General features: G+C 43.3%; 6 protein-coding genes across 24 annotated transcripts; 4 read left to right on the top strand and 2 right to left on the bottom strand.

Annotated features, from left to right (window-relative positions):
• Nucleotides 1-40,557: 40,557 nt before the first annotated feature.
• On the top strand, nt 40,558-88,347 carry aak1a (AP2 associated kinase 1a). 10 transcript variants are annotated; one of them, XM_084181193.1, is made up of 22 exons: nt 40,558-41,289; nt 52,055-52,173; nt 54,322-54,430; nt 54,558-54,700; nt 54,941-55,062; nt 55,264-55,345; nt 55,470-55,602; nt 57,274-57,377; nt 59,620-59,699; nt 59,797-59,936; nt 60,346-60,533; nt 61,003-61,239; nt 61,968-62,161; nt 62,657-62,844; nt 62,961-63,056; nt 63,504-63,599; nt 67,035-67,103; nt 68,087-68,260; nt 68,819-68,929; nt 76,008-76,771; nt 88,063-88,129; nt 88,261-88,347. In XM_084181193.1, the coding sequence occupies exons 1-21, from the start codon at nt 41,127-41,129 to the stop codon at nt 88,090-88,092; spliced, it is 3,342 nt and encodes a 1,113-aa protein (XP_084037319.1). In that variant the 5' UTR covers nt 40,558-41,126; the 3' UTR covers nt 88,093-88,129; nt 88,261-88,347. The 10 variants fall into 10 exon arrangements, with proteins under 10 accessions (XP_084037319.1, XP_084037318.1, XP_084037316.1 ...); XM_084181192.1 differs by lacking the exons at nt 88,063-88,129; nt 88,261-88,347 and having other exon boundaries at nt 67,038-67,103; nt 76,008-79,151; XM_084181190.1 differs by lacking the exons at nt 88,063-88,129; nt 88,261-88,347 and having other exon boundaries at nt 76,008-79,151.
• Nucleotides 77,873-85,685, bottom strand: LOC311144997 (uncharacterized protein; the record flags this gene model as incomplete). Its single annotated transcript, XM_084181206.1, has 3 exons — nt 83,506-85,685; nt 83,236-83,305; nt 77,873-78,158 (listed from the first exon to the last, which is right to left on the bottom strand). The coding sequence occupies exons 1-3, from the start codon at nt 84,416-84,418 to the stop codon at nt 77,873-77,875; spliced, it is 1,269 nt and encodes a 422-aa protein (XP_084037332.1). The 5' UTR covers nt 84,419-85,685.
• A 7,958-nt stretch (nt 88,348-96,305) lies between the features above and the next one.
• Nucleotides 96,306-119,053, top strand: LOC311144819 (glutamine--fructose-6-phosphate aminotransferase [isomerizing] 1). The gene is made up of 19 exons (XM_084180964.1): nt 96,306-96,388; nt 98,727-98,834; nt 99,174-99,281; nt 99,481-99,606; nt 99,747-99,805; nt 106,772-106,906; nt 107,006-107,067; nt 107,184-107,263; nt 107,361-107,475; nt 107,669-107,832; nt 108,986-109,081; nt 109,232-109,329; nt 109,544-109,664; nt 109,994-110,151; nt 113,697-113,811; nt 116,389-116,516; nt 117,055-117,222; nt 117,738-117,899; nt 118,020-119,053. The coding sequence occupies exons 1-19, from the start codon at nt 96,382-96,384 to the stop codon at nt 118,062-118,064; spliced, it is 2,055 nt and encodes a 684-aa protein (XP_084037090.1). The 5' UTR covers nt 96,306-96,381; the 3' UTR covers nt 118,065-119,053.
• Nucleotides 119,054-162,389: 43,336 nt separating this feature from the next.
• On the bottom strand, nt 162,390-210,483 carry LOC311144585 (anthrax toxin receptor 1-like; the record flags this gene model as incomplete). Its single annotated transcript, XM_084180617.1, has 18 exons — nt 162,390-164,175; nt 176,866-176,946; nt 178,039-178,206; nt 180,688-180,783; nt 182,563-182,604; nt 184,860-184,955; nt 185,191-185,269; nt 185,390-185,459; nt 190,235-190,333; nt 190,962-191,022; nt 191,916-191,996; nt 192,135-192,203; nt 193,056-193,135; nt 193,287-193,320; nt 193,497-193,578; nt 195,792-195,863; nt 196,260-196,331; nt 210,323-210,483. The coding sequence occupies 18 exons, from the start codon at nt 210,481-210,483 to the stop codon at nt 163,720-163,722; spliced, it is 1,899 nt and encodes a 632-aa protein (XP_084036743.1). The 3' UTR covers nt 162,390-163,719.
• A 10,426-nt stretch (nt 210,484-220,909) lies between these two features.
• Nucleotides 220,910-238,237, top strand: LOC311144780 (KAT8 regulatory NSL complex subunit 3-like). Of its 8 annotated transcripts, none has more exons than XM_084180894.1 (22): nt 220,910-221,111; nt 221,657-221,929; nt 222,109-222,279; nt 222,476-222,566; nt 222,678-222,863; nt 225,746-225,877; nt 226,749-226,865; nt 226,957-227,055; nt 229,081-229,152; nt 230,795-230,869; nt 231,018-231,175; nt 231,511-231,574; nt 231,750-231,938; nt 232,049-232,205; nt 232,517-232,594; nt 234,274-234,450; nt 234,692-234,779; nt 234,949-235,070; nt 235,504-235,610; nt 235,725-235,923; nt 237,341-237,453; nt 237,547-238,237. In XM_084180894.1, exons 2-22 carry the CDS (start codon nt 221,718-221,720, stop codon nt 237,547-237,549), a joined length of 2,610 nt encoding a protein of 869 aa, XP_084037020.1. In that variant the 5' UTR covers nt 220,910-221,111; nt 221,657-221,717; the 3' UTR covers nt 237,550-238,237. The 8 variants fall into 8 exon arrangements, 7 of the variants coding, with proteins under 7 accessions (XP_084037020.1, XP_084037019.1, XP_084037022.1 ...); XM_084180893.1 differs by having other exon boundaries at nt 237,338-237,453; XR_014614533.1 differs by lacking the exon at nt 234,949-235,070.
• A 3,752-nt stretch (nt 238,238-241,989) lies between these two features.
• LOC311145167 (bone morphogenetic protein 1-like) lies at nt 241,990-287,249 on the top strand. Of its 3 annotated transcripts, XM_084181376.1 has the most exons (22): nt 244,113-244,244; nt 246,275-246,400; nt 247,217-247,287; nt 253,729-253,842; nt 258,172-258,315; nt 258,623-258,740; nt 260,087-260,265; nt 260,489-260,594; nt 271,847-271,971; nt 277,137-277,252; nt 278,527-278,629; nt 278,785-278,901; nt 279,275-279,420; nt 280,314-280,509; nt 280,763-280,888; nt 281,838-281,998; nt 282,226-282,406; nt 283,604-283,729; nt 283,932-284,059; nt 284,527-284,740; nt 284,877-285,127; nt 285,982-287,249. In XM_084181376.1, the coding sequence occupies exons 4-22, from the start codon at nt 253,767-253,769 to the stop codon at nt 286,114-286,116; spliced, it is 2,748 nt and encodes a 915-aa protein (XP_084037502.1). In that variant the 5' UTR covers nt 244,113-244,244; nt 246,275-246,400; nt 247,217-247,287; nt 253,729-253,766; the 3' UTR covers nt 286,117-287,249. The 3 variants fall into 3 exon arrangements, with proteins under 3 accessions (XP_084037501.1, XP_084037500.1, XP_084037502.1); XM_084181375.1 differs by lacking the exons at nt 244,113-244,244; nt 246,275-246,400; nt 247,217-247,287 and adding an exon at nt 241,990-242,243; XM_084181374.1 differs by lacking the exons at nt 246,275-246,400; nt 247,217-247,287 and having other exon boundaries at nt 244,112-244,244.
• Nucleotides 287,250-288,358: the final 1,109 nt, after the last annotated feature.

Genomic DNA, 288,358 nt, shown 5'->3' with positions numbered 1-288,358 from the left:
GGAAAACTGAACACTAGCTGTTATTGGCAGAGAGGTTTGGAACTCTCTTTCTTATTGCTCTATTAACTAATTTGATGGTGATGTCACCAGGCAGGCCATAACTCCATCCCACCAAAACAGCTCTTACAATAATAATAATAATATGCCATTTAGCAGACGCTTTTATCCAAAGCGACTTACAGTCATGCGTGCATACATTTTTGTGTATGGGTGGTCCCGGGGATCGAACCCACTACCTTGGCGTTACAAGCGCCGTGCTCTACCAGCTGAGCTACAGAGGACCACAATAAAATGGCATTATCATCATTTGACACTATTATTCCAATCTTTTGTGTGGAAAATCATGTTTTTGACTGCACTGGGCCTTTAAAGCATCATGAAGGCTTTATGATTCAATAGGGACATTTAATAGTGACTGTTGCTGATCCTGTTGCTGACCTTTTGTCAGCAAGACAAGGGAGCTGATCGTGGACTACAGGAAACGGAGGGCCAAGCACGCCCCCATTAACATCGACAGGGCTGTAGTGGAGCGGGTCGAGAGCATCAAGTTCCTCGATGTCCACATCCCTAAGGACCTATCATGGTCCAAACACACCAACTCAGTCATGAAAAGGGCACGACAACGCCTCTTCCCCCTCAGAAGGCTGAAAAGATTTGGCATGGGCCCTCAGATCCTCAAAAGGTTATACAGCTGCACCATTGAAAGCATCTTGAATGGCTGCATCACTGCTTGGTGTGGCAACTGCTTGGCATCCGACGCTACAGAGGGTAGTGCGTACGGCCCAGTACATCACTGGGGCCGAGCTCCCTGCCATCCAGGACCTCTATACCAGGCGGTGTCAGAGGAAGGCCCTAAAAATTGTCAAAGACTCCAGCCATCCAAGTCATAGACTGTTCTCTCTGTTACTGCACGGTAAGAGGTACTGGAGTGCCAAGTCTGGGACTAAAAGGCTCCTAAACAGCTTCTACTTCCAAGCCATAAGACTGCTAATCAAATGGCTACCCAGACTATTTGCATTGACCCTCTATATTTATTATAATTTATTTACAAATATTTTTTTTGCAGTGACTCTCTTGCACTGCCTCTACACTCACTGGACTCTACCCACACACTCAAACATACTACACTGACACTCCAACACATACACACACACACGCACATGCATATAGACACCACACACACACACACACTCGCACATAGACACACTTTCTTCACATATGCTGCTGCTACTCTGTTTATTATCTATCCTGATTGCCTAGTCACTTTTACCCCTACCTACATGTACTTATTACCTCAATTACCTCAACTACCTTGTACTCCTGCACATTGACTCCATACCAGTACTTGGTACTGAGTCAAAGTCGCTCACACAGTACTAATAAAGGCCCAGTGCACTACTTTTGTGAAAGAAAATTCTGATCTATCAGGGAGTGCTACAGCACCCTCAGCACCCCTTTTCCCATGGCTATGAGTACCGGGTCAGACCCCCTTTGCCTCCAGAACAGCCAGCATTTTTCGGGGCATGGATTATACAAGTCGGAAACGTTCCACAGGGAAGTTGGTCCATGCTGACGCGATGGCATCACGCAGTTGCTGCAGATTGGACGTCGGTACACCACCGCCACAAGCCTGTACCGTTGACACCAGGCAGGATGGGTCCATGGACTCATGCTTCTAACGCCAAATCCTGACTCTGCCATCAGCATGACACAACAGGAACTGGGATTCGTCGGACCAGGTTTTTCCACTCCTCAATTGTCCAGTGTTGGTGATCGGGTGCCCACTGGAACTGCTTCTTCTTGTTTTTAGCTAATAGAATTGGAATCCGGTGTGGTTGTCTGCTGCAATAGCCTATCAGTGACAAGGATCGACGAGTTGTGCGTTCCGAGATTCCGTTCTGCACACCACTGTTGTACTGCGTCGTTATTTGTATGTTTGTGGCCCGCCTGTTAGCTTGAACGATTCTTGCCATTCTCCTTCGACCTCTCTCGTCAATGAGCTGTTTTCGCCCACAGAACTGCCGCTGACAGACACTTAGACACTGGCGTACGTGAAAAGCCCAATAAGGCGGCCATTTCTGAGATAGTGGATCTGGCGTGCCTGGCACCGACGATCATACCACGCTCAAAGTCGCTTAGGTAACTTGTTTTAACCATTCTAAGGTTCAATCAAACAGTAACTGAATGCCTCAATGCCTGTCTGCCTGCTTTATATATAAAACCACGGCCATTTGACTCACTGTCTGTAGGAGCGAACCATTTTCGTGAACGGGGTGGTGTACCTAATAAACTCGTTATTGTTATTTTTTAACTAAGTATTTCACAGTAAAGTGTACTCCTGTTGTATTTGGCGCATGTGACAAATACAATTTGATTTTATTTGATCAGATAATCTTTTAATGAACTCTGCCAAGTTTAAGGCGTAGAGGCTTATGTTTGACTACAGCTATCTATAACATTATAAATATATCAATGCTAATTATGACTCTCTGTCTCCCAACGAGATTATAGACTGGAGGATGATGTGAGGCAGAGAGAGATGTTCCACTGGATTCTCCTTGGTGTCTGGACCACTGCAGGGCTGTGTTACAGGGAGCCGGAGGCTATAGCCTTGGACCCACTGCCCAATCTCAAACCTCATTAATCCTTTCCCAGCCTGATGCTGCCTGGGCCCATCTGAGTGGGATTGTGATTAATATGACCCCAGAACCAAGGAAAAACACTGGGAAATTCCTTCCATGCGGTTAAATTTGGAGAACCTTGTTGACTTATTAAGGCGCAACTCACAACCTCATCCACCCACAATTTGTTCATAGTTTGATTCAGTGTTACATTGCATTAGGTGGACAGAGACACTAACAAAACCACACAATCACTTTCCCACCTGTAAAAATTTCAGAAAATCACCTCTATCAGATTATCAGAGGCAATGCTTGTATTCCAGATATCTTCTGAATAATCCCCATCTCCCCTGAAAAGGGAGAAGAGATCATTGGCAAACATCTTCACCAAAGCCTCAGGCTAGCTATAGCTGACAAAACCATATATCATCCCTATGAATTAGTGTCAGATAGGAGCTAGTAGGGTGGAGATAGATAATAGCTTCTCCAGTGCTAACCACAATGACATAAGTAATTGTCATTATGAGGACACAATCATTTGTTTTCTTTCTCTTTAGTAACCAATCCGTCTGTAGTCCCCTGAACCCTGCAGAAAAGTAACTTCCTCTCTGAAACGTCTGTGACACCTCTGATTAATGTATCTACGCCGACTCTGCCGAGTCAGACTTTGACACCATGACAAGGCCCAATGATCTCCCCAGGTGTGAGTCTACAGAAGCAGCTATGGACTATTCTCCTAAAAAGCATATAGCCTGAGATTAAATTGAATTTATTCTAGTCAGGGCACAGAGCTCTATCACAGACTTTTCAAGACATGCCTCCCACTTCCTTACAATTCGATCAGCTTTATGTGTGGAAGGAAACACACAAGACATTCTAAGTGAAATGATCCATCTCCAATGCAGCATGAAGATTACCCTTTCCTGGCTGGGGCGCGTGCAGACCAGGTTTAGCCTATGAATGAGGTCAACCAGTAGGCTTTCAGAGGCTGGCTCTGCTGAGTGGGACACGCTGCCAGTGAGTGAATTTAAGGCTAATCTCTGGGCAGCTCAGAGGAATCCTCTGGTCTAGAAGTCAGATCCAGGGTCAGTAGACCAGACTCCTGTCTGAAGGACACAACTGGTAGGTGACTGACTGTTCCTAAAATACTATGATTACAAGACATTAATTATAATGTAATACATTAGAAATCAGCTCCCCTGGTCCAGGTATGCCTAACAGGATTGGCACTGGGATTGATGGTCAACTTCTGGCGCTGCTCTTGAAGTACACTTCAAATACTGACACAGAGTGCACACATGCTAAAGAGAGAAGTATTCAGAATGTCAAAAACACTCACAGCCTGATGTTGGTATTTCATTCTTCCTCAGTTTAAGGAAAACAAAAGACAAATAATGAAAAAGACTAAACAAACTGCATCAAAGGTAATACTGGCCCTCAGCAACAAAATACATATTTCCTTGTCAAATTGTATTTCAGTCAGAAAAAGAAATAGATAAAAAGAAATATGTATGAGAGAGAAGAATTGGCAATCACACCACATCACTGTTCACACAGACTAGACATCAGTAAAAAAATAAAAATCTAATATTCAAATCTGAATGCATTTTGTGCACAATATTAAGTGTAAAGAATGGTGCTAAAAATGTTTTTAATTAGTAGGCTAGTAATGCACATAACGTGAACGTGAAGAAGCGTTTTTTATTATACCCTTGAATAAGTTTCATTGTTTATAACGTGCGTAGGACAGACATTTTGAGACAGATGGGAAGAACAGGAAAACATATTATTGTCAATTAAATTGCTTTTTAGCTTTATAGGAAAACAGGTAAGTAAATACAGGAAGATTTTAGCACGTCTTCCTTCTTGGGGTCACACTGGTTGAGATTGATAGATACTGTCATGAAAAAGAAAAGCCTCAAATGTGAAATGTATTGTGCACAATGTGCAGTGGAAAGTTCTAGTGATTCTATGTAATGGCTAATGATCTGGGGAAAGAAGGGCAAGTCTCTGAAGTGAAATTGGATGGAGAAAGCACATCCTCTTACAGCTTGTTATTTCAAGTGGGAGCTCTGTTTTGTCTGCCAGTATCTTTTGTGTTATTTTTGTGAGCACAATGAATGACATTCTAAGGTGCCAGGATTGTAGTAGCATCTGCGTCATGAGTTCACAATCCTCGGCTCATTTTACAGTAGCTGGACATTTGTCTCGTGTTTGTCTACGTATGGTCCTCAGACAGGCACACAGTGCGTTCCTGCATGCAGCGAGCCTCCCCTGTGATCCCCTTCCCTGTCTGCACGTACACCTCCAAAGTGTCTCGGTGCAGTTGAATGTCTCCCGTGACCATCTTGGTCTCGTCTCTTGTAATGAAAGAAGTTTAAGCTCTGTCTGTGACCTCTAGAGGTGGGGACTCTTGTGAAGGACCTGCTGCCTACACTGTTAACAGCCTGTTAGAGCATTAGGTTACTTTCTGTATTATAGCTGGGGATTACAGGTGTGTTTAATTATTTAATTCTCAGGAAGGATTTTTATGCTACCCACAAGGGGCTCGTTAACAGAATATGTTGCCCCTCCGAACATTGCTTAGACACCCATAGGATTAGGATAAAATCACAATATAACTGTTGATAAAACTACACAGATTAATATCAACAATGCTGGTTTCCACAGTGTTTTATTATGGTTGATTGCTTGGGACAGGCTGCTCTCCAGCCCTGAGGGAGCCACTACTCAGATCCATCCGGGGTCTTCCCCTCCCCACTCAATACTGTGGTATTAGGGTCCACTGAGGTCGGTGTATATTTGGTAAATGCAGTGTGACATGCCAAAGGATGGGATGAAAGTAGCAGGGATATCTGTATCAGTCACACATGGGAACAGGCAGCTTTATTCTGGTCTATGAGATTTCTAAGTAGAGTGGGAACTTTCCGCTTAAAATGAATTCCATTTGATCACTAAGATCCCATGGTTCTACTAGGCCTACCTCCTGACTAATGCTGTGCCTTGTGACCTTGACATGACCTTATAGTGTCATTTTCATTGTATTCAGATTTCCTGTTCTCAGACATCAATACAAGTTTCAAGGAGTATACTAAAACTGACACTGAATTATGAGTAATTATTAATTTGGGGAATCATAAAATGGAGAACATAAAATGGAGAACAAGACTCTTGTTAGTGATCTTGCATCACAGCATACCATCTGTTTTCACTTGATTTAACACAAATAGATGGCACTCTGTCCTTTACAACATAAACATACAACCACATTTCCAATGAGGAGCACGTTCTGGATACCACCCCCACACTTTTCCTGAAGCAAGTGGCACAGCCTTAAGTTAATCACATTACAGTTTAAGTATACTCCTCGAAACATCAGTTATATAGTTTAGTTCTGAGTATTTGATATCTTTAATACATGTTTTTACATTATTTCACTACTTTATCAATCAAAGCTTGTGTGGTTAGCATAATTATTATGGAGGAATTCAAAATCATGATAAACCCCACAGATCCATTGATCTCTCTTGACCCTTAGCAACTCAGAAACCTGCATTGCTCTACCTGTCTAATGCATGTCCTCTTTATCTGCACCATCAAGCCCTTTTAAGGAACTTGTAGTCAGGTGCTTGTGAAGTTAAATTCTATCAACAGTACCTTAAACCACCTCTCAAACCTTTGCCTTCAATTATGTAGCGTTTTCACCAAACATAGACATTTCTAAAGAGGCTACTCTCGAAGATCTGACCCTCATGATGCTGGCTCAGAATAGAAAGCCTTCATTATCTGTGATTGTGATTGCAACCTAACGAAGACTAAAAAGGGCTTTGTTATGTGAGCCAGGGCTGATATTGATCTGCAGCTAGGTAGGCAGCTGTGATTGTGGAGTGGAGCTGGACTGACCTGAGCAAAGCAAAGCAGAGAGTGCTCATTATAAGGCCAGGGGTAGCCTTAGTTATAATCACTAACAGGACCTGTGGCTGCAGATGGAAAACCAGGGCACCTGCTCTTTCTGTGCATGGTTGATGACAATCGAAGACAGTTGGTCTTGGCATTAGCTGATTTAAGAGCTCCTCACTCACTGTCTTAAAGAAGGCTGTATGCTGGTGTCTATATCCAAAATGTGGAGACATGAGGTTATGGTATGAGCTAAATAGTCCTGCGGAGAAGAGGGCATTATTTGACAAACAATTGCCTCTCCTTCTCTGGGCAGTCTGTTAGGAGTGCCCCACCCTGTGCAATAGGAAAGAGGCACATTCCACAGGAAGTTTACTCTTCCCCTCTTCCCTCTCTCTTCCTGTCCACCCTCTCTGATTTGTGCTGATTGTTGTGGACTGGGTGGGCTGATAAGAGAATGAGTTGGGGAGACCCCTGGCCTGGCCTGGCCTGCATACATACAGTAATGGTGTGGACCAACTGTATACTGTTCTGAAGAAAGCCACAATGACTCAATGCACCAAGATAATCGGTGTCTGTATTATAAAGCAAATTAGAGGTTATTGCATCAGCGGTGATACTGAAATTGAATACAGTTTTATCAATGATATCCAATCAATTCTATCAGAAAGAAGCAACTAAATAAAAATCGATGTGATAGTAGCACCTGCCAGGCCTCTATAAGTGCTTGCAATAGATAGAATTGTTGATCCTGTTACCTGTGCTGGCTTTGTCACGGAGCCCATCAACACCTTTACCTTCCTAGTTAATGCAGCTGCCACTGCTATCAGCAACAGCAGCCCACCAGCTGAGGCTGCATTGTGTGGGGCTAACAGCTTGCCTCCAGCTTTTACTGGACCTCTGTGACAGAGAGCACGTCGCTGAGCTGGATCAATAAACATGCACTGACATATTGCATTCACATACAGAATTCTTACACACATATACACTGAGTGTATAAAACATGCTCTTTCCATGACATAGACTGACCAGGTGGAGACAGGTGAAAGCTATGATCCCTTATTGATGTCACTTGATCCCTTATTGATATCACTTGTTAAATCCATTTCAATCAGTGTAGATAAAGGGGAGGAGACAGGTTAAAGAAAGATTTTTAAGCCTTGAGACAATTGAGACACCACCCAAAGGATATCCAGCCAACTTGACACAACTGTGTGAAGCATTGGAGTCAACATGGGCCAGCATCCCTGTGGAACGCTTTCGACACCTTGTAGAGTCCATGCCCCGACGAATTGAGGCTGTACACAACTCAAAGCTTATAAATGTTTGTGCAAGCGCAGAGCTGTTCCCTTATGCACCTAGCTGTTTCTTTGCATTAGGCCAGAAAACTGAAGACATAGGCTACTCTGCTGCAAAGGAAAACAGCTGGAATAATGTGTCAATTCCCAGTGGTGTAAAGTACTTAATAAAAAAATACTTTAAAGTACTACTTAAGTAGTTTGTTTGGGTATCTGTACTTTACTTTACTATTTATATTTTTGACTCTGTACTTTACTTTACTACTTATATTTTTGACAACTTTTACTTTTACTTCACTACATTCCTAAAGAAAAATATGTACATTATACTCCATACATTTTCCCTGACACCCAAAAGTACTTTAACCTCCCTACGTCTACCTTTGACTCATTTCTCTCTGCCTCCTTCTTTCCACTCCTCTCCTCTTTTGACCTCACCCTCTCACCGTCCCCCCCTACTCACAAGGCAGGCAATACACTTGACCTCATCTTTACTAGATGCTGTTCTTCTACTAATCTCACTGCAACTCCCCTCCAAATCTCCTACCACTACTTTGTATCCTTTTGTCTCTCGCTCTCCTCCAACACTACTCACTCTGCCCCTACCCTAGATGTTAATGCACCGTCGCAACCTTCGCTCTCTCTCTCCCGCTACTCTCTCCTCTTCCATCCTATCATCTCTTCCCTCTGCTCAATCCTTCTCCCTCCAATCTCCTGATTCTGCCTCCTCAACCCTCCTCTCCTCCCTTTCTGCATCCTTTGACTCTCTATGTCCCCTATCCTCCCGGCCGGCTCCGTCCTCCCCTCCTGCTCCGTGGCTTGACGACTCATTGCGAGCTCACAGAACAGGGCTCTGGGCAGCCGAGCGGAAATGGAGGAAAACTAGACTCCCTGCGGACCTGGCATCTTTTCACTCCCTCCTCTCTAAATTTTCTTCCTCTGTTTCTGCTGCTAAAGCCACTTTCTACCACTCTAAATTCCAAGCATCTGCCTCTAACCCTAGGAAGCTCTTTGCCACCTTCTCCTCCCTGCTGAATCCTCCTCCCCCTCCCCCCTCCTCCCTCTCTGTGGATGACTTCGTCAACCATTTTGAAAAGAAGGTTGACGACATCCGATCCTCGTTTGTTAAGTCAAATGACACTGCTGGTCCTGCTCACACTGCCCTACCCTATGCTTTGACTTCTTTCTCCCCTCTCTCTCCAGATGAAATCTTGCGACTTGTGGCGGCCGGCCGCCCAACAACCTGCCCACTTGACCCTATCCCCTCCTCTCTTCTCCAGACCATTTCCGGAGACCTTCTCCCTTACCTCACCTCGCTCATCAACTCATCCTTGACCGCTGGCTATGTCCCTTCCGTCTTCAAGAGAGCGAGATTTGCACCCCTTCTCAAAAAACCTACACTCGATCCCTCCGATGTCAACAACTACAGACCAGTATCCCTTCTTTCTTTTATCTCCAAAACTCTTGAGCGTGCCGTCTTTAGCCAACTCTCTTGCTATCTCTCTCAGAATGACCTTCTTGATCCAAACCAGTCAGGTTTCAAGACTGGTCATTCAACTGAGACTGCTCTTCTCTGTGTCACGGAGAAGCTAACTCTCTCTCCTCTGCTCTTGTCCTTCTAGACCTGTCTGCTGCCTTTGATACTGTGAACCACCAGACCCTCCTCTCCACCCTCTCCGAGTTGGGCATCTCCGTCGCGGCTCACTCTTGGATTTTGTCGTACCTGACAGGTCGCTCCTACCAAGTGGCACGGCGAGAATCTGTCTCCGCACCACATGCTCTCACCACTGGTGTCCCCCAGGGCAGTTCTAGGCCCTCTCCTATTCTCGCTATACACCAAGTCACTTGGCTCTGTCATATCCTCACATGGCCTCTCCTATCATTGCTACGCAGACGACACACAACTAATCTTCTCCTTTCCCCCTTCTGATAACCAGGTGGCGAATCGCATCTCTGCATGTCTGGCAGACATATCAGTGTGGATGACGGATCACCACCTCAAGCTGAACCTCGGCAAGACGGAGCTGCTCTTCCTCCCGGGGAAGGACTGCCCGTTCCATGATCTTGCCATCACGGTTGACAACTCTGTTGTGTCCTCCTCCCAGAGTGCAAAGAGCCTTGGCGTGACCCTGGACAACACCCTGTCGTTCTCCGCTAACATTAAGGCGGTGACCCGATCCTGTAAGTTCATGCTCTACAGCATTCGGAGAGTACGACCCTGCCTTACACAGGCAGCGGCACAGGTCCTAATCCAGGCACTTGTCATCCCGTCTGGATTACTGAAACTCGCTGTTGGCTGGGCTCCCTGCCTGTGCCATTAAACCTCTACAACTCATCCAGAATGCCGCAGCCCATCTGGTGTTCAACCTTCCCAAGTTCTCTCACGTCACCCCGCTCCTCCGCACACTCCACTGGCTTCCAGTTGAAGCTCGCATCTGCTACAAGACCATGGTGCTTGCCTACGGAGCTGTGATGGGAACGGCACCTCCGTACCTTCAGGCTCTGATCAGTCCCTACACCCAAACGAGGGCATTGCGTTCATCCACCTCTGGCCTGCTGGCCCCCCTACCTCTGCGGAAGCACAGTTCCCGCTCAGCCCAGTCAAAACTGTTCGCTACTTGTCACGGTTTCGGCCGAGGCTGCCTCTCTCCCTTGTTCGGGCAGGCTTCGGCGTTCGTCGTCTCCGGAATTCTAGCTGCCACCGATTGATGTTTCATGTTCGTTTGCTTTTGTCTGTTTGTTTCTACACCTGTTTCTGTTTTGTAGTAATTAGTGTCCTATAAGTTTCTCGTTGTGTTTGTCTTGTGTTGTGTGTGATTGTTACCGTCAGTCTGTGTATTGCTCGGTTGAGCGTTATTTTCTCCACTGTTTGCTGGAGCGTTCGTTGCACTTGTGTGTGCACTTATTTCATCCTGACGCACCTGTTTGTGCGCATTGTCTTTTCGCCTTCGTGCGTATTTTGCTGTCAGGCTTATTTTGTCCTGTTGCCTGTGTTTAGGCAGGAATACAGCTTTTTGGAATTCAGTCTGCTTCCTGCGTTTGATTCCTACACCACACCTACAACACGACCTGACAGAATCACACACCCTACAGTATGGAATCAGCAGGAGCCGAAGCAGCACATTCAAGACTGGAAACCCAGGTTCGGGAACAGCAAGAGCAGCTCCTGCAGATGGGGGCCGCCCTGCAGGAGGTGATGACCACCCTCCGAGGCTGGGGTCCGCCTCCACCGCCAGCCGCCCTGCCAGCACCATCGGCCAGCCCACCCAGTCCAGCGCCGGAACCTCGCGGAGTCCGACTATCTCTCCCGAGGTCCTACGACGGGACCGCAGCTGGGTGTCAGGGATTCCTGCTCCAGGTAGAGCTGTACCTGGCCACAGTACATCCGGCACCTTCAGGGCATGAGAGCGTGTCCGCCCTGATCTCCTGCCTGGCCGGTAAAGCGTTGGAGTGGGCCAACGCGGAGTGGAGGAAGATCGACGCCACGACTATTACATACACCGAGTTCTCCCGCCGCTTTAGGGCGGTGTTCGACCATCCCCCGGAGGGGAAAGCGGCGGGGGAGCGTCTGGTCTTCCTCAGGCAGGGGAGGAGGAGTGCCCAGGAATTCGCACTCGAATTCCGTACTCTAGCGGCAGATGCAGGGTGGAATGAGCGGGCCCTCATCGATCTATACCGATGTAGCCTCAGAGAGGACGTCCGTCGGGAGCTGGCCTGTCGGGACACCAGTCTCACTTTCGACCAGCTGGTCGACATGTCAATCAGGTTAGATAACCTATTGGCTACCCGTGGACGTCCTGAGGGGGGTCCGTCCATTCCATCCTCCAGCGCATCCGAGCCGTGTCCTATGGAGCTCGGGGGCGCTGGCGCTAGAGATAGGAGGAGTCGGCAGACTAGGGGGTCCATCCACTGCACCAACTGTGGTCGGGGAGGACACACCGCGGCTAGGTGCTGGGGATGGCCTCCTAGGGGAGATGACGACAGGTCCCGCACTGGGGATTCCTTCCAGGTGAGTAGGCGCCCCACTCACCCAGAGCTCTCTGTTGCCCATTTCTGTATGCCTGTATGTTTTCCACAGGTAGCACCTCATGCCCAGCATAAGGCGCTGGTAGATTCAGGCGCAGCTGGGAATTTTATTGATAAAAAGTTTTGTTTAGCGTTAGGGATTCCCCTCATTCCTGTTGATGTTCCTTTTCCCGTTCACGCCCTAGATAGTCGTCCGTTGGGTACGGGCTTGATCAGGGAGGTCACGGCGCCACTTAGGATGTGTGCGCAGGGGGATCATCAGGAGATGATTCAGCTGTTCCTGATTGACTCTCCTGCGTATCCGGTGGTGCTGGGCATGCCCTGGTTGAGTACCCATAACCCAGTGATTTCGTGGCAGGAGAGGGCTCTGATGGAGTGGTCTGCTCAGTGTGTGGGTAGATGTTTGGGCGTTTCCGTAGGGGCTACCTCGGTGGAGAGTCCAAACCAGGTGCCCGCATTGCACATTCCACCTGAGTATGGGGATTTGGCTATCGCGTTTAGTAAGGCGAGGGCGACGCGGTTGCCACCCCATAGGCAGGGGGATTGTGCGATAAACCTTCAGGCAGGAGCTGCGCTCCCACGGAGTCATGTGTATCCTCTGTCTCAGGAGGAGAAGAAAGCTATGGAGATTTACATAGACGAATCGCTGAGACAAGGATACATACGGCCGTCCACTTCCCCCGCGTCCTCGAGTTTCTTTTTCGTGAAGAAGAAGGATGGTGGTTTGCGTCCGTGCATCGATTACCGTGGTCTCAATCAGATTACGGTGAAGTATAGTTATCCACTCCCGCTGATTGCGACCATGACTGAGTCGTTGCATGGGGCGCGTTTCTTCACGAAATTAGATCTCAGGAGCGCGTACAACTTGGTGCGCATCAAGAAGGATGATGAATGGAAAACAGCCTTTAGTACCACCTCGGGCCATTACGAGTATCTAGTCATGCCATACGGGTTGATGAATGCTCCGTCGGTCTTCCAATCATTTGTGGATGAGATCTTCAGGGACATGCAGGGACAGGGAGTCGTTGTGTACATAGATGACATTCTCGTGTACTCACCTACCCGTGTCGAGCATGTGGCCCTGGTGCGCAGAGTGTTGCGGAGGCTGGTGGAGCACGACCTGTATGTGAAGGCAGAGAAGTGTCTGTTTTTCCAGGAGTCTATCTCCTTTTTGGGGTATCAGTTGTCAGCGTCAGGGGTGAAGATGGAGGTAGACCGAGCGTCGGCCGTGCGTAATTGGCAAACACCAACCACTGTGAAAGAGGTGCAGCAGTTTTTGGGGTTTGCGAATTACTACCGGAGGTTTATCCGGGGTTTTGGGCAAGTGGCAGCTCCCATCACGTCTCTCTTGAAGGGGGGTCCGGTGCGTCTGCAGTGGTCAGTCGAGGCGGACAGGGCGTTTGGGAGGCTGAAGGACCTGTTTACCTCGGCTCCGGTGCTGGCGCATCCGGATCCCTCTTTACCGTTTCAGGTAGAGGTGGACGCGTCTGAGGCCGGTATTGGCGCCGTGCTTTCACAACGGTCAGGCGCGCCACCTAAACTCCGCCCCTGTGCCTTCTATTCCAAGAAGCTCAGCCCGGCGGAGCGAAATTATGACATAGGGGACAGGGAGCTGTTAGCTGTGGTACAGGCCCTTAAGGTGTGGAGGCACTGGCTTGAGGGGGCTCAACACCCTTTCCTCATTTTGACGGACCACCGTAACCTGGAGTACATCCGGGCAGCGAGGAGGCTGAACCCTCGGCAGGCTAGATGGAGTATGTTTTTGACCCGTTTCTCTTTTAAGATCACCTACATCCCTGGGTCACAAAACGGGAAGGCAGATGCGCTGTCTCGGCTGTATGACGGGGAGGAGAGGTTCGTGGAGCCCACTCCCATACTGCCGGAGTCGTGTCTAGTGGCACCGGTGGTGTGGGAGCTCGATTCTGAGCTCGAGCGGGCATTACGCACCGACCCTAGTCCACCACAATGCCCGGAGGGTCGGAAGTATGTTCCGCTCGAGTGTCGGGATCGATTGATCTATTGGGCTCACACGTCACCCTCCTCTGGACACCCGGGTATCGGCCGGACAGTGCACTGTCTTAGTGCCAAATATTGGTGGCCCACGTTGGCCAGGGATGTGAGGGTTTATGTTTCCTCCTGCTCGGTGTGCGCCCAGTGTAAGGCGCCTAGACATCTGCCTAGGGGTAAGTTACTGCCCCTGCCCGTTCCACAACGACCATGGTCCCACCTCTCGGTGGATTTTATAACTGACCTTCCCCTCTCTCAAGGGAATACTACCATCCTGGTCGTTGTGGACCGGTTCTCTAAGGCCTGTCGTTTGCTCCCCATGCCGGGTCTTCCTACTGCCCTGCAGACCGCCGAAGCTATATTCACCCATGTGTTCCGGCACTACGGGGTGCCCGAGGACATTGTGGCTGACCGAGGTCCCCAATTCACCTCCAGAGTCTGGAGAGCTTTTATGGAGCGGTTGGGGGTCTCGGTGAGCCTCACCTCGGGTTACCACCCGGAGAGTAATGGGCAGGTGGAACGCGTTAACCAGGATGTGGGTAGGTTTCTCAGAACGTACTGCCGGGATCGGCCGGAGGAGTGGGCGAGATATGTGCCCTGGGCCGAGATGGCACAGAACTCTCTCCGCCACTCCTCCACCCAACTAACCCCTTTTCAGTGTGTTTTGGGGTACCAGCCGGTTCTGGCACCATGGCATGAGAGCCAGATCGAGGCCCCCGCTGTGGATGAGTGGGTGCGGCGCTCGGAGGAGACGTGGGACGCTGCACACGTCCATCTGCAGCGTGCCATACGTCGACAGAAGACGAGCGCCGACCTACACCGCAGTGAGGGGCCAGTGTACGCACCTGGAGATCGAGTCTGGCTCTCTGCCAGAAACCTGCCCCTCCGCCTGCCCTGTCGGAAGCTGGGTCGGCGGTTTGTAGGGCCATTTAAAGTCCTGAGAAGGTTGAACGAGGTATGTTATAGATTACAGTTACCAGTTGAGTATAAGTGTATTAACCCCTCGTTCCATGTGTCCCTTCTCAGGCCGGTGGTAGCAGGCCCACTCCAAGAACATGAGATCTTGGAGACCCCCCCCGCCCCCGTTGGACATCGAGGGGGTACCGGCGTACACCGTGAGATCCATCTTGGATTCTAGACGTCGGAGAGGGGGTCTTCAGTATCTAGTGGAGTGGGAGGGGTACGGTCCGGAGGAGCGGTGCTGGGTGCCGAGGAGAGACATCTTGGACCCGTCGCTCCTGACGGAATTCCATCGGGGGTATCCGACGCGCCCTGCGCCGCGGCCTCCGGGTCGTCCCCAAGGCCGGAGTCGGCGCGCGTCTGGAGCCGCGCGTCAAGGGGGGGGTACTGTCACGGTTTCGGCCGAGGCTGCCTCTCTCCCTTGTTCGGGCAGGCTTCGGCGTTCGTCGTCTCCGGAATTCTAGCTGCCACCGATTGATGTTTCATGTTCGTTTGCTTTTGTCTGTTTGTTTCTACACCTGTTTCTGTTTTGTAGTAATTAGTGTCCTATAAGTTTCTCGTTGTGTTTGTCTTGTGTTGTGTGTGATTGTTACCGTCAGTCTGTGTATTGCTCGGTTGAGCGTTATTTTCTCCACTGTTTGCTGGAGCGTTCGTTGCACTTGTGTGTGCACTTATTTCATCCTGACGCACCTGTTTGTGCGCATTGTCTTTTCGCCTTCGTGCGTATTTTGCTGTCAGGCTTATTTTGTCCTGTTGCCTGTGTTTAGGCAGGAATACAGCTTTTTGGAATTCAGTCTGCTTCCTGCGTTTGATTCCTACACCACACCTACAACACGACCTGACACTACTCTGGCACCCCAATGGTGGAACAAGCTCCCTCACGACGCCAGGACAGCGGAGTCACTCACCACCTTCCGGAGACACTTGAAACCCCACCTCTTTAAGGAATACCTGGAATAGGATAAAGTAATCCTTCTACCCCCCCTTACCCCACCCCCCAAAAAATAAAAATATTTTAAAGTGGTTATCCCACTGGCTATAAGGTGAATGTACCAATTTGTAAGTCGCTCTGGATAAGAGCGTCTGCTAAATGACGTAAATGTAAATGTAAATGTACTCGATACATTTTGAATGCTTAGTAGGACAGGAAAATTGTCAAATTCACACACTTATCAAGAGAACGTCCGTGGTCATCCCTGTTTTTATTTATTTATAGTCATTAGGGTTAAGTGCCTTGCTCAAGGGCACACCAACAGTTTTTTCACCTAGTTGGATTGGGGATCAAAACCAGCGACCTTTCGGTTACTCTTAACCACTAAGCTACCTGCCGCCCTACTCTGAACTGGTGGACTCACTAAACACAAATGCTTTGTTTATAAATTATGTCTGAGTGTGCCGGCTATCTGTACATTTAAAAAAACTAGTATCAAAATAAAAAGTACAAATAATTGGGAATCTAACACACAACCCTGGTGTTGCAAACGCCATGCCCTACCAACTGAGCTACATCCCTGCCGGCCTGTCGCAGCCAGCTACGACAGAGCCTGGATTCGAACCAGGATCTCTGCAATGCAGTGCCTTAGACCACTGCGCCACTCGGGAAGCTACCTGCTGCCCATACATATACATACATACACTTACTTACATACATACATACATACATACATACATACATACATACATACATACATACATACATACATACATACATACATACATAGATACACATACATATCCTTTTTTTTAAACCCCACCACCCTTTCCCTAATTGGAGTAAACTAGTGAACAACAATGCTTAAGCCTCTACTTCCAGCTTATACTTACTATATACATTTTATAGACACAGTCAATTTTACAATAATTACATTTTGTTTGTTTTTTCTCCTGAACTTCTTCTGCTCTTAACCTCTCCGATCATTTTCATGATGTCCATCCAGTTTGCTTCTAGATGCCATATCTTTCTAACTGTGCTCTTTCACAAAAGCTCCCAACCTACAACCTATATACTTATTATGGACACAGTATGCTTACATTATTAGTTATCTTGTTATTAGTTGTTGTTAGTTGTTATTAGTCCCATCCTTCAACTCCATTCAACACCACCCATCTACAGTGGGGAGAACAAGTATTTGATACAGGTTTTTGCAGGTTTTCCTACTTACAAAGCATGTAGAGGTCTGTAATTTTTATCATAGGTACACTTCAACTGTGAGAGAAGGAATCTAAAACAAAAATCCAGAAAATCACATTGTATGATTTTTAAGTAATTAATTTGCATTTTATTGCATGACATAAGTATTTGATAAATCAGAAAAGCAGAACTTAATATTTGGTACAGAAACCTTTGTTTGCAATTACAGAGATCATATGTTTCCTGTAGGTCTTGACCAGGTTTGCACACACTGCAGCAGGGATTTTGGCCCACTCCTCCATTCAGACCTTCTCCAGATCCTTCAGGTTTCGGGGCTGTCGCTGGGCAATACAGACTTTCAGCTCCCTCCAAAGATGTTCTATTGGGTTCAGGTCTGGAGACTAGCTAGGCCACTCCAGGACCTTGAGATGCTTCTTACGGAGCCACTCCTTAGTTGCCCTGGCTGTGTGTTTTGGGTCGTTGTCATGCTGGAAGACCCAGCCACGACCCATCTTCAATGCTCTTACTGAGGGAAGGAGGTTGTTGGCCAAGATCTCACGATACATGGCCCCATCCAACCTCCCCTCAATACGGTGCAGTCGTCCTGTCCCCTTTGCAGAAAAGCATCCCCAAAGAATGATGTTTCCACCTCCATGCTTCACAGTTGGGATGGTGTTCTTGGGGTTGTACTCATCCTTCTTCTTCCTCCAAACACGGCGAGTGGAGTTTAGACCAAAAAGCTCTCATCAGACCACATGACCTTCTCCCATTCCTCCTCTGGATCATCCAGATGGTCATTGGCAAACTTCAGACGGGCCTGGACATGCGCTGGCTTGAGCAGGGGGACCTTGCGTGCACTGCAGGATTTTAATCCATGACGGCGTAGTGTGTTACTAATGGTTTTCTTTGAGACTGTGGTCCCAGCTCTCTTCAGGTCATTGACCAGGTCCTGCCGTGTAGTTCTGGGCTGATCCCTCACCTTCCTCATGATCATTGATGCCCCATGAGGTGAGATCTTGCATGGAGCCCCAGACCGAGGATGATTGACCGTCATCTTGAACTTCTTCCATTTTCTAATAATTGCGCCAACAGTTGTTGCCTTCTCACCAAGCTGCTTGCCTATTGTCCTGTAGCCCATCCCAGCCTTGTGTAGGTCTACAATTTTATCCCTGATGTCCTTACACAGCTCTCTGGTCTTGGCCATTGTGGAGAGGTTGGAGTCTGTTTGATTGAGTGTGTGGACAGGTGTCTTTTATACAGGTATCGAGTTCAAACAGGTGCAGTTAATACAGGTAATGAGTGGAAAACAGGAGGGCTTCTTAAAGAAAAACTAACAGGTCTGTGAGAGCCGGAATTCTTACTGGTTGGTAGGTGATCAAATACTTATGTCATGCAATAAAATGCAAATGAATTACTTAAAAATCATACAATGTGATTTTCTGGATTTTTGTTTTAGATTCCGTCTCTCACAGTTGAAGTGTACCTATGATAAAAAATTACAGACCTCTACATGCTTTGTAAGTAGGAAAACCTGCAATATCGGCAGTGTATCAAATACTTGTTCTCCCCACTGTATCTCTTAACACCATCCATATAGGATTTCTATTTGCCATATATTATTCAACTGTACTGTGATGTTTTACAAAAGTTCTGAACCTTTCTATTCTCATTGTTTCTACAGATTGTAAATTGAAAATAAACATTTTTGCTAAAAGTATTATTATATTATTGATCGATTGACTATGACTTTTCAGATCACCCAGTAATGCTATCTGCAAGGTTAGCTCCAGGTGAATATTGCAATCCTTTAGCCATTCCTGGACCTGTGTCCAAAAACAAGCTACAAATGGACAGTACCAAAACAAATGATCTAATGATTCTATTTCTTCGCAGCAAAATCTGCAGAACTGGGAAGATTGTAGCCCCCATATAAATAACATTCTATTGGTACCAAGAATTTTATATAATAATTTAAATTGAAAGATTCTAAGTTTTGAATCCGGTGTCATTTTGCGTATCAGTTCATAAACACTATGCCATGGGATCGGTATGTCAAAAATCTCTTCCCAACTAATTTGCAATCTATATGGGACGGCTGTCAATCCTTTGGTCCTTAAATGAGACTGGTATACTTTTTTATTTATCACAGTTTTCTTTAACCAATTATTGTCTTTAATGCAATGCCGACAGACAAGTTCCTTACTTTTTCCCCCTTCCACTTTCCTCTTCCATTTTTGCAGTAAGGCTGCAATTATTTGGTTGTAATTTTGGGTAGAGCAGACATTTCCATATGTTTTTGTTAGCTGCGTGTGCGACATAACTCCACCAGTCCTACCGATGATATAATTTACGAAGATTATACTTTTTTTAAACATTTTGTCAAAAAAAAAAAAATGTTTTGTCAATTAGTATATTTTAGTTTAACCACAATATTTGTTGCATTATTTGTTCTGTCGTTTCTGGAGGATTAAATTGAAATTGCAACCAACTTTCTATGGCTTGTTTTAGAAATAGTTATATTTGGGAGATGATTTCCTTTTCAAATAACTGAAAGTGAGTGGGTGCTATCTGAATAAAGGGAAAAAGGCCATTCTTGAACATTGGGTGAGACAATATTACTAATTTGCTAGAGAACCAGTTTGGATTTAAGTATAACTTTTGTATGACTGAAGCTTTTAGTGATAGGTCTAATGCTTTAATATTTAATAATTTCTGTCCTCAGAATTCATATTCATTATATAAATAGGCCCGTTTAATTTTGTCTGGCTTGCCGTTCCAAATAAAATGGAATATATTTTTCTCATATAATTTAAAAAACTGTTCGCTAGGCGTAGGCAAGACCATAAGCAAATAGGTAAACTGGGATAATACTAAAGAGTTAATCAGGGTGATTTTTCCACATATTGACAGGTATTTACCTTTCCATGGTAGCAAGATCTTATCTATTTTTGCTAACTTTCTATTAAAATTGATTGGAGTGAGATCATTTATTTCCTTTGGGATATGTATTCCGAGTATAGCCACATCACCATCAGACCATTTTATTGGTAAACTACATGGTAATGTAAAGATTTGTTTTTTTTAGTGATCCAATACGTAAAATAGTACATTTGTCATAATTTGGTTGTAATCCAGAGGTTAGAAAATGTATCTAGATCCACTATGAGGCTGTGGAGGTATTCTAGTTGTGGATTTAAAAGAAAACATGAATCATCAGCGTACAATGACACCTTTGTTTTTAAGCCCTGGATTTCTAATCCCTTGATATTATTGTTGGATCTGATTTTAATAGCTAACATCTGGATGGCCATAATAAATAGATATGCCGATAGTGGACAACCTTGTTTCACTCCTTTTGACAGTTTAAAACTTTCTGAGAAATAGCCATTATTTACTATTTTACACCTAGGGTAACTATACATGATTTTGACCCATTTTATAAGAAATTCTCCAAAATTGAAATGCTCCAGGCATTTATATATAAACCCCAGTCATACTTTATCAAATGCCTTTTCGAAGTCTGCTATGAATAGCAGGCCTGGTTTCCCAGATTTTCCATAGTGTTCTATTGTTTCCAGTACTTGCCTTATATTATCTCCAAAGCATCTTTCATGTAAAAAAAACCTGTCTGATTAGAATGAATAATGTCCGACAATACCTTTTTAATTCTATACATTTTGCTAGAATTTTTGCATCACAACACTGACGTGTAAGAGGCCTCCAATTTTTTTAATGGACTGGATCTTTATATTTTCCACTTGTATCCTGTTTCAGTAATAATGAAATCAGACCTTCTTCTTGAGTGTCTGATAATCTACCATTTACATAGGAGTGGTTAAAATATACTAATAACGGTCCTCTTAGTATATCAAAAAAGGTTTGGTATACCTCGACTGGTATACCATCCAACCCTGGAGTTTTCCCGGACTTAAAGTATTTAATTGCATCCATAAGTTTCTCCTCTGTAATTTCACCTTCACATGAGTCTTTCTGTATGGCTGTTAATTTTACATTATCAATAGAAATAAAGGCGACTGAAACTAAAACATATGCTTAAAGTACTTTGTTTCCTCCTTCAAAATATCATTTGGTGAATCATGGGTCAATTGTAACCAATTTCATAAAATTATTTTTGGTAGCATTCCTATGTTGAAGATTAAAAAATAATTTGGTGCATTTTTCCCCATATCCATCCAGTTTGCTTTATTTTTATAATATATTACACTTGATCTTTCTTGAATAAGTTTCTCCATTTCTTTTTGTTTTTCCTCTAATTTATTCTGAGCCTCTACGTTACAGTTTTTATTGCCATCTATCTGTTCTGTTAGACCTTCTATTTCCTTTGTTAGTATAAACTCTTTTGACTTAAATTGCTTTTGTTTTCGAGATGAGTACTGAATTGCATGGCCTCTAAAGGCACATTTAAAGGTGTCCCATACAATAAGGGGATTTGCTGTACCTATGTTATGTCGGAAAAAATCAGTTATAAATTCCTTTGTCCTAGTTAAAAATAAATTGTCATCCAATAGGCTTTGATTAAATTTCCAATATCCTCGCCCACGTGGAGTAATACAGAGTAATGTATATGCCAATTAGATGATGGTCCGACCGCATTCTGTCCCCTATCAACACTTTTTAAACTTTTGGTGCCAACGAGCATGACTCTCCGCCATGTATATCTCACTAGATCAGGATATTTAATCCTCCATATATCTACTAGTTCTAATGTATCCATGACATTCACGATTTCCTTAAGAGCTTGAGGGTGATTGTTTGTGGTGTGATTTCCTTTACGGTCCATTGAGCTATTTAAAACAGTATTATAATCCCCCACCATAATAATGTTGTCTTGAATTGCTTGCAGTGTTGATCATTTATTATATATATTGTCTTTTTGACTTTTACTCAAGTAGTATTTTACCGGGTGACTTTCACTTTTACTTGAGTCATTTTCTATTAAGGTATCTTTACTTTTACTCAAGTATAAAAATTTGGGTTACTTTTTCCAACACTGTCAATTCCCTAGTGTTCTCACTTGTAATTTCTGTGGGATTAGCACTCGGATGGTTAGACAGAGGAATGAGCTTGTGTTGGCTAGTGAGGATTATTTATAGTAGGCAGAACAGAACACTTAAACATCATGGTTTTTCTTGGATAGTAGCCTATGCAGCAGGGAAATCTGCATTAGAGTTTCTTCTCTGCTGATTTCTCTGTTTCCTTTTTCTGAGGTGTGTGTTCACACCTTAGGAAGAGAAGAGACTGAAATGTGTTGAACGCTTAGCTGTAATTACATGAGGTTTTTCGAAGGGCACTTGTAAGAGGAATATTGTATGTTCATGATCTTATCAACTGAGGGCATGTAATCGCACCATTAGAGCATGTCAGATGTTCTTCTTTAACCTCAAACACAATGTAACCATTCACCATTTAAAAGGCACTTCCTTTATTGCAAAGTATCTGTCACAATGTCAGGAACCAGCTGCGATTAGCCATGCTGTTTACCCTCTTCCTTAGATTTCAGAATCCCTAGATTCTAGAGGAATGTCCGGTTTTGGGCTATGTCTGTGGAAGTCATTAGCTTCTGACAAATGGCTATAGTAATTAGAGCTTGGACCTCTTTTAGGAGAAGCCCAACAAGTCAAGTGCGGCTGCTCATGTATGTGCTGATTGGCCCTGTCTTAGAGGGGGATGAGATCTATTGGAGGGAAGGGCACGCCATCCTCTTGAGTTGGTACACCATGTCTTCTCCTTCTCCCAAAAGTCTAACCATCAGGTAAAATAGAGTGGCACCAACTGGTGATGGACTCTGAAAAGCAAGGTGCCGGTTTAGATAAGGTACGATCGCTCCGGTTAGAGGCACAAAGATGAATCGCACACAGACTCAAGTTTAACCCTTTATGGTGGATAAATTAATGGTATTTCGTCATCAATGCATTCATACACACCAGGGATGGTTCAGAGTTTATAATCCAGTTGTTGGAAAGAAGGAGTATATGTAAAGTCCAGCTCTTTGTTGGTAATCCCTTCTCTGGAAAGTGACAATGACTTCTGACCTCAGCCTGGGCCAGCTCACCTCTTATGTACTGGGCCCGGCATAACCTTATAATTGGCCAAGGTTTGACAGGGTCAGGGGTGATGATTGGCGGGTCAAAGGTCCCATGAGAGGTCAGAGGTGTGACCTGTAACTGGATACTTGGCACACTCAGAGGAGGAGGATGAAGCACTCCCCCACTTAGCTGCACTAAAATAATGCCTGGGGGAGCTAAAGCAAACCTCAAGATGAGAGCTGGAGGTCTGGGGCTGCTTAACGATGGTTGCTTTTCAAAAATTAAACCCCTGTTTATCAGGGATAGGCAGAGCTGCTGCAGCCTGTTAAATTTTTTTGAAAGCTTACCAATGTTGGCTGTGCACCACGTTTGTCTATAATTGACAAGCTACATGTAATATCCCATCTTGGAACTTGTTGTCGTGTGAAAGCTGCATGTGTGTAAGTCTTTGATTGTTCAAGTATTGCGTACCAAAACATTTTCTATAGGGACAAGTTGATATCAGGAGTAAGAGTGAAACTGTCCAGTGCTCTGTGAATGACAACAAACAGAAAGACCTGGATCTACACTGATTGTACAAAACATTAGGAACACCTACTCTGTCCATGACATAGACTGACCAGGTGAATCCAGGTGAAAGCTATAATCCCTTATTGATGTTACTTGCTAAATCCACTTCAATCAGTGTAGATGAAGAGGAGCTGACAGGTTAAAGAAGGATTTTTAAGCCTTGAGACAATTGAGACATGGATTGTGTATGTGTGCCATTCAGAGGTTGAATGGACAAGAGAAAATATTGAAATGCCTTTGAACGGGGTATGGTAGTAGGTGCCAGGCACACCGGTTTGAGTGTGACAAGAACTGCAACGCTGCTTGGTTTTTCATGCTCAACAGTTTCCTGTGTGTATCAAAAATGGTCCACCACTCAAAGGACATCCAGCCAACTTCACATAACTGTGGGAAGCACTGGAGTCAACATGGGCCAGCATCCCTGTGGAATGCTTTCGACACCTTGTAGTGTCCTTTCTCCGACAAATTGAGGCTGTTCTGAGGGCAAAAGGGGGGAAGGGGTGCATCTCAATATTAGGAAGGTGTTCCTAATGTTTTGTACACTCAGTGTATACATCAGCAGTATCCTCATCCTTTGTGGCATGGACAGAGCTGTGGAGCCCTGTGAAACCCTGGGAATTATACTTTAAATTACCTTGCATCCTGCCTTTCTCAACGTGTAAGCACTATTGCACTGAAGCGTTTCATTTCTTGAATACTTATATAACTACAGCTGTAGAAGAAAGCATTATGATTTCCTGACAGGGAATAGGTCCCTAAATTATACTGAACAAAAATATTAACGTAACATTTCAAGTGTTGGTCCCATGTTTCATGAGCTCAAATAAAAGATCCCAGAAATGTTCCATGTGCACAAAAAACGTATTTCTCTCAAATGTTGTGCACACATTTGTCTACATCACTGTTAGTGAGCATTTCTCCTTGCCAAGATAATCCGTCGACCTGACAGATGTGGCATATCAAGAAGCTGATTAAACAGCATTATCATTACACAGGTGCACCTTGTGCTGGGGACAATAAAAGGCCACTCTAAAATGTTCCATCTTGGTCACATAACACAATGCCACTCATGTCTCAGGTTTTGAGGGAGCGTGCAATTGGCATGCTGACTGCAGGAATGTCCACCAGAGCTGTTGCCAGATAATTTAATGTTAATTTCTCTACCATAAGCCGCCTCTAACGTCGTTTTAGAGAATTTGGCAGTACGTCCAACCGGCCTCACAACCGCAGACCACGAATAACCCCGCCAGCTCAGGACCTCCACATCCGGCTTCTTCATCTGCAGGAAAATGCTCACCTTCGATGGCTACTGGATGAATCCCGGTTTCACGGATGAATCCCGGTTTCAACTGTACCGGGCAGATGGCAGACAGTGTGTATGGCATTGTGTGGGCGAGTGGTTTGCTGATGTCAACGTTGTGAATAGAGTGTCCCATGGTGGTGGTGGGGTTATGGTATGGGCAGGCATAAGCTACGGATAATGAACACAATTGCATTTTATCGATGGCAATTTGAATGCACAGAGATACCATGACGAGATCCTGAGGCCTATTGTCGTGCCATTCATCCGCCACCATCACCTCATGTTTCAGCTTGATAATGCATGGCCCCATGTTGCAAGGATATGTACACAATTCCTGGAAGCTGAAAATGTATTCCATGGTCTGCATACTCACCAGACATATCACCCATTGAGCATGTTTGGGATGCTCTGGATCGACGTGTACGACTATGTGTTCCAGTTCCCGCCAATATCCAGCAACTTTGTACAGCCATTGAAGAGGAGTGGGACAACATTCCACAGGCCACAATCAACAGCCTGATCAACTCTATGTGAAGGGGATGTGTTGCGCTGCATGAGGCAAATGGTGGTCACACCAGATACTGAATGGTTTTCTGATCCAAATTTATTTTTATTTTTTTCAGGTATCTGTGACCAACAGATGCATATCTCCATTCCCAGTCATGTGAAATCCATAGATTATGGCCTAATAAATGTATTTTTATTTTTCTGATTTCCTTATAAGATCTGAAATTGTTGCGTTTATATTTTTGTTCAGTGTATATCCTTTCCCCATGTTATAGCCTACCCGATAAATAAGAATCTCTTTATCAAACATTCAGGGCACAATAATGCACACAGTAGTTCGATCCAGACTGAAAAATATATTCTTGATAAACAGTAACTTTCAGAGCAGGAACCAGCTTAAACAGCATCAGGCTACTAAATCCTTGGTGGTTAATGGATCTTGTTTTATAAGGAAGCCTTTGGCTCTCAGGAACTTGGCCATTGTCGGATATCTTTTAATTAATTTCATCATGAGGGTTTTTCGGGGCTTTAGGATACTGAGGTGAACTTGAGGTGAATCACTTAATAATAAAGCTTCAAATAATGAATTTGGTTATAGTTGAATTCTTTGGGAGTTACAAGACAAGCAAATCAAAACGAAAATCCATATTTTCATTGTCATTAACATGTTTAATTGACAGAATGACAGTGTATACACTGAAATGGCAATACCAGTTCACTATATTTTCTGGCACACAATATAAGCCTTTTCCATACCTTCCTGTTTCCCAGGCTAGTAGTGGAGTACCATGGGTATTACTGTACCACAAATCCATTGGGCCTCAATCCGTGACTGCTGTTTCATAAGGAGGAAATTAAATGTCTGTGCAGTGTCAAAGGAAGAGACCTGCCACAGTGTCTCACAGAGGGACTATAGCTCTACCGTGTGCTCATGTTGGGATTTACAGCTGTTAGAATTCAGGCTGTAAGAGCAGTGAGCAGAGGGTAAGTAAAGAAAATTACTTTGTTTTCTTTCCTATTACTTTGTTTGACTTCACATTGAATTATAATTTTGTTACTCCAACATGATAGGCTATATGAATAAAGTATGTGCACCATTTCCATTCAACATCATCATATACAGTGGGGGAAAAAAGTATTTAGTCAGCCACCAATTGTGCAAGTTCTCCCACTTAAAAAGATGAGAGAGGCCTGTAATTTTCATCATAGGTACACGTCAACTATGACAGACAAATTGAGGGAAAAAAAATCCAGAAAATCACATTGTAGGATTTTTTATGAATTTATTTGCAAATTATGGTGGAAAATTAGTATTTGGTCACCTACAAACAAGCAAGATTTCTGGCTCTCACAGACCTGTAACTTCTTCTTTAAGAGGCTCCTCTGTCCTCCACTCGTTACCTGTATTAATGGCACCTGTTTGAACTTGTTATCAGTATAAAAGACACCTGTCCACAACCTCAAACAGTCACACTCCAAACTCCACTATGGCCAAGACCAAAGAGCTGTCAAAGGACACCAGAAACAAAATTGTAGACCTGCACCAGGCTGGGAAGACTGAATCTGCAATAGGTAAGCAGCTTGGTTTGAAGAAATCAACTGTGGGAGCAATTATTAGGAAATGGAAGACATACAAGACCACTGATAATCTCCCTCGATCTGGGGCTCCACGCAAGATCTCACCCCGTGGGGTCAAAATGATCACAAGAACGGTGAGCAAAAATCCCAGAACCACACGGGGGGACATAGTGAATGACCTGCAGAGAGCTGGGACCAAAGTAACAAAGCCTATCATCAGTAACACACTACGCCGCCAGGGACTCAAATCCTGCAGTGCCAGACGTGTCCCCCTGCTTAAGCCAGTACATGTCCAGACCCGTCTGAAGTTTGCTAGAGTGCATTTGGATGATCCAGAAGAGGATTGGGAGAATGCCATACGGTCAGATGAAACCAAAATAGAACTTTTTGGTAAAAACTCAACTCGTCGTGTTTGGAGGACAAAGAATGCTGAGTTGCATCCAAATAACACCATACCTACTGTGAAGCATGGGGCTGGAAACATCATGCTTTGGGGCTGTTTTTCTGCAAAGGGACCAGGACGACTGATCCGTGTAAAGGAATGAATGAATGGGGCCATGTATCGTGAGATTTTGAGTGAAAACCTCCTTCCATCAGCAAGGGCATTGAAGATGAAACGTGGCTGGGTCTTTCAGCATGACAATGATCCCAAACACACCGCCCGGGCAACGAAGGAGTGGCTTCGTAAGAAGCATTTCAAGGTCCTGGAGTGGCCTAGCCAGTCTCCAGATCTCAACCCCATAGAAAATCTTTGGAGAGAGTTGAAAGTGTTGCCCTGCGACAGCCCCAAAACATCACTGCTCTAGAGGAGATCTGCATGGAGGAATGGGCCAAAATACCAGCAGCAGTGTGTGAAAACCTTGTGAAGACTTACAGAAAACGTTTGACCTGTGTAATTGCCAACAAAGGGTATATAAGAAAGTATTGAGAAAATTTTGTTATTGACCAAATACTTATTTTCCACCATAATTTGCAAATAAATTCATAAAAAATCCTACAATGTGATCTTCTGGATTTTTTCTCTCTCATTTTGTCTGTCATAGTTGATGTGTACCTTTGATGAAAATTACAGGCCTCTCTCATCTTTTTAAGTGGGAGAACTTGCACAATTGGTGGCTGACTAAATACTTTTTTCCCCCACTGTATCAAAGGGCTTAATGTTGAGACAACACACAATCACATACAGTACATCATACACAAACACGGAGAACAGAACTCTATGAACTATAACTTTTTCATATTTCACCAAAACACCACCAACCCACGTCATCTGCTTAAATCACCTGCTAAATGATATAATTATTTAAGCAGCATTAATTACATCATGGTTGATATTGTTTATCCACACATTCTTAAGCATTAGTTATGGCAGAGTAAATGTACTGTACTATATATACACAGATAATCTCACAGGCTAGATATACATCTCAGAGAGGAGGAAATAATGAGAACATTATCTTGACCAAAGAATGTCTGTTACCAGTCATGTTTTCTCAACTAATTCCTATGGTATAAGTAATTATTTAAACCATTTACTCTGAATCAAGATACATGTTCTGGTCATGTTTGCATTCCTAGAAGTGATCACATAATGTATGTTTCTAAATCCATAAATGTTGGAGTAACTGACTTACAGTATGTCCACATGACAGCAGAGGAGTGAAAATAAATTGGTGTTTTATTGGATCAACAGTGATTCGCCTACCAATAGTTGTTGGGTGGAATCTTGAGGGGCTGAGGGTTCCAAGCAGGTAGAAGCAGTCAGTCTTGGGGAAGCTACTCAAAATATAGCTTACCAAGCTACCAATTACTTCACATTGGAAGAAGTTAAGCTACACTAAAGCTACCCCTAAGAAAAATATAGTTGACTTAACTAAAGTTACTTTGAAACTACTTTGTGATAAATTAACATATCTACATCTGATTTGTCATAGACTATAAATTGCAAGAACAAATCACTCTGGAGTCAGATGTTAACAGAATGTGTAATTTAGCCTATTAAACACAAAAACTATTGTTCAGGTGAGAATTAGGCAGGTCTAATGCCGAAAAAGAAAGGACATTCTTGCGTACTCATCCATATTTAGTTTTATTTTAGTAGTGTGTAGTTCCAGTAGTTTAACTACTGAAAACACTAACAAGATTTGAATTTAGTTTAACTACCACCAGCTACTGCCAAATCTACTTAAATTACTAGTTGAACTACATGTAGTTCACCACTCCCCAACACTGGAAGCAGTTCAGATGAAGCCTCAGGAGTCCACCACGACAAAAGCAGAGCATGCCATGCACCACTGGGATCCCGTCTAAACCAGAACTTCCTAAAAAACAACAACATTATAGTTATTGAGCAAATCATGCAAATAGTAGTGTACTGTGTTTATGATATGGGACTCCTTAAAAACACGCCACTTCGATACAGCTACGACCGGAAGTGACTTTTCGTAGCAGGTAAGGAGAGCATTTTTGCTAACCCTAACCCTTTTCCTAACCTTAACCTGATTCTCCTAACCTGCTACGTTAATTATCCTAACCTGCTGCGTAAGTTCTCCTAAACTGCTACGAAAAAGTAACTTCCAGTTGTAGCTGTATCTAAGTAGCGTGTTTTTAGGGAATCCCTTTATGATATGCTAGCTAGAGAAAAATGGCATTCATCATTTATTTTCTAATGAAACAGTGACCCCATGTGGAAGATTGTAATCATTAGAGGACTGATAGGACGTTATTTTGGGGGTGATTTATTATCTCTATCTCATATACATTTCATAGCTTTTAAATTATTTGAGCACATTGGATGAATTACAGGCAATGAGCTACAGTGATTTTTTTCAGAGCCTCGCACGTTTATCTGGCCCGGGTTACCTCAGTGGGAGGAGTTTGAACCGGGGAAAAGCGATTGCATTAGTTTTTAAACCGGGCTGCCTCAAGGGCGTGAGCCAAGTGCCTGCTCTGGCTGACGGCGAAGTCGGCTCAAAACAAAAGTGACGTAATTAAGCACGTGGAGTGATGAGTAGGATTCGGTGTTTTCACATGCAAAAGTGATTGCTTTTGTTAAAAACGCTTTATCTGCCTTCCCAATGAAAACTAATTTGAAATTCAAACATTTATTTGATAGAAAAGAGATGTATGTTTCTGGACGACGCACCATGCTGCCTTGTTGACTACATGACCGAGTAGTGCAGATTACTGTTTGATTGACGTGACCGGCCATTGCCCGGTTCAACCCGGGCCAGCGTAATATAACTCCCTTAATGTATCCAACGCGCACTGCTGTCACCAAAGGTCGGGTTATACCTTATCAGGACTACAATTCCCAGGTCTCATTTAGGTCAACTTCAATCACTCAGACCAACCTAGACTCAGGGATAGACGTAACATAGTAAAAAGAAAATCAGGTAAGCACAATTAGTATATATCACGTTTTGTATGGTATGTATTCATTAATGGATGTCCATCATCTATTTCGTATGATATGTTACGATTACAATTCATATGATATGTTAAGAATTCAAATTCATTGCGGCTAACGCTAACATTAGCTAGGTGACTAACATTAGCTAGGCTAGGGGTTAAGGTTAGGGTTAAGGTTAAGGTTAGGGGTTAAGGTTAGCTAACATGCGAAGTAGTTGCAAAGTAGCTAAAAAGTAGTAAGTACTAATTAGCTAAAGTTGTCTGTGATGAGATTTGGACACGCAACCTTTAGGTTGCTGGACGTTTCCATTATTGCCCCCAACCCTACTTTCGTTTTTGCCTAGGTAACCTTCTGTCTTATGTAACCATACCAAACATACATCTCATACTATTTTCAGTGTCCTGCGTTGTACTTTGAATATGTTACGTCTAGTCTATGAGACCAGGCTGCCCAGATTACTGTAGCTAAGGTATGTATTATTATTTTCCAAATGTAGCATACATAGGACATGGTCCTACTGCAGCAGAGAACCAAGCTAGAGAGGTTTTCTTAGATAGGTGCAAATATTCGTTCCGGTCGCATTTTTCCATGGATGTTGCACGACTCATGAGCTACCTGTTATGGGGAAGCAGCGACATTAGCGTCCCTGCAGCAACAAGACTTCTGGTTTTCCGTTTTTGCCTTCAAAATAAAAGTCGGCGGTAAAACGCTATGCGTAATATACGAAATTAATCTTTTTTTGCAGCTTTGTATAGTCATAGTGCATATGTTACAAAATTATAACTACATCAGGGAAAAATCCAAACTCAAGGGAATTACTACTTAATATAAGATAAATAATATTATAAGGTGGAGCACATTGAGAAATGGCTATGTTTTTCATATGTCATTGTATGTTATGTATATGACTGGTGCTTAAAAGTGTTTATTGGTTCTTACAGATCCTATCAAGGTTTTAATTTAGTTCCAGTTTGCTTGAGATGTATTCCTGGATGATTAAATGGCCTAGTGGCTTATGTGTCTTATCCTAGTAGCACCCTCTAGTGGCTTAAAACATAATGTGTCTTATCCAAGTAGCACCCTCTAGTGACTTAAAACATAATGTGTCTTTTCCTAGTAGCACCCTCTAGTGGCTTAAAACATAATATGTCTTATCCTAGTAGCACTCTCTAGTGGCTTAAAACATAATGTGTATTTTCCTAGTTGCACCCTCTAGTGGCTTAAAACATAATGTGTCTTATCCTAGTATCACCCTCTAGTGGCTTAAAACATAATGTGTCTTATCCTAGTAGCACCCTCTAGTGGCTTAAAACATAATGTGTCTTATCCTAATAGCACCCTCTAGTGGCTCAAAACATCATGTGTCTTATCCTTTTTCTGTGAAACCATAACGCTATGTGCTGTGCCCAGCAGTTGTCTTACGATCTTTTGATAATAAATAAATAATTAGGTCATTCAGAGTTTGTGACTATTTACACATGCAACAGAACATAGCCGCCAATGCAGTTCACTGTATATGGAATACATATTGGACTGTAAAGGAAAAAGTGTATTACCTGTCTAAGCTAAAGTGTGGTGGAAAAGACTCTACTAACCACATATGTTTCGTTTTGGAGGGGGACTGTGTTGTACGGACTGTTGCTGGATTTTCACTCCGCCCCCTCCATAGCACCCAATGCAATACACTGGTTTGGACTGTCAGCTACCTGTCTCAGCTAAAGTGGGGTGGAAAAGACTCAGTAGGGTGAGTTTGAACAAAAAGCTAAGTCATAGGAAGTGTTGCTGGACTTTTACTGTGGTCGAACAGCTTACTGTGGGGTGCCTGGACATTAAACTGTTCAAATATAGCACTGTGTCATAGGACACATAAATGTCAAACCAAAATATCTTGTAATGTAAAAGACAAATAAGAAATTAGAAAAACATGAGATGGTAAGCTACAGTGCCTTCGGAAAGTATTCAAACCCCTTGACTTTTTCCACATTTTGTTACGTTACAGCCTTATTCTAAAATGGATTAAATAAATAAAAATCCTCAGCAATCTACACACAATACCCCATAATGACAAAGCAAAAATAGGTTTTTAGAAATGTTTGCAAATTTATTAAAAATAAAAACAGAAATACCTTATTTACAGTATTCAGACCCTTTGCTATGAGACTCGAAATTGAGCTCAGGTGCATCCTGTTTCCATTGATCATCCTTGAGATGTTTCTACAACTTGATTGGAGTCCACCTGTGGTAAATTCAATTGATTGGACATGATTTGGAAAGCCACACACCTGTCTATATAAGGTCCCACAGTACATGTCAGAGCAAAAACCAAGCCATGAGGTCGAAGGAATTGTCCGTAGAGCTCCGAGACAGGATTGTGTCGACGCACAGACCTGGGGAAGGGTACCAAAAAATGTCTGCAGCATTGATGGTCCCCAAGAACACAGTGGCCTCCATCATTATTAACTGTAAGAAGTTTGGAACCACCCAGACTCTTCCTAGAGCTGGCCGCCCAGCCAAACTGAGCAATCGGGGGAGAAGGGCCTTGGTCAGGGAGGTGACTAAGAACCCGATGGTCAGGCCTTTATGGTAGAGTGGCCAGACGGCAGCCACTCTTCAGTAAAAGGCACATGACAGCCCGCTTGGAGTTTGCCAAAAGGCACCTAAAGACTCTCAGACCATGAGAAACAAGATTCTCTGGTCTGATGAAACAAAGATTTAACTCTTTGGCCTGAATGCCACGCATCACATCTGGAGGAAACCTGGCACCATCCCTATGGTGAAGCATGGTGATGGCAGTATCATGCTGGGGGGATGTTTTTCAGCGGCAGGGACTGGGAGACTAGTCAGGATCGAGGGAAAGATGAACGGAGCAATGTACAGAGAGATCCTTGATGAAAACCTGCTCCAGAGCGATCAGGACCTCAGACTGGGGTGACGGTTCACCTTCCAACAGGACAACGACCCTAAGCACACAGCCAAGACAACGCAGGAGTGGCTTCGGGACAAGTCTCTGAATGTACTTGAGTGGCCCAGCCAGAGCCTGAACTTGAAACCGATCAAACATCTCTGGAGAGACCTGAAAATAGCTGTACAGCAACGTTCCCCATCCAACCTGACAGAGCTTGAAAGGATCTGCAGAGAAGAATGGGAGAAACTCCCCAAATACAGGTGTGCCAAGCTTGTAGCGTCATACCCAAGAAGACTTGAGGTTGTAATTGCTGCCAAAGGTGCTTCAACAAAGTACTGAGTAAAGGGTCTGAATACTTATGTAAATGTGATATTTCCGTTTTTATTTTAAATATAAATGGGCAAAAATGTCTATAAACCTGTTTTAATTTGTCATTTTGGGGTATTGTGTGTAGATTGATGAGGGGGAAAAAACAATTTAATCAATTTGAGAATAAGGCTGTAACATAACAAAATGTGGAAAAAGTAAAGGGTTCTGAATACTTTCCGAATGCACTGTATATACAGGGTCCGTGCCAGTACCAAATGTACAGGGATCCTGGAGTGGTTAAGGTAGATATGTACATGTAGGCAGGGTTAAGGAGAAAGTGTCTGGTAGCAGGATTACATTTTTACATTTTAGTCATTTAGCAGACGCTCTTATCCAGAGCGAGTGCATACATTTTTCATACTGGCCCCCCATGGGAATCGAACCCACAACCCTGCCGTTGCAAGCACCATGCTCTACCAACTGAGCTACAGGAGGGCTTAATAAATATGATGATTTTTATTATTATTATTAATCAATATAGCTAGCAGCAGCATACGTGGTGATGAGTGTGTGTGTGTGTGTGTGTGTGTGTGTGTGTGTGTGTGTGTGTGTGTGTGTGTGTGTGTGTATGTGTGTTGGTGTCAGTGCGTGTGTGAGTTTTTATGTGTGAGTGTGTGTGTGTGTGTGTGTGCAGGAGTGTCAGTTTTGGCATGTGAGTGTATGGGTAGAGACCCATGAGTGGCATATAGTCAGTGCAGACAGAGTGTGGGCGAGGGTGGGCAGCCATTGCCTAGCTGTTCAAAAGTCGCAGTGCCTGGAGTCTTTGGCTGTTCAAAAGTCGCAGTGCCTGGAGTCTTTGGCTGTTCAAAAGTCGTATTGCCTGGAGTCTTTGGCTGTTCAAAAGTCGCAGTGCCTGGAGTCTTTGGCTGTTCAAAAGTCGTATTGCCTGGAGTCTTTGGCTGTTCAAAAGTCGTATTGCCTGGAGTCTTTGGCTGTTCAAAAGTCTCAGTGCCTGGAGTCTTTGGCTGTTCAAAAGTCGTATTGCCTGGAGTCTTTGGCTGTTCAAAAGTCGCAGTGCTTGGGGATAGAAGCTATCTCGGAGCCTGTTGGTCCAGGACCCAATGCTCCGGTACCGCCTGCCGGACAGTAGCAGAGAGAGCAGTCCATGGCTGGGGTGGCTGGAGTCTTTGGACATTTTTCCAGCCTTCCTCAGACACTGCCTGGTATTGTATATATGTCCTGGATGTCCTTATGTGCAAGATCAGGGTTCAGGATATCAGCTCCTGAAATACACCAAACAATCTGAGAACCATAGTACCATGTGCAAGTTACACTACTTACTACTTAATCACATCATTGCAGATTGATCTTCTTTTGACAATGTATGTGGAAGCATTCTTTCATGGTGATCACCATTATAGGATTCTTTCTTGGCATTCACCATTATACTCAATCAATCTGATATAAACATTCTTGCAATAATCTTTTTTCTGATAATTCATACGAAATACAACATCTCATGTTGTGAATGAATGAATTGATGTTCTCTCCAAATAGGACCGCTTTAGTAAACAAACCCACTTAGGTGTCACGATCGTCTAGGAGTGAAGGAGACCAAAGCGCAGCGCGTTGAACGAACATGACTTTAATTGAAAAAGGCACCGAAATACAAAACAAAAGACGACTCGTGAAGTCCACAGTACAACGACTGAAACACGGAACAATAACCCACAAACCCCACAGGAAAACATACAGAAATAAATATGGCTCCCAATCAGAGATAACGAGCCGACAGCTGACACTCGTTACCTCCGATTGGGAGTCATTGACCAAACCTAGAAATACAACACTTTGACACCCAACATAGAACAAAACCACATAGACTGCACACACCCTGGCTCAACATAATGAGTCCCAGAACCAGGGTGTGACAGTACCCCCCCCTAAAGGCGCGGACTGCGACCGCGCCTCAAAACCCCCAAACAGGGGAGGGCTGGGCGGGCATACCTCCTCGGTGGCGGTTCTGGCTCCGGCCTAGACCACCACCCCACCATAGTCACTACCCGCTTACGTAGGTTCCTCCAAATGACCCCCACCGGTTTAAGGGGCAGCACCGGACTAAGAGGCAGCACCGGACTAAGGGGCAGCACCGGACTAAGGGGCAGCACCGGACTAAGGGGCAGCACCAGACTAAGGGGCAGCACCAGGATAAGGGGCAGCACCTGACTCAATGGCGGATCCTGGCTGGTTGGCTCTGGCGGATCCTGGCTGGACGGCTCTGGCGGATCCTGGCTGAACGGCTCATGGCTGGCTGAAGGATCTGGCTGCTCATGGCTGGCTGACGGATCTGGCTGCTCATGGCTGGCTGACGGATCTGGCTGCTCATGGCTGGCTGACGGATCTGGCTGCTCATGGCTGGCCGACGGATCTGGCTGATCCGGTCTGGCCGAAGGCTCTGGCTGATCCTGTCTGGCGGAAGGCTCTGGCTGATCCGGTCTGGCGGAAGGCTCTGGCTGATCCGGTCTGGCGGAAGGCTCTGGCTGATCCTGTCTGGCCGAAGGCTCAGTACAGACGGGCAGTTCAGACGGCGTTGGGCAGACGGACAGTTCAGACGGCGTTGGGCAGACGGGCAGTTCAGGCGCCGTTGGGCAGACGGGCAGTTCAGACGGTGTTGGGCAGACGGACAGTTCAGGCGCCGTTGGGCAGACGGGCCGTTCAGACGGCGTTGGGCAGACGGACAGTTCAGGCCCCGTTGGGCAGACGGCCGACTCTGGCCGTCTGAGGCGCATCGTAGGCCTGGTGCGTGGTGTATGCACTGGTGGTAAAGGGCTGGAGACACGCACCATCGAGCCAGTGCGTGGAGGAGACACAGGGCTCTGAAGACGCACAGGAAACCTGGTGCGTGGTGTAGGTACTGGTGGTACTGGGCTGGAGCGAGGAGGTGGCGCCGGAAATACCGGCCCGTGCAGGCGTACTGGCTCCCTTGAGCACTGAGCCTGCCCAACCTTACCTGGGTTGATGCTCCCCGTCGCCCGACCAGTACGGGGAGGTGGAATAACCCGCACCGGCCTATGTGGGCGAACCGGGAACACCATGCGTAAGGCTGGTGCCATGTACGCCGGCCCGAGGAGACGCACTGGTGACCTGCTGCGTGGGACCGGCCTCATGACATCCGGCTCAACACTCAATCTGGCCCGGCCGATACGTGGAGCTGGACTGTACCGAACCGGGCTATGCCTGCGTACAGGAGACACCATGCGCTCAACTGCGTAACACGGTGTCTGCCCGTACTCTCGCTCTCCACGGTCAGTCCAGGGAGTAGACGCAGGTCTCCTACCTGACTTCGCCACACTCCCTCTTAGCCCCCCCCCAAGAAATTCTTGGGTAGTACCCACAGGCTTCCAGTCTTGCCTCCGTGCTGCCTCCTCATATCGCCGCCTCTCGGCTTTAGCTGCCTCCAGCTCTTCCCGAGGACGGCGATATTCTCCCGGTTGTGCCCAAGGTCCCTTACCATCCAGAATCTCCTCCCATGTCCATGAATCCTTTATGGGTGGATATAAATCCTGTGTAGGTGGATCCTGTTGCTCCTGGACGCGCTGCTTGGTCTTTCTTTGGTGGGTTATTCTGTCACGATCGTCTAGGAGTGAAGGAGACCAAAGCGCAGCGCGTTGAACGAACATGACTTTAATTGAAAAAGGCACCGAAATACAAAACAAAAGACGACTCGTGAAGTCCACAGTACAACGACTGAAACACGGAACAATAACCCACAAACCCCACAGGAAAACATACAGAAATAAATATGGCTCCCAATCAGAGATAACGAGCCGACAGCTGACACTCGTTACCTCCGATTGGGAGTCATTGACCAAACCTAGAAATACAACACTTTGACACCCAACATAGAACAAAACCACATAGACTGCACACACCCTGGCTCAACATAATGAGTCCCAGAACCAGGGTGTGACATTAGGGACCACAACTACTTCCATCTACCTGAGCTTTGAAATTCCCACATTAATGAGAAAATTCATATTTCAGAACAATGTTCACAACCTTTCCATGTAATGCCAAATACTGTAGCGCTAGATATTTATTTAGTGAGGGAAGAATGCCTTCCAGTTCCTTCTAATACTGCTTTAAGGAGTTGTTGGTGAACACATAATTGGAGAGGAAGTACAAAACCAACGACGCTAGACAGAGAGGAATTTGCTTAAGCAAAAGGCAGTTTATTAAAACAGAGATAGCTGGTACTGCTCAAGCTACATGCATGGGCCCTATGCATGGACCCAATCAATTGCCTCTTATGGAGACAGTTGAGAAGGATGATTAAAAGAGTTTACAGCATTACTTTATACAATGTAACATAAAGGAAGGGGTCCTTCTTCTAGTCCCTTGATTGGTTCCCGAGGCGTAGGAGGCGGGTCTGCTCTGTCCAGAGCAGATGCCCCATTGGTGCACGGCAGAGTCCTCTGCCCTTGGCACCCGACCAGTAGAAGGGGAGTTGAGAATGTGTGTGCGTCCACAGTGAGATGTGTGTGTGTGTGTGTGTGTGTATGTGTGTCAAGTTGAGAATGAGTGTGCGTCCACAGTGAGATGTGTGTGTGTGTGTGTGTGTGTGTGTCTCAAGGGAAACTCGTGGGGAGCAGCAAGTGATTGTGGCCTGTGGCGTGGGTGTTGTCCTTGGCCACCTGGTGACAAGATATGGTCCTCTGTCCATTGTTCTTGCATAGGAACAGCATTTATTGAAAACAAGCTCCTGACACAATTTGTCTTGCACAACCTTTTGCACAACATTTTACTCATATCAATCTATAACATTTTATATTTACTACGACAGAGTCCATTATTTGAACACTCAATGTTATTATATTGCGAGTGTAACAGTTGTTATAGTACTTTGTGAATTTCACCAGGTTCATATATTAATATAGCATGTTTATTTGTTATTATGCATGCCTGCATCCTGGGAATAGGGGAGTGTGTACTTACGTTTTGCCCTGCATGCTCGTGCTCAAATAATTTTGATGCACTATGAGAGGTAGGCACGCTTTTTCTGTCGTCTTCAAAAAAGTTTGATTCCTTTAAGCACAAAGTCATACACACAGTGTTTTGTTCATGAATAATGTTGTATATTTAGAGTTTACTCATTAGTGGATGGTATTGTTAAGATGCAATTGTAATTGTACTTTTTAGGATGATATTAACATTCTGAATTCAACATGTGGTTACTAGCTAGCTAAGGTATTATATGTGTGAACGATGGCTAGCTCCTCAACTGATCCCAGTCCTTTGTATTGTGCGTCTATGTTGTAGAAAGAGGCGACAATGGGCAGAACATATTTGTGCTCTACAAATGTTTAGTATTTTCTTTTGGATGCAGACAGAATTCTGATTCATTAAAACAGCCTGATCTCCGAAGTCCACGTCTATAGTCCCAATCAATCACACACAATGCTGAGCTACAGCGGTGCAGTACACCACCGGTTACACAAGCACATACTTTCTGTTTCATGTTTATACTGTAGCTATGGCCATCCAATGTGCTTTTACATTCACAGGTATTATTACATTCTCAAAACGCCACCAATTGCATGCTATTCTCGGTACCTTAGGCAGAACATTTCTCCTCTCAGAACAGAGATTATGTAACGGTTGGCTAACAAAAGAAGTGGGGCACATCATCACAAAGTGATCCTCCAAATGAGATTTTACAAGATCAAGGTACACATCAATTATTATTATTTTTAACATTTTTTTGTCATTTAGCAGACGCTCTTATCCAGAGCGACTTACAGTTAGTGATTGCATACTATTATCTTATCACTGAACCAATTTCCATTGCTTATTACATCAAAATCCTCAGCTGTTAGTTAAGACAGTTTCCTCTGAGTTGGCTTAGGATGTCTTTATGTTGAGAGGAATCACATTCCTTGCATTTGACAGTGCATAAGTGAATGGCTTCTTTCAGACCAAAGAGGCAAACGTTTTGATTGATTGCTATTGTGTAGGCGACCAAGGTGGGTTTAAGAAAATCTTTGGAAGGCTATGCATAATTGGGGTGATATAAACCTATGGCAACATGATTTTAGGATACTAAAAAAATTGTATTTGTGTGGCCAAGCGATTGACCTGATGCATTTTTTGGCACATGGCTGGCCGTGGGCTGATTTAAATGTGTAAAGGTGCGCAGCCAGCTCATCACCATTAGGATAATCTAGGTTGCTTACAGCAGGTTTTCCCAAAGGTCCTGCAAAGAATAATGTGAAACACAACCAAAACAAACAGCAAATGCATCCAACAAGTTTGTAGAGTCACACGCTTGATGTAATCATTGCGTGCTAGGAATATGGGACCACATACTAAACTTTTGACTACTTTAATACACATATAAGTGAATTTGTCCCAATACTTTTGGTCCCCTAGAATGTGGGACTATGTACAAAAAGTTCTGTAATTTCTAAACGGTTCACCCAATATGATGAAAATACCCTCAAATTAAAGCTGCGGTCTGTACTTTAACTTGAATTATAGTCATTGTATCACTTCAAATCCGAAGTGCTGGAGTACAGAGCCAAAACAACAAAAATGTGTCACTGTCCCAATACTTTTGGAGCTCCCTGTACATTCTACAGACCCTAATGAGTATTCCCTACAATACTTTTACATGGCACCGAGGTATTTCATGTACAGTGATTTGCATTAGGGGCATTTATTTGACCTTGGAACATGTTTAAAACCCAAATGTAATGCAAATGTCATTATGTCACTTAAATATGAACAAATATGAATCATTGTTAATGTTTATACAATTATTTTTCATATATCATGAATAAATTCAGGCTATTGACACTTTTCTACTATTACGTGGAGGACTTTTATTTAGACAATTTCCCGAAATTCCGTGACCCGGAAGTACTTATTTTTAGTGTCGCTGACGAGACGCTGATTGCGCCAAGTATACTACGGGAGCAAATCGGGCAATGAATTACTAGCTAGTATCTAGGACACCAAAGTATCTAGATAGGCAGCTAATTATCGAATATAAACCAGGGAGGAGAATCAGGAGTCAACACCAAGAAAGATCTCTCGATAAACTGGTGAAATAAATGCCTTTACGCTGAAAAATGGGTGGAGATGTGTGTAAATAGAAGCTAGCGAGAGTAGCTAGCTAACGTTAGCAGGCTGCCAACGCAATTGTCAAAGCCAGCTAGGGCTTTTTTGTTACTGCTGTCATTAGCTAACTGGTTAGTCGCTGCTAATGTGAGAGCAATAACAACTAGCCAGTTATTCATTGCTTAACCGTGACATCTCGTCGTGTGTTGATAACTAGTTAACTATTTAACTAGCTTGCTATTATGACAGTCGAAACCTTGTTAGCTAGTAGCCCCTGGAAATCGAACGAGCAGGCTCTTCAAGAGGATAGCTTTAGTTAGCCTAAGTTGGCTACGGTCATTCAATTATCCAAAGCTGATAGTAAACAACATCTAGACGTTATTGTGAATAGGTATTGATTGCAAACCAGTCGACACTTGGCTAACATCACCGGAAAATGAAGAAGTTCTTCGATTCACGCCGGGAACTTGTGAGTTCCGGGCCTGGTTCTGGAGCGGGTGGAGGAGGCGCTGGGTCCGGCAGCAGCGGTGGTAGTTTCATTGGACGGGTTTTCACCATTGGACGGTATCAAGTGACCGTTGATGAAACTGTTGCTGAAGGTGAGGTAACATTAGAGTAATTGATCTGCTATTTCATTAATTACACTCAGGCAAGCTAATATATCCCTAAATTGCCCTACCTATCGCTAGTGACAAGAATGCCCTTGCTTTGGTGATCTAGCTAGCCTAGCTGTTTTTGTTTACAAATTGTGGAATAACTGATTGGCGTAGAAATATTATTGGGGATATTCTGTTATCAATAATTATGTTATCAGAATTTTACAGTATGCCTGGGGGCCTTGGGAGGGCATGGTCTACAACTGTATCAGCTGTGAGCTCCTCAGACAGCTGTAGTGTCACTGCTGGTGTCAGGATTCATTTGGAATGTGACCACCAGACTGATAAGAATTATGGAAATCTAAAAACTGGAAAGTCTGCTTCCTGAAGGAGACGGGATCTAGGGCGTGGGCGACGGCGTGAGGAACATGGAATTGGAATCTCGCCTCATCATGAATTGCAAACATAATAGGCTAACCTCTCTAACCCCCATTGCTCAAGGCAAGGAGGAACAAGGTATTCATTTTAAGGCTGATCAGACATATTACATTGACTGAGTCCCAGCTCTTGATGACAAATGGAGAGGGAACCAAACACGTGAGTTTCTGATGAGGGTATAAATGCAATTTGCTACATGGGGGTAAAGTCAACAGGGAGTGGGGAGGCCTATCACTTAGGTTAGCAGGTTAGCACCTGCTCCACACCATACATTATCTTTCAGATTCGATTTGGAGTGTTCTGGTGGTTAGCTGCTTGTCTCTGGTCACTGACTGATATGGGTGTGTGCATTTGCGTCAGTGTTGGTTGGAACATTGCCCCGGGTGAACCAGGTTAGTGTTGATTGCATTTGTTTGCATTTGTTTTGGAACCGGGCTGCCTCCCGGGAGTGAGCCAGGTGACCCGTTTTGGCTGACAGCGAAGTCAGCTCAAAACAAAAATGACGCAGGTTAAGCACGTGGAGTAATGAGTAGGATTTTGTGTCTTCACATGCAAATGTGATTGCTTTTGATAAAAATGCATCGTTTGCCTTCCCAATTAAAACTAGTTTGAAAATTCTAACATATACAGTACCCTCCCCTATATTTCAAGGTGTCATAAGTATTGGGACAAATTGACTTGTGAATTACATTTATTTAAAAGTTAAGCACCAAATTGGCTACGTCAAGCTTGTGACTACAAACTAGCCGGATTATGTTGTGCCTAATAGAAATTAATGGTAATAATGTATTGTCATTTTGGAGTTACTTTTATTGTAAATAAGAATATAATATGTTTCTGAACACTTCTACATTAATGTGGATGCTACCATGATTACGGATAATCATGAATGTATTGTGAATAATGATGAGTGAGAAAGTTACAGTGGAATAAATATCATACCCCCCATCTTTAACTTTCTCACTCAGAATTTTTCACTATTCATCATTCATGCATGCACGTTAATGCAGAAGTGTTCAGAAAAATATTATATTCTTATTTACAATAAAAGTGACTCAAATCACACAATACATTATTTACCATTTATATCTATTGGGCACAACATAAGCCGAAACAACCAATGGAATGCTCTCCCTGACCATCTGAGAGCCACTCCATCACTCAGAACTTTTAAAACTGGCCTTAAAACCCACTTCTACGTGCTCTATTTCATAGTCCTAGTATAAAATGCATTTAGCACCTAGCCCACTATTGCTATATTACCTGCCTTGATTCTAAATGTATGTAGTTTTTATTGTATCTAATTTATGTTTTTCCTCAGTAGAGCTTTGAGAACTCTGTAATGAAAAGCGCCATACAAATTAAATGTATTATTTTTATATTATTATTATTTATATTGGGCACAAAATAATCTGAAACACAACCAAAAAATCTGCAAATGCATCCAACAAGTTTGTAGAGTCACAAGATTGATGTAATCATTGAATGCTAGGAATATGGGACCAAATACTAAACTTTTGACTCAATTTGTCCAAATACTTATGACTCCTTCAAATTGGGGGACTAAATGCATAAAGTGCATTAATTTCTAAACGGTCAAACAGACATGTATGAATATACTTCAAATATAAGGTGACATTCTGTACTGTCGCCTCCATATAAAAAATGTGATCTTAAATCCAAAATGCCGGAGTATAGAGACAAATTCAAAGTTTTAGCTTCACTGTCCAAATAAATACATAGGGGAGTATATTTGATGGAAAAGAGATGTTGTATGTCTCTGAACGATGCATCATGCTGCCTTGTTGACACATGACCAAGCGGCGCAGATTACTGTTCGATTTGAGAAGGGCACTCCTCCCTCAACGTTTTTGTCCGTTCAAGTCACGGGCCATAGCCCGGTGCACCGCGGTTCAGCTTAACCGAACACCCTCACTGACACACCTTACCCTTTGAGCGTTGTATGTTCTCTTTTGTCACATGACGTTGATCATCTTGTCTTTGTCGTTCCTACAGTTGAACACAACACACAGATCCTGCCTCCTACTAGTGACTGTATAAGTATCTCTGACATCCCTGGACTCATTGTTTTTACTGGGTCTTTTTTAATACGTTTGGTAGCTTTGTGAAACCGATGAGTCTGGACTTACTGTAATATGCCAAATATAGGACAAGCCTAGGTCAGAATCCAGACTATTAATAGGCTCTGTTGCACTGTTAAGATGTATGCTAGCATTGGCTCTTTAGTAAAACTACTCAAAGTCTAGCCTAATCTGATGGATTGTCCCTATTGTTTGTCAAGGTTTCTTCCCCGTCATAAAAGTATGCTTTATTTACTTTGAAGAACTACAAAAAATAGTGATTTTTGTCTGACAGCATAGGCAGCAGCTCTATAGAGATGAGATGACTTGGAATTAAATAATAAAGTAATCAAATAAAACATATGTAATATACATAACTTAAATATTTTATTAAAGTCATGTTAATAAGTGATAAGCAGTCACAAGGCCTACCATCATGAAACTTTTATTAATTGTTTTATTCTGTGTTACAGCATAGTAATCGAACCGAAACTACCTCAGCACTACTATCAGTTCCTGATTTAGAGGGGAACAGTTAAGAAATGCACTGGAACTGACTTCGTGGTCCAGAGTTGAGTTTGAGGGCTCTACACAGTACTGTCGCGTCAATGGGCTATTCACACCCTCACTGTCTAGTCTGCTGAGCCCAACGTTGTTTGTCCCACACACTGGTGCTCTGCTTTAGGGACAATGCTATGCTGATCCACAAACCATGGTCAAAGTGAATGTGCCATTTTGTCAGCTGAGATGGCCTGTTGCTGAATAATGGATGGACAGTGTGATTTATTAATCACTGGTATAGATGGGCACCATCTGTCGGTCCGCACCACGCCTGGTTAAATGCCTGGATCATAGAATTAGGAATTAGAATACTTATAAAGTATGATATATAAAAACGTACTATTAAATTATCTCTATGGCCTGGATATCCTCACCTTCAGTCCTCAGCAGGCTTAGGACTACTCCTCTATGAAAGTGAGTGTGCCATTCAGAGGGGACAGTGACACATGGGGGTTGTTGGATGGTACAATCAATTCACAATGAAACAGCTCAGTATAACATGAAATGGATAACTTTCTGTATATTCTCAAACCATGCATGAACAGGCTGCTTTCTGTATACTGATGTGGTTTACTGATCTGGGACCAGTGGTGAACCAGCTGATCTGACTCCCTCAAACCACTCCTGCTCTCCATTAGAAATCGCACATTTTGACAAATTACAGTTGGAATGTTTTTCGAGGGATCATGTTTCCTGGCTGTAGATTTTCTCTCCAGTCAGGTTGTTTGTTCAGATGGTTTTGAGGTATTGCTGGGTCACATTTGCAGGAATTTTAAAAGCTGCTTTACCCCTGTTCACTCAGCAAACCGAAAACCAAAAAGCATTTAGCTGCAACTAGGGATGTTAGCGGTTAACCGTTAATTGGTTAGCCACCGAAAATATGTTTGACCTGTCATGCTTATCGGCAGGGTGCGACTTTCACCGGGGCCCCCACATTCTGAAATTGCATTTTTGTCTCCCCCCCAGTTTTATCATTGGAATGTGATCCAAAACGAGGCAATGGTGTGCTTTACAACCATGCGGACGCCTCCGAGCAGTCGGGTAGGCTGTTTAGAGTGTTTATCCAACTGGATAAAAATATATATGTTTTTGTCCCCACCACTTCCAAAACCAAAGTTGCGCCCTTGCTTAACGGTCTATAGGGTAATTTGCATAATATTGTGGAATCAAATTAGCGTGTGTGTATCTTCATTAGTTTTCATGCATTTTATTTATCACACATGCACATCATAGAGAGCGTACTTTGAGGAGTAGAATTGCCTACCACATGTCAGACAGCAGGAGAGTAGCTCCTCAAAAGCCTGTAGGCTACAGGAGTGAAACCTGCTTTTGTAAGCCCAGTCATTGCGCAACAAATACCCATTCTAAATGCAATCGTGTGTTAAAAACTTTGTTGGCCACGATTGAAAAGGATCTATTTTTATTTCTCAATCTCAAATCTTAATTAAAGTGCGCCTCCCATTCACCATTCGGGTGTATAGGCTATAGCCTGCCTACAGTTGACCGTCAGCACGTCACGCACCACTTTGCAATGTGAGCTTGAGGCAGTATAATGTTTTGAAACCTGAGCGTTTTACTTTACTTCAAATAATGAAGCATGTCTTACCTTGGTTCAAAGTGTGAAAATCCATCCATAGAAACGTGGAGGCAATTATCTTATAAAGACTTCCTTGTGCCATTAACCAGCATTTCTCTCCTGTTCTATTGGTTTTCATATCAACTTTATTTCTTTGTCCATAAGCCAAAGGCACAATCTTAGTCATATTAGCAACCCATCATAGTTGTTGCTATTAGATTCCCCCTCTTTCTAAGTTTCTAACAGAGTTTTTAATATCTGTCACAACTGCTCACATTAGGTGCGCTGGTTAGAACAGTGTTTTCTGCGAATTGCATTTTGGCAAATATAGCCTTTTGAACTATAAGACTATAGGCTTGCTATTTTTGCACGTTTCCATTAAGTTCTTAATGAAAATGTCCGGTCCTTGTATGCATGCATAGTATCAGAGAGGAAGAGACAAACGAGAGGTTTCGCTCTCGCCAAAATCTGTCCAAAATAAGCCCAATGTGTTTCTATGGGCTTATTTTGGGCCTAAGCTTGTTGCCTGCCTTCCAGCCTTGGGATGACTCCCATTGTTAGGGCAGAAGCATAATAAGCATCTCGTCATTGTATACAGATCTCAGATAGTATTTTCTGTTGGTCATGTCATTTTACTATTTGGAAAAAATGTAATCGTTTTGACCGGTTATTGAGGGTCAGTTAGTCGGCAGCAAAAATGACCGAAATTGTCATCCCTAGCCGCAACACTTTCTCTTTACAATAAACAAGGTTGGCCATTTGCTCCAGCTTACAGGCATAATATTACTGCTGGTATGGTAACACTAGCCCTCTCCAGTGCTCTATGTCTGTGTCTAGACTTGACAGTTCATGCAGCTTTCGTATTCTGATCATGTCGTTCTGATCATGGAATTCCAAACGCGTCATGCATCTACACCTACATTTAAATGTGTCTACCGTGTCCAGATTCCCTTTTCCCACACTATATTCAAATGCCAGTATGCGTTCTACAAACGGTGGAATAGTCAAAGTATGATATCACAACTGATGGCAGTAGCTAACTAGCCAGCAAACCTCTGTAGCAAGCTAGCAAGCAACACTAAAGGGATTGCAAACGGGTTAGCATAACTCTAGCCAAACAATAAATAGTTTTGCGAAGACGTTCTTCATACGCTAGGAACGTATTTCTTCCAACGTTATAATGAAAAGGTGCCTCTCGGTCCCAAAACACACGTTTTGTGGGAAGAGTGCTGATGACGTCGCACACTGTACGTGCTTTCGGTAGCCTGATTGCATCCAGACTGAGGATAAATCTGCACACAATGCATCCCTGACCACCTCCTGAAGTGGTCAGCCAGATCTGAACACAATCAGACCACAAATCGACTTTTGTGCGTCTAGACCCGTCTTTTCAATGCGGTCTTCGTATTCTGATAGCAGAAGTCGCATGTAAGTATCAAGTGTAGTCATCCATATATGACTGGCATTGTCATGGAGGAAGCTTTCCTGCTGCTGCTGCTGCCACCATCACACACACAATGCAGCCACTGGGGCATACTGGGGAAAATGCAAGGCTCGACTTTTAAACTGGCTGTCTTTTAATTTTTCTATTCACCAATTAGTATCAGCTGGTGCAAGCTGGTTTAATATTAATGCCTACTGGAGACAAGACATTGCCAGTAGAATTGTCTTCTCAATGCAGAATGCAGGGTAATGCATACTCCTCAGTGAGCATGTTTGTAAACAATATAGTAGTCGTGTTTATTTATAGTAGGCTACCTGCTGTTACACAAGCTCCATTGCAGTTTACTGAACTGTATCCAAAAAGTGTTTCTATTTGTATGTGTTTGGTTGAGTGGACAGCAGGGTATTATACTGACTGTCATCAGTGTTAAAGGGGTATTTTGTAGCTCTTGTTGTTGGCCTGCCCAGTCTGGTAAGAGTCAGTGTGCTGGTGCATGTAATTTAAGAAGGTTGCTAATCCCTCTAATTTCATGCAGGCGCCCGAGATTAGAAGGCGCGAACTAGCAGGTGCTTGGCAGGGCAAACCCAACATCAGCTGAGGCAGGACCACACACACACACACACACACAGACTCTGGAGTGTTTACATGTTTGTGTACTTGCCCTCACAGTGTATTCTGATGTTCAATTTGATTCAGGCACAAAACAAGCTTTGCTGGATACACTATTTTGCATACATTTGCATGAATGTGTTTGAACTTGTTCATATGAGACAGTACAAACTGCTGAGACAGCCTATTTAAAAAGTTCTCAAAGCGGTCAATCATAAATAAGCCGCATGGGGTTTCTTTCAACTCATCTTCCTCATTCTGTCTTTAATACTCAATACTTAGGTCTATGGTGATTAATTATAGTGCAGCTGTGATGAATAGAAAATACAGAAGGGAGTTGATTTTAGCCTGGCCCATGGGTCATACATTTACTAATACCATGTCCTTGGCTTAGTGATGTGAGGCGAGCTGGATGACTCAACCCAGGGCATTGCTCAGCGCAAGCAGCAACACACGGCATTCTGGCCTGGGAGAGCACGGGGCTGGCTACCCACAGGCCTCTCTGAGCAGCAGCAGCAGCCTCCTCTAATAGGACTGACTGTGTTTGTGTCTGTCCGAGTGAGTAATAAAGACCGAGGCATGTGTCCGTAGGCCCATACTTGTCTTAAATAGTAGGCCGTTTGAGTATGCGGAAATAGGAAGTGTTATATTATGTGCATTTTCGAAAATCTAGTGTCGTTTAAATGCCAGGATGTTATACTAATTTCGGCTTTTCCTCTAGTAAAATTCGCTGCACACTTTTCGGGAATTTAAAATGCATTGGAAGGGGGGGGCTGCGAGTTTTGATAGCTAGATCTCTTTGAGTAGACGACTTGCAAGATAGAGAATAGCGAAGCTTCTGCGGTGGTCTTCAGATGGAAGTCGTTTTTTTGTTCTCCTTAAAATGATCACGACTATTTAATTGTAACATTACTTCTTTGAAAACAGATCTGCTGCCTGCTGTGCCTTTAGTAAAGCTAGCTACTCGAAGTTGCGTTAACGAGCATTACCCATAGACTTCCAGTCATTGTGCGATCTGCTAGCATGCTAGTAGATACCCAAATAATTCCAGTCATTGCTCTAATGCTAGTTTAACGTCCTCCATACTGGACACAGAGACATACAAATGGTATCCACAAGTTCATCTGACTCTGGGGAAGTAGATAAAGGGCCTCATTGCCAAAATCTGGAAGTATCCCTTTAATTTACTCATTTTCCTTTTGTAAAACCCAAAGTGGATTTAAGTTTTCTCATCAAAAAGTGTTTATTGTTTGTAATAAAAATAATAATAATTGATACCGGTACATTTACTGTTGGTGTGTTTTACTTTCAACATTTCAACATTTAAAAAATGCACTCGCAAATCTGAGCTATCTTGTTGCTGGTGCATGGGTAAGCAATAAGGCCCGAGGGGGTGTGGTATATGGCCGATATACCACGGCTAAGGAGTGTTCTTAAGCGCAATGCAATGTGGAGTGCCTGTATACAGCCCTTAGCCGTGGTATATTGGCCATATACCACAAACCCCCGATGTGCCTTATTGCTATTATAAACTGGTTACCAACGTAATTGGAGCAGTAAAAATAACTTTTGTCATACCCGTGGTATACGGTCTGATATACCACGGATGTCAGCCAATCAGCATTCAGGGCTCAAACCACCCAGTGTATAATAACAATTAGATAAGTGTAAACAAAAAAGAAACCCGCACACTGCACTTGCTAGTATCACTTTTTTATTGAAGCTTACGTGTTGGCCTCTTGGCCTTTGTCAGAGCTTTTTGCTCTACTAAACTAAATAAACCATATTTGGTATAATAATTTATTACATTTCAATAGCACTTTTCAAAGTTCCAAAGCGCATCAAAAGCAAAAAACAAACAAGCATGAGTAGCATAACTATAGTTGGCTAGGTCAACCAATAGAGGCCAAGTCTGAGTGCATGCATCCTCCAAAGATGGAGAGGGACAGTGCATGGCTTGATCAGAGGAAGGTGGTCAGGGAGATGGTTGATGAAGATTGAGTCTGGTGACGATCTTGTAGAGGGCTACTCTGGGAACCAGCCTGAGTCTTGTAGCCACTAGACTTCTCCTTCACAATGTATGGCACCCACTTGTGTGACGCCTCATCAGTTCTGGGTGGTTACCACACACAGTTCAGAGTAGTAGCCAGTCATCCTCATTATGCATCTCCCATTCCTCTCAAGCTTCAGGTGACTCTTCAGTTGATACATGCGTAGGCCTACGGTACACTCAAGATTACTCCAAATGCTAGCTACTTGGCTAACATTAGCCCAAAACAACAACATGAAAGGTCACTGGGTGGGGCTACGGACGATCCTTTCTGCTTCATATGAAGCTGTAACTGATGGTAACTGCTAAATAGTATGTAGTACACAGTATGCCTTTTAACTAAGTAGCAGGCAAGCCAGATTCTGGACATGGCCAGAGACTCACTGCAGGGTTGAAATGCTTTAGCTGTGCCAGCAGTAGAAATAGACAAGGAAGCAGTTGTCCAATAAAATGCTCTCAATGATTTGGACCTCGCTTGTTTTATAGGCTGCAGGTGCTCTGTATTCACATACACAGCCACCTCCCAGTTTGTATTGATTCTGCCCAGAGCATGAAGGCCCCTTTTTTAAAGAATAATCTACAAGGTTCAGGAGGACAGACAAGCCTGTTGTCTGTGGTGCAGGGTGAGGAGCCACTGTGAAGTGTTTATGGTGCTTGTGTGTGGATGCAGAAGAGAGAACAACCAATAGGAAGTCAATTTCTTTTTCAGATTAGTGAAACTTGATCCTGGCCCATATCTGCCTCTGCTCTGATCCCTCCAGCTCAGCCAGTGGAGGCTGTGGGCCAGCCAGATGCAGGCCAGCCCGGGAGGTGCTGAGTTAGCCTAGTGCATGTCAATGCAGCAGCACAGCAGAGCTCTCAACCAACCCCTCAGAGCATTAGCTCACCTTTTACTAGCCTGTAATCAGACACAAATACTACCCACACCTTACAGTGCTGTGCTGCAATAACACTGTAGAGCCACCAATCCTTCAAAACACCATATCTGCATCACTGACATAATGCACTACTGTTTTACCTCTCTTTGAACAATGTGAGAAAATTCTAGCTAAGATGCATGCTCAGTATGTTTGGTTCCAGACTGGTGTTATTCTTTATGGAGGCAACGCTAGCCCCCTCACTGTGTGAATGGTGTGTAGATGAAAGAGCCCAGTGTTGTATCACCCGTGGATCACAGCAAGCCAGCACTGCCTCCTGGCTCACAAGAAACAAATAGTGTGCACAGCCAGCCACACAATCACTCATGGTTTTGTGTATCTGCATATGTCTGAATTAGCAGGCGAGAGGGAGAGAAATGGAGAGACCCAGACAAAAGGGCTGTTTTGGAGCCGTGCCGACTGCCCTGTGCGTCAGCCCAATGTGCCTCTAATAGTCGGATGATGGACTCTCACTCACACTTCACCTTCTCCAGTCACAGTGCGGCTGCTCTGCCACCTGCAGTCTTCCTCTGATTCTCATCTCTACTGCTGACTCACCAATGCTATTTTGAGCCTTCCTTTACCACAGCTTCATCCACCCCTCTGACTGAACACAGATTTCACAACATTTCTTCCCAGCTAGCTCTGCCACTGTTTATCCGGGGTCATACAGTGTGTATTTATTTCAGAAGTTTATATGAGAGAGAGGATGAACGTTTCCAGTGTTGTGTGGTGTGCTGCTGTCATGATGAGGTAATGGACCGACTGAAGGAGGCCTGCTCTGCTCTGCTGTACTCCCAGTCAGCCACTATGCAGTATCAGCAGCTTTGACTCATCCAGGCTGACTGGCCATGACTCTGTGCTAATTCAGTCACTGTTACTGACATTTGTCAAGGTCAAAGCGAAGCTCGTCATTTAGCCATTTGGCTCGAGGGGAAACCAGCGTCACAAAACAAACATTTTTGTCGCTCCATATTTAGCTGGTCTCTTGTGTTTATTGTATTCTGTTAGGTTAGCTGACAACGCAGGTGGCCTCAGTGGTGACCTGTGCCACTCAGTCAAAGGTCAATGCTGAAATCTTTCTCTCTCCAGGAGGCTTTGCCATTGTGTTCCTGGTGCGGACCCACCAGGGGGTGCGCTGTGCCCTGAAGAGGATGTACGTCAACAACGAGCACGACCTGCATATCTGCAAGCTAGAGATCCAGATCATGGTGAGAACCGGCTCTGGGCTGGAGTTCTGCTCAGTCTGTCACCCTGTCTACCTTTATAATGCACAGGCTCTCTCAGACAAATGGGCTTCACAAAGGGGGCAAATCACTGTGCCACTGCTGTAGTGAAGCTGATGTAGAACCACACAGATAAAACTACACAAATAAAATAATAGGATTGTGTTTCTATTCTGGAAGAGGTGATATGGGAGAGAGTTGCTGACTATGGAAGGGGGGGGGGGGGTTGACAAAACTAACTTAAACAAACATATACAGGGAGGGAGGGAGAGAGAGAGAGAGAGAGAGAGGGAGCAGAAAGGTGTGTAGTAACTGAGTCACACTCTTAGCTCAGTTAGAGCCTGCTGCTGAATATGTTGAGTTGGAATTCATGCAGATAAACTCCCCCACCCCCTTGGGCCTCAGTTCCCTAACTTGAGGCCATGCTGTAAGATAACCAGCCCCTGCAGCCACACCCTGGGGGGCATTATTGGTACAGGATGACTATCATTATTGGGTCGTTCCACGAAATGGGTGCCTTTTGCGTCCCTTTTATATTTTTAAGTAGAAATAATGCACCAATATTGAATTTTAAAAGCCTGTCATATTAAATGAAGTACACTATAATATAGACCACATGAAGAATTCAATAGATCTGATTTTTAATATGAATAATGGCTATAGTGCCAAAATTCAGCATTTTGACATGTCCCTCCATCAACCCTGTCACTTCTAGGAAGATTTCAACTCACTTAATCCCCAAATGTCTCCAAGTTTCACCACCATTGTAAAGGCCTAGTTATTTTGCTGCTTTGACAGTCATTTCTGAAGGTTATTATTTATATTCATGTGATTGGTGATGTATTTACGTCTGTCCCTCATTTTAAGGCCAACCCTGTTATGCAAACAATTTACTCCTTTAAAATAATGGACCATTCCACCAAGTTAAATGATTCACAGCAAGTGACATTGTTTGAGGCCTCTGAACAGCATGGTGGAAAAGGAAGTAGGTATTCTCTGTCTTTTTGGTCTATTTATAATTGTTTTATCAACTTTAACTGAGGTGGTCAAGTTCAACATATCAACTTTAATTTGATTTAACTTTCGTTATGTGTGGAACATGTATAATTCCTAATTTCATGAACACCATGTGGTCCCATGCTCTTCACAACATGAGGAGTAATGGCCGATCTTCACCTAAAACCTCAACGAGGCCCAAAGGTGACTTTATCACTTTGATATTATACGTGAGTTTATTTGTACAAGGGAGACTTGATCAATGAGAAAATGTTGGATTTATCTCAAACATGAATTTTAAATAATAGTTAAGCAGTTACATAAGTGTCCGTAACAGGGTTGACAGTGTGGAACAAGTGCAGATAAAATCTGTTATGGTAGCTTCTGATGTGTCTAGCTTAGTTCGACTACAGAGGGATGCCATGGTTACCGAGGTGATCTGGTGTCTGTGTTGTCTTCCTACTACTTCACTCTCCTACTGTAACCAAGTATTCCATCAAACTGTCTGTTCTCACTGGCTATACACCTGAATAAGAAAATATTTCTCAAAACACTTTTTGGGTTGTAGGCTCATTTTTATGTTTCTCGCTCTCTCTTTTGCGCGCACACACAGGTTGGCATGACAGTGTGAAAGTGTTATCACACAGTGGTATTATTGGGTGCATATGAGGTAGGGATGTAGCTCAGTTGGTAGAGCATGGCATTTGTGGTTGTGGGTTCGATTCCAGTATAAAAAATAAAAATGTATGCACTCACTAACTGTAAGTCGCTCTGGATAAGAGCGTCTGCTAAATGACTAAAATGTAAATGTAAAATGCTCTTAGTTTATAGGATTTTAATGCCTGAGATGAGAATATTTGTTGTTCCGTACTCAACATATCCTCCATGCAATTGAATGTTGAAAGAAGAGATTAATTTAATTTCTTCCGTTTGCATGTCCAAAAGGCACCCTATTACTTCCAGCCTTTTGGCAGATCCTCAGATTCAGCAAGCAGGAGCAGAATACACTCTGGCAATCCAAAAAACAAAGATCACCATTGTTATGGCAGCCTGTTTGGAATTTGAAAGCAAACCAGAGACCTATGAGGTTATTTAAATTCTTTGTAATATTAACCAATTGTGTGTGTGCATGTGCAGAGGGACCTTGTGGGCCACAGGAACATTGTGGGTTTCCTGGACTCCAGTATAACTGCAGTGGGAGCAGGAGATGTCTGGGAGGTCCTCATCCTCATGGACTTCTGTCGTGGTAATTCTGCCCCTCTTTCCTGATCAATCACTTTAGTGGTTTCATTAGTGTACAAACCTCATACCATGACAGGAGCGTATCTACTTTGTTTCCAAACCCATTGTAAGTCCTCCCTGGTTTGTTGCAGGTGGTCAGGTGGTGAACCTGATGAACCAGCGTCTGCAGACAGGCTTCACTGAGGCAGAGGTGCTGCAGATCTTCTGTGACACCTGCGAGGCCGTGGCCCGCCTCCACCAGTGCAAGACGCCAATCATCCATCGAGATCTCAAGGCACGAGCACTTCACACACACCCTCAGAGTCTGCACCCTACTCACACTTGCCTTTATCATGTCTTCTTTATCTGTTTGTCTTTAATAAATGTCCTAGCTGCATATATGTGTCCCAGCATGAGAAGTGAACCATGAAGTGTATAAATATGTTACACACCATTCAAAGATCAACTCAGGAGTCACCTGTCTCAGGAGTCACCTGTCTCAGCAGTCATCTTTGTGTCTCTATCTCCTCTGCAGGTGGAGAATATCCTACTCCATGACCGGGGACACTACGTGCTGTGTGACTTTGGCAGCGCCACCAACCGCTTCCAGGACCCTCAGACAGAGGGCGTGCCACTGGTGGAAGAGGAAATCAAGAAGTGAGTGATTCTGAAGAGCTTCACCTCAACTGGAATACTGAACTCATGGGAGTGGTTTGATAGTTTTAGTCTAGTGAACCAACAAGTACAACCGGTTGGGATGTTGTGGATTAACTGTGCCAAGTGAACCCTATTGAGGACATTTATCTGCAATTGAAGTCCTTCCTAAATTAGTGTGCTCCCTTGCTTCCCCACCTTAAGGTACACTACTCTGTCATACCGAGCCCCAGAGATGATCAACCTTTACAATGGCATGGTCATCACTACAAAGGCAGACATCTGGGTGAGTTGGCATACTGCTGAATCGCCATGAGAGATTATGACTGGTTTCTCTCCACTATAGAGTTATGTTGGCTTGATGCCAGGTAATAAAAGGTGTCCTGATGTGCACTGTGCTGTCTCTACAGGCTATGGGCTGCCTGCTGTATAAACTGTGCTACTTCACCCTGCCGTTTGGGGAGAGCCAGGTGGCCATCTGTGATGGCAGCTTCACTATTCCAGACAACTCCCGCTACTCCCAGGACATGCACTGCCTCATCAGTGAGTAGCCATCCTCCCTGTCAACTCCTACTGAATGGTCTGTGCGTTCGTATGTAAGAGAGTTGTCTTTCTGGCTCTGTCTTTCTCTCTGTGCCCCTTCTCTCTTTCACAGTGCAAGTCCTTTAGTCCAAAGAGATAAATATACAGTGCATTCGGAAAGTATTCAAACCCCTTGGATTTTTCCACATTTTATTACGTTACAGCCTTATTCTATAATGGATTAAATAGTTTTTCCCCCCTCATCAATCTACACACAATACCCCATAATGACAAAGCAAATCTATTCAAAATAGGAAACTGAAATATCACATTTACGTAAGTATTCAGACCCTTTACTCAGTACTTTGTTGAAGCACCTTTGGCAGCGATTACAGCCTTGAGTCTTCTTGGGTATGATGCTACAAGCTTGACACACCTGTATGTGGGGAGTTTCTCCCATTCTTCTCTGCAGATCCTCTCAAGCTCTGTCAGGTTGGATGGGGAGCGTCGCTGCACAGCTATTTCCAGGTCTCTCCAGAGATGTTTGATTGGGTTCAAGTCCGGGCTCTGGCTGGGCCACTCAAGGACATTCAGAGACTTGACCCGAAGCCACTCCTGCATTGTCTTGGCTGTGTGCTTAGGGTTGTTGTCCTGTTGGAAGGTGAACCTTCGCCCCAATCTGAGGTCCTGAGTGCTCTGGAGCAGGGTTTCATCAAGGATCTCTCTATACTTTGCTCCGTTCATCTTTCACTCGATCCTGACTAGTCTCCCAGTCCCTGCCGCTGAAAAACATCCCCACAGCATGATGCTGCCACCACCATGCTTCACCGTAGGGATGGTGCCAGGTTTCCTCCAGACGTGACGCTTGGCATTCAGGCCAAAGAGTTCAATCTTGGTATCATCAGACCAGAGAATCTTGTTTCTCATGGTCTGAGAGTCCTTTAGGTGCCTTTTGGCAAACTTTAAGCGGGCTGTAATGTGTCTTTTACTGAGGAGTGGCTTCCGTCTGGCCACTACCATAAAGGCATGATTGGTGGAGTGCTGCAGAGATGGTTGTCCTTCTGGAAGATTCTCCCATCTCCATATAGGAACTGTGGAGCTCTGTCAGTGACCATCGGGTTCTTGGTCACCTCCCTGACCAAGAACCTCCTTCTCCCCCGATTGCTCAGTTTGGCCAGCGGCCAGGTCTAGGAAGAGTCTTGGCGGTTCCAAACTTCTTCCATTAAAGAATGATGGAGGCCACTGTGTTCTTGGACCTTCAATGCTGCAGAAATGTTTTTGTACCCTTCCACAGATCTGTGCCTCTACGGACAGTTCCTTCAACCTCATGGCTTGGTTTTTGCTTTGACGTGCACTGTCAACTGTGGGACTTTTATATAGACTGGTGTGTGCCTTTCCAAATCATGTCCAATCAATTGAATTTACCAAATGTGGACTAAATGTAAACAGGATGCACATGAGCTCAATTTCGAGTCTCAAAGCAAAGGGTCTGAATACTTTATAAATGTGCAACATTTTCTAAACTGTTCGCTTTGTCATTATGGGGTACTGTGTTTAGATTGAGGGGGAAGAAATCCATTTTAGAATAAGGCTGTAACGTAACAAAATGTGGAAAAAGTCAAATGGTCTGAACTTTCAGAATGCACTGTATCAGTATGATAATTACCAACCATATTTTCTTCCATTCATCAGGATACATGCTGGAGCCTGACCCTGAAAAGAGACCAGATATCTATCAAGTGTCCTACTTCGCCTTCAAGCTGGCCCGTATCGAATGCCCCATCCAGAACATACATGTAAGTCACCTCATCATCAGTAATGACAACAGGACTAGAAAATCTCCCCGGAGACGAAGGTTACAACCAAATAATTCAAAGGGTCATAATGTAGAGGAACTTTTAACTTTATCTGAATTGTTACCTTGCTCTCCAAATGCCAGGTGTAAGTCAATCATTGAAAGTAAGAGATGATACAGTGAGGGAAAAAAGTATTTGATCCCCTGCTGATTTTGTACGTTTGCCCACTGACAAAGAAATGATCAGTCTATAATTTTAATGGTAGGTTTATTTGAACAGTGAGAGACAGAATAACAACAAAAAAATCCAGAAAAACGCATATCAAAAATGTTATAAATTGATTTGCATTTTAATGAGGGAAATAAGTATTTGACCCCCTCTCAATCAGAAAAGATTTCTGGCTCCCAGGTGTCTTTTATACAGGTAACAAGCTGAGATTAGGAGCACTCCCGTGTGCTCCTAATCTCAGCTTGTTACCTGTATAAAAGACACCTGTCCACAGAAGCAATCAATCAATCAGATTCCAAACTCTCCACCATGGCCAAGACCAAAGAGCTCTCCAAGGATGTCCGGGACAAGATTGTAGACCTACACAAGGCTGGAATGGGCTACAAGACCATCGCCAAGCAGCTTGGTGAGAAGGTGACAACAGTTGGTGCGATTATTCGCAAATGGAAGAAACACAAAAGAACTGTCAATCTCCCTCGGCCTGGGGCTCCATGCAAGATCTCACCTCGTGGAGTTGCAATGATCATGAGAACGGTGAGGAATCAGCCCAGAACTACACGGGAGGATCTTGTCAATGATCTCAAGGAAGCTGGGACCATAGTCACCAAGAAAACAATTGGTAACACACTATGCCGTGAAGGACTGAAATCCTGCAGCGCCCGCAAGGTCCCCCTGCTCAAGAAATCGCATATACAGGGCCGTCTGAGGTTTGCCAATGAACATCTGAATGATTCAGAGGAGAACTGGGTGAAAGTGTTGTGGTCAGATGAGACCAAAATTGAGCTCTTTGGCATCAACTCAACTCGCCGTGTTTGGAGGAGGAGGAATGCTGCCTATGACCCCAAGAACACCATCCCCACCGTCAAACATGGAGGTGGAAACATTATGCTTTGGGGGTGTTTATCTGCTAAGGGGACATGACAACTTCACCGCATCAAAGGGACGATGGACGGGGCCATGTACCGTCAAATCTTGGGTGAGAACCTCCTTCCCTCAGCCAGGGCATTGAAAATGGGTTGTGAATGGGTATTCCAGCATGACAATGACCCAAAACACACGGCCAAGGCAACAAAGGAGTGGCTCAAGAAGAAGCACATTAAGGTCCCGGAGTGGCCTAGCCAGTCTCCAGACCTTAATCACATAGAAAATCTGTGGAGGGAGCTGAAGGTTCGAGTTGACAAACATCAGCCTCGAAACCTTAATGACTTGGAGAAGATCTGCAAAGAGGAGTGGGACAAAATCCCTCCTGAGATGTGAGCAAACCTGGTGGCCAACTACAAGAAACATCTGACCTCTGTGATTGCCAACAAGGGTTTTGCCACCAAGTACTAAGTCATGTTTTGCAGAGGGGTCAAATACTTATTTCCCTCATTAAAATGCAAATCAATTTATAACATTTTTGACATGCGTTTTTCTGGATTTTTTTGTTGTTATTCTGTCTCTCACTGTTCAAATAAACCTACCATTAAAATTATAGACTGATCATTTCTTTGTCAGTGGGCAAACGTACAAAATCAGCAGGGGATCAAATACTTTTTTCCCTCACTGTATGTAAGGCACTGTACTTAATGTTATTTTATTTAAAATGTAAGAAGCTTTCACATTTTACTAAGATGTTGTATTCATGTCTAATCTTTTTGGAAAGCAACATAAGTCTATTGCAAAATGCCAGAGGATGGGGGAGCAAGCGGCTTTGTGGTTGTTGCCAGTTGGCTGCCCACCATCCCCCAGGCCCCTTTGCTTTGCATTGATAGAGCAATGTCAGCACTCAATCATCTGACACAGCACATTTCAGACCACATTCCCAGTGGACATTCAAGGCCGATTCATGGAATCTTTAACTGATCATGACATTGCTGCAGTCATGTCATGCAGAAGTTATAATGATAAAGGGTTCTTGTTCCCTCGCTGTGACAAAAGGAAAACCATTACACTAGAAATCTGAGTGAAGCTGATTGATTTAAATTGAGTAGTATATCTAAGCATAGTACTGAAACTCTTCTCACCTTCACAGAACTATCCTATTCCTACAAAACTTCCTGAACCAATCAGAGCCAGCGAAGCTGTGGCCAAAAAGAGTCAATCCAAAGCCAGGTAAGTGAGGAGCATGAGAATCCCTTTTTTAAATTATAGTTACAGATGTAAAGCTCCGGCAATGATAACCTGTCTTGCCCTTCCGCTCCCCTCCCAGGCTCTCAGACCCTGTCCCCACAACAGAGACGTCCATCGCGCCCCGGTCACGACCCAAAGCTGGAGGGGCCCAGCCCATAGGCATCCTGCCCATCCAGCCGGCCCTCACCCCACGCAAGAGACCCAGCGTGGCTGCAGGAGGTACGCACACACTACCCTCTGTGCCTTCTTTGTTTCTCAGTCAAAGCTTGAACCACAAGGACCTGATAATGTGGTGAGCAGAGAGCTGAGGCCTGCAAGCAGGGAAAGTCTCTAATCCTGTCACAAAACACTCACCGAGATAGACATCCTGTATTGAGCTTGATGTATTGAACTGTTCCACGTGTTTGGCTGACATAACATGGCCTTGTAATCCCAGTGGTTTAATTTGTCCGTCCGGACAAGGCTTTAATAGTCTATTAATGAGCCCTTGGTGACACCCATAGTCTATCTGAGCCCTTCTGTCCATCTGCTTGTATAGAGACCGATAGGAGCTGCAAGCTTGTCTGTTTTAGTCAATTGTTATCAATGTCATCCTTCCAAGACAGCCATCTTTTCCCCTGTACTACAGGTGTTTTAGGCGCTGCCCAGCCGGCTGTTGCTGTTCAATTAGTCCAGCAGGTGCCTGCTGCACAGGCCACATCCCCACTGGCTCAGACCGCCCCTTCGCAGCCCATGGCCACGCCCCAGCATCAGCAGGGTCTCTTCATGAAGCAGCAGGCTGCAGCCTTCTTCAGCCCACAGCAGAAGACCAACCAGGTGGGCATATCTCTTATCAGTCTGCTAAAGGCACTATATATTACCTTGTGTTTGGGCTTCTTAATATATCAGAGAATCTTGTTGCCATTTGCCAATAATATGAAGTCATTGTTTTTTATGCATCCATTTATTGCCTTCTAACTTATGATATTTCTATGTAGAGTGCACTTTTAGCAGGACCTCTGAATAACCTTGTGGTTTTGAATGAAATTGAATCAAACTGAATAACTTGATTGACTTTCCAGGAACTCCCCTCTGATCTGTTAATTAAAATACACTAAGATGTCATGTGTAACAAAAATCCAACTGCAGAAATGACAACTTTCATGAAATACACAGGGAACAGAAGGGTGAACTGGTTTGCACTTGGCAGAGCAATAACTCATCCCAAACTGGGCCAAATTAGACAGTAGGGAGGGGTTTTCCTGAACACTGGTTGTGTTTCTCCCACCATCCTATCCCTAAGCAGCATCAGCTGGTGCAGACCATCTACAAACAACAGCAGCAGCCTCCCATCCCGACCCCCCAGGGCTCTGTGGCTGTGCAGCCCAAAACGAATCCTGTGGCTCCTGTTGCTCCTCTGCAGCAGCAGCCAGCCAGCCCTGCGGCAGACCTCCCCTCCCCCCAACCACCAGCCCCCCCTCAGCCTGCAGCCCCAGGACCTAAAGCCACAGGACCTGCACTTGACTGTGACTCTGAGCCCACGGTAAACCCCCTTCCCTCCGGCAACCTGCTGGTCTGTGGGACAGGGAGGGCTAACAGGCCCATCTCCTCTGGCAGCCTGCTGCCTTGTGGGACAGGGGGACTAACAGGCCCTGGCTCTCTGTCTGGGGCCTTAGAATCTGGCTAATCACCTAACACTGACTTTGTATGCATTCTGCATTTGCATTGGATTAGTTCCCTTTAAAATAACTGCATGTTTTATTGATCTATGTAAACAATGATGTAGAAATACTTGCTCTTGGATTGGTCCTGTATACTGTTGTGAGGACTGAATTAAGCAGTCTAAAAAGGATACATCAGTGCTTCTCACTAACATCGAAGACAGATCTTTCATACTTTGCATAGTGATCAAATATAATTCAACCAAAAGGATAAGATTTAGAAGCTGTCTAGTGGCTTTTCCTTTCACTATGGTTATAATGTCTAAAAGTTGTCATGAAACATCTCTGTCACTGGAACCTGTCACCACTCAGTTCTGTCTCCTTTGTGATTTATTGTTCTAAATCTAATCTCTGTCAAAAATATGAATCAATAACGGATCATCCTGAAAACCATCCATTGGTATTTTGCCACTAATCAACCATGTCTTTTCACCAACCAATAGAATAGCTAATCAACTTGGATCAACCTGTCATTTTCTTCCTTCTGATATTCGGTGTGATATTTTCCTTATCTCCATATTAAACCCTTTCTCTCGCTCTCTCCTCCCAGCATCTGGCTCCTGGACGTGGGCTCCACAAGGTTGGCTCCCTGACGCCCCCCTCCTCCCCAAAGATGGCCCCCCGAGGCAGTCACAGACGCATCCTGAGCGACGTCACCCACAGTGCTGTGTTTGGGGTCCCAATCAGCAAGTCAACCCAGCTACTGCAGGCGGCTGCAGCCGAGGCCAGCCTCAACAAGTCCAAGTGAGCTGAATTAACCCATCTCAATGAACTGAGGAATCAACTGTCCATTCATTCCACACACTGACTGACTGAATGACTGACTGACTGACTGAGTGAGATGCAGGCCAATGAACAGGCCATTCATACAGAGAACCTTAATAGCCCATATAGTTCAACACAGGAATAAACAGTCCATTCAATCTACAAATAATAATAATAATAATAATATATAAATAATATGCCATTTAGCAGACGCTTTTATCCAAAGCGACTTACAGTCATGCGTGCATACATTTTTTTGTGTACGGGTGGTCCCGGGGATCGAACCCACTACCTTGGCGTTACAAGCGCCGTGCTCTACCAGCTGAGCTACAGAGGACCACAAATATCTCAATAGGATTTTTAATTACCCATATTTGCATGCATGTTTTATATTTGGCACAGACTTGTTTGTACTTAAGATAAATGAGATGGATGATTTCCACTGTAACCTTTGTTTTCCTATGTGTGTTGTAGGTCAGCCAGCACCACTCCCTCTGGCTCCCCCTGCTCCTCCCAGCAGAGTGTGTACCAGCCAGGGCAGGGCGGTGCCCAGACAGCCCCCTCTGCACTCACTGGCAGCTGGAACCCTTTTGGTGACGACAACTTCTCCAAGCTCAGTGCCGAGGAGCTGCTCAACAAGGACTTTGCCAAGCTGGCCGAGAGTAAGACCACAATGTCCAGTCTGTGTATAGACATCTACAAGTGCAATGGATAGTTGGTAGATAGGTAAATGAACAGAGGTGATGTTGTTTTCTAATTGTGTATGTCTTTATGACAGCTACAACAGGGGAGAGGGCCAGCCTCTCTACAGAGAACCTAATTTCAGGGCTGCAGCCTGTCTCTGCTGCTGGGTCCACAGGCAAGGCTTTCCCGGGTAAGACCCCACGTGTTCACCAGCCTTCCTCTCTGTGTCATACAGACGTTATTATTCCTCTCCCTCATCTCTACATATTTCCCATGTGGTGTCCTGTTGTTTTTAGCTGTCGGCTTCTTCTCTGTAAATCTTTCTTTCGAAGATCGATTTTTCTCCTGCTCTGTAGAATTCTTTCTTTGAGAGATGTATCGGTTTGAGCTGTCAAGTGAACCTCTCGCACCTTTCTCTGAGACAATTTTCTCTGAGCCCAACCCAAGCCAATTACTGTTGTGTAATTTGTTCTCCTCAGCTCTGTTGTCCTCTTACATCTTGTTGACTTTCTATTAGATCAGTAACTGTCATAACCAACCATACCATCTTCTCCAACATCCTTCCTCCCCTATTCTCCTGCTGTCTCTCATTCTTTCTCTCCTTCTCCCGCTTTCTTTCTCCATGTGTGATGTTAAGCTGAGAGAGGTGCTGACATCCTGGGTTTGGATGCAGGCTCAGCGATTTTGAGTGTCCCGGACCCCTTTAACGCCCTCTCCCTCTCTGACACCACAGGTAACGCCCTTTCCCAGCATGCAACGTTGTTGTGGAATGTATTGGCAGGTTCCACTTCTCTGTCCTGCCAGGATCCCTACTTTACCATCAAGCATCCATCCAATGTGTTTCAATTCTTGCGCATAGATGTTCCTGAGACACTCATGTTGGTGGATTGTATGTGGCCTATATCTAATGTTTAAAGCCATTGTTTAGATCATGACTGGGGTGACATGGCTTTGCTCTGTAGTCCTATTGTCCCTGTCCTCTTAGCATAATTGATTCCCTTTCAGCTCCTATGAATAGAGACCTTAGCTGGATTGCCTCACACTTGTGGACCGTGCCTCTGTCTGTACTGTTGCCTGGTTACCTGAAGGACACATTCTCCTTTGTTAATCGGATTGCTGTTCCTCTGGAGGCGCCTGCTTTAGAATGCCTCTGTCACTGAGAACAGTGGGAAAGTTCAGCGTCACATCTGAGCTCTTCCTTTAGTTGGTAGTTGATTGCTTTTCCAAATGGCTCAGGAGCAATACTCTGTCCTCAGTTTATCTTAACACAGACTAGGCTGTATTCACTGTAAGGTTCAGATAATCGCTCCAATGACAGTCAGTGGATGCCAGTGTTGTCAGTTAGTGGGGACTGAGCTGAGGGGAAAAAGGCTGCCTGTTACATAATCTGGGTGTGGTTAATCTTCTCTGTCCTCTCCCAACTCACTCAGTCTTTAAACACAGGTCACAAAGAGAGTGAGAGCACTGAGGATTTACTGGCACACAGCACCAGTAGAGCCCATAACAGGAACTGCACCCCATTTGCCTCATGCAGCGTGACTCATCTCCTTTGCATAGAGTTGATCAGGCTGTTGATTGTGGCCAGTGGAATGTTGTCCCACTCCTTTTCAATGGCTGTGCGAAGTTCCTGGATATTGGCTATTCCTGGAACATGCTGTCGTGCAAATCGATCCAGAGCATCCCAAACGTGCTCAATGGGTGACATGTCTAGTGAGTATGCAGGCCATGGAAGAACTTGGACATTTTCAGCTTCCAGGAATTGTATTTATAGATCCTTGTGACATGGGGCCGTGCATTATCATGCTGAAACATGAGGTGATGGCGGCAGATGAATGGCACAGTATCTCTGTGCATTCAAATTGGCATCGATAAAATGCAATTGTGTTCGTTGTCCGTAGCTTATGCCTGCCCATACCGTCACCCTACCGCCACCATGGGGCACTCTGTTTACAAAGTTTACGTCCGCAAACCGATGCCATCTGCCCGGTACAGTCGTAACCGGGAGTCATCCGTGAAGAGCACACTTCTCCACCATGCCAGTGGCCATCGAAGGTGAGCATTTGCCCACTGAAGTTGGTTACGACGCCGATCTGCAGTCAGGTCAAAACCCTGGTGAGAACGACGAGCACTCAGATTAGCTTCCCTGAGACGGTTTCTGACAGTTTGTGCAGAAATTCTTCAGTTGTGCAAACCCACAGTTTCATCAGCTATCCGGGTGGCTGGTCTCAGACGATCCCGCAGGTGAAGAAGCTGGATGTGGAGGTCCTGGGCTGGCGTGGTTACACATGGTCTGTGGTTGTGAGGCCGATTGGACGTACTGCCAATTTCCCTAAAACAACATTGGAGGCGGCTTATGGTAGAAAAATGAACATGCAACAGCTATGGTGGACATTCCTGCAGTCAGTTGTGGCATTGTGTTATGTGACACAACTGTACATTTTAGAGTGGCCTTTTATTGTCCCTAGCACAAGGTGCACCTGTGTAATGATCATGTTTAATCAGCTTCTTGATATGCCACCCTATCAGGTGGATGGATTATCTTCGCAAAGGAAAAATGCTCACTAACAGGGATGTAAACAAATTTGTGCACAAACTTTGAGCAAAATAAGCTTTTTGTGCGTATGGAACATTTCTGGGATATTTTTATTTCCGCTCATGAAACCTGTGACCAACACTTTGCATGCGTTTTATATTTTTGTTCAGTATAAATAAGACTCTGGAGTACACAGACTTTGTCATAGCAGTTTATCATTGACCTGCGACCTCTCTCCCTTAGTGAAGGGGGCAAATGGGCAGCTGTGCTGTGTCATATTCTGAGCCCCCAGGCCCAGGTCCTCTGTCCCCCTGTCTCTCCATAGCAGCCAGTCACCTGTAAGTATGTATGGAGATGAGATTTTGACCCAGAAGATACTCACTCACATGCATGCAACTGGTTTGTACTCAGTCTGTTTGGATGCACTAACCTGCTGGAGAGGCACATCCTGAAGGCAGTCCTCCTGCTTTGTCTGTGGCACGGCCCTGGAACACCCAGCAAAGCTTACTTAACAAGGATACTGTCAGTCAGGTGTCTAGCAGTGCTGGCTGATCCAACACTTGTTCAGTGATGAAAGTGGAGAAGAGACATGTAAGAACAGTCAGTGATGTAGGCCTAGTCTGTGGACTGGTGCTATGGTAGCTAACCCCTGGTATATTTTTGTTGAGTGAGGCTGACATTTTGCTCTTTAGTCCGTCAACTAATGACCCTATAAAGATGAAATACTGACACTAGCTGCTGTGTGTTTGTATTCGTCTCCATGTCATTGGTTGATGGGATGGAATGATGTGTTGGTGGTTTAAGGCTAGCAGTTCTTTTTGAAGGCATGCTGTTTTTCTCCACTACTTGTTTGACATGAATGGTATTACCTGCCTGAAATAAACATGTCCTCTACTCAAGCATGGTCTGTGCACTCCGTCATCACACTAGGAGGGATTTTCTGCTGAAGAGTAAAGGAGAGACTGGTGTCTTCATAGCATTCCTCATGGCAGAATACCCAGCCAATAGAAAAATATCTTCACAAATCCAAGAACTAACAGCTGCTACACCTTGATAACGTTACCAACTAATTCTCACCTTGATAGTATAATTATCATGTTCTCATTTGTACTTAGATGAGCCTAGCGTACATTTCTTCCCTTTGCCTCAGTCCTACTACATCATCTCACATTTTCTCCCCCTACTCATACTTTTCTTATGCACATTCTCTTTCTTTCCTCTCTCTTTCGATGCTTTCCTCCCTCCCGTTCCTCCTTGTCCTCTCCTCTCGTCCCTCTGTCTGGATGGCTCACAGAGAAGCTGATTGAGGGACTGAAGTCCCCTGAGACATCTCTGCTGCTCCCTGACCTTTTACCCCTGGCTGACCCCTTCAGCAGCTCTGCAGAGGGCAACAGTAATGGTAACAGGCTCTCCTGCCTGTCTGTCTGTCTATCTGCCTGTCTGTCTGCCTGCCTGCCTGCCTGCATGCCTTCCTCTCCTCTTCCTGTATCCTCTCTCACATGAGAGATGCTTCAGGTTGTTTATGAACTGAAGTCCATCATATACTTTATTCTCTGGAGCTGGAGCTCTTTGGTTTCCTCTCTCCTTTTCATTCATTTTCTTATCTGACCATCTCTCCTGTTCCTCTTTCATCAGCAGCAAAGGCTGAGATGTGTGTGGACTCTCTGATACCGGGCCTGGAGACAGTCTCAGCCAGCCTGCCAGGTTAGTGTCCTAAACTGTACCTTACTGTTCTTACCATTCCTTAAATAATATAGGCAATGTTATTACATTATTGCCGTACATCGCTATGACGTATGCTCTGTGTGGGGCCACAAGGCAATGAGTTATTGGGTTAACACAAAGGGGGATTTGCCTCCACTAAGATTGAATGTGTTTTTTCTGCCATCAACGTCATACAGGGATATGACTCTTAGTTCAGAAGCTCTGTTGTGGTTTCCTTTGTGTTAACTATTGCTTGGTGTTGAAAAGACCAAGTCATTTATCAGTAACCTGCGCAAACATACCCTGCCAGGGCTTGCTGAAAGGTTTGCCTGTACCAAATTAATATTCCCTGTCACCATTTCTTCAATGCTGTCAACTAAACTGTCTGGAACGGTTGCGACAGTGAGCGTCTCGGTTTATTGCAATGATCCGTTGCTATGACGTACTCTTGAGGGCGAACAGGAAAACATTTGCAGTGCACTGTTCATTAGCATTGCTGATTCTGCTCCAGATGAACATGAGCACAGTGTGAATGTTAGTGTAATGGCTGACATTCCCCAGTGAATGTAGGCTGGATCTGAGGACAAGGCCGCTACTGCTGAGCGATAGAGCGTGTCTGCTGCCCCTGGCTTTGACCTCTCAATATCGAGCAGTAGGCAGTTTTTCCCTCCGCTCCCACCTTTTGGTAGTAGTGTCAATCTGTGCCACTAGAGGGCACCAATGGACAATGGTCCTGTCATTAGTCCAACTCCTACATGCAGCAAAGTACCACTACTAGTGTGGGGTTTGATCAGGGGATATCTACTTTGAGGATGAACGTAAATCTGAGAGTAAGAAGCTCATTCACTTTTGGTCTAATCTTTTTTCTGTGGGAAAAGGGTGAGCATGCTTACTAACCTACTGCTTTTTCTTCTGCTTGGGTTAATGGTCTTTCATTTTCTTTCCCTCCATATTAACCCCTGGCCTCCCCTCCCCTCCCTCAGACCCTCTGGCTGGAGAGGACTCTCTGCTGGGCTGCTCTTTGCTGTCTCACACCTCCACCCCTGGGGATCAAACTGTCTGTGCACCCCCCTCCTGCTCCTCTGCCCCTCCTGGCTCTGCTTCCTGTCTGGACAAACTAGCTCCAGTCTCATTTGGCACTGCCCAGGCATCTGCTGGTAAGACCTCCTCTCTCCAGCTGTCATATATTGTATGTTACCTGGGGTGAAACGCCTCACAGCAAGTCTGACCTGTGTTCAGCCCAAACTAAATCACAGTACCACAGACCGGCAGTATCTCTCAGCTTTAAAGACCAGTCAGACTACTAAAATATACATGTTCAAAGCCAAGCGACCTTTGAATTGATGATGTTAAACTACCCAGTTAACTATCATATTACTAATATCAACATGAACTATATCATTTCAGAAGGGTAATGAGATATTGATACAGACATGTTGGCAGCCTGTATCAAGGGCCCTTTCATTGCAGTTCAAACGGTGAGGTAACCATTTGTAGCACTATGCTGCTGCCACAACATTGTGGGACCTTCTGCAGACCCTTGACTCATTTACAAAAGCCACATCAGATGCATGGCTTAGTACTAATGCTGTGACTGCTCTGGCTGCATCTGTCTCTGTACTTCCTGCACCCTCCCCTCCTCCCTCCTCGCTCTCTTCTGGGCTGCGCTAACCTCACCCTCCATTACCCCTTCACCTCCTCTCCTCCACCTGCAGACTCTGCTTACCTCATGTTGGGCTTCCAGCCGCCCGAGGCTGGGGAGAAGGGCACTGAGGACGAATTTGACCCCATCCCCGTGCTCATCTCCAAAAACTCCAACAACCAAGGTACGTAAGGCAGGCCAGCAGTGTGCAGATAGGGTTGAATCCACGTGTCTCATTGATCCACACAGATCTGCTGAGGACCAAAGTACTGTTCTGTATGAGCTGCCAGGGGACCACGAATGAGCACACCCATTACTGAGAAACCCTAGCTAACACCCTAGTTCATCACTTACACCTGCTGAGAGCAACCATGGCTGGATGTGCTGTAACATTAGCTAGCCCTTCTCATCCTAGCATGCTTTCACATCAGTGGGTTTCTCTAAACTTTCGCTCATTGACTTTTCACTGGCTGAACGTTGTCAATAAGAATTGGCAGTTCCTATCAAAGGCAGGCACCATTCTGCAGTTGTTTTGTACAGTCTGTCAGAACAGAAGCGCCAACAGCAGAGCTTGAAGGCATCTTTTAAGAGTAGTGTCTTCTAGAGGTTAGGAAGACATACAAGATGTCCTCCTCCCTGCACTCTATCCCTGAAATGCTGCGCCTGCATATAGATAATCTCGCTTACTTTCTGTCTCTTTTGTTCTCTTCCTACCCCTGTCCCTCATTCACTCGTGTCTGCTCCTGTCATCCCACCCTCGCTCCTGTCCTCTTCTCTTTCACCAATTCTCAATGCTTTGCCATGATCTGTCCTGTCTCTCTTCTATGCTCTCTCAAATACTTTCCTTTCCCCCTCTTCGCTCTTCCTTGCTCCGTCCATGTCCTCTTCTCTCTCTCTCTCTCTCTCTCTCTCTCTTTCTGGCACGTTTCAGGTGGTCACTCGCGCAGCAACAGTGGCAGTTCAGAGTCCAGCATCCCCAACTTGGCCCGCTCCCTTCTGCTGGTGGATCAGCTCATCGACCTCTAGGGGGGTGGGGGAGAGAGGTCGAAGGGGCAGCGTGCAATCGTAACATGTAGGGGATGGAGAGGGGGCAGCAGAGGCACTTATGTAGCACCTTGCAAGGTGAAATGGAGGAGCTTTAGTGTGGACTAGTAAACACTTTCTCTGGTGTGCCTCCTTGCCCCCGCCTCCATCTCTTGCTTTCCTGATACGCTAGTTTCAAACCATTAATTCTGGCCGTTGGCATTCCCATGTTGGTAACAACATTGCATTAACTCCCCGTCCTGACAGATTGTCTGCTTCTGTCTTGGCTGCACTATGGTCTTTATCATGCTGTCATCCATCTGTCAACATTCCTCATTGTCCTGCCATGCGGATTCAGCCCCACCCTATGCACATACTGCCTGGCTTGCCCATAACTCCATTGGCTTTGCTATGTTTGATCAGGGTTTAAGCTTCCTTTATACAAATGTATGTGTCCTAGGTCTGACCACGTAACATAGCCAGGAGAGAGAGAAGTACTGTACTGCTATCTGTATGCACTCTTCCTGTAGCAGCTATGACCATGTCTAGTCATTACAGCAAAGCAGGCATTTAGAAAAGCAGAAGCTGACTGAACTATCCCGAGCTGCTTGCATGGGGCATACAGAGGAGACCAATGAGCTGTCAGTCCTTAGGCTCCTGCTGTGTTTTTAACTTTTCTCAAACTGCTGTGGTTCACCGCTGCCCCTTGGGAATGTTTGGCTGTCTGTTGCAAATGTTCGAAGATGTCTATGTGTCATTGTGAGCTCAAAAGCACTTGTGCAACATGCACCGTTATGGTAGACATATCGTCTCTATCTACAGGCTGTGGCTAGCTACTGTACCCCCAAACTGGCTCAGATAGTCAGGTCTTCTACAACAACCATCTCCTTGACTGTACAACCATGTTTATATTGGCTGTGCTTTATGTAAGAGCTACAATCTGTTTATCTGAACATTCCCTGGGATTATTGTTCCAGTCCTGTGCATTTCCTATAGTTTAAGATCATATTGAGCTGGTGCATTTTGCCTCTTACTATACCTCTAAGTATAAGAATGATCTGGAAAGGTTGACGCATTAGCGGTATTATTCTAAATGTGTGTAATTCATTTGAATGCCCTTGTCTTCTTGGTCATACATTAAGACGGGTGCTCAACAACTTTCTCTCTTGGGCAGAATGCATGCTAACCGGCTATTGGGCAGAATGCATGCTAACCGGCTATTGGGCAGAATGCATGCTAACCGGCTATTGGGCAGAATGCATGCTAACCGGCTATTGGGCAGAATGCATGCTAACCGGCTATTGGGCAGAATGCATGCTAACCGGCTATTGGGCAGTATGCATGCTAACCGGCTATTGGGCAGAATGCATGCTAACCGGCTATTGGGCAGAATGCATGCTAACCGGCTATTGGGCAGAATGCATGCTAACCGGCTATTGGGCAGAATGCATGCTAACCGGCTATTGGGCAGAATGCATGCTAACCGGCTATTGGGCAGAATGCATGCTAACCGGCTATTGGGCAGAATGCATGCTAACCGGCTATTGGGCAGAATGCATGCTAACCGGCTATTGGGCAGAATGCATGCTAACCGGCTATTGGGCAGAATGCATGCTAACCGGCTATTGGGCAGAATGCATGCTAACCGGCTATTGGGCAGAATGCATGCTAACCGGCTATTGATCATGTGTATTCCAATAAGAGCTTTATCGTCGCTATTCTGTTTCATTTGGGTTTCTGTCCTCGGCCCATTGGTTAGCAGATCTACATTTCCGAGAATGTGAGAGAGAAATTAGTCCCATATTGAGCATGGATACAGCTGAACAGTGCAATGGTCGCGTATCTCATTGTGGTTGTTTGGTGAGGGTCAGCTGATCTTTACCAGTGAGCCAGCAGAGTGAGAAGTAGTTGCAGCTGAGCTTGGGTTTTGTCTGCTTGTGTTGTGCTGGTGTGGTCCTACAGCCAATCACAGTTTCTCTTTTTGTTCCATGTGTCTCTGTTGCACATTTCATCCTCATCATTCATATCCATCTCCCTTCTGTCCAATCTACTCATCCATACCACACACACATATATACACCGTGATGTTGCTTGCCCTATATAGTGTAATGATCTGGAAAAATATCCATTCCCTAGTCCCTACCAACTCATGTATATAAAACCACTATTTCAATGTCCTCATTCTCCCCTTGTAAAGAAGTAGTTAAAGTATACTGAACAAAAATATAAACGCAACAATTTCAACAATTTTACTGAGTTACAGTTCATATAAGGAAATCAAATCAAATCAAATTTTATTGGTCACATGCGCCGAATACAACAGGTGCAGACATTACAGTGAAATGCTTACTTACAGCCCTTAACCAACAGTGCATTTATTTTAAACAAAAAAGTAAGAATAAAACAACAACAAAAAAGTGTTGAGAAAAAAAGAGCAGAAGTAAAAAATAAAGTGACAGTAGGGAGGCTATATATACAATAGAATAAAGTGACAGTAGGGAGGCTATATATACAGGGGGGTACCGTTGCATAGTAAACGTGCGGGGGCACCGGCCAGTTGAGGCAGTTGAGGCAATATGTACATGTGGGTAGAGTTAAAGTGACTATGCATAAATACTTAACAGAGTAGCAGCAGCGTGAAAAGGATGGGGTGGGGGGGCAGTGCAAATAGTCCGGGTAGCCATGATTAGCTGTTCAGGAGTCTTATGGCTTGGGGGTAGAAGCTGTTGAGAAGTCTTTTGGACCTAGACTTGGCACTCCGGTATCGCTTGCCGTGCGGTAGCAGAGAGAACAGTCTATGACTAGGGTGACTGGAGTCTTTGACAATTTTGAGGGCCTTCAGTCAATTGAAATAAATTCATTAGGCCCTAATCTATGGATTTCACATGACTTGGTAGGGGTGCAGCCACAGGTGGGCTTGGGAGGGCATAGGCCCACCCACTGGGGAGTCAGGCCCAGCCAATCAGAATGAGTTTTCCCCACTAAAGGGCTTTATTACAGACATAAATACTCCGCAGGTGAAGAGCTTCTTGATATGCCACACCTGTCAGGTGGATGGATTATCTTGGCAAAGGAGAAATGTTTTTGCACATTGAAAAATTCTGGGACATTTTATTTTAGCTCATGAAACATGGGACCAACACTTTACATGTTGCGTTTATATTTTTGTTCAGTATACATTTTAAAGTGTTTCATATTTAAAGACATGTCATATCATGGTATGAATAAATGTGACTTGATAGTGTTATAGAATGAATGTATGAAGTGAGTATCAATATGAAATATATACAATTCATAAGTACATATTATAGGTAAATGAAAATAAAGTTTATTTCTGTGTATTCTTTATGGGGTTGTATTTAAGAATGCAAAGATATTGTGTCCCTCATTTTTGTCCAAAGTATTTTTGTCTATCCTTCTTGGTCTTGTGGGACTATTTCAGCATAGGGAAGCCACTAGCCCCATGGTTTTAGCTATCTTAATTTGGTGGTGTTCTGAGAACAGCTCTGTGCTTGTGACTTACCTTATTGGAGTATTATCTTCAAGCTTCATCCTTGGTTTTCCCATAGTTTTCTCTGGTTTGATTTTCTTCCTCTGAGTTGTAGTTTATTTAACAACAGAGTCCCTTCCCTCCTCTGGAAACAGGGCTTATGATGGAAGGGTCTTCCTGATATCTCTGTTCTTTCCTCCTCCTTTACTGTTAACCCCTAAATGCATCACACAGTCTAGCCTATCTACTTACAAGTTACAATGCAATGAGTCTCATTTGTTGGAAACGGAACCAAAATGTGTCTTACTCTTGACACATCTTTATCATCCTCCCAGCAAGCATAATCAGTGGATATAATGTACTACATTGTACCCACCCTTGATTTACCTGAGGCATATGAAAATTAGACGGTACAATATTTAAAAAACTAAACTGAAATGCAACACGTATAAGAACTTTCAACTCCACAAAATGCATTTATTCAATTTCAGAAAGTCTTGTTTCCATACTTGGAAAATATTCAAAGCAAAAATATACATTTCCATTGAGGTGTTACTGCTAGTATAGCATACTTTAAGTTAAAGATAATTTCTTAGTTTTTTTCTTTAAAATACAAATGAGTTTTACCCCAAACCATATATATTGTACAGTAAATTCTAGAAATTGGGCTGTGGATTTTAAAGTGTGTATGGCCTGTATGGAGAGAGAATCAGTAAAACTGCTCGGGTTTTGTTTTTATTAATTTTCCTCTCCAATCTACTTGATGTACAGTTCAGTCTTTTGCAGGTTTTAGTGTGGCTAACCTATGCAATTCTACAGTAGTGCTCATATTATCCTTAGACACCACAGTGCTGTATCAGTAGAGGTCTAGCCTTGCCAGTAGAGTTTTACTTGTGTTGCTGTGAAACTGATGTACCTAAGTCTGTTTGCTGAGGCAAAACAGTGACAAGTATAATCTATTTGATTATATGAAAACTGTTGAACTGAGCAAACAGCAGTTGTCCATATGTGAAATCACAGTTATTATCTAATGTGTACCTTCTATTTTTATGAAATTAGAAAAAAATATTCAAAAAGAAAGGGACATTAAATAAACGTGAATGTAACTCTAGTCTCGTTGGTGTATTTTTCAAATCATCAGTAGGAAATGTAGTTCAATATATGGTTGTGTTATGAGATAATTGGAAGAGCAAGTATAGGTGGATAACACATCAGTCTGTTGCTTAGTCACACACCCACATAATTCACTTCCCTAACAATGTCAAGGCTCACACTTCAGACAGAAAATGCAATCTGCTGTCAGTTTGCCAGCTTATGAATGCATTAAAAGCTTTCAGAAGCCTCTGCGTTTAAAAAATCATTTTTTCTCCTTTTAAAATTTTTTTTTCTCCTTTTGACTTATCAAAAAGTCAGTATATCAGTACAGTATGGAAGTGCTCACTCATCCTATCATGCCTTGGTGCTAGGCTGAGCAACTAACACACACTGCACTCTTACCTGGAGTTTGAGTCCTCTCGCTTACTGTAGTGTACTGTAGAGCTCACACACCTAACTTCTTGCCTTTCAATCCACTGAAAGGTTGAGTATCTTAGAGCTACAGTTCCACTTCTTCTCTTACTCACAACCTGCCCAGCTCTTTGTCCTCTGGCTGACTCTGGACTGTGTCCTAAATGGCTGCCACTAACCCTCTCCCCCTGGGGCTGCCGGCTAACTCCTGCTACCTGCACTACCAAGGTAAGACTGCCCCTGTTTCTGCCCCCCTCTGTCTGTCTGTCTACTCCTGTCAATCTCACTCTGCTGGGACTCCAGTGAGTCCTCTCACTCCACCTTGTTTCCACAGGTCCATTTGATCCTTATCAAGTCCCTATATCTTTATATAACTTACCAATAACGACCCTAAATCTACCAGTATTACTCTTTGTAGTGGTGCGTGGAATTGTTTTGATGAGGGGTTGTGTATCTGCTTAGAGGATGTTGCAGGTCTCCTGAAAAACAACAAGTGGAAACAAGGTATTTTGTGTTGTATTGATAGCGCTGAATAGTCGTCTTGTGTTCATTGTGTTGTACAGAGTAGATTATGTTGTGTTTTTGGAGTCGTGCTGTGCTGGCTTGCTGCTGTTGGACCATTGTACTGTTGTTGCTGTTTCCATGGTGTTTACTTGTTTGCAGTATGCTGTTGTACGTGTCATCTTTGGGAGTGACATTGATGCTTTGTTAGACCAAAGGACCACAGACAGTAGTTCAAAGCTGAGAGAGGGTTCTCAATGTAAACTAACTAGTCATCTTGTCTCAGTGTACACATCTTAAAGGGCAACTCCACCACTTTAACATAATTTTCATTATCTCCAGCACAATACTATTGTCTACATATGTGGAAACAGCGCTTTTCTATATTTTGTAGAAAAAATACATGTAGTTTAAAAGTTCTACCCGATGACATCATCAAAAGTTAAAACATTTTAAAAAGTGTTTTTCAAACATTATGAGAATCGTGGTGACGTGGGAAACAAGAAAATACCCTCCTGGCTAAACTTGTTACAGGTTTTGGAAATCACCCGTTTTTCCTACCCTGTGATGTCACAGAGAAGCATTTTTTAGGGCCTTGTCTTTTTAACCACAGATCATAGAAATGTGCCGTTTTCACATATGTAGACACTGGTATGGTGCTGGAGATAATGAATGAGATTGAAAAGTGGCAGAATTGCACTTTAAGTCTCATCCTTTACTTTGTGTCTTCTCTCCTCTGCAGAGCTGAAAGGGGAAAGGAAAAGCTACGCTGTGCTAGACAAGGGGAGGTCAGAGAATGAGCTGCCTGGAGAAGGCCACAGAGCAGATGAGGGCTGTGTCCACTCCAGCGATGAGGAATTTGAGGAGGAAGACAAGAGAGAGGAGGAGCAGGGCAGGAGGGCCAGTGAGAGTGATGAGGTGGTCCATGACTGCAGTGGTTCCAGACCTTTGCTGCTGGATTCAGATGAAGAGGAAGAGCAGGGGTCTGAATTACCCCTCCCACCCTCCCAGCCATCCCTATCACACCCACAACTCTCCACTCCCTCCCACCAACCTACCCCAGGCCCACGTGCCCCATCCCAGAATCATTCCCACCAGATGCCCCAGCAAGCCAGGGGGGTTGACGTTGTCGCTGATGTCTTCTCGAAAGCCCCTTTCAGGGTTGGACAGGAAGAGGCAGGTGACGTGTTCGCAAATGCCCCGTTCCCACGTCACCCTGTTGTGACACAAAAGCATCCAGATGTCTTCCTGCAGGCCCCCTTTGTGAAGCCCAAGACCCAACACCCTCACCCAGCTGTGCTTTACCCTGTGGCTCATGAACCAGCCCTCTCGAGCCAGGTGGCCCCGCAGCCTTTCCGCCCACAGGCCCTGGCCAAGTACTCCCGACACTTTCAGGGCCCATTGCCTCAGCAGCCTGTGACAGCTCAGAGGGTGTTGTCCAACGTGAGCAGGCAGACTGCTGTGAGCTCAGTACCTGTGGGACCCTTACACTCCTGGACTTCAGAGGTAAGTGCAGTAGACCCCTTTGTCTCTGCGCCCTTTCACCTTAAGGCCCCGCAAGAGAAGCCCTGAAAGCTCCCATCCTTTCTTACAAAGCAGGGGAGCCAGCATTGGAGGCCACACCTGTGCACACTACACTAAAGCATACACACAGCATGCTGTCACCAGCACCGGGGCTGGACTGCAGGGTGTCATAGAACTCTTAAGATCTTATCCTTTACAAACTCGGATCAGTCTTGATATTGCGCAAGGTCATCAATGCGCTTTTTTGCTGCAGTAGAATAAAGGGGTTCAAGTTAGTCCCAGTTGTCCCGGTGCTGGTTACTGTCATATCCTTTGGTGTGCACAGAGGATATGGCAGTCGTGTTTTTTTTCTGCCTACCTCAGTTTGTCCTCAGCTTTTCTATCGGAGCGAAGACATTGCTCAATTTAGAGAGCTTGTCGGGGGCCAGTGTTGGAGGATTAGATACAGACAGGACACACACATAGGCTTTACTGCTCGATTCAATTTGACCCTCTGCTCCTTCACTCAGTCCATTATCCATTGATCTGTGATGTCCAATAAGTATTCCCATGACAGCCCTGGTCTCTCAGGGTGATGATGTCACTACTTATCCAGGGGTTATCCTCTCACAGGTGGTTCCTCTACATGTCTTATATACTTCTGATGTTTTGGAAGTAATCTGATGACCATTTTAGCCCATTGAGTGGTGTATACTTTTTACTAGGTAGGTTCATGTACATCTGGCGGTGCTGTCATATTTGATCATTTATTATAATAATCAGATGCTGGATTATGTTGCACATGTCAAGCTATAGTGCATTATGAGTTGACATTTTAGCCTTTGTTTTGATTCAACACAGATTGTCTTCTTATTCACTTGTGTTTATGGTCACCTGACTCACAGTACTGCTTAAGTCAGCCTAAGGCATCTGTCACTTAATGTACATGCAGGGCATATAGTACATAACATACCTTACTGAGGCCAAAGGTCAGAGTTTCTCCTTAAACTTGTCCTCTCTTGTGGGTGCCTCTGCTGTATGTAATTGTGTTGGTTTACTTTAATTTTGAACTGAGCAGGTTGTTAATGTTGTAGCAGAGAAGCCTTACAGAAGTCCTCCACTCTCATGACCAGCCAGCACTATTGGCAAAGTCACAATCAGCACCTCCACTACACTCCCAGTCAGCACCTCCACTACACTCCCAGTCAGCACCTCCACTACACTCCCAGTCAGCACCTCCACTACACTCCCAGTCAGCACCTCCACTACACTCCCAGTCAGCACCTCCACTACACTCCCAGTCAGCACCTCCACTACACTCCCAGTCAGCACCTCCACTACACTCCCAGTCAGCACCTCCACTACACTCCCAGTCAGCACCTCCACTACACTCCCAGTCAGCACCTTCACCACACTCCGTCAGCATCCTTTGCTAATGCTACGTAACGCTATGCACTCACAATCAACACCTGCTCATTCACAATCATTTTCTTAATGAGCAATTCTACATTCTACCTGCACTCGATTCACTAAGATTTGAAACCCTTTACAATCAGCAACCAATTCTACCTTTACAAATCAGCACCCCCATCTCAGAACATATCAGAATAACTACAACCCTGTCAAGCACCTCAAGCGAAACACACAACTTTCACGTTAGGCAAGTCACACACACTTACCTACACATGCTCAAAAGACAATTCCAAGTAAAGGGTCAACACATGGTTTCATCATAAACCCATAAGTGTTAAGCTTTTACTCTTCTACACCAGATTTTGCATTCCTTTTTTTTATAGCGATATGAAATGCTGAAATGGTATTCCACTGACTATTGTAGAATCTTGAAGCACTTTTCAATGTTTGCGATCCATTACATTACCTAGTGATGGTGTGGACCAATACAGACTTTCTCAGCTACTTGATCCAAAGTAAGAACCCCGTCTTAAAAGGAGAAATTATTCTGATTTTGCTTTTTGTCATTCTATGTGATTACACTTTGTATAACATGTTAATTCATCTGCCGTGCAAATGAAGACTGAACACTGCATCAGCAGCAATGATAATGTACTCTACATGTGTTGAGGTGACACAGCTTTCTGAAGTTGTTAAAATGTTCCTTTCCTGGAAAACTTAAAAGCAGCATTTTTGTTTGATTTATGTCTGACTGTAGTATGTTGTGTGGTGGCTGATTCTACAGCAAGCCTCACCTGCTGAAACCTAAAGGCATCCATATCAAAATACTTGAGTCATGCAAAGCTTGCCATTGAACACCATCAAATGTTGTATGTCCTTAAGTAAAGATAAATAAATGTATGCAAAACAAGTAAATCTCAGTTGTAATTTGTTGCGTTTGTGTATCATCATGACACACCCATATGCAATGCATGTTATAAGATGAACCTTTCCTCTACCTTGTGGTTATACAGTGAGGGGAAAAAAGTATGTGATCCCCTGCTGATTTTGTACGTTTGCCCACTGACAAAGAAATGATCAGTCTATAATTTTAATGGTAGGTTTATTTGAACAGTGAGACAGAATAAAAACAAAAAAATCAAAAAAAACGCATGTCAAAAATGTTATAAATTGATTTGCATTTTAATGAGGGAAATAAGTATTTGACTCCCTCTCAATCAGAAAGATTTCTGGCTCCCAGGTGTCTTTTTATACAGGTAACGAGCTGAGGTTAGGAGCACACTCTTAAAGGGAGTGCTCCTAATCTCAGCTTGTTACCTGTATAAAAGACACCTGTCCACAGAAGCAATCAATCAATCAGATTCCAAACTCTCCACCATGGCCAAGACCAAAGAGCTCTCCAAGGATGTCAGGGACAAGATTGTAGACCTACACAAGGCTGGAATGGGCTACAAGACCATCGCCAAGCAGCTTGGTGAGAAGGTGACAACAGTTGGTGCGATTATTCGCAAATGGAAGAAACACAAAATAACTGTCAATCGCCCTCAGCCTGGGGCTCCATGCAAGATCTCACCTCGTGGAGTTGCAATGATCATGAGAACTGTGAGGAATCAGCCCAGAACTACACGGGAGGATCTTGTCAATGATCTCAAGGCAGCTGGGACCATAGTCACCAAGAAAACAATTGGTAACACACTACGCCGTGAAGGACTGAAATCCTGCAGCACCCGCAAGGTCCCCCTGCTCAAGAAAGCACATATACAGGCCCGTCTGAAGTTTGCCAATGAACATCTCAATGATTCAGAGGAGAACTGGGTGAAAGTGTTGTGGTCAGATGAGACCAAAATGGAGCTCTTTGGCATCAACTCAACTCGCCGTGTTTGGAGGAGGAGGAATGCTGCCTATGACCCCAAGAACACCATCCCCACCGTCAAACATGGAGGTGGAACCATTATGCTTTGGGGGTGTTTTTCTGCTAAGGGGACAGAACAACTTCACTGCATCAAAGGGACGATAGACGAGGCCATGTACTGACAAATCTTGGGTGAGAACCTCCTTCCCTCAGCCAGGGCATTGAAAATGGGTCGTGGATGGATATTCCAGCATGACAATGACCCAAAACACACGGCCAAGGCAACAAAGGAGTGGCTCAAGAAGAAGCACAGCCAGTCTCCAGACCTTAATCCCATAGAAAATCTGTGGAGGGAGCTGAAGGTTCGAGTTGCCAAACGTCAGCCTCGAAACCTTAATGACTTGGAGAAGATCTGCAAAGAGGAGTGGGACAAAATCCCTCCTGAGATGTGTGCAAACCTGGTGGCCAACTACAAGAAATGTCTGACCTCTGTGATTGCCAACAAGGGTTTTGCCACCAAGTACTAAGTCATGTTTTGCAGAGGGGTCAAATACTTATTTCCCTCATTAAAATGCAAATCAATTTATAACATTTTTGACATGCGTTTTTCTGGATTATTTTGTTGTTATTCTGTCTCTCACTGTTCAAATAAACCTACCATTAAAATTATAGACTGATCATGTCTTTGTCAGTGGGCAAACATACAAAATCAGCAGGGGATCAAATACTTTTTTCCCTCACTGTAGATATATGTATTACACTGAACTAAAATATAAATGCAACATGTAAAGTGTTGGTTTCATGAGCTGAAATAAGATTCCAGAAATTTTCCATATGCACAAAAACGTTTACTTCACTCAAATTTTGTGAAATTATTTGTTTATATCCATGTTAGTGAGCATTTATCCTTTGCCAAGATAATCCATCCACCTGACAGGTGTGGCATATCAAGAAGCTGATTAAACAGCATGATCATTACACAGGTGCACCTTGTGCTGGGGACAATAAAAGGCCATTAAAATGTGCAGTTCTGTCACAACACAATGCCACAGATGTCTCAAGTTGAGGGAGTGTGCAATTGGCATGCTGACTGCAGGAATTTCAACCAGTGCTGTTGCCTGAGAATTGAATGTTCATTTATCTACCATAAGCCGCCTCCAACGTTGTTTTAGAAAATATGGCAGTACGTCCAACCGGCCTCACAATCGCAGACCACATGTAACCACGCCAGCCCAGGACCTCCGCATCCGGCTTCTACACCGGCGGGATCGGCTGAGATCAGCCACCCAGACAGCTGATGAAACTGTGGATTTGCACAACCGAAGAATTCTGCAGAAACTGTCTCAGGGAAGCTTGTCATGACCTGACTGCAGTTTGGCGTCGTAACCAACTTCAGTGGGCAAATGCTCACCTTCGATGGCCACTGGCATGTTGGAGAAGTGTGCTCTTCACGGATGAATCCTGATTTCAACTGTGGCGGACAGTGTGTATGGCGTCGTGTCGGTGAGCGGTTTGCTGACGTCAACGTTGTGAACAGAGTGCCCCATGGTGGCGGTGGGGTTATGGTATGGGCAGGCATAAGCTACGGACAATGAACACAATTGCATTTTATTGATGGCAATTTGAATGCACAAAGATACCATGACGAGATCCTGAGGCCTATTGTCGTGCCATTCATCCGCCACCATCACCTCATGTTTCAGCATGATAATGCATGGCCCCATGTTGCAAGGATCTGTACACAATTCCTGGAAGCTGAAAGTGTCCCAGTTCTTCCATGGCCTGCATACTCACCAGACGTCACCCATTGAGCATGTTTGGGATACTCTGGAACGACGTGTAAGACAGCGTGTTCCAGTTCCCGACAATATCCAGCAACTTCGCACAGCCGTTGAAGAGTGGGACAACGATCAACTCTATGGGAAGGAGATGTCACACTGCATGAGGCAAATGGTGGTCACACCAGATACTGACTGGTTTTCTGATCCACGCCCCTAATTTTTTAAAAAGGTATCTGTGACCAACAGATGCATGTCTGTATTCTCAGTAATGTGAAATTCATAGATTAGGGCCTAATGAATTTATTTAAATTGACTGATTTCCTTATCAACTATAACTCATTACAATGTTTGAAATTGTTGCATGTTGCGTTTCTATTTTTGTTCAGTATATAGGAACCATGTTTTGGTTCCTACACAAAATATGGTTCCAGGGAAATAAAACAAGGACTGTTTCTGCCCTGGAGTTTACGGAAATTGCGTAATTGTTGAGAAAGATCACAAACATGGCGACTTACAGACAGGTCGGGAGGTTGTTGGGTATTTCTGCAAAAAATTCAAGTCCGTAAGTTGTCCTCTGTGGATTTGTTGAACTCTGACTGAAGATGTCTATCAAGCTGTAGTAATGCATGTTTTCAAATGCTCTCTCACTAGCGTAGAATCCCGTATTATCGGCATATTCAACAGCGTTTAAGAAATATATTACCTTCAACAGTGTTATCTTGTGATCAAGCCTTCAATGTTTTGTGATTATTGGTGTCGTAAAAATGTTAGCTAACGGGTTAGCATTTAGCAAGTTTGACATTTCATTGGAAATACTACTGTTATCAGCTTTTGATAAGCTGTTTAGCAAAAAAATACGTCCCGTATTATCGGCATACGGCCCCCAGTTATTGGCCACCTTACTATTTTGTCCAATTACAAGATATATCCGTTTAATTTTGTTGAAAAAAGAGACACCAACCACGTACCCGAAGTGTTTACTAGATAGTTGGCTAGTTGGCTAGTCTTCAGGTAAAAAATAATGATTTGCCTGTCAACTTTTCATTGCGTAGCCCAGTGCGCCCTCCTGTGAAAATGGTTCTTCACCAACATATTCAGTGTTGTAACCAAATAAAATATGAGTATTAATAATTTACATAAAATACACTTTAATTTCAGTTATGTGCATTAACATAAACAATGAAAACACTGTTGGAGTTTGTGTTGCAGAGGTGCACTTGGAAAGTAAAGGAAGAAATACACAAGATGGGTTCAATAAATATATATATTATATTTTAGACTTATTTTTTTGAACAAATAAATAATTTCATATGAATACAAACAAAACAAACAATTAAATCTCGACCTCCATCCCTATATTGTCACAAAAATCACAATATAAATCCAGCTCCACCGCTACCTCTTGATCCCACTGCACACACCTGCAGTGGAACCAGTGCTGGCAGAAGTCACAGCACACCCATGGTGTAGCTTTTCTCTTCCTTTTCTGTGCTGCAGTTTGAGAAAAAGTAGTGTTAGACAGAGCATGTTGCATGAAAACCCTTTAAAACTTTTTTACATCAATACCTCTGGAGGAAGCTGCAGAGGTTTTGGAGGAGGTGGAGATGACTTGAGGGCTGGTGCTATGTACTGTAGATATGCTGTTTTATAAAACAGATAAGTCATTTTTTCGTAATTTAACATGTGTTTACCTGTGGAGGTGGTGGTATTCAAATTGCAGGGGGCAGGGACACCAGACGAGGCTGCTATGGTGGTGTGACCAGGGGAGACGGAGGAGGCAGTTGGTCCAGAGGAGGCTGTGTTGGTGGTGACAGACATGGGGGGTGGTGTGCATTGGGGTGGTGGTGGACAAAACCGCAGACGATGGTTTGGAGGAGCTGGTGTTTGTAATGGCGGGGTTGAGGGGCCGACGATGGTGTGGCCGGGAGAGTAGGCATGTGGCCGCCTTCTGCAGCTGGGGACTCCGGCGGCTCCTACAGGTGTTGCACACTGGGAGGCACTGGCAGTGGTGATGCAGCTGTCAGGAGTGGTTCCAGCAGGGGGTCCAGCAGAGGCGATGGCGTCAATGGTCTCATCCATGGCAGCCCTCTCCTGTGCCCTCTGTGTTCTGAGGGCTGCCCGATGCTCTTTCTCCTCTGCCTCGGCCCTCTCCTTCTCACCCCTCTCCTGCCACTGGCGCGTGTATTCCTCCCCGGTGAGGCATGTGGCGACCACAGGGAGTCTTCTGTATCGGTCCAGCCGATACTTCAGGACAGTAAGGATGTGCCCCAGGTCCTTCGCTATCAGCCCCCCCTCTATTAGGGGGTGCTCTTCTAGAGCTAGGGATGGGACTGGAGCAGCGGCTGGGACTGGAGCAGGGGCTGAGGGTCCTCCTGTGGTCGCTGTGGAGGAGGTGCTGATGGATGGCACAGTGCTGCTGGTTCCAGTAGAGGCGGTGTTGGGACCCGGCAGGGTCCGAGACGGCATTAAACGGGACCCTTCAATGGCTGAAGGGTCAAAAGGGAAGAGGCCACACTTCTTAAACCCTTCCACCACATAGCGCATGTCCTTGCATCGCTGGTACGGGTAGCGGAATACTCTGGCAAATTCTGATTTGTTTACCATGTAGGAGTGAGTTCTCCAGCTACCTTGGAGAACTCAGCCTTTAAAGGGCCAAAGTATGCCGCGGCTGCAGGACATGGGTGCAGTGTGGTGGAAGACAAAGAAGTATAACCCCTTCCCTTGGTGCCACCGCGAGCACTTCCGGGTCCATGTGGCTCTTGTGCCCATCGAAGAGGAGAAGGAGAGGGCGCTCTTTCACTGCATGCTTAATGAAGTGCTGAAACCACTTCCTGAACAGGTCCCCGTCAATGTAGCCACTGCTTGACCGTCCATACAAGGCTTGGGGGGGGGCCTCCCAGTGTGTAGTGGCCACCGGGGAAACACTTGGTGTAGATGATAAACGGGGGGACGTCCTCCCCAGTTGCGTTGAAGCAGGCCAGCACTGTGATGTGCTCCTTGGTCCCCGGAGCCTGCTGTCAAAATGTTCATGGTTCAAAGTTCCAAATACATTTTTGCAGATTGTGCAAAACGCCTCTGTCAGAGGATACGGTAAAGCTTGACAACATGCAGCTGTTTTCGTGATATGTATTATCTAATACTTACAATTTCTTTCCTTTTTGCTTACTTAGCAGTTCTATCAACATTTAGCAACTAAGATAGCAACATTAGAAAATCCGTTAGCTATATTTCAGAGGTAAAAAGTTGGATATTAAATTAGGTGTGGTCTGTCGCGCAGTCGAATTTTACAATATGCAGCGTGTTCCACAAAATGTGTACATATAACTTTTTTGAAAACTCTCAAAACCTAACTTAACTTACATAAATTGCACTGAAAATCGGTGGTCAGCTAGCTAAAAGGGTGTCGTTAGTCACAAAACTTACCGTTATTTTTCAGTCCATTTAAATGTTGAGCTCGATGTGATTCAGTCCTCCAACCGCTAGAGAGTGTCCGGGGTTAGGGGATGTCCGATGTTTGGGGAAAATTAGCTACATGTTCGTCAACTAAACAGTTAGCTGCTAACTGTTAGCTAGCTCTGTTTCATAAGATAAGGTCTGACGCAGTTTAGTAGTAATGAGCTAAAGTGATTATTGTAGCTCCATCTCCAGTAAAAAGTTATTACAGTTGCAATATGATTGAACTAGTTTAATAGGACATTTAATTTGTAGCTAGCAAACTAGCTAGTTGCTCAGCTTGCCTCACTGGGGAGAAAATACACAGGCAGCATCATGCTGTGGGGTTGCTTTGCTGCAGGAGGGACTGGTGCACTTCACAAAATAGATGGCATCATGAAGAAGGAAAATTATGTTGATATATTGAAGCAACATCTCAAGACATCAGTCAGGAAGTTAAAGCTTGGTCGCAAATGGGTCTTCCAAATGGACAATGACCCCAAGCATACTTCCAAAGTTGTGGCAAAATGGCTTAAGGACAACAAAGTCAAGGTATTGGAGTGGCCATCACAAAGCCCTGACCTCAATCCTATAGAAAATGTGTGGGCAGAACTGAAAAAGTGTGTGCAAGCAAGGAGGCCTACAAACCTGACTCAGTAACACCAACTCTGTCAGGAGGAATAGGCCAAAATTAACCCAACTTATTGTGGGAAGCTTGTGGAAGGCTACCCGAAACGTTTGACCCAAGTTAAACAATTTAAAGGCAATGCTACCAAATACTAATTGAGTGTATGTAAACTTCTGACCCACTGGGAATGTGATAAAAAAATGTAAGCTGAAAAAATCATTCTCTCTACTATTATTCTGACATTTCACATTCTTAAAATAAAGTGGTGATCCTAACTGACCTAAGACAGGGAATATTTACTAGGATTAAATGTCAGGAATTGTGAAAAACAGAGTTTAAATGTATTTGGCTAAGTAAAGTATGTAAACTTCCGACTTCAACTATGTATGTGTGTATGTACAGTGGGGAGAACAAGTATTTGATACACTGCCGATTTTGCAGGTTTTCCTACTTACAGAGCATGTAGAGGTCTGTAATTTTTATCATAGGTACACTTCAACTGTGAGAGACGGAATCTAAAACAAAAATCCAGAAAATCACATTGTATAATTTTTAAGTATTTCATTTGCATTTTATTGCATGACATAAGTATTTGATACATCAGAAAGCAGAACTTAATATTCGGTACAGAAACCTTTGTTTGCAATTACAGAGATCATACGTTTCCTGTAGGTCTTGACCATGTTTGCACACACTGCAGCAGGGATTTTGGCCCACTCCTCCATACAGACCTTCTCCAGATCCTTCAGGTTTTGGGGCTGTCGCTGGGCAATACGGACTTTCAGCTCCCTCCAAAGATTTTCTATTGGGTTCAGGTCTGGAGACTGGCTAGGCCACTCCAGGACCTTGAGATGCTTCTTACGGAGCCACTCCTTAGTTGCCCTGGCTGTGTGTTTCGGGTCGTTGTCATGCTGGAAGACCCAGCCACGACCCATCTTCAATGCTCTTACTGAGGGAAGGAGGTTGTTGGCCAAGATCTCGCGATACATGGCCCCATCCATCCTCCCCTCAATACGGTGCAGTCGTCCTGTCCCCTTTGCAGAAAAGCATCCCCAAAGAATTATGTTTCCACCTCCATGCTTCACGGTTGGGATGGTGTTCTTGGGGTTGTACTCATCCTTCTTCTTCCTCCAAACACGGCGAGTGGAGTTTAGACCAAAAAGCTCTATTTTTGTCTCATCAGACCACATGACCTTCTCCCATTCCTCCTCTGGATCATCCAGATGGTCATTGGCAAACTTCAGACGGGCCTGGACCTGCGCTGGCTTGAGCAGGGGGACCTTGCGTGCGCTGCAGGATTTTAATCTATGACGGCGTAATGTGTTACTAATGGTTTTCTTTGAGACTGTGGTCCCAGCTCTCTTTAGGTCATTGACCAGGTCCTGCCGTGTAGTTCTAGGCTGATCCCTCACCTTCCTCATGATCATTGATGCCCCACGAGGTGAGATCTTGCATGGAGCCCCAGACCGAGGGTGATTGACCGTCATCTTGAACTTCTTCCATTTTCTAATAATTGCGCCAACAGTTGTTGCCTTCTCACCAAGCTGCTTGCCTATTGTCCTGTAGCCCATCCCAGCCTTGTGCAGGTCTACAATTTTATCCCTGATGTCCTTACACAGCTCTCTGGTCTTGGCCATTGTGGAGAGGTTGGAGTCTGTTTGATTGAGTGTGTGGACAGGTGTCTTTTATACAGGTAACGAGTTCAAACAGGTGCAGTTAATACAGGTAATGAGTGGAGAACAGGAGGGCTTCTTAAAGAAAAACTAACAGGTCTGTGAGAGCCGGAATTCTTACTGGTTGGTAGGTGATCAAATACTTATGTAAAATGCAAATTAATTACTTAAAAATCATACAATGTGATTTTCTGGATTTTAGATTCCGTCTCTCACAGTTGAAGTGTACCTATGATAAAAAAAATTACAGACCTCTACATGCTTTGTAAGTAGGAAAACCTGCAAAATCGGCAGTGTATCAAATACTTGTTCTCCCCACTGTGTGTGTGTGTGTGTGTGTATGTATGTGTGTGTGTGTATATATATATATATATATATAATATATATATATATATATATTATTATTTTATTTTTTTAAATTAAAAAATAAAAGATGGTTGCATTTATTTCCTGTGTTAAATGTTATAAGTACTGTAAGCATATTTTTGCACAAACTGTTCCTTTTGTCTTTACAGCACCATCAGATGATGATGATGATGAGGTGATTGCTATGATCAAAGAGCTTCTGGACACCCGAATCAGGTATTATTACAGTAGTTGTATATAGCCTTTATCTGATATCTCCCTCCCTGTTGTCAGAAGTGTCTCTCTGCTCATTGCAGTATCAGTATGTATTAAATTCTTAACTCATGTGGCTTCCCCCAGGCCCACAGTGCAGGAGGATGGTGGAGATGTCCTGTATTGTGGCTTTGAGGTTGGCATTGTAAAGCTGAAGCTGCAGGTCTCCTGCACCAGTTGCCCCAGCTCCATGGTCACTCTGAAGAGTGGCATCCAGAATATGTTGCAGTTCTATGTCCCTGAAGTGGAAGGGGTGGAGCAGGTTTGTACCCTGTACGAAATAACTTGCAGAATTTGAGATGATTGCCTGTAGGTCTAGTTCTCGATTTCACAAGACTAACCTATCATGTGTTGTACTTTCCCAGGTGGAGGATGAGCAAGAGGAGGTTGCCCAAGGCTGAGTCCAATGGAAACTTCTCAGACCTTATAGACATTCCTCTTACCCTCTCCCCTCCTGCAGCCACTCTGGACTCCAGTATTGCTGATTAATCCGCATCGTAGAGGCTTGTCAGCACAGCAGAGGCGAAAGAAGAACTTAGCTGTTATTTTGAGAGATTTGTCATTGGACTTCATAACAGTTCCCAGAGATTGTCAGCAGTCAACCATTCTGGCTACGGGACTCAGTGGGTAAGAGAGGACTCCGCCTTGTCTGAAGTAGTGTCTTTGTCCTGCTGTTTGCTTTGGAAGGCTTCCAGGCTGATGGAGTTCCACTTTAACTTTTGTCTGACAATGTATTTATACCAGTATCTCATTATCACACCAAATAACTCAGTAAGTATTGGTTATTAAAAAAACAACTCCATCCATATACAACACATGTGCACACTGTATAATGTAAATAAATAAAGTACATTGAATTAAGAGTGAATTAAATTATTTGATTGAACGCCTTGAATGTTGGCAACCAAATCCTTTATCAAGTCTGATGGGAAAAAGTGCACATGTTGCACAGATAAAGGATACTCCTTTTGCCACTATGGTCTGGAGGAAAGCTTGAGTTTGCATTGGTTTAAGTCTTTTACTATGATCATGTACATTTTAAATAAGTAATTAAAAACCTATAAATTCTACATCTTTGTTGTGACTTTATCATCCACAAACCTTCATCTCTGTGCAGTCAACTCTGTTATGTAACTTCTTGGGCGATCCAAGCAAATTCACATAAAAATGTGTGTTATAGATCTGTCATTCTCAGTGAGTATGTTTACATGCACACTAATAATTCGATATTGAACTGATTATGGCAGTAGACAGAGTTTGGAAATAGTCATGTAAACACCTTCCTCTGCTTATCTTAATCGGCATAAGGTCAAAATCGAAGTAAGCATACGCCGATTAAAACACCTGGTTTTCTGAGCAATTTTTAGAATTATCAGTGGTGTGTATTCATGGATGCCAAGGGAAGCCAAGCTTCCCCAAGAAAATAAAAATATATATTTTGTATCTTTCGTCTCTGTGTTTCATAAATGTAATTCAATTCGCAAAAGGCTGAATGTATCTCACCAGAGAAAGCATCCGAGCAAGCGAAACAGCGCCCCTCTGTCTCTGTATGTGTAGCCCATCTATCTGATGCTGTCTGGTCAAAAAGAGTATGACATTATTGCCACCGTAGCATTGAATGCAAGGGAAGCCAGCGAGCATTTGGCCTCCCTTGATAAAAAAAAATCTAAAATAAGTGTTGAGCTAAACTGAGTGTGCTCCGCTGTGAATGGTCCTGGCGCAACAAAATAAAGTGTCAACGAAAGTCAGTTTGGATTTGGCTTCACACCAATCACATCACATCAGAAGCCAAACGTCATTGACAGAAAAATATTGAATTGTTGCATCTCATTGTCATGCTCCTGTAGCTGGCTAGCTAGTTAGCTAAAATAGTCCCTTTCATAAATGAGCCATGAATGGAGATAGGGTTTTTGACTTTTTACTTAATTCTCCGTACTGGCCAATGATTATAACAGCGATTCTGATCCAACTATCAATTCATACATTGTTCCCCTGGCCTGAGAGGATAGAGGTGCAACATGTAGCTAGATGTAGTAGGCTAATGTTAACTAGCTGGCCTGGCACATCGTTGCCCATGAAAGGAAATTAGGCTAGAAAGCAAGCATTTTAGCCAGGTAGCCTAGTACAATAAAAACTAAAAGCGTGTACTGTATGACAGTCATAGACCGTTTAGGCAGCATGAAAGAGGAGGATGGCATTGCCGTTTCTCTACAAGTAGGTTGAGTCAACGGCTGCGTTTCAAACACGCAAAAGACACACCCTTCTCCACTTACCCTCGCCTTATGCCTTTGGGGGAATCCCCGTGGCCATCTTTGCCGTCGGTCCAAACAATTAGCCAAGCAAGGGAAGTTGGCAACATAAGCCCCTCAGACCTTGTTTGTGATCAGGTGTACAATTCTATTCCCTCCGGGGCCTGAAATACCACATAATTCAATTCGCAATGATTGTTCAACCGCTAAGAAAAGTCAGCCAAAACTTAAAACCAACATCAATGTGGAGAAGTCAACATACTTCTCTATAGTTTAAGTAAAAACAAATGTAAATAAGTTAGAAATTGTGTTACTAATGCACATTAATGATGTTATTGTTTGGTTGGCTTTTGTAAACGTTCGCTAGCACGTACAACTTTCCCTGACATCACACTTATACATTGTAATTTTCGATTTACCTGATATCATCGGATGGCTAGTATTCGATGTCTGCGGATGCGTTGTCTTCTAGCCAAGATATGAAATGCAATCATAATTGACTAGTGCATATAAAGCACACACAACAGCTACCGGTGGTTCCATGATGACTAAAAACACAACCGTGGGACAAACAGTGACGAATTTCCGGGCAAGGGCGGCCATTTAAAATTCATTCATTCTTCCGTCGTCCCTTTTTTATTTTTATGTTTTAATGTATACAAAACATAATAATAATCATTGTACAAAATGATCAGCAATCAACAACGTACATCCCTACAGCAATCAACAACTTACATCCTTACATCAAACATGTCTAACAAAACAAAACACAGGTTTAAACAAGAAAATACTAAATACATACAAATAATTGTATTCACTCAGAAAAAATCTTATTATAATGATTCAGGAAGATATTTGTATTATTAACTATGGATAATGTCTTAACAAGATGAATAAATTCAATCAAAAATATTAGTAATTTTGGTATAGAATTCTGGAATTTCTGTTTGTGTATAAAGTATTTGGCAACTAGAATAAAAAAAATCACAATCATTTCAATGGTCTTGTTATCATTGCAATAGTAACAAATTATATTTTTGTCAAAAACATGGGTAGTGTTCAAAAAGCTAAATATGTACAGTGCATTCGGAAAGTATTCGACCCCTTGATTTTTTTCCACATTTTGTTACGTTACAGCCATATTCTAAAATGGATTAAATTGTTAAAAAATCCTCATCAGTCTACACACAATACCCCATTATGACAAAGCGAAAACAGGTTTTTAGACATAAAAAAAAAAAAAGAAGTTTTACAGATACCTTATTTACATAAGTATTCAGACCCTCTGCTATGAGACTCGAAATTGAGCTCAGGTGCATCTTGTTTTCATTGATCATCCTTGATGTTTCTACAACTTGATTGGAGTCCACCTGTGGTAAATTCTGTTGATTGGACATGATTTGGAAATGCACACACCTGGTCCCACAGTTGACAGTGCATGACAGAGCAAAAACCAAGCCATGAGGTTGAAGGAATTGTCCGTAGAGCTCCGAGACAGGATTGTGTCGAGGCACAGACCTGGGGAAGGGTACCAAAAAATCTCTGCAGCATTGAAGGTCCCCAAGAACACAGTGGCCTCCATCATTCTTAAATAGAAGAAGTTTGGAACCTCCAAGACTCTTCCTAGAGCTGGCCTCCCGGCCAAACTGAGCAATCAGGGGAGAAGGGCCTTAGTCAGGGAGGTGACCAAGAACCCGATGATCACTCTGACAGCGCTCCAGAGTTCTTCTGTGGAGATGGGAGAATCTTCCAGAAGGACAACCATCTCTGCAGCATTCTACCAATCAGGCCTTTATGGTAGAGTGGCCAGACGGAAGCCACTCGTCAGTAAAAGGCACATGACAGCCCGCTTGGAGTTTGCCAAAAGTCACCTAAAGGACTTTCAGACCATGAGAAACAAGATTCTCTGGTCTGATGAAACCAAGATTGAACTCTTTGGCCTGAATGCTAGGCGTCACGTGAAGCATGGTAGTGGCAGAATCATGCTGTGGAGATATTTTTCAGCGGCAGGGACTGGGAGACTAGTCAGGATCGAGGGAAAGATGAATGGAGCAACGTACAGAGAAATCCTTGATGAAAACCTGCTCCAGAGCGCTCAGGACCTCAGACTGGGGCGAAGGTTCACCTTCCAACAGGACAACGACCCTAAGCACACAACCAAGACAACGCAGGAGTGGCTTCAGGACAAGTCTCTGAATGTCCTTGAGTGGCCCAGCCAGAGCCCGGACTTGAACCCGATCTAACATCTCTGGAGAGACCTGAAAATAGCTGTGCAGCGACGCTCCTTTCTTCCTTCGATGAACATGTGTGGGCCCTTGAACCCAGCCTTCTTTCCCTCTTATTGAGCCTTCTGTATAAGCAGCCACAGTTTCTCCCTGGTATCAGAGCCTATTTGATGCGGAGCTTCTTCTCGTCCAGAAACGTGTTCCCCTTGGCCATTTTCCAGACGATGTCCCTGGCGCATAGAGAAGCGCAGGATGACATTGCGAGGTCATCAGACCTTCGTTTCCCAAGTCGATGTACCACATCGATCACGTCTCTTAGCTTGTCTTTGATGCACGGAGCCACCTTTCCCAGGATATTGATGACCGCTTCCCTAATGTCCTCTCCCTCTACCTATCTTACACCTTGGATTTTCAGATTCCACCTGCGAGAGTACTGTTTTAAGTTCAGCTACACTCTCACACAGCTCAGTATTTTGGGATACAGTTTCTTTAGCTCATTCTCTAGAAACTTTATATTTTCCTTGTTCCCGCCCACAACTGTGTGAAGCAGACGGACAGGCTCTGACAAATTATCAATCTTCTTGGATGTTTCTTCGTTAGCCCGCTCTATGATGGAAACTTTGGAGAACGTGGCGTCTTGTTTAGTAGTCAGGGTCTGGATTGCAGTGAGAAGTTCAGACATGGAAATGTCCTCTTTCACTTTTTTCTCCGGTGGACTTTTAATTGGGGTCTGAGGTAAAGAGGTTGCAAGGATCTCGTCCTGGTCCGTCTTGTTCTTTCTTTTGCTTGAGTTCGCGGCATCTTGTGTATCCATGCTGCTCTGGCTCTCGTCGTAGCTAGATAGCATGCCTGCCGTCTTCTGTGAGGCTTGGATATTCTGTCTTCTGTTGTCTCTGTCGTGTTCTTCCCATTCAACTTGACGAAAACTAACTCTAAACTTGCCATATGTAGCTAAAACCAGTTATAGTTAGTTTCTTGCTACATTGATAGCCAATATTAGACTGTTAACCACCTAACCCTCTACGTTGCTTGGACAAGTGAGAAAACACTCCCTCTCACAGCGACGCCATCTTGGCCCAACATAACCACAGTTGTGTGCTTCCCTCGCCCCTTGCCCTGCAAGTGTCAACTCATCATACGTGATGATACGTCATCAGAAGTGTCCACTTAATTTGATGGCTGAGGGGAGAGGGTGTCTTTTACGTGTCTGGAATGCAGCCAATATGTTTTTTTCTACATTCAAGCAGGCACGCACACACACACACACACACACACACACACACACACACACACATAAATCAGTGCCATGGACAGCCACATCATATTTAGCTTACGTTGATTGGACTAAATCGTTTTTTGTATCTTTTAGTTGTCACTGTATTAGACTAAGCATAGGTGATTAGATTATGTTGAAATGGTGCTGGAATAATGGAGGCCGCACCTGTTTTCTTTGGGACATGCGGTAACTCTCCGTGGTTCTAAATCAATAGTTGTTTAGTAGTCCGAAAATGTCAGAAACATGAACTTGCTTGACCATGCTTGACTTCACCGGACAGGTGTTGCTCTCCGGTTTTGTGAGGAATCAAAGGCGTGGTTGACTTTATTCTACCACTGTGTCTCAAAGCGAATTTATGCTTGATCCGCAATGTGTTTGGAGGCTCCAGAGGCATGCAGAGGCCAAATTGAGCTCCGTACTGCATCGCTGTGCGCTTCCCAAATTTTGAAACAATGCAGAGGGCTCCGCATTGACACGATTGGTTGAAGGTAGCTGGGGGCAAGAGGTCCTGTATAAACACAAACTCACTTCCTTGACAACTTCCTTCACAACAGCTCTGTTCAACAGTGCTGTGCTGCTCCGCGAAGTGCAACAAGTATGAATGCCCTGACTTCTAGAGACAGTATCACCATAAATGCTGCACGTTCAATACAGATGTCGGATTGACCATGCAGGACTTCTGCAGAAGTCAGGGCATTCATACTTCTTGAGCTTCATTTAACAGAGCAGAGCTGTTGTCAAGGAACTGAGTTTGTGTTTATACAGGACCTCCCACCCCCACCTAATGTCAACCAATCATGTCAATGTGGTGCTATATGGAGCCCTCCTCAGAGCCAATTTATGCTTGATCTGAAAATGTGGATGGAGGCTCCATATGGAGGGTGTGATGCAATTGCGGAGCCTTTGGAGGCATGCAGAGGCCAAATGTAGCTCCATACACCTCCCAAATGTTGTAACAATATGGAGGGCCTGTATAACTCTGCACTGACATGATTGGTTGACGGTAGGTGGGGCGGGAGGTCCTGCATGAACACAGGCTCACTTCCTTGACAATTTAATTCACAACAGCTCTGCGAAGCCAAGAAGTATGAATGCCCTGACTTCTGCAGAGGCCATATCACCGTAAATGCTGCACGACCAATGCAGATGTCAGATTGACCATGCAGCGCCTTTCATTGTTACAACATTTGGGAGGCGGTAAGGAGCTCGATTTGTCATCTGCATGCCTATGGAGGCTTTGCTATTGCGTCACACCCTCTATGGAGCCTCCTACCACATTTTCGGATCAAGCATAAATTGCCTTTTATGCCTATATATCACACTGTGGCAAGGCATACGAATGAACAGGTTATAGAACAAACAACGCAATTATCACAACACCGGTTTTACTATGGCATTTTTTTCCTGGCTTGCCTTTTACCCACGCACCACTCTTGCGAAATTGGGAATTATTAGGACATGTAAACAGTTTAATCGACGTTCCAGCGGTGTATTTAATCTGCACTTGTGCCAGCACTGGTAGTGGCGCAAGCCTCTAATGCACGAGTGAAGTGAGTTCGGAAAAACTTTAAGTATGCATCTTAGAAATAGGCTTCACAAACAAACTTTATATGTCCAAACTCAGAATCAAATAGGCCTCGCAAAAATAACATAGTCACTGTGGTAGAACGTTTATTTTAATTGGCAATTTTCAACATTAACAAAAGTCCCATCAGTAGCCTGATTTCATATTTGACCATATAAACAGGATTATTAGGGAAATCGTTCTTGCAAAGCATGTAAACGTTTTAAACGAACTATTATATTAATCTGACTATCCAATTAATCTGACTGTAACCATGCTCACTGAAAGCAAGTATAAGAAGTGGTAAATATGTTCTATGTGCACTATTTCTATGCTTCTTACGTTTTGTTTTTGCGCCCTATTTTACTTTAGGTTTTGTACACCAGTTTCAAACAGAAATGAAAAAACATTTAATCATGGAAAAGACCGTTCACAGCGGTTTAGATGGTACAGTGATTCTCAACACTATACTTCCTTGTTTTGTCAGAAATAGAAATTAAGTAGACTATTAGAATATTTGCAACCAGGAAATGGCGGAGCGAATCTGCATAATACATCTTTAAAATGAGGCAGATATAAAGTAATAAACGAATATACTGACAAAGACCTACATAGATTTGATCATAAACTCAGAATAAATATTGGTTGCTTGACACTTTACAGATTTGATTCCATCCCCTCTAGTGCATACGGATATCTGCATCCTGCTGCCACGTCAGGGCTGTCCGCGTTGGCAGGTAAGAAGCGAGAGTGACAGCCGTTGCACCAATAGGAGAAGCGTACTGAGGGGAAACTTGGATCCCATTCAATAGAATTTGATGGGGGTGGGACCCTGCATGACTGTCATCATCAGATGACGAACTGAGCCACAGTTCGCTGCAGTTGGCAATCGAGGCGCAGACATGTGTGGTGAGTGTTTTATAGAATACATTTAATAATTGTAAATTTGCAACAATTAACACAGATAATGGAAATTGTAAATAGTTGTGAGGTTAAAACAACTGGTTTTGGAGAAGTATGTCTCAATATTTGTAGTTAGCAAGTCTGGACACATCAGTTTCCATCTCAAGTCAAGAGAAAGCTAACGTTAACCACACTGATCACCTTATGGCTATCTAGTGGAAACCCTTGCCAGGCGAAACAGGTTAACCGATCAAATTATTGAATTAATACCTTGTAATTGAGCTTGTAAATTGGCTATCGGATCATAGATCATGTTTTATAGCTGTCAATGTTATCAGACAAATTGAGGGCGGCTAAGCGTTTTGGTGTTTATTAGCCGTGTACTACACACCCATTTCCAATAACGACAGCTAGCTATAATCCATTGCTAGCTACTTGATTGACAGTGTGTTATCGCTCCATAATTCCTGTCATTGATGTTACAGCTTGGTATGATGTCGTCACGTTTTAATAGGCTCTATACTAGGATTTATTAGCTACCTTCTTTTCACCAGTTTACAAACCAGCTTGGTTTTGTGTGATTAGACAGAACGCACGCACTGCGCAAGTCGTACTGTTTCATTCATTGGCTTGCTAGAATAGATAGATCAACGCTGAAACTGATGATGATGATAGTCTAAATGCCACTTCCACAGTGATGATCCCACACTGATTCGAATGAGTTACGGGGTTATTAGGGGGATTTAAAATTATAGGTAGCTATGCTATGTTTCTTTTTTAACCGGTCAGTGTCTGAATATTAGAATGGTGATGGATTAGTTCTCCACTCTTCATCTCTCACTGCTCCTGAAGCACACAATTGTGTTTTGAATAGCCAACCAGTATAAATAATTTGGATCATTCACTTTTGGGGTTAGGGGGACACTTAGCACTATTAAATCCATTAGTAAAAGAGGCAATCAGACAAGGTCCTGATAAGAAGGAACACTGTATTCTCTGTGCCACTCCTATCTGAGTAAGGACAAAAATGACCAAAATAGATATTCCTCATACTGAACTGCTGCAGATTAATTCCAAAGGAAGGAATAGTGGTAAGACTGACATGCACTGAGATTTTATGAGGGCTCCTTATTTATCCTACTCTATGCTTGGTAACCCTCGTTCTAAACAAAGCTGAGCCTTGTGTGCTCCCACCTTGCCTTGCCCATTCACCTCCCTGCTACCTTCCTCCGTCGCCCTGTGCCCAGCTGCTTTCAATGGATGCTCTGTTGCACTGCTTCAATTGCAGTGCCTCTGTACATAGTCACTCTTTATTTTATCACCGCCCCTCTATATCCTCATCTTATTGGGAATTTATACCATTGAGTGTTGTATTAACCTAAAGCATAGCTGTCTCTTGGCTTTCATAATTTAGGCTAGTTTTATTTGACTGGTTTGTTTAAACCTTCTGCCATCGTTCTTGTTGTAATGTATGTGGGTTGTTGATGGCAATGGGGCTGAGCACAGGTAAAGGGGCACAAATAGGCGTATGTAGGCAAACCTCTGTTCATCCATGCATTTTTGGAATAAATGGCACTGTTTTCAATTGGTATCATATTCCTCTCAGATGAGTTCTAAACTGCACAGAAGCATAGGCTACAGCAGCTCCTGTGGAGTACTAGTGTAGTGCCCTGCACCTGGTCCCTCTGTCAACATATTTCCCCAACACTAGAACGCCCTGTTCCGTTGACTCTCCCAGTATCCACGTCTCAAGGTGACTTCCCATGTAAAACCTGTCTGGTAGCTTAACATCCAGGGCAGGCTGTGCCCTCAGGAACAGATGTATAGTTCCACACAAAACTGTTTCCAATTAGGTTGAACAAGTCAGACAGGTTTCTGTTCTTGTTTGTCGACTAACTATCAGTGTATACATAGTTTGAGGTCACTGACAAATTGCAATTCCTGCAAGATGACTGATAGCTCCAGAGCTGTTGTCTTTTTTAAAAATTGCGTTAATATTTGACGTTTTCACATGTGGAAATTCTTGGGGTAGTTGTTGTTTTGAGGTTGCTGTGAATTTTAATGAGCCAGTTATTGAACAGCCTGCAGATTACATCAGCTAGGCTAGCTAGTCAATGGAACCTTCAGCGTTTCCTACGCAATAGGCCTATATGAACAGAAAGTATGCATATTGTTTTATTTGGTCTCTATTGACCTAATCACAGACCACCAAAAGCAAACAGTAATACCCACTATTAGGCTTTGTTCACTTAATCCCTTAAAACAGTTGTGAAATTCCTTTGCTTTATATTTTGTTTGTGTTTCCTAGTTGAAATCTGTTTCCCTGTACCTTCCTTCCCGTCAGGAATTTTTGCCTATCTGAACTACCACGTGCCACGGACTCGCCGGGAGATCCTGGAGATCCTCCTCAAAGGCCTGCTCCGTCTGGAGTACCGTGGCTACGACTCTGCTGGTGAGCTGAGGGAGATGGCTTGTGTCAACACACTGACTGCGTCTGTCTGTCTGCATGTTTATCGGCTGACTTTCCCTCTCACTGTAGGCCCGTCGGCAGGCGTCAGTTATTCTGCTGCTTATCTACAGGAGTCATGTTTTTGTTCTGTCTCCTAATGTTAAAAACAATGATTGTCCATTGTATGCGCTAGTCTTGAGCAGGACTATCCAATCTAATCACGGTTACATTTATGCTCTGTCTGCTGTCAGACTAGCATGTGTAAAATAACTTGTACAAAATCACGCAACAGAGCCATATTTGACTACTCTGTAGAAATACGATTCTCTCTCTTTTTGCCAGGTGTTGGAATTGATGGAGGGAATTGCAAAGAATGGGAGGCTAATGCCCGGTCTATTCAGCTGATCAAGCAGAGCGGAAAAGTGAAGGCTCTTGACGATGAGATCACCAGTAAGACTACATTTGATGTGTTTGAGGGCTTAAGGACTGTTGCCAGCATTTGTAAGAATGTTTACTGATTAGATAAGTGGATTTGACTGAAATGAATAGAATTCATACAATGAAAATGGCTCAAACCTACTTCATGTAGAGTGCATGTAAATTACTTTATGAAGCTTGCCTTTCAACAGTGTTTGTGTTTGTCCCACAGAGCAGCAGGACATGGACATGGATGTGGAGTTTGATGTCCACCTTGGCATCGCCCACACTCGCTGGGCTACCCATGGTGCCCCCAGCCCTGTCAACAGCCACCCACATAGGTCTGACAAGAGCAACGGTCAGTACTACAGACATTCCCTAAACTTGTAGTAAAATTAAGTATAGGCACACATTCTGCTAGATATTGGCTGACTATATAGAGTAAATAGGGATGTTTTTAGTATATAAGTGTATGTGTCTATCATCTTCTTTCTTTAGAGTTCATTGTCGTTCATAATGGAATTATCACAAACTACAAAGACCTGCGGAAATTCCTGGTGAGCAGAGCAACGTTTCAACATATTAAATTTTTTGCCTAACGCAGTCTGTTTCTTTCATTAACCAAGGCTACCAGCAAGCGTTATCAGACTTCCATGACTCCGCTATGCAATCTGGTTTCCGAGCTGGTCATGGGTGCACCTCAGCCACGCTCAAGGTCCTAAACGATATAATAACCGTGATCGATAGAAGACAGTACTGTGCAGCCATCTTCATCGACCTGGCCAAGGCTTTTGACTGTCAATCACCGCATTCTTATAGGCAGACTAAATAGCCTTTGTTTCTCAAATGACTGCGTCGCCTGGTTCACCAACTACTTCTCAGATAGAGTTCAATGTGTCAAATCGGAGGGCCTGTTGTCTGGACCTCTGGCAGTCTCTATGGGGGTGCCACAGGGTTAACTTCTCGGGCCGACTCTATTATCTGTGTATATAAATGATGTCGCTCTTGCTGCTGGTGACTGCAGATCCACCTCTACGCAGACGACACCATTTTACATACAGTGAGGGAAAAAAGTATTTGATCCCCTGCTGATTTTGTACGTTTGCCCACTGACAAAGAAATTATCAGTCTATAATTTTAATGGTAGGTTTATTTGAACAGTGAGAGACAGAATAACAACAAAAAAATCCAGAAAAACGCATGTCAAAAATGTTATAAATTGATTTGCATTTTAATGAGGGAAATAAGTATTTGACCCCTCTGCAAAACATGACTTAGTACTTGGTGGAAAAACCCTTGTTGGCAATCACAGAGGTCAGACGTTTCTTGTAGTTTGCCACCAGGTTTGCACACATCTCAGGAGGGATTTTGTCCCACTCTTTGCAGATCTTCTCCAAGTCATTAAGGTTTCGAGGCTGACGTTTGGCAACTCGAACCTTCAGCTCCCTCCACAGATTTTCTATGGGATTAAGGTCTGGAGACTGGCTAGGCCACTCCAGGACCTTAATGTGCTTCTTCTTGAGCCACTCCTTTGTTGCCTTGGCCGTGTGTTTTGGGCCATTGTCATGCTGGAATACCCATCCACGACCCATTTTCAATGCCCTGGCTGAGGGAAGGAGGTTCTCACCCAAGATTTGACGGTACATGGCCCCGTCCATCGTCCCTTTGATGCGGTGAAGTTGTCCTGTCCCCTTAGCAGAAAAACACCCCCAAAGCATAATGTTTCCACCTCCATGTTTGACGGTGGGGATGGTGTTCTTGGGGTCATAGGCAGCATTCCTCCTCCTCCAAACACGTTGAGTTGATGCCAGAGCTCAATTTTGGTCTCATCTGACCACAACACTTTCACCCAGTTCTCCTCTGAATCATTCAGATGTTCATTGGCAAACTTCAGACGGGCATGTATATGTGCTTTCTTGAGCAGGGGGACCTTGCGGGCGCTGCAGGATTCCAGTCCTTCACGGTGTAGTGTGTTTTTTTATTTTTTATTTTTTTTTATTTTTTATTTTCCTTCGGGGGGATGGATCAGCTTAATATTGCAGATAGATTGTATCTTCTATCAATGTAATTGTCTGCATCACTTCCAATCCCCCATGTTTATTTTTATTTTTTATATATATATTCCCCTTTATTACTTTTCAACCCCACCATCCTTTCCCTACTTGGAGTAAATTAGTGAACAACAACGCCCAGGCCTCTACTTCCGGTCTATACTTACTATCTACACCTTATGGACAGAGTTAATTTTACAATAATTCTATATCTATATATATATATATATATATATATATATATATATTTATTTATTTATTTTTTTGCTCCTGAACTTCTTCTACTCTCAACCTCTCCGATCATTTTCATGATGTCCATCCGGTTTGCTTCTAAATGCCATATCTTTCTAACTGTGCTCTTTCCCAAAAGCTCCCAACATACAACCTATATACTTATTATGGACACAGTATGCTTACATTATTAGCTATCTTTGTTATTATTTGTTGTTATTTGTTATTAGTCCCATCCTTCAACTCTATTCAATACCTCCCATCTATCTCTTAACACCATCCATATAGGATTTCTATTTGCCATATATATTTCAACCGTACTGTGATGTTTTACAAAAGTTCTGAACCTTTCTATTCTCATTGCTTCTACAGATTGTGAATTAAAAATAAACATTTTTGCTAAAAGTATTATTATATTATTGATTGATTGACTATGACTTTTCAGATCATCCAGTAATGCTATCTGCAAGGTTAGTTCCAGGTAAATATTGCAATCCTTTAGCCATTCCTGGACCTGTGTCCAAAAACAAGCTACAAATGGACAGAACCAAAACAAATGATCTAATGATTCTATCTCTTCACAGCAAAATCTGCAGAGCTGGGAAGATTGTATCCCCCATATAAATAACATTCTATTGGTAGCAAGAATTTTATATAATAATTTAAATTGAAAGATTCTAATTTTTGAATCCGGTGTCGTTTTGCGTGTCAGTTCATAAACACTATGCCATGGGATCGGTACGTCAAAGATCTCTTCCCAACTATTTTGCAATCTATATGGGACGGCTGTCAATCCTTTGGTCCTTAAGTGAAACTGATATACTTTTTTATTTATCACAGTTTTCCTTAACCAATTATGTTCTTTAATGCAAGGCCGACAGACAAGTTCCTTACTTTCTCCCCCTTCAACTTTCCTCTTCCACTTTTGCGGTAAGGCTGCAATTATTTGGTTGTAATTTTGGGTAGAGCAGACATTTCCATATGTTTTTGTTAGCTGCATGTGCGACATAACTCCACCAGTCCTACCGATGATATCATTTACGAAGATTATACCTTTTTTAAACATTCTGTCAAAAAATAAAGGTTTTTTGTCAATTAGTATATTTGAATTTAACCACAATATTTGTTGCATTATTTGTTCTGTCGTTTCTGGAGGATTAAATTGAAATTGCAACCAACTTTCTATGGCTTGTTTTAGAAATAGTGACATTTGGGAGATTATTTCCTTTTCAAATAACTGAAAGTGAGAGGTTGTAATCTGAATAAAGGGAAAAAGGCCTTTCTTGAACAGTGGGTGAGACAATCTTACTAATTTGCTTGAGAACCAGTTCGGATTTAAGTATAACTTTTGGATGACTGAAGATTTTAGTGATAGGTCTAATGCTTTAATATTTAATAATTTCTGTCCTCCGAATTCATATTCATTATATAAATATGCTCTTTTAATTTTGTCTGGCTTGCCGTTCCAAATAAAATTGAATATTTTTTTCTCATATAATTTAAAAAACTGTTTGCTAGGCGTAGGCAAGACCATAAGCAAATAGGTAAACTGGGATAATACTAAAGAGTTAATCAGGGTGATTTTTCCACAAATTGACAGGTATTTTCCTTTCCATGGTAGTAAGATCTTATCTATTTTTGCTAACTTTCTATTAAAATTTATTGAAGTGAGATCATTTATTTCCTTTGGGATATGTATTCCGAGTATATCCACATCACCATCAGACCATTTTATTGGTAAACTACATGGTAATGTAAAAATTGTATTTTTTAGTGATCCAATACGTAATATAGTACATTTGTCATAATTTGGTTTTAATCCAGAGAGGTTAGAAAATGTATCTAGATCCTCTATGAGGCTGTGGAGGGATTCTAGTTGTGGATCTAAAAGAAAACATGAATCATCTGCGTACAATGACACCTTTGTTTTTAAGCCCTGTATTTCTAATCCTCTGATATTATTCTTGGATCTGATTTTAATAGCTAACATCTCGATGGCCACAATAAATAGATATGCCGATAGTGGACAACCTTGTTTCACTCCTCTTGACAGTTTGAAACTTTCTGAGAAATAGCCATTATTTACTATTTTACACCTAGGGTTACTATACATGATTTTGACCCATTTTATAAGAGATTCTCCAAAATTGAAATGCTCCAGGCATTTATATATAAATTCCAGTCGAACTTTATCAAATGCTTTTTCGAAGTCTGCTATGAATAGCAGGCCTGGTTTCCCATATTTTCCATAGTGTTCTATTGTTTCCAATACTTGCCATATATTATCTCCAATGTATCTTCCATGTAAAAAACCTGTCTGATTAGAATGAATAATATCCGACAATACCTTTTTATTTCTATGCGCTATACATTTTGCTAGGATTTTTGCATCACAACACTGAAGTGTAAGGGGCCTCCAATTTTGTAAATGGACTGGATCTTTATATTTTCCACTTGTATCCTGTTTCAGTAATAATGAGATCAGACCTTCTTCTTGAGTGTCAGATAATCTACCATTTACATAGGAGTGGTTAAAACATGCTAATAACGGTCCTCTTAGTATATCAAAAAATGTTTGGTATACCTCGATTGGTATGCCATCCAACCCTGGAGTTTTCCCGGACTTAAAGTCTTTAATTGCATCCAGAAGTTCCTCCTCTGTAATTTCACCTTCACATGAGTCTTTCTGTGTGGCTGTTAATTTGACATTATCAATAGAAAAAAAATCTCTACAATTAGCTTCAGTTAGAGGAGATGGAGGCGACTGAAAAGAAAACATATGCTTAAAATACTTTGTTTCTTCCTTCAAAATATCATTAGGTGAATTATGGGTGACTCCGTCAATTGTAACCAGTTTCATTAAGTTCTTTTTGGTAGCATTCCTATGTTGAAGATTAAAAAAGAATTTTGTGCATTTTTCCCCATATTCCATCCAGTTTGCTTTATTTTTATAATATATTACACTTGATCTTTCTTGAATAAGTTTTTCCATTTCTTTTTGTTTTTCCTCTAATTTATTCTGAGCCTCTATGTTACAGTTTTTATTGCCATCTATCTGTTCTGTTAGACTTTCTATTTCCTTTCTTAGTATAAACTCTTTTGACCTAAATTGCTTTTGTTTTCGAGATGAGTACTGAATTGCATGGCCTCTAAAGGCACATTTAAAGGTGTCCCATACAATAAGGGGATTCGCTGTACCTATGTTATGTTGGAAAAAGTCGGTTATAAATTCCTTTGTTCTAATTATAAATAAATTATCATCTAATAGGCTTTGATTAAATTTCCAATATCCTCGCCCACGTGGAAATTCAGTCAGAGTAATGTATATGCCTATTATATGATGGTCCGACCGCATTCTGTCCCCTATCAACACTTTTTTTACTTTTGGTGCCAACGAGAATGAGATAAGAAAGAAGTCAAGACGACTTGTAGTGTGTTACGAATTGTTTTCTTGGTGACTATGGTCCCAGCTGCCTTGTAGTTCTGGGCTGATTCCTCACCATTCTCATGATCATTGCAACTCCACGGGGTGAGATCTTGCATGGAGCCCCAGGCCGAGGGAGATTGACCGTTCTTTTGTGTTTCTTCCATTTGCGAATAATCGCACCAACTGTTGTCACCTTCTCACCAAGCTGCTTGCCGATGGTCTTGTAGCCCATTCCAGCCTTGTGTAGGTCTACAATCTTGTCCCTGACATCCTTGGAGAGCTCTTTGGCCTTGGCCATGGTGGAGAGTTTGGAATCTGATTGATTGCTTCTGTGGACAGGTGTCTTTTATACAGGTAACAAGCTGAGATTAGGAGCACTCCCTTTAAGAGTGTGCTCCTAATCTCAGCTCGTTACCTGTATAAAAGACACCTGGGAGCCAGAAATCTTTTTGATTGAGAGGGGTTCAAATACTTATTTCCCTAATTAAAATGCAAATCAATTTATAACATTTTTGACACATTTTTCTGGATTTTGTTGTTGTTATTCTGTCTCTCACTGTTCAAATAAACATACCATTAAATTATAGACTGATCATTTCTTTGTCAGTGGGCAAACGTACAAAATCAGCAGGGGATCAAATAATTTTTTTCCCTCACTGTACATCTGGCCCTTCATTGGACACTGTTAACAAACCTCCAAACGAGCTTCAATGCCATACAACACTCCTTCCGTGGCCTCCAACTGCTTTTAAACGCTAGTAAAACTAAATGCATGCTCTTCAATCGAACGCTGCTTGCACCCTCCCGCCCGACTAGAATCACTACTCTCGGCGGGTCTGACTTAGAATATGTGGACAACTACAAATACCTAGGTGTCTGGTTAGACCGTATACTCTCCTTCCAGACTCACATTAAGCATCTCCAATCCAAAGTTAAATCTAGAATCGGCTTCCTATTTCGCAACAAAGCCTCCTTCACTCATGATGCTAAACATGCCCTCGTTAAACTGACTATCCTACCGATCCTTGACTTCGGCGATGTCATTTACAAAATAGCTTCCAACACTCTACTCAGCAAATTGGATGTAGTCTATCACAGTGCCATCAGTTTTGTCACCAAAGCCCCATATACTACCCACCATTGTGACCTGTACGCTCTCGTTGGCTGGCCCTCACTACATATTCGTCGCCAAACCCACTGGCTCCAGGTCATCTATAAATCACTTCTAGGCAAATCCCCGCCTTATCTTAGCTCATTGGTCACTATAGCAACACCCACCCTTAGTATGCGTTCCAGCAGGTATATCTCACTGGTCATCCCCAAAGCCAACACCTCCTTTGGCTGCCATTCCTTCCAGTTCTCTGCCTCATGACTGGAACGAACTGCAAAAATCTCTGAAGCTGGAGACACTTATCTCCCTCACTATCTTTAAGCATCAGTGTTCAGAGCAGCTTACCGATCACTGCACCTGTACACAGCCCATCTGTAATTAGCCCACCCAACTACCTCATCCCCATATTGTTATTTACATTGTTATTTATTTTGCTCATTTGCACCCCATATTTTGCACTATGGCCTATTTATTGCCTTACCTCCATAACTTACTACATTTGCACACACTGTATATAGATTTTCTATTGTGTTATTGACCGTATGTTTTGTTTATTCCATATGTAACTCTGTTGTTGTTTTTATCGCACTGCTTTGCTTTATCTTGCCCAGGTCACAGTTGTAAATGAGAACTTGTTCTCAACTGGCTTACCTGGTTGAATAAAGGTGAAATTAAAAAAAAAAAACATTCTACCATTCCACAGGAGAGCAAGGGTTATGAGTTTGAGTCTGAGACAGACACAGAGACCATTGCCAAGCTGGTGAAGTACATGTATGACAACCGTGAGAGTGAAGACCTCAGCTTTGCTACTCTGGTGGAGAGAGTGACCCAGCAGCTGGTAAGAGCCTGTTCATCTACAGAGCTTCTCCTAAAACTGTCCAGAGATGAGGTCTTGTGACCCGTCTCATGATTAACACTGTTCTATCTTATCTCTTAGGAGGGAGCTTTTGCCCTGGTCTTCAAGAGTGTCCATTACCCTGGGGAGGCTGTAGGCACCCGGTACACTGCTTCTACACTTCTGGATACTCCTTGAATTGTAAAGGAATACTATCCATTTATGATGTATCTTTCATTTTCTCTAATTATTGTAATTGTTTGTGTTTACATGTGAATAGGAGGGGAGGTCCTCTGCTTATTGGGGTGAAAAGTGACCACAAGCTGTCCACAGATCACATTCCTATCCTGTACCGATCATGTACGTTATTAAATTAACTGCTCTCAATGTCAGAGTGAAAGAAGATGAGCAGCCCTGAGCTGTTGTGTGTCTAACATACTGTATTGTATGTTCCCAGCTGGTAAGGACAAGAAGGGCTGCCCCACCCTGCCCAGGATGGAGCAGGACACCTGCCACACACTCTTTGCTGAGGACAAGAAGTCTGTGGAGTACTACTTTGCCTCTGATGCCAGGTCAGACTCCTCATTATTTTACTCAATAGTAGTGATATCCCACTCATACAATGTTAGGTTTATTTTTGGATACTCTCAGAATCAGTCTAGACAGTTGTTTGGTGAAGGTCTCCTAGGAAAGTGGGAATTAACAACGTCATGATATTTGCATAACAACGAATTAGGATTGACTGTTGCACTGTTCTCATGGCAGCGCGGTGATTGAGCACACCAACCGGGTGATCTTCCTGGAGGATGATGACGTGGCAGCGGTGACGGACGGACGGCTCACCATCCACCGCATCAAGCGTACAGCCGGAGACCACCCTGCCCGCGCCATCCAGACCCTTCAGATGGAGCTGCAGCAGATCATGAAGGGTGAGGGGAAGGTGGAGGGTAGAGGCTGGGGGCATAGCACTGTCATGGGTCTACCCTCTGTAAAGATGATGGTGATGGTGTTACTAGGAATTAATGAGAGCCCTAGAATGCCTGTAATTGATTATTATCATTGTCAATACAGTCACAAATAGTACAGTATAAAAGGGTCATATTTACTTGTTAATGCAACACATAGCACACACACACTTTCCCCTGCCTCGACCAAGTCTCAAAGGCTGTGTGTGTACAGGTATACCACCATATTCTAGTGTTTCAGTACCCTGCCCTGTACTTTTAGTCCAGGAGCCTTTTATTACTGTGCCAGCTGTAAATAACAGCAGGTTTCAGATCTGTTATACTACTGAGGTTGCTCTGAGGCCTACACACACACACACACAGCCAGGTGTTTATGGGGCTTCCTGGCTGACTCTGGTCCCCAGGGAAGAGGCCTGCATCAAAGGTAAGGGCTCAGACACCCTAGCTCCTTTGCAGAGATCACACCAAGCACTTCTATATTGAGCTCGCTGCTCGGAAACATCAGCTTCCTGTGTAGCAGACTGTGACTAAAGCTTTCATGTCAGATCTGAATTCTCAGCGTTCTGCTGTAAAGAGATGATTTCCCCCCTGAATAGTCAGAATTATCCCACTTCCCCTTGTCTCCAGCAGAGGATGCTGATATACTGCCAGTCAGTTTCAGGAGACATTCCTTTGCGGTTCTGTCATTTAAGCCCCTGCCTCTCTCTCCTCCTTAGCCTCCATTCCAGGAGCTCTGCTGAAATAACCTAATTCGCATGACCTAAATTACGGTCAGAGCAAAAGCAGGCTTCAAAACATTCTCGTATTTCATTGTCACAAAGGGCCGTTCGAGGAAATCACCATCTCCCTGTTGCCTCTTGTTTATTTAATTTAGTGAAGACAACTGATGATGGATTTCTGTATTAAAGACACAAGATCATTATGTCATCATTTATCTCCTGTGTTATTTATCTCCCAACAGCTATAAAAGGCTGAATTAGAGCAGCAAAACAACATGTTTTCCAGACTGGCTTACTTTTAGTATTCATTATGTGGCAACCGTAACCTTTATAAAATTCCTAACACTTTTTTGTGATGTTGAAGACTCTGATCCAATGTTTTTTGGAACGCTTTTCAGGTAACTACAGCTCCTTTATGCAGAAGGAGATCTTTGAACAGCCAGAGTCTGTGGTCAACACCATGAGAGGAAGGGTCAACTTTGATGACAACACGGGTGAGATGACAGTTCCAGTGTAACACACAATGTCTGTCATTATACCCATCAAGGTTGTATCCTCATGATCAATTTCTCTCTGAATACATACCAAGGAAAGTGATATTTGATAACTGTATTTTGATTGGCTGTTTCTGTTTGTATCTGTAGTAATCCTGGGTGGACTGAAGGATCACATTAAAGAGATCCAAAGGTGTCGACGGCTCATCCTCATCGCCTGTGGCACCAGCTACCATGCTGGGGTGGCGGTGAGTACCAGATTCCCTTTTATAAGGCAGGAATATTAGGTCACCAGCATAACATGGAGTCAACTAGAGCCTAAGGCTTCAAGATAGGAAAAACAACTATACAAACAAAGACATAAGTAAGTTATTGCTCTGGGTTGTACATAGAAACATATTTTTCAGTGTGGATGTCTTGTGTGATCCAGTGCTGATGAACAGTGCTAATCTTTCCCACCAGACTCGCCAGGTACTGGAAGAGCTGACTGAGCTGCCTGTTATGGTGGAGCTGGCCAGCGACTTCCTGGATAGAAACACACCAGTGTTCCGAGACGACGTCTGCTTCTTCATCAGCCAATCAGGTGGGAGGATCGGCGTAATCTTGAAGTGTCTCTCTCTCTCTAGGGACCTGAACATTTTCACTGTGTCTGTCTTTGTCTTTACACAATACGGCTTGTCTCGTACAAGCAATGTCTCGTTCAAGTAAATGCTTGGCCCTATGCCAATGCACCCAAAGCAATTCCTTTACTGCTGACTTCGTGTTTATACTGAATATATAGGCTTGATGATGTCCTGTATTCCTGTCTATGGAATCTGATATCGTATGCAGGATCTACACATAGTCCATGTAGTGGTAACCGCTTACAGTATCTAGCCTGAGTGCTGATTGCATTGCTACCATTGTGTGCAGGTGAGACAGCAGACAGCCTGATGGCCCTGCACTACTGTAAGGAGAGAGGAGCCCTGACGGTTGGTGTTACCAACACAGTGGGCAGCTCCATCTCCAGAGAGACCGACTGTGGGGTGCACATCAACGCTGGGCCAGAGATAGGAGTGGCCAGCACCAAGGTGAGGGGACAGAGTCATTTCTCCAGGCTGATGCCTTTCCTATTGTTCACATACTGTCCTGTTGAAACAGGAAACCTTCCCTTCACCATCCTCAGCTCTGGTCAACCTTTTTTCACTTCTATGGTGGGAAAAAACGCAGGCAGGTTGAAATGTCTGGGGAAACTCTCCATTCAGGGTATACCATCAGTCTTCTCTCAGGGCAGGGAAATTCCTCCTATCCAGCTCCGGAGTGTTTCAGTTGGTCAGACTGCATTAGGGTTGTTGGAGATGAATGGAATGGTCTCCTCAATTATAGTAGAATTATGCAGTCCAGAGGAAGTTTCGCATGGCTTGGTCTATTTAATAGCCTCCATAACTGGCCCGTAAATACACTATAAATACAAAAGTATGTGGACACCCCTTCAAATTAGTGGATTCGGCTATTTCACCCACACCTGTTCCTGACCGGTGTATAGAATCCAGCACACAGCCATGCGATCTCCATAGACAAACATTGGCAGTAGAATAGCCTAACTGAAGAGCTCAGTGACTTTCAATGTGGCACTGTCATAGGATGCCACCTTTCCAACAAGTCAGTTCGTCAAATTTCGGCCCTGTTGGAGCTGCCCCAGTCAACTGTAAGTGCTGTTATTGTGAAGTGGAAACATACAGGAGCAACAACAGCTCAGCCATGAAGTGGTAGGCCACACAAGCTCACAGAACGGGACCACCGAGTGCTGAAGCGTATAGCGCGTAAAAATAGTCTGTCTTCGGTTGCAACAGTCACTACTGAGTTCCAAACTGCCTCTGGAAGAAATGTCAGCACAAGAACTGTTCGTCGGGAGCTTCATGAAATGGGTTTCCATTGCTGAGCAGCTGCACACAAGTCTAAGATCAGCATGAACAATGCCAAGCGTCGGCTGGAGTGGAGTAAAGTTCGCCACAGTTGTACTCTGGAGCAGTGGAAACGCGTTCTCTGGAGTGATGGCAGTCCGGCGGACAAATCTTGGTTTGGCGGATGCCAAGAGAATGCTACCTGCCCCAATGCATAGTGCCAACTGTAAAGTTTGGTTGAGGAGGAATAATGGTCTGGGGCTGTTTTTCATGGTTCGGGCTAAGCCCCTTAGTTCCAGTGAAGGGAAATCTTAACGCTACAGCATACAATTACATTCTAGACTATTCTGTGCTTCCAACTTTGTGGCAACAGTTTGGGGAAGGCCCTTTCCTCTTTTAGCATGACAATGCCCCCGCACACAAAGTGAGGTCCATACAGAAATGGTTTGTCGAGATCGGTGTGGAAGAACTTGACTGGCCTGCACAGAGCCCTGACCTCAACCCCATCGAACACATTTGGAATTCATTGGAACGCCGACTGCGAGCCAGGCCTAATCGAGCAACATCAGTGCCCGACTTCACTAATGCTCTTGTGGCTGAATGGAAGCAAGTCCCCGCAGCAATCTTCCAACATCTAGTGGAAAGCCTTCCCTGAAGAGTGGAGGCTGTTATAGCAGCAAAGGCGGGACCAACTCCATATTAATGACCATGATTTTGGAATGAGATGTTCGACGAGCAGGTTTCCACATACCTTTGGTCATGTAGTGTATTTATTTTTGCAATAACATGAGGTTCATGCCAATCTACTGCACTGTTGGTTTTCTGTATAGTTAATGCAAACCCTGAAGTACTTGGACACTAATGTCAATGCATAGCACATGTAGTTAACCCCTCTTTCTCTTGAAATGAGAGAACTTCCTCTGAGATAAGTGTCTGGATCATTTTGGAAGAGGTTATTTGAAACTGCTATATCCCACTGCTCTACACAGAACACATAGTGCCTGATATTCTCATCTTTACACTGTGAAATGTAGGAATCCATGGTTCCCCTCCCCCTCTACTCTGAGCAGTGATCCTACAGTTGGCCAGAGTGGGGTTGGAGATGACTGGAGTGAGTTCCACTCAGCAGTGGAGTCCCAGTCCCAGCTGCAGAGAGCGAGAGAGAGGCAGGTCCCTCCCTGCTCTGGCGCTCAGGCTTGGCTCAGGGACCCTCCAGTAGGTCCAAGTCTCCAGCACAGAGCAGAAAGCCTGCAGAGCACGTCTCAAAGACGCCATCCTTTACTGCTTGGCTGGCCCAGGCCCACACACCCAACCCAGAACAGCACAGCTTATCACTTATCAGAGGAGATTATGTATTTCACCCACTGCTCAATACACGCTCCCACTGACTCCGTTCGTGGTAGCTTTTCATAATAACAATATTATTCAGATTAACTTTCTGGGGGACATTCAACTGCATGCCTCTGGTGACGTCTTGTTTTTATGATTCGTCCCAGAATCGAGGCTGTCCGCAGAACTAGGCCTGCTAAACAAGGTCCGGGAGAATGAAGGGGATGGCTTTGCTCAGATCGACACCTCTTCTTGTATATATTTCACCATTCACTTCACCCCCTTATCCAAACAATAGCGATTGTGGGAGTGAATGTAAGCAAATGAGAGCCACCTGTGGTCTTTGTCCAAATAGAAAACTTGGAGCATGCTTGTACACTTAAATATTTGATGTAACTGCTTGTCATGCTGTATTGCCTGACATGAGGAGAAATACTGCCCACGTTTGAGGCCTCTGGGACATGGTTGCGTCAGTGTGTGTGACAGGCTAGCATGTGGCATGAGCTGCTCTCCTCTGTCGACATTCTGGATAGAGGGATGGGGGCTTTAACATAGAAGAGGACCGTGGCTTTAATATGCGGATTAAATGCACTGCCACAATCTGAGTGGATGGCTAGGACTGTGTGACGGTTTTAGATGCTGCCACTGCTGCGTCCAGGGGTCCTGTCAAATGACTTGGCTCCTCTTGAAGAACGTTGATTTAAATCTCCCAAACGGGCTCGGAGAGCCTTCTAACATGCCTCCAGAGTGGGGAGGGTGGATGATGACGGCAGGCTTGGGCTGAGACGTGTGGGTGTTGTGACACTTTTCAGAAACATAAACGTGAAGCACATCATGGTTTTACTCTCTTAAGTTCTAGTTAGTGCCAGCTGTTTCTGTGCTGTTTGTTTTGCTAGTGTCTTATTGTCAGGGGATGTGTTCATCGGTAGCGTTGCCAGATTGTGTGCTCATAATGCTAGCTAGCTCTCCACTGCCCTGTCCTGCAGTAGAGGGCCTATCTGTGTAGGCCTATCTGTGTCCAGCCCAGCTCTCCATCCACCTCTCATCAGGTCCACATTATTAATGTGGAGCTGGAGACCAGCACAGGCAACCAGAGCAGGCGGACAAGACGCTACAGCTCCAATAACGGTACTGCAAAGCAAACAACGGGGGGGATCTGGCAACCCAGGTGCGTTGCTTAGCTCAGGGTTCTGTCATCTCTGGCCCAGGATAGAGAGAGAAGACTGTAAGGATGCCTTTTGTTTAGATCCAGCAGCCCTAGAGGTGTGATGCTCACCTCTCACCTGCTGAGAGAGAACAGCAGCTGGGCGACAACCGTACCTCAATCTTTCTGTACTGTCTGATTCCTCCCAGAGCATTAAGCATGCATTATGTCTGACTGTGTCTGTTCTGTTGTTTTGCAGGCCTACACCAGTCAGTTTGTGGCTCTGATCATGTTTGCGCTGTTGATGTGTGATGACAGGATCTCCATGCAACCACGGCGACGTGAGATCATCCAGGGCCTGAGAGTTCTGCCAGGTAGGCCAGACCACATGCACATCTACCAAGACATTGCATTGTACTGTTCATAACCATAAACGCTAATGTCGGTGTGATGCTCACAGGGATGTGTAGATTATTCGACACACTTGTACTGACCTACAGTAATATAGACAGCAGCAGGTAATGGTCGGAGTCGGAGGTAATGGTCGGAGTCGGAGGTGATGGTCAGAGGTAATGCTCAGTCGGAGGTGATGGTCAGAGGTAATGGTCAGAGGTGATGGTCAGAGTAGGAGGTAATGGTCAGAGTCTGAGATAATTGTCGGAGGTAATGGACAGAGGTAATGGTCAAAGTCGGAGGTAATGGTCGGAGGTAATGGTATGGGTCGGAGGTAATGGTATGGGTCGGAGGTAATGGTATGGGTCCGAGGTAATGGTATGGGTCCGAGGTAATGGTCGGGGTCGGAGGTAATGGTCAGAGTCAGAGGTACAGTGGCTTGCGAAAGTATTCACCCCCCTTGGCATTTTTCCTATTTTGTTGCCTTACAACCTGGAATTAAAATGTTTTTTTATTGTGAAACAAACAACAAATAAGACAGAAAAACAGAACTTGAGCATGCATAACTATTCACCCCCCCCCCCCCCCCCCAAAGTCAATACTTTGTAGAGACAACTTTTGCAGCAATTACAGCTGCAAGTCTCCTGGGGTATGTCTCTATAAGCTTGGCACATCTAGCCACTGGGATGTTTTCCCATTCTTCAAGGCAAAACTGCTCCAGCGCCTTCAAGTTGGATGGGTTCCGCTGGTGTACAGCAATCTTTAAGTCATACCACAATTGGATTGAGGTCTGGGCTTTGACTAGGCCATTCCAAGACATTTAAATGTTTCCCCTTAAACCACTCGAGTGTAGCTTTAGCAGTATGCTTAGGGTCATTGTCCTGCTGGAAGGTGAACCTCCGTCCCAGTCTCAAATCTCAGGAAGACTAAAACAGGTTTCCCTCAAGAATTTCCCTATATTTAGCGCGATCCATCATTCCTTCAATTCTGACCAGTTTCCCAGTCCCTGCCGATGGAAAAACATCCCCACAGCATGATGCTGCCACCATCATGCTTCACTGTGGGGATGGTGTTCTCGTGGTGATGAGAGGTGTTGGGTTTGCGCCAGACAGCGTTTTCCTTGATGGCCAAAAAGCTACATTTGTCTCATCTGACCAGAGTACCTTCTTCCATATGTTTGGGGAGTCTCCCACATGCCTTTTGGCGAAGACCAAACATGTTTGCTTATTTTTTTATTTAAGCAATGGCTTTTTTCTGGCCACTCTTCCGTAAAGCCCAGCTCTGTGGGGTGTACGGCTTACAGTGGTCATATGGACAGATACTCCAATCTCTGCTGTGGAGCTTTGCAGCTCCTTCAGGGTTATCTTTGGTATCTTTGTTGCCTCTTTGATTAATGCCCTCCTTGCCAGGTCTGTGAGTTTTGGTGGGCGGCACTCTCTTGGCAGGTTTGTTGTGGTGCCATATTCTTTCCATTTTTTAATAATGAATTTATTGGTGCTCCGTGGAATGTTCAAAGTTTCTGATATTTTTTTATAACCCTACCCTGATTTATAACTTTGTCCCTGACCTGTTTGTAGAGCTCCTTGGTCTTCATGGTGCCGCTTGCTTGGTGGTGCCCCTTGCTTAGTGGTGTTGCAGACTCTGGGGCCTTTCAGAACAGGTTTATATATACTGAGATCATGTGACAGATCATGTGAATGGTCGGAGGTAATGGACAGAGGTAATGGTCGGAGTCGGCGGTAATGGTCGGCGTCTGGGTTAATGGTCAGAGGTAATGGTCGGGAGTCGGAGATAACAGTCTGATGTAATGGTCGGAGGTAATGGTCGGAGGTAATGGTCAGAGTCTGAGAATTGTCGGAGGTAATGGTCAAGGTCGGAGGTGATGGTCAGAGGTGGAGGTGATGGTCAGAGTCAGGGCAGCCAGAGAGAGCTGGGAAAGCACACGCATGTTAGTAGGCCTCCTGGGTCTGTCTCGGTTATCTGGCAGCCACGTCGCTCCAACTTCACTGTTTTTGTTTGAGCAATATACTTTGATATCAGAGAGCTAATGCAAGGGCTGTGCTGTGGAGGCGTCCTCAGCGAGAGGGAGAGTACAGGGGAGAGGGAGGAGGTTTCAGCAGCTGGGTCAGTCCTGGCTGTTTGCCCTGGCACACTCCTCTGGACCCAAAGCCTATGATGGGATCGGGTTTCCCTTATTGTAAACGAATTTGGTTAGGAATGCCACACTCCGCTCTGTCCCTCTCCCTGAACCCAAGCCCCCATTGACCCCAGCCTCCAGGACCTGTTAACAGTGGCCTGCTGGACTGTGCCATAGGATGGGTGTTAGTTTACTGTACTGTCTTTCATCCAGGGGGTTGGTGTGATGAAATGTATTTTCTGACGTGTTGTTTCAAGACATTCAGCAGATCATTACGTTTTTGTTTCTCCCAGATGTATTGGAATATCATTAGCTAATATTATTATCTACCTCCTTTTTGTCTGTTTGTACCTATCTGTGCGTGTGTAAACCTGCTCCTGTCCTCTCTCTCTCTGTCTCTCGCTGTGTGTGTGTGTGTCAGACCTGATCAAGGAGGTGCTGAGTCTGGATGATGAGATCCAGAGACTGGCCACAGAGCTGTACCAGCAGAAGAGTGTTCTCATCATGGGCCGAGGCTACCACTATGCCACCTGCTTGGAGGGAGCACTGGTCAGCACGCCCACCTCTATCTCCCCTTTGTAAAGCTATCATAATGTGTCTTCAGACATGAATTCTACTCAAAACTCCATTCTCAACTCCTAAATGAGATTATCATCACTTTCCAATAGCCCACAATAAGTCTGCAGAGCTGTGGAGAAAATGTTCTGCCTCAACCTCACGCAAGCCCTAATGGAGCCTAGCCTGCAGGAATGTCTGCTGAAGTGTTTTGGATCACAGCAAATAATTAGACTGATCTAGAAACGGCTCTCTTGTATAATTGCAACCATACTCCACACTATTTATGGATTCTTCAAGTTCTATGTATTGCCAATCCTCCAGTATCTCAAACAGAGGCACACAAATGTGAAGGGAAAATGTTGGGTCAGTGTGCTGTACTCCTCAGTCTGACCTAGTGTTCCCAGGCCAGTCTACTGTTCCCTATAGAATTTAAGATAAGATCCTCGGGTTGTGTGTCCCTGGTGTGTATGTGAGTCGCAGTGAGTGGTTGCCGATCTGACTGAGGTGTTTGTGCCTCTCTCCTCTCCAGAAAATCAAGGAGATCACGTACATGCACTCAGAGGGCATCCTGGCCGGGGAGCTGAAGCACGGCCCTCTGGCCCTTGTCGACAAACTCATGCCCGTCATCATGATCATCATGAGAGACCACACCTACACCAAGTGTCAGAACGCACTGCAGCAGGTGGTGGCCCGCGCGGTAAGAACTGCCAACACACACGCAATATCTTGATACACACTATTTAGCTTTCCTCCCCCCAACTGTTGAAAGGTTAGAACCACAGTAAACCATTGCCAATTATGTTATCTGGTTGTTAAAATGGTAGATTGTACTACCTGTTGTAGTGACCACCTACCTTCCAGTATAAAATAAATACAATGACTCAAAGACATGGATATTAAGTGCTTTATGCACACATACTTTACACATTAGATATGTTTTTACAGTAATATCAAATGGACCTCACAATTCCATTCACCACAATAAGGTGCAAGGGAGGTTGGAGGAGTTATTTCACAATGATATCACCACTCACTAATCTACCACAGATGTGGACCTGGGCTTTGGATTTGCGACAGAAAAGAAAGTGAAAGCAGGTATTCTTCAGGGAAGGACCAAACTATTACATTCACATTTCCAAACTGAACTCCAGGTTGAAGGAAATGACACGCGGCGTTGTCCTGGAAACATAATGCCATTTGTTTGGTTTACAGGGCCGACCCATCGTGATCTGTGACAAGGATGACTACGAGACCGCCAAGAGCTCGAGCCGCACCATCAAAGTGCCGCACTGTGTGGACTGTCTGCAGGGCGTCCTGAGTGTCATCCCCCTGCAGCTGCTCTCCTTCCACCTGGCCGTGCTCAGGGGCTTTGATGTGAGTACTGCACTGTCACAGAGTTGGGTTCTTACTGTAGGCCTTCACAATGGGTAGTCTATTTCTTAGGGTTGTAACTTGGCAAATGTTGAAATGTCTATCTATTCTCTCCCAATACAGGTGGATTTCCCAAGGAACCTGGCCAAGTCTGTGACGGTAGAGTGAAACATGCCATTTGAAGCCCAAAAACCCAATTTCATCTCACATACATATACACACACTGTGCAGGAACAGCTGTCACACATGGATACCAAGAGGAACCGAGAGAGCACACTTTCCTGTTTTATATGTTGTAATTTTTTTATGCAATTGTTACTCTTGTACTCTAAGCATTCTGTCGCTTCTCTCAAAACACACATTTGAAGGCATTGTTATGAATTGTATTGTTTTTTGTCAAGTGTGGCAAGGGAAGGGTTGGCAGTAATGTTGGCATTTAGGTGCTCCCATGGGTTACTGGACTGTATGCAGTTAATGATCCAACTAAAGGAAAGACTGAGCTCTTTTGGATGATGCCCAACACTGCTCATAACTGGAATGTGCATGTCTTTTCAATGTTGAATACTTGCTGCTGGTTTTACAGTTAATTCAGCTGTTTGTTGGCTGAAGAGTCAAGAGAGTCTGTATGAAAATCTTACTGAAGTTACTGGTTATTTTGGTGTTTCATTGGTGCAGTGATTTGCGGTCTATTGGGATCAGTTTTCTTTGGCAGCTAGAACATCTATAACCATCATTTGAAATGTTTGTCTGTTACTCTTGTGTATGTTGAGTGAAGTCTTAAATCATTCCGAGTCGTCATAGTCCTGACTCTAAATCTGAAGTGCTTCCAAGAAGAAAGTGTCCGTTAAGTCATGCTTTAGTCTACTGACCAGTTCCAGAGACTATTGAGATCTCCTCATTGTTTTCCTCGTATTGCCATAATGACAAATTATATTGATTTGTAACTTGTAAATGTTTTGAATGTTTTATAGTACAATATGAAAAGTGCAACAGTCTTGCTTGTGTACACTATTATGTAACTTTTTTGTTTTTAGTCATTGGCTAGGTTAGAAAAGCAACTTTGCTGTGACTTAACAAACTCTTGCCTAAACCATGTTGAGCATCTGAATGATTGACTGTCCTGGCATAATAATCATGCTTTAAAATTGTAACAGTTACTGTGTCTGAGTGACATGATTTGAATCATTTACCCAATAACTTCCCATAAGATGGCACCGTACAATGTTAGAAATCTACAATGAAGACTAGTGAAACAATGAAATGATCACTCTAAGCCTGTATGTTACTGCCATTGTGACTTGGAAGTGTAGCAATATTCAAAACTCTTCAATTTCTCTGGTCTTGTTGACCTATTTTCTGCCTTGTTGCTGAGGAGGCTCAATTTGGGTCTCTGGTCTACAATATAACTCTCTAAATAGAAGAAAAAGAATCAAGTGAAATGAAGTTGCTGATCAGAGCACAATTTGCGCCAACATTTTTGCCTACCCCCATGCCCTGCCACCATACCGATTTTAATTGTAATATTGGGACAATTTTATTTTCTCCTTTCTATTAATTTGTACGTTTCTCATTTTGTGACTTGGTAGAAAGCTTTTTATTTATATTTTTATATATATATACATACATACATACATGCATACATAAAGCTGTGGAAAAAATTAAGAGGCCACTGCAAATGTTTCTTAAATCAGCATCTCTACATGTATGACTTCCATTCCAGTGTCTGTTGAATTCCAACACAGGCACACCTCATTCTACTGAATTAGGTACTGATTCGGTGATCACATGAACCAAATCTTATTTAATGAGGAAAAGTATAAAAACCACTGCTGTGGTCATCACTATCCTCTTGCAATAGGACCAGCTGGATGGCAAAAACAGTGCTAATAGTACCTCAAAAGTAATATTAATAAAAAAATAACTATTGACCATGCCAAAAGAGTTGAAAAGGAAAGTTTTGAGTGAGGAAAAGAAGGGTTCAATTCTGGCTTTACTGGCAGAGGGATACAGTGAGTGTCAGGTTGCTTCCATCCTTAAAATGTCAAAGACGGCGGTTCATAAGAACAAGGTCAAACAGCAGACCTGAACCCCATTGAAAACTTCTGGAATGTGATCAAGAGGAAGATGGATGGTCACAAGCCATCAAACAAAGCCGAGCTGCTTGAATTTTTGCGCCAGGAGTGGCATAAAGTCACCCAACATCAATGTGAAAGACTGGTGGAGAGCATGCCAAGACGCATGAAAGCTGTGATTGAAAATCAGGGTTTCCACCAAATATTGATTTGTGAACTCTCCCTAAGTTAAAACATTAGTATTGTGTTGTTTAAAAATGAACATGAACTTATTTTCTTTGCATTATTCGAGGTCTGACAACACTGCATCTTTTTTGTTATTTTGACCAGTTGTCATTTTCTGCAAATAAATGCTCTAAATGACAATATCTTTATTTGGAATTTGGGAGAAATATTGTCAGTAGTTTATAGAATAAAACAAAAATGTTATTTTTACCCTAAACACATACCTATAAATAGTAAAACCAGAGAAACTGATAATTTTGCAGTGGTCTCTTACTTTTTTCCAGAGCTGTATGTATATATTGAAGTTATCATTTGATCCAAATGTGACTGACATTCGAAATGTCCCCTGTACCCAAAAAAGGTCACTGTATTTTACAGTAGATTATGCAGTCAGAAACCAAAACCCCTTTCTATGTTAATTTTGCTTTGAGTAACCAAAGGTATAGTTTTAGAGATGATGGTGATAGGGGTTTGTGCGTACTGTAAGTGGTCTGCCCAGAAGAGGCCAACATGGCAATACAGGAAGTTTGTTAGACTATGTAGCTGCTAATTTAGATGGAACTCAACATGTCAGCTGTGTGTTCTCCCAAATGTCTAAATTAGTCTTTATAAGCCCAGGTTTGAGCAAAGCGGTACACTGGTTTGTATGCGAAAGGGTCACTAAGAAGAAAAATTACTTTCTCATAATGGGCCAGTAGTTATTTTTGCTTATATTTTTGTATTTCATTTTTCACCTTTTCAGTTTTAGATATTTTGTCTTGCTGTTGCAATCAAGCCTTAAACTTGTACTTTTAAGCAAATCACCTGAAAAGTGGACTCTATTCAGTCTTTGCATGTTTCTCTTCATTGTATTGCATTTACTGAGCCAGTGTACAGTATGCGCCCACGTTGACAAAAAATCCTAGCAAAGACCATGTTTTAAACTGGACATAGTGCTATTTGAAGTGATGTACTAACCCATGTAAAATGCAGGGGATTTGCAGGTTTTTAGACTAAGTACGGACAAGGGAACCACATTAGGGTCTTTCTATAAATAATGGGGCCAATGTGTGACATTGGGATCAACATAAATGGTTTGAAATAAAAATAAAAAGGCTTTTCATGCAGTTCCACGTGTACTTAGAGGAATAAAAGTTAATATACAACAACATAGGCCTAGGACTATACATCCTTTAAGCCGGGTTCATACAGACATTGGCAAATCAAATTCAAGGACTTTCAGGGACTTTATCAAGCCCTTAATTGTAATTTTCAAAGACCTTGATGTTATACAATTGTATAATTTATATACAGTGCCTTCAGAAAGTATTCAAACCCCTTGACTTATTCCACATTGTGTTACAGCCTGAATTAAACATGGATTAAATAGATTTTTCTTTCTCACCCTACACACACAATACCCCTTAATGACAAAGTGAAAACATGTTTGACATTTCTGCACATTTGATTGAAAATGAAATACAGAAATATCTAATTTACATAAGTATTCACACCCCTGAGTCAATACTTCGTAGAAGCACCTTTGGCAGTGATTACAGCTGTGAGTCTTTCTGGGTAAGTCTCTTAAGGGCTTTCCATACCTGGATTGTACAACATTTGTCCATTATTCTTTTAAAAATTCTTCAAGCTCTGTCAAATATGTTGTTGGTCATTGCTAGACAACCATTTTCAGGTCTTGTCAGATTTTCAAGTAGATTTAAATCAAACTGTAACTCGGCCACTCAGGAACATTCACTGTCTTCTTGGTAAGCAACTCCAGTGTAGATTTGGCCTTGTGTTTTAGGTTATTGTCCTGCTGAAAGGTGAATTCATCTCCCAGTGTCTGGTGGAAAGCAGACTGAACCAGGTTTTCCTCTAGGAATTTGCCTGTGCTTAGCTCTATTCCATTTCTTTTTTACCCTGAAAAACTCCCCAGTCCTTAATGATTACAAGCAATACCCATAACCTGATGCAGCCAACACTATGCTTGAAAATATGGAGAGTGGTACCCGAATGTGTTGTATTGGATTTGCTCCAAACATAACACTGTGTATTCAGGACAAAAAGTGAATTGCTTTGCCAAATATGTTGCAGTATTACTCTAGTGCCTTGTTGCAAACAGGATGCATGTTAGAATATTTGTATTCTGTACAGGCGTCCTTCTTTTCACTCTATCAATTGGGCTAGTATTGTGGAGTAACTACAATGTTGTTGATCCATCCTCCATTTTCTACCATCACAGTCATAAAACACAACTGTTTTAAAGTCATCATTGGCATCATGGTGAAAACCCTGAGTGGTTTCCTTCCTCTCTGGCAACTGAGTTAGGAAAGACGCCTTTATCTTTGTAGTGACTGGGTGTATTGATACACCATCCAAAGTGTAATTAATAACTTCACCATGCTCAAAGGGATATTCAATGTCTGCTTTTTATGTATTTGTTATCTACCAATATGTGCCCTTCTTTGTGAGGCATTGGAAAACCTCCCTGGTCTTTGTGGTTGAATCTGTTTGAGATTCACTGCTCTACTGAGGGACCTAAGAGATAATTGTATGTGTGGGGTACAGAGATGAGGTATCTTTCAAAAATGATGTTAAACACTATAATAGTCCATGCAACTTATTATGTGACTTGTTAAGCAAAAGTTTACTCCTGAACTGATTTAGGCTTGCTATAACAAAGGGGTTGAATACTTATTCTCAAGACATTTCAGCTTTTCATTTTTTATTAATTTGTAAACATTTAGAAAACATACAGTTGAAGTCGGAAGTTTACATACACCTTAGCCAAATACATTTAAACTCAGTTTTTCACAATTCCTGACATTTAATCCTAGTAAAAATTCCCTGTCTTAGGTCAGTTAGGATCACCACTTTATTTTAAGAATGTGAAATGTCAGAATAATAGTAGAGAGAATTATCTATTTCAGCTTTTATTTATTTCATCACATTCACAGTGGGTCAGAAGTTTGCATACACTCAATTAGTATTTGGTAGCATTGCCTTTAAATTGTTTAACTTGGGTCAAACGTTTCGGGTAGCCTTCCACAAGCTTCCCACAATAAATTGGGTGAATTTTGGCCCATTCCTCCTGACAGAGCTGGTGTAACTGAGTCAGGTTTGTAGGCTTCCTTGCTCGCACACGTTTTTTTCAGTTCTGCCCACACATTTTCTATAGGATTGAGGTCAGGGCTTTGTGATGGTCACTCCAATACCTTGACTTTGTTGTCCTTAAGCCATTTTGCCACAACTTTGTAAGTATGCTTGGGGTCATTGTCCATTTGGAAGACCCTTTGGCGACCAAGCTTTAACTTCCTGACTGATGTCTTGATGTTGCTTCAATATACCCACATAATTTTCCTTCCTCATGATGCCATCTATTTTGTGAAGTGCACCAGACCCTCCTGCAGAAAAGCACCCCAACAGCATGATGCTGCCACCCCCGTGCTTCATGGTTGGGATGGTGTTCTTCGGCTTGCAAGCAGCCCCCTTTTTCCTCCAAACATAACAATGGTCATTATGGCCAAACAGTTTTATTTTTGTTTCATCAGACCAGAGGACATTTCTCCAAAAAGTACGATCTTTGTCCCCATGTGCAGTTGCAAACCGTAGTCTGGCTTTTTTATGGCGGTTTTGGAGCAGTGGCTTCTTCCTTGCTGAGCAGCCTTTCAGGTTAAGTTGATATAGGACTCGTTTTACTGTGGATATAGATACTTTTGTACCTGTTTCCTCCAGCATCTTCACAAGGTCCTTTGCTGTTGTTCTGGGATTGATTTGCACTTTTCGCACCAAAGTACGTTCATCTCTAGGAGAGAGAACGCGTCTCCTTCCTGAGCGGTATGACGGCTGCGTGGTCCCATGGTGTTTATACTTGCATACTATTGTTTGTACAGATGAACGTGGTCCCTTCAGGCGTTTGGAAATTGCTCCCAAGAATGAACCAGACTTGTGGAGGTCCACAACTTTTTTTCTGAGGTCTTGGCTGATTTCTTTTGATTTTCCCATGATGTCAAGCAAAGAGGCACTGAGTTTGAAGGTAGGCCTTGAAATACATCCACAGGTACACCTCCAATTGACTCAAATTATGTCAATTAGCCTATCAGAAGCTTCTAAAGCCATGACATCATTTTGTGGAATTTTCCAAGCTGTTTAAAGGCACAGTCAACTTAGTGTATGTAAACTTCTGACCCACTGGAATTGTGATACAGTGAATTATAAGTGAAATAATCTGTCTGTAAACAATTGTTGGAAAAATGACTTGTGTCATGCACAAAGTAGATGTCCTAACCTACTTGCCAAAACTATAGTTTGTTAACAAGAAATTTGTGGAGTGGTTGGAAAACTAGTTTTAATGACTTCAACCTAGGTGTATGTAAACTTCTGACTTCAACTGTAATTCCACTTTGACATTATGGGGTATTGTATCTACATTTAATCCATTTTAAATGTAGATTAAAAAAAAGCCAAAAAAGCATGCATAAAATATGTGGCCTTGCCAATGCATTGATTTTCAAATTATTACAATCCTAGAATATGTGAGAATAATGAGGACATTGCCTAACTAAATAGATTGGATGCATGCATGGCAATTTTTCTGTAGCCTATGTTGACGACGCAGGCACACATAATACATTCATGAATAGCAACAGCATTAATCTCGAAATCGCTGTTTTTATAATGAGAAAGTGACCAAAAAACAGGTTACTTTCTTAATGGAAGGATTTGTACGGAAAGTTGAAGCCAACATTATATGTTGTTGTCCTCATAATAACCGCACGTGGTTTTACCGCATCTGAGTAGCACAACACCATTCAATTGAAGCTGGGGAAACCAATGAAAGTGGCCACAAATCTCACAAAAATGAAATACCGGATAATTATAAGGAAGCAGGAGAACTTATAAATTGGCTACAATAATTACAAGGTATTTTGAAGCACCAAATTGAGGAAATGTCTGATTTACGGTAGGCCTTTTTCAGTACTTGAATTTCTGAGCTCCAAATTGAAGTTCAAGTAGGCTACTTCAAGCCCTTGTATTGTTTAAAATTGCAGGTGTAACATGGAAAAAAAGTTATTTGTCATGTTATTTCATTACCAGATCATATTGTGAATAAGCACACTAGGCTGTTGTTTTTTTGTCATTATATCCAGAATCATTTACAGTGGGGAGAACAAGTATTTGATACACTGCCAATTTTGCAGGTTTTCCTACTTACAAAGCATGTAGAGGTCTGTAATTTTTATCATAGGTACACTTCAACTGCGAGAGACGGAATCTAAAACAAAAATCCAGAAAATCACATTGTATGATTTTTAAGTAATTAATTTGCATTTTATTGCATGACATAAGTATTTGATACATCAGAAAAACAGAACTTAATATTTGGTACAGAAACCTTTGTTTGCAATTACAGAGATCATACGTTTCCTATAGGTCTTGACCAGGTTTGCACACACTGCAGTAGGAATTTTGGCCCACTCCTCCATACAGACCTTCTCCAGATCCTTCAGGTTTCGGGGCTGTCGTTGGGCAATACGGACTTTCAGCTCCCTCCAAAGATTTTCTATTGGGTTCAGGTCTGGAAACTGGCTGGGCCACTCCAGGACCTTGAGATGCTTCTTACTTAGTTGCCCTGGCTGTGTGTTTCGGGTCGTTGTCTTGCTGGAAGACCCAGCCACGACTCATCTTCAATGCTCTTACTGAGGTGAGGAGGTTGTTGGCCAAGATCTCGTGATACATGGCCCCATCCATCCTCCCCTCAATACGGTGCAGTCGTCCTGTCCCCTTTGCAGAAAAGCATCCCCAAAGAATGATGTTTCCACCTTCATGCTTCACGGTTGGGATGGTGTTCTTGGGGTTGTACTCATCCTTCTTCTTCCTCCAAACACGGCGAGTGGAGTTTAGACCAAAAAGCTATATTTTTGTCTCATCAGACCACATGACCTTCTCCCATTCCTCCTCTGGATCATCCAGATGGTCATTGGCAAACTTCAGACGGGCCTGGACATGCGCTGGCTTGAGCAGGGGGACCTTGCGTTTTCTGCAGGATTTGAATCCATGATGGCGTAGTGTGTTACTAATGGTTTTCTTTGAGACTGTGGTCCCAGCTCTCTTCAGGTCATTGACCAGGTCCTGCCGTGTAGTTCTGGGCTGATCCCTCACCTTCCTCATGATCATTGATGCCCCACGAGGTGAGATCTTGCATGGAGCCCCAGACCGAGGGTGATTGACCGTCATCTTGAACTTCTTCCATTTTCTAATAATTGCGCCAACAGTTGTTGCCTTCTCACCAAGCTGCTTGCCTATTGTCATGTAGCCCATCCCAGCCTTGTGCAGGTCTACAATTTTATCCCTGATGTCCTTACACAGCTCTCTGGTCTTGGACATTGTGGAGAGGTTGGAGTCTGTTTGATTGAGTGTGTGGACAGGTGTCTTTTATACAGGTAACGAGTTCATACAGGTGCAGTTAATACAGGTATTGAGTGGAGAACAGGAGGGCTTCTTAAAGAAAAACTAACAGGTCTGTGAGAGCCGGAAATCTTACTGGTTGGTAGGTGATCAAATACTTATGTCATGCAATAAAATGCAAATTAATTACTTAAAAATCATACAATGTGATTTTCTGGATTTTTGTTTTAGATTCCGTCTCTCACAGTTGAAGTGTACCTATGATAAAAAGTACAGACCTCTACATGCTTTGTAAGTAGGAAAACCTGCAAAATTGGCAGTGTATCAAATACTTGTTCTCCCCACTGTATAGGAATAGCATTGGGTGTTGCGCAGTCTATCCTAGACAGTTGCACACAGTAGACTTGGTGTCCGATCAGAGGCACAAAAACATGAACACGTTACCTTGATGCTTTCTCTGTTAAATGATATGATCCAACATGAATCCAGATTCCAGGCACAACTGTCTTCGCCAGTGTAACAAATGAGACACCAAAATATTCTGGACATTCCTTGTGAACACCTTTTTTCCAGCGCTTGGGTTGTTGTTGCATTGCATGCCTATCACAAAATCTGTTCTCCACTTACATTTACATTACATTTATGTCATTTAGCAGATCGGTGCATTCACCTTATAGCCAGTGGGATAACCACTTTACAATATATATATTTTTTTGGGGGGGTAGAAGGATTACTTTATCCTATCCCAGGTATTCCATAAAGAGGTGGGGTTTCAAGTGTCTCCGGACAGTGGTGAGTGACTGTCATTCTGAAAATTCCTTCCTGGATCAGATGATGTGTGGAAATGTCACTGTGTAACTAATCAGCTGGACACCAAATGCACATCCAACAAGTATTATGCATAATTATTGAAGAACCATGTTTAGGTTTTAAGTCTCAAGGTGAGGTGACTTTTGGTTAGAAGCATTCGAAACACACAAAATGTTAGTTACACTGCATTTTCTGAGATCTCTATTTTAAAAAAAAACGGTCTAACAGCTAGATCCAGGATTTCTACAGGGTTCAAGTTCAATCCCCTGATATCTTTATGTAATAACATGAAATAAATTGGCTGATAATTATCAATGACTTATCAACATCTGTAACAAGTTGTCCAGTGTAGGAAATCCTCAGTGGTACCCTAGTTCAGGGTTTCCCAAACTCGGTCCTGGGCCCCCCCCCCCCTGGGTGCATGTTTTGGTTTTTGTCCTAGCACTACACAGTTGATTCAAATAATCAAAGCTTGATGATCCGTTGGTTATTTGAATCAGCTGTGTAGTGCTAGGACAAAAAAACTAAATGTGCACTCAGGGGTGGCCCTAGGACCTAGTTTGGGAAACCCTGCCCTAGTTTATAGAAAGGCTCATTAACATTCAGCTCCTGCAACGTATGTTGGAAACTGTTGTGTTATTGTGGGGGTCGGGCACTTTATGAACTGATTTACTAGAACTGATATAAAAAAGTAAGTACTTCTCTTTTAGTGTCTGTTTTTAAAGGGTCTTTTAAATATTGATAGTGGGATTAGGTACTCACAGAAGTATGCCCATGGAGTAACAACTTCCCCATCTCATCACATCCATAAGATGTTTAGCCAGCCATTATAATGGCAGATACTGTTTAAAAACAAGCTGTAACTTGCCAAGATATGTGATTAGACAATGATTCAACTCAGAATAAAAAGTATCCAGTGAGAGTCCTGATGGTGAAGAACATTGGTCTCATATACCCCTGTAGAACCAACATGGCGGAGAGAGCTGATGCAATGCATCCTCTATAAGCCAAGATGGCCGAGCAAACTGACATTGAGCACTGACCAAGCGTTGAACAAGCATGCAGAATTGATTGGGTTGTCTTAAAGCCTTCCTCAGTTAGACCAGTTTTACAATATGGAGTCTATATGGAACCAATAGCCTTTGAGGTCTGGCAGCGGTCATTGATACTTGAACACACATGTTCACTTTCCTGATGGAAAATGACAGCTAACATCATCATCCTAAAGGCTGTGTTAAACTAACAAGTGCAGAACAGTTAGTAAAAACGGCCACCAGAACTTTTTCATTGCATTGGCTTAAAGCTGCAATGGCCTCTAGTGCACTGCAGATGAGGGAATCCTTTGTTGGTATGCACCATTTTAGTGGTATTGCATCATTTCCCTCAAGCACTCCATTCAGTTCTCTGGATTGATCAGTCCTCTGTAGGAAATATTCTTCTTCTGTGGGGTTTATTGGCGGTTGGCATCCAACGTTATGGTGCATTACACCCACCTACTGTACTGGAGTGTGGGCCAGCGACGGAGAAACTAAATCCTACATGCCCCGTTTCTCTTAAAAAATAACATATTTGAGACTATCTAACAACGTTCTACTCAATATACTCTTTAAACTAATTTCCTGTATCCCCTTCTCCATCATACTAGATCTCATCCTCTCTCTTTCCCTCTCATACTACCCACACTATCAATACATGCTCTGTTTCCTGGCAATAATCACACTTTCCTGTTGGATGCTTTCCTATCATATTTAAAGTCTTATTCAACCGGCTGTGTCCCACCCTTAATCTTGTAAAAATAGCCTCCTCACTTCTGTCCCTTCCTGCTGTCGTCCTCTCCCCGACTTTCCTCTGTACTTAAAATAAATGCCTGCCCTTAGTATCTCTATTACACTGTTCCTGCCATCTCTGCACCATCAGGTCGGTAGGTAGCTTAGTGGGTAAGAGCGTTGTGCCAGTAACCGAAAGGTCGCTGGTTCTAATCCCCGAGCCGACTAGGTGAAAAATCTGTCGATGTGCCCTTAAGCAAGGCACTTAACCCTAATTGCTCCTGTAAGTCGCTCTGGATAAGAGCGTCTGCTAAATGACTAAAATGTAAATGTAAATCACTGTCCATATCAGGCTTTTTGCCTCTGCCTTGCTCATTGAAACTACAACATCAACATCCCCACTACTAAGTACTTGTTTAGCCAGTACATCAACTGCCTCGTTCCCCTACACCGCCACATGGGCTGGGACCAGTGGAGGCTGGTGGGAGGAGCTATAGGAGGACAGCCTCATTAATGGCTGGAATGGAATTGATGGAACGGAATCAAACATGTGGTTTCCATATTTTTTATGTGTTTGATACCGGTCCTTTGATTCCATTCCAGCCATTATAAGGAGCCCGTCCTCCTATAGCTCCTCCCACCAGCCTCCACTGGCTGGGACCCAAGTAAATCTTATCTGTATACCCATCTGTCTAATCATGCCATGGGTTTATAGTACATCATAAAGCAGGTATTGTCTGCTATGTGAGCTAAAGGACTGCAGACTCATCAACTATGCTCATGACTCAGAGCAAATAACTACTGTCTGTCTTGACTTCCACCACCCACTGCAAGGCCAACAGTATGGCCATCAGCTCCGCCGTATATACAGCCAGATGATCTGTAATACGTTTCCTGACTGCCACTCCACATTCCTGCACTACAAATGCTGACCCAGTACGTCCTGTCCTTGGATCTTTTGAACCATCTGTGTAAATGGCCACAAAATCCTGATACACAGTATCCAGACATCTATTAAACAAATCAGATGGATCAACACCCTCCCTATCTTTCTGTAGTCTCTCCAACACTTTTAGATCAACTACTGGAGGCGGGAGTAGCAATGGTGGATTTACAGGAATAGCTACCGTTGGACTAAACTCCCTTCCATACAGTCCCATCTCCCTCGCCTGGGTATTACGGCCCCATCATCTGCAAATAACGACCTCCCTATATCCGGCTGTACCTGAGAGTAAACATAATTGATCATGATTGAGAGCAACAGAGGACTAATCACGCTCCACTGCGGTGTACCGTTATCCACCAGGTAGCTGCCTGATGGAGACTTCCCCACCCTCACCTGGATAGACCTTCCAAACAGGAAATCCTTTATCCAGCTGTACATTCTTCCTCCTACCCCCATAATATCAAGCCTGATTAACAACCCCTCCTTTCACATCATATCATACGCCTTCTCCACATCAAAAAAGACAGCTACAACAGTCTCCTTGTTCACCTGAGCCTTCCAGACCTCTGCTTCTATCAGAGCACTGGGTCCATAGTTCCCCTTCCCTTCCTGAACCCACTCTGCATTCAACCCACTCTGCATTCAACGCATCATTTACATCCTCCCTCCTATCCAGCACTACAGGAGGCTCCTCTCTCATTCTCTTTCTACCCTCTGCCCCTCCATGACAAATTTGCCAAGCTATGCACTTGGACAAACGCTTTGGCCATCATCTCTGCCTTCTCATCTGTTACTGCCATGTCCTCCCCACAGGTCAACACTGGATAATCCCACTCCCTTCTGACCCCACTCATCCTCTTAATCATCCCCCACACTTCTCCCACAGGTGTCGCCCTTCCGATGGTGTCACAGAACAGAAGCCAACATGACCTCTTTGCTTGACGGATAGTTCTCCTCACAAGGGCCTGGGCCTGCTTATACGGAATCAGATGTTGGAAATGATGCGTCCTTTTCAGTACTCTAAATGCCCTGTTCCTAATCCTCACCATTGCCCCACATTCCTCCGTCCACCATGGGACTGCTTTCCTCCTCCTCCTCCCAGAACTCTTAGGTATAGCCTCAGTAGCTGCCCCAACTAAAGCTGTTCTCACCCAGTTATTCATCCTATCCACATCCCCTCTCATATCCATCCAAGCCATCACCTGCTCACTCAGCTCCTGAAACTGATCCCACTTTGCCCTTCCAAACACCCACCTGCCTACTCCATCCACTGACACCTCCTCCACCCTCCGGCCTACTGTGCATGCAATGGGGTAATGATCACTCCCTACTGTCGACTCCTCCCATACCTCCCACTCCCATATTCCTGCCATCGCACTAGATACCAGAGTAAGGTCCAAGGCAGACTCTTTCCCTGTGGCTACATCAATCCTGGTCCCCCGGCCATCATTCAGGCACACCAGATATTTCATTTCTATCAGATTTTCCATCACTTGGCCATTTCCATCCATCTGTTTCCCACCCCAAAGCGTGTTGTGGGCATTAAAATCCTCACACCACATTACCTTACTTCTTTCCTGGCCCTCCACCCTCTCCAGCACTTCCATGTCCAATATCTGACACAGATTATAGTAGTTCACTAGCACCCCTCCTCTCAGACACACCTCCACCACCACATATTCCTGTTCAATACCTTTGCCTAGCATCCTGTAAGGTACTGCTTGCTTTATTAAGGTGGTACCCCCCCCCACATCTCTGTCCCTACATATCCCTGTATGATAAACTCCAAAGTCGGTTTGAGCCATGTTTCCTGCACACAAATCACATCAGGCTTAGCTGGCATATCCACAATGAACTGCTTGATCTCCTGCCCATTAGGCAACAGGCTTCGAGCATCCCATTATAGTATTACCACCATAACTAAGATCCAGTAATACATGACTCCAGCCTCGGTTGATTGAGGTAATCTCAAACCTCTTCCCATGTCAACCCTGTCATGCTCAATCTCCCAAATGCTTTCACTATTAGCTGAATCTTCTCTGTTTTACTCTACTTTAGCAGTGCTATTGATAGCTCCTGCTATGAACGTCACCAGCTTTCTCTTATCTGTGTATACCATATCACTGCCCACCTGCCCCGTAATCCCGGTCTAGATGCTCCTACCCATCTCTCCCTTGAACCTGTATCTCCCTGAACCTGGACCACCCTCACTGCCTCAGCATATGACACTCTTCTCTCCACTCTCACTTGTTGCACCTCCACTGCCTGCTTCATAGCCTCACACCCACCATATGCCACATTATGAGCACCCCCACAGCTGCAGCACTTTGGTTGTACACCATCCCCACACTTCCCATACTCATGCCCCCCTCATCACCTGGCACACCTTTTCTTCTCTTTACAGGCTGTTGCCACATGCCCAAACCTCTGGCAGTTATAACATCTTAAAGGCTTTGGTACATGAGCCCTCACATAATAACTAATATCCTATGGTTACTTTATTTAGCAGTATCCTGTCCTTGAGGTGTAACAGAATAGACGGGCTATCTACCCTAACTCCATCCCTTGTTGCTTGCAATCTTTGAACATTCACTTGAGCGCCTCCTCTCAAGTTTTCGCTTACCTCTTTAGTGCTAACACTCACAGGCACTCCTGTTATCACCCCTTTAATCCGCTGCTTCCCTGCTTGATCAGTCCAGCTTCTTGACACCACCTTACACTTCCCCATTCTCTTCACTCAGAGAGCTTTTTCCCTCTGCGCCATGTCCTTACAGAACACCAACAAGCTCCCATCTCTTAACACTTAGCATTGACAACTTCCCCAATCAACTATTATATCACAGCCGTCAACCTTATTGGACTCATCACTCCAACTTCCCCTTCCTCCCTAAACTTCAGAATCACTTTAGGATCCTCCTCACCTCCATGCTCCCCTCGCGACTTATCTTGCCGTTCCTCTGCAATCTCTACCTCTGAACTGCAGCTGGCGTTGGAAACTATGTTGCCCTCCTCAAACTTCCTTCCCCTTCAAACCCCTCCTCCCTTTCTCTCCCGCATCCTTTTTATTTTTCTCTTTCCTACTCCCTTTATTTGTACCGCTATGCTTCATACTTGCTTCACTTTCTTCTCCATCACTATCTCCTACCATCTCTGACCCAGTCACAGCACAGCCGTGCCGAACCTCCGCCACACCGAGTAAAGTGTGATTGTTTGCTTATCAACGTTTGATACTGGAGCTCCGATGAAGTTTTCAAAGCCCACTTTCCTCAGTATGAACTCACAAGGACACGAATGATCTGCTTGAAGTGTTAACACACTGGTGGTCTGTTGTAACCGAGTATTGGTGCTAAACCGTGTTATTGGAGGCTGGCATGCTAGTTGGCTATGGCGTCATAGGATTCGGTGCCCTGGACGGTTTTCACGGAAGAATACTGTACCAACTTAGCTAGCTGAATAAACTAAGTTAGTCTATTCCTAGAAAACATTGAACCGCTGTAGTTTACAACAATTATAATTTCTAAAGTGGAAGTTGGGAGAGTTATATTTGAGTGTTTCAGTGAAACGTAAGTGAGGCCCCACTCTCTCGCTTCCCCAGATGTTTAGTTCATTTCATTCCGATCTCCTTTGCATTATTGTAGTCATTTTCTGTAGCCTGTCAACTATGTGTCTGTCTATCCCTGTTCTCTCCTCTCCGCACAGGCTATACAAACGCCTCACACCGCGTGGCTGCTGCCACTCTAACCTGGTGGTCCCTGCACGCACGACCCACGTGGAGTTCCAGGTGTCCGGCAGCCTCTGGAACTGCCGTTCTGCAGCCAACAAGGCAGAGTTCATCTCAGCCTATGCTACCCTCCAGTCCCTCGACTTCTTGGGGCTGACGGAAACATGGATTACCACAGAAAACACTGCTACTCCTACTGCTCTCTCCTCGTCTGACCATGTGTTCTCGCATACCCGAGAGCATCTGGTCAGCAGGGTGGTGGCACAGGAATCCTCATCTCTCCCAAGTGGACATTCTCTCTTTCTCCCCTGACCCATTCAAGCTTAATATCCTTATCATTTATCGCCCTCCAGGTTCCCTTGGAGAGTTCATCAATGAGCTTGACGCCTTGATAAGTTCCTTTCCTGAGGATGGCTCACCCCTCACAGTTCTGGGTGACTTTAACCTCCCTACGTCTACCTTTGACTCATTTCTCTCTGCCGCCTCCTTTCCACTCCTCTCCTCTTTTGACCTCACCCTCTCACCGTCCCCCCCTACTCACAAGGCAGGCAATACACTTGACCTCATCTTTACTAGATGCTGTTCTTCTACTAATCTCACTGCAACTCCCCTCCAAGTCTCCGACCACTACTTTGTATCCTTTTCTCTCTCGCTCTCCTCCAACACTACTCACTCTGCCCCTACTCAGATGGTAATGCGCCGTCGCAACCTTCGCTCTCTCTCCCGCTACTCTCTCCTCTTCCATCCTATCATCTCTTCCCTCTGCTCAATCCTTCTCCCTCCAATCTCCTGATTCTGCCTCCTCAACCCTCCTCTCCTCCCTTTCTGCATCCTTTGACTCTCTATGTCCCCTATCCTCCCGGCCGGCTCGGTCCTCCCCTACTGCTCCGTGGCTTGACGACTCATTGCGAGCTCACAGAACAGGGCTCCGGGCAGCCGAGCGGAAATGGAGGAAATCTAGACTCCCTGCGGACCTGGTATCTTTTCACTCCCTCCTCTCTACATTTTCTTCCTCTGTTTCTGCTGATAAAGCCACTTTCTACCACTCTAAATTCCAAGCATCTGCCTCTAACCCTAGGAAGCTCTTTGCCACCTTCTCCTCCCTCCTGAATCCTCCTCCCAGAGTGCAAAGAGCCTTGGCGTGACCCTGGACAACACCCTGTCGTTCTCCGCTAACATCAAGGCGGTGACCCGATCCTGTAGGTTCATGCTCTACAACATTCGCAGAGTACGACCCTGCCTTACACAGGAAGCGGCACAGGTCCTAATCCAGGCACTTGTCATCTCCCGTCTGGATTACTGCAACTCGCTGTTGGCTGGGCTCCCTGCCTGTGCCATTAAACCCCTACAACTCATCCAGAACGCCGCAGCCCGTCTGGTGTTCAACCTTCCCAAGTTCTCTCACGTCACCCCGCTCCTCCGCACACTCCACTGGCTTCCAGTTGAAGCTCGCATCTACTACAAGACCATGGTGCTTGCCTACGGGGCTGTGAGGGGAACGGCACCTCCGTACCTTCAGGCTCTGATCAGCCCCTACACCCAAACGAGGGCATTGCGTTCATCCACCTCTGGCCTGCTGGCCCCCCTACCTCTGCGGAAGCACAGTTCCCGCTCAGCCCAGTCAAAACTGTTCGCTGCTCTGGCACCCCAATGGTGGAACAAGCTCCCTCACGACGCCAGGACAGCGGAGTCACTCACCACCTTCCGGAGACACTTGAAACCCCACCTCTTTAAGGAATACCTGGGATAGGATAAAGTAATCCTTCTACCCCCCCTTACCCCACCCCAAAGAAAGAAAAAAATATATAAATTGTAAAGTGGTTGTCCCACTGGCTATCATAAGGTGAATGCACCAATTTGTAAGTCGCTCTGGATAAGAGCGTCTGCTAAATGACGAAAATGTAAATGTAAATGTAAATGTACAAGGGCAAGGCTTCTAATATAGTGACAAACAGTGCAATTACCTCAGATCCTGAATAACTATCAACAGCTGCTGCAGCTGCCACACCTTGGCAGGGGTGCATGTCAACAGTCCAAAATAGCTTCCTCTCCTTGGGAGAATCCCAATTGCATACTCCTCGCGTCCTCGCACCTTGCCTCCTTCTCAAAACCCATGGGAGGAGAAGGTCAGAGGGGCGGGACATCTGGCTTTCTCATCCAAATTCTTTCAAAGTGTGTAGGGGGAGCCAACAATGACAATTATTCATCAAAAGGACAACTGGTATTTATTTTCAACTTCTCCTTATACACTGAGTGTACAAAACATTAAGAACACCTTCCTAATATTGAGTTGCACCCCCCTACAACCCAATTAGTCGGGGCATGGACTCTACAAGGTGTCGAAAGCATTCCACAGGGATGATGGCCAGGGCCTAGAATTTACTGGCGGGGGTAGACAACACTACAAGAAACACACAAGGTCCAATTCCTCATTAAGCCATTGGGGTGTAGAGTTTTTAAGTAGAAGATCCGTCGGGCTTCGCACTGGAGAAGGCGGTCATCCGTATTGCGGCATCTGTGGCTTGAAAAAAAAACATTGTCAATGGCACACCGAGAACTTAAGATCAGTCACAGCATGAGTAGCCTCATGAATGTCTGGCCACTGGTGATTTTAGGTCATTTCTTCGGATGGCACTGCGATGCTCGTTGATGCGTAACCGTAGTTGTCTGCGTGTAATACCAGTGTATTGCAAGACGCATGGACAAGACAGTAGATACAATACATTGTTAGAACCATAGGTAATGAATCTATTGATGGTTTATTCTTTATTTGTGACGAAAGATCTGAAGGTGTTGGACTTTTTAATACCTGTACAGGCTGCACAATTGCGGCTGGGGAAGAAGCCACTGGCATCATCCAGACGTTCCTTATTTTGATGCGTCATAAGTGTCTGCACGCACCAGCATGTCCCTTAGGCCTCGATCACACTGACAGCATTTGTATTTTGGTACACCAGAAATACATTCATTTCCAATGGAACGCTGCGTTTGCCCTTGCAGCATTGAGTTGCAGAGGCAGTTGCAGTGCGTTCTGTGTGGTGCATACGTTGGATTTATCGAATTGAATGATGGACATGACAGAAGGTAGCAAAATGTGAATGTTGAACTTTTGTTGCACACATATCAAGTTTTAAAAAATAGATTACATTATGAAAAAAGTTTGACAGCAGAATGTCTTTAAATGTTTTATTCATTTATTTGCCAAGTAACATACATATTATTTATTTGATGACATCTACAAATTTATTGTGACAGCCTATAATATAATTTCCCTCCAAAATGCATAGTTTGTTGGGGAATTGCAATAATAAATAGTCAAGATAGTAGAGAGTAGGTTCTTTCAACAATGAGACCAAAGTTGAGGAAGGTGGTCTTGATCGCGCTGTTGTACCGGGACGAGCCCCGCTGAAAGCGCAGGTCTGTGTGGGTCACAGGAGGTTGGTGGAACCTTCATTGGGGAGGACGGGCTCCTGGTAATGGCTGGACTGGAATAGGTGGAATGGTATCAAATACATCAAATATATGATTTCTATGTGTTTGATGCCATTCCATTTGCTCTGTTCCAGGCATTATTATGAGCCGTTCTCCCCTCAGCAACCTCCACTGGTGTGGGTCCAGGGATGGTTGAAGTCCCGAAAGCAGGCAGGGGAGTTCCACCATCTCATTCAAGAGCTTTGACTGTTTGGAGAGGAATTCCAAAGCTACTTTCGTCTGGACCGAAGCCAGTTCGATCACCTGCTCCAGATGGTTGGAGCCAGGATTGCCCAGATGGATACCAACTACCGGGAGTCCATCAGCCCAATTCAAGTGAATTTTTAAAGCCTTTGATACCGTAATTCATTGATATTAGATATATTTTATGTGCAACCTAGCTAGCTAAAGGGCTCTCTAGTTAATAGCCCCTATGTGACATTAGATGTACTATTACAGAATGTTCATTAGGCCTATTACTTTTCCAAAAGTTTGTTTAAAATCCTTTTTTAATGATTAAATGTTACCAAATGAAAAGAAAGTTGGGGTGCCTTCTGCCCTGATGAAGGTAGGCTAGTCTTCTCAAGGACCCCTTGTTGTTCAGGACTCATTACATTCTTATTGGAATCATGTACACTCTTAGAAAAAAGGGTTCCAAAGGGGTTCTTCGGGTGTCCCCATAGGATAACCCTTTTTGGTTCCAGGTAGACCCTTTTTGGTTCCAGGTAGAACTATTTTGGGTTCCAGGTAGAACTATTTTGGGTTCCAGGTAGAACTCTTTTGGGTTCCATGTAGAACCCTTTGGGGAAAAGGTTCTACATGGAACCCAATAGGGTTCTACCTGGAACCAAAAAGGGTTCTACCTGGAACCAAAAATGGTTATTCAAAGGGTTATCCTACGGGGACAGCCGGACAACCCTTTTAGTTTCTAGATAGCACCTTTTTTCTAAAAGTGTAGAGTTGGCCTTGGCTACAGTTTATTGGTACAGTCATAGACTGAATTGTACTGTTTCAAGGCATTGTTAATGATGGTCACCTACCTGATGTCACCAGGGCAGGTGCCAACAACGCCCCCAGACAGGCACTCCAGGTGAGGAAGAAGCTGACCACCTACTTCTCATCACTAGCAGGTGAAGTCCCATGGCAGCATGCCGTGGAGTGAACAAAGGTTATTTTAAGAACCATCCCATAGCATTTTTTCCTCCGATTATTTTATGTCTCATTGTCTCTCTTCATTTGGAAGTTATATTAAGTGAAATTTGGGAGTAAAGACCACACCTTAATCCCTTCCCTCTCCCATTAACATCAGTATTATACACACCTGGCATGGTCCATCAGGTGAGCCGGAACACTAATTAAGGTTATACGACATACCATTTGTATGATAATAATGGGAAAGGGTAATCTAGGGTCCATACAAATTGTACAGTTTTCCACCATCTTCACTGGTATGACAAAATCCAGGTGGGGGAAAAAAACTAATTATGAAGAGAATGGGTGTTTACTTTCATCTTGTCTTAGATCTGCAAAGGTGTATGGAGGAAATAAGGAGATTAAGTCTAAATGAGACACTAATAAACAAATGAAACAACTGACTATCAAGTATAGGCAGGAACATGACAGTTATGTGTGTTATAAAAATGTTTAAAAAAAATTAAACAAGTATTGAAAGAGGTGTGTGTGTGCATGTATGTGCGCGTAAAAATACAAAAATGTATGTGTAGCTAAACACACAAATCACCTGTGTCACGTCTACTCCCGCTCCGGCACTCGACGTCGCCACTTTACTAACCACCGGTCCTGGCAACCCATCATGACGCACACCTGGCAACCGTCATTACTGTGGTGGATATTATAAAATAAGGATTTGCTGGAGTCCAAGTCAAACTAAAATTATTTATTTCTGAGCTCAGAGAGAAACAGAGTTACACAGCGCAGTGTAGAAAGTCTGAATTCCGAAGCATTGGGTGATAAGCACATATCTTTATAGTCTTCTGTTCTTGGACGGGACTTTATCTATACAAGGACGCAGGTGAAAGCTAGTTTGCAACACAGAATTATACTCAGAAGAACAGGAGATTATAATAGGACAGTTTCAGAAGGTTAGTCACATACTCAGTTATGTGGACACATACAATTTAAAATGTCCCATTACATTACACACGCCTGCGCCTCATCATGAGGCACACCTGGACTTCATCACTACCCTGATTACTTCCCCTTTATCTAGCACTCCCCAGCATCACTCTTCAGGCAGTATTGGTTCAGTTTTCATGTCCAGATGCTTCTCTTGTTTTTTTAACTCTCCATGTTCATTATTATTAAACTACCATCTGCAGCTGACTCGTTACAGAATACTGCCTCAGAAATTATAGAAGCAGCAGATGATTCCACCATCTTCCAGACGGTTGAGGAACAGGGTAATCTACTCCACCAACACCACGGCCAGCTGTCTCTACTGTGTACAACCATGAAGGAGGTCCTCCGCGTTCTCCACCGCCTCGAACACCACCAGCAAGGTTCTCCATACCTCTGACGGAGGGCCTCCTACCATGTGTTGTCACAGTGAGCCAGTCCCCCAGCATACCCAGCCATCCGCCCAGGTCAGCGATGCCCGACTTTCCCTTCTGGAGAAGTATGACAGTAGTCCATCAAAATGCCGTGGCTTCCTACTCCAGTGCTCCCTCTATTTCGCCTATCAGACGGGAGCCCCCACCACCGAGAGGTCCAAGGTTGCCATGGTCATTTACCTGCTGTCCGGACCGTCGTTGGAGTGGGCTACGGCCGTCTGGGAGAGAGGAGAGGATGAGTTGGGATCCTATGATAGATTCAGGGTGGTCTTCAACCATCCTCTAGAGGGCAGAGAGGGAGGTGAGCAACTTTTTCAACTCCAGCATGGTGCCCAGACCGCTGCGGAGTACGCCCTCACGTTTCGGACTGTGGCAGCCTCCAGCGGAAGGAATGAGCCGGTGCTCCGCACTCTATTCCACAGTGGACTGCGCGAGGTGGTCCAGACTGAGTTGGCATGTCGAGATGACAACCTATCCTTGGACGCTCTCATCTCGATGGCCATCCGTCTGGATAACCTTCTTAGGGAGCGCTGGTGTCCACCTCGCCTCCCTCCTTTGGCTGTCCTGAGGCAGAACCCATGGAGGTGGGGGCCACGCACCTCTCCGCGGCAGAGCGACATTGTCGGAGACAGCAGGGGCTCTGTCCCTATCCCTGCCAGGAAGGACACCAGCTTCAGCGGTGCCCGGTGCGTCTTAACCCGGGGTCCACTAGAGCAGAGGGGCGGCCCCGTGACCTTCGTCACCTAGGGTAGGCTTGAGTATTCCATCATCACTTTCCGCCAAACCCTTTCTGGTGTCAATTACACTGGCTGGCTGTCCCTTATCTGTTGTCTCTACGGCTCTAGAGGAATCCGGTGCCGCTGGGAACTTAATCGACCAGACCCTCACCTCCTCCCTTAACATAACTTCATACCCGCTCTCCTCTCCTTTTCCTGTCCAAGCTCTGGATATGCGACCATTGGGAACCGGCACAATTACTCACGTCACAGCACCACTCACCCTCATTGTGGGACCCAAGCACCAGGAAAGCCTTCCCTTCCTCATCATCACCGCACCCGTACACAAAGTCATCCTTGGCCTCCCGTGGCTCCAACTCCATAACCCCACCATCTCCTGGTCAAAGATGAGAATCACCTCCTGGGGACCAGGATGCCGGAAGACTGCGCTTTCCCACACCCTGTGGTTCCACGTCGGTGGAGGGTCCTGTGTGTGTGCTCCAGCCCATCAAGTGGTCCTCCCGTATCGTTGGCCCTGTGTTTTGGGACGTGGATGTGGACATCTCCAGGCTCTGGAGAGGGAACCTGCCACCTGCCCTCCAGAGCGCATCTACGTCCCCACGGGGGTGAGAAATCGGCTGTTGACAACTGCGACCTGGCCAAGATAAAGCAAAGCAGTGCGATAAAAACAACAACACAGAGTATTTTCTAACCAGAAACAACAGCTATAAATTTGCCTCATATTATTCCTTTCTACAGTGCATTCGGAAATTATTCAGACCCCTTCCCTTTTTCCAAATGTTGTTACATTACAGCCTTAATCTAAAATGGATTAAATAAATACAAATCGTCATCAATCTACAAACAATACCCCATAATGACAAAGCGAAACCAGGTTTTTAGAAATGTATGCACATTTATTAAAAAGACAAAACGGAAATACCTTATTTACATAAGTATTCAGACCATTTGCTATGACACTCAGATGCATCCTGTTTCCATTGATCATCCTTGAAATGGTTCTACAACTTGATTGGAGTCCACCTGTGGAAAATTCAATTGATTGGACATTATTTGGAAAGGCACACACCTGTCTATATAAGGTCCCACAGTTGACTGTGCATGTCTGAGCAAAAACCAATTCATGAGGTCGAAGGAATTGTCCGTAGAGCTCCGAGACAGGATTGTGTCCAGGCACAGATCTGGGGAATGGTACCAAAACATGTCTGCAGCATTGAATGTCCCTAAGAATACAGGTGCCTCCATCATTCTTAAATGGAAGAAGTTTGAACCACCAAGACTCTTCCTAGAGCTGGCCACCCGGCCAAACTGAGCAATCAGGGGAGAAGGGCCTTCGTCAGGGAGGTGACCAAGAACCCGATGGTCACTCTGACAGAGCTCCAGAGTTCCTCTGTGGAGATATGAGAACCTTCCAGAAGGACAGCCATCTCTGCAGCACTCCACCAATCAGGCCTTTATGGTAGAGTGGCCAGACGGAAGCCACACCTCAGTAAAAGGCACATGATAGCCTGCTTGGAGTTTGCCAAAAGGCACCTAAAGGACTCTCAGACCATGAGAAACAAGATTCTCTGGTCTGATGAAACCAAGATTGAACTATTTGGCCTAAATGCAAAGCGTCACATCTGGAGGAATCCTGGCACCATCCCTACGATGAAGCATGGTGGTGGCAGCATCATGCTGTGGGGATGTTTTTCAGCGGCAGGGACTGTGAGACTAGTCAAGATCGAGGGAAAGATGAACGGAGAAAAGTACAGAGATATCCTTGATGAAAACCTGCTCCTGAGTGCTCAGGACCTCAGACTGGGGGGAATGTTCACCTTCCAACAGGACAACAACCCTAAGCACACAGCCAAGACAACCCAGGAGTGGCTTCGGGACAGGGTCTGTTTAAATAGGGTCTGTTTATTATCTGTGCATAGTCACTTTACCCCTACCTACATGTACAAATTACTTAGACTAACCTGTACCCACACACATTGACTCGGTACCGGTACCCCCTGTATAGAGCCTCATTATTGTTATTTTATTGTGTTACTTTTTATTTTTTATTTTATTTAGTAAATATTTTCTTAACTCTATTTTCTTAAAACTGCATTGTTGGTTAAGGGCTTGTAAGTAAGCATTTCACAGTAAGGTCTACACCTGTTGTATTCGGCGCATGTGACAAATAAAAAAGTATCTGAATGTCCTTGAGTGGCCCAGCCAGAGCCTGGACTTAAACCCGATCGAACATCTCTGGAGAGACCTGAAAATAGCTGTGCAGCGACGCTCCCCATCCAACCTGACAGAGCTTGAGAGGATCTGCTGGGGTAGTATCTACCATCATTTCTATTACTATTTATCTCACACACACACACACACACACACACACACACACACACACACACACACACACTTCATTGGCTAGGTTAGCAAGCTAGCTAGCTAGCCACATCTAGAACAGGCTCACTACTAAACTGACCTGGCAATCCTACTATCGTGGACACTTGTCTCCAAGCAACATTTTTTGTGTTTATGTCCCTGTAGCTGTCAGCAGTTGTGTCAAAATGACACGGTTTTGAGGATACTGTGAAAATGATTCTCTCCTCCTTGTGTCCAACCGCATGCGACCATCTGCAACACGTGTAGATACCTGCATTCAGTATAGTTGCATAGCTGCGCAAAATGTCATGCAGCGTTGATGCATTTACACTGTCAGTGTGATCAAGGCATTAGGCTGCGGGACCTAGAATGAGTGAACAGGGGAAGATCTTGAAACACATCGGGCCCACAGTTTGCAATACATGCCAGTGTTGTCTAATAATGTTTTTAATGTAAGGAGTGTATGAGGTACAGCACACAACAGAAAATTATTTTAACGTTTTATTGTGTTTGCTTTGTAATGTGTCACGTCTGTCCATAGCCCAGACTTTATCAAGAGCAGAGTCCAAACTTGCTGTGGAGTAACCTCTGTGACGGAAATTCAAGTACAATTTTTTTGCTTCCATGATAAAATCCTCATTTCAAGTGCAGATGCGTCTGATGTGTAAGAATTGGCTATATGGCAAGCCCCTCTTCAAAGAGCCAGGGTGGTAGCTCAAAGAGCCAGGGTTTTAGCTCAAAGAGCCAGGGTGGTAGCTCAAAGAGCCAGGGTGGTGGCTTAACGCGTGAAGAAGGCTGTTTTTATCCATCGGTTTGACATAGAGGGTAGCGTTAAACGAATTGTCAAAAATCGCATGTGTCTAGAAAATGTATCTTGGGTCAACTAAGCCATTGGCATACTGATAGAATGAGTCCAGTTCCGTTTTGGTGCCTTTCCATATGATAAAAACCTCAATATAGCATTTGTAGAACACAATATTATCAGAAAAATGATATATTTATCCTCAATGAGGCCCATAAAAAAGGTTGGCATAATCGGGGGCGAAGGTAGCACCCATCATAGTACCTCGAGATTGTAGATAACAATCCTCCAAACAAAAAAAATGTTATTGGTCAATACCAGCTCAGCCTTTTTAACCAGAAACTGGGTGTGAGGAGTAGGGTCAGCTCTGCAGTCTAAAATGTAATGTAAATCCTCCAGTCCAATGTTGTGGGGAATGTTAGTGCAAGCTAGTTACGTCCATAGTTACAAGAAAAGTAAGCCTATCATCCTTGTTCAGCTTTAGTTCAGATAACTGATTGATGAAATCACCTGTGTCTCTTAGGTAGGTAGTAAGGTAGCTTAGTAACCAGAGGTCTGATGTGGAAATCAATGAAATTAGACAAAGGTTCGGAAAGAGAGTCATTACTTGCCACAATCGGATATCCAGGGGGAAACTCCTGATAATCCTTGTGTGCTTTTGGTAAAATGTACATAATGGCCGTGGTGGGCTGCTTGTTGGTGAGGTAGCCCCGCTCCTTGTCAGTCAGATAGCCTGCCACATGAGCTCTGCTGAGAAAATAATACATTTTGGTTTTATACACACAGGTAGGGTCACCTTTGAGTTTGCAGTAAGAGTCAGTGTCAGACAATTGTCTATGGATTTCTCCATCATAATCCGATCTATTCATGCATGCCAATCCACCTCCTTTATCACAGCTCTTGAAGATAAGGTTGGAATTTTTAGAGCTGGAATGAAGCATGTCCCTTTGTATCTTGCTGCAGTTGGAAGCATATTTTGTATTTTCATTAGCAACAAATAATATATCTACATCTCTCTCCACAAGTTTGCAAAACGTGTCAATAGCTGAGTTATTTACAGGGGGGCAGAATGTGCTCTTCGATCTGAATACTGGACGATTATTGTCATTAGCATTACATGCCACAAGAGGTAATTCAGCTTAGTGGAATGAAAAAACTTGAAAAGTTCTACCTTAGTTTGAAAGGGGTTGTTTCTTGGTGTAGGGACAAAGGAAAGTCCCTTGTTAAGCACAGCATCTTCATCTTCATTGAGAGTATCAGCAGATAGGTTGACTAGTAGTGGGTCAAGGCCCTGTGCGCACCGTGCTTGTTGCGTCCGAGTTGTGCCCTTGCCTCTTCTCCTTCTCCTGTGTTTTTTGAGCCCCTGGTCTGGTAGCGATGTTAATGTTTGATCAACGAAGTGGAGAGATTTAAAAAAATCACAACATCTGCACCAGACTGAGGGCAATTCTGATGCACTAGATTCAGAGGTTTAGATAGGGATGAAGTTTTAGTTTTGGAGAGCCAAGGATAGACCTTACTATCTCTGTAGTCCACAGTGTCCCTGTTGAATGGTCTCAATTTCTTTTAGGTATTCCTCCGTTAGGGACTTCACATCCTCCTTAATCTTATTAATGTCAGCTTCGGATATGGAGGATTTCAGTTTCTGTGGTTGTTCGTCAATTTCTGTCTGGATACTAGTAAGTTCCTTCTGTGTGAGGTCAATGACGAGGACAGTTAGGTCCAGAGAAGCCTTATTAAGGATCTCACACCATTTAGGTCAAAACTCCTGGTTGTGTCAGCCTACTGCAGGCTCTTTCTCTATGCGGAGTCCTCTCGGTATTATTTTGGTGCACACATACTCACTAAGAGTAGAACCATGAAGAAAGTGTCTTGACTTCTTTTGGGACAGAAACTTGAGTTTGCAGGTGATATCATCCGTAGTCACAGATGGAGCATCAAGGGTCCCATCGCACAGAAAAAGGATAGTAACAATGTCTTCTTTTGTAAAAGTACACTATATACAGTGGGGAGAACAAGTATTTGATACACTGCCGATTTTGCAGGTTTTCCTACTTAAAAAGCATGTAGAGGTCTGTAATTTTTATCATAGGTACACTTCAACTGTGAGAGACGGAATCTAAAACAAAAATGCAGAAAATCACATTGTATGATTTTTAAGTAATTAATTAGCATTTTATTGCATGACATAAGTATTTGATCACCTACCAACCAGTAAGAATTCCGGCTCTCACAGACCTGTTAGTTTTTCTTTAAGAAGCCCTCCTGTTCTCCACTCATTACCTGTATTAACTGCACCTGTTTGAACTCGTTACCTGTATAAAAGACACCTGTCCACACACGCAATCAAACAGACTCCAACCTCTCCACAATGGCCAAGACCAGAGAGCTGTGTAAGAACATCAGGGATAAAATTGTAGACCTGCACAAGGCTGGGATGGGCTACAGGACAATAGGCAAGCAGCTTGGTGAGAAGGCAACAACTGTTGGCGCAATTATTAGAAAATGGAAGAAGTTCAAGATGACGGTCAATCACCCTCGGTCTGGGGCTCCATGCAAGATCTCACCTCGTGGGGCATCAATGATCATGAGGAAGGTGAGGGATCGGCCCAGAACTACACAGCAGGACCTGGTCAATGACCTGAAGAGAGCTGGGACCACAGTCTCAAAGAAAACCATTAGTAACACACTGCGCCGTCATGGATTAAAATCCTGCAGCGCACGCAAAGTCCCCCTGCTCAAGCCAGCACATGTCCTGTTCCGTCTGAAGTTTGCCAATGACCATCTGGATGATCCAGAGGAGGAATGGGAGAATGTCATGTGGTCTGATGAGACAAAAATAGAGCATTTTGGTCTAAACTCCACTTGCCGTGTTTGCAGGAAGAAAAAGGATGTGTACAACCCCAAGAACACCATCCCAACTATGAAGCATGGAGGTGGAAACATCATTCTTTGGGGATGATTTTCTGCAAAGGGGACAGGACGACTGCACCGTATTGAGGGGAGGATGGATGGGGCCATGTATCACGAGATCTTGGCCAACAACCTCCTTCCCTCAGTAAGAGCATTGAAGTTGGGTCGTGGCTGGGTCTTCCAGCATGACAACGACCCGAAACACACAGCCAGGGCAACTAAGGAGTGGCTCCGTAAGAAGCATCTCAATGTCCTGGAGTGGCCTAGCCAGTCTCCAGACCTGAACCCAATAGAAAATCTTTGGAGGGAGCTGAAAGTCTGTATTGCCCAGCGACAGCCCCGAAACCTGAAGGATCTGGAGAAGGTCTGTATGGAGGAGTGGGCCAAAATCCCTGCTGCAGTGTGTGCAAACCTGGTCAAGACCTACAGGAAAAGTATGATCTCTGTAATTGCATACAAAGGTTTCTGTACCAAAATATTAAGTTCTGCTTTTCTGATGTATCAAATACTTATGTCATGCAATAAAATGCAAATGAATTACTTAAAAATCATACAATGTGATTTTCTGGATTTTTTAGATTCCGTCTCTCACAGTTGAAGTGTACCTATGATACAAATTACAGACCTCTACATGCTTTGTAAGTAGGAAAACCTGCAAAATCGGCAGTGTATCAAATACTTGTTCTCCCCACTGTATGTGTATGTGGACACCCCTTGAAATGAGTGGATTTGGCTATTTCAGCCACACCCTTTGCTGACAGGTGTATAAAATCGAGGACACGGCCATGCAATCTCCATAGACACAAATTGGCAGTAGAAAGGCCTTACTGAAGAGCTCAGTGACTTTCAACGTGGCACCGTCATAGGATGCCACCTTACCAACAAGTCAGTTCGTTAAATTTCTGCCCTGCTAAAGCTGCCCCGGTCGACTATACAGTGAGGGAAAAAAGTATTTGATCCCCTGCTGATTTTGTACGTTTGCCCACTGACAAAGACATGATCAGTCTATAATTTTAATGGTAGGTTTATTTGAACAGTGAGAGACAGAATAACAACAAAAAAATCCAGAAAAACACATATCAAAAATGTTATAAATTGATTTGCATTTTAATGAGGGAAAAAAGTATTTGACCCCTCTGCAAAACATGACTTAGTACTTGGTGGCAAAACCCTTGTTGGCAATCACAGAGGTCAGACGTTTCTTGTAGTTGGCCACCAGGTTTGCAAACATCTCAGGAGGGATTTTGTCCCACTCCTCTTTGCAGATCTTCTCCAAGTCATTAAGGTTTCGAGGCTGACGTTTGGCAACTCGAACCTTCAGCTCCCTCCACAGATTTTCTATGGGATTAAGGTCTGGAGACTGGCTAGGCCACTCCAGGACTTTAATGTGCTTCTTCTTGAGCCACTCCTTTGTTGCCTTGGCTATGTGTTTTGGGTCATTGTCATGCTGGAATACCCATCCACGACCCATTTTCAATGCCCTGGCTGAGGGAAGGAGGTTCTCACCCAAGATTTGACAGTACATGGCCCCGTCCATCGTCCCTTTGATGCGGTGAAGTTGTCCTGTCCCCTTAGCAGAATAACACCCCCAAAGCATAATGTTTCCACCTCCATGTTTGACGGTGGGGATGGTGTTCTTGGGGTCATAGGCAGCATTCCTCCTCCTCCAAACACGGTGAGTTGAGTTGATGCCAAAGAGCTCCATTTTGGTCTCATCTGACCACAACACTTTCACCCAGTTCTCCTCTGAATCATTCAGATGTTCATTGGCAAACTTCAGACGGGCCTGTATATGTGCTTTCTTGAGCAGGGGGACCTTGCGGGCGCTGCAGGATTTCAGTCCTTCACGGCGTAGTGTGTTACCAATTGTTTTCTTGGTGACTATGGTCCCAGCTGCCTTGATATCATTGACAAGATCCTCCCGTGTAGTTCTGGGCTGACTCCTCACCGTTCTCATGATCATTGCAACTCCACGAGGTGAGATCTTGCATGGAGCCCCAGGCCGAGGGAGATTGACAGTTCTTTTGTGTTTCTTCCATTTGCGAAAAATAGCACCAACTGTTGTCACCTTCTCACCAAGCTGCTTGGCGATGGTCTTGTAGCCCATTCCAGCCTTGTGTAGGTCTACAATCTTGTCCCTGACATCCTTGGAGAGCTCTTTGGTCATGGCCATGGTGGAGAGTTTGGAATCTGATCGATTGATTGCTTCTGTGGACATGTGTCTTTTATACAAGTAACAAGCTGAGATTAGGAGCACTCCCTTTAAGAGTGTGCTCCTAATCTCAGCTCGTTACCTGTATAAAAGACACCTGGGAGCCAGAAATCTTTCTGATTGAGAGGGGGTCAAATACTTATTTCCCTCATTAAAATGCAAATCAATTTATAACATTTTTGACATGCGTTTTCCTGGATTTTTTTTTTGTTATTCTGTCTCTCACTGTTCAAATAAACCTACCATTAAAATTATAGACTGATCAGTGGGCAAATGTACAAAATCAGCAGGGGATCAAATACTTTTTTCCCTCACTGTAAGTGCTGTTAGTGTGAAGTGGAAACGTCTAGAAGCAACAACTGCTCAGCCGCGAAGTGGTAGGCCACACAAGCTCACAGAATGGGACCGCCGAGTGCTGAAGCGCGTAGCGTGTAAAAATCGTCTGTCCTCGATTGCAACACTAATTTCCAAATTCCAAACTGCCTCTGTAAGCAACGTCAGCACAATAACTGTTTATTGGGAGCTTCATGAAATGGGTTTCCATGGCCGAGCAGCCACACACAAGCCTAAGGTCACCATGCGCAATGCCAAGCATCGGCTGGAGTGGTGTGAAGCTCGCCGCCATTGGACTCTGGAGCAGTGGAAATGCGTTCTCTGGAGTGATGAATCATGCTTCACCATCTGGCAGTCCAATGGATGAATCTGGGTTTGGCGGATGTCAGGAGAACGCTACCTGCCCGAATGCATAGTGCCAACTGTAAAGTTTGGTGGAGGAGGAATAATGGTCTGGGGCTGTTTTTCATGGTTTGGGCTAGGCCCCTTAGTTCCAGTGAAGGGAAATCTTAATGCTACAGCATACAATGACATTCTAGACAATTCTGTGCTTCCAACATTGTGGCAACAGTTTGGGGAAGACCCTTTCCTTTTCAGCATGACAATGCCCCCGTGCAAAAAGCGAGGTCCATACGGAAATGGTTTGTCGAGATCGGTGTGGAAGAACTTGACTGGCCTGCACGGAGCCCTGACCTCAACCCTATCGAACACCTTTGGGATGAATTGGAACGCCGACTGCGAGCCAGGCCTAATCGGGGGGGATTGGCCTTTTATTTTCAAGCTGTGCCTAGCAGGGTTTACAAGGTATTTTGTCATTGCTGCTCATGTGGTTCAATGTAGTTTAATGAAGTCACAATTTCTTGACCAAAACTGACCCAAAAAGACCATAGCATAATGACGGTAAGCCTCTAAACCAGGTTATGATGACTTCACCCATTGATACTAAGTCTATAGGCAGTCTATGGGCCAAAATATTTCATGCACCAGTTGGATTATGTAACGCTTCCTCTTGCCAGTAACAGAGAATGAGTCTTATGTAAACACACTTGATGGAACTATGTGTCTTATCACACTCAAACACATTTGTAGGCATCAGCATGTCGTTCTGGGCCAGTGACTGTGATCTTGTCCACACAATGGATCAGTCTCATCGGGGTGACAGGTAGCCTTGCGGTTAAGAGCGATTGGCAAGCAACCAAATAGGCCACAACAACAACTGCTCCCTGGGCACCGATGACGTTGATTAAGGCATCCCCCGGCACCTCTCTGATTCAGAGCGGTTAGGTTAAAATGTATAAGACATATTTCAGTTGGAATGTAAGGAACGTTTAAAATTCTATATTTGAAAAGGGGGAAGATGAGTTGTATTGAGTTATTTAGTGAGATGTAAGGAGAAATATCAAATTAGACAATGACATGGTGCTATGATTAAAAACAGGGTGTGTTAACTGTAATGAGTACAAAGACAAAAGAGAATACTGGAGTGGGTGTATAATTTAGAGAGATGTGTTGTATCATCATGAAATAAGTCATGAAATAACTATTTTGATGTGTAGTATCATCATGAAATAGAGAGATGTGTTGTATTATCATTTGAATACCTTGGTAAAGAGAGAGAATTAAAGAAATAGGTTATGGACCTCTGATGTGTCATCATTTGAATACCTTTGTTAGGAGAGAATAAGTTTTTTTGCATAAAGAATCAGAGCAGATACACGTGAGCCTGTTGAATCATAGCACCAAAGACAAAATAGGCAAACGAAATTTGAATGAAGATCAAGGTGGAGATTTGATTCAAAGTTTTAATTACTAATATTGTATAAACTAATAATACACGAGGATGGGGAGTCAATTCAGTATACCAAATACGGGCAAAACAGTGACAATAAAGAATAAATCAGAGCTAGATTTACCTAGAAGGTAACAAAAAGTTATGACGAAATTGTTGCAGACAAATCCGAATCTAAAACATATCTCTTTTAAAAGTATTGAAAATCAAACACCGCTTGACTGGATGTTAATTAAATTAGGGTTTTTCTATGTGGAACCATATCTTAGTGATTTATCAGCATGGACAGATAATTACTATCCTCTTGATGGTAGTTTTAAAAGGGATAAATTACAAGTAGCACGAAAGTATATAATTGATAATACAGCAATAAGCAACCCAAAATGGGATTTAGATTATATGAAAGAGGTGTATACAGCATGGGATTTAATGAGTGCACAATGGCCAGTAAATATAATTAGGAAGGAGGAAAAGTCTGTTAGGAAGTTTGGCAATGGAACAACATAATCTACTTTATGAAAAGAGTCAGTCCATAGGGGCTATTAAAGGATCGGAAAGTATGAAAGGAATTTATCCACAGTTAGCGAACTCTATTCAGCCTCCAGTTTATAGTATTGACGTAGAAGAGGATGGCGATATATATGAGTGGTTATTTATAGAATCTTATGGAAGTCAGTCTAAGAAAAAATGTATTCCTAAAATCAGGTCAACCTACATGTTTCTTATAGTCAAAATAGATAATTTTGAGATCAAACGGTGGCAAGAGGAATGCAGGGCCTTGTGGTTACAACGATTTGGTAAAGCTTGCGAAACGTCAGAAAGAAGGTTTAGAGTTCATACAGGACGAATAAACATTGAGAAAATGAGATATACTAGAGAGTGTTTGGAAAGTGAATATATAATTATATTTACAATACTCAAACAAAACCGTAAGGTTGATTTAAATGATAGATTAGCAAATAAAATTATGGAATTCTTTGTTGAAGCAGTGGAACGTTACCAAATAGAGAAAAAGATTAGCCTTGACCCAACCTCAGCCGTCCAGACAAAAGATATAAAAGGAGTTTTAGCTTGTATTTTAGACAGTGAAATGGAAAATATTTGTCGAAGAGTTTAATTGATTGTGGATGATTTGGCAAGTAGAGATAGAAATAGACAATATGAAGAGGATAATATACAGAAGGACAAAATGATGGCACCACTTTTAGTAATGGAAGATAGGGTTTTGGATAAACCATTTACGTTAGCTGAAATGTCTCAAATTATAAAAGATGCTCCGCAGCCATTAATCAACCGACTAGGATTTCTGAATTGGTGGCGCACAGCTTTAATGCATGGGTGGATGAGTGGTAAAGAAGTCAGATACATTCTAAATACTCTAATGCCAAATGTTAACATGGAAACATTGATAACTTCATGTGAGACTTTATCATATGATAATGATGGGCCTGGAGATGGTAGGAATCCAGAAGATAGGTTTCCTTGGTTGAGTAGGGTTCATAAAGAAAAACATATTGAAGAACTTAAAGTATTCTTAAAAGAACATGCTAGTCAGGAAAGAGATGTTTCTCAATTGTTAAATTGTAAACGTAAACCAACTGAAACAATGTCTGAATACGCAACACGTTTTCAAAAAACATGGAGAGAGGAGGCTAAATTGGAAATAAATGATTCGGAGGACACTTTTTTCATAAACATGTTTTTGAATGGCTTGGACCAAGTGTCTGCATATACTCTAAAATTGTCAACACCTGAAATATATACAATTAGACCACTACAGCTATTAAAAAAGATTAGGGAATTAGAGGCAGTAGGATTATTCAATGAACAGAAACCTACAATTCAGGCAATGCAATTTCCCCAATACAAACAGCAGGATAAACTGCTACCATATCAACAGCATATGACACGATCGTTGTCTGATGACTCGTGGAACCAAGGCGCAGCGTGATATGCGTACATTTTATTTAGTACACAACACACGAACAAAACAACAAAACAAACGATACGTGAAGTCCTGAGGTTACAACAACACAAACCTTTACGGAACAAGATCCCACAAACTAACTGGTGCCAACAGGCTGCCTAAGTATGGTCCCCAATCAGAGACAACGAGCTACAGCTGCCTCTGATTGGGAACCACCCTGGCCAACATAGATCGAAACGATCTAGAACAAAAAACATAGAAAACTAAACATAGAAAAATCCACACCCTGGCTCAACATTTAAGAGTCCCCAGAGCCAGGGCGTGACAGCATACAAATGAACAATTCGTACCTTATAATAATAGTCGAGGGAGAGGCAGGTCAAATGGTAATTCCAGAGGTGGAAGAAGGAGGTTTAACAGAGATATAGACACTTGCCATTATTGTAAGCAAAGGGGACATTGGTGGAAAGATTGTACCGTTCGATTACAGGATGAGGAGAGACGGAGATATGGAGATAGAGAGAGGGGGAATTGGACTCCTGACAAACGGCACCCTCATTCCCAGAATAAACCTAGAGAGGAGTGCCGGGGAATTTATTATGGGGACAATGAAATACAAAACCGATAGACAGGAAGGAAGTTAAATACATGATACAGTGAGGGTAAAAAGTATTTGATCCCCTGCTGATTTTGTACACTTGCCCACTGACAAAGACATGATCAGTCTATAATTTTAATGGTAGGTTTATTTGAACCGTGAGAGACAGAATAACAACAAAAAAATCCAGAAAAACGCATGTCAAAAATGTTATAAATTGATTTGCATTTTAATGAGGGAAATAAGTATTTGACCCCTCTGCAAAACATGACTTAGTACTTAGTGGCAAAACCCTTGTTGGCAATCACAGAGGTCAGACGTTTCTTGTAGTTTTCCACCAGGTTTGCACACATCTCAGGAGGGATTTTGTCCCACTCCTCTTTGCAGATCTTCTCCAAGTCATTAAGGTTTCGAGGCTGACGTTTGGCAACTCGAACCTTCAGCTCCCTCCACAGATTTTCTATGGGATTACGGTCTGGAGACTGGCTAGGCCACTCCAGGACCTTAATGTGCTTCTTCTTGAGCCACTCCTTTGTTGCCTTGGCCATGTGTTTTGGGTCATTGTCATGCTGGAATACCCATCCACGACCCATTTTCAATGCCCTGGCTGAGGGAAGGAGGTTCTCACCCAAGATTTGACAGTACATGGCCCCGTCCATCGTCCCTTTGATGCGGTGAAGTTGTCCTGTCCCCTTAGCAGAAAAACACCCCCAAAGCATAATGTTTCCACCTCCATGTTTGACGGTGGGGATGGTGTTCTTGGGGTCATAGGCAGCATTCCTCCTCCTCCAAACACGGCGAGTTGAGTTGATGCCAAAGAGCTCGATTTTGGTCTCATCTGATCACAACACTTTCACCCAGTTCTCCTCTGAATCATTCAGATGTTCATTGGCAAACTTCAGACGGCCCTGTATATGTGCTTTCTTGAGCAGGGGGACCTTGCAGGCGCTGCAGGATTTCAGTCCTTCACGGCGTAATGTGTTACCAATTATTTTCTTGGTGACTATGGTCCCAGCTGCCTTGAGATCATTGACAAGATCCTCCCGTGTAGTTCTGGGCTGATTCCTCACTGTTCTCATGATCATTGCAACTCCACGAGGTGAGATCTTGCATGGAGCCCCAGGCCGAGGGAGATTGACAGTTCTTTTGTGTTTCTTCCATTTGCGAATAATTGCACCAACTGTTGTCACCTTCTCACCAAGCTGCTTGGCGATGTTCTTGTAGCCCATTCCAGCCTTGTGTAGGTCTACAATCTTGTCCCTGACATCCTTGGAGAGCTCTTTGGTCTTGGCCATGGTGGAGAGTTTGGAATCTGATTGATTGATTGCTTCTGTGGACAGGTGTCTTTTATACAGGTAACAAGCTGAGATTAGGAGCACTCCCTTTAAGAGTGTGCTCCTAATCTCAGCTCGTTACCTGTATAAAAGACACCTGGGAGCCAGAAATCTTTCTGATTGAGAGGGGGTCAAATACTTATTTCCCTCATTAAAATGCAAATCAATTTATAACATTTTTGACATGCGTTTTTCTGGATTTTTTTGTTGTTATTCTGTCTCTCACTGTTCAAATAAACCTACCATTAAAAGTATAGACTGATCATTTCTTTGTCAGTGGGCAAACGTCCAAAATCAGCAGGGGATCAAATACTTTTTTCCCTCACTGTAAATGCACCACAATTGCATATTTCGGACAGCCCATTAGAAATACCACAGTTAAGTTTATGTGTATCTGGTAAAATAATTCAATTTCTAGTTGATACAGGGGCAGCTATGTCATGTTTACGGCAACAAGATTTAGTGTCCTTTAAGTACTCAGAAGGTCCAGTCTATTGGAATTAGTGGAACATATATCTCTCCCATTGCAAATTGATTTGGAGGATATTAATTTTCTACATTAATTTATAGTAAGCGCTACGACTCCGATGGCATTAATGAGAAGAGACCTTCTAAGTCAACTTAATGCGACCATTTTTTGCTCACCAGAGGGCATTCAGGTAAACATTCCGCGGAGTTGTGCATATCAATTAACGTACATACTTGGCGAAAACTACATTGATTAAGGCAGAGTTAGTGTCAAAATTATTTACTATGGAAGGGATAAAAAGATTAGCTTCTTGCCATGCAGCAGCGGCTGCAATGATCATTTCAATGAAGATTGTAAATATGCCTTTTTCGGTAATTGAAGTAGATACAATGCGGGAAATTATATCTCCACACCGGCTTTTATTATTATGGAAAGATACTTCTAATAGTATTGTGACTTTTGTATGTGCAGTAAGAAATTATTTTAGCGATGTTGATGCTTTGGTTACTTCTTTTAGTAAATATATAATTTTATCACCGACAGGGGAGGAGCGAAACAAGAGTTGTATTATCTGGTCTTATGGTTTGGAGCCAAAGCATTTTTTTGTAAAGGATTTACAGATTGACATTAAACCATTGATTGGTATAGACAAGGACAATGTAATAACTATGTCCTCCATGTGTGTTAAGTGGTGTACCATCTTCGTTATGGGCTTTACATGCTAATCATGTGGGGTTAATTTATGTTCCACCTTATGAGGCACAGATTAATCCAAATAAGTATCCAGTCTTTATTAAACAATATCCCTTATCTAAGGAAAAAGAGGAAGGCATTAATCCAATCATTGAAATTCTACTACAACAAGGGGTGGTGTACAAAGGCATGTCACCGAATAATACACCTATACACCCAATTTTAAAACCAGGCAGTAAGAAATATCGATTTCCACAGGATTTTAAGAACATTAACTAGGCCATAATACCGATATCCAGATGTTAATTCGATATTAACGGCATTACCTGCTCATTCTAAATGGTATACTGTTGTTGATTTATGCTCGGCATATTTCTCCATTCCTGTACATGAAAATACACAGCCCTTGTTTGCTTTTACATTTAGAAGGGAACAATATATTTGGCGTCATCTACCAATGGGATTTATTGATTCAGCAGCAGTCTATAGTTCAGCTGTAAATAGGTACTTGGCTCAATTGTCTCTCCCATGCAATTCAACGCTTTTACAGTACGTTGATGACATACTGATTGCTTCTTTATGCGAGGAAGAGTGTGTAAAGGATTCAATTGCACTACTCACGCATCTGGCTAATGGGGGTCACTCGCCAAGCTACAGTTTTGTAAGGAGGCTGTCAATTATCTGGGATACATACTAAGCAATGGATGTAGATTTTTGTCACCAGAGAGGGTGCAAGCGATCAAAGACATTGAAAGGCCAAGGAATAAGACTGGAATGTTGTATTTTTTGGGACTTGTGAATTATTGCAGACCTTGGTTGGCTGAATATGCAGTGTATGATTCGATGCTGCGCTGTGCAACGAAGAAGGATGCTCCTGAGGATATTGTGTGGACTGATGAAATGAAACACTCTTTTCGTCACATCAAGTATCTTTTATGCAATTCTCCAGCACTGGGTTTACCGGATTACAATCTGACCTACCATCAGGGGTCAGAGAATAATAAATAATAATAATAAATATGCCATTTAGCAGACGCTTTTATCCAAAGCGACTTACAGTCATGCGTGCATACATTTTTGTGTATGGGTGGTCCCGGGGGGCTGTGTTGTGTCAGCTGTTTTGGCTCAAATGCATTGATGATATAATTGCGTTACCAAAGTTGGCTTATGATTCTGTTATTTCCTATGTTCATGGAGTGACATGTGTAGGGTACAAGGGCGTGACAGCTTATATAAATAAGGTGTTTTTTACGATAGGTTTGGAGAAACAAGTTAGACAATTTATACAAAGATGTTTAATTTGTGCTAGATGTAATCCATGCATCAATCCACCTAAAAGGGAACATTTACTAAAACCAGAGGGTCCATTTCAGCAATTACAAATTGATTTTACGCATATGCCGAAATATAAGGGGCATTCATATATTTTGGTAATTGTGGATAGATTTTCTAAATGGACAGAAGCTTTTGCGACAAGAAAAGAGAATGCTCAAACAGTAGTGAAGTGTTTGATGGAACATGTTATTCCTAGGTTTGGAATACCGATTGGTATTGATTCAGATAATGGCACAACTTTTACGTCCAGAATAACTAGACAGTTATCAGCAGTGTTAGGGATTAAGTGGATGTTTCATATTCCTTATTCTCAGCAGAGTTCGGCTCAGGTAGAACGCACTAATAAAACGATTAAAGATAAACTTATGAAAATACATCTAGCAAGAGGGGTGAATTGGTTGGAAGCATTACCTTTAGTACTCTTATCAATAAGAGCAATGCCTAATATGTGTACTGGATTGTCTCCTCATGAAGTGTTGATGGCTAGACATTTTCCTCTAGGTGCGTTGATGAAGGAGAATCCAGTGGGGAATATTACACAGCTACAAGAATTGCAACAGAATTATGTTTAATATTTGTTTCTTTTGTTTCCAAATATTCTCAACAGGTAATCGATTCCCTTCCCTCACCAAGGGAGAAACCGATACACAATTTTCAGCCAGGAGATTATGTTCTGGTACGAAGTTTAAAACCTGTGGTTATTCAAGGAGAGCCACATTATGGATGTCCAACACAGGTTCTTATGGTAACACGTACAGCAGTTAAGGTCAGAGGTCAACCATAGTGGATACATGCATCCAGGCTTAAAGGGGCACCTACGAAGCAGTCACCAACTTTGGAGGAGTTGGGTAAGGAATTAAATTGAGAGGACATATGTATAGGATTCGGTTATCATTATAGTGTTGTGTTATTCTTATAGTCATTATCATTTATTTGTTTGTTTTTGTATTCTTTTATCATACCTAGGTGGTGGTGGAGAGAAAAGAGGGAGTTTCTGGAGGAGTCATGGAGAAAACCATGAAGAGATGCAAACTCCTAGGAAGGATGAGTGGATATTGCATCAGTAACATTTATCATAGGCCTTATAACTCTGACAGAAGTTATCTCTGGGGGCTAGTGAGTGACAATTCTAAGCAGAGGGAGAAGATGGTTATTGACAATACCAAGTTCAGAGAATCTGACAATGAGAATGGAAGGTTGAAGTATGAATATAGAACCACAAATATAGGCATGAGACTTAGCGACAATGAACAGCACCATGAGCGTACACATAGACAGGTTAGTCAGCCTTTTTATGTTAATAATGTTACTTTTGTAGTTCTAAGTGAGGAATTGACAGTGGTTAAGGTTGAATATGAATCTGTTGAAGGAGAGGAAGTCTTAATACTTATAATGTCATTAGTGGCAACAGGTGCTAATACACCAACCGTAGAATACTGTAATGAGTTATGGAAAGGGTTGACACCAAAATTTTTAGTTCAGAGAGATTTGCAAGCTTATGCAAATATGCAACCAGTGGCAATTAGAACTAAGCAGAAAATTGTACCTCTAACCTGCGTGACTTCTATAGCTAGTCATACAATTCTATATAAATTGGGGATTACACAGGGATGTACAGATAAAATGATTTTTTTGGATACCAATTTACCCTGGCCAGCAACTGATTGCATGGTATGGTATGGTATTATGGAGATCACTTATATACCTACCTTCCACAATATTGGCAAGGTGTTTGCGCCCCTTATTGGATACCAAGGAAAGTGGTATTTGGGTGTATAGACGCTCCAATTACATGGCCAGCGACTTTACCTGAGGATGAAAATGCTGAGTTGGTAGAGAAGGAGGAAATTATTATTTATGAGAATATGGATTCGCAAGTGAATTCTATTCACCCCATAGCGTCTAATTTGTGGTACAAAACCCTTAAGCAGAAAGTTAGAAAATGGACTCAAAATTCATGTTATGCGTGTTCACTAATTTATTTCCTTATTGGGCGATCCCACTTCAGGGGTCAGAAGGATTGCCAACACTATGCATTCTTGCTTATCAGTATGTATTGAACACTCATCCTGAGATGGGATCACAATCAGTCAGACCGATAATTTTGCCGAATAACATTTACATAGGCAAAAACAATAACATGATCATCAAGAATGATGGGATTCTTCATAAGATGTCTCAATATGTTATTTATACTAACATCTCTGTAAGACAGGAAAATGGTATAGATTTGCATAAGGTTCATACAACCATATTTGCGATTCCGGAACATTTTCCATCTGTTACTAGATGTCCAATCTTCTATAATAAACATGTAATTCAAGTACCTAGTGATTTATCAATTGTACCCACTAAAGTATCAGCTATGGTAAATGCATCTTCTGTATTTGATGTGTGCGTAAAGGGAAGACAGAGAGAGAGAGGAGTTTTCAGCAATAGTTATTGGATTTCTGAGAGCTTCTCAATGTATCATGATGTTTAAAGATATGGGGGGAAAAATATCGCATTTCAAAAGTGAGAACATTACCGATTCCAGGTTTTTTTTGGTGTTGTGGAGGTAATATATTGACTACTCCACTATTCAGGGGAGTATGTGGAGCCTGTACTTTAAATGACCTTATCTATGTGGTTCAGCCTGTTCAATTTGTCAATACAAACATTACGGGACGATTTAGAAGGGAGACATCAGAACTTATGGGATATGTACATTTAAAGAATACGAATCCGATTGATTTGGCTACTAGATACAACGCCATACCTCAAGATTTTAGATTATATTTACACGTACTCAGTTCGTTTTTAAGACTATTTTTGGAAATATGGAATTACAATATTCCAATCATTATCTCATAGCATTGACACGTCATGATGTTGCTAGAGTGGCTAATGCAACTGTCATGGGTTTTCAAGCTATTGGTTCTGAGTTGGCCCTCATTAGACAATATGCAATTGATAATTGCATAGCATTGGATGCTATTACGGCTGCTCAAGGGGGTGTGTGTGCAATTGTAGGAGGGGATACATGTTGTACATACCTACCATCAGAATCAGAAGGTCTTGGGAATTTAACTAAAGCTATGGGTAATATTAGAGACATACAGGAAGGCATTAAGCGTACGAATAGAGATGCAAAGATTGTGGGGGGATATGGTAATTTGAACGCTGTGGAAGTATTTTCAAGGTTTTTTTGTGGTAATTCAATAGGAACATGGATGGCAAGCATTCTAGGTCCCCTAGTGGCCATAGTACTTATTGTAGCCATAGTTATGGGGTGTTGTTAACCCATTTTCCGGGGATTGATTTTGAGATCTGTACAAACGATTACTAACATGCCAGTGATTACAGCTAGAGATGTATCAGCCAATATTAATGCGAGGAGGGAGAGTACTAATTCTGCTTCTATATCATCGTATTCCAGTTTAGTGTCCATTAATAATGTTGATTGAGGAATGGGGAATGTTAAGTTGGAACTGTATAACGTGGAACTTAAGCTTTACAGGATTGAAGATGTGGAAACAAGACTACCTCATTCGAAGAGATAGCACCCCAAGTGACCAGAGAAAACCTTGGGGTTCCTCTGAATGAACATGGATGAAGAAGACTGACGTTATTTTTTATTTATATATATTCATTTGACCATATTATAATATCCATGTAACTTAAAAAGGGTCATGTATCATTGTATTTGTATGGATGATGTCATGATGTTAAGAATTTATTTCTATGTATGTTTTTCTTAGTATCATGTCTAAGAGGATGGGTATATTTGAAAATTGTGTATACAAGGGGGTCATTTAAAAAAATGGGGATGGTCTATGTGGGATTTTTCCTTATATATCAGTAAGGTTTTATCTACATAGATTTTTAGCAGGAATATATAGTAGTTAGTATTATCATGTATCTATCTTTTACTCAAACTGAGACCATAGCCGGTTTGAGAGGTTTGATAGCGCATGAGATAGATGACTGAGAATTTATACCTTTGTTGATTAAATATATTGAGAATCTGGTTGGATTCAGGTATAGAAGGTAGAGAGGGGTGAATTCTCAGTTATCTAGCATAGTTTAGTTTATACTAATCATATATATACTACTGATTGGAGAACATTTTATTTTATATCAAGTTATATGTGAATTGTTAGGGTTAAGGTTCGATTCCAGGCTGTATCACAACCGGCTGTCCCATAGGTCGGCGCACAATTGGCCCAGCGTCGTCCGGGTTTGGCCGGTGTAGGCCGTCATTGTAAATAAGAATTTGTTCTTAACTGACTTGCCTAGTTAAATAAAGGTAAAATAAATAAAAATAATAATGTTATATCTGAGTAATGTTACTTACCCAAAAGATAAAAAAAGAGAAGGATTGTTATGATGTCATTTCGTAGTGTTGTGTGAACCAGGTTAAAGTTAGTAGATAAGCGATTCTGAGCGCCGCACAGTCTGAATACCAAGGATTCCATTATGTCGAGGGAGATTACTGAGGTTGATCTTAGAATGATTGATGGACATGATATACTGACTTGGGGTACAAGGTAATAACATCAAAGAAGGGAGTGCCCATTGAGGGTTAACAGATGTTCTTGAAGAAACGTGTAACAGAAAGTATATAAAATGAGATATTTTCTTTGTTCAGTAGTTCGGAATAGCTAGACCGACTATTAAACATTTGTATTAACTTTCCACATAGTTGTCTAAGTATATTCTTGCATCCTTAATTACTTGATACCCGAGAAACTCATCATAACAGGTGGCATCCTATGACAATGCCACGTTGAAAGTCACTGAGCTCTTCAGTAAGGCCATTCTACTGCCAATGTTTGTCTATGGAGATTACATGGCTGTGTGCTCAATTTTATACACCTGTCAGTAACGGGTGTGGCTGAAATAGCTGAATCCACAAATTTGAAGGTGTGTCGACATACCTTTCTATATATAGTGTATACAACAATGAAACCCAACTATGTAACATTAACCATTGATACTGCTGACCGAGGAATTTCACATAATTGCGAGGACTCGTTTGCACACATTTACTTTCATTTATTCGCAATAATTCATTATTTCACCCTACAATCATACTCTGCAAAAATTGTTATCCAATACTGAGTGAACAATACAAAGACACAAAAAGTAAGACATATTTATACACTCTATATGTATAAACATTTTTATGAATGATATAAACGAACACCCATTAATTAATCAAAACACTGTTACATGCATTAACAAATTACTTAAACCACGGGAATGTAATTGCTCTCAGATAACATTGTGTTTTTAATTAAAGCCCCCATGCAGTCTTTTTTAATTTTTAAATCATCACTGTATGTCTAATAAATCACTGTGCGTGTTTATTGAAAATAACTCCAAATTATATATTTTGTCATTTATTTCCCTGTGCCTCCTTTTGCCATTGAAATGCTCAGTCTGATCGTGTGGGTGTGTAGAAAAAAATGAAAATATATATATTTTTTAAACAGCTCTTACACAAAAAAGACATTATCATCATTTTCAAAATGTCTGAGTGTAATTTCGACCTTATAGTGTAGAAATATCATAAAAAACCAGGAAAATCACGTTAACTGCGCTGCCCATTTAAAGGCTCATTAAGGCACAAAATCATCCTCTATGCTGACATTATGCAAACTTGCCCTTGACTTGACAATAATTGTGCAGTAAAGCAGGGCGATTGGCACTGGGACTTTTTAGTGATTCATTGAGATATTACTTTTACTGGATTTACTTTGGCTAATCTCTAAAGAAACTACCACTGGCAAAGAATCCTTCCGCTGCTCATAATAACTTATAATTCAGACTGATACATTATTGGAATATCATTTGGAGACATCTCTCAATTTTTTTCTGAACATAATACTACCTATGCCAACTCTCTAGAGCCTTAGTAAAAACATTTTTTAAGAGGCAACCATCCAATACTTGGCTTTGCTTTGTCACAACGATATCCATCCATTCTTCTGTTGGTTCTAGAATGGACAGATGGGCTTAGCCCTCAAGACCGTGACAAGGTAACCGTGTTTTTGTGCAGACCTGGCCATCTATGGACAACATAGATGTATATCTATGAGGAAAGCTGTCCATCAGGAGACATCTGTAGAACCTTAAGTACAACTTCTCTTTGTACTGTTGACCTAGATGTGTACATGGCCCACTGTAGACAAATAGCTGACAAGTCATCAGCTGGTTGGTTGTGGCGTGAGCCACACAGATATCCTGACTGGCAGTGGAATGAGGGAACAATCAAAGATTTAGGGGAGACAGGACAGTTGTGATTCATGTTGATCTTCCTTGTCCTAGTCATCCCGTGTCCCTCTCTCTTCCAATCACTGCTGAGGATCTACAGAGAGGGGCGTGGTGGTGGGCGGGTAGGGGGTGGGGGCAGGAAGCCTCGTCCTGGAGGAGGGGCCTGAGGGGGAGGGGGTAGAGAGCCGGTTGGGGATGCAGGTGGTGGAGGGGAGGGGGGGCACATAGGAGGAGGAGGAATATACAGAGTGCTTGGAGGAAGGGTTCGAGTTGGAGGTGGAGTGTAAGGTGGAGGTGTAATGGTAGGAGGTGGAGAAATTGGAGGTGGAAGAGGAGTGGTAGAAAAAGGAGGGGATGTTGAGGGCAGTGTGGAGGTGGAGGATGGAAAAGGGGATGCTGGGGGGCTGTTGGGGGGAGGGGGGAGCATGCCTTGGGGAGGCGGTGGGCTGCATCCGCTTGGAGGGGTGTAGATGGGGGCTGAGTGATGGTTGTAGTGGGGGTAGCGAGGAGGAGGATTGGACTTGACCCGGGTGAAGTTCATGCATCGGCCCTGAAACGTAAGAGAGAAACAAGGTTAGAAGAACGCAATGTACTAATTCTGAATCCACTGGTCAGTTGTAGAGGTGGTGTGCTTCATAGTAAAAGGCAATAAAGGTATGCATTATCCAGTCTCCATACATATCTCAAGTCCCGTTTATACCTGCCGCTAACATGCGTCCTTATCTTGCCCGTTTATACTTATAAGATCTGATCAAAATCAGTTCCCAATGAGTCTTTTAATCAACTACACCGGTCTACAATTGTGGGCAGTATCAGAATGAGGACAAGATCAGGGCAAATTACGCATGTTCGAACCAGGTATAAAAGTGGCTTAAGAGACACAGAGCTCATTATTCAAATGAGGAAAGTCAGTCACATTGTCACGCCCTGGCTCTGGGACTCTGTTATGTTGAGCCAGGGTGTGTTGTTTCTATGTGTTTTGTGTTCTAGGTTGATTATCTAGCTCATGTGTTTCTGTGTTGGCCGGGGTGGTTCTCAATCAGAGGCAACGAGTATCAGCTGTTGCTTGTTGTCTCTGATTGGGAGCCATACTTAGGCAGCCTGTTTTCCACAGTGTTTTGTGGGATCTTGTTCCGTGTTGGTTTTGTATTGTAACCAAGGACTTCACGTTATCGGTTTGTTGTTTTGTTCGTGTGGTGAATCTAAAATAAAAGTATGTTCACTCATCACGCTGCGCATTGGTCCACTTCTATCGACGAGCGTGACACACATTGATGTTCCACAGACACCAGTGACAAGACACACATCACAGGAGGTTGGTGACACCTTAATTGGGGATGACGTAATGGCTGGAGCAGAATCAGTGGAATGGTATCAAATACATCAAACACGTTTGATGCCATTCCATTCGCACCGTTCCATCCATTATTATGAGCCGTCCTCCCCTCAGCAGCCTCCACTGACACACATGTATGTTATTTTATTGCTTTGTCAGTTGCGCTGGTCAGTTGAATTAGCTGGAGGCATAACAATGATGTACTGTTTGTTAGAAACTGAATGGGACTATCATTTGTTTTTCAGCAGTACAATGACCCAACACACCTCCAGGCTGTGTAAGGGCTATTTCACCAAGAAGGAGAGTGATGGAGTGCTGCATCAGATGACCTGGCCTCCACAATCACCCAACCTCAACCCAATTGAGATGATTTGGGACGAGTTGGACCGCAGAACAAGCGCTCAGAATTTGTGGGAACTCCTTCAAGACTGTTGGGAAAGCATTCCTCATTAAGCTGGTTGAGAGAATGCCAAGAGAGTGCAAAGCTGTCATCAAGGCAAAGGGTGGCTGCTTTGAAGAATCTCAAATCTCAAATATTTTTTGATTTGTTTAACACTTTTTTGGTTACTACATGATACATGTGTTATTTCATAATTTTGATGTCTTCACTATTATTCTACAATGTAGAACATAGTAAAAATAAAGAAAAACCCTGGAATGAGTAGGTGTGTCCAAACCTTTGACTGGTACTGTAGGTAACTGCCAAAATAAAGGAAACACCTAAATAAAGTGTCTTAATAGGGCGTTGGGCCACCACGAGCCAGAACAGCTTCAATGCACCTTGGCATAGATTCCACATGTTTTTGGAACTCTATTTGAATGTCTACAGCTGACTACCAGAATTTTGATATCTTATAAGGATGTTATGTAATCTATCACAAGACATCTAGTGTTTGTTTAGTTTATTAATTCGACCATTTAAAAAACAAGCACACATAAAACTTGAAAAGCCATACATGCACATGAGTTAAATCATCGAGGATAACACACAATAAAGTCTGGGACTTATTTCCAGTGTAGTCCTCTTGAGACAAGATGGCTAAGCAAGATCCAACACGGTTGCACACAGTATGACAGCGAGATAAAACATAAAAACAAATAAGAAGAACATCTATCTCATCATTGCAATTACATCGTAAGGTACATTCAAATGGGCACAGAAGACATCAGTTTTTTACTTTATTTTTAAAGCTGCCTAGAGAGGACATCGTTTTTATGGGCAGAGGCAATTCCACTCTGAGGCTCCAGTATACAAGAAAGTACCTTTCCCAGCATTACTCCTGAACCTGTATAAGCACACATTAGCAACACCTTATCAGGTGCTGTGATTGTGTGCATCCCTAACATGGGGAAAGTAATCATAGATATCTGGGCGCAGAACCATAAATACTTGTTATAAAATGTTAGTAAGCTCTATGCTAAGTATGCTCCCCAACATACAGTTGAAGTCGGAAGATTACATACACCTTAGCCAAATACATTTAAACTCAGTTTTTCACAATTCCTGACATTTAATCCTAGTAAAAATTCCCTGTCTTAGGTCAGTTAGGATCACCACTTTATTTTAAGAATGTGAAATGTCAGAATAATAGTAGAGAGAATGATTTATTTCAGCTTTTATTTATTTCATCACATTCCCAGTGGGTCAGAAGTTTACATATACTCAATTAGTATTTGGTAGCATTGCCTTTAAATTGTTTAACTTGGTTCAAACGTTTCGGGTAGCCTTCCACAAGCTTCCCACAATAAGTTGGGTGAATTTTGGCCCATTGCTCCTGACAGAGCTGGTGTAACTGAGTCAGGTTTGTAGGCCTCCTTGCTCGCACACGCTTTTTCAGTTCTGCCCACAAATTTTCTATAGGATTGAAGTCAGGGCTTTGTGTTGGAGATTAGGAGACAGCGGTTAACTGTATCAAAGGCCTTCTGTAGGTCAAGCAGTACCATTCCACAGAGATTTCCCTCATCAATCTCTTTCCTGATGAAGTCAGTCAAGTAAAGTAGATATGAATCAGTTGAGTATGAGGATGTTATACTGAGGACAGACACAGGCCTATAATTCCCAGGGCCAGACTTTGTCCCCTTCTTATACAGAGGTATAACTTCAGCTTGTTTCATGTCCTTGGGAAAGATGCCTTGTTCAAGAGAGAGATTAACAATATGGGCAATTTCCTCAGCAGAATCTCTAAGAAACATTGCAGGAATATTATCCAGGCCTGTGGCTTTGGAGCATTTAAACTCTGCTAGCGTACTGGCTACTGCTTTTGCATACATTTGCGAAATATAAAGAGTTTGGCTCGGCATAATACTTATTGACTTGGACGTTTCAATACAAACCAGAACTGGTGGGCAGCTTGCTAACCAGTTTAATGGCAACAGAAGTTTTTAAAAAACCAAGTTAAATTCATTGGCAACCATTCATATACCATCTCCCCCCTGATGTTCAGTCCAATACTGTTTAGTTTGTTTTTGGTAGTACTACTACAGCCTAGTTTCTTAAAATGATTTCCAAAGCTTTTTAGGGTCATTTTTGTTCTCAATGATTATCAGTAAAGTAACCCCTCTTAGCTTCATCCATCCTGCTCTGTGCTTCATTTCTGTGACGTTTGTATAGGAGAAAAATCAGGCTGCTCTTGAGAGTTCTTACATTTCTTAAAGACTGATGATTAAACCAAGGGCTAGATCTCTGCTTTACTCTGACCCGTCTAAGGGGAGCCACCACATTCACCACATCAAGGAATCTACATTTAAAGGCTTCCCAGGCACTGCCTACCCGTACACTATCCAGCACAAGTGACCAGTCAATTTTACCCACTTGCTCCCTAAACATTTCAACACAGTATTTTTTGAGTCCTGTGATTCTAAAAGTTTTGTGACACTTAAATATATCTTTAAAAATCCTCCTTGTAATAAAATGATCACTGATTCCATAGACTATTACTCCACTCTGCAATATTTTGGATTTATCAGACACCAATATTAAGTCAATCGTACTTTGCACTGTTTCACATACCCTGGTGGGACCTTTTATAATTTGGGTCAGAGCAAATGATCTACAGAAGTGCATAAATACATTGTGGGTTGGGCTATCCTTTTTGCAGACATCAGTATTGAAATCCCCTAACAAAATTATTTCCTTCACCAGGGAATCATTACAGTGACAACCCAATTTCGAGACCTTTATAGAATGCATTCTGATTGGGCGGCCTGTAACACACCCACAACAAAAATCGGCTTGTTTTTGGGAAGGAAGATGTCCAGCCAGACAATCTCCAGATCATCGATTAAATCCAATCTGACGTTATAAGCAATGTCCGATCTTAGAAAGGTATACAATGCCTTCGGAAAGTATTCAGACCCCTTTACTTTTTCCACATTTTGTTAGGTTACAGCCTTATTCTACAATTGATAAAATAGTTTTTTCCCCCTCATCAATCTACACACAATGCCCCATAATGAGAAAGCAAAAACAGGTTTTTAGAAATTTTTGCTAATTTATAGTACTTTACTCAGTACTTTGTTGAAACACCTTTGGCAGCGATTACAGCCTTGAGTCTTCTTGGGTATGACACTACAAGCTTGGCACAACTGTATTTTGGGACTTTCTCCCATTCTTCTTGCAGATCCTCTCAGGCTCTGTCAGGTTGGATGGGGAGTGTTGCTGCACAGCTATTTTCAGGTCTCTCCAGAGATGTTAGATCGGGTTCAAGTCCAGGTTCTGGCTGGGCCACTCAAGGACATTCAGAGACTTGTCCCGAAGCCACTCCTGCATTGTCTTGGCTGTGTGCTTAGGGTCGTTGTCCTGTTGGAAGGTGAACCTTCACCCCAGTCTGAGGTTCTGAGCGCTCTGGTGTAGGTAATTCATCAAGGATCTCTCTGTACTTTGCTCCGTTCATCTTTGCCTCGATTCTGACTAGTCTCTCAGTCCCTGCCGCTGAAAAACATCCCCACAGCATGATGCTGCCACCACCATGCTTCACTGTAGGGAATGTGCCAGATTTCCTCCAGACGTGACGCTTGGCATTCAGGCCAAAGAGTTCAATCTTGGTTTCATCAGACCAGAGAATCTTGTTTCTCATGGTCTGAGAGTCTTTAGGTGCCTTTTGGCAAACTCCAGGCAGGCTGTCATGTGCCTTTTACTGAGGAGTGGCTTCCGTCTGACCACTCTACCACAAAGGCCTGATTGGTGGAGTGCTGCAGAGATGGTTGTCCTTCTGGAAGGTTCTCCCATCTCCACAGAGGTACACTAGAGCTCTGTCAGAGTGACCATCGGGTTCTTGGTCACCTCCCTGACTAAGGCCCTTCTCCCCCGATTGCTCAGTTTGGCCGGACGGCCAGCTCTAGGAAGAGTCTTGTTGGTTCCAAACTTCTTCCATTTAAGAATGATGGAGGCCACTGTGTTCTTGGGGACCTTCACTGCTGCAGAAATGTTTTGGTACCCTTCCCAGATCTGTGCCTGGACACAATCCTGTCTCGGAGCTCTACGGGCAATTCATTCAACCTCATTGCTTGGTTTTTGCTCTGACATGCACTGTCAACTGTGGGACCTTATATAGACAGGTGTGTGCCTTTCCAAATGATGTCCAATCAATTAAATTGACCACAGGTGGACTCCAATCAAGTTGTAGAAACATCAAGGATGATCAATGGAAACAGGATGCACCTGAGCTTAATTTTGAGTCTCATAGCAAAGGGTCTGAATACTTATGTAAATAAGGCATTTCTGTTTTATATTTTCATAAATTTGCAAACATTTCTAAAAACCTGTTTTCGCTTTGTCATTATGGGGTATTTTTGTTTGTTTTTAATCCATTTTAGAATAAGGTTGTAATGTAACAAAAGTCAAGGGGTCTGAATACTTTCCGAAGGCACTGTATATGCCCCCACCGTTCTGATTCCAATCCTTCCTGACAACAGAGTAATTGCCCTTCTCAATTTCTGAGTCACAAACAGATGAATCCCACCATGTCTCTGTAAAACATATGTCACCCACCACTGATTTGCGAACCAACAGGCATATCTCATCAATCTTTGTTAGTAGGCTTCGGACGTTTAAGTGCACAAAATGTAAACCTTTCTTCCCAAAGGCCTCGTTGAATTCCTGATCCACTTGTAACTCGCCTCCCGCTGCACTGCCATCCTCCGGCTGCACTGCCTCCAGGGGCCTCTCTGCTGCTACGGAGCACCCCTCCTCATGTACGCGCATTGCCAGCTCACCTTCCACTGCTCCGTCGTCCTCACCACCGCATCCCCTGTCTCTCGCCTCTGGTGGCCTGTGCGCTACTGTGGACCCCCCCTCCGTCCTATGTGAGTCCTCTGGTCCCACTCCACCTTTGATGCTCACACACCCCGCGGATACAGCACACCGACAGCAAAGGTAAGTTTCATTGACCCCATGCCCAAAGCTAGGATCGCTGCATTTTAGATGAATCAACTGCGCACATTCCAAACATACCAGAGCTTTGCTGTTACTGTTAACCCAACGTTCGCAGGAGGTGCATGGGTGCATAGGCCGTTTGATGGTGTTCGTGATAAACTGAGGTGGAGTGCATTGATGGATATCACCCGATAGGAGAAGGCATAGAGTTATTATAAGATATCCACAATTAATTTGAGATTTCAGACTGGCCTTGGATGATCGTTTTGGTTTGTGCCAAGGTCTAATGAATGTTTGGTATATTACATTCCTTCCAAATCCGAAGTGCTGGATGCCGTCAGAAGTGTTGGCGTTGCGGAGAATTTGCAGTTCTTTCATCTAGATGCAGATGCAATTATTTCCAGTGATGTTTAAACCAAACACATCAAGTAAAAGTGCTGCCACCATGCCAAACCTTCCAATCGCCATCTTGCACACACTTTTAGTGGCCCTTTTAGGTACAGCAGATTATCACAGGTGTCTGTAATTATCTCTGGCCCTCTGTGCGGCCTTATCACATGGAAGATATTAAATAATAAAATAAGATGATTTTAAAATAAAAAATAGAATGACAAAGATGTAAAACATTATCCTAAATATAAACCATCAACTTAGTGAATACCATTGCTGTTTGATATGAGGGTATCAGCATTAAATAGCCTTTAAAAAATGCACACACTTTTATTCATGTTACTATGTCAATATGCATCAAACTGGTGGCATTTGTGGAAAAGGTAAATAGTTGGAAGAGTTGCAGAGTTCCTTGAAAATATTGCCATTGATTATTTCATTAATTAGGCAATTTTCTCTTGAACATATGGTCTATCTACTAGAAACTCATGGACACAGATATACAAAATGAAGCTATAAATGTTTAAAAAAGTTATTCAAGTATAAATTACCAAAGTTACGCTAGATTGCCATAGGTTTTCTGATAATTACCAAAATTACTGAAGATTCCAGTAAATTTGATAAATGACCAGTAGCTTTGCAACCCTAATGGCACCACATCATAATGTTTTCTTTGTCTCTAAGTGAAAAACACTACAGCCCCTCATTAGAGCCCCAACACAGGGTCAGCGGAGGAAGCAGGGGCACAGCTCTCTCCCTACTGGCCCTGTCAGGGCACTGGAACATTGGATAAAGGGCATCGGACTGAGTAGGTAATGTCCAGAGGCAGTATTGCTTGTATCCCGACCAGATTCTGTCCCTCGTAGCGGCATTGATTTTGGGGGAACTAAAAACAATGCCTTGACTTGAGATCTTAATTGCAACCAGAGCAGCCTTGTTTACTGAGAGTCAACAAGAAAACTAGAGCTCCGCCTAGCTTCCTGTGTACTAATGAACAGCTTTCTGAAGATGAGGTTTCACTCCTACTGTTAATTATGAATGGCTTAGTAGTGATTTAAGCCTGCAGTCATCTATAGTGTGATAGGTAATAGTCTTATTTTTTTAAAGCTTTTTTCTCTTGTGAGATATTATTTCCTCTCATGTGCTATCCTTTGCTGAAGGCAATGTCATGAGTCATGACAACGTTCCACATTTTCTGATGTCTCTATGTCATTTCCACTGTCTCTCGTCACCATCTTACAGTGGAGAGTGCAGGCCAATGGAGCTACAGTAAACAGTTCTACCTAAGAAGACTGCATTGGTCTTTATGTGTGCAATCAGTGTCCCAAACAGATAGCACCTTTCTAAGCGTGTACTGTAATATCCTCACATTCTCATCAACAAGTTACACAATAAACCACATGGCGTTATATACACGGAAAAAACAAATCAATCAGCCACATTACACAACATCCTGTGATTTGCCAAAATCTTTGGAAAATGCCAAAATCTTTGCAGAAATCTTTGTTTGGACCCATCCCTCAGATGACATGATTGAAGAACTTTGCTGACAATGCACTTCAGCTCCATCCACCCTGAAAAGTTAAACATTAATTCAGGTTTAACTACCTGTGAAGGAGGAAGTAGAGTCTACAGAATCAATATTCCTCTTTGTTCTCTCACCCCCCCCCCCCCCCCCCCCCCCCCTTACAATCTGACGTCGATGTCCGTGGCCGCACGAAAATCGGTGACGTCAGCACGTTTTATTAAATAAAACCTTGTGTGTTTACAGAGTAATCTGAGTACATACAACCTCCAAACAGGGAGGAAAATAACCCGCACACTAACGACTGCCGATGACGAAATACAATCACACACAACACACAATGAAAGACAGAGGGTTAAATAGGGAAGACAATACAACATAATGGGAAACAGGTGTAGACAATCAAGACCAAACAAGTCAAACACAGAAACATAGATCGGTAGCAGCTAGTACTCCGGGGACGACGAACGCCGAAGCCTGCCCGAGCAAGGAGGAGGGGCAGCCTCGGCTGAATCCGTGACACTGGAAGCACGCTTTCGAATTCCCAGAGGACAGCTTCGGTATTGCTGTTTAACTAATCTACAGCCCAAAAAGACAATTCCCATAGACGGCCCCATAGAGAAGTAAAATTTGAAAATTCCTAATAAGAGACTTTAGTCATCACCTTTGTGCACAAAACATGCATTGAATTATTCAAATAATTGTTGTTGATGCCGTTTTTTCCCCCCATCACTCACAGCCGAAGATATTCAAATGTTATATTCATGCTCTGACATTATGAGCCCAGCTGGAGAGGTGGAAGTGGCGGTTGGTTTGTTTAGCTGTCCACATGCTTGGCACGCTCCCGGAGCTGGCAGAGTTCCCCGAGCATGTTCGCGTGATCCAGCTGTCTGTCCACAGGCGTAGTAATCCCAGTAAAACCAGATCTATGGTGTATGTGAGCGTGAGTAGAGTACGTTGAAAACAATGGTCGGCCATCTTGGACGCTGTGTCCAGTTCTTTTATAGCTCAATGGTCGCAATCCACTGAATCAGAATGGTTTGAACTAGAAACTATTTGGATCCCACTATCGAAGTCTGAGACTCAGAAGCTCACAAGAGTTGTCTGAAGGTAACCCAGTACTGGGTGGTAGAAATGAATAAAAGTGAATATGGGGTGGAATGTGCCAAAACAAAGGGGGTAGAAAAAAATATATATCCTGAGCTTTCTCATATCACTCAGATATAAGAACACTTAAAAACATAATTCCTTTGGATTTATTTTTGGACTATCTGGTTTGCCATGTATGAATGTGTTATTCAATGCGTTTCTATGGGCTAACAACAGTAATGCCAAATTCAATGTCTCATCAAATAATGTTTTTATTCTTTTTTATGCCTACAGAGAATAAAAAATGTAATAGCAAAATGATCCATGGTATGGCCATCTTAAAACAACTCCATATGTTAGCTTAGTAGTGTCAAGGTTCTGATGTGGATGTGGTGGTGGAGTCAAGCGCAGGACACAGAGGAATAGTCAAGACGACTTTACTCAATACCTCTTAAGGTACACACAAAATAACAGCCTCCAAAACACAAGAGGTGTAACAAATACGCGAGTGCGTAAATCCCACAAAAGCCAAAGACACAGAACCTAAACATACAAGACAGGCGGACAATAACACACAAAATGCAAACCTAACACAGGGGAACTTATAGGAGACATAATCAAGACAGAATACGAGACAGGTGCACCAACTAGACATAACCAAACAAACATCGAAAACATCAAGCGGTAGTAGCTAGTACTCCGGGGACGACGAACGCCGAAGCCTGCCCGAGCAAGGAGGAGGAGCAGCCTCGGCGGTCTCCGTGACAAGTAGATATCGCCCTCTAAAGTGAGTTCAGCAGACGGGGGTGAATTCTTTAAATGAACAACCTCTCCCTCAACGTGACCAAGACAAAGGAGATGATTGTGGACTACAGGAAAAAAAAGAGGACTGAGCACGCCCCCATTCTCATCGATGGGGCTGTAGTGGAACAGGTTGAGAGCTTCAAGTTCCTTGGTGTCCACATCACCAACAAACGATCATGGTCCAAACACACCAAGACAGTCGTGAAGAGGGCACGACAAAGCCTATTCCCCCTCAGGAGACTGAAAAGATTTGGCATGGGTCCTCAGATCCTCAAAAAATTATACAGCTGCACCATCGAGAGCATCCTGACTGGTTGCATCACCGCCTGGTATGGCAACTGCTTGGCCTCCGACCGCAAGGCACTACAGAGGGTAGTGCGTACGGCCCAGTACATCACTGGGGCCAAACTTCCTGCCATCCAGGACTTCCAGGCGGTGTCAGAGGAAGGCCCTCAAAATTGTCAAAAAGACTCCAGCCACCCTAGTCATAGACTGTTCTCTCTGCTACCGCACGGCAAGCGGTACCGGAGTGTCAAGTCTAGGTCCAAAAGACTTCTCAACAGCTTCTACCCCCAAGCCATAAGACTCCTGAACAGCTAATCATGGCTACCCGGACTATTTGCACTGCCCCCCCACCCCATCTTTTTACGCTGCTGCTACTCTGTTAATTATTTATGCATAGTCACTTTAACTCTACCCACATGTACATATTACTTCAACTACCTCAACTAGCCGGTGCCCCCGCACATTGACTCTGCACCGGTACCCCCCTGTATATATAGCCTCCCTACTGTTATTTTATTTGATTTCTGCTCTTTTTTTCTCAACACTTTTTTGTTGTTGTTTTATTTTACTTCTTTATTAAAAATAAATGCACTGTTGGTTAAGGGCTGTAAGTAAGCATTTCACTGTAATGTCTGCACCTGTTGTATTCGGCGCATGTGGCCAATACAATTTGATTTGATTTGATTTAAATTGGGATACATTATGTCAAGTTTTCTAAAGTCAGTTTTCCCATCAGTCCTCTCTTTCTATGTGTGCTTTATTGCTAACAGCTGTACCCATTTCTGTTGCTACATTTTCTGTTGTTTCAGAATGTACTCCTGCCAACCCCTATGCAAAGCCTGATTAATGCGTCCTGTAGCTCAGTTAGTAGAGCATGGCGCTTGCAATGCCAGGGTTGTGGGTTTGTGGGTTGTGGGTTTCCCACGGGGGGCCAGTATGAAAAAAGTATGAAAAATGTATGCACTCACTAACTGTAAGTCGCTCTGGATAAGAGTGTCTGCTAAATGACTAAATGCGTCACCAAATAAAAACAAAAAGCCATATCTCAGACTGGCCAATAAAAATAAAAGATTAAGATGGTCAGTCTGAGATATGGCTTTTTCTTTGCAACTCTGCCTAGAAAGTCAGCATCCCGGAGTCGCCTCTTCACTGTTGACGTTGAGACTGGTGTTTTGTGGGTACTATTTAATGAAGCTGCCAGTTGAGGACCTGTGAGTTGCCTGTTTCTGAAACTAGACATCTAATGTATTTGTCCTCTTGCTCAGTTGTGCACCGGGGCCTCCCACTCCTCTTTATATTCTGGTTAGAGCCAGTTTGTGCTGTTCTGTGAAGGGAGTAGTACACAGCGTTGTACGAGATCTTCAGTTTCTTGGCAATTTCTCGCATAGAATAGCCTTCATTTCTCATAACAAGAATAGACTGACGAGTTTCAGAAGAAAGTTATTTGATTCTGGCCATTTTGAGCCTGTAATCGAACCCACAATTGCTGATGCTCCAGATACTCAACTAGTCTCAAGAAGGCCAGTTTTATTGCTTCTTTAATCAGCACAACAGTTTTCAGCTGTGCTAACATAATTTCAAAAGGGTTTTCTAATGATCAATTAGCCTTTTAAAATGATAACTTGGATTAGCAAACACAACGTGCCAGTGGAACACAGGACTGATGGTTGCTGATAATGTGCCTCTGTACACCTATGTAGATATTCCATTAAAAATCAGCCATTTCCAGCTACAATAGCCATTTACAACATTAACAATGTCTACACTGTATTTCTGATCAATTTGATGTTATTTTAATGGACTTAAAAATTGTTTTTCTTTTGAAAACAAGGACATTTCTAAGTGACCCCAAACTTTTGAATGGTAGTGTATATTTATTTTATTTATTTATTTATTTTATTTACATGTGTCATTTAGCAGACACTCTTATCCAGAGCGACTTACATTAGTGCATTCATCTGAAGATAGCTAGGTGAGACAACAAAATATATAAATCGCAGCAAGTACATTTTCCCCCAACAAAGTAGTTATCAGCAAAGTCAGTGCTAGTAGGAAAAGACAAGCACATTTATTTTTCAATGCACTAGGGGGTGGTAATACCTTATTGTTAAATAGTTGAACGTCACAACCTTTCTGTCTGAGAGATTTAAACAGGTCAATAAACATCACGTGGTGATATAATAGCACAGCTAAAGTATATGTTTTAGAGACGCCTGTACAGAACAATTGTGTTACTGCACATGTCAGTTGGTTACAGGTTGCTGGATCAGGAAAATTGCAAAGAGAAGTCATTTTCCTGCCATGGAAACCATGACGTGTTTCAGAGAGCATTGGGTTCAATTTGAAGCAGTCAGAGTTGGCTAGTAGAAGTGGGCCTGGTTATTGTCCTCACATGAGCCTTGCTCGGTCTACATGTATCCAGCTTGTTGGCTCTTACCTTGTCTCCTGGGTGTGGTCTCAACACAGACACGCGGTCATAGCCTTTCGACAGCAACACCCACAGAGCGTCCAATTTTCCCTGCAATCACAGAGCAGTACGCAATACCAATAAGACCTTTAAGATGCTTTTTGTGCATGTTTATTTGTGGGTTTGTGTGTATTGTGACTATAAGTCGCTATACAGCATGTATATTTACACTCCATAGTCATACTTTACATGAATTATATTATATATCAAACTATATTTGATCATTGTGAATTCTGCATAGACCCAGCCACTGCTAAGAGGTTAAATAATCTGTTTTTCTTCACTAAAGTGCTAGCTCTGCAGCCCTTGTCCCTTGGTGGTCAGTCAAGTGTGTATCTGGTTTCTATTAGCCATCCCCTGCTGACTGTCAGGATGTATAGAACAATGCATTTAACTAGCTCCTGGCTCTGTGTGTAGGGGACCATGCCAGTGGTCACCTAAGGACTGGGACCCCAACACTAAAGGATCCCACATAAAATTCCTACATAATCAACTCCAGCTTCAACCCATTCTATTAGTCTATACACAGAATATACAAAACATTAAGAACCTTCCTAATATTGAGTTGCACCCCCCCTTTTGCCCTCAGAACAGCCTCAAATCGTCGGGGCATGGACTCTACAAGGTGTCGAAAGCATTCCACAGGGATGCTGGCCCATGTTGACTCCAATGCTTCCCACAGTTGTGTCAAGTTGGCTGGATGTCTTTTGGGCGGTGGACCATTCTTGATACACACGGGAAACTGTTGAGCGTGAAAAACCCAGCAGCGCTGCAGTTCTTGTCATAAACCGGTGCGCCTGGCACCTACTACCATACCCCGTTCAAAGGCACTTCAATATTTTGTGTTGCCCATTCACCCTCTGAATGGCACACATACACAATCCATGTCTCAATTGTCTCAAGGCTTAAGAATCCTTCTTTAACCTGTCTCCTCCCCTTCATCTACACTGATTGAAGTGGATTTAACAAGTGACATCAATAAGGGATTCATAGCTTTCACCTGTATTCACCTGGTCAGTCTATGTCATGTTCATAGTGTTTTGTACACTCAGTGTATATAATATAGGAAGCCATGTTGAGTATGTGATTGAACTTGACAGCTTTGTGTGCAATGTGTTTCTTTTATAATGGCCATGTCAATACCTTGATTGGTGAGTACCACTTGTGAGGGCCTGGAGGCTTGCGCATGCCATTGTTGAGAATGCGGGTGGGGGACTGTATGAACTCCTGCTCAGGCATTTTCACCCTGGCGTTCTTTGCCTTCTCCAGCTTGGCTCCCTCCTCAGTAGAGCCTTTCTCACCCCAACGCACCTGACAAATAACAAGCAGAGATTTTTTAACATGTCTAGCTTCATTTCAACCAGGCACATTCAATTTGTCACATGCTTTGTAAACAACAGGTGTAGACTAACAGTGAAATGATTACTTACGGCCATTCCCAACAATCCAGAGATAAAAATAGAAAAATAATAACACAAGGAATACATACACAATGAGTAAGAATAGCTTGGCTATATACAGGGAGTACCAGTACCATGTCGTTGTGCAGGGGTACAAGGTAATTGAGGTAGATATGTACACTACCAGTCAAAGGTCTGGACACACCTACTTATTTTTACTATTATTTTACATTGTAGAATAATAGTGAAGACATCAAAACTATGAAATAACACATATGTAATCATGTAGAAAACAAAAAAGTGTTAAACAAATCAAAATATATTTTATATTTGAGATTCTTCAAATAGCCACCCTTTGCCTTGATGACATCTTTGCACACTCTTTGGCATTCTCTCAACCAGCTTCACATGGAATGCTTTTCCAATAGTCTTGAAGGAGTTCCCACATATGCTGAGCACTTGTTGGCTGTTTTTCCTTCATGCTACGGTCCGACACATCCCAAACCATTTCTATTGGGTTGAGGTCGGGGGATTATGGAGGCCAGGTCATCTGATGCAGCACTCCATCACTTTCCTTCTAGGTAAAATAGCCCTTACACAGCCTGGAGGTGTGTTGGGTCATTGTCCTGTTGAAAAACAAATGATAGTCCCACTAAGCCCAAACCATTCTAAATAAATCACAGACAGTGTCACCAGCAAAGCACCCCCACACCATAACACCTCCTCCTCCATGCTTTACGGTGGGAAATACACATGCGTAGATCATCCGTTCACCCACACCACGTCTCACAAAGACAAGGCGGTTGGAACCAAAAATCTCAAATTTGGTCTCCAGACCAAAGGACACATTTCCACTGGTCTAATGTCCATTGCTTGTGTTTCTTGGCCCAAGCAGGTCTCTTCTTCTTATTGGTGTCCTTTAGTAGTGGTTTCTTTGCAGCAATTTGACCATGAAGGCCTGATTCACACAGTCCCCTCTGAACAGTTGATGTTGAGATGTGTCTGTTACTTGAACTCTGTGAAGCATTTATTTGAGCTGAATTTCTGAGGCTGGTAACTCTAATGAACTTATCCTCTGCAGCAGAGGTAACTCTGTGTCTTCCATTCCTGTGGCGGTCCTCATGAGAGCCAGTTTCATCATAGCTCTTGATGGTTCTTGAAATGTTCCGTATTGACTGACCTTTATGTCTACCAAATAGGGCTATCTTCTGTATACCCCCCCTACCGTGTCACAACACAACTGATTGGCTCAAATGCATTAAGAAGGAAATAAATTCCACAACTTAACTTTTAAGCACACCTGTTAATTGAAATGCATTCCAGGTGACTACCTCATGAAGCTGGTTGAGAGAATGCCAAGAGTGTGCAAAGCTGTCATCAAGGCAAATGGTGACTATTTGAAGAATCTCAAATATATTTTGATTTTTTAAACTCTTTTTTGGTTACTACATGATTCCATATGTGTTATTTCATAGTTTTGATGTCTTCACTATTATTCTACAATGTACAAAATAGTAAAAATAAAGAAAAACCCTGGAATGAGTAGGTGTGTCCAAACTTTTGACTGGTAATGTACATAAAGTAACTAGGCAACAGGATAGATAATAAACAGTAGCAGCAGCGTATATGATGAGTCGAAAAAGTTTGCGCAAAAAGGGTCAATGCAGATAGTCTGGCTAGCTCTTTGGTTATCTATTTAACTATTTAGCAGTCTTATGGCTTGGGGGTAGAAGCTGCTCAGGGTCTGTTGTTTCCAGACTTGGTGCATCAGTACTGCTTGCCATGCGATAGCAGAGAGAACAGTCTATGACTTGGGTGGCTGGTGTCTTTGACCATTTTTAGGGCCTTCCTCTGACACCGCCTGACACAGAGATCCTGGATGGCAGTGAGATTGGCCCCAATGCTGTACTGGGCTGTACGCATTACCCTCTGTAGAGCCTTGCAGTCAGATGCCAAGCAGTTGCCATACCAAGCGGTGATGCAGCCAGTCAAGATGCTCTCGACGGTGCAGCTGTAGAACTTTATGAGGATCTGAGGGCCCATGCCAAATCTTTGCAGCCTCCTGAGTGGGAAGAGGCGTTGTCGTGCCCTCTTCACGACTGTGTTTGTGTGTTTGGACCACAATAAGTCCTTAGTGATGTGGACACCGAGGAACTTGAAGCTCTCGACCCGTACCACTACAGCCCCGTCGATGTGAATGGGGGTGTGCACGGCCAACCACTAAGAGTGTGCTTGGTTGTTTGCCATTGCTGATCTGTCAAACAGAGTTCCTAGATCAAATAGCATGGAGAGGACAGCTGTAGATTGACAGGAGAGTGAGGGCAGGTACAGTGCAGTATAATGAAATCTGCTTGTCTGAGCTTAAATGCAGCACGGTTCCAGGGAAGCTCACCTCCATCCTTTTGATTCCACCAACACCTCTGCCCCCATAGTAGGAGGCATCGACCGTGGGCCACTTCTTCTTAGGCATCCCATCTTCTTCCTCATCCTGTGGTGGGGGAGAGAGAGATAGTGTAAAGGCATGTGTAAAGATCCCACTCTTTTCACAGTGTCCTAGACAGGGTTAATCAAAATTCAGGTTGTGAGATGATTGATCATTTCATACACACTGGCACTGTTGGTTCTGAGGTACAGCCTATACACCAAGCACCCTGCCTCTCCATCTCCATCTCTCATATACCCTACTCTAAATCTAATATTTCAGGCCCTGGGTATGATTTCCTTTTTATGTCTAAGTCAGTCTCCATCTCCTCTCTCTCCCCCTCGCCTCCTCACCTCCCGTCCTGTCCATGGCATGCGTCAGGTCAGAGGAAATGACAGAGCCCACAGCCCCCCTCCTCATGTTTCAGCTCTTTAATAGGCCCAGATTCAGACTAATCGAATCCATCAGGCCTATGATCAGGGCCTGCCAGAGAGGAGGCGGAAATAACAACAGGCTGACGTCATCGCCCTCACAGATCGTCAGAGAGACACGGACAATGGGCAAAAAGCTTCCCAGAAAACTGGTGGAGAGCCCTCCTGTATGATTTAATTGAATTAAAGGAGTGGGGGAGATGATTACTTCACCCTTTTTGTGTACATTCCATGTGCTGGGTTAATATAGGGATTTTATGACAATATCTTACAAAAACAACATCTAAAAGGACTGGTAAACCTATGATATACAAGTAAGTTGAGAAGAAAAGTAATTGGACTGTGTCACTATAAACCTTTTTGGCAGCTTCTCTATTCTTTCCTGACTTTACAACCAAAGTTGCATCCAAAAATGGAACAAAGGTTTATACTAAAAGGAAAATAATTGCAACATTTATTAAATGAGTATGGGCTGTAAAAACTCGTAGTGTCATTAAAATGAGTCACATATGACCTGGATAGAATTATGTTGCTAGTTGAGAATGTTTTGTAACTAGAGTCATTTGCGATGCTGTCTGTTGTTCACTGTGAAAATATTTATTGTGAAGTATTATTGTGAAGAAAATATAATTGTGAAGTATTATTTGATTAATCAGATTAGTCAGTGAATTCCCTGAGGGAATTCAAGGAAGGGACTCCAAAACAGATGGCTCTTAAATAAGGCCTTAATTTAAACCTTATACTAAAGAGTATCCCATATAGTGAAGTAAAGGGACAATTATTCTCAGCTTTTTTATCAGAATGCATTTGCTGAGAGTAAGGGGTGGTTTAGGACAAGATGAGCTGAGGGGAAAGACGGCTTCATAGTGGGAGGGTGTTGTCCTCTGGCTGATTTGTATATCATGGCATTTCTTGTCTGAGGTTCAAAGACAAAACCACAGCAATTGGGAGGAAAAAACATCTTGGTCATATGTCAGTCTATAAAATCAAAGGGAATATTACAAATGGTCAGTGATTTTTTAGGTTATTGAAGAAAATGGACCATAAGCAATGGCTTCCTATACCTATTAACATTCCAAATGGTTTTGCTACATGTCAGTCAGTCCACTATCCTTGTAGCCTAGTGTATCTCCCTTGTGGATGGGGAATATACATTAAGGATAACTGTTGTTCAGTAAAAATCTCCACAAAAGAATGACTACTTTAACTATAAAACAAATGGCAGCAAGTTTATTTATGTTCTGCTTAATGGCCATTACATAATTTAACAGCCATATCATTGTGTAACAGTGAGTGAAAGGAAACTTTTCTTCTGGAGACATATAGAACTATAAAAAGTCTATGAAGTTCGACATACTGGGGAAAATCTATGAACCCACACCCCAAAAGTATATATAATAAAGTGTTTACCTACCGAACTGTCTTCTACTACTGGTGGTGGTGGCTCATGGATAATCTATGGTGAAAGGGGGGGGGGGGGGAAGAGTTTACATTCGTTACAAGCATGTAAGAAAACATACATGTACTTCAAAAACACATTAAAATATATGTCACAGTAATGTGTGCCAAAAACAGGGTTACATGAAAACACATGGCTCAGGAATTGTTTTTCTCTCTCTTTTTTCCTACTATTTACAAACCACTGACTTAGAAATCTGCCTTCCATAGAAAGGGGGTGGGGGATAGTAAAAGGCATGCGAGTCTATGCTCCACGCTCACTTGTTTTTCTGTTTTCAGCTATGATGAAATTCAAGGAACCCTGTGTAAAATGTGTTCTAGGAAAAAGGACATATTCACAGACATGTACGCTTTTAACTACCAGCTCCTTCTGTTGGATTTTGGCAGAGCCCTGTGATGATGTAGAAGAATATTAAAATAATTTAGATGTTTAGTAAATATTGATAATCTGTATTTTCCTCAAATTCACTTGGCTCAATCTATAGGAAAATACATGCTTGGGGTGTGTCCATGGCTAACAAAACATTGAGCAGCTATAACTGTAACTGGGAATACTGTAAGCTACACATACAGTACCAGTCAAATGTTTGGACACACCTACTCATTCCAGGGTTTTTCTTTATTTTTACTATTTTTTACATTGTAGAATAATAGTGAAGACAGCAAAACTATTAAATAACATATGGAATCATGTAATAACCAAAAAAGTGTTAAAGAAATCAAAATATATTAGCCACCCTTTGCCTTGATGACAGCTTTGCACACTCTTGGCATTCTCTCAACCAGCTTCATGAGGTAGTCACCTGGAATGCATTTCAACTAACAGGTGTGCCTTCTTAAAAGTTAATTTGTGGAATTTCTTTCCTTCTTAATACGTTTGAGCCAATCAGTTGTGTTGTGACAAGGTAGGGGGAGTTTACAGAAGATAGCCCTATTTGGTAAAAGACCAAGTCCATATTATGGCAAGAACAGCTCAAATAAGCAAAGAGAAACGACAGTCCATCATTACTTTAAGACATGAAGGTCAGTCAATACAGAAAATGTCAAGAACTTTTAAAGTTTCTTCAAGTGCAGTCGCAAAAACCATCAAGCGCTATGATGAAACTGTCTCTCATGAGGACCGCCACAGGAATGGAAGACCCAGAGTTACCTCTGCTGCAGAGGATAAGTTCATTAGAGTTAACTGCACCTCAGATTGCAGCCCAAATAAATGCTTCACAGAGTTCAAGTAGCAGACACATCTCAATATCAACTGTTCAGAGGGGACTGTGTGAATCAGGCCTTCATGGTCGAATTGCTGCAAAGAAACCACTACTAAAGGACACCAATAAGAAGAAGAGACCTGCTTGGGCCAAGAAACACGAGCAATGGACATTAGACCGGTGGAAATGTGTCCTTTGGTCTGGAGTCCAAATTGGAGATTTTTGGTTCCAACCGGCGTGTCTTTGTGAGACATGGTGTGGGTGAACGGATGATCTCTTCATGTGTATTTCCCACCGTAAAGCATGGAGGAAGAGGTGTTATGGTGTGGGGGTGCTTTGCTGGTGACACTGTCTGTGATTTATTTAGAATTCAAGGCACACTTAACCAGCATGGCTACCACAGCATTCTACAGCGATACGCCATCCCATCTGGTTTGGGCTTATTGGGACTATCATTTGTTTTTCAACAGGACAATGACCCAACATACCTCCAGGCTGTGTAAGGGCTATTTTGCCTAGAAGGAGAGCGATGGAGTGCTGCATCAGAAGACCTGGCCTCCACAATCCCCCAACCTCAACCCGATTGATATGGTTTGGGATGAGTCGGACCGCAGAGTGAAGGAAAAGCAGCCAACAAGTGCTCAGCATATGTGGGAACTCCTTCAAGACTGTTGGAAAAGCATTCCAGGTGAAGCTGGTTGAGAGAATGCCAAGAGTGTGCAAAGCTGTCATCAAGGCAAATGGTGGCTATTTAAAGATTCTCAAATATAAAATATACTTTGATTTGTTTAACACTTTTTTATTTACTACATGATTCCATATGTGTTATTTCATAGTTTTGATGTCTTCACTATTATTCTACAATGTACAAAATAGTAAAAATAAAGAAAAACCCTTGAATGAGTAGGTGTGTCCAAACTTTTGACTGGTAGTGTAGGTCTACCATATAGGGCAATTTGTCTTTAATAAATAAAATACAACATAAAAAAGGTTCACGCTTGTAAGACACTGTCCATGAGTGTGAATGTGACAGATAGTGTATGTGACTCACCACAGTGCAGCAGAGAGGCCAGAACCACCAGAGAATCATGAGGATTAAAAGCAGCATGAGGATGAGCAGGGCGATGGCCAGGATGGTTCCATCAGACTGGGACAAACAGAGAAGGACACAGGTCAAACTCACTCTCTACTGACCTGCATGTTCCACCACGGTGCAAAGGCTGAGACCCATCAGAAAGTTAGAGCCTGTAATCGTGTAACTACAGGGGACTAACATAATAAGTGATAGTTTGAAACAGTTATTGGTTCATGTGAGTCTTTGATGGGGGTACTGCATAGCACATAGTTGTGGTGCACAGTGGGGTGGTGCATGTTGTACTTACACAGCCCACTGTTGTAATGGTGACTGAACTGGAGATGAAACTGAGACCTTCATTCATGCTGACATAGAGTTTGGCTGCCCTGGAACACAGCGTGGGTGTAAAGAGATAGAGTGTGGTGAGGATGGGTGACAGAAACATCAGCAGATAAACAGCAGGTAAAGAGAAAAACTGATATTCTTTCAGTGATGATAGTACTTACATTCCCTCTTCCTGTAGAATGGGGGCAGGACAGAGGAGATATGTATCTTCCACTATTAATGGCTTCACACCTAGAGGAGTACAGGAGAACGAAGGGTCACAACATTGACTCATACACAAACCATATTGGTTCTGCTGTAGTCAGAGTGTATTCAGACTGCACAGATCAGAACCCATTGACCTTTTGAGAAGTGGAGCAGCTGCATATGTATATCATGAGCTTAGATGTATATCATGTCCCACATATTTCTTCAACTGATGTCTGGAGTTCATTGACTAATGATCATGAAATGTCAAAATCTAATTGGATTATTGGTATTGGACTGTGACAGGACAAACTGATTAGTGATGACAACAGCACGGATGTCATATACAGTATCTGATGGTAACTCAATTAAGACCAATCTAACATAATACAGAGATGCTTGAGGACCAGATTTCGATACCTCTAGTCTAGACATGTACACCCATTTGACACAGAGCAAAGACAAAATATGATTAAAAGCATAGTCATCATTTTTTAAGAGAACCTTGATTCTTCCTATATCCAATTTATGAAACTTTTGAAAAGAGATCCAGTGAGCATCGTCATTGCCCAAGACTGCCTGTTTATCCTGGCTCAGGGTGAACATACCCCGGCACTGAGGAAATCAACATGAGTGCTCCACAGCAAACGGATGACGGCTCCTCTCCTCTCCAGTAACACCCTGCAGGATGGAGGGGAAGACTGGGGAGCAGGAGATCAATACCGCTGCCTGCCAAGCTGAGCTCAGAGCCAACACAAACTCAGCCAGATATCCCACTCAGAGTTCAACTGAGCGGTCACCCACCTTACACTCCGCATGGACTTAAACTATCAAAGGGGACCGAGAGAACTGAGAGCCTCTTTTAAGGCAGATTGACTGACTGACTGACTGACTGACTGACTGGCTGGCTGGCTACAAAATACTCTCTGGTCTTTCTCTCAGGTTATCGGGGCCCATCGGGGACCAAATCTGGTGGTCATATTTCTACTATTTAATACCATTCACTCTTAGAAGAAAAGGCGCTATCTAGAACCTAAACGGGTTCTTTGGCTGTCCCCATAGGAGAACCATTTGAAGAACCCTTTTTGGTTTCAGGTAGAACCTTTTTGGGTTCTATGTAGAACCATTTCCACAGAGGGTTCTATACAGAACCCAAAAGGGTTCTACATGGAACCAAAAAGGGTTATTCTACCTGAACCAAAAAGGGTTCTCCTATGGGGACAGCTGAATAAACAGTGTAGGGATCTAGATGCTGGCCAACAGCTTTGCTTCATCTCACACTTTATTACACTGTTTACTCTGTGCACATGAGAAAAGGTCAAGCTTTACTGCTGAGTGTAGACATGCTCACAGTTTAATCTTACTCAATAAATTACAGTCTGTGCTGATCAGTGACTAGCCTCTCATTGAGATGACTAAGTGTCCAGTAGGATCCCTCAGATCAGGCACATTTGAGGTCAAGTCCATTTTAATTCCAGGTCCATGGCAGTGTAGGTAAAGTTCCAAATCCATTTCAATCCCTGAATTAATTGCAAAGAAGCCAATCTCAACTCCACTAGTTCATACCATCTCAAAAGATTGTTCAACTAATACTGGGACAATACAACAGGACATAGCTACTGACAATACCATAATGTGGCTGTGAAAGATTTCTGGAGGACAATGCAATCCCAATAAAATGACTATTCCTCCTAATCCCCCTCCTTTTATCACGTCACCAGGTGTGGATTCTCATTCTTCACATATCTCCATGCTGCTGCTCACTGGAGCCATCAGGGCAACATCTGTCACAGGGAGGAAAGAATGCCCATGACGTGTCTTCACTGCCAAAGCTCAGAGGGCCTATATTTGCTGCTGCTGCTTTTCCTGGAGACATATACTGAGACATCCATTCAGCTGCTGAACACATGTAGCTACAGTTGAAGTCGGAAGTTTACATACACCTTAGCCAAATACATTTAAACTCAGTTTTTCACAATTCCTGACATTTAATCATAGTAAACATTCCCTGTCTTAGGTCAGTTAGGATCACCACTTTATTTTAAGAATATGAAATGTCAGAATAATAGTAGAGAGAATGATTTATTTCAGCTTTATTTCTTACATCACATTCCCAGTGGGTCAGAAGTTTACATACACTCAATTAGTATTTGGTAGCATTGCCTTTAAATTGTTTAACTTGGGTCAAACGTTTCGGGTAGCCTTCCACAAGCTTCCCACAATAAGTTGGGTGAATGTTGGCCCATTCCTCCTGACAGAGCTGGTGTAACTGAGTCAGGTTTGTAGGCCTCCTTGCTCGCACACGCTTTTTCAGTTCTGCCCACAACTTTTGTATAGGATTGAGGTCAGGGCTTTGTGATGGCCACTCCAATACCTTGACTTTGTTGTCCTTAAGCCATTTTTCCACAACTTTGGAAGTATGCTTGGGGTCATTGTCCATTTGGAAGACCCATTTGCAACCAAGCTTTAACTTCCTGACTGATGTCTTGAGATGTTGCTTCAATATATCCACATAATTTCCCTTCCACGTGATGCCATCTATTTTGTGAAGTGCACCAGTCCCTCCTGCAGCAAAGCACCACCACAGCATGATGCTGCCACCCCCGTGCTTCATGGTTGGGATGGTGTTCTTCGGCTTGCAAGTTCCCCCCTTTTTCCTCCAAACATAATGATGGTCATTATGGCCAAACAGTTCTATTTTTGTTTCATCAGACCAGAAGACATTTCTACAAAAAGTACGATCTTTGTCCCCATGTGCAGTTGCAAACCGTAGTCTGGCTTTTTTATGGCGGTTTTGGAGCAGTGGCTTCTTCCTTGCTGAGTGGCCTTTCAGGTTATGTCGATATAGGACTCGTTTTACTGTGGATATAGATACTTTTGTACCTGTTCCCTCCAGCATCTTCACAAGGTCCTTTGCTGTTGTTCTGGGATTGATTTGCACTTTTCGCACCAAAGTACGTTCATCTCTAGGAGACAGAACGTGTCTCCTTCCTGAGCGGTATGACGGCTGCGTGGTCCCATGGTGTTTATACTTGCGTACTATTGTTTGTACAGATGAACATGGTACCTTCAGGTGTTTGGAAATTGCTCCCAAGGATGAACCAGACTTGTGGAGGTCCAAATATATTTTTATGAGGTCTTGGCTGATTTATTTTGATTTTCCCATGATGTCAAGTGAAGAGGCACTGAGTTTGAAGGTAGGCCTTGAAATACATCAACAGGTACACCTCCAATTGACTCAAATGATGTCAATTAGCCTATCAGAAGCTTCTAAAGCCATGACATCGTTTTCTGGAATTTTCCAAGCTGTTTAAAAGGCACAGTCAACTTAGTGTATGTAAACTTCTGACCCACTGGAATTGTGATACAGTGAATTATAATTGAAATAATCTGTCTGTAAACAATTGTTGGAAAAATTACTTGTGTCATGCACAAAGTAGATGTCCTAACCGACTTGCCAAAACTATAGTTTGTTAACAAGACATTTGTGGAGTGGTTGGAAAATGAGTTTTAATGACTCTAACCTAAGTGTATGTAAACTTCCGACTTCAACTGCACACATTTCTCCTTTCCAACGAGGGCTCCAAACTTTTGTAGGTTATGGAGAGGCTGTAGAGGGGGGATGTATGTGGTGGTTAGGGGTTCTGCAGATAACAGGAGAGCCCAACATGGGACAAGGTGAATCAATCATATGAGACCAATGACACTCGACCACAGGAAACAATAATCCAATAGCCATTTATAGGTGGCCCCTGCTGAGTCTGAAATGACTATACGGTTTAGGGGTATACATGCTCTACTGGACAGTGGTAAACAGCTGTGTATCCTCTTTTCCTAAATTGTTTCCATGTCTTCCGCTTGTCTGTGGGGAGTTGGATGTTTAATTACATACAAACAATTAACATTCTGGGTCACCGTAAACCATTCTCTTCATCACTCTTCTTCAGAGTAGAATAAATGTGTTAGCGGTCCCTAGGTCATTCATGCTAAGCAGCACCATACTGTAAAAGTTATTAAACCATAATATTGAATGGAGCTGAAGACTGTGCTTGGATCTGCTACAAAATTCCATAGATTAAATCTTTCATTGCAATTCAGACCTTCAGAATGAAGGCCAATAACTTACCTTAGAATGGACATCAACTTCGTGCATGGGTCTTTTCTCCAGACCCTGTTCTGACATTCAGCTGTTGAGGGTAAAACCTCTTCCAGCCTAAGCATCCTATTTTTCTCTTCCCTTCAGGCCCAGACTTCAGACTTGCTTGTGCATCAGCACTGGCTATTTTCTCTTTGTTTTGTAATTAGAGCATGGCCTCCCACAGCTACATGTCGGCAGGCATCGGAGGGGGCTGGTCTCACACATCCATTAGGCCACTTCTAAAGACCACAGGGGAACTTGGATGTGCCTCCAGGACTTTCCTCCTCACTGACTTCTGTGTGGCACTGTTTTCTGGCTCTGGCACAGTCCCAGGCCGTTAAAGCACAATGTACCCTTTAAATACACAAACCAGTAATACAAGGAACAAATGGCATGGGCACTTGTTTGGGCATTGAGGACCCCTGCTGCACTCCTGAAGAGCACTTTTGGGAAGCATTGTGAGACATCAATAGGTAAACATTGACTTTTACCATGTCTAACTCATAACTCACCACGTTGGTCACACATTTCCTGAGCAGTTTTACTCTTGCAGCTGCAGTAATTATGTCTTTGTGTTTCTTATTACATGATTAGAAAATTATGTACGCATTATGAACAAGCCATTCAAACAAACAGAAAACAGCACCCTTGTCTATTTATTTTCAGTTTGTACTCCACTTACTCTTGGTGAGTGTGTCGTTGATTCGGAAACTGCACAGAACCTTATCGACATTCCGAGCATGGAGGAAGCCATTTCCTCTAACCACCACCTGGAAAGTTTCTGGAGGGAGAAGAGAGGAACACAGTGACTGAATTTGTCCCACCACATGTAATAGCTGTTCAGGCTAACATCTGAGTCTATCATCTCAGCATCTCACACTCTGGTTACATTCTGCCAACAAACTCCTTCTAAACCACCATGCCCTGACCATAGTAGTTGTTGAAGAGAAATTATTTATCTGGATGACTGGATAATTGAGATCTTGCGGTCAATGAGACTTCAACTGCAGTTGTTCAGACATGTGGATATATAGTGGCTCTCTGGAGCCAATACCACAGAACCCAGAAAACATGAAGCGTAAATACTTATTTTTACAGTGGGGAAAGTGGTGGGTCGTAAGACTGTAGAATGGACAATGACTGAGCAGCCTTACACAGCGGAAAAAGAAAGTAATGATTTGTGTCCTTAGTACAGTAGTTAAATGGTGTTGGGACCAGGTCTGGGTTGAATCTTTCATGACAAATGAAGTTGCTGCTACTGTGTGTAGCAGATATTTACTGCACACCAGGCTCCTGGCCCTGCCAAAGTAGATTTTTCTTCTCTTCCTCCAATGTGGGGGCCTTTAAATGTATGATTTAGTGAAGACCTGAGAGGATAAATTGGTTGGGCCAGAGGTCTATAAACTTACCTCCTGCACAGATACTGGAGGGCTCAGCCGCCAGGATCTCAATACAGGACTTCTTTAATATCTGGGGGAGGGAGGTGAGAGGTGAGAAGGAGGGAGACAGGGGGGACATGGGGCCAAGGTCTGGACATTCTCACTGTATCTCACACCTGTTACAAAAGGTTGTGTGTTTCTTTGTTGAGAGTATTGGTTTACAATATAATCCCTATACTCCTTTTACTGTCAATTACAGTAACAGTGTGTACCAGTGCACCTCAATAATATGATCTGCTTGAGGTCTCCTGTTCTCGTCTCTGTGCTCCTCACTGTCCTTGTGCTCTGGGTGTATATCTCTCTCTATACCCCCACTGTCTAGGGAAAGTATGTGTTGTATTCCTGAAGATCAGACTGATTTACAACATGCTGCCCTTTTTCCTTGACTCAGAGCCAGCAGCTTTCAGCATGCTTTTAATGGGATCCAGATGACAGTCAACTGGTCTGACCCTATCTCTGCTAGAGAAACTCAGTGCCCGGGTGACAGTGGCCTCTCCACGACTCTCCTTTTCTTTCATCCCTCTGCTTTTTCAAGCAGCCGAGCGGATACAAAAAATATAAGTAAATACCTTTGAGGTGGAAGCTAAAATATATAATGAATGCCTACACTGATCCTGTTTGGTAATACTCCAGTATCTTGGATCAAAAGCTGGGAAGTCACAGCATGTTTTCCTGGAATGTTGTTACTGGTGAGTTTTGATGGCCAGAATATTTCTGTTTATTGTTTTCATTTGTCCTATTTTCCCCCATTTCCTATTTGAGTAATGTGTTAATGGATTGAGAGAGATGTACTACAGTGAGGATATGAGATCCATGTGGAACCATTTCCTCATCAAACACCATCTCTGGATGGATGGTGCAGTGTGCATATTAAAAATGCTGTTATTCTTTCCTTGTGTTAGTAGTCAGGTCTGAATCTCTTACTGAATCAATGACCCCCTGCAGTGCTTCAAAGCCATCGTTCACTGGGAATACATGGTCCTTGCTATCAGCAATCTTTGCCAGCTGAGGAAGAGAAAAGTATCATACAGTTCATGCTGAACTTTCACAATCCCACCAACCTCTTTTCCATCTTATGTTTGGGACACAGTTTGAGATACCATGTCAAATCAGAGCACATGGAAGCAAGATGTGTCAACAAACCTGTGTCTCATTGAAGTCCTTTACCCCCACACAGTATACGGAGGCACCCAGACTCCGCGAGCGGTTGGCCTGTCAGGTATTCACAGAGGAGAGCAAAAACAGGAAAGACTGTCAACACCTGGAATCTATTAAAGCACTGCATTGCACGATATCAACCAACACACAACCACAGATAACACTCCAGATAGCTCCTCTGGACGTGTTGTGACACTGAGGCGTAGATTTGAGTAATAGCTAAGAGATAATACAGCATTGAGTTCTTGCTGACTGATATTCAATATCGTTTCTAAAAAGAATTAGACTTTGATGGAAACCCTTTACTGGCTAGAGCCAATAGAGCCCACGAGTCAAATGTTACATTTCATGAGCATCTGAAAGAAGGCCCTTCAGAGCTGAGCTGACAATTTTATTAAATATGAGTGACAGCATAAAGCTTCAAGCTATTGCTCCGAGGCTCCCTGTTCAGGGTAAGTTGCACTTTCCCCACAACATTTTGAAAGCTACTGAGAAAGATACAGAATCTGCCTCACTTCATCAAGGGTGTCCAAGGGTGCTCAGATCTGATTAAACAGCCCTAGCTTTGCTCGTCTGCTGCACCTGCACTCCCAGTCCCAGCCCAGTCTGGGGGGATAAATCATTGGTTCCTTGTGCAGATGTGTGGCAAATGACTGGGCCTTCTTTATTCACGGGCAGATGGGAGACATAAATCTGACAGAAACTTTGACCCCCTTTTCCTTCTCTGAAAAGAATGGATCAAAGTGCTACTGAGGTGAAGTATATGGTGCTGCTGTTTGATCTGTGCCAACAGGAGTGCCGCTTCTGTTTACAATTTGTGGGCTCGTCTCTCTCTTTCTCTCGCTCTCTCTGGCTATGTTTCCTGTTTACCTCTCTCTTTTTCACTCTGTCTCAGGCTGTGCTTACCTCTCTCTCAGCATAGTAGAAGAGGTCCTCATGCAACTCTCCATCTGTGAGAGCTATGATGACACTGGCAGTACGGTATCCTATCAACAGACAGAAAATCTTTGATTAGGATCTAAATGCTGCCACAGCGCTATCCAAATAATAATGGCAGACTAACAGATAGACATGAGAAATTAATCATGGAAAACTTCCAGCAGGAAACAATTGAAAAAATTATATTTAACTACACACCTTCTGAGTTTCCATAATATATCTGCTCACTGGCCTGTAAAAGAAGATTAATTGGATTGAAACAGTACAATGGTTAAAGCTGTCCTGTGAATACAGTAACTCTTCCATACTGATACAGGTGCCATTTTGGCTCTGAACCATGTTCTTTGTTCTTAAGCCAGAATGGAGATAGATTCTAGCTCAGAGCTCAGCTAAAGGTACACAGCTCACCCTCTGGATGCCCTCGTGCATAAAGGTGTCTCCCCCTGGAAGTACCCTCTGGAGCTCCTCCAGACCTTTGCGAATCTGCTCCCTGAGCAAAAGAACAGATGATGTCTCACCCTGTAGAAGTCATCCACTGGGCACAGTTGTCAATTCAACATCTATTTCACATTGGTTCAACGTATTTTCATTGAAATTAAGTGGAAACAACGTTGATTCAACCAGTGTGTGCCCAGTGGGCCCTGTCTTATAGATCTAACTGCAGCTACAAAGCTATCAAAACCGTAAATTACTTAGACCTTCAAATAAGAAGTAGCTTTAAGTGTTGATGTAAGAAGAGTCATAATAGTGATAAATGTGTGACATGTGCTACTATCAAATCATACTGTCAAACTCAAACATTGAGTACGGCATTGAACTGCATGCATGCACACCCATAATCTTGAATAGCAAGTGAGTCGTTTTAAGCCCTAAAAATAGAACTGTGCACTAATATCGAACAGATTTTCCTTTTGACTGAGTTCTTGTACAATGCATAGTCTTCTCCCTAAACTAAAAGCTGACACAGACAGATATGATGTGACAAAGACAATAGGCACAGAAACAAAGAACTATCATGATCTCTCTACTGAAGTGGTATTCCATTTCAGAGAGTAGTGATGGGATTTATGTGAGCTTCAGGTTTTAAGAGTGTCCTATTGACACAGGACACTGTCTAGCAGATAGTGAGGGAAATGAGTCCTGTATGAAATGAGACAGCTGGAAGACCATAAACATTGAAAAAATGTCAGTGCCTGCGTGGAAAATGCGCCTAAGGAAAGATTAGACACATATGCGACACATAATATATTTATTTTTTATTTTTTTATTTCACCTTTATTTAACCAGGTAAGCCAGCTGAGAACAAGTTCTCATTTACAACTGCGACCTGGCCAAGATAAAGCAAAGCAGTGCAATAAAAACAACAACACAGAATTACATATGGGGTAAACAAAACATAAAGTCAAAAATACAAACAGAAAATATATATACAGTGTGTGCGAATGTAGTAAGTTATGGAGGTAAGGCAGTAAATAGGCCATAGTGCAAAATAGTTACAATTTCGTATTAACACTGGAATGATAGATGTGCAAAAGATGATGTGCAAATAGAGATACTGGGGTGCAAATTAGCAAAATAAATAACAATATGGGGATGAGGTAGTTGGGTGGGCTAATTTCAGAATGGCTGTGTACAGGTGCAGTGATCGGTAAGCTGCTCTGACAACTGACGCTTAAAGTTAGTGAGGGAGATAAGAGTCTCCAGCTTCAGAGATTTTTGCAGTTCGTTCCAATCATTGGCAGCAGAGAACTGGAAGGAATGGCGGCCAAAGGAGGTGTTGGCTTTGGGGATGACCAGTGAGATATATCTGCTGGAGCGCAGACTACGGGTGGGTGTTGCTATGGTGACCAGTGAGCTAAGGTAAGATGGGGATTTGCCTAGCAGTGATTTATAGATGACCTGGAGCCAGTGGGTTTGGCGACGAATATGTAGTGAGGGCCAGCCAACAAGAGCGTACAGGTCACAATGGTGGGTAGTATATGGGGCTTTGGTGACAAAACGGATGGCACTGTGATAGACTACATCCAATTTGCTGAGTAGAGTGTTGGAGGCTATTTTGTAAATGACATCGCCGAACTCAAGGATCGGTAGGATAGTCAGTTTTACGAGGGCATGTTTGGCAGCATGAGTGAAGGAGGCTTTGTTGTGAAATAGGAAGCCGATTCTAGATCTAACTTTTGATTGAAGATGCTTAATGTGATTCTGGAAGGAGAGTTTACAGTCTAACCAGACACCTAGGTATTTGTAGTTGTCCACATACTCTAGGTCAGACCCGCCGAGAGTAGTGATTCTAGTCGGGTGGGCGGGTGCAAGCAGCGTTCGGTTGAAGAGCATGCATTTAGTTTTACTAGTGTTTAAGAGCAGTTGGAGGCTACGGAAGGAGTGTTGTATGGCGTTGAAGCTCGTTTGGAGGTTTGTTAACACAGTGTCCAATGAAGGGCCAGATGTATACAAAATGGTGTTGCCACAATGCTGAAGTTCACAGTTTGCCAAAGGATTGACAGCATTGTCAGTCAAGCTAAATGTGAGTGTATTGTACTCTGTGATTCTTATGTCTCTAATTCAATTAACCTGAAACAAATCCTGCATGTTTCTCTGGTTTCTGGATTCTTGATAATCAACTCAGTTCAGAATCAGCAAATACCTGACATCTTATGCAGAGGTAATACCCCAAATCCTAAGAAAGAAAGATTGTTCCCTCACCTGTCCTCTGTGAGCCGCATCAAAATTCTTCCCTCAGTGGAGAACACAATGAAGGACATGCGCAGCTGTGGACTGGAGAGAAATTAACAATATTCAGAACATTTATACAGTATATTAACTTTATTTACATGTTTTGTCATTTAGCAGACGCTCTTATCCAGAGCGACTTACAGTTAATGCATTCATCTTAAGATAGCTAGGTGGGACAACCACATATAATGCTTTGGATAAAAGCGTCTGCTAAATGGCATATTATATTATTATTATATACATTTTCTCTCAATAACGTAGCTATCAGTAGAGTCAGAGCTAGAAGGGAGGGGGGGGGGGGGTCGAGGTGAGGAGAAGGATGATTTAATGGTAGACATTCATACCCACACCATGGTTAATGGTTCAAAGTTTTGTTTATAATGAATTTATATAACTTTACTTTTCATCACATGGTCTTTGTAAACAAACTATTCTCACCTTATGAATTTATGAGCCAGATGTTCCACAAAGTGATAGATTTCAATCCAGTGGTGCTGCACACTCCCAGATCTGTAAAGAGAAATAACATGTTGATGAGAGTTTTGTGTAACAGTCTGGAGGAAGTGGAGAAGTTAAGGACTATCTGACAGATGGGGAAGGAGAGTCAGGGGAATCGAAGGGTACTGTATCTGTATTGTAGAAAGGCAGCATCTTCTTTAGACATTTTCACTATTATGTGAATCCTATTGCACAGTCAAATATGGTTTGACACAAAGTGGAAAGGGGATACCTAGTCAGTTGCACAACTGAATGCATTAAACTGAAATGTGTCTGCTCAAGGGCAGAATGGCAGATTTTTTCATTTTGCCGGCTCGGGGATTCAAACCAGCAACCTTTCGGTTACTGGCCCAACGGTATTAACCGCTAGGCTAGCTGCACACCTTTCATACTTTCTACAATCTTTTCCTTAATCAACTTACAGAAGACAGACATATTTTCTGCACTCTGAATTTTTACTAAACTTTGTGCAACTTCTTCTGCACATCACGCTGTATCCCATCCAACCATTACAGTTTGTGATGATATGTTCATCTTGGCTGAATGTAGTCTTGCCCTGCCTGTGTGTAATTGTTTTAAAGTTCCTCACGCGGTCTGCCTCCACTACTGTGGCAACACTCCTGTATGCCTCCTCTTTCCCGAAAATGAGGGTATTGCTTCAGAAGCACCCATTCTATTAGAACAAACAAACACCTTGGTTGGAGAGCAACAATGTAGCCTATAATGCTGATTGATTAGATAGTTGCCATCTTTGGACTGCACCAATGAGCTCATGCTGATGCATGTACTTGCGCTGCTAAAACAATCGACCATGGCTACTCCAACTTCCGGGATTCATACAAGGCCCTCCCTCGCCCTCCTTTCAGCAAATCTGACCACGACTCCATTTGGCTCCTCCCTTCCTATAGGCTGAAACTCAAACAGGAAGTACCTGTGCTAAGGACTATTCAATGCTGGTCTGACCAATCGGAATCCACGCCTCAAGATTGTTTTGATCACGCGGACTGGGATATGTTCTGGGTAGCTTCAGAGAATAATATCGACGTACAGTGGGGAGAACAAGTATTTGATACACTGCCGATTTTGCAGGTTTTCCTACTTAAAAAGCATGTAGAGGTCTGTAATTTTTATCATAGGTACACTTCAACTGTGAGAGACGGAATCTAAAACAAAAATCCAGAAAATGACATTGTATGATTTTTAAGTAATTAATTTGCTTTTTATTGCATGACATAAGTATTTGATCACCTACCAACCAGTAAGAATTCCGGCTCTCACAGACCTGTTAGTTTTTCTTTAAGAAGCCCTCCTGTTCTCCACTCATTACCTGTATTAACTGCACCTGTTTGAACTCGTTACCTGTATAAAAGACACCTGTCCACACACTCCAACCTCTCCACAATGGCCAAGACCAGAGAGCTGTGTAAGGACATCAGGGATAAAATTGTAGACCTGCAAAAGGCTGGGATGAGCTACAGAACAAGAGGCAAGCAGCTTGGTGAGAAGGCAACAACTGTTGGCGCAATTATTAGAAAATGGAAGAAGTTCAAGATGACGGTCAATCACCCTCGGTCTGGGGCTCCATGCAAGATCTCACCTCGTGGGGCATCAATGATCATGAGGAAGGTGAGGGATCAGCCCAGAACTACACGGCAGGACCTGGTCAATGACCTGAAGAGAGCTGGGACCACAGTCTCAAAGAAAACCATTAGTAACACACTACGCCGTCATGGATTAAAATCCTGCAGCGCACGCAAGGTCCCCCTGCTCAAGCCAGCGCATGTCCAGGCCCGTCTGAAGTTTGCCAATGACCATCTGGATGATCCAGAGGAGGAATGGGAGAAGGTCATGTGGTCTGATGAGACAAATATAGAGCTTTTTGGTCTAAACTCCACTCGCCGTGTTTGGAGGAAGAAGAAGGATGAGTACAACCCCAAGAACACCATCCCAACCATGAAGCATGGAGGTGGAAACATCATTCTTTGGGGATGCTTTTCTGCAAAGGGGACAGGACGACTGCACCATATTGAGGGGAGGATGGATGGGGCCATGTATCGTGAGATCTTGGCCAACAACCTCCTTCCCTCAGTAAGAGCATTGAAGATGGGTCGTGGCTGGGTCTTCCAGCATGACAACGACCTGAAACACACAGCCAGGGCAACTAAGGGGTGGCTCCATAAGAAGCATCTCAAGGTCCTGGAGTGGCCTAGCCAGTCTCCAGACCTGAACCCAATAGAAAATCTTTGGAGGGAGCTGACAGTCCGTATTGCCCAGCGACAGCCCCGAAACCTGAAGGATCTGGAGAAGGTCTGTATGGAGGAGTGAGCCAAAATCCCTGCTGCAGTGTGTGCAAACCTGGTCAAGACCTACAGGAAACGTATGATCTCTGTAATTGCAAACAAAGGTTTCTGTACCAAATATTAAGTTCTGCTTTTCTGATGTATCAAATACTTATGTCATGCAATAAAATGCAAATGAATTACTTAAAAATCATACAATGTGATTTTCTGGATTTTTGTTTTAGATTCCGTCTCTCACAGTTGAAGTGTACCTATGATAAAAATTACAGACCTCTACATGCTTTGTAAGTAGGAAAACCTGCAGAATCGGCAGTGTATCAAATACTTGTTCTCCCCACTGTATATACTGATACGGTGACTGAGTTTATCAGGAAGAATATAGGAGATGTTGTACCCACTGTGACTATTAAAACCTACCCTAACCAGAAACCATGGATAGATGGCAGCATTCGCGCAAAACTGAAAGCACGAACCACCGCATTTAACCATGGCAAGGTGACTGGGCATATGGCAGAATACAAACAGCGTAGTTATTCCCTCCGCAAGGCAATCAAACAGGCAAAATGTCAGCATAGGGACAAAGTGGAGTCGCAATTCAACGGCTCAGACACGAGACGTATGTGGCAGGGTCTACAGACAATCATGGACTACAAAAGGAAAACCAGCCACGTCGCAGACACCGACGTCTTGCTTCCGGACAAGCTAATCACATTCTTCGCCCGCTTTGAGGATAATACAGTGCCACCGACGCGGCCCACTACCAAGGACTGTGGGCTCTCCTTCTCCGTGGCCGACGTAAGTAAAACATTTAAGCGTGTTAACCCTCGCAAGGCTGCCGGTCCAAATGGCATCCCTAGCCGCGTCCTCAGAGCATGCGCATGTTTACGGACATATTAAATCTCTCCCTATCCCAGTCTGCTGTCCCCACATGCTTCAAGATGGCCACCATTGTCCCTGTACCCAAGAAAGCAAAGGTAACTGAACTAAATGACTATCGCCCCGTAGCACTCACTTCTGTCATCATGAAGTGCTTTGAGAGACTAGTCAAAGATCATATCCCCTCTACCTTACCTGCCACCCTAGACCCACTTCAATTTGCTTACCGCCCCAATAGATCCACAGACGATGCAATCGCCATCACACTGCCCTATCCCATCTGGACAAGAGGAATACCTATGTAAGAATGCTGTTCATTGACTATAGCTCAGCATTCAACACCATAGTACCCTTCAAGCTCATCATTAAGCTCGGGCCCTGGGTCTGAACCCCACCCTGTGCAACTGGGTCCTGGACTTCCTGACAGGCCGCCCCCAGGTGGTGAAGGTAGGAAACAACACCTCCACTTCGCTGATCCTCAACACTGGGGCCCCACAAGGGTGCGTGCTCAGCCCCGTCCTGTACTCCCTGTTCACCCATGACTGCGTGGCCAAGCACGCCTCCAACTCAATCATCAAGTTTGCAGATGACACAACAGTAGTAGGCTTGATTACCAACAATGATGAGACAGCCTACAAGGAGGAGGTGAGGGCTCTGGGAGTGTGATGCCAGGAAAATAACCTTACCCAACATCAACAAAACAAAGGAGATGATTGTGGACTTCAGGAAACAGCAGAGGGAGCACCCCCCTATCCACATCGACGGGACCGCAGTGGAGAAGGTGGAAAGCTTCAAGTTCCTCGGCATACACATCACTGACAAACTGAAATGGTCCACCCACACAGACAGTGTTGTGAAGAAGGCGCAACAGCGCCTCTTCAACCTCATTTTACATTTACATTTTAGTCATTTAGCAGACGCTCTTATCCAGAGCGACTTACAGTTAGTGAATGCATACATAATTTGTATTTTATTTTTTTATTCATACTGGCCCCCCGTGGGAAACGAACCCACATCCCTGCCGGCCAAACCCTCCTCTACCTTGGACGACGCTGGACCAATTGTGCGCCGCCCATGGGTCTCCCGGTCGCGGCCGGCTGCGACAGAGCCTGGACTCGAACCAGGATCTCTAGTGGCACAGCTAGCACTGCGATGCAGTGCCTTAGACCACTGCGCCACTCGGGAGTCCAACCTCAGGAAGCTGAAGACATTTTGTCTTGGCACCTAAAACCCTCAACCTTTTACAGATGCACAATGGAGAGCATCCTGTCGGGCTGTATCATCGCCTGGTACGGCAACTTCACCGCCCGCAACCGCAGGGCTCTCCAGAGGGTGGTGCAGTCTGCCCAACGCATCACCGGGGGTAAACTACCAGCCCTCCAGGAACCTACAGCACCTGATGTCAAAGGAAGGCCAAAAAGATCACCAAGGACAACAACCACCCGAGCCACTGCCTGTTCACCCCGCTATCATCCAGAAGGTGAGGTCAGTACAGGTGCATCAAAGCTGGGACCGAGAGATTGAAAAACAACTTCTATTTCAAGGCCATCAGACTGTTAAATAGCCTTCACTAGCACATTAGAAGCCACTGGCCACTTTAATAAATGGAACACGAGTCACTTTAATATTGTTTACATATCTTGCATTACTCATCTCATATGTATATACTGTATTCTATACTATTCTACTGTATCTTAGTCTATGCCAGTCTGACATTGCTTGTCCATGTATTTATATATTCTTAATTCCATTGATTTACTTAGATTTGTGTGTATTGGGTATATGTTGTGAAATTGTTAGATATTACTTGTTAGATATACTGCACTGTCGGAGCTAGAAACACAAGCATTTCACTACACCCGCAATAACCTCTGCTAAACACGTGTATGTGACCAATAAAATTTGATTTGATCAGTGAAATCATACTTCTCAGATTACTGTCAATGTATTTATAATGCAGCCCCAGTAATGATCTCTGTGTTATTGGAGTCAGGTAAATGATTAGCCATTATGTATTATTAGAGTCAGGTAAATTATCAGTCATTATGCCTACATGCCTGAGTTATTATGCATTTGAATTAGGCCAGTCTGACGGGGCTGTAGTCCGTACTCTACATCACTACGTATGCATAGCTGACCGATTCATTACAGAATTTTGTGGCTTAAATCTCCTTGTCCTTATTTGATGATTATGTTTTCTTAAAGTGGCACTCCAGTCTCCTTTTCACCTCATCTAACAACTGATTTACTTAACAAAAGGGACATCTCAATAGGTGTCCAAGTCATGACATGACACAAGTAGGGAAGTGGGCCTTTCCTCTTTTGTTCTCTACTGCTCCTCTATTGTTCCTCAAGCGAGGCCATCAGACCAACTCCTTGAATGCTTTACTCCTTGAAGTTTGTAGTTTGTAGTCTTTTGCTCAAAACCATATATTTTTTTACCCATGAGTGTATGTACTTTCAACAGGACAACTTGAAAAATCACTGAACTCTAACCTTGATAACTGTTCCCAGCATTGTGTTCTCATAGTGTATGGGAAAGGGGCATAAAGGAATTAGCCTAAGTGTTCAGGAAAGACACAGTTATTCAGGGTAAATTATCATAGAGAAGAAAGTTCAAGAAGCGTTTCTCACAATGAAATTGCGCTGACAGTTGGTTAACCGGCCATATGACTTCGTCTTTCTTTCTTTCTTTCTTTCTTTGTGTCATTCTTTTAATTTTCTCCTATCCTCTTATTTCACTGCCCTCTTCTTTCTCCCTCTCAGAGCATTTCTCAAAACACCTATTTTTCCATTGTTACCAGGAGACGAGTCCCAGCACAGACAGTGCAGCCAAAAGGCTGAAACATTGGAACATCTGGACCTAATGGAGAAAGGGTTCTGCAGACACATAGAGGAGGATATACAGAGAAGAGTGATGATCAGACAGTAAATGTAGAACAACAGTTACGGTAAAAAGGGAAGGGATATCAGTTCAAACAAAGAGAGGTAGAGGAAAGCAGCAGAAGAATGAATATACAGACCAATGAATGACCACATGGAACTCTCTTCCACATCAGCTAATGGGGATCCTAATTCAAAAATACTAAATACTACATATAATATAGAATCAGAGGGGACAGCTCATAATAATGGCTGAAACGGAGCAAATGGAATAGTATTAAACACATGGAAAACATGTGCTTGATGTATTTGATACCATTCCAGCTATTCCGTTCCAGCCATTACCACGAGCCCGTCCTCCCCAATTAAGGTGCCACCAACCTCATGTGGTGTCTAACATTCTCTTTGTATTCACATGTATTTTTCTGAAAGCAAAACATTGTGCACACACACAGCCATATGTTCATCATACTTCCTACATCAGTCTTTGAATCTTACAATTCGAGATGTCTGCCTGAATTTCCACTTAGCTAAATGTTATGCCACCACAGAAATGTCTGCTTGGAGTTGGTATTCTGATGTGGGGCAAAAGGAAAATCTATCTTCGTCCACGAGTAAGATACTTTTTAAAACAATGGAGGAGAGGAAAAGGCAGACCCAAATGAAAGCGGTCAAAGCTGAAGCCTGCTCTCCCACATTAGACAAATAATCATTACATTTTACATTTAAGTCATTTAGCAGACGCACTTATCCAGAGCGACTTACAGTTAGTGAATGGATACATGTTTATTTTTTATTTTTTATTATATATTTTTAGTATAATTTTTTAGTTATTTATTTCTATTATATTATTTTATATATGTTTTATTATTACTATTATTATTATATTTTTTGTAATTTTTTCCCCCATACTTTTTAATCATGCAGGCAATAAGGTAATGAGGGTTGTCATTTGAAAGTATTGAAGTCCAGAGGGTAGCAACATCTATTAGAACCAGATGAAGCTCCATTTTACCCAATCGTTAGGTATGCCCCGACAGATCCACCTGGAAAAAGGGAATACATATGTGAGGATGCTGTTCATCGACTACAAATCAAATTAAATCAAATTTTATTGGCCACATGCGCCGAATACAACAGGTGCAGACATTACAGTGAAATGCTTACTTACAGCCCTTAACCAACAGTGCATTTATTTTTAACAAAAAAGTAAAAATAAAACATCAACAAAAAAAGTGTTGAGAAAAAAAGAGCAGAAGTAAAATAAAATAACAGTAGGGAGGCTATATATACAGGGGGGTACCGGTGCAGAGTCAATGTGCGGGGGGCACCGGCTAGTTGAGGTAGTTGAAGTAATATGTACATGTGGGCAGAGTTAAAGTGACTATTCATAAATAATTAACAGAGTAGCAGCAGCGTAAAAGGATGGGGTGGGGGGGCAGTGCAAATAGTCCGGGTAGCCATGATTAGCTGTTCAGGAGTCTTATGGCTTGGGGGTAGAAGCTGTTGAGAAGTCTTTTGGACCTAGACTTGGCACTCCGGTACCGCTTGCCGTGCGGTAGCAGAGAGAACAGTCTATGACTAGGGTGGCTGGAGTCTTTGACAATTTTGAGGGCTTTCCTCTGACACCGCCTGGTATAGAGGTCCTGGATGGCAGGAAGCTTGGCCCCAGTGATGTACTGGGCCGTACGCACTACCCTCTGTAGTGCCTTGCGGTCGGAGGCCAAGCAGTTGCCATACCAGGCGGTGATGCAACCAGTCACGATGCTCTCGATGGTGCAGCTGTAGAACTTTTTGAGGATCTGAGGACCGATGCCAAATCTTTTCAGTCTCCTGAGGGGGAATAGGCTTTGTCGTGCCCTCTTCACAACTGTCTTGGTGTGTTTGGACCATGATAGTTCGTTGGTGATGTGGACACCAAGGAACTTGAAGCTCTCAACCTGTTCCACTACAGCCCCGTCGATGAGAATGGGGGCGTGCTCAGTCCTCTTTTTTTTCTTGTAGTCCACAATCATCTCCTTTGTCTTGGTCACGTTGAGGGAGAGGTTGTTGTCCTGGCACCACACGGCCAGGTCTCTGACCTCCTCCCTATAGGCTGTCTCATCGTTGTCGGTGATCAGGCCTACCACTGTTGTGTCGTCGGCAAACTTAATGATGGTGTTGGAGTCGTGCCTGGCCATGCAGTCATGGGTGAACAGGGAGTACAGGAGGGGACTGAGCACGCACCCCTGAGGGGCCCCCGTGTTGAGGATCAGTGTGGCAGATGTGTTGTTACCTACCCTTACCACTTGGGGGCGGCCCGTCAGGAAGTCCAGGATCCAGTTGCAGAGGGAGGTGTTTAGTCCCAGGATCCGTAGCTTAGTGATGAGCTTTGAGGGCACTATGGTGTTGAATGCTGAGCTGTGGTCAATGAATAGCATTCTCACGTAGGTGTTCCTCTTGTCCAGGTGGGAAAGGGCAGTGTGGAGTGCAATAGAGATTGCATCATCTGTGGATCTGTTGGGGCGGTATGCAAATTGGAGTGGGTCTAGGGTTTCTGGGATAATGCTGTTGATGTGAGCCATGACCAGCCTTTCAAAGCACTTCATGGCTACAGACGTCAGTGCTACGTTTTGGTCTTCAATACCATAGTCCCCTCTAAACTCACCACAAAGCTCTCGGCCTTGGGACTTAACTCCTCCCTATGGAACTGGGTCCTAAACTTCCTGACGGGCCACCCCCAGGTGGTGAAGTTAGGTAACATCTCCTCCTCCACACTGACCCTCAACACAGGGGAATAGTTCCAACTCCATCATCAAAATCGCTGATGACACAACAGTCATAGGCATGATTACCAACAACGACGAGACGGCCTACAGAGAGAAGGTAGTCACTCTGACGGCATGGTGCCAGGTAAACAACTCCTCCCTCAACGTCAGCAAAACAAAGGAGCTGATTGTAGACCGTGGAGACGGTCAAAAACGTCAAAGTTCCTCGGCGTACAGATCTCTGAGGAGCTGAAATGGTCAAACCACAAAGACACCGTGATGAAGAAAGCAGGAGGCTGAAGAAATTTGGCCTGTTCCCGAGGGCCCTCACAATGTTGGACAGGAGCACCATCGAGAGCATACTGTTGGGCTGCATCACAGCCTGGTACGGCAACTCCACCACCGCTGACCACAAGGATCTACAGATGACGCACACTGCCTGCCCTCCAGGACACCTACAACACCAAGTGTCGCAGGAAGGCCAAGAAAATCATCAGGGACCTCAGCTACCCAAGCCACAGCCTGTTTTACCCGCTTTCATTACTCAGACGTGGGCAATATAGGAGCATCATAGCAAAAAAAGACTGCCGAATAGTTTCTAACCCCTGCCCCCCCTTACCCCCCAATGGACATTTATCCTTGTTACTCACGCATGGATAAATATCCTTATTTACACACTTTGCCACTTTTAACTGCAACAAGTGTATAGAATTTAAAACTAGTTGTAAATAAATAAATAAATATATATTATATATATATATATATATATATATATATATATATATATATAGATCTCTGAGGAGGTACAAAGGTAAACACAGTTCTTGGAAATCTACAGTGCATTCGGAAAGTATTCAGACCCCTTGACTTTTTCCACATTTTGTTACGTTACAGCCTTATTCTAAAATGGTTTAAATTGTGTTTTTTTCCTTCATCAATCTACACACAATACCCCATAATTTGCACACAAAGAAACGAAATGAAATATGAAATTAAACATTTACATTAGTATTCAGACCCTTTACTCAGTACTTTGTTGAAGTACCTTTGGCAGTGATTACAGCCTTGAGTCTTCTTGGGTATGACACTACAAGCTTGGCACACCTGTATTTGGGGAGTTTCTCCCATTCTTCTTGCAGATCCTCTCAAGCTCTGTAAGGGTGGATGGGGAGCGTCGCTGCACAGCTATTTTCAGGTCTCTCCAGAGATGGTCGATCGGGTTCAAGTCCGGGCTCTGGCTGGGCCACTCAAGGACATTCAGAGACTTGTCCCGCAGCCACCCCTACGTTGTCTTGGCTGTGTGCTTAGGGTCTTTGTCCTGTTGGAAGGTGAACCTTCAACCCAGTCTGAGGTCCTGAGCGCTCTGGAGCAGGTTTTCATCAAGGATCTCTCTGTACTTTGCTCCATTCATCTTTCCCCTCGATCCTGACTAGTCTCCCAGTCCCTGCCGCTGAAAAACATACCCACAGCATGATGCTGCCACCACCATGATTAACCATAGGGATGGTGCCAGGTTTCCGCCAGACGTGACGCTTGGCATTCAGGCCAAAGAGTTCAATCTTGGTTTCATCAGACCAGAGAATCTTGTTTCTCTTGTTTGCAAAAAAATCAAAAAACCTGTTTTCGCTTTCTCATTATGGGGTATTGTGTGTAGATTGATGAGGATTTTAAAAAAAATGTAATACATTTTAGAATAAGGCTGTAACGTAACAAAATGTGGGAAAAAAACAAGGAGTCTGAATACTGTCCGAATGCACTGTATGTAACTCAAGAAAACAGAGGACAGGTAAACACTGCTGTTGTGATAAGTTTTAAAGAGGCTCCTTCCAAAGTGTGTTGCATTATGGGGATAACATTTTCAGAATTGTCCCAATGCTTGATCAATGCCCCTCTGGGGAAGGAAATACCACATATGTTTTGTAAGATGCTGGTTTTCAAAGATGCTGGAAACAAATATATATATTTTCCCCATTAGGTTATATATTTTTTTGTAGTCAGAATGCCTTCAACATTGTATAAAGTATACATAAATATAGCAATTATGTTATATCAGATTGTTTATTTGATAAGTGTAATAGCCATTGAGAAAACACTTAAATTTTTTTCAATGGCAATAGTAATTTTTGCCAGCATATGGCAAAATAAAAAATAAATGGTTTCATATGGCACCAGGGGGCATGATAATAACAATAACATTCCTGAACATGTTCAAGTATCAGGGCCTGATTACCGAACAGGCATGCAGGGCATGTGCCCCGGGGCCCCCAACCCCCAAAAAAGATGTTGGGGGGCCCCCAGATACAGTGGGGGAAAAAAGTATTTAGTCAGCCACCAATTGTGCAAGTTCTCCCACTTAAAAAGATGAGAGAGGCCTGTAATTTTCATCATAGGTACACGTCAACTATGACAGACAAATTGAGAGAAAAAAATCCAGAAAATCACATTGTAGGATTTTTAATGAATTTATTTGCAAATTATGGTGGAAAAAAAGTATTTGGTCACCTACAAACAAGCAAGATTTCTGGCTCTCACAGACCTGTAACTTCTTCTTTAAGAGGCTCCTCTGTCCTCCACTCGTTACCTGTATTAATGGCACCCGTTTGAACTTGTTATCAGTATAAAAGACACCTGTCCACATCCTCAAACAGTCACACTCCAAACTCCACTATGGCCAAGACCAAAGAGCTGTCAAAGGACACCAGAAACAAAATTGTAGATCCTGCAGTGCCAGACGTGTCCCCTGCTTAAGCCAGTACATGTCCAGGCCCGTCTGAAGTGCATTTGGATGATCCAGAAGAGGATTGGGAGAATGTCATATGGTCAGATGAAACCAAAATAGAACTTTTTGGTAAAAACTAAACTCGTCCTGTTTGGAGGACAAAGAATGCTGAGTTGCATCCAAAGAACACCATACCTACTGTGAAACATGGGGGTGGAAACATCATGCTTTGGGGCTGTTTTTCTGCAAAGGGACCAGGATGACTGATCCGTGTAAAGGAAAGAATGAATGGGGCCATGTATCGTGAGATTGAGTGAAAACCTCCTTCCATCAGCAAGGGCATTGAAGATGAAACATGGCTGGGTCTTTCAGCATGACAATGATCCCAAACACACCGCCCGGGCAACGAAGGAGTGGCTTCGTAAGAAGCATTTCAAGGTCCTGGAGTGGCCTAGCCAGTCTCCAGATCTCAAACCCATAGAAAATCTTTGGAGGGAGTTGAAAGTCCGTGTTGCCCAGCGACAGCCCCAAAACATCACTGCTCTAGAGGAGATCTGCATGGAGGAATGGGCCAAAATACCAGCAACAGTGTGTGAAAACCTTGTGAAGACTTACAGAAAACGTTTGACCTGTGTCATTGCCAACAAAGGGTATATAACAAAGTATTGAGAAACTTTTGTTATTGACCAAATACTTATTTTCCACCATAATTTGCAAATAAATTCATTAAAAAAAAAAAATCCTCATTTTGTCTGTCATAGTTGACGTGTACCTATGATGAAAATTACAGGCCTCTCTCATCTTTTTAAGTGGGAGAACTTGCACAATTGGTGGCTGACTAAATACTTTTTTCCCCCACTGTAGCTAAATGTGCAGAATTTCTGAAAATGTGCTTTAAAGCTGCAACATTTTCTCTCAGCCTCATGGTAAAATGTGTTGAATAGCAGGAAATTAGCTTTAAAAATGCAACATTTTCTCTTAGCCTCATGACAAAATGTGTAGAATAGCATTATAAAACTGCACATTTTTCTCTCTGCACCATGGCTAAATGTGTTGAAATGCGGTAAATTAGCTGCTCCCCCTCAGTGTCCCGGGGCCCCAAATGCGGTAGTCCGGCCCTGCCAAGTATGACATCATGACAACATTTGAAAATGTTGGGTGCCTTAGAGTGGATCACTTCTGTCAAGCCTTCCAAAGTGTGTTGCATTATTGGGATAAAATTGTCCAACTTGCGCCTACATGACTACTGCATGAACTTTACAAAAACCACGTGATCAAAGCTCATTAAATTTTGACTGCAGTCGACTGCAAGTTTCTACAGTTGCTCTTTACCAACTCCATCCTGCAGCCATAGATTGCATTGTGGGAGGCTCTATCGTCAACCAATCATTAGGGTGTTTATGTTTGACCCACACAAACGTGACCAAACAGGAACCAACTTTGCCAAGATTCATGTCCACCAGTGGTCACCAACCTTTTCTGAGTCAAGATCACTATCTCAGTCAAAAAGCAAGTTGAGATGTACCGCTCAGATTATTATTTATTTTTTACATTACTTTAAAAATGTAACATTATCCTAATAAAATAATTTGATTTGTGCAGTAGGCCTAATACATTATCACAGCATATTGGCTATATACCTGGCCTGCCAATATTGTTCTTCTCAGACCATATTATATTTCAAAACTCGAGCTTTGATAACAAAATAGATCAGTTGGTGTAGCACTTGTGAGGCACAGCTGAGCATACATTTAAATAATTTGCTGTTTTATTTTACTGGATTGATGGTACCTGCATCTGTCATGGTGCTTTCAAGACACCTGGGAACTCTGAAAAAAAAAACGAGGTCAAATCATGTGATCTTCAGGTCGGAAAGACGGAGCTCTAGAAAGATGCCAGAATTTCCGACTCCGATGACCATTCAAAATGATTTTTCCCATTCAGATGTCGGAAGTCTGAGATTTTCGAGTTTCCAGTTGAGCACAGCATTAGTCTCAGCCTCTCACCGTCACATTGTCCTTAAGAAATTTACACGGGTAAGCCTACACGAAACACAGCCCTTATTTTAAGTGTTTCTAAAATCCCCTATCGGAAAAATTATTGGAACCATTTCACTGTTGACCGCTAGGTTTTATGGGTATTATGACTCATACTGTGATACTCTATAGGAACACTTTGCCTACCTGGTGCGCAGGGCTTCTGAATCAAGTACACCTTCTACAAACAGCGCAACACAAAAAAAAAGCGCTAAAAAGGCTTTTCTACAGAAATGTTTGGTGATCAACTAGGAATGCATTGAAGATCGACCGGTTGGTGACCACTGATGTATACTGTGGATATGTACAAATGAATGTGATATTTGAGTCTCGCTCTCACCAACTAATAGTACATTGTACACACAGTTCTGAACTCCCCCAATAGTACATGACAAGCAGCGGAGAGGTAAGGTGGAAAGAGAATGTTGAATGACAAACTCACTTGTCCAGAACGAAGTAGAGGTCAAAGCCCCCGAAGCAGGATGGTCCAGTCTCCCCCCTGTCCTCGTTGTGCCCAGCGTTACCAGCTATCAGCACCACAAGCACACTCACAACACCAAGCAGCACTAGTAACCAGGAGCCTCTGCACCCATATAAAGACATTATTCCAGATTGGAGGAGCCTATTTCACGTAATAGGAAGACTAAAACCACCTTGGAAAACAAGTGGAGAAAAACCTTTCCTTAGTACAAAAACAACTGTTCCTTATTTATGTATCTTCATCCAGTATTCTTCAGACTTGAAAATAAGTTATCTGAAAGGGTTCAGTCGCTGCAGTGGAAGGCAGAGAATGCACTGATGTTATGAATTCAGTCTGTCTCAATTGAGTCAGGAGGCTCTAATCACTGGGTAAGAGACAAGCAAGCCCAGGAAACACACACATGCACTGAGCCCCACAGCAGCAAACTCCTCTTGTCTTCCTTAGTTGCTATTTTCTTACTGTTGGGAAGTAGGACGAAGTAAGTGCATTCCAGGCAGCTCCACAGAAAACGATGTAATTGTGTCTGACTTAGTCCTTTTCCAAAACTCTCTGACTTTCTTTTCCTTTTTTTCACATGGTTGAAGAGGGAATTAAAACAAGAGGTGAGAAAGACAAACTCCACTTCTACTGCCATCTAGTGGTTACAATCGGTGGTGACAAGGTTCCAAATCAGGAGCTCATCTGGGGCCTCTTATCAACCATGCATACATTTGTCACTAAATTCTGGCATATGTGGAGATTCTAGTATTTGCGTGCGCATCAAATTATTGGGATTTATCAAACTGTCGCAACATATACGCATATTTTCATTGATAAATCAGAGCCATACTATATTTGTGCGCTTGTGAACGAGCGTTACAATTACAGCCCCGCCTGCAAAACGCCCTCCATTATCCCTTTATGGTAACAAAAACGCCCTCATTTGCTGTATGATTTGGAGATGTTGGAACTGGGCCTTGACAGTTTCTAAAGCCAGTGGCAAATTTGATCACATTTATTTAAATCTAATTTTAATATTTTGCTGTAACTTTTTTCAAAATAAAATGCATGCAGCAAGTGCTAAATGGCCGCGCATTCTGCTAGTTTGATTGTCTATTCGAACTAAACGGAAATACTACAGCACACTTCTATGGAAAATACAAATTCAATATATTGTTTATCAGTAGATGATTGTGTTTCTATCTCATACCTTGGTATAGGCTCTGAATTTAAATAGGCTCCTACCGCACAGCAATACTGTAGCCTACCCATACTGTCAAATATTTTAAATAGGCTACCGGATCTATACTTTTGAGCATGATAGGCTATTAAATGAGCGATGGATAAATGGTAGCCTAATAGTTTTTGTGTAGCGGGAATAAACCAGTCTTGTCAGAAAATGAGAGACATGTCTGAAAAGACTGCGCACCTATAAAAATATTGACATGTACAGTATATTTATACAAAAAAATCACAGCAGTTGTGATGGAAACAGGAAGTTTCGGTACCATTTTATAAACGCAGACAGATCATTTGTTCATTGGACATGGTGGGATCTTTTTCTGTCTGTAAAATGTATTATGCGAGAAATGGCGGTGGAAACGCCTTTATGTGCAAATATTGATATAATAACCATCATATGGAAGTAAACTTGGAGTCGCGCCTCCCACTACAACTCGGGAAACCATGCAGTTTATGAGGCTACAGATTCAATAAATTATGATGAACTTCACAGGGTGGTGAAAGTGCAAGGTGATGAGCTTGATGCTCCTTTCCAATAAATATCTAGGGTCTTATTCTGGTACATGATGATCGATGCTTGACTGCCATTTGACAAATATTCTTGCTCTTATCCATAATAATCTCATCATGTAGACTAGCCTACCCCCACAGCCTACTGTATCTGCGAGCTGTTGGAGTGCACATGCCAATACCAGAGTAGGCACATTTGCTATTTAACACAACAGTTTCTGTGACAAAACTACACTATATATACAAAAGTATGTGGACACCGATTCAAATGAGTTGATTCGCCTATTTCAGCCACACCCGTTGCTGACAGGTGTATAAAATCGAGCACACAGCCATGCAATCTCCATAGACAAACATTGGCAGTAGAATGGCCTTACTGAAGAATTCAGTGACTTTCAACGTGGCACCGTCATAGGATGCTACCTTACCAACAAGTCAGTTCTTAAAATGTCTGCCCTTCTAGAGCTGCCCCGGTCAACTGTAAGTGCTGTTATTGTGAAGTAGAAACACCTAGGAGCAACAACAGCTCAGCTGTGAAGTGGTAGGCCACACAAGCTCACAGAACGGGACCGCCTAGCATGTAAAAATCATCTGTCCTCGGTTGCAACACTCACCACCGAGTTCCAAACTGTCTCTGGAAGCAACGTCAGCATAATAACTGTTTGTCGGGAGCTTCATGAAATGGGTTTCCATGGCCGAGCAGCTCCACACAAGCCTAAGATCACCATGCGCAATGCCAAGCGTCGGCTGGAGTGGTGTAAAGCTCGCCAACTCCATATTAATGCCCATGATTTTGGAATGAGATGTTCGACGAGCAGGTGTCCACATACGTTTGGTTATGTAGTGTATCTGTAGAGTTGAAAATGCGATGGAAACACAATGAACTAAAGATTTTTATTCGGTACATGAAAACATGTACTACGTCATCACGCATTGATTTTTACCTGCAACAAATCCATTTGGTGGAAACCCACCACTGGTGGCAAGATCTGCATATTTTCTTTATGAGGATTCTAGAATATTCGCATGAAAATCTGTCTCCAATTGGATGGAAACCTAGCTATTGTCTAGTATGTCTACTCCAAAATGTTTTTAACTACAGTGGTAGCCTACAAACTTCAAAGCAAAATATCAACTATCTGTTCATCTGTTAAATTCTACTGCATATTATAAACCGCGCTCCCTTTGGGATGTATAGATCACAATAGGTTACTTGAAATAATAGCCTGTCTAATAAGCCTAATTAAATTAAAGACTCTCATAGTAATTTGTTGTAGGCTAAAGCTTCTTCTGGAATATGAACCCATCATGGCCAGAACAGGTGGTGAGGAATTTATTCTGCAATGGTTATGAAAATATGTATTATGTAGGCCTATTATGTTTATAAATTTTATATTGTTTACTTGAGACATGAAAAAATGTAAATGGAAAAGGTTAACCTTCTGTTCTACGTTACACTGAACTCCGGCCCGGATCGTATAGAGCAATACTACTGTAAAGTGGGTCCAATGAAATGAGAGATGCGACATTGTAGGCCTATAGGCTACTTTGCGAGTATGAACCATCACCGTCAGAAAATGTGAGCAATTTATTCTGCAATGATCATGGAAATGAAATAGGAAATAGATGCCTATTTCTAACTATTTTACCAGCTTTTCACCAGCTAGGTTTCCATCCAATTGGCAACAGATTTTCATGTGAATATTTTGAAATCCACATAAATAAAGTATGCACATTTTCCCACCAGAGATGTGTTTCCATCAAATTGACTTGTTGCGGATAAAAGTGTGTGATGACATAGTGCAAATTCCCATTACAGGGTGTGTGATGACATAGTGCAAATTCCCATGTACAGGGTTTCCCAAAGTGTTTTTTTTTTTTATAAGCGTGTCATCATATACCCAATCTACACAAAATACTAGGCTACTTGCCTGCTTGCAATGCAATACTTTAACCACTCATGGTCTAAAGTTTGCAGGAAGCTAAGCACATTGACACATCAAATTCCATTTTTATCAGGGGCACAACTTTTAGAAGTTTTTAGAAGTGGGGGGGACATAACTTTTTGATTTTTTTTTATCCAGTTGGATAAACACTCCAAACAGCCTACCCGACCGCTCTGAGAAGTCTGCATGGTCCTAAAGCACACCGTTGCCTCGTTTTGTATCACATTCCAATGATAAAACTGGGGGGGGGGGGGGGGTTTCAGCCAACTTTTGCTGAAAACTGGCACATGCATGTTTTGGGGTATATTTTGGACATATGCAACATTTATAAATGAGGCCACTGGACTTCAAACCTGTTACATTCAGTTCCTTCTACACTGAACAAAAATATAAACGCATCATGTAAAGTGTTAGTTTCATGTTTCATGAGACCCCAGAAATAAAAGATCCCAGAAATGTTCGATACTCACAAAAAGCTTATTTCTCTCAACTTTTGTGCACACATTTGTTTACATCCCTGTTAGTGAGCATTTCTCCTTTGCCAAAATAATCCATCCACCTGACAGGTGTGGCACATCAAGAAGCTGATTAAACAGAATGATCATTACACAGGTGCACCTTATGCTGGGGACAATAAAAGACAACACAATGCCACAGTTGTCTCAAGTCTTGACGGAGCATGAAATTGGCATGCTGACCGCAGGAATGTCCACCAGAGCTGTTGCCAGAGAATTTAATGATCATTTTAGAGAATTTGGAAGTACGTCCAATCGGCCTCACAACCGCAGACCACGTGTAACCACGGCAGCCCAGGACCTCCACATCTGAGACCAGCCACCCGGACAGCTGATGAAACTGTGGGTTTGCACAACCAAATAATTTCTGCACAAACTGTCAGAAACCGTCTCAGGGAAGCTCATCTGCGTGCTCGTCGTCCTAACCAGGGTCTTGACCTGACTGCCGTTCAGTGTTGTAACTGATTTCAGTGGGCAAATGCTCACCTTCGATGGCCACTGGCACGCTGGAGAAGTGTGCTCTTCACGGATTAATCCCTGTTTCAACTGTACCGGGCAGATGACAGACAGCGTGTTTGGCGTCGTGTGGGCGAGCGGTTCGCTGATGTCAATGGTGGTGGTGGGATTATAGTATGGGCAGGCATGAGCTATAGACAACAAACACAATTGTATTTTATCGATGGCAATTTGAATGCACAGAGATACTGTGATGAGATCCTGAGGTCCATTGTCGTGCCATTCAGCTGTCGCCATCACCTCATATTTCAGCATGATAATGCACAGTCCCACGTCGCAAGGATCTGTACACAATTCCTGGATGCTGAAAATGTCCCAGTTCTTCCATGGCCGGCATACTCATCTGAAGATGCAGGCCATACTCATTGAGCATGTTTGGGATGCTCTGGATCGACGTGTACGACAGCGTGTTCCAGTTCCCTCCAATATCCAGCAACTTCGCACAGCCATTGAAGTGGAGTGGGACAACATTCCACAGGCCACAATCAACAGCCTGATCAACTCTATGCGAAGGAGATGTGTCGCGTACATGAGGCAAATGGTGGTCACACCAGATACTGACTGGTTTTCTGATCCACGCCCCTACTTTTTTTTAAAGGTATCTGTGACCAACAGATGCATATCTGTTTTCCCAGTCATGTGAAATACATAAATTAGGGCCTAATTTATTTATTTCAATTGACTGATTTCCTTATATGAACTGTAACTCAGTAAAATCTTTGAAATTCTTGCATGTTGCGTTTATATTTTTGTTCAGTGTAATTAGCTAAAATGCTCCTTTGGAATGCTAGACGTTCAAGTTATACTTTCATTTTTGCCTTAAGTAACCTTCTGTCTCATGTAACCATACCAATCATAACATATAATACTAATTTCAGTGGCCAGGATTTACGTTCACCATGTTACGTCTACTCTACGAGACCAGGCTGGCACAGTGCAACCTGCAAATATCCCTTAGTATACACTGAGTGTACAAAACATTAAGAACACCTACCTAATATTGAGTTGCACCCCCCTCTGAACAGCCTCAATTTGTTGGGGCATGGACTCTACAAGGTGTCGAAAGCGTTCCACAGGGATGCTGGCCCATGTTGACTCCAATACTTCCCACAGTTGTGTCAAGTTGGCTGGATGTCCTTTGGGTAGTGGGCCATTCTTGATACACAGGAAACGGTTGAGCGTGACAAATCCCTGCAGCGTTGCAGTTCTTGACACAACCTGGTGCGCCTGGCACCTATTACCATACCTTGTTCAAAGGCACTTAAATATTTATCCAGAGTGACTTACAGGAGCAATTAGAACCAGCGACCTTTCGGTTACTGGCACAACGCTCTTAACCACAAAGCTACCTGCCCCCCATGCCAGCTGCTCATTCTCTGGTTTGTGGGGTGTCCGGCTGGCACACTGCTGCAGTTTGGGTGGCTCATGAGGAATGTCCAGGCACACAGGAGGTTCAGTGAGGGCACACTGCTTCTTCTCTTCTCCCTCGACTGGCTGAAGCACAGATCTGGTGGTGCCTGAGTCGAGGCCCTTGGTACCAGCAGAGTAGTGGTGGTTCTGCCCGTTGTCAAGGATGAGGCCCTTAGCGCTGGCAGCATGGTGGTTTTTCTGCCCAGTGTTGTGGACGGAGACCTCTGAGCAGGCAGCAGGGTGGTGGCCCTGCCCAGTGTCAGGGACCATGGTGCCAGCAGAGGTGTGGTGGCTCTGCCCGGTGTTGAGGGCGGTGTGGGGTTCTATTTTCTCATAACTGGATGGGATGACTAACTTAGAAAGAATGCATTAATGATTAAAGCATAAAAGGTCTGTACTGTACTGATATGAATTGTTTCACATAACAGGCTGTGATTCATGTGAGGAACGTTAGGGGCTAGGATGAGATAAAACTTGTATTTCTTATAGATAAGACTTGTATTTCTCACAGATACGAACACTGCCTCTTTGTTGTCTGTGAACCGTCCTTGAACGTAGTACAGTGGAATGGTGTCTTTTGGGTGCTAACTCCACAGGTTATTATGATAGCAATTTATGCCTGGGAACGGTGGAGCGCATTGTGGGGTTCTATTTTCTCATAACTGGATGGGATGACTAACTTAGAAAGAATGCATTAATGATTAAAGCATAAAAGGTCTGTACTGTACTGATATGAATTGTTTCACATAACAGGCTGTGATTCATGTGAGGAACGTTAGGGGCTAGGATGAGATAAAACTTGTATTTCTTATAGATAAGACTTGTATTTCTCACAGATACGAACACTGCCTCTTTGTTGTCTGTGAACCATCCTTGAACGTAGTACAGTGGAATGGTGTCTTTTGGGTGCTAACTCCACAGGTTATTATGATAGCAACTTATGCCTGGGAACGGTGGAGCGCCAAGGGGTTGGGACCAGCCCGTGCGCCAACGGATTGGCTGAGTAAGTCTAAACCACGCTCAGTCTCTACTCTGATTGGCCAGCAGAGAGTGGGAACTATCTCTGTCAGAGTATTTGAAGAAGAACCTGTAACAATGGATTAGTTCTTTGTCTGCCCTGCGTGGTATTTCAGTGAGCCCGTATACGAACCAACATACTTATCATACATACATTTAGCATATAATACATTTAGCTTGGATTGAATATCTCTTGATTATGTTTTCTCTTATTCCAATACCAGATTTGAATTACGCAATTTCTAACAGCGGAGACCTTGGAGCTGGCAGCAGGGTGATGGCCCTGCCCTGCGTCCAGACCCTCGGTGAAAGCAGAGCGCATCGCCATTGTCGGAGAACTCACCATCGCAGTGCTCCCGTTGCTGGACTGGTCACCGAGGCTGGGGTCACCGTCACTGGGGTGTTCACCGTCTTTGGGGGGCTCACCGTCGCTCGGGTGTTCACCGATGCTGGGTGGCTCCACCTTCACTGGGGACACCGTTGCTGGGGGCAGCACTGGCACTTCTCTCCTCCCCCTCTCCTCCGGCTTTGCTGATGGGACTGGGTAACTGCTTGAAGACCAGGGCTGCACACTTATCCTCTCCTTTTGGACCCAACTCATTTCCATCAGGTCCCATATCCTGTCAATCTTCTCCTCCAGGTATGCTGGAAGCCAAGCAGGGACTCGCTCAACTTTAGATACCATGAAAAAATCCAGTTGAGGAAAAAATAAAATGTTGCACAAAAATGCAAAATAGCCCTGGCTGTGCCTCTGTAGCGCAGGGTCTTGTTCTCACTGCGCTAGCTGCCTTGGGTTGCCATAGCAATGAGTTCAAGGCATGAGTAGCCACTGTGGAAGAAGGGGAGACCCCTAGCTAACTAGCTAGCAACTGAATCTAGCTAACAAGCATGCCAGCTAGCTAGCAATGTCATGATCAGTGAGAACGTCCAAAAACACACAAAAACGTCTGAAAGTTCACAGAAATGATTGGTTGGCTCACAAAAAGAACACAAAAAATCAAATACAATTCTGACACCAGTGTGATGTTTATGATTTGATGGTCTTGTCCTCTTCAGCCTTCAGATGACTGTTAGCTAGCTAACTGAACTAAGTTACTGTACTGCAACATTAGCTGGCTATAAACTGTACTGTTGTAGCTCCACAGATCTTCTCTCTTCAGGATGTTTATTGTAGATAAGTTATAACACTTTAGTTACTGTATAGCTCCAGTTCAGATCACGCATAGGTGTCTATATCAGGGCCATATAACAGAACTGAGGAACCAACACTAAACATAACTTACAACATCATGACAATTGGAACATACAGCTGTCAATCATGTAGGGATCAAAGTAGTCGGGACATACTACTTCTGTGGCACAACAATATTTTCCATAACCAAAAATATTGTATTTTCAGCTGTTTCAAGCAGGTGTACAAAACCTAAAGTAAAAGACTCAAGAACTTAAGAATGGGAAGAACATAAATAGCACACATAGAACAGATATACAGCTTCTTCGACTTGTTTTCAATGAGAATGACAGATCTATAACTCATATTTCTATATAATTTAGTGGGGTTGCCCAAACATTTACATATTGCAGCTTTAAAACAGCAACATTTTCTCTCAGCCTCATGGCAAAATGTGTAGAATAGCACGAGATTGGGGCTCCATAACATCCACCGTCCTTAGGAAATAGGAATCCAGAAGAAGAAGAAGAAGAAGAAGGCCTACCTAAGGAGCTGAGAGACGCTGATGTCTCGATAAGGAGACGTATACTTGGATGGCGGAGGAGGAATGGAAGGAAAAAGAGAGGCAGAGGAGGTCTAAGAGAGAGAGGGAGGAAAATTGTGAGTTTGAATCGGGAAAAATGGCGGGAGATGGTTTGGTAAAGAAGAATGGTAGGAAATGTAAGCAAAGTGAGCTGAAAACAGGAGGAGAAATGGAAGTGAATGAGGGTGAAGTATCGGAGGTGGTAGGTATGGTGAAGTACTCGGAGCCAGAGGCTTGCACAGAGGGTCAGGATAAAGACGAGTCTGTGACAGTAGGAGTGACGTTTTTGGAAAAAGTGGACCCTTGCCTTTTGGCTGATCCATTTGTGGTTTCAAGATGGGTGAAAAAAGCATTGGGTATAGTGGAATCGGTGAGGGTAACCAGAAGTGGTCTAGTGATAATTGTTTGTGTTTCTGTTGGGCAGAGGGAGAAGGCGCTCAGAGTTAAACAAATGGGGGAAAGAATTGTGAATGGTTTCGCTCTCAAGAAAAGGGCGCCATTGAAAGGAGTGATTTCTGGGGTAGCAGTAAATGTAAAAGTGGACCAACTGAATGGGAAGATTCCCGGTGTTTGTGATGCTCATCGTTTGGTGCGAATCAAACAGGGTGGCGAGAGTGGGGAAACAGAAGAGTCATTGTCTGTTCTTTTCAGTTTTGAAGGTGAGTTTTGCCTGACAAAGTGAAGTTAGGATATATAAATTATCCTGTTCGAGCTTATGTGCCGAATAAATTACGAAGTTACAGGTGTCAAATTTAAGGGCACGTGGCAGCAGAATGTAAGAGGGGGGTTCCAAGGTGTAGTCCCGTGTAGCTCAGTTGCAACGCCAGGGTTGTGGGTTCGTTTCCCACGGGGGACTAGTATGAAAAAAAAAGTATGCACTCACTAACTGTAAATCGCTCTGGATAAGAGCGTCTGCTAAATGACTAAAATGTAAAATGTGTGAGAAGTGTGCAGAAGGGCATGAAACAAAGGAATGTGTAGCATTGGGGAAAGTAGTGGTATGTGCTAATTGTAGGGGTGGCCATGGGGCTGGGGGTCAAAAATGTCCCGTGCGAGAGAGTAGTGAAGAAGTTGTCATATGCTGAGGCAGTGAAGAAAGTAGAATAAGAGAGGTCATTTCTGACCCCCAGCCAGGGGGTGGGGTGGTGAGAGTAGTAGATAATGGTTTGTACCAGTACAGAGGGATAGGCCAACAAGTGATATAGGTTTCAGTAAGATTGTGTTTATAGCAATGGTTATTAATTGTACTGCAGGGATGGAACGTAAATCGAAGAAAATTGAGGTTGTGGTGGCAGCTGCAGAGAGGTATTTGGGTGTGCGAGAAGAAGAGTTACAGGGAGTGTTAAGTGGTGATGTCCCATCATTTCATGTTGAGGGCATGAGGTATGAATGAATATATTTAAATAGTGGAGAAGGGTGGTGGTAATTATTAATAATAATTTTGAATTTGTGAGTGTAGTGTTAGATGGTAGGGTATTTCTTTATTTTATTTTATTTTTCAAGGAAAATATAAGGGAGTTGTACTCCAGTGTAGTAGGTGGCGGTAAAGGAACAAATTGGATGCCAACCGCCGTTAAAAAAAATGTAACCTCATTGAAGAAGAAGAAATAGAAATCCAGTCCGTGTTTTGTATCTGTGTGCTGACGTGACATTGGCGGTGGCTTGCGGCCACGCAAAACAAAAGGAATTCGGCCGTAATACATCAACGAGGCGTAGCTAGTCAGTCCTTCTCAAATTTCTGCCAATATCTAGGCGTAATTTGGTTTTTGAAGTTTATATATGACTTATTTTGGATTACTTTGTTCTAAATTATTGTTCGATTTCAAATACGTAATGCTATCAATGGCAGTAGCATGAAAAGGTGAGTAGCCGATGCTACTAGCGCGTGCTAGGTTTAATGCTAGTTACCATGTTGGCTAGCTAACGCAATGCTCGCCTTGTTAACATATATTTGCTACATTAATACACGTTGTAATGCCCGGTATAGTTATCAGTTGTTAGTTACCCCTTCTGCTCTAACGTTAGTTTAATGAATATCTCGTGTTGTTGCTAATTAGCGTTAGCTGGCTAGCTAAGCCATGTAGTTAGCCAACTAGTAACGTCATGTCAACAACGCAGAGCTCGCGCACCGCCGTGTAGTTTACTATCAACATTAGGGGAAAGTCTCTGAAGAAGCTATGTACTGTAGCTCGCTAAAAGAATGACTTTACATGTAACTAGTTAGCGAACTAACGTTAGTCAACAGTTAACGTCACTTGACTAAGATGACGTTACAAAATGGATAAGAATTGTGCTTGTACTAACCAGCTGTGGGCTAAAGAGGAGGGGTACCAATCACACGTCATGTCACATGATGATGTTTGATTAATATGATAGTGGTATTGATCACAGTTCCTCCTTGTTCAGGCTTGGATTGAAAGCACAACTCTGTCTCAGAGCTGTAGGGCCCTTGGGGCCCCAGTAGAGGATGCACCGTGGTGTGGACAGGGACTTCCAGACTTCAGCGCGGAGGATGGGTACATCCTTGCTGTTCCAGTTGTCTGTCCATGAGCGTGAACTGGACTTGGTGTTCCTGGACCACAGCTATGCCAAGCCATGGAATGCCCACCCGGACGCCAGCAGTGCCCGGCCCACGCGCATGCTGTTCGTCACACCCCGTCGCCAACCTGATGCCGCTCCGTGAGTGTCAAACTTCATTATCCTCACCAATGACTCATTGCACAAACAATTGTAACAATTTTAAAACGTCTGTCTGTCTCAGAACAAATTGTATTTTGTAGCTTTATCACGACAATAATAAAGTTACAGCTAAAACTGCATGACAGCATTTACTGAAGTATGCTTGGGTTCTTTTGCAGGGAATCAGACCTGTCAATAGATGTGGAATCTGTCACGCCTACACCTATTCCACTCTATGACAATCAGAAAGCACGCAGTGTTATGAAGGAGTGTGAGCGACATGTTTTATTTGCTCGCACAGTTGCCGATGGTCCCCCACCCCCTGATGACTGGGAGGAACACATCAACAAGTGAGTGGCCTCCACCCGACCTCCCTTTGAATAACCCTATTGAGGTTTTAAAAATATATCTATTTTCCGGAAGGACTTATGTGTTGCAAATGCCTTGTTTGCTCAGCTCTTGTGTACACTGTCTTTGTCTCAATCTCCATTGCAAATAGTGATAATCGTCAGACTTCATTACTGATATACACTGCTTGTATTACAGGGCTGGATGGTCGGTCACTCAAAACAAGTTGTTTAATAAGGTGCTGAAGGCTCTGCAAGCTGAAAGACTGGCCCGGCTGGCCAATGAAAACGTGAGTTCATATGCACCACCTAAATGCTTTTGTATGTGGTGTTGATTCAGTTTCAATGACTATCAAAGTTCCTGTCCCTCTTGTCTTACCATCCCTTCCTCTGACTCATAGGCCTCCAATGAGCCAGTATTGCGCAGGATTGCTGTAGACAAGTGTGCCCGAAAGGTCCGCCATGCACTGGCCAGTGTCAACTGGGACACCAAATTGACCCAGTGGCTACACAGCACCCTGATAGAATCCCTCAGTCTGGCCATGCTGGCCGCTTACCTAGACGTACTGCAGACACTCAAGAGCAAGGTACTCCTCTCTCGCTGTCTGTCTCTTTCTCTCTCTCAAAATGTGTTTACAAATTATTTGATGTTGTGACACATGCATTCTTATATAGAGGGATACATTATATCACTGACAATCATCAAATCAAGCTTTATTTATACAGCACATTTCAGACATGGAATTCAACACAATGTGCTTAACAGGAAAAAAACAATAAATGAATACTGAAATATTTACTACACAAGAAACATAAGAGGATAAAAAACTAAAGAATAACAATAAAAACGGAACAACTAAAAAGCACCCTAAGGAAAAGCAAAGCTAAAAATGTGTGTTTTTAAGATCTCTTAAAAATGTCCACAGTTTCTGCCCCCCTCAGGTTCTCTGGCAGGCTATTCCAGAGGCTGGGGTCATAGTAACTAAAGGCTGCCTCTTGGTCCTAGGCTTTGGAATAGTTAAAAGGCCAGTGCCAGAGGACCTGAGGGACCTACTGGGTAATTAACTTAAAAGCATGTCTGACATGTATTGGGGTGCACAATTGTGGATTGATTTAAAAACCAATAGAATAATCTTAAAATTAATTCTAAAACTCACAGGAAGCCAGTGCAGAGACCTTAAAACCGGTGTAATGTGTGCTCTCCGTCTGGTCTTGGTCAGTACCTGTGCTGCATCATTCTGAATGTTTTGCAGTTGACCAATGGCTTTCTTGGGTAGACCAGAAAGGAGATCATTACAGTAGTCAAGCCTGCTTGTAATAAAAGCATGGATGAGTCTCTCTGTATCAGCCTGAGAGAGAAATCGTCCTCAGGTGGTAAAAAACTATTTTGGTCACATTCCTAATGTGTGATTCGAAATTGAGTTCAGAATCTAAAATAAGAGGTTTTTTACCTGGTGTTTTATCTTTATTGCCTGTGAATTAAAATGTGCGGCCAGATTCTCTCTGTGCTTTGGCTCCAACAATAAGTACCTCAGTCTTTTCTTGATTTAGCTGGAGGAAGTTGTTAGCCATCCAAGTATTTCAATCATTAATACAGTCTAATAAATTACTCCAACACCATCATTAAGTTTTCCGACGACGATGAGACAGCCTATAGGGAGGAGGTCAGAGACCTGGTCGTGTGGTGCCAGGATAACAACCTCTCCCTCAACGTGGTCAAGACAAAGGAGATGATTGTGGACTACAGGGGGAAAAAAGAGGACTGAGCACGCCCCCATTCTCATCGACAGGGCTGTAGTGGAACAGGTTGAGAGCTTCAAGTTCCTTGGTGTCCACATCACCAACAAACTATCATGGTCCAAACACACCAAGACAGTCGTGAAGAGGGCACGACAAAGCCTATTCCCCCTCAGGAGACTGAACACATTTGGCATGGGTCCTCAGATCCTCAAAGAGTTCTACAGCTGCACCATCGAGAGCAACCTGACTGGTTGACAGGCGGTATCAGAGGAAGGCACTAAAAATGGTCAAAGATTCCAGCCACCCTAGTCACCCGGCGCACAGGTCCAAAAGGCTTCTTAACAGCTTGTACCCCCAAGCCATAAGACTTCTGAACAGCTAATCATGGCTACCCGGACTATTTGCATTTGATTTATCCGTGGAGCTAAAATCCTCTGGTGACACAGATGTAAAGTTGTATATCGTCTGCATAGCAGTGAAAACCAATGCTGTGCTTTCTGATAACGCTGCCAAGGGGTAACATATATAAACTGAACAGTACCGGACCCAAAATCGAACCTTGTTTCACGCCACGTGATAACTCAGAGAAAATGCATATGTTCACCAAGGGTTACAATAACTCTTGCCCGTGTAAGTAGGTCCTAAACCAATTTAGAACTGGACTGGTTAGGCTAACCCACCTCTCCAGAAGGACATCATGGTCAATAGTGTTGAATGCAGCACTTAAATATGTCTGTGTCAACCAGGGAAAATAAATCCATAATGCCTTTGCGTGGGAGGCTAGGGCACATATTATCAAACTTTTCATCAGGTCTTGCTTGACTGATACCCAGCCTAATGTTTGTTATCTTACCTCTGAAATATGCCGCAAACTCATCACATTTAGATGTGGAGGGAAGTTCATATAGGTTTGCGGGGGTAGGATTTATCAGGCCATTAATGGTCGAGAAGAGCACTCTCAAATTATTCTGATTATTAGTGATCAGGTTAGAAAAATGAGCCCGTCCGGCATTACTAATTGCCTTGATATATATGCCAAGTTGCTCTCTCAGACTATCATAATGGACCTGCAACTTTGACTTTCTCCACTTCTGCTCTGCCTTTCTGTAATTTCTTAAATGTATTAGTTTACCTCACTCATCCAAAGGGCTCTCCGTTTGGATGTGGCTTTTTTCAACTTTACTGGAGCTGTGGCATCAATGGTTGCCCTTAATTTGCTATTAAAGTGATCAACTAAATCAACACAAGGAAGGCAGAATAGGTGGAGTATTGGTCATGCACTTAATAAATCTGTAGCAACTTCAGAGGTATGATAGTGTTTCTTAATAATGCGTTCAGTATTACCCTGTGCTATGGGCAACAAATTAGTAAAAAATACACAGTGGTGATCAGATAAAGAAACATCAACTATAGAGGATATGTCAATAGAAAGCCCCTTGGTAATAATCAGGTCCAGAGTATGGCCTCCCGAGTGGCGCAGTGGTCTAAGGCACTGCATCTTAGTGCTTGAGGCGTCACTACAGACCCCCTGGTTCGATTCCAGGCTGTATCACAACTGGCCGTGATTGGGAGTCCCATAGGGCGGCGCACAATTGGCCCAGCGTCGTCCGGGTTTGGCCGGTGTAGGCCGTCATTGTAAATAAGAATTTGTTCTTAACTGATTGCCTAGTTAAATAAAGGTTAAATAAAAAAAAATGGCCAGGATGACTCACCATCTCTATCTGTACAGTTGCCCTCGCTGATTGACAGGATGCTGATGACTTCATCAGTGAAGACTGGAGCAGCCGGTGCAGAGGCCCTCTCTCTGCTCCTGAAGAGGCCCTGGGACCCTGCTGTGGGCGTTCTGTCTCACAACAAACCGGTACGTCTCTAATGCTAATCCCTGTCTGTGGTACTGGGAGCAATCAGAATTCACTGCAGTCAGAATGAATAAGACAATGGAAACAGGCACACATTCCAAATGGTAGTAGGGATGAAATTGATAGTTGTGGCAGTAAGCACTTAGTAGTTTAATCTTTATACTGTTTTATATGCCTAACAATTACTTTGGCCATTCTTAAAGGATAAGTTTTATTTTTTACAACCAAATCTCTATTTGTGATGTAAATGGAATGTTATAGAACGGTCCAGACAATTTTTTTTGTGATTTCACTTGTTTTTGAGAAACTTACCCCAAACAGCAAATCACTCCCTCGTCCTTGTTGTGCAGTATGGGTCCCCTGAAAAAGAACATGAAAAAAGGCTATTAAAAAAAGACATCCTTTCAGAAACAGGTCTTTAGCTGTTGTACACATGAAATTGTCATTCAGAACTTTATCTGTAATTTGATATACCATTTTGTGCGACTCAAGCTCTTTTCCCAACGCAGCTGTGCAGGCCGGGTGTGTTCGTGTAGTATACGGTACATCTAAAGACCTGCATCACTATATTGAGAGCGTTTCTAAAAGACGTATTTGGGTGTTTTTGGAGCCTTTGTTCATGTTTTTTCAGGGCCCCAATACTACACAACGAGGATGAGGAAGTGATTTGCTATTTGGGGTATGTTTCTCAAAAACAAGTGAAATCACAAAGGTGTCTGGACCCTTCTATAACATGCCATTTACATGGTTGTACAAATTAAAGTAAACAAATTCTACTTGAATGCTTCTGTATTGACTTGGGATCCTTTGATTGCATTTCCTATTGATTTGATAATGACTGGATGCCTATTTATGTATTTGTTTGTATTGCAGAGCAAGCTTCCTGGCTCCCCACTCATCTTAATTGCACCATCAGGGCCCACCAATCCTGCTCTTTCTACCTCGCGCCGAATTAGATTTTGGCAGTCACAGCTCTCCTGCTTGGGAAAGGTTTGTATCTATTCATTCTCAAGTGTGACTGTGCATCACTACGTTTTATACACGTCAAATAGGTATAAACCAACATGTGTGTCTGTCTCAGGTAATCCCGGTAAATACCCATGTAAACAGTGGAGCCAATGTGGGCATCACTCAGTGTCTGGAGCACATGTTGGGCACTGTCAGGGCCAAAGTCATGGAGGTAAGGCTGTTATATGAACCTGAAGTTGTGTAGCCAGATACAGTGAGGGAAAAAAGTATTTGATCCCCTGCTGATTTTGTACGTTTGCCCACTGACAAAGACATGATCAGTCTATAATTTTAATGGTAGGTTTATTTGAACAGTGAGAGACAGAATAACAACAAAAAAATCCAGAAAACACATGTCCAAAATGTTATACATTTATTTGCATTTTAATGAGGGAAATAAGTATTTGACCCCTCTGCAAAACATTACTTAGTACTTGGTGGCAAAACCCTTGTTGGCAATCACAGAGGTCAGACGTTTCTTGTAGCTGGCCACCAGGTTTGCACACATCTCTGGAGGGATTTTGTCCCACTCCTCTTTGCAGATCTTCTCCAAGTCATTAAGGTTTCGAGGCTGACATTTGGCAACTCGAACCTTCAGCTCCCTCCACAGTTTTTCTATGGGATTAAGGTCTGGAGACTGGCTAGGCCACTCCAGGACCTTAATGTGCTTCTTCTTGAGCCACTCCTTTGTTGCCTTGGCCGTGTGTTTTGGGTCATTGTCATGCTAGAATACCCATCCACAACCCATTTTCAATGCCCTGGCTGTGGGAAGGAGGTTCTCACCCAAGATTTGATGGTACATGGCCCTGTCCATCGTCCCTTTGATGCGGTGAAGTTGTCCTGTCCCCTTAGCAGAAAAACACCCCCAAAGCATAATGTTTCCACCTCCATGTTTGACGGTGGGGATGGTGTTCTTGGGGTCATAGGCAGCATTCCTCCTCCTCCAAACACGGCGAGTTGAGTTGATGCCAAAGAGCTCAATTTTGGTCTCATCTGACCACAACACTTTCACCCAGTTCTCCTCTGAATCATTCAGATGTTCATTGGCAAACTTCAGACGGGCCTGTATATGTGCTTTCTTGAGCAGGAGGACCTTGCGGGTGCTGCAGGATTTCAGTCCTTCACGGTGTAGTGTGTTACCAATTGTTTTCTTGGTGACTATGGTCCCAGCTGCCTTGAGATCATTGACAAGATCCTCCCGTGTAGTTCTGGGCTGATTTCTCACCGTTCTCATGATCATTGCAACTCCACGAGGTGAGATCTTGCATGGAGCCCCAGGCCGAGGGAGATTGACAGTTCTTTTGTGTTTCTTCCATTTGCGAATAATCGCACCAACTGTTGTCACCTTCTCACCAAGCTGCTTGGCGATGGTCTTGTAGCCCATTCCAGCCTTGTGTAGGTCTACAATCTTGTCCCTGACATCCTTGGAGAGCTCTTTGGTCTTGGCCATGGTGGAGAGTTTGGAATCTGATTGATTGATTGCTTCTGTGGACAGGTGTCTTTTATACAGGTAACAAACTGAGATTAGGAGCACTCCCTTTAAGAGTGTGCTCCTAATCTCAGCTCGTTACCTGTATAAAAGACACCTGGGAGCCAGAAATCTTTCTGATTGAGAGGGGGTCAAATACTTATTTCCCTCATTAAAATGCAAATCAATTTATAACATTTTTGACATGTGTTTTTCTGGATTTTGTTGTTGTTATTCTGTCACTCACTGTTCAAATAAACCTACCATTAAAATTATAGACTGATCATTTCTTTGTCAGGGGATCAAATACTTTTTTCCCTCACTGTATCTGTTCCTAATGGACTAGGTCAGTGGTATTCAAACTTTTTCAGCAGGGACCACATTTTTTCCCCCCCAAAGAATTTCTCACGACCCCACACCACCCCAACTCAAATTACCCAACTGTACAATTTATTGCATTTTCATCTCTTATGAAAATAAACCAATAAATACATTTACTCAATACAATTATTTTTCAAATCATCTTTCTGAAAACCTTTGTGTATTGTCCTGTACAATAATCTGCATTCGGGAAGAAAGAAAATTGTTGGGGCGACCACACTGCATTTCCCCTGTCTTTGAATTCCACTGGACTAGATTGTTGCTGCTATTTCAGATGGTTCTTTGAAAGTTATGTGCCATGCTGTCTATTTGTCTATTTATTTGCCGTTCAATGTATTTATGCACCAGGTCCACAGTCACTTCCCTCACAAACCCATTATCCTGGTTGGCTGGAATGTGGGAGCGCTCATCGCCTGTCATGTAAGGCTGCTGTATGACTGCTGTCTGTCTACCACATGGTATCAACATTTTTTAAGAGTGTTCTCTGGGATGCTCAGAAAGTTATACAGTGCCTTCAGAAACTATTCACACCCCTTGACTTTTTCCATATTTTTGTTGTTACAAAGTGTGATTTAAAATGGATTTAATTGTCTATTTTTGTTTTTTTTTTATCATGAAAAATAATACACTAATATACTGTATCTTGATTAGATAAGTATTTAACCCCCTGAGTCAATACATGTTAGAATCACCTTTGGCAGCGACTACAGCTGTGTGTCTTTATGGGTAAGTCTCTATAGCCTTCCACACCTGGATTGTGCAACATTTACCAATTTATTCTTAAAGAAATTCTTCAAGCGCTGTCAAGTTGGTTGTTGATCATTGCTAGACAACAATTTTCAGGTCTTGCCATAGATTTTCAAGCTGATTTAAGTCAAAACTGTAACTCAGCAATTCAGGAACATTCACTGTCTTCCCGGTAAGCAACTTGTGTAGATTTGGCCTTGTGTTTTAGGTTATTGTCCTGCTGATAGGTGAATTCATCTCCCAGTGTCTGGAAAGCCAACTGAACAAGGTTTTCCTCTAGGATTTTGCCTGTGCTTAGCTCCATTCAGTTAATTTTTTTATCCTGAAAAACTCCCCAGTCCTTAATGATTACAAGCATACCCATAACATGATGCAGCCACCACTATGCTTGATAATATGGAGAGTAGTACTCAGTAATGTTGTATTGGATTTACCCCAAACATAGCACTTTGTATTCAGGACAAAAAGTTAATAAATTGTTTTGCCACATTTTTTGCAGTATTTAGTGCGTTGTTGCAAACAGGATGCATGTTTTGAAATATTTGTTCTCTACAGGTTTCCATCTTTTCACTCTGTCAATTAGCTTAATATTGTGGAGTAACTACAATGTTGTTGATCCATCCTCCGTTTTCTCCTTTCACAGCCATTAAACTCTGTAACTGTTTTAAAGTAACTATTGGCCTCATGGCGAAATCCCTGAGCGGTTTCATTCCTCTCCGGCCACTGAGGAAGGACGCCATGCTCAAAGGGATATTCAATGTATTTTATTTATTTTTTACACATCTACCAATAGGTGCCCTTCATTGCAAGTTATTGGAAGACCTCCCTGGTCTTTGTGTTTGAAATTCACTGCTCGACTGAGGGGCCTAACAGATAATTGTATGTGTAGGGGTACAGAGATGAGCTATTCATAAAAAAATCACGTTGAACACTATTATTGCACAGTGAGTCCATTCAACTTATTATGTGACTTGTTAGGCAAATGTTTACTCCTGAACTTATTTAGGCTTGCCATAACAGCGTGGTTGAATACTTATTGACGCAAGACATTTCAGCTTTTCATTTGTAATTAATTTGTAAAATTAAATTAAAAAAAACATAATTCCACTGACATTATGGGGTATTGTGTGTAGGCCGGTGACAAAAATTGGGCTGTAACACAACAAAATGTGGAAAAAGTCAAGGTGTGAATACTTTCTGAACATCTGCTGGTTATTGAAAACAATCATTGTGGAATCTGAACTCTGATCTGTGTTGTGATTGGTGGATGTGATGTTGGTGCACTGCACATATTGACGTGGTTGTCCTCTCCCAGGTCTCTCTCATGGAATACCTGACTGCTGTGGTGTGTCTTGGCTTTCCCCTGCTAACCATCAATGGACCAAGAGGGGTAAGGAAATAAGCTAAAATGTTTGTCTTGCATTGTGGAGACATTTAGATATGATACTTCTACTCGTCTTACACAGATCAACATAATTTTGCCACAGGTCTGTGGATCTTAGATGTGTATTGACTGTTTTTGTGTTGTTGACTGGCAGGATGTGGACGACCCCTTGCTAGACATGAAGACACCAGTGCTGTTTGTGGTTGGTCAGAATGCTCTGCAGTGTGGCACCGAGGCCATGGAGGAGTTCCGAGAGAAACTCCGGGCCGACAACAGCATGGTGGTGGTGGGGGGAGCCGACGACAACCTCAGGTGGGTTTTGCTCTAGGACTGGGAATTGCCAGGAACCTCACGAAACAATATTATCATGATACTTAGGTACCCATATGATATGTAATGCAATTCTATGTGAATCACGATTTTTTGTTTTGCGATTCCATGTTCCAAACATATTGCTCACTATATGTATTTTTAAGATGGAAGGGTAGCAGCAGTTGAAAGCATTCAGTCATTGAATGTTTTCTCGTGAAGACAAAAGGCCTGAAATTGTCACTGCTCGCTGTCATTTTCTGCAGTGCAATTAAATTGAAGAATTTGAGGGCATCAGTTTGTTTCTCATTCCTGATTTAAATGGTTTTCTTCCGCAGAATCAACTCCACAAAGATGAAATCAGAGGGACTGACACAGACCATGGTGGATCGATGCATTCAGGTTGGTCAATGTCGCTCGTCTTGTAAAGGAGCCATAGTGTGTTTATTCAAACAAATGTAGGTGAAGTCTATGAAAACGTCAAAAGATTTAAAGAATTAAACCCTAGCCATCAAACTCACATGGAGTGTCAGTGAAATGCTTTTCATGCAGATATACGTCTGTCTCTCCTGTGTAGGATGAGATAGCAGACTTCCTGTCGGGGGTGCTGACACGGGCGGAGAGCCATGGCCATGGCTCAGGAGAGTTGAGGGACCTGGACACGGAGAAGAAGAAGAAGCCCAGACGGGAGCTGCCCTTTGACCTGGAAAGGGGTCGCCCCTCCTCCCCTGCCCTCAGAGTACCCATCTCCCCCTCAGGCTCCGAGGTACGTCCTGCATCAGCTCAGGCACGCTCCGGAAGACATGCAAGGAAATTCTAGGAATAATATACATTACTGATCATTTGATTGGCTACGTTTTATGGTTGTGTCCTCAGGACCTGTCCAGTGTGTGTAGCAGTCCCACCTCCAGCCCCAAGCCAAAGACGTCGGGACTGTCCCCAGCACAGAAGTCCAGTCTGATCACTGCCACACAACTCCTCAAGACCCATATGCAGCGGTCTGGGACTGTGCTCACACACAAGCAGGCACAAGGTTTGTGTGCCAACTAGCATGTACAAAAACAGACGCAGACACACACACCACAGCTCTCACATTTGAAACATTTGTTTGTGTGAGCTTGATTTAATGAGTCATTTAACTCACTTGCCAATGGGTTTTTCAATAGCTCTGTGGGCTTGGGAAGATGTGAATGCGATATTGAATGGTGAAAATGGTTTACTTCGACATTGATCTTGTTAGGGCAGTCACGACAACACAAGGGCACAATGGAACGTGACTATCTTTTTATCCCTTTTCTTCTCTCTTTCGACTATCCTTCCACCTTTCTTTTCAATTAATTTCAGCCCAGTTTGCTGCTTTTATGAAACAAAACATGCTTGTGAGGAAAAATCTTCCTCCTGGCACTCCCTCCTGTATCTTTGGTAAGTATGTCTTTCTCCTCTCTTTTCTCGTCTTTTCTGTCTGCAATCTCCGTCTTACTGCCAGATCATTGATGTACATTGTTTACAGGGTCATATAAAAATTTTAAGTGAGCATTATACATACACTGAAAAATATATAAACGCAACATGCAACAATTTCAAAGATTTTACTGAGTTACAGTTCACATAAGGAAATCGGTCAATTGAAATAAATTCATTAGGCCCAAATCTATGGCTTTCACATGACTGGGAATACAGATATGCATCCGTTTCCTTAAAAAAAAAAAGAGGGGCGTGGATCAGAAAACCAGTCAGTATCTGGTGTGACCACCATTTGCCTCATGCAGTGCGACACATCTCCTTCGCATAGAGTTGATCAGGCTGTTGATTGTGGCCTGAGGAATGTTGTCCCACTCCTTTTCAATGGCTGTGCGAAGTTGCTGGATAGTGGCGGGAACTGGAACACGCTGTCATACACGTCGATCCAGAGCATCCCAAACATGCTCAATGGGTGACATGTCTGGTGAGTATGCAGGCCATGGAAGAACTGGGACATTATCAGCTTCCAGGAATTGTGTACAGATCCTTGCGACATGGGGCTGTGCATTATGCTGAAACATGATGTGATGGCAGCGGGTGAATGGCACGACAATGGACCTCAGGATCTCATCACGGTATCTCTGTGCATTCAAATTGCCATCGATAAAATGCAATTGTGTGTGTTGTCTGTAGCGTATGCCTGCCCATACCATAACCCCACCACCAGCATGGGGCACTCTGTTCACAACGTTGACATTAGCAAACCGCTCGCCCACACAACGCAATACACACTATCTGCCCGGTACAGTTGAAACCGGGATTCATCCGTGAAGAGAACACTTTTCCAGGGTGCCAGTGGCCATCGAGGGTGAGCATTTGCCCACTGAAGTCGGTTACGACGCCGAACTGCAGTCAGGTCAAGACCCTGGTGAGGACGACGAGCACACAGATGAGCTTCCTTGAGACGGTTTCTGACAATGTGTAGAAATTCTTCGGTTGTGCAAATCCAGTTTCATCAGCTGTCCGGGTGGCTGGTCTCAGACAAACCCACAGGTAAGAAGCCGGATGTGGAGGTCCTGGGCTGGTGTGGTTACACGTGGTTGTGAGGCCGATTGGACATACTGCCAAATTCTCTAAAATGACGGAGGTGGCTTATTCATTCAATTCTCTGGCAACAGCTCTGGTGGACATTCCTGCAGTCAGCATGCCAATTGCACGCTCACTCAACTTGAGTCATCTGTGGCATTGTTGTGTAACACAACTGCACATAGAGTGGCCTTTTATTGTCTCCCGCACAAGGTGCCTCTGTGAAATGATCATGCTGTTAATCAGTTTCTTGATATGCCACATCTATCAGGTGGATGGATTATCTTGGCAAAGTAGAAATGCTAACAGGGATGTAAATTCGCGCACATAATTTGTGAGAAATATGCTTTTTGTGCATATGGACAATTTCTGGGATCATTTATTTCAGCTCATGAAACATGGGACCAACACTTTACATGTTGCATTTATATTTTTTGTTCAGTATAGTTCAATATTCCACACTTGTATACTTTGACAAGTGAATTTGTGATCAGGGTTGGAGTGGTCTGGTCTGTTTATCCCAGTCAGTGATGTGCTGTGTGTCTGTGTTTCAGTGCCTGTATCCAGTGAGCAGACAGAGGGCCTGGAGAGAGACGAGCTGCGGGCCCATCTGAAGAGGAGGCAGACTCCCAGCCCGACTCCCACCAAGGCCTCCAAGAGAGCCAAGATTAAGGTGACCATTCTGCATGGAGAGACAGCAGGGGGCTCTGTCAGCTCTATAGCACAGGAAGGTAACTGGCTCAGATTTAACTATGAGCAATTTTCTGCACCTCTAAATGAATGATCGATTTAAAGAGAAATTAGAAGTTGTTGCCAAATGAATTGAAATATGTGTGGGGCTTATCTGAATTTGTATCATATTTTCTTATTTCCACCATTTCAAAACTCATTAGCAACCATTTTCAATGTTATAGTGTGGTGTTATCCGATCAGATTTGGCTTATTTTCTTCTTTGTCTGTGTTCTAATGCAGGGGGTCCTTCTGGGAAGCCCCTGGCTGTGACTGTGGGACAGACTGTGTCTGGAGCCAAGGAACTCTCTGGACTCCTCACATCCCAGCGGTAGGCCTGACACACACAATGATCTCCAACTCTCCAAACGATCTCCCGTTGGGCAGTGCTGTGTGCTGCAAACAGATTGCGTTTTGGACTCTGGTTGGAAGTTGTTGAATAGAAGAAAAAAAACTGGGGTGGGTAGCTACCACAGCTCTGGTTATGTGTGTTACTGCAGGTCTGGTAGTCTGACAGAGATGTCTAGTGCCCTGAGCTCGGGGTCCAGCTCTTTCCACAACCTGCAGAGTTGCATGGTGTCAGGGTCCTCCTCACCAGTCCAGGCGCAAGCTCCTGCCCAAGGTATCTCCTACCTGCCTGCACGACTGTCCTAACTCGGCACAGCAGCAGATCTCGCAGATGACAGTCTAAACACTGAACTACAACCAAAAATGTTGTACAGTATATTTTCACAGATTTGTTAGTTGTAATGCAGAGGATCAGCAAATCCATCACACATTTAAAAAGTAGGGAGTTCTGTTGTATGTCCTGATTTTAAGCACTTCATGTGAACAACCAATCTGAGCAAACAAATGTTATTGATCACTTGTAGCGTTACTTCTGCGAAATCTCTGGAAGCTTAACCGTTGGACTTTTCTACCAGAGGTTGTTTTGTCGACTGGACAAATAGGGGTGGATCTCAACTGTCATCACCAGTAGTTGTTGTTGAGCCTCCAGTATTGACTGTGTGTAAATGTATGCAGTGCTGATTCATTCTCGCTGTGTTTGTGTGCAGCACCTTCCGCCAGCAGTCTCCTCCAAGGCCTAAGTTTCAGTCTTCAGGAGATCGTGACCAAATCCCCTAGCCTGCCTACCACAACAGCTAGCATGGGCAGCATTCAGGTACACCCTGGCCTTCTCTCATAAACCTGCAAAAAGTCTACTCTCAGTAATGTGAGTTTGTCTGTGTGTGCTGACTCATTGTCTGACTGACTCCACTTCTCCTCTCCCCCCCAGGCCTCCGGTGGGAAGCCCCAGGGTCAGGTCCTTAGCTCCATAGGTACTGGCAGCAGCACTCTGCTCCGGGCAGTGCCTGTGGTTTCCACTGGAGGGCTGACCAAGACCACTGCCATCCACCAGTTACTCGCCAATGGCGGGCTGGCCAAGCTGGCGAGCAGCCTCCCCGGCCTGGCACACATCTCCACCCAGAGTGCCGGTACGTCCCGAACTGCCAAACCACGGCGGCCACGCTGAATGCCCAGGGTTCTCTTTAACCCCTTGATTTTCGGAAAAGCTAGAATAGCAGGACGGGCCCTATCGCCAGGTCACCTTGGCCACACTACAGATAGGTGACCGAGATATAGTGGCCAGCATGATCAATAATGTGTATACAGATAGTCATCCATGAGGATCCTAGGTGTATCTGAAAGGCCAGACTTGCAGCCGTGTAACATCGTAGTGTACAGATTTGTATCATAAGGGATGATGTGTATTTGTACTAATGTTCATGTTTGGAAAGAGCCATAAGGGAAAACATCAATGAATACATGATCCAGATGAATGTGACATTGGAATTAGCAGTTTGATGAAGTCAAGTTTAATAGATATTGTTTATGTATCAATGGAAGTCTACACATGTCAAATGTAAATGTTCAAAATGCTTACTTGAGAATCATTGAATATGTTCATATTTGCCTGACGTTTCCTTGAATACATGGAACTCTTTGATACAAAATTGATGTCACAATAATTGTGAATCAAGAGGGCCAAAAATTAATGGAAATTCTTGCATTTTGGCGTTTTGAATATCGACTAAATGTCACATGACAACGTCAATGGCCCTGTTCAGACTGCATTTGTTCACCAGATCTGTCCACTCGATAGATGCCTTTTTATGTTTGTTTCATTTTGATTGCTTGGTCTTCATGTTACAACATTTTGTAAATCCATTCATTAAATGACCTGCAACGAGCACGCAGCAGCCATGATTCCAGATGCACACAAGGACCCATGGACCCACTGGACTTTGTAGAGAGGAAGGAATATGAGGAGAAGCAGCAATAATATTCACATCCGGCATACCACCTCTGTTTCTATCATTGCAATAAAGACTGGAAAATAACCCATGTTTTCATTCCTCTTTTTTGATCAAGAAATGGGTGTTGCTGTTGCGATATCCAAGTCGTCCACTCCTTCCCCAGGATTGCTGTTGTCTTTGATGGCTTCTTTTTTGTAATTCTGTGCAAAATTCAAACCTGGATTAATTAATAATCATTTACGCTAAGAGTAAAACGGTACTCATCTCTCTCTAGTATCTACATCTCCTGACATGGACTATTCTTACCATTGAGAAAAGCAAGCCAGACATGACAATACAGGCAAAACACAAAAGAAGCCCTTGGGCACTGAGTTATATTTTTAGAACTATTTAATCTGATTTAGATGTTTTATTTTTTTACTCATTGGATTAGCACACACTGCTGGACACCCGCTATTCAGGAATGTCAGTTGGAATCTTGTCCGCTTTGCTGTGTCTGAGGGAAAATGCTGTCTGAACTAGGCTTGACACCAAGCTCTAGTATAAATATCTGAGTAGATGTGTAACCCATGCCATCACTGTTTGTTGGCAGCAGGGCTCAGGGCCCCCACCATTATAACTGTGATGCTGAGAGGACAGCCCAGCAGAATGACTGCGCTGGGCCAGGCTGGGAGGGCACTGATGCTGTCCAATCCACCTGATATGAAGGTGGGTCTCCTCACAAGCAGCAATATTTTAACTTCTCCATCACATATTTTCTAAAATGAAGATTTGTTTTCAAATCAATATCCTCTATTGCAGTGATGAACCCAAAGACTGCATCATGTCAGATGCCAGATGTGATACCGTCATCCTGGAGGAGCGACTGGACGGGCTATGATCCAACTCCACAGAAAGGGAGTGTAGCCATGTACCTCCTGCCCTTATGTCTATTCTCTCCCCAATGCAACAGATGATCACTTAGCAAAGTGTTCCTTCCCCGTGGTTTGAGTTGACTTGTGTAGTGGACTAGTCTCCATGCTGCAGGAAACTTCATCAGCCATATGTATGGTCACACTCATTTCAGTTAAGAGTTGAAGTTGAGGGTATAAAATATTGAAGGTATTTTATTTTTGTCACAAGGTCTCAGTTGACCCTTTTTTGTAACCCTCAGCATCATTGAATAGGATTACTCTGACTTATAAGCAATGGATAATGTAAAACAGCCATATGATAGTTGTATATGTGTAGAGGAGAAAATATTGTAATTATGTTACCCGTTATGTTTTCTTGAGCTTTTGGTCTTTAAATTAAGCCTGTCTTTGGAGAACATTGCTACAGGTGTTTTCTATATGCTTTGTTCTGTAACTTTGTTTGGATCCAGTTAGGTCAATGGATTTCTAATTTGACCATCTCATGGGAGGAATTATGCTAGGTGGAATTTTACAGCTGATATTGTTTCATGTTTAATTAAAGCCTTTTGGCCTGGCAAGATGTTTCAAAAGCCGAACCATGGAATTGATTTCTCAATTAATGTTCAGAAAAATATTTTATTTGGCGTGACATTGATCATGTTTATTTGTAGGTGGACGACTCCTGTGTTAAAAATGTGAATTTACAGATCTACATTTATAAACATTTTACTTTTAAATGGAACAAGAGTGTGGTTCTCTCCAGGAGTCCTTACCTTTCAGTAATGTAATCAAGAGAAAGAAATCTTCACAACTGTAATTTTCAAAAGGTGTTTGTCTAAATTATATTTAGAATGTTATATCCAAAGTTCTGCGGCTGGCGGATTGTAATGATAATGCTGGCACCATAATTTGGGGCTTTTCATGTAAGTTTGAATAGCTCATAATTAGCTGTTAGTGAAGAATTGAACAAGCACATCATCTCCATACCTTATTCCAATTCAGAATACAATGATTGAACTGTCTCCAGAGCACTGAATTACATTTGCTTTAAATTATGTGAGTACATAATCAGTCTCTCAAAGGCAGCTGCATTAATATAGGCCTACTCATTTCAGCAGACATCCTCTGCACTGTGTCTGCATTACACACATGGGTAACGGTCAGACAAGATAGAGGACAAGTGTGTTTTAGGTTTTAGCTCTTATATAAGCCAAGCTTTGTCTGATAAGCAGGGGATACATATGCTCGTCAGGAAGATAGCCAGAGGCCGCTGTCAACTAAATTCCCCACAGTTCATGTCCATTCCTTCAGCGACCCATGATGAGAAATCTCATATTCACACTCTCCAGTATGGAACTTCTACTGTAACACTACATGAGTCGTTGTCCTATTGGAAGGTGAACCTTCGCCCCAGTCTGAGGTCCTGAGCGCTCTGGAGCATTTTCATCAAGGATCTCTGTACTTTGCTCTGTTCATCTTTCCCTCGATTCTGACTAGTCTCCCAGTCCCTGCCGCTGAAAAACATCCCCACAGCATGATGCTGCCACCACCATGCTTCACCGTAGGGATGGTGCCAGGTTTCCTCCAGACGTGACGCTTAGCATTCAGGCCAAAGAGTTCAATCTTGGTTTCATCAGACCAGAGAATCTTGTTTCTCATGGTCTGAGAGTCATTTAGGTGCCTTTTGGCAAGCTCCAAATGGGCTGTCATGTGCCTTTTACTGAGGAGTGGCTTCTGTCTGGCCACTACCATAAAGGCCTGATTGGTGGAGTGCTGCAGAGATGGTTGTCCTTCTGGAAGGTTCTCCCATCTCCACAGAGGAACTCTTGAGCTCTGTCAGAGTGACCATCGGGTTCTTGGTCACCTCCCTGACCAAGGCCCTTCTCCCCCGATTGCTCAGTTTGGCCGGGCGGCCAGCTCTAGGAAGAGTCTTAGTGGTTCCAAACATCTTCCATTTAAGAATGATGGATGCCACTGTGTTCTTGGGGACCTTCAAAGCTACAGAAATGTTTTGGTACCCTTCCCCAGATCTGTGCCTCGACACAATCCTGTCTTGGAGTTCTATGGACAATTCCTTTGACCTCATGGCTTGGTTTTTGCTCTGACATGCACTGTCAACTGTGGGACCTTATATAGACAGGTATGTGCCTTTCCAAATCATGTCCAATCAATTGAATTTACATTTTAGTCATTTAGCAGACGCTCTTATCCAGAGCGACTTACAGTTAGCGCATACATTATTTTATCGAACCCACAACCCTGGCGTTGCAAACGCCATGCTCTACCAACTGAGCTACATCCCCTGCCGGCCATTCCCTCCCCTACCCTGGACGACGCTGGGCCAATTGTGCGCCGCCCCATAGGTCTCCCGGTCGCGGCCGGTTACGACAGAGCCTGGATTCGCACAGCTAGCACTGCGATGCAGTGCCTTAGACCACTGCGCCACTCGGGAGATTAGGGTTTACCACAGGTGGACTCCATTCAAGTTGTAGAAACATCTCAAGGATGATCAATGGAAACAGGATGCACCTGAGCTCAATTTCGAGTCTCATAGCAAAGGGTCTGAATACTTATGTAAATATGGTATTTTTTTAATTTATTTTTTATACATTTGCAAAAACTTCCAAAAAATTGTTTTAGCTTTGTCATTAAGGGGTATTGTGTGTAGATTGATGAGGATTTGTATTTATTTAATCCATTTTAGAATAAGGCTGTAACGTAACAAAATGTGGAAAAAGTCAAGGGGTCAAGCTCTGTCTCAAACACACTGAAATGGCAGATTTTTTAAACACGGCTCAGCAGTCACCTTTCAGTGTAAATGGAAGCATTTCCTGTCTGTTCTAAACTATTTGAATTTTTTTTTTTAAACGGCCAAATTTGCTCTCCTTGGTTGCTTTCCAGTTTTTTTTTTTACCAAAAAGTCAGACGCAATTTCATCATGATCTTTGTGTCAAAAGGATACTTTTATTTAGTCAACACAGCTCCATCCTGTTCACTCCCAAAACTCTGAGATGAGACACATGACAGATGTGCTTACTCAGCTAATCTCAACTCATCTCTAGTTTCAGTGGAAAAAGGAGTACACTAAAAGTTACCTAATCTATGTGTTTTTGCAAACTTTGAATAATGTAGTAGTAGGCCTATGATTACACAAAGAATGAGGGTTGGGAAAGCTTTCCCTGGAACTTGACATTGAAACTGACCTTTTAGCAGTGATGCCACTTCATCAACAAGATACAGCAGGCAGCTAAACCAGCATTTGACCAAGGATTCTGGGGAGTTGGGTGGGCAGTTAGTTAGGAAATGATCGGTCTGCAGCATTGTGTTTAATTATTCCTGTATTGAATATTTGGTGCAAGTTTTTAATTATATATATATATATATATATATATATATATATATGTGATAGAAATGAAAATAATCCAATAATCAGATTACGTTACTGATTTATTGTCATGCCCTTTTAGGGTTTATTCACAATCACATACACATTAAAATAATGTAATCATTCTTCATGTTTACTTTTAGATAAATCAATGAGTGAATTTCCATAACTGTAGTGTAAAATTTGATAATTCCATGTGTTGGCAACAGGTGGCGCTTAACTCAATAAAAACCATTGCTGTTTTAACCTATATTTAAAATGATACACAGTATGAATTATAACTCCCTTTTTATTTAACATTTTATTTATTTTTGTCTCTAATTGTGTCATAGTTGGATATCTAATGAAGTGATGATACTGTTCAAGAGGCTGTGATAATGGTCACTAGATTTGTACCTTGCGTCTGTTGTAGGGGAACCCTGTCTAACAATGTCAACCAGGAATAAAAGTGTATGTGTGTGTTGACTATGAGAGCAGAGAGAGGGGCATGATGATACACAAAATGTAACTTTGGTGATTCGTAACTTTAGAATGATGATGGATTTGAGATTATACTGACTCTCAAATCACATAAAAAGAATACACTTTGAACCGTAGGTATCATAAGAATGATGCTCTTCATTTTCCAGGATATTGTCCATGCACGCACATTTCGAGATCTTGTGCTGTGTTGTAATTAAATGCTTTGGCAAAATGTAATATTTGTTTAAACACATTGTAACAATTGAAAGACTTTCAAGAAGGTATAAACATACATTCAGTTTAGGGGTTATCATTTTATATAGGCTAAGAAAGTATTTTCCCATTGCCGTGGCCCCTCTCCAGACATACCAACGTGATGATGTGCCACGATCACCGAAGTTTGCTGGCAAATGCACTAGCCGGGAGCACGGCTAGGGGAGCGAATCACTGCCCCAGAATCAAGACATTGTGGAGAGGCTGAGCTCTGATTTTAAACCCGCCCTCCGGAGAGATCTCATTTCCCCCAAAACCTCCCATTTTCTCTCTCTCTCTCGTTCCTCTTTTTCTTTACCTCTTATTTCTCGTATTTTGCTGTACCCCTCACTCACGAATCATGGATCTCACAACGAGATGTTTGTTTCTTCTATCCTGCCTTTGCATGATATCGGCGATCGATTTAGAAGCAATAGAAACAAGCTACTATGTGGAGCCCACTGCCACCTCAGATGTGATCGACTATAAGGATCCCTGTAAAGCTGGTAAGCTTTCAGAATGCTATTTATCTAATATTTGGACTTAAAACATGCCACGAAATGCTTTTGTGTGTTTGGAAGTGAGGGAAATGCATTTGGAGATGACAGCTTTGAATCGGGTTTTAAAGGGGATTTTTTATGATTCTTTAGTTTTTACCTATTGTCATAGTTTTGCTGTTGTACACATGATTGAACACAGTAACATACTGTCGGCATAGCTGGTGGTGGAAAGATGGCACTCGTGGAAATAAAATGAGGACATCAATGTCATTTCCCAGGGTACAATTTTCAAAGCATGGAAGAAAAAAAAAGTTTGGAATTTTTACTAGAAGAACATAATGGAAAATGTTATTAGTTTAAAAGTTCCGGCATATCTTTATCTATAGTTAAGAGTATCTTTTAATTTATGATCTGACTGTGTAGTTGTCAAAAATATGGCATTTTTAGAATAGCCTATTTAATCAAATGTATGGCTTAACTTGGAAGATTCATTTGGATAGCACCAAATCATCACCCATTGAACTGTCGGTTGAAACTATTAAAATCCTTGCTACCGATCTTACATTTACTTAGGCTTTGTAGGCCTTGGTCGTGAAGAAAAACACTGCAGTCTACTATGTTATTATGAGGCTCTTGTGTTCCCCACCTGGTTTTGTCATTGCGCAAAATGACGTGCATTTACTTCACCGGCTGTTCGCGACCACTGAAAACAAGCGGGGTGCTGTAGGCTACACATGGGGAGAAACGTTTTGCAACGAAAACGACAGTTTCTATTGGACAAATGCAGGTAGGCCCCTCCCCTTTTCGTTCCGTTTGGTTCAATTTGGCTCCTAGTGAATACACCCCGGATCTATTTAATCCTCATGTATGAATGATCTCCACTTCTGACCCCTCTAAAACCCATTAGACCCATATTGTATGTGTTCTTCTAATTATATCTTGGCTGTTATCTGCAAGTTTCCTTGGACATTGCTCTCATTGTCATGGGCCTTCTTCTCCCATAGCCTAGGTTGCAGGGGTCCTTATTCATAATCCAGACAATAAGTGAAGCCTAATTAAACTAAATCAATACATTTGGATTAGCTACATCCAGTTCTGTTGAAGTATTGGATTGCACCATTCCCTGTATAGCTGATTTCTCCAAATATAAAGTCAACATTCATAACAGAATAGGCCTATATTTTGTGTGGAAGAGGATATCTCAGTTGTCATCGTAATAAACACTGTGCTGTTAATTCACTGTCTCTCCAAGTGTCTTTGGGGAATTCTGAGAGATTTTTTTCCCATCTGGTGAATGTATTTATGTTACAGATAGACATGGCTCCTTGTGACTCCTCTTAGAAATGACCCCTCTGGAAGTTCTCCCTGGTACTTAAATGGTTTGGTGCTTGTGTATGTCTCATTCTCCATTGACAGCATCATGCAGGGGAAGGGGATGTGGGCAATTCTACGGTAAACAGAGTGATGGCACAAACGGCTCAAACCGTCATTCTTTTACCAAACTTTGCATCTGCACTGTGGTCCTCTGTAGCTCAGCTGGTAGAGCACGGCGCTTGTAACGCCAAGGTAGTGGGTTCGATCCCCGGGATCACCCATACACAAAAATGTATGCACGCATGACTGTAAGTCGCTTTGGATAAAAGCGTCTGCTAAATGGCATATTATTTTATTATTATTATTCAGGTAAATGCGTTTTTGTAAAATGGTCAGTGGAAATTGTTAAAAGTAGTCCTTGTGCATAGAGTTGTATGGTTTGTTTGTTTAACATACATTTTAAAGAGTCTCAGCATCATTCTGTTACAGTGGAATTACCCATGTGTAAAGTCTTACTCTTATTCAGGTCCTTGTCAATTCAGTCCTCCGTCACCTCCTCTTCCTCTCTCCTCAGTCCAGTGGCCTGGATTCTTTGTCCTCTTTTTGTAATGAGAAGAAGCTGGGTTGAGCATGAAATAGAAGACCATATACCAGCCACTCTAATTGCTGCAGAGGCAGATCATAATTCAAGTGGTATGTTGCAATACAGAATGCATCACACACACATTGCTCAAATTTCATGTAGCATGTTTATACTCCTCTTGTACATAGTAAGAGTGATGATGTGATGAGGTTGGGTTCAAGAGGTTGCTTCCTCTACTCTACTCTCAACTCTCTACATAGATCTGTTTAGAAGAGCAACCCTTACGTAAGTCATCAGTATTCGTCATCTCAGTGGTCAGGACAAATTGTTATATTTCACTTGCAAATAGTAGGATAACTGACACATGACTAGGGTTGCAAAATTCAGGGAACTTTCAATAAATTCCCTGGTTTTCCAGAAATCCCGGTTAGAGGACCTGGAATCAGGAGGGAATAAGCAGGAAAGCAGGAAATCCGGAATCTTCCAACCAGGATTTCTAGAAAGCCAGGGAATTTATTGATAGTTCCCAGATTTTTTTTTTACCCTACACATGACTCCGGGTAAGGAGCCCCCCAGAAGCAGGGTAAATCGATCAGTACAAGTGCTCCGAAGTGGTATTCCTAAATGTAAAAAATGATGTATCTTCAAATCAGGATTATATGTATAGGCTGGAATTGAGGATGCAACATGAACAAATATGTAATTTGCAGTGTTTGCTATGGATCAAGGTCCATGGTGTGCATTTGTAGCTAGTTGCTTATCCCGTTGACCTAACATGTCTTTCATTTGTCTAGACAGAGCAAATTACCAAAACAAAACAAGCAAACTCTGTTGTGTATTTAGGCAGGGACTCTAAATCACGAGTTGTAGCAATCAAATGTCAAGAAATAATGATTATTTTAGTAATGATGGTAGACCATTCCCATCATCATTATGAACAGAGTGTTATTATGTTCAATGTTACCCCTGGTCAATGTTTAGGACAGGTGGTGGCGAGACAGCAAGTATAACTCCCACCCACGTCAAGCCTCTCAGTCCCCCAGCCTCCTCTCCCCTCCTCACTCCCAGCTCCCTCTCCTCACTCCCCACTCTCCCCCCTCTCCCCTCCTCACTCCCAGCTCTCCTGCCCCTCTCCCCTCCTCACTCTTAGCTCTCCCAGCTCTTTCCACCTGCTCCTTCAGCATGCTCTGCTTTGTTAAATAATCCAGGGGATTGCTGAAGTTGACCCAGATCCAACTTTTGTACTCTTTTCCCAAAGATCTGAGGCACCTGTGATTCAGCCCTATTTAATCTCACTCAGACTTCTTCACTCAATGGCTCGCTCACTGACTCACTCACGCTCTCACCCACTAGTTTACTTGTTCATATGCTAGAGAGCAAAAGGTGACAACCACTGTCAGCAATCGAAATTGCTGTAGTGTTCCTTCACTCACTTGGCCTCGTGCCTATATAGATTTTTTACTCTTATTACCCCTTAAAGACACCATTGCATTGAGTCAATTTGATAGCTGTCTGCTGCTCAAGGTTAGCTTTAGATCAATACAATGGACAGTGTGCTTTCCAGCTGACAAGATTAAACAATAAATAATTTAACTTGAGGTTCACTTGAGCAAAATATAATTGATAACATTCATATAAATTGATTCATATAAATTGTATATGGGGAAATGCCATTTAAAGCCGATAGTTAACTAATGGAAAATGCCTTAGTTCACGGAGCTCGAACCTTGGCAGCATCCCAACAACTCATTTAAGACTGTAAGATCCATTGAGATTAGATCCACTCACTTTCTATATAAAAAATGGATGAGAGCAAGTCATGCTCAATGTCTCCTCTATTTAAATAATGATAGATCTTCAAGAGAGCAGAAACTGAGTTGACATTTGATTATGGATTATAATGGGGTAGATGACTTAATGTACCAAGGAGCGTCTTGCAAGGGTTGAGTCTCCTGAATTTTATATCATATCCTAATTTGTATTCTGACATCAGTCTGCAGGCTTTGCACTGCGTTTGAGCTCCTCTGCTCTAAGCGTTACCAAGATATATGTGTTGTAGCCTATAGGGAGGGAGTGGAGGAGACCAGCCTCAAGCAACCCCCTGCCCTCGCTTATGCAAGTGGTTTTCCGTCTCCCCCAGCCCCCCTCCTCTCCCCTCTGACTGGCCCTGGCAGTTCCCACAGACTGTAGGTCATTCACACCATGCCAGGGCAGAGCTGCTGGAAGGTGGAGGGCAGGCTGGGCAGACTGGCCACACCAGCGTAAGGTGAGTGCAGCCCATTCAGTTGGGCTTGGCAGCTTATCTAGGGGCTGTTTACTGGCCCTGAGAATTGCATGTGTGCATTCAACCCAAGCCTTTAATCATTCCCACCATTACTGCATTTGGCTTTGAGCTAGTCTCTGACTTGATAATAAACACAGGATCATGGGGTGATGAGGGATGGTTCGAAGGCAGGCAGCCATCTGATGCCTTTATCATCTGACGAGTTTAGTTAGATAATTCCCTGATTAATTTCAGGTGTCCTCAGCTGTTGAGAGTATGACCCAGAGGGAGCTTGTTGCTTGCAGCTTGAGGCCCTGTTCTCTTGCCATACATGGAGAGCTCACATGAGCTACTCAAGGGTTCAAATCCTGGATCTTTAAATCACTGAATATAAATCACACTGTAAAATGTGATCCTAGCGTGTATGGTTATTCTCAAACAGATGTAATGACTTGTGTATGTTCATAATCAAACAGATATAGTGAAGTGTGTATGGTCATTCTCAAACAGATAGTGAAGTGTGTATGGTCATTCTCAAACAGATATAGTGAAGTGTGTATGGTCATTCTCAAACAGATAGTGAAGTGTGTATGGTCCTTCTCAAACAGATATAGTGTATTACTAGTGCAATTGAGACAGTAAGAACCAGATGTTTGTCATTGGGGGCGCCTTTGAGGGGTGATTATATTAGTCAGCAAAAAAGCAGTAGGAATGTCAGTATTGCTGTAAAAATGTTATACTCATAGTATGGCTTCATAATGTCTGTTATATGGTTTGTTGATTTGCTTCTAAACTTTCCATCTCTATTTCTTTATTTAGTTCATATTGGGACCTGCCTCTAGAAAGCTCTAAGACCCATTATCATTAAAAGCCAATTCGTTTCCTAAAGGGTAAGCAGCCATGCATGGAAGATGGAATGTATACAAACCAGCTCACCCCACACACAATGTAGTTTACATCAACAGGTTTGCTCCTGTAGTTTTCAGGTGATTAGGGTGCCATGGTGTGGGAATAATGTGGGTGCATTAGTGGGGAGTGGGACAATTTGTTTGTTGCCAGTGCTAAGAAATAACAAATGCTGTGGGAGTGCTAATTTAAATGACTCAAAGCACGCCCAATTAAGCAACAATAATGAGACGCTAAACAAGCAAAAGGGGGACTTCTTTACAATTCAGTCCCATTTGTCATTCAGTTTGACTTCATTTGAGCTTCATTACTGTTCATCTGGAAATAGTATTGATTTCCCCACCTGTAGTTTCTTAGAAGTCTCTTTCATTTGATTTTGAACATCATTTATTTATTCATGAGATATTTTAAGAGGGTTTTAAGTCTTTTCGTGACTCAATGCATCTAAGCACATCTCAGCTTGACTAATGAATTCAAGTCATATCTTAAGCAACTCTTCTCTAATCTCAGATGTGTACCTTATGTAGCTAGCCCTCTTGACTAGCAATGCATTGCCAAGATGTGGCAGATGAGTGATAACAGATGTAATATGTTGCAATGGTTACATGATCATGAAACTCTATAATGATTATTTGAAAATGCTATGGATATACAGTTTGGGAGTTATTGGAGAACACTATGTCAGTCAACATTAAGCTTACATTTTAGACATGGATAAATATGGGAAATAAGATCTGGCTAATGGGCCTGATGGAGTGTGAAATGCATAAGGAGAGACAGGCTCTGGACGTGTGGCTCTCCAGATGAAGCTGTCTTCATGGTGTCAATAATAGGACTGACTGGGGTGGCAGTAACTCTGGCCTGATCTCTGCTGTGGTGCCTGATGAGACTTCTAGGCTTTTATTGGAGTATAATCCCCTCCTAGTATCTGGGGCTTTAGCTTGAGGCTTCTCCGGAACTTCTTTCCTAATTACACCTTAGTTATCTTTGAAATGAGCATACAAGTGGAGTTTGTTCTCCTGCCTTGGGCTCAAATTGCAGTGTAAGGAAATGTCATGGTAAGCATTTGTTTAAGATTAACAGCTGGAGTTGTTTTTACAGGAGAGGGGCATAATATTTACAATACTCCCACCTTCCATAATTCCACCAAACACCTCTTACTGTAGTTATAAGCTTTTCATAGACTGTAAGACGCTGTTTGCCTCTCTATTCATGGTGCTTGGATGCTTTGTTAGTTTTTTCTCTCAGGCATTTTAAAGATACAGCAACAGGAGGCACAACGAGTGTACTGTATCTCCCTGTTGTCCCACTGTAGCCAGTATGTGTGGAATCAGATAGGGTTCGCAGGCACAGAATGAAACCTGAAATGTGATCCTTGTACAGACATCAGATGGTAATCATCTTAACTCAATACACTATTGGCTTCCATTGGAATTCAAATGCAAAGTTTGTTACAGAACACCCGCACTGTGAAAGGCGTCGCCATGTCATTGTAATGCATTTCAAGCCCACGTCAGCTGTTTTTTTTCCACCCCTCATCTCAGGGTCTTCGATGGGAAAATATAACTTTTCTTCAGGGAAACTGAGTACTACAGATGTCTTTAGGTCTTAGCCTCACGTTGCCTGCACTGTGGTCCTACTGATCCAACTTTCCTTTGTTTGACAGTGGTGTTAGTTTTTAGATGATGCTTGTTGATGTAGTTTTACTGTAGCAGATGTGGTGCCCTGCTAGTCAAACAGGGACAATTGCCAGTAAAGAGTGTCTGTCAGTCATTGTGTGTGTCTGACACTGAGGCCATGTCCTGGGAATTCCCTGAATCAAATGGTGTTTAATTTGATAGAGATCTCGTGCATAATCTGACAGGGCAAACAGATTGATGGGGGTGGTCTGAGATTTAAAGGGTTTATGATGGTTAAGATTATCTAAAGAGACATTCCTTCCAGCTATGGGGGAGGGGGCAGCCTGGTCTCATAGACTAGACATAACATAGTAAACTTAAATCCGGGACACTGAAATTAGTATGATATGTTAAATTTTGTTTGGTTACATAAGACAGAAGGTTACTTAAAGGTGCACTAGGCAGAAATCGCTCTGCCATTTCCTGTTTGCTAAGATTCTAATAGTTTGCCTAATTTCAGTTTATGTGACAAAACAGAGAATCATTGTACGATCTAAACCAAGTGGCGCAGTGGTCTAAGAGATCCTGGTTCGAATCCAGGCTCTGTCGTAGCCGGCCGCGACCGGGAGACCCATGGGGCGGCGCACAATTGGCCCAGCGTCGTCCAGGGTAGGGGAGGGAATGGCCGGCAGGGATGTAGCTCAGTTGGTAGAGCATGGCGTTTGCAACGCCAGGGTTGTGGGTTCGATTCCCACGGGGGGCCAGTATGAAAAATAAAAATAATTTATGCACTCACTAACTGTAAGGCGCTCTGGATAAGAGCGTCTGCTAAAATGTAAAAATGTAATGTAAATGTAAACCGCTGTGAAATGTCTTTTCGATTACCAAAAATATTGTATTTTCAGCTTTTTGATGCTGGTGTACAAAATCGAAAGTAAAAGAAGCAAAAATGTAACTTAAGAATGGGAAGCATAGAAATAGGACACATAGAACATATCTACCGCTTCTTAGACTTGCTTTCAGTGACAATGACAGATCTATTACATATTGCAGCTTTAAGTTAATAACGAAAGGAGGGGGGTCGGGGTGGATGGCTCAACGTATAACGTGAACGTCTAGCAACATCAAAGGTTGCGTGTTCGAATATCATCACAGACAACTTTAGCATTTTACCTAATTAGCAACTTTGCAATTACTTACTACTTTGCAACTACGTAGCATGTTAGCTAAGCCTTCCCCTAACCCTAACCTTAACCCTTTAACCTAACTCCTAATCCTAACCTTTACCCTAGCCTAGCTAACGTTAGCCACAACAAATTGGAATTCGTAACATATCATACGTATTGCAGTTTCGTAACATATTATACGAATTGCAATTTGTAACATATCATGTGAATTGTAATTCGTAAAATTTCATACGAAATGGATGATGGACATCCACAAATTAATACATACCATACAAATTGTAACATATCATACTTAATGGGGGAGACAGATTAGCATTTACCATGTTAAGTCTACCCCTGAGTTCAGGTTGCAGCGGAGGGTCAAAGTGTAACACACACACAAAGTGCAATCAATCAAATATTTCATCAAAGGCCATTTTTATCTTCCCAGTATGTCCACATATAGTGATGACAACCATCTTTGTCCCAGCCACTGAGCGTGGCACGCTGATGAAAATGTTTTCCTACCGTAGATGTTTATGTTAGGACACTGAAAACCATATAATCTATAAACTATCTTTCAGAGTGAAATTATCAAATTGTTCATCCTTTACATTCCTGTTGATATTACTACCATAGCTGCAGCTGTTGTCATTTAGTTCATGAATGTTGCTGGAAAGAGAGAGAGAGTGGCAGCAGTGCTATGCTCAATAATGATCTGCTCCCATCTGCCACTCTCTCTCTCTTGCTCTCTCTCTCTCTCTGGGTTTGACAGTGGTGCACATGCAGTGGGGTTTCTCAGTTTAAAAAACAACTGGCCAGTGCAATGGCTGCCATCCTGTCCTCTGCCCGGTGCCCCATATTGAAGATTCCAGATATTCAGTCTGTGTCCGTGGATAATTCAAGCCAGGAGACAATGGGATTAATTCTCAATCCCTGCAAGACTTTTCTTAAACCTGCAGCTTCTCCACGACGACTGGAAAGCCCGGGGGAAATGAGGCCTAATGCCGCAGGGGCTGTGCATTTGCTCATTTCAATCTTCGCTGTTGTCAGGGAACAATTATACGCTGGATTAAGAGCTTTTCCCCAGAATGCTTTGTGGATGAGTGGGTCTCTGCCATGGACAGAGAGTACATTAGCCCTCTGTGTAGGGCAGTGGGGTGGGGGTAGGGGGACAATCCTGCACCTTGTTGTGTGGTTAGTTGGTTCTAGTATTAGGCCAGTAAATCACTGCTAATAACTGGAACTGAGTGCAGTATTACTGTAGCATTAAGCATTAGGGAAAGCAGGGTTACTCTTCAAATTGCAGCTGCATTTTCATCTTCCACTGTGTTAAAGGGAAGAGTACTTAGCAAATTATTTTGGACATGCCTCTCTTAGTGCTTACTGTCCTCTCTGTGACATCAGCCCCACATTTATGTTGGTTCTGTCCAAGTGCTTTCTGTTCTCATTCTTTAATGCTGTCAGTCAGTTCTAGGAATCAGAAGTAAGACAGTCAGTTTGTATCCATTGCATACTGTATGGACAGCTGGTAGCTAGCAGTGATCAGATATACTCTTGGCACAGAGTGTCTGTATTAGTGCTGATTTAGGAATAGTCTGTTTTATGTTTCATGGATTTGGTCACACTCACAGTGATTGAGCGTTTTTCTGAGTGCAAATTCGAGTATCCCTTTGACTTGTGGTATTTCAAACCTGCCCGCTGAGCTCTGAGCGTGCCCTATCTTGCAGACAGAGATCTACATATTTTCTTATTACTGTCATTAGCCAGTAACCGTGCCTAGCCTCGCTGCTCTACAACATGCCCTCTCTGACCCTTTCTGTTGCTTGTGGGAGATTGGCTGCATACTGTTTCAATAATTCTCCTCTGGTGGATAAGGGACACAAGCCAAAACTTTTTTCCTCTATTGTTTTCTTTCTCTTCCTTTCTCTTTGAGACAAACACACACCACTATCTGACTGTTATCAACAGCCGGGCCAATGATAGCTCAGTTATAAAAGAGCTTTGTCTTAGATGTTTTTGTAGTCTTCTAAAAACAACCATACACGCTGAAAATATGCTTTCACTTTGATTCCTAGACCACAGTTTGTCAGTTCCTAGTTGTCCATCTTTCACTATTGCACTTGATTTTCAACAACTCTGGGTAATTTTTGGGGTAACCTACTTTCACGCTCATATTGTGGACACACAGTAGTCAGTACCATATTTACTCAAGCCACAGCAGAGGACTCCATTAGGTCTGACTTTATCTATCCCTTGGTACTCTGCTTCCTATCCCCAAGGAGTATAACCCTCACACACACAGTGAAAACATGTTTGCAATGGATAATCTTTCTCCCTCCTCCTCACACTCTCCTCCCCACAGGGTTATGAGGTGGGCAGTGAGGCTTTATGCCGTCCTCCTCCCTTTCCTCCCCTCTTCCCCCTGCTCTCATCTTCCTGTTCAGACATGGATTACCCTGCCACCCCTTCTCTCTTCCTCCTTCCCTCCACCCCTCCATTCCACTCCTGCACAAAGGACAGGCCGTAAATCCAGGAAATGTGCTGGTGTTGAAAGCTTGTAAAACAGAGCGGCATGTCTCTGAGGAGAGGACTCCTACCCTAACTGCCACAGAAATAGGGCATTTAGAAAGGGATCCCATAAAGCATATTCCTCATAAAGGGTGACTGTTTTGTTATTCTTCCTTCTCCTTGGCCTCATTAAAAACCTATTACTTGTTCAAGGTGCCCCATATACAGTATCGAGGCAGCATCTCACAGTATTAGGTCTGCTTGAGGACTAATTAACGGTACAAGAATATCAGGACATTACATTTTCCCTCAGAGTTCTCTTAGCGGCAACTGAATTGACCCAGCACATCTGGGGTATGCTGCTCTAAAAGCTTTTGAATGTAGCTCTCATTAATTGATTTCATATGTCCTCCAATAAATGTCATACAGAGATGTTCCCTCCCCTGATATGATTTATTTCGCTTGGAGCTTATAGAGCTCTGAGATTCAGACAGCATTCCTCTCCTGTTATTCAAACATTCACATAACTGCTGTTTCACAACTCTGTGTGTCTGTTTGAGTGCGAGGGCTAAAGAGAGGGGAGGGATTGTGTGTGCGCGTGTGTCTCAATGTCTAGCTTTTTCTTTGGTATTTTACCCCCTTGTGGTATCCAAATGGTAGTTACAGTCTTGTCCCATCGCTGCAACTCCCGTACGGACACAGTGCCCGCTTAACCCGGAAGCCAGCAGCACCAATGTGCCGGAGGAAACACTGTACACCTGGTTACCGAGTCAGTGTGCACTTCGCCCGGCCTGCCAAAGGAGTTGCTAGTGCGCGATGGGACAAGAACATCCCTCCGCCAATTGTGCGCCGCCCCATGGGTCTCCCGGTCGCGGCCAGCTCTGACAGATCTCTAGTGGCACAGCTAGCACTGCGATGCAGTGCCTTAGACCACTGCGCCACTCGGGAGGCCCACAATGTCTAGCTTTTTCTCCCTTGGTTTGAATGGATGTCTATGTGATCTACGTGGTTTGTCTGACCTGCAGAGCTGGGAAACCTTGAGGCTATTGGACAGTGCAAAACAATGTCCAATATTGTAAAGACACCTTAAATATGTCTGACATGCTTTCTCTCTCTGTGTCTGTTTCAGTTGCCTTTTGGGGAGACATTGCTCTGGATGAGGAGGACATGCGTATGTTTAAGGTGGACCGGATTATAAACGTGGCCCAACGGACCGTCCAGACCTTCAATCAGACAACCACAGGTGAGCAAGAGCTGTGAGGCTGACCCAGTCATGGTCATTGAGACTATAGACTTAGGCCTAGTGCCATAGGCTTAAAGCTGGCATTTTCTTATAAACGTGCCTGTCATCAGTTCTAAAAGTCTGACTCCATTTATGCATGTGCTATTATATAATGCTGACTAAAATGTGTCTCCTTAAAGGAAAACTCCACCCAAAAACGTTTATTTGTTTCATTAGTCCATTGTTGATATAGTCCCAAAATGTTTTGCTTTTCAGCAATCAAGTTGTCAAGATATGTAACTTTCAAAATACGGCCGTATGATGCATTTTGCATCATATGATGCTGCGTTTTGCATTATTCTGTAATTTGAAAGTTACATATCTTGAAAACTTGATTGCTGACATGAAAAACATTTTGGTCCTATATCAACAATGGACATATGAAACAAATACCAAAATATAGTTTTTGGGTGGAATTTTTCTTTAATGATACAGTACAAACAAGTTCAAGAAAAAAGCTTTCATTCAGTTAAATAGTTCCCACATTTTCCCACCTCAAGGCCAATTATAGAAGGAGGCTTTGTAACTCTCTCCAAGTGCATCTGCCAGGAAGATGTGTACTATGCATTAACCACACAGCACCAGATGATGGCTCCTCTCCAACACTGAGTTGGCCATGACACCTGTTTTAAACAAACAGCATGTATCACGACTCAGGATATGACCCAGATGCAGACACAGGAGGCAGAAGGTTCAGTTCTAAGATAATTTATTATAACATGGGTTCCAGGCAAAGGGCAGGTCGAGGACAGGCAGAGGTTCGTAACCAGATCAGAGTCCGAGAGGTACAGGACGGCAGGCAGGCTCAGGGTCAGGGCAGGCAGAATGGTCAGTAAAACAGGGGGAACTAGAAAACAGAAACTAGAGAGACTGGAAAACGGGAAAACACGTTGGTAAGACAAGACGAACTGGCAACAGACAACAGAAAACATAGGTATAAATACACAGGGGATAATCGGGAAAATGGGAGACACCTGGTGGGGGGTGGAGACCAGTGACTAAGTCCAGGGATATATGGGACCAGGGGCGGTGAGGAACAGGGAGTGGTTGAAGGAGGCCAGCCGGAGCTTGCCGCTGGGTCTTATTCTGAGCACACACAGTGCAGGCGGCGATGAATGCGGAGACATCAAGAACCATGGTGGGCCACCAAAAACGTTGTTGTACAAAGGCCAGGGTCCAACGGGAGCCAGGATGGCAGGCAAGTCTGGAGGAATGAGCCCATTCCAGGACTGGGGAACGGACAGTCTGGGACAAACATCCGGTTAGCCGGGCCCCCCCCCGTGGTCCGGCTGGGAATGCTGCGCCTCACGGACCTGGTTCTCTATACCCCAGATGAGTGCAGCCGCTAGACAAGAGGTAGGGAGGATGGTCTCGGGGTCCGACGGTGTAGCAGCGGGGCTATAGAGACGTGAGAGCGCATCCTGCTTCACATTTTTGGACCCCGGCTGGTAGGAGATGGTAAAGTTGAACCGAGTGAATAGCGGGGCCCATCGAGCTTGCCTAGAGCTGAGGCGCTTGGTGGTGCGGAGATATTCCAGGTTCTTGTGATCAGTCCCCCTGGAGAGGCTCAAAAGCCGAGGTGAGGAGTGGTAGCGGGTAATGTTTTTTAACCGTGGTGTCATTCAGGCCCCGGTAGTCGATACACGGGCGTAGGGTTTTGTCCTTCTTCTCCACAAAGAAGGACCCTGCGCCGGCGGGTGAGACAGAAGGATGGATACACCCTGCAGCCAGGGAGTCCTCAGTGTACCTTTTCATCGCCTTGGTCTCCAGATCCGACAGGGAATAAAGCCTCCCCCGAGGTGGTGTAGTGCCCGGGAGAAAGTCGATAGCGCAGTCGTAGGGCCGATGCGGAGGAAGCGATGTGGCACGGGCCTTGTTGAAAACCTCCCGGAGGTCCTGGAACGGCGGAGAGGTCCGAGGCTTCTCCTAAGCCTGCAGGAAGACTTCCCGGGGCAGGCTGCGCCGTCTTCAGGCAATGAGCATGGCAGAACGGGCTCCAACCATTGATAGAAACAACAGTCCAGTCGATAAGGAGATTGTGCCTCTGGAGCCATGAAAACCCCACAACCACGGGTACCTGAGGGTATTCAATGAGCAGGAACTGCATAGACTCACTGTAATTACCTGACACTCTCAGGTTAATGGGAAACGTATTGGGGGTGACTCTGCCAATAGAGCACCCATCCAGCACTCTGACGTGTGGGGATTCCCAGCTCCGACACCAGGGTAGCGTCCATAAAGCTCATGTCGGCCCCAGAGTCAATGAGCACCCGGAGAGATTTGGACTGGTCACCCCACAAAAGGATAGCATGGAGAGGGGTGCGAGTAATGGAAGATGGGCAACTCCCCATACGGCTCACCAGCGTACTCATACCTACTGGATGAGCCTGGTCTTTTAATGGAGAGGTAGATATGTAATGTCCTGGTGTTCCACAATACAGACAGCTCTTGGTGCTTAGTCTGCGTAAGCGTTCAGCTGGAGACAATCCGGCCCTGCCCAGTTGCATGGGCTCCGGAGGAAACGAGTCGACAGTCCTCTGTGATTCCTGAGGGAACTCGGGTGACATCGGATTCTCCCGGGGACTTCCAGGATTCCTCGGAGGCGAGGTGGGCGCCGTGGACGAGCGAGTGTGACCGGCAGCAGATCTCCTCTCCCTCCTACGTTCCCGTAGCCGCCCATCGATCCGTATGGTCAAGGCTATGAGAGAGTTGAGATCCATGGGAAGCTCCTGGTCTGCGAGCTCGTCTTTAACCACCTCCGATAAACTGTGCAGGAACGTGTCGAACAGAGTTTCCGGGTTCCAGGCACTCTCGGTGGCCAAAGTGTGAAAATCTACCGTGTAGTCTGCCACACTATGGGAGTCTTGACGCAGTTGCATTAGCTTACGAGCAGCCTCTCTCCCGGACAATGGCGAATCAAACACCTTTCTAACCTCCGCCACGAACTCCTCCAGACTGAGGCAAACAGTGGATTGTTGCTCCCACACCGCCGTAGCCCAGGTGAGAGCCCTCCCAGACATCAGCGTTATCAAGTACGCTATCCTCGAGTGATCCGAGGGAAAAGAAGAGGGCTGCAGCTCAAAGATGAGAGAACACTGGGAGAGAAACGCCTGGCAGGATCCTGGATCTCCAGCGTAGCGCTCCGGAGGAGGTAAGCGAGGTTCTCGGGAAGCCAGGGTAGATTGGGGAGAGGCGCCGCTGGTAGTGGGGTAACTGACAGCCTAGGGGGTTACTGTTGTGTCTTGCTGCTTAGTAGATAACCTGCGGCATTGCTCCAGCAACGCAGTGAAAGCCTGATCATGGTGTCCCGCTAAGGTCTGGAGTCCTTCCATAAGGTTTTGAAGTAACTCCTCGTGTCTTCCAATGGCGGCTCCTTGGAAGGAGACAGCGTTGCGGAGCTGGTCCGATTCTGCTGGGTCAGTCATGGCCAGTTCGTACTATCACGACTCAGTATATGACCCAGATGCAGACACAAGAGGCAGATGGTTCAGTTCTCAGATCATTTATTATAACACAGGGAGCAGGCAAAGGGCAGGTTGAGGACAGGCAGAGGTTCGTAACCAGGTACAGGACAGCAGGCAGGCTCAGGGTCAGGGCAGGCAGAATGGTCAGTAAAACAGGGTAGCGTCAATCAGGACAGAACGGCAGGCAGGCTCAGGATCAGGGCAGGCAGAATGGTCAGTAAAACAGGGCAGCGTCAATCAGGACAGAACGGCAGGCAGGGTCAGGGCAGGCAGAATGGTTAGAACCGGGAGGACTAGAAAAATAGAAACTAGAGAGACTGGAAAACGGGAAAAAACGCTGGTAAGACTTGGCAAGAGAAGACGAACTGGCAACAGACATACAGAAAACGCTGGTATAAATACACAGGGGATAATGAGGAAAATGGGAGACACCTGGTGGGGGGTGGAGACAAGCACAAGACAGGTGAAACAGATCAGGGTGTGACAGTATGTTTATCACCAGCACTCTCAAAGTGTTTATGAAGGCCCTATAGAAAATGCTCAACAGAAGTTATAAAGCACACCATTTAGGAACAGCTGAAATGTTGTAGTCTCAAATGTTTAAGTTTCTCATGGTCTGTATGTTATGGTCTGTGTGAACTGAACTGTCAATTCACATAACAGGTCACTTTCTGACTCAATAGTATCAGTTATTGGTCATTCTAGATTCCACAAAAAGGTGGTTGGTTTTTACCATGTTCTCACCAGAGTTTCACTTTTTAATTTGACAGTTCTCTATGATTATATTGTACAAACTTAATCATTGGCTGGGTTTTGTGAATTACAGGGTCTTCTGCCAATGAGACCAGTCGAAACATAGCGGTGCCAAACCGGCAAGGATCACGCCGTAGGAAAAGGGCGGCAACCTCCAGGCCTGAGAGGGTGTGGCCAGAAGGTGTCATTCCCTATGTCATCAGTGGGAACTTCAGTGGTACGTCCCACCTCATCACTGATGTTTACTTGCCCTATGGTTCTCATATGAGCCCTATAATATAGTTCCCTACTAAAGGGTGGCAGCTGGTGTCCATTCAGCATACCTGCATTCACAGTACCTACATTAAAATGAATGTCTTGGTAGCTATTGGACATTTTATTAACTTTACTTGGGATGAATTTGGCAGTGGGTCTAGAACTACGAGCAAGCTGTCAGCATTGGTACAGTATTTTATCCTCCTTTTTATGTGTGTCTTATGTTCGTCAGCCTCACTGATCTCCTCCCTTCTTCCCATCACATTCAGGCAGCCAGCGGGCGATATTCCGTCAGGCCATGCGTCACTGGGAGAAGCACACCTGTGTGACCTTTATGGAGAGAACAACAGAGGAGAGCTACATTGTGTTCACCTACCGGCCGTGTGGGTGAGTCCACAGAGGTCTGGGCTCGCATCCCTCAGGAAGGAAGTCTAGCTGGTCAGCCTGCTCACACATGATACTCCTTTATCCACACAGCCGTAATGATTTATTGCTTAAGTACTTTTCCTTACTTCTCCTCCATTGGCCTTTAGTGCTTGCTCATCCCTTCTGTCCGCAGTCTGTCTGCATGAGTTGTGGTAATTGCAGCCCCCTGCAAGTCCTGGGAAAGACGGCCATTCAGGCCTGAGGAATGCTTGCTGTGCCTCATAGTCCTGACACATCTTTCACTGAGCACTCGTGTCGCACATGGTTTTTTGAATGACACCCAAGGGAGACCTCCTCCGCTTTATCATAACCTGCCAGCTTTTATTCCACGTGATATAGTTTGTCCTTTTCCCAGCTATGCATGTTTTTAAGTTCAAATGAGTTCTGCACACACAGTACATCAGTTACCAAGAAGAGTATTAAAGAGCGGATATGGAACATAAACTGCCCTTTTTCCACCCAGCTGTTGATAGCCATTTTTAGCCTGGTAACTGGCCTCCAGAGTAACAGGGATGACATTATCCACGCAGGCGGCTGCGGTTAGCAGTGGGAATGCCTGGGCTCTGGGCTGGCCTGCTGCATATTCAGCAGGCCCCATCTGTCCTGTGCAAAGTTCAAGACCCATCTCAGGAGAGCCTGGCTGGGCTCATAGTAATTAGAGAGAGGCTGGTTGGCCCACAGGGGCGCGGTGTGTGCCCATGGACTGGGCTCCCACACTGAGCCTTTCATGTCAGGGAGGGAGAGAAAGAGCCCTGCAGTCTGCAGCCAGCCATCACTGTCACACACTGTAACCCTCCATCTACAGTGAAGCACACATCAATGAATGTCACCACTGTATTAGGATTGAGGGTTCGAGGGTCACCTTGTCTAGTTTTTCTAAGATGTGCTAGATAATTCTGTTCCTAATACTGTATATATGTGTTAGAGATGTCAGTTGAACCACAAAGTGTTGCAGTCAGACCCTGTGTCTCTCTACGAACTGGGATTCCTTCCCTATTTGTTCACTGCCTCTGGTTTACACTTGCATGTTTGTGGAAGTAAAGCTCTATATATCCGGTGTAACATGAAGTTCACCAAGTTCTTGTTACATGATTGATCTGTAGACATAAATGTAGCACTTAGATAGATAGTACTATGGTAAGCAGGATGGCCCCTTTTGAGCTAACACTGTCATCTTCGTGTCTGCCAAACAAAAAGAGACCTAGTTTTGTCTTCTGTGTAGCCAGTTACCACAGTCTTGGGAACTAGCTTGTTACCCTGCCTGTTGACCTGTCCCTGATCTGTGTTCTGGGTGTTGGACCATGCAGGTGCTGTTCCTATGTGGGCCGCAGGGGTGGCGGTCCCCAGGCCATCTCCATTGGAAAGAACTGTGACAAGTTTGGAATAGTGGTGCATGAGCTGGGCCACGTGATTGGTTTCTGGCACGAGCACACCCGGCCTGACAGAGATGAACACGTCAGCATCATCAGGGACAACATCCAGCCAGGTAAGACAACTGTGTATGGAACAGCCCACTCATCTAACATGGAGAGATGTCATATGAGATGAGCTTATTTTAAGTGTCTATGATGAGACCATCACATGATTCTGTGATAAACATAGTTTTCCCTTTCTAGGTGATAACCACTCACTTTTGCCATTCAGTATGATGGGACAGTATTTGAGGTAGGGGTAGGTTTCAGCTTCTGTTTTCTTGCTTCCATTCACAGGACAGGAGTATAACTTCTTGAAGATGGAGCCAGGGGAGGTGGACTCTATGGGAGAAGTGTATGACTTTGACAGCATCATGCACTATGCCAGGAATACATTCTCAAGGTAGGAGCTGGGCTAAGTTCCACTTCATACACAGCAAAACAGAACAGACATCATAGAAACCAGTTGCAGTCTAGGTTAGAGAGCAGATTCCCAGACTATGTAACTTTTGCTCTCTTAATATCTCTCTCAATATCTTTTCTATGTTACTGCTGAAAGTTTGATCTCTTCATAGTTAGGGCTGTGGTGGTCATGACATTTTGTAAGCCGGTTATTGTCATGCAAATCACATGTTTAGCATCTCCAGGTCTCCATGCATACAAGCCACTGATGCGCGCCTTTGGAACATCTACATTTAACAAAAGTATAATAAATCAATTTATTATACACCATCACAATAAATCCATTATTTATTTTAGGCAGGTCTAAAGAAACTGTGTTTCAGAAGAACCGAATATGAGTCGGCCTATTGTATGTTATCTGGCTATGCTCCATGCCATAGGCTGTAGGCTTGTTCATTTAGCAGACAATTTATGCTTATAAGTCCCATTATTTTATTTTATATTATACGATTTTAGAAATAATATTTTTCCCACGCAGGAGCGAGTGCGCATATGAAGTGGCTATGTTGAGCGTAAAAGTGATAATTTGAAATAGGTCCTATACGCTACACAGCCAAAAGTATGTGGACACCCCTTCAAATGAGTGGATTCGGCTATTCCAGCTACATCCGTTGCTGACAAGTGTATAAAATCGAGCACACAGCCATGCAATCTCCGTAGACAAACATTGGCAGTAGAATGGCCTGTACTGAAGAGCTCAGTGACTTTCAACATGGCACCGTCATAGGATGCCACCTTTCCAACAAATGAGTTCGTCAAATTTCTGCCTTGCTAGAGCTGCCCCGGTCAACCGTAAGTGCTGTTATTGTGAAATTGAAACGTCTAGGAGCAACAATGTCTCAGCCGCGGAGTGGTAGGCCACACAAGATCACAGAACAGGACCGCCGAGTGCTGAAGCACGTAGCTGTCCTCGGTTGCAACACTCACTACCGAGTTCCAATCTGCCTCTGGAAGCAACGTCAGCACAAGAACTGCCCGTTTCCATGGCCGAGCAGCCGCACACAAGCCTAGATCACCATGCGCAATGCGAAGCAGTCCAACGGACGAATCTGGGTTTGGCGGATGCCAGGAGAACACTTCATGCCCGAATGCATAGTGCCAACTGTCAAGTTTGGTGGAGGAGGAATAATGGGCTGGGGCTGTTTTTCATGGTTCGGGCTAGGCCTGTTAGTTCCAGTGACGAGAAATCTTAACGCTACAGCATACAATGACATTCTAGATGATTCTGTGCTTCCAACTTTGTGGAAACAGTTTGGGGAAGGCCCTTTCCTGTTTCAGCATGACAATGCCCCCGTGCACAAAGCGAGGTCCATACAGAAATGGTTTGTCGAGATCAGTGTGGAAGAAATTGACTGGCCTGCACAGAGCCCTGACCTCAACCCCATTGAACACCTTTGGGATGAATTGGAACGCCGATTGCGAGCCAGGCCTTATCGACCAACTTCAGTGCCCGACCTCACTGATGCTCTTGTGGCTGAATGGAAGCAAGTCCCTGCAGCAATGTTCCAACATCTAGTGGAAATCCTTCCCAGAAGAGTGGAGGCTGTTATAGCAACAAAGGGTGGACCAAGTCCATATTAATGCCCATGATTTTGGAATGAGATATTCAACGAGCAGATGTCCACATACTTTTGTACATGTCGTTTGTTTGGCAAATTTAGTTGTGAATGATACAAACCTTAAAATGTCTTAGAAATCAAAACATATATGGGCTGCATGATGCGACTATAGGCTATTGACTATTTGAAAAAGTCATAAAAAAAGCTTGCATCAGGCTGCACACCCTGTTCTCTCATCAAATAAAAATATGTTTTCTCCCAGACTCATGGATAGAAAGTTTGGAGAATAGCATAAGGTAACCAGTCCATCCAGTATGCATAATAATACAGTCTACACTCAAAGGCAATTACTAGAATTTGTTTAATTTTGGAGTATAAACCAGACCAATTATGCACCAAAGACATCTTAAATCAGTTGTTTTATTTTATTTTTTCTGCCGTGCGTAATATGTGGTAGGCTATGTATTGTATAAACGCACAATCATTATTTTAATTCAGGTTTATTTTTTCGTGCTTGGGGTCATATATAGGCCTATGCATAAGCTCTAATATGCGAATGGGCGTTCTACATGCAACGTCTTAAATGCTTTGTATTAATCATCACCTTAGAAAGCGCTGTCCATTTGGTTGTGTTTGGCTTTGAAACAACATCCACCACGACCATGTTTTCCACTCAGTTTCCACCTGTTGAACTTCTTTCTTCAAATTAATCATCCCAGTGAGGTCAACATTTTTTTAGCCTAATGGTGAGATTTAAAAGCATGATACTGTTCTGATGATAAGTGTTTGATGTGATTTTGGATTTAATTTGGATTGATGTCAGCGTGGTTAGAGGGACAATAGAGCATTGAGTACCAGGCCATTAGCGACCTGATGGTGGTTAGTGAGTTGGGTACTACCAATGTATGTCCAGAGTGCATAAGAGGAGATTACAGTGACTCAACGGTCACGTGGAATTTCACTGCGGTCATGACTCATGACTGTTAGTGTGGCAGTAATACGGTCACCGCAACAGCCCTATTCCTAGTTCTACTATGTGTCAAAGTCTCTTTAATTTCATTACTTTGTTTTATATTAGTGTCAAGGCTTATGAAAGGTTGCACAAATTTAAGTTTAGAGTCCTTTAATACACTCTCAGAATAAAAGGTACAGAATTGTACTTAGATGGGTATAAACTCTTGTCACTGTAGTGGTACCCTGTAAGTTACATCCATTGTACCATTAGTTATAGGTATATAATTTTACACTTGCAGTTCATACCTTAAAAGAGCTAATAGTGTACCATATAGTCCAAAACCTTTGGAAAAGGTACACATTTGCCTTTGCGGGGTACCACCAGTAACAAAACCGTTTCTTTTAAGTGGCAAAAATGTACCTCTTCTCTATATCAAGTCCCTCGTGTACACGCCTCTTCGCTATCTAGTGCTGAGTGATTAGTGCTTTTTCGGTTCGATTTCGGTTCGATTATTACAAAATATAATTTTTACACATTAAATGCACTATGCATTATGTGGGTTGAATGCTGTAACAACACAGAATAAAACAATTAATAAAAGTCCCATGATGGTAGTGACTGCCCATTACTGCTTATCACTTATTAACCATCATTTATTCACATTATTTTAATAAAATATTTGTTTTCTTTGATTAATTTATTATTTCATTCCAAGTCATCATCTTATCTCTATAGAGCGCATTCTCTCTTGGCCCTGTGTAGCTCAGTTGGTAGAGCATGACGCTTGCAACGCCAGGGTTGTGGGTTCGATTCCCACGGGGGGCCAGTATGTAAAAATAAAAAAATAAAAATGTATGCACTCACTAACTGTAAGTCGCTCTGGATAAGAGTGTCTGCTAAATGACTAAAATGTAAATGTTTTGGTCAACGTGGTCTCTGTGTCTGCTCCACACAGACCAGACAAGTGAGCGGGCGCGCAATGGATTATCGTCATTGTAGTTAATTACCACGTTTTCTGTGCTAAACTATGCAGAATATTGATCTGATTTATCTCTACAGAAACTGAGCATCAAACTCACAGAAAAAAATAGAACGAAATTGAATTCTAATAATTTAACTGATGTAGGTCAATTAGTTATTTAAAAACCAAAAAATAACCAAATTAAGTTTCGGTTAATTGCTCAGCACTACCGCTATCCCACTTCTGACACCAATGGAGTGAATTGGGTGGGTAGCCCCGACCAGGACTCGAATCTGGGTCCAGCGACTGTCAAGCCAACACCTTAACCATTACGCCAAGAGGTCTCTACCTCTTTGAAAAGGTCGCTCAGTGTTGGGTTAAGGTTGGTACAATATTAATTACAGCTTACCCTGTATGTATTGTCACATGCACTTATGTAAGCCTTTATAAAGACTTCAGAATTGTCAGCGGACATGCACAAACTTTAATTAACATAAACATAGACCACTTAAACTGGTACAACACTTTCACTCACGGGTGGCCAAAAATAAATAACTGAAAGCTGCGCCCCCACTAATCCATGCCTCCACCCTGAGAAACAAAAATGTTCCTTCACCGTACCCCTTTTTTGAGAGTGCGTGATGATTGTACCTTTTTATATTAAAAATATTGGTTACAAGAATGTACCATTATACTAGATTATCCGCACATGTACCCTAAAAGGTATTGAATTGTACCATGTGAGATTAAATGTGTACCTCTGAAGGTACATGTAACTGCCAAAATAAAGGAAACACCAACATAAAATGTCTTAATAGGACGTTGGGCCACCACGAGCCAGAACTGCTTCAATGCACCTTGGCATAGATTCTACAAGTGTCTGGAACTCTATTGGAGGGATGTGACAGCATTCTTCCATGAAAAATTCCATCATTTGGTGTTTTGTCTATGATGGTGGAAAACACTGTCTTATGCGCCGCTCCAGAATCTCCCATAAGTGTTCAATTGGGTTGAGATCTGGTGACTGAGACGGCCTTGGCATATGGTTTACATTGTTTTCATACTCATCAAACCATTCAGTGACCCCTCGTGCCCTGTGGATGGTGGTATTGTCATCCTATGGGGCCATAGCCATGGTAGCCAAAATAATGGCATGCCCAGCATTTTTATACATGACCCTAAGCATGATTGGATGGTATTTGCTTAATTAACTCAGGAACCACACCTGTGTGGAAGCACCTGCTTTCAACATACTTCGTAGCCCTCATTTATTCAAGTGTTTCCATTATTTTGGCAGTTACCTGTACATTTTGTGTGTTTTTATATTTTTGTACCCCAGGGAAGAATACTGTACCCTAAACGTACCATTTTTTTCTGAGAGTGTACTATTAAATTATTGAGCTGCTGACATTTTTAGCTTGGGTGACAGAATCTCATCCTAATTTGTCACAGTGCTCTCTCTATTACTCAGCTTGTATGGCGGTCGGTCTGATGAGTTTTAAGTACAGGGAAGCAGAACAAATTTCAATAAACAACTGATTGATGGACTTCATGAATGTGTCAGTGCCTTGGCTTAAAGGAAGAACAGCTGAAGAAGATACGACTTCTTGAGAGTGTCTTTCTCTCTTTCTTCCGCAAGTTTATTTTGCCTTGGATCTTTTAACTCTCAACGGTCACCGCTTACATTTTAGCATGCAGTGAAAATGCTCATGGGCTGAACTGATCTCTGTGAGATTCAGACAGGATTTATTGCTCGTCCTTGTAATGGGATTTCAGAGGGTAAAATAGTGTAATCTATCAGGGTGCCTGGAGTAACATGTCAGTAGAGTTGAAAGAGCAGAGTTACAGAGCTTTCCTTTTCAATCCTGGTCATGTTTCTGATTTACTAAGTTTTCCTAGACAGCGCCAACTTTTTGATATTGTATAGCCTCATGTCCACCTTACCCAGTCCCTCTGTACTCTATGAGTAGAGCCTGCCTACCAACCCCCATGTAATACAATGCCTATCTGTTCTGCATAATGGGGTTGAGCATATATCATATACATTTCTTCCAGGTAGCCTTTCAGATAGCTAAGTCTCTCAGTAAGGATGCTGTCCAGTGGCAGCTATGTATTAAGGGGGGGCATTTATGGATAAGGTTTGATTATGTCTACCTTTTGATGAGCTAGCTTTTACCCACAGCCACAGGTTGTTCCAATTATCCCTCCCCTGGTTGTCTCCTGCTGCTGGAGTGTAGCAGCATCCCAGTAAACCTCCACATCCATCCCCAGGTTCAGGTTTAGGTAGAGCAGCTAGCACCAGTGGCCCTGCTGCATCAGGCTGCGTGGCACTTTCATACATCTGTGAAGTTCCTTGTAAAAGCTCTCCTCTCATAGCGTGAACTGCCTCATTATGCCACATACGGCCTCTTTGAAGAGGCTTTGATCGTTGTTAGCAACATGATCCCACATACCAGGCAGTTATAGGGTTTTATTCCTGAGGTGTCTGCTGGCTAGCTTCATGGCTCCCAGGTGTTAGCGGGATTTAGGTCAAACACTAATGATCAGATAAACATGTTTAGGTATGGGGAAATGGAGACATTATATGTACTGTAATTTCCCCGACATTGACTTGACAAGCCAAATCTCTGAGAGTACAGAATCAAACTGATCCTGTTTATTTAAGTGATCTATTGTGGCATTTGTGATCAAGGCGTCAAAGACGGTTTATGCAGTCTTTAATAAAATAATAAGGACGAGAGGAGTGTAATAAATCACATCAGATGTATGCATTCTTTCCCAGGTGTTTCTTTTTTCATGGCCACATAGAATCTACTAAGAAAGCTTTTGTCTAATATTATCTTACCTTTCCCTCTAAGATTTGTTTCTGTAGAATGTATGTATGAATAAACAAAAAAATACAGCAGGAAAACTGCTGTCGACTCAAACCAAACTCTCTTAGTGCTGTTGTAGTACATGCTGCTGCTATTTGAAATTCATGTGACAAAAAAATGTATTCTTGGCCTTGAAGTAGGCTTGAAAAGGAGAGCAGTGAATGTGTCATAATCTTAATGATACTCCACCGTGCCAGTTTGTCCCTGGGTGCTAGCTGACCTCTTTCTTCCAGATTCCCTGTCTGACGTATCTGGAAATCTCTCCAGATGCTGTCCTGTCAGTCACAGACCGAGACAGTGGTGTTATAGTGGCTGTTTGAGGTTTGGACCAGCCCAGCCTCTATGACTACTGCATGCTTATTTGGGTTGTGTCCATCCAATCTCTTTTTTTAGGCTGCAGTTCAGCACTGTTTCTGTCTGTTTCCGTTGGATCAAAGCATGGCCAAACAAGTCCACTTGGGACTGAGTTGGAGAATGAGCTGTCAATTTGATGTCATTGTAATTATACACTGAACAAAAATATAAACGCAAAATGTAAAGTGTTGGTCCCATGTTTCATGAGCTGAAATAAAAGATCCCAGAAATGTTCCATACGCACAAAAAGCAAATTTCTCAAAAATGTTGTGCATCCCTGTTAGTGAGCATTTCTCCTTTGCCAAGATAATCCGTCCACCTGACATATCACAAAGCATATCACAAAGCTGTTTAAACAGCATGATCATTACACAGGTGCACCTTGTGCTGGGGACAATAAAAGGCCACTCTAAAATGTGCAGTTTTGTGACATAACACAATGCCACAGATGTCTGAAGTTTTGAGGGAGCGTGCAATTGGCATGTTGACTGCAAGAATGTCCACCAGCGCTGTTGCCAGATAATTTAATGTTCATTTCTCTACCATAAACCGCCTCCATCATCGTTTTAGAGCATTTGGCAGTACGTCCAACTGACCTCACAACTGCAGACCATGTGTAACCACGCCAGCCCAGGACCTCCACATCCGGCTTCTTCACCTGCGGGATTGTCTAAGACAAGCCACCCGGACAGCTGATGAAACTGTAGGTTTGCACAACCGAAGAATTTCTGCAAACACTGTCAGAAATCATCTCAGGGAAGCTCATCTGCGTGCTCGCCGTCCTCACCAGGGTCTTGACCTGACTGCAGTTTGGCGTCGTAGCCAACTTCAGTGAGCAAATGCTCACCTTCAATGGCCACTGGCACACTGGAGAAGTGTGCTCTTCACGGATGAATCCCAGTTTCAATTGTACCGGGCAGATGACAGACAGCATGTATGGCATCGTGTGGGCGAGCGGTTAGCTGATGTCAACGTTGTGAACAGAGTGCCCCGTGGTGTTGGGGTTATGGTATGGGCAGGCGTAAGCTAAGGACAACGAATACAATTGTATTTGCTCATGATAATGCACAGCCCCATGTCGCAAGGATCTGTACACAATTCCTGGAAGGTGAAAATGTTCCAGTTCTTCCATGGCCTGCATACTCACCAGACATGTCACCCATTGAGCATGTTTGGGATGCTCTGGATCGACGTGTACGACAGCGTGTTCCAGTTCCCGCCAATATCCAGCAACTTCGCACTGCCATTGATGAGGAGTGGGTCAACATTCCACAGGCCACAATTTAACAGCCTGATCAACTCTATGCGAAGGAGATGTGTCACACTGCATGAGGCAAATGGTGGTCACACCAGATACTGACTCGTTTTCTGATCCACGCCCCTACCTTTAAAAAAAGGTTATCTGTGACCGAAAGATGCATGTCTGTATTCCCAGTCATGTGAAATCCATAGATTAGGGCGTAATGAATTTATTTCAATTGACTGATTTCCTTATATGAACTGTAACTCAGTAAAATCTTTGAATTTGTTGCATGTTGCATTTAATATTTTTGTTCAGTGTATAATGCATACCAACCCAGCATAAAGGTTTCATGACATCTTTGTCAGGCAGTGTTCAGTCTATAGTGAATTGCGTGACAATGGGGGAGTATCCTGGCACTGAGTTTAACATACCAGTAACATGAGGTTCCCTCCCACAGCCATGTGTATGTGATTGCATTTTGGTACCCTCTGTGCAATTCGACCCAAACTTTCTTCTAAATATATTTTACATCAACAAAATCTGTAACTGTCTAGCGGTACAGACAGCGGCACCAGTGATTGTTGTTCCAATTTAATGCCCCTTTCCCAATTGCAGGAAGAGGTTTGATAGGCCCCAGCTCCCCAATGTGACTGTAATGTGAGTCTGGGCACACGCAAAGCGAGTGAAAGCTGGAGGAGAGGGAGGCCAGACCAGACCGTAATCATTACTACACAGCTCTCTGATATGAGAACCAGCTGTTAGCTCTCCTTTTGTTCTTATTTTTCTGCCCTCTTTTTCACCGAGCCTGGACCTCTCCTCAATGCCTCCTATTGCAGCCTCACTGTCTGGACCTCGTCCCAAATAAACTGCCATGCGCTCGTGGCAACCGGATTTTGGGAAGCCGGGAGAGATTCTTTCTCTACAAGGAGGCTGAGATTGGATACAAACACTGCCAGGCCACTGCGCAGAATGGGCTGTCTAGACCTTTATTTTCTAACTGTACAGACAGAATGTGCTAGAATGAAGTAGCTTTATGATTGTTGATGCACTCTGCTTTGTTGTAATTTCACCACTGAGCATTCCTATTTTCCCAGAGTATAGCCTTATTCCATTATTTTACTGTTTAGAGATACATTTTGTTATTGTGGATTGTATTGAGAGTGTGGTCAGTGTGTTTTCAGATAACCTTATTAGGAGACAAGGGGTTCCTGTTGGCTTTTCTCAAGTCACTGTGAGGTTTGTGATCTGGTTTACACTTCCCATGCTGATTGGCTGATGTACCTGTCCCAATTTCTCCCTTTGTTTCCCCATTATTAGCCTGTGTGTTTGCACAGCGTTTTTACTGTAAATCACCGTGGGAAGCCAGGGCCTTTGCCGAGATTGTTGTTGGGAAGATTTCATGGGCAGCCCTCATGTTTTGAAGTGTCTCCTGGGGACAAGTAAGGCAGCTCCCCATGCTTTTTGTCTGGGGCATGTTACCCGACCATGGGCTCTATCCACCCCCCTACGCTGGGGACATTTTTCAGGCCTGGTGCATGGAGCAGAGCCAACTCAAATAAAGACCTTCCAGTGTGCCCTTTGTCTACTCTGACACCGGCTGGAGTGGCGTTGTTCACCGGCAGCCAGCATACGGCAGACAGACAGGCAGACAGGCGGCCAGACAGGCAGACAGGCAGGCAGGCAGGCAGGCAGGCAGGCAGGCAGGCAGGCAGACAGGCAGTGCTTCAACTGTTAGCTCAGGCTGCTCTGTTTGCACATGCCTGGCATTGATGGGCATGTCACCATGGGAACGGCAAGGGAGCAGGCCTTTGCTCGCCATTGCAGAGAGAGAAAAGGAGATGATAAACTAGCAAAGTGTCAAGTGAGAAAGTGGTGTGAAAAGGTCTGTTTTTTTCGGCATCAACTGTTCCTTTTCAAGCTAAACGCAAGCAACCATGGTGTGATTTTTGTACTTCTTTGTAATCGTTCTTGTTCCTTTAGACTTTGAATCCTTATGCTAAATGTTGTTGTCCATACAACAAACCAATCAAGTTTTAGATTTTCCCATAGAGTTGTCAGGGGAGGGCTTTTGGTTTGCAGTGTTGGACTTTTTCTTTTGTACAGCCTGTACAGATGGAAGTAGTACATCACACATGATGAGGTCAGTGTGAGGTCACTTCTGACCCTCAGACCCATCTGAACTACCTATGTCCTCTGGGGGGGGACATTTTGTACATATTTTCTCATGTGTTCGTTTTTACATGTATGAATTCAAAGGCTTATACATATCTTTATTATTATTTGAGTTGTCATTTCCACATCTTCACCTTTAAATTCATCCCTTTCTGATCCAGAGAGAGTGAATCAGGGAGTATATGGCCTCCAAGCCCCTTGTCTGCCCCCATACAGTAGATCTCACTCCTTGGTTCAGGTCCTACTGGCAGGCCACCAGACTCACACAGGCAAAGCTGTGGCCTGATGCTTCCCTAAGTTTCAGCATCCTCAGTAGATCCCTAAATAATGCCTACTGTCAGTGTAACTGGCAGCAGTTTAGCTGCTGGCTGATGGATCTTTAGGCTTCACCACAGTGAACATGTATTATCTGAGTGTGTGTACAGTGGTGGAAAAGGTACCCAATTGTCATACTTGACTAAAAGTAAAGATACCTTCATAGAAAATGACTCAAGTGAAGGTCACCCAGTAAAATATTACTTGAGTAAAAGTCTAAAATATTTGGTTTTAAATATACTTAAGTATCAAATGTAAATGTAATTGCTAAAATTAAGTAAAAGTATAAATGATTTCACATTCCTTATATTAAGCAAACCAGACAGCACCATTTTCTTGTTTTTTTTTTTACATTTACCAATAGCCAGGGGCACACTCCAACACTCAGACATCATTTACAAACAAAGCATTTGTGTTTAGTGAGTCCACCAGATCAGAGGTAGTAGGGATGACCAAGGATGTTCTCTTGATAAGTGCGTGAATTTGACCATTTTCTTGTCCTGTTAAGCGTTCAAAATGTAACAAGTACTTTTGGGTGTCAGGGAAAATGTATGGAGTAAAAAGTACATTATTTTTATTTAGGAATGTAGTAAAGTAAAAGTTGTCAAAAATATAAATAGTAAAGTAAATTACAGATACCCCAAAAAACTGCTTAAGTAGTACTTTACACCAATGTGTGTGTGCGACAGTGTGTATGTGCGAGTGCCTTCCTGGTTTTGTTGTGTTTTGATCTAACAGCAGTCTCTTCTCCTGAAATGCAGAGGAATCTTCTTGGACACCATCCTGCCACGCTATGATGTCAATGGAGTGAGACCCCCGATTGGCCAGAGGACAAGGCTAAGCAAAGGGGATATCACACAGGCACGCAAACTCTACAAGTGTTCCAGTAAGAACAGCACAATTATTGTAAACACATTTTGAATGGGTTCAACATACATGTTGGTGTAGAGTTGATACATACCATATGGTAGATATTAAACAATAGGCCTATGAAGTTGAGTTAATATTACATAATACCATAATATAGTGCTTGCTGTTGCTTTAGCTTACCACTGGGAGTGAGATTGTATTCTCCTTTTTCGTGTCTGATTATCACTGAGAGTGAATACTCAAAAACACTTTGTTTTCCGAGCTGTAGTTTACTGTACATTGGATTGAAAAAGTTGAGCATTTACCATTGATGTGGCGTGGTTCCCTGGCAGTCGAGGCTGCTGAGGGGAGGACAGCTCTTAATAATGGCTGGAATGGAGTTCATGGAATGGCATCAAAAACATGGTTTTCATGGGTTTGATTCCATTCCATTCACTCCATTCCATCCATTTTACTCCATTCCAGCCATTATTTTGACCATTCTTCCCTCAGCAGCCTCCACTGTTCCCTGGCTATGGTTGCGGTGACTTCCCCGGCCAGGGAAAGGAGTGTAAACAGTGCCCTAGGACAGGAAGTTTGTCATCACTCTTTCCCAGATAGACCCAAAAGAACAGCTGGTCTCAAGAGGACAATGACTAGAATGATGGCTGGGAATCAACACTCTGTTCTTAGGGTCCAGAGATCAAGACATTTACAATGTAAACTGAACACATAAGTGTTGGAAAGGAAAACAAACCGCCCTGGCGCTTTACTAGTAGTTTCGTTGGTCTTTAGAAAGACAAAGGTTTAATAAGGTTTTTAAGGCTGAAGGGACAACAACTTTCACAAGTTTGAAATAGTCATTCATAAAAGAAAAGTGATGTCAGTGCGTTAATTGTGGGTCAGACAGGGAAAACTGAGTTTGTCAGAACCACATTAAAGCTCAGTGAATAAACAGCATACTGCTGACCAGAACTGGACCGCTGAATGTGGTTTTAGTTGGGGGAATCATCCGTCTTGACCATAGATGGTTCAGAGGGGTGGGGCTGGTTGAATGGGTGTGGGTGTCTGTGTCCTTCACAGTGATTAACTCCCCCTCAGTGGTACAGGAGAGAGTAGATGATGTGGCGCACAGCGCAGCACAGGGGATGCAGCTAGGAGGGAGTCTCTGTCAGTTTTCCTGGAAAACAGATCCTGCGAGCATAGTGTGGTGGATCCTCATTTACACAGCATTCCTGGGAGCATTTGACATACCCCAGTGTGCTTGTTAATGGTTTAATATCAGCAAACCTCTGCCAAGAGTTATTAGACAGAGCTCTCGCCTCCACTCTTTATATGCTCACACACAGGTTTGGAGGGAGTCAATGAACATAAACAGTTGGGGGAGATGTTTTTCTTACTCCCACTGGAGCAGAGAAAGGTGAAGTGAGCAGGGAAGTAATATCTTAGGATTCGTGTCCTAGAGAGACAAGAATGATATGCTTTCATGCTTTTTCCTCTCCTCTGTTGATCAGTGGGTAGAAAGCTCCCAAGGTCTGTTCAGTTCCCCTAGAGCACTGTGCCCCTAAGCCATGCATGCTGGTTGGAATGAGCCCCTGTAGCACAGTTGGTTTAGCCAGTTGGCCAGGGGGAGGATTGACTACCAGCATGTACATTATGTATTACGTCTCCCAGAGGGTTGGGTTATTTATAGTAAGCCAGGTTTATTTTGAGACGATGTGTCTCATACTGTCTTCTGCTATCGCTTCTCATCATCTGGAAGAAGTTGAATATCATCACCATCAGCAGATGTGCCTCTGAACATGAAAGAGTTGCCCTCCTCTTAAGATTCAGGATTATACAGTGCCTTCAGAAAGTATTCATACCCCTTGACTTATTCCACATTTTGTTCTATTACAGCCTGAATTCAAAATTCACCCATCTACACACATTACCCCATAATGACAAAGTGAAAACATGTTTTTAGAAAGTTTAGCAAATGTATTGAAAATGAAATACAGAAATATCTAATTTACATAAGTATTCACACAAAGGTGAATTTATCTCCCAGTGTCTGTTGGAAATCAGACTGAACACGGTTTTCCTTTAGGATTTTGCCTGTGCTTAGCTCTATTCCGTTTATTTTTATCCTAAAAAACTCCCAAGTCCTTGCCGATGACAAGCATACCCATAACATGATGCAGCCACCACCATGCTTGAAAATATAAAGCGTGGTACTCAGTTATGTGTTGTGTTGGATTTGCCCCAAACATAACGCTTTGTATTCAGGACATAAAGTACATTTCTTTGCCACATTTTTTGCAGTTTTACTTTAGTGCCTTATTGTAAACAGGATGCATGTTTTGGGATATTTTTATTCTGTACAGGCTTCCTTCTTTTCACTTTGTTATTTAGGTTAGTATTATGGAGTAACTACAATGTTGTTGATCCATCCTCAGTTTTCTCCTATCACAGCAATTCAACTCTTGTAAATGTTTTAAAGTCACCATTGGCCTCATGGTGAAATCCCTGAGCGGTTTCCTTCCTCTCCGGCAATTGAGTTCGGAAGGACGGCTGTATCTTTGTAGTGACTGGGTGTATTGATACACCATCCAAAGTGTAATTAATAACTTCACCATGCTCAAAGGGATATTCAATGTCTGCTTTTTTTTATTTTTACCCATCTACCAATAGGTGCTCTTCTTTGCCAGGCATTGGAAAACCTTCCTGGTCTTTGTGGTTGAACCTGTGTTTGAAATTCACTGCTCGACTGAGGGACCTTACAATTACAGTGGGGAAAAAAAGTATTTAGTCAGCCACCAATTGTGCAAGTTCTCCCACTTAAAAAGATGAGAGAGGCCTGTAATTTTCATCATAGGTACACGTCAACTATGACAGACAAATTGAGGAAAAAAAATCCAGAAAATCACATTGTAGGATTTTTAATGAATTTATTTGCAAATTATGGTGGAAAATAAGTATTTGGTCACCTACAAACAAGCAAGATTTCTGGCTCTCACAGACCTGTAACTTCTTCTTTAAGAGGCTCCTCTGTCCTCCACTCATTACCTGTATTAATGGCACCTGTTTGAACTTGTTATCAGTATAAAAGACACCTGTCCACAACCTCAAACAGTCACACTCCAAACTCCACTATGGCCAAGACCAAAGAGCTGTCAAAGGACACCAGAAACAAAATTGTAGACCTGCAACAGACTGGGAAGACTGAATCTGCAATAGGTAAGCAGCTTGGTTTGAAGAAATCAACTGTGGGAGCAATTATTATGAAATGGAAGACATACAAGACCACTGATAATCTCCCTCGATCTGGGGCTCCACGCAAGATCTCACCCCGTGGGGTCAAAATGATCACAAGAACGGTGAGCAAAAATCCCAGAACCACACAGGGGGACCTAGTGAATGACCTGCAGAGAGCTGGGACCAAAGTAACAAAGCCTACCATCAGTAACACACTACGCCGCCAGGGACTCAAATCCTGCAGTGCCAGACGTGTCCCCCTGCTTAAGCCAGTACATGTCCAGGCCCGTCTGAAGTTTGCTAGAGTGCATTTGGATGATCCAGAAGAGGATTGGGAGAATGTCAAATATAACTTTTTGGTAAAAACTCAACTCGTCGTGTTTGGAGGACAAAGAATGCTGAGGTGCATCCAAAGAACACCATACCTACTGTGAAACATGGGGGTGGAAACATCATGCTTTGGGGCTGTTTTTCTGCAAAGGGTCCAGGACGACTGATCCGTGTAAAGGAAAGAATGAATGGGGCCATGTATCGTGAGATTTTGAGTGAAAACCTCCTTCCATCAGCAAGGGCATTGAAGATGAAACGTGGCTGGGTCTTTCAGCATGACAATGATCCCAAACACACTGCCCGGGCAATGAAGGAGTGGCTTCGTAAGAAGCATTTCAAGGTCCTGGAGTGGCCTAGCCAGTCTCCAGATCTCCATCCCATAGAAAATCTTTGGAGGGAGTTGAAAGTCTGTGTTTCCCAGCGACAGCCCCAAAACATCACTGCTCTAGAGGAGATCTGCATGGAGGAATGGGCCAAAATACCAGCAACAGTGTGTGAAAACCTTGTGAAGACTTACAGAAAACGTTTGACCTGTGTCATTGCCAACAAAGGGTATATAACAAAGTATTGAGAAACTTTTGTTATTGACCAAATACTTATTTTCCACCATAATTTGCAAATAAATTCATAAAAAATCCTACAATGTCATTTTCTGGAAAAAAAAATCTCATTTTGTCTGTCATAGTTGACGTGTACCTATGATGAAAATTACAGGCCTCTCTCATCTTTGTAAGTGGGAGAACTTGCACAATTGGTGGCTGACTAAATACTTTTTTTCCCCACTGTATCTGTATGTGTGGTGTACAGAGATGAGGTAGTCGTTAAATTGCACACAGAGTGAGTCCATGCAACTTATAATGTGACTTGCTATGCACATTTTTACTCCTGAACTTATTTTGGCTTGACATAACAGATGGGTTGAATACTTATTGACTGAAGACATTTCAGCTTTTCATTTTTTATTAATTTGTAAACATTTCTAAGAACATAATTCCACTTTGATATTATGTGGTATTGTGTGTAGGCCAGTGACACAAAATCTCAATTTAATCAATTTTAAATTCAGGCTGTAACACAACAAAATGTGGAAAAAGTCAAGGGGTGTGAATACTTTCTGAAGGCACTTTAATTGTTGCATCAAGCTGCTGTCTTCTGCAGTATCCCTTTAGTGGGACTTGGCTGCTTAATTGCTGTTTCTCTATGCTACTGCTGGAGTCCATAGGTCTTAGCCCATATCAGTAGAGAAACTAATTGCTAGGGTCTCATGTTAATGTCTGTCTGTCTGTCTGTGTCTTTCTTTCTTTCTTTCTTTCTTTCTTTCTTTCTTTCTTTCTTTCTTTCTTTCTTTCTTTCTTTCTTTCTTTCTTTCTTTCTTTCTTTCTTTCTTTCTTTCTTTCTTTCTTTCTTTCTTTCTTTCTTTCTTTCTTTCTTTCTTTCTTTCTTTCTTTCTTTCTTTCTTTCTTTCTTTCTTTCTTTCTTTCTTTCTTTCTTTCTTTCTTTCTTTCTTTCTTTCTTTCTTTCTTTCTTTCTTTCTTTCTTTCTTTCTTTCTTTCTTTCTTTCTTTTCTTTCTTTCTTTCTTTCTTTCTTTCTTTCTTTCTTTCTTTCTTTCTTTCTTTCTTTCTGTGTGTGGATAGGATGTGGAGACAGTCTGCAGGAAAGCAGTGGGAACTTCTCCTCTCCTGGCTTCCCCAACGGATACTCAGCCTATATGCACTGCATCTGGAGAATATCGGTCACGCCAGGGGAAAAGGTGGGAGGCGTGATGAGGCCTTGGAAAACTGATTGAGATAGAAACTTGGATCAGTTTTAGGAGAAGTGCTTTGTTTATCATGGCTTAGTAGTGATACCTCTGTTTTCCTTAGGATAATGTAATCTTAGATGATGATCTATATGATCCCTTTGAGTCAGCACTAGATTTTTGTTCTTCTCATGTTGAAACTGTTTGGACTGTAAAAAAAAACAATATATAAAAATATATATATACACAGTGGGGAGAACAAGTATTTGATACACTGCTGATTTAGCAGGTTTTCCTACTTACAAAGCATGTAGAGGTCTGTAATTTTTATCATAGGTACACTTCAACTGTGAGAGACGGAATCTAAAACAAAAATCCAGAAAATCACATTGTATGATTTTTAAGTAATTAATTTGCATTTTATTGCATGACATAAGTATTTGGTACATCAGAAAAGCAGAATTTAATATTTGGTACAGAAACCTTTGTTTGCAATTACAGAGATCATATGTTTCCTGTAGGTCTTGACCAGGTTTGCACACACTGCAGCAGGGATTTTGGCCCACTCCTCCATACAGACCTTCTCCAGATCCTTCAGGTTTCGGGGCTGTCACTGGGCAATACGGACTTTCAGCTCCCTCCAAAGATTTTCTATTGGGTTCAGGTCTGGAGACTGGCTAGGCCACTCCAGGACCTTGAGATGCTTCTTACGGAGCCACTCCTTAGTTGCCCTGGATGTGTGTTTCGGGTTGTTGTCATGCTGGAAGACCCAGCCACGACCCATCTTCAATGCTCTTACTGAGGGAAGGAGGTTGTTGGCCAAGATCTCGCGATACATGGCCCCATCCATCCTCCCCTCAATACGGTGCAGTCGTCCTGTTTTTTACAGACCTCGTCCTGTTTTTTACAAAATTACAGACCTCTACATGCTTTGTAAGTAGGAAAACCTGCAAAATCGGCAGTGTATCAAATACTTTTTCTCCCCACTGTATATATATATATATATATATATATATATATATATATGTGTATATGTGTTTTATTGTCACATACACTGGATAGTTGCAGTGAAAAGTGTTGTTTTACAGGTTCAGCCATTGTAGTACCACACCCCTGGAGCAAATTAGAGTTAAGTGTCTTGCTGAAGGGCACATCGGAAGATCTTTTTTCACCTTGTCGGCTCAGGTATTCGAACCAGCAACCTTTCGGTTACTGGCCTAACACTAACCGCTAGGCTACCTGCTGCCCTGTACCAGGTCTGTAACCATGCTCTCTTGGTTTTTAAGATCATTCTGAACTTCACCTCCATGGATCTGTATAGGAGTCACCTGTGCTGGTACGACCATGTCGAGATCAGAGATGGATACTCCAGGAAAGCTCCTCTGAAAGGTCAGGATTATTAGAAGAAAGATATAGTTCCATACATGCACTACACTAAACTACAGTGATGCTGAAAATAAACTGAATGTAATAAGTGTATCTGGAAAAAAAAAGTAGTTCTGATGTCTGGAGTGTGATAAGGTGGTCTGGTGTGTGTGTTCCAGGTCGTTTCTGTGGGGATAAGCTGCCTGAACCAATCATCTCCACTGACAGCCGGTTGTGGATCGAGTTCCGCAGCAGCAGTAACTGGGTGGGGAAGGGCTTCTCCGCTGTGTATGAAGGTAAGGCCAGAGCTGGAGCCCAATCCCCAGCAGCCCCATAACAACACAGCTCAGCTGACTCACTGGGCACCTGGGTCACAGACTGAACAACGTGCCTAAAAGCAGCTCAGTGATTCTGTCAAATCCCCAAGTCTGGCTGCCTCCATGCTAATGTGTCCAGCATGTTATTCTGCATTAATCTGATTTTCGTCCGAGTTGATATTCAGCTCAACATTGTATCCAGACTGTAGAGCATGATGTATTTAATATAGGAACCATTTTTAATAATCAACATTATGAAATCCATGAAACAAAACACAATACTCCTTGAGAGAAATGTGGTAATGATGATGATAGAGAACGATGACATCACAGCATGTTCTCTGCCATTCAGCCATCTGTGGAGGAGAGGTGAAGAAGGATAATGGACAGATCCAGTCTCCTAACTACCCAGATGACTATCGGCCCAACAAGGTGTGCATATGGAAGATCAGTGTGTCTCAGGGATACCATGTCGGCCTGACCTTCCAGTCCTTTGAGGTAAGAGATACAGGCCTCTTTTTGTTCTTTTCATACCCTCCACATCCAGTAGCAAATTTTTACATACTGCTACACAGACTGCGAATCATACAATGACATTGGGGGTCTCAATTTTTTAAATGGGATTGATTTTTTAAAAATAATTATGTGGCATGATGTTTTTCATCTGATTGTCAAACAAATCAGTTCACAATTTAGGCCACCTGCACACATTCGTCCACTCCAAAATTATTCCAGCATCCAAACAGTGCACCGTGCACCAGCCGATTGATGAAGGGAAAGAGACATCTGTTGCAAAATACCCCAATTGTCATTAGGCCCACTCTTGTAGCCTGAATTAATTGATGCGTCTTGCAGACAAATTGACATTTTTTGTAAAAAGAAAAGTCGGGACACCTGAAAAGGGGCTGAAATACGGGACGCAAATACAGCTGTGTCTGTCCCGAGCTCATCGGCAAGGGAAACTGTGAGGGCCCAGTTGAAACAATGTTGCAAGTTCGCTAGCGATAGCTCAAGACAGACAGAGAGCGAGGCAGAGTAAAGAGATTAATGTGATTGAAAGAACTTGAACCAACTGTCACCGGTTTAAACCATGACAGAGAGATTGGGGTGTTCGTTTGATTTGGAATAAGCTTTTAATTTAATATTTACCACTATAGCAGTACACAATTGCATTTTAAACAAATAGGAGAATGGTTAAATTAGCCCCCCCCCCCCCCCCCAAAGTTTGACTTTTGTTACATTTACGGGAGCTCAAGTCTCATTCAGGCCCCCCCCCCCCCCCCCGTCTAATTGGCAAACTGCCGCTACATCCATATCCTCTGCAACCTTTGTGCATGAAAATTACTTAGAAGTTCTACTAACCTTGTCCCTTTGTCTCCTCTTTTCCTTAGATTGAGAGGCATGACAGCTGTGCCTATGACTACCTGGAGGTGAGGGATGGGAACTCAGACAACAGCCCACTGCTGGGACGCTTCTGTGGCTACGACAAGCCAGATGACATCAAGACCAGTTCCAACCAGCTGTGGATGAAGTTTGTGTCTGATGGCTCTGTCAACAAGGCTGGCTTCGCAGCCAACTTTTTCAAAGGTCAGATCTCAAGGGTTGTGCACTATAGAAAAGAACACCCAAAAAGTCATTGCTGATGGCATATGCCCTCGTTGTAGAAATTACCAGTGTGATTTTCATAGTAACGATTCTCTGAGCAGCATGTCATGTTGAGTAATTTGAGAATAATTCCGTCATGATTTCAGGATAGTTAAATTGCAGCATTCATCATTTGTGACTTGTAGCCTGCTGAGTTGTGAGGCCATGTAAAGGTAACATGTTGTTGTGGTTGTAGAGATGGACGAGTGCTCCAAGCCCGACAATGGTCGCTGTGAGCAACGCTGTGTCAACACACTAGGCAGCTACAAGTGTGCCTGTGACCCGGGCTACGAGCTGGCTGCCGACAAGCGCAGCTGTGAGGGTGAGTACAGCAGAATGCTGCCCAGAGCCTGCTCAATCATGCCTTCTCTACTGCAGGTCACACTGTAATGCAGTTCAGTGCTGTTCTTTAATCACTAGCACCCAAATACACAAAGTCCAGTTGCCCCACATACAGTAGCTAGAAAAAATACCTCCAGAGATTTATGTCATTGGATTGTCATTTGGATTTCACCCAATGGGGTTGTAATTTGATGCACCCACCCAACCAAAATTCAACCCAACATCACAGGTAATCAGAGCCCAAAGCAAGTGTTAAAAGCATCCTAATTAGATATTCACCTGTAAATTAAAACCAGACAGAAGTGCTGATGCAGTGTTTTATAGTTTTACCTTTTCATTGCTCTTTTTTTTACCAAACCTGACCACTGTCTGCCTCTGGAGGAGGAGGCCTGCTATTACATGTTCCTCACATTGAATAATTATCCAGTTTAACCCTTTTGGATTACATACATTTCTGCATGTTTACGTTTTTGGTGAAAATAAAGCAGGGTGTCTGTTATAACATTATCCTCAATGGTTTAATAATACCCAGCTTAACCTTTTTGGATGACATGCATTGTGTTTTTAATCTTTTTGGGGATAAAACCCTACCACACTTTGCATTAATACGACAGAACATGATATTGCGTAACTGTCAAGCCTGTCTGAGACCATCAGCGATAGGTTGCTATGATAACAGCAGGTCAGCCAATTGTGAGTGTTGACCTTTATTGAACGATATGGGGCATGAAAATTATTCCATTCTGCTACTACAGATAGATGTTTTGCACAAATTGTCAGTGATACACCATTTTATCATTATAACCATATGAAGTTTAAGCACATCTTAACCATTGTCCTGGTCTTCTCTCCTCTGTCTGTCTGTCTGTCTGTCTGTCTGTCTGTCTGTCTGTCTGTCTGTCTGTCTGTCTGTTTGTCTGTCTGTGTAGCTGCCTGTGGAGGTTTCATCACCAAGCTGAACGGCTCCATCACCAGCCCAGGCTGGCCCAGAGAGTACCCCCCCAACAAGAACTGTATCTGGCAGCTGGTGGCGCCCACACAGTACCGAATCACCCTGCTTTTTGACGTCTTTGAGACGGAGGGCAATGACGTGAGCACCGGGGTTGTTATGACTGAGCTTGGTTGGGTTTGTTCTATCCCCATGGGCCTTAGTGGTGTCATCATGAAGCTGTCCTCCTGTCTGTCTGTCATAGAGCACAGACTGTTGTCCTTATATTGTACTTTGTAATATATTCCTGTGCATCGTATTTGTGTACAAATTGTAATTACATTCCCTTAATGTTTCATGCTATAATGACCTGCTGTTCCTCTGTCCAGGTGTGTAAATATGACTATGTGGAGGTCCGCAGTGGGCTTTCAGCAGACTCAAGGCTACATGGGAAGTTCTGTGGAGCAGAGAAACCTGAGGCCATCACCTCTCAGTACAACAACATGCGCATTGAGTTTAAGTCAGACAACACAGTCTCCAAGAAGGGATTCAAAGCTCAGTTCTTCTCAGGTGAGCCTTTGACACTGGTGTGTGTCTTTACCTTCAAGAGTCTGTTTCAGTGGTGGTCAGTGCCGTTTCACATGAGGGAGAACAATTTTTTTTCTCATGAGCATGGCCTTATTTCTATTACAGCATATTGGATGACTGTCATTCATATTCCATTCACCAGGTTAAATGTAACAGCGATAGGTTTAGGTTAGTACATGATACTCACATTTTCCCTATACCCATCATGAGGTTGCTACAACCTAGCCTATGAATAAAAGTTTACAACGTAGGTGCACACAGGTCGAGAGACAAATTTGATGTGACAGAAAGTGACACATGGACAGACAGTGACATTCAATATATTAGTAAAACCAAAAGCTTACCTTGACTTGGAAGAGTTCCAGTGTTGTGTTGGATAGTCATAGCCAGCTAGCTAACATAGCATCCCTCTGTTTGAGCAGGGTGTTTCAGTAGGTTAAACTAGCTAGCTGCATTTGCTAGCTAAGTAAGTGAAACTGAAAGTGAAACAAAATGACAATCTCTCTCTCTATTTCTCTCTTGCTTCTCCTTCATTTAGGAATAAATGAATTTGTTCAAAACTGTTCAACTATTTTCTTTCACTCTCTTTGAGTCAACTACTCACCACATTTTATGCACTGCGGTGCTAGCTAGCTGTAGCTTATGCTTTCAGTACTAGATTAATTATCTGATCCTCTGATTGGGTGGACAACATGTCAGTTCATGCTGCAAGAGCTCTGATAGGTTGGAGGACGTCCTCCGGAAGTTGTCATAATTACTGTGTAAGTCTATGGAAGGGGGTGAGAACCATGAGCCTCCTAGGTTTTGTATTGAATTCAATGTACTCAGGAGGACGGAAGCTAGCTGTCCTCCGGCTACACCATGGTGCTACCCTACAGAGTGCTGTTGAGGCTACTGTAGACCATCTTTGCAAAATAGTGTGTTTTAATCAATTATTTGGTGACGTGATTATATTTAGTATAGTTTTATCTAAAAAATGATAACTTTTAAAATGTTTTTATGAAATTCACTGAGGAGGATGGTCATCCCCTTCCTCCTCTGAGAAGCCTCCAATGGTCTGTTTCTGTGTGTATGAGTGAAGGTTCATCAATTTGACCCCACAAGTGTGCTTGAGTGCTGATGGCAGGGTGGTTGTGTGGGAGATATGCTCACCAAGGTAGTGTCCCTCTATGTCCACAGACAAAGACGAGTGCTCGAAGGAGAACGGAGGTTGCCAGCATGAGTGTGTCAATACCTTCGGGAGCTACAGCTGTCAGTGCCGCAGTGGCTTTGTGCTGCATGAGAATAAACACGACTGCAAAGAAGGTACCAATTGGCCACCTGCACATTTATTTTATGTGGGTTGGAGCTTAAGGGGATGACTTCCTATTGCAATGAGTGGGGGGGAACGAGTACACACTCCCATGTGCCAAGAACAACAGCCCCTGAGTGGGGTTTGAACATTATCCTGTGTGGAGCAGTGATGATACAGGGGAGGGATGTTGACTTTGTGGATGTGTTTTTGCAGCCGGCTGTGATCACATTGTGAACAGTGTGACTGGCACCATCACAAGCCCCAATTGGCCAGATAAATACCCCAGCAAGAAGGCATGCACCTGGGCGCTCTCCACCACTGCAGGCCATCGCATCAAAATTGTATGTGTCCCCCTCCAACTCTCTAACATACAGATTGCATGTGTGTGGGTATAGGTATGCATGTGTTTGCGGGAAGGGGGGTTTGAATGAACTGTGGAAATCATTGAGGACTTTACACTGTACTGTACTGAGCACCACAGCCTCTGCTGAGTGTTGACAGTGTGATTGAAACAATCCCCTAGCCATGAATGGCTCCCGCTTCTGTCACAATAATACAGTTTGTCTTCATCCATGGCATGCTGTACAAATCTCAGCTTTTTGAATATCATTTAGTTAACTGGGCTTAGCCAATGAAAAGTGATTGCATGTGTCTTTGTCTATGCTCTTCGTTCCAATGGGTTTCTAAAGGTTATTCCGCTAATAGGGAACCATTGCATTTCATACTCTAGCTCTTGTAAAACAGGCTGTATACCTGCGATCCTCTTTCCCTATTTCATCTCATTCTCTCCCCTCATGCTTTGTCTCAGGACTTCAATGAGATCGACATGGAGGCCCATCTGGAGTGCGCCTACGACCACATCGAGATCTACGACGGGCGCGACGGCAAAGCCCCCAGTCTGGGTCGCTTCTGTGGCACCAAGAAGCCTCCTCCCATCATGTCCAGCGCCAACAAGATGTTTATCCGCTTCTTCTCTGATAACTCTGTACAGAAGAAGGGCTTTGAGGCCTCCCACACAGCAGGTACATTACTGCCAACACAACTTAGACTCTAGCCCACTGTATGGCTAGACTTATTGCACTGGCTTCTCCTCAATGGTTATTGGTTAGTTCCTTCTGAATGATATCTATGTTTTTATTTATTTATTATTATCTCCAGAGTGTGGAGGTCGTCTGAAGGCTGAGGTCAAGACCAAAGACCTGTACTCCCATGCTCAGTTTGGGGACAATAACTACCCCGGTGCGTCTGACTGCCAGTGGGTGATTGCGGCTGAGAAAGGCTACGGGGTGGAGCTCATCTTCCAGACCTTTGAGATTGAGGAGGAGGCTGACTGTGGCTACGACTACATGGAGCTCTTTGATGGTGTCGATACCAAGTCCCCAAGGCTTGGACGCTACTGTGGCTCTGGGGTAAACTCCCTGATAACCTCATCTATTGAAGGACTTTTTCTGCCCAACATTATTTCTAGCACCAGCGATGTACTTTCATAATATCGGTATTCTCTCTTTCAGGTCTAGCTTTATTGAACCACTGCAGCTGTGTTAAAACAACACTTTCAGAGACTGTGTAAAATTAGCTCTGCAGTTGAATAATAACCTTTCACACTGCGTGTCTGTGTTTGAGCGTTAAAGAATGGACCCAGGGTTTTGAAGATTTCCACTCCGCTCTCCGGCTTTTTGTTAAAGTTGATGTGTTCCACCGGGTTGGAGTATATTGCTTCAGTAGCAGCTGAGCTTGATAAGAGCAGGCCCTGGCTGGCTTGTGAAAGGCTATCATGGTCTCCAGCATTGAGCTGTAACTGAGAGCTAATCAGCCGACGATGAGGCTGAGGCTACAGTGGGTGGGGGGGAGCTGAAACAATGAGGCCACTGGGGAGTTGAAACGTTAAATCCATAGGTCAGGGAACAGCTTGATTTCATTTAACACACATCAGTAATAAGCCTGTGTCTCTACTCTACTGATGCCTGGTACTGTAAATCAGTGCTAGCAGGAGCTGGAGGGCACATAATGCTCACAGTACCAAAGGGGCTGCTTCCTCCATCAAGCCCTTTTTAGACATGTTGGACTAATCTGGAAACTGAGACTGTATTTTTATTGGAGAATAAGTGGCAGTTGTTCACTCCAACAGCCCTCCCCTCCCTTACCCTACAGCCCCCTCAGTCTGGATCTAGGAGATATCATTTAGTTTTAATTGAAGTGCAGTCAGAGTGCCAGAAGGCGACAGCGGTTAACTAAATCTGTGTTTTCTCCTCCGATCCCCTAGCCTCCCGAGGAGATCTACTCTGCCGGCGACTCCATTGTAATCAAGTTCCGCTCTGATGACACCATCAACAAGAAGGGCTTCCACGTGCGGTACACCAGCACCAAGTTTCAGGACACATTACACTCGCGCAAGTGACCAGCGGGGGCCGGAAAGGGCCGGGTGGGGCAGAGGGGCAAACGGAGGGGCCCCCAGGGGAGGCGCCAGCCTGACACTCGGAAACCTTCGGCCACCAAGATCATTCAGAAACGACAGAACAGCCGGAAGACCACCAACCGCACCTCAGCTCCAAGGGGCTCCAGCTCCCTACAGACTGTGAGGAGTAAAGCCATTCTGCAGTAGACCTTGTTTTTACCTTTTTCTATGGTTATGATTGGGGTGGGTGGGTGGGTGGGTGGATATCCGGTTAGGTGGATTCAGGGGGAGAGTTTTCTACCCCCAGGTTTTTTTGTTGTTCTTTTTTTATTTTTATTTTTTAAGCCTCCTAATGAGAGAGAAATGAACAACAGTGGATTCTCAGGACCTGTAGGAAGGCAAGCATCAGCCGGACAGATCCCTGCTTTTGTCAGGCCAGCCCTCCACACCAGGGGGGAAGGAGGTGAGGAGAGAAGAGGAGGGGGAGGAGACTGGAGGAAGTTCCAGAGGGATTCGCCAACCTCAACCTTCCGGCCACACTCCTCTGGAATACTAGAGCTCCTCTCCTCCTCACATTCCCATCCCTATTGTTCAAGAATTCCAGTCAATAAGAGGATTAGAGGGATGCCCTTGACTTGAGGTTTTGATATTGCATGTAATTACAAGGAGAGATAAGGAAACTGTACAGTGACAACACCAGCATTTGTAATTGGCATTGTCCTGGCAACCAGTGCAGGATTCTCACTATTACCATTAACAAGGAAATTAAGGAAGCAGTTATCTTATTAAAGGACTAATAAATGAAATGTGGCCCATGTCTTCTGGTTGGTAATTGCTGGCCCATTGAGGGGCTATTGCTGTACCTCTCTGTGTAATTGTAATGTGTATGATTATTCAAAGGGACATGACAAGCTTTCCTCAACTCAAATCGTCAGTAAGCACTTTACAGTGAATTGTTCAAAAATCATGAACTAACGATTTTTTGTAAAATGCCATGCAAGTTCACTTATTTTTTATGCATTTTATCACTTTTATTCCGTTATTTTATTTTCATTGCTCCATTTTGTTTCTCAGGCGTGCTTGAGAGCAGTATGTACCCTGTAACATGGGGTAATAAAGATATGGGTTCTGTTTCAGTGTTCATGTACAGTTTTAATGTGCAGCATTTTCTCTCCCTAGACTAAAACTCTCCAATCTCCGGGGGCAGGCCAGAGCCCTTTATTGTGATAGGCTCTGGTGCAGGCAAGTCGGAGTAGTCATTGTCATAGCAACACCTTCACAATATATTCATCTGTTTATGGTGGGGCACTGCAGAATTCCATGTATTATGAATGTTTTGGTATTGTGCAGTGAGAGTGTTAATTACTGTTATCCCACTCTCTTTTCGGGTTATTTTTAATTTGACTGAAAATGCCAGCTGTCACTTAACGTCTTTGCCTCTATAACCAATCAATGCAGATGTTCAGCATGGTTGAATTTGTAAGAACCAATGGATGTGCTTGTGCTAACAAAGTAAGTGCTGTGTGTGTGTGTGTGTGTATGCTGTCATTTGCTCCTGTCTCTTTTTACCCTGTGCTGGTTAGGTGAGAGCCCTTGGCACTGTAGAGACAGAGAATGCTTCCACAGGACTGATTATTTTCTAATAGCCTGAAGCATATTGGTCTGAGACTGCCAAGCTCCACAAAACAATGAAGACCAAGAATTTTCAGTTATTCAATCACACAACACCCGCCCCCCAAAAAGGCAAAAACATGTCATCTTTATAATGATTTCCTATGTTTAGTTTGAGTTTCAGGCTAATGATGACCTGTGGACATATCCAGTGACCTCTAACAAATGGTTCAGCCACCATTTTGCTCTGTACAATACTGCCTTATTATTCATATCGCATGAGTGATAATGGTATCAAGCAATCATCCTCAGGGTGGCACCAAACAGTGTGAATTCACACTAGCTGTGCTCACTGGAAACCAAATCTGTACAGCTAAGAGTAAAAAATAGCATAGCTTGTCTTTGTGCATTTTAAAATGTGATAATTTGAATAGAATTTCTGTATTTTTCTTGCTCGGCAGGAAGGACATGGTTTTGTACAGTATAATTAAAAAAAGAATTATTCTGTAGCTAAACTGCAAATTGATTTTGAATAATTTATTTAACTAGATATTATATGCTCTGCCATGGTTGATGCGCAGTAATTGCAAATGATGAAATCCCAATAGTGTTGTCTCTGTATACTGTGTTGGTA

The sequence above is a fragment of the Coregonus lavaretus genome (genome assembly GCF_964263955.1).
Source record: "Coregonus lavaretus genome assembly, chromosome: 17".
NCBI classification, from domain to species: Eukaryota; Metazoa; Chordata; class Actinopteri; order Salmoniformes; family Salmonidae; genus Coregonus; species Coregonus lavaretus.
Note: the sequence above shows the minus strand (reverse complement) of the source record. Positions and strands in the feature narration are given on the sequence as shown.

Coding starts and splice junctions, on each gene's coding strand:
- aak1a (XM_084181190.1), top strand. CDS start 41,127: ATGAAGAAGTTCTTCGATTCACGCCGGGAACTTGTGAGTTCCGGGCCT. Junction 57,378..59,619: donor GCCCCATCCAGAACATACAT/GTAAGTCACCTC, acceptor TCACCTTCACAG/AACTATCCTATTCCTACAAA. Junction 59,700..59,796: donor AAGAGTCAATCCAAAGCCAG/GTAAGTGAGGAG, acceptor CTCCCCTCCCAG/GCTCTCAGACCCTGTCCCCA.
- LOC311144780 (XM_084180893.1), top strand. CDS start 221,718: ATGCACCGTGGTGTGGACAGGGACTTCCAGACTTCAGCGCGGAGGATG. Junction 221,930..222,108: donor CGCCAACCTGATGCCGCTCC/GTGAGTGTCAAA, acceptor GTTCTTTTGCAG/GGAATCAGACCTGTCAATAG. Junction 234,780..234,948: donor GGACTCCTCACATCCCAGCG/GTAGGCCTGACA, acceptor GTGTTACTGCAG/GTCTGGTAGTCTGACAGAGA.
- LOC311144819 (XM_084180964.1), top strand. Junction 99,607..99,746: donor TAGGTCTGACAAGAGCAACG/GTCAGTACTACA, acceptor TTCTTTCTTTAG/AGTTCATTGTCGTTCATAAT. Junction 107,476..107,668: donor TACTTTGCCTCTGATGCCAG/GTCAGACTCCTC, acceptor TTCTCATGGCAG/CGCGGTGATTGAGCACACCA.
- LOC311145167 (XM_084181375.1), top strand. CDS start 242,099: ATGGATCTCACAACGAGATGTTTGTTTCTTCTATCCTGCCTTTGCATG. Junction 281,999..282,225: donor TTGAGACGGAGGGCAATGAC/GTGAGCACCGGG, acceptor TCCTCTGTCCAG/GTGTGTAAATATGACTATGT. Junction 285,128..285,981: donor GACGCTACTGTGGCTCTGGG/GTAAACTCCCTG, acceptor CCGATCCCCTAG/CCTCCCGAGGAGATCTACTC.